This window comes from Tamandua tetradactyla (assembly GCF_023851605.1).
Source record: "Tamandua tetradactyla isolate mTamTet1 chromosome 22 unlocalized genomic scaffold, mTamTet1.pri SUPER_22_unloc_1, whole genome shotgun sequence".
In the NCBI taxonomy this organism is placed as follows: domain Eukaryota; kingdom Metazoa; phylum Chordata; class Mammalia; order Pilosa; family Myrmecophagidae; genus Tamandua; species Tamandua tetradactyla.
The window spans coordinates 1,527,494-1,815,851 of NW_027518251.1; the positions used below are offsets into that span (position 1 = coordinate 1,527,494).

The window sequence follows — 288,358 nt, forward strand, 5'->3', positions numbered from 1 at the left end:
AAATATTAATATAAACAGATCAAAGCAGAAAACCAGATGATCATCTCAATTGATGCAGAAAAGGCATTTGACAAAATTCAACAACCTTTCCTGTTGGAAACATTTCAAAGGCTAGGAATAGAGGGAAACTTCCTCAAAATGATAAAGGGAGTATATGAAAAACCCACACCTAACATCATCTTCATTGGGGAAAAACTGAAAACGTTCCCCCTATGATCAGGAACAAGACAAGGATGTTCACTATCACCACTATCAGGAAACATTGTGTTGGAAGTTCTAGCCAGAGCAATTAGAAAAGAAAAAGAAATATAAGGTATCAAAATTGGAAAGGAAGATGTAAAACTCTCATTGTTTGCAGATGATATGATACTATATGTGGAAAACTCTGAGAAACCCACAAAAAAACTACTAGAGCAAATAAATAAGTACAGGACAGTGGCACTTTACAAGATCAACACTTAAAAATCTGTAGTGTTTCTCTACACTAGTAAGGAACAACATGAGGGGGAAATAAAGAAAAAAATTCCATTTACAATTGCAATCAAAAGAATAAAATATTTAGTAATAAATTTAACTAAAGGGTCAAAAGACCTATACAAATAAAACTCAAGAAATTGTTAAGAGTAATCACAGAAGACCTAAATAAATGGAAGTGCACACTGTGTTCATGGATTGAAAGACTAAATACACTCAATATGTAAATTCTACCTAAATTGATTTACAGATTCAATGTAATACCAATTAAAATCCCAAAAAAATGCACTTCAGAACTAGAAAAACCAAAAACCATATTTATTTGGAGGGGCAGGGTACCCCAAATTGATAAAAGTATCCTGAGGAAAAAAAAATGAAGTTGGATGTCTCATGCCACCTGACTTTAAGGTATATTATGAATCTACAGTGGTCAACACAGCATGGTACTGGCATAAAGATAGATATATTGACCAATGGAATAAAATAGAATGTTCAGATGTAGACCCTCTCATCTATGTACAATTGATCTTTGATAAGGCAGTCAAGCCAAATCACCTTAGACAGAACAGTTTTTACAATAAATGGTGCCTAGAAAACTTGATATCCATATGCAAAAGAATGAAAGAGGACCCATACCTCACACCTTATACAAAAATTAGCTCAAAATAGATTAAAACCTAAACATTAGATCTAAGACCATAAAAGTGTTAGAAGAAAATGAAGGGAGATATATTATAAATCTTATAATAGGAGGCAGTTTCCTAAACCTTATACACAAAGCCTGAGTATTGAAGAAAGAAATAGGAACTCCTCAAAATTAAGCACTTTTTGCATCAAAGATCTTCATAAAGAAAGTAAAAAGACAGCCTGCACAATGGAAGACAATGTTTGGAAATGATATAACAGATAAAGGTCTAGTATCCACAATATATAAAGAGATTGTTCAATTTAAACACAAGAAGACAGACCACCCAATTACAAAAATGGGCCCAAAACTTGAACAGACACTTCTCAGAAGAGGAAATAGAAATGACCAAAAGACACATGAAAAACATGCTCAACTTCCCTGGCTACTGGGGAAATGCAATTCAAAACCACAATAAGACATCATCTCACACCCACCAGAATGGCCATTATCAATGAAACAGAAAATAACAAGTGCTGGAGAGGTTGTGGAGAGAGAGGCATATTATCCCCCACTGTTGGTAGAAATGTCAAATGGTACAACTGCTGTGGAAGGCAGCTTGGCAATTCCTCAAGAAGTTGATTATAGAATTGTCATATGATCCAGTGTGGTAGTTAGACTCAGTTGTCAACTTGACCAGGTGAAGTTACCTAGCTCTATTGCTGTGGCCATGAGCAAATGCTATGTGAACCTCATCAGTTACTCATTACATCTGCAGTTGTCTAAGAGGTGTGCCTTCTGCAATGAATAATGTTTGATTTTATTGGTTGGTGTTTAAATGAGAGAGCTCAATGTAGCACAGCCCAAGCAGCTCAGCACACTTCATCACAGAACTTGCAGCTTAGCACCAGCCTTTGGAGATCAAGAAAGAAATCACCCTGGGAAAAGCTGTTGGAACCCAGAAGTCTGGAGAGAAGGCCAGCAGAGATAATGTTGTGCCTTCCCATGTAAGAAAAAACCTCGATTGAAAGTTGGCTGCCTTTCCTATGAAGAACAAATGAAATAAATCCCCTTTTATTAAAAGCCAATCCATCACTGGTGTGTTGCATTCTGACAGCTAGCAAATTAGAACACTCAACAATACCATTGTTAGGTATCTATTCTAAAGACATGAGGGTAAGCACAGAAACGGACATTTACACACCAATGTTTATAGCAGTATTATTTACAATTACCAAGGGATGGAAACAGCCAAAATATCAATCAACAGATGAGTGGCTAAACAAACTGTGGTATATACATACGATGGAATACTATGCAGCCATAAGACAGAATAAAGTTATGAAGTATGTAGCAAAATGAATGGTCTTTAAGGACATTATGCATAGTGAGGTTAGCCAGAAACAAAAGGACAAATCATGTATAGTCTCACTGATATGAACTGACATTAGTGAATAAACTTGGAGAATTTCATTGGTAGCATAGACCGTCAAGAGAAAGAAACAGAGTAAGATATTGGGTAATTTGAGCAAAATGGGTACAGACTGTGCAACAGGACTGATTTCAAAACCTCAGAAATGGATAGCACAATACTACCTAACTGTAATAAAATTATGTTAAAACACTGAATGAAGCTGAACGTGAGAATGGTAGAGGGAGGAGGGCGGGAGGAACAAATGAAATCAGAAAGAAAGATAGATGAAAAAGACTGAGATGGTATAATCTAGGAATGCCTAGAACGTATATTGATAGTGTCTAAATCTACAACTTAAAAAAAATGCTTTTGCTTGAGGAAAAATATAGGAATGTCATTACTGCAAAGTGTTGAAAATAGATGGTAATTAATATTTAAAATTTGTAACTTCTGTGTGAGACTAAATCAAAAACGTTTATTTGGTACAAAATTTATATTTTGACTAGTGCATTTCCTAATATAACTTATGTAGACAGCTTAATTGAACAACATAAATACAGGGAACCTTGAATAGGGCATGAGATTTTGTTGGTTTGGCCAGAGTGATGCTCATAAAAATCCCAAAGTGACTTGAACAGTGAATAAAAATATATTTGCAAAGTCCCTTGGGGGGATGGTGAGAAAGGGGGAAAATTCAACTTCCCCAAGTTAAAATATTGATATTCTCACAAGCATTCAGGACAACCAAACAATAGGCTGAGTCCCCAATCTTGGGGTTTGTTCACATGAAACTTAACCCCACAAAGGATAGGTCAAGTCTACTTAAAATTAGGCCTAAAAGTCACCCCCCAAGAGTACCTCTATTGTTGCTTAGATGAGGCCTCTCTCTCCAGCCAAGACAACAAGCAAATTCCCTGCCCTCCCCCTCTCTATGTGGGTCATGATTCCCAGGGGTGTGGACATTCCTGGTAACGTGGGACAAAAATCCTGGAATGAGCAGAGACACAGCATCAAGGGATTGAGAAAACCTTCTTGACCACAAGGGGAAAGAGTGAAATGAGGCAAAATAAAGTGTCAATGGCTAAGAGATTCCAGAGTCAAGAGGTTATCCTGTTGGAGCAAGGGTTAAAACAAGACTCACAGAATTTGGTGGGAGCATCTGGCATCATGGTTGGGGGGCAGCAAACTGTGGAGATTGTTAAGTAGAGCAGTCTGGGAGGAAGAGAACGTTTACCCCAAATGGTTGTTTTAAGCATAAAGGAAGAGACCACGGAAAGATAAGCATTCTGTTCCTGCAGGAAATGCATGCATGCTTTTTGTCACCCTGCAGTATATAGGCAGGATCTGTTTATGAATCAAGTTGTCTATTGTCTATTATGGCTGATCTTCAGACCAACTCTTCCCTTCTGTCTCTTTCTTTCTTGTCATTGCCATTCCTTAATATCCTTTGTGCTCTGGTCTTGTGGAAGCAACATTATCCTGGAGGTAATTCTTATTCAACAAATAGATATCACCTTCTTAGTCAAGATACAATGGAGAGGGCGGGCCGCGGTGGCTCAGCGGGCAAAGTGCTTGCCTGCTATGCCGGAGGACCTCGGTTCGATTCCCGGCCCCAGCCCATGTAACAAATACGGAGAAACAGAATACAATAAAACAAGAAAATGTTTAAAGATGTTTCCCTTTCTTCCTTCCTTCCTTCCTTCTATCCTTCCTTCCTTCTCTCTGTCTTTCCTTTAAAAAAAAAAAAAAAAAAAAAAAAAAGATACAATGGAGAAACTATAGGGAACTGCCTGAAAATGTAGAGCTGTGTTTCAGTAATCATGTTTCTTGAAAATGATTGTATAATGATCTAGCTTTCACAATGTGACTGTGTGATTGCAAAAACCTTATGTCTGATGCTCCTCTATCTACGTTTTCAAGAGATGAGTTTAAAAAAATGGAATAAAAATACTCAGGGAAATAAATGATAAAATAAATTTCGATTGAAATGCTAGAGATCAAAAAAGGGTGGGGTAAGGGGTATGATATGTATGAATTTTTTCTGTTCTCGTTTTTAATTCTTTTTCTGAATTGATGTAAATGTTCTAAGAAATAATTATGAAAATGAATATGCAACTATGTGATGATATCATGTCTTACTGATAATATATGTAGAACAGAATGGTCATAATAAAAAAAGAATATAAAAAAAGAAGTCGTGGGTTAAGGAAAAATCATGCGTGAAATACAGATTCACATACATAACCCCACTATCAGCACTTGTGTGGTTGTGGAGAGTTTGTCGCAATGGATGATATCACTTTTTTTGTAACTCTATTTCTGTGTTAACAGTAGGTAACAGTTTTAACAATTGTTAAAAAAATTATCAAAGTAGTACTATAATGATTGTCCAAAGTTTATAGCCCAGTTTATACAGATAATTTGGAACAGCCCATAGTGAAATATTAGCTTCTACTTGCTTTGGATTCATTTACCATTCTTTTTCTAATTCTCACTGGTGTGAAATTAGGTCACTGGTTTTAGCTGTTTCTTCTGTGATAATACAGGAATTTAGGGCCATAAATATCTCTCTCAGCACTGCCTTCACTGAATCACATATATTCTGGTATGTGTTTTTCGTTGCATTTCTTCTCAAGGATTTACTGATTTGTCTTGCGATTTCTTCTTTGACCCAGAGTATTTGTGCATCTCCTTTAACATCTACATGTTGTGAATTTTCCAGTTCTTCTGCTTTTTGTTGATTTTGATATTAAATATACTGTGCCCATAGAAAGTAATTAAGATTATTTCAATTATTTTAAGCATACTGAAACATGTTCTGTAACTCAACGTGGGGTACATCTTAGAGAATGATCAAGGAAGCTTGAGAAGAATATATATCCTGCTGCTTAGGTTTCCATTGTTCTCTATGTATCTGTTAAGTCTAGTTGACTTATCATAGTATTCAGAATTTTGGTTTCCTTATTTATATGCTGATTAGATATTCTGCATGTTGGTGAGAGTGGTGTACTGAAGTATCCAAGTATTATTAACATGATGTCTATTTCTCACTGCAGCTTGCTGTTACTGACGTTATGTATTTACTGTTCTCCAGTTAGGATCATACACATTTATGATTGCTATTTCTTCATGGGAAGTTGTCATTTGCATTAATATAATGAGCCCTAATCATCTCTTATAGCACTTTTGCATTTCAAGTCTATTTTGTCCTAAATTAAGATAGCTACACAAGCTCTTTTTCATTACACATTGTGTATATGTTTTTCCAATCCTTCACTGTCTTTCTCATTGTTTCCTTTGGTCTAAGGAAAGCCTTTAGATAGATCATACATTTCATGCATTCTGCCAATCTGCATTTTTTGATGAGTGCATTAATCCATTCACACTGTGTTATTACTCTAAAGGCAATAATTACATGGAATATTTTGTTTTCTTATTTTTGCATTTCATCCTTATATTTTTCTTTCTTTTACTCTTTTAGTTACACTTACTTTCTATGCTCTCCTCCAAGCTTCTCTTTTCCTTTCAGCCTGCAGATCTCACTTTAATATTTCTTGAGCAAGAAATATTTTCTGTTTACCTGTGACAGTTTTAAACTGCGTATGTATGAAGGACAGTTTTTTCAGATAAAGAATTATCAGCTGGCAGTTTTTCTCCTTCAGAGAGAAATATATCATAGCATTGCTCTCTCACCTCCATGGATTATGCAGAGAAATTGGTTCTTAATTTTATTACAGTCTTTTGTATGTGATGAATTGATTTTCTTCTGCTGCTTTCAGGCTTCATTCTTTATTTTTTACATTTGTCATTCTTGTTAGCATCTGTGCTGGTTTAAGCCTATTAGAATTCATTCAGTTTTCAATATGTTGGGCTTCCGGAGTATTTGTATATACACTAAAACTAGGGAAATTTCAGCAAAAATTTCCTCAATTGTTCTTTTTGCCTTTTTTCACTTTTATTATTCTACTGGGATATGCATGAGCACGTTTATACACTTCATGATGTCATTCATTTCCCTGAGGCCAAGCTCTTGTTTTTCCATCTTTTCCCCATTTCTCCAGTCTGTAGATTTCTATATCCCATCTTCTAGTTTGCCAATCCTTTCTGCTGCAACTTCAAAATATGCTGTCATGTTCCTCTAGGATATGTTTAATCTCTTCTACTGTTCTTTCATCCCCCACAGTTCTGGTACCTTTCTTTTCAATGTTTCAAAACTTTTTTATTCAACCCTACTAGAGTCCCAAGATCCATTTTAGCATAAATGAAAAAGCTGATCCTCATTCACATGGCATTAAACTTCACCAGGACTTTAATACCACCCTCAGGTGCATAATTTATTTATTTCCATGACTCTTTGCTGTTTGACAGCAGACACAATATATTACTCTATTTTTTGTTCTCAGACTGTAATTTAATGATAACCATATATTACTGTTGTATACATATTTTTGAATGACTGAAAATAAATAGTTTGTCAGTTAAACAGATATTGCTAACTATTGGAGAGAAAGGAAAAGCAGTGAAATTAGCAGAAATATTGTTGAGAGAAAGCAACACCATAAATCAGATTGAATACCAGAAGATAGAAATCACAGAAAATGAATATTTTAGTACTCCCAGAATCAGTATCCTGAATGAGTGATAGGGAAATCATTATGGGAAAACTTGCAGTACTAGAGTCCACAGCTAAAGAGAGGTGACAGTCTCCTGGGATAAGAGATGTACAAGGAGCTTCAAAGCTTTCTCCCAAGGGTAAAAATAGACCCAAGTTTTCATTTTGTTTCCTGTTTTCCTCTCCAGAGAGATAAATATCTTAAGGAGCAGAGAGACAAAAGAATATTTCATTAATGAGGCTCATGGGAATTAAATTCATAAAAGCATGGAAACATGAATATTTTGACTACATTATCTCAAACCAGGATTACCAATCTCTGCTGAGGTAGAAACATAATTTTACCTTCTAGAGACCTTAAGAATATTTACATCTTCTTGCCCTTCCTGGGAGTCCAGCTTCCAACTTCATCCATCATTCAGGGAAGACTCGGCATTGGTGAACTCAGACTCCTCTATGATAAATTCTGGATGAGTCATAGAGACTGTTCATGAGTGTGGCGAATGTATAATGAGCCCAGGACCTTATTTATTGAGAGTAACTTTAGGGACATCAACAAGGATAACAGAATGATAATTGCCTAACATCATACCAGGTAAAACCTGTGGTCGAGGGAGATGATGAATACACTAAAGCACCTTCTTTATGTATCTGTCTCATATAGTGTTAGCTCACATTCATGGGCTTCCTTCATGGAAGTATGTTGTTGACCACATCCATCAATTTTTCTTAAAATCATTCCACACAAGCTCATTCATTAATTACTTCATGGTAGGTACTATTACTCTCAGAATAAATGAATGAGTAGGATAGTGTTCTTTATTTCAAATAAATTACATCTACATATGGCAGCAAACATAGAAATGTGCACTTGCAACATCCTGAGCTGGAAACTGAGGTCTTGATTAAGTGAATCCAAAAGTTTCAACTGATCTGCTGAGGTTGGTGAAGGCTTCCCAATGGTGCTCAGAATTGTACTAACCTTGGCATAAGGAATATTTTCATCACATTAGCAATTCTAAGAGGAGGAAAAGATATAAACCCACCAAGAAGAGAAGACAGGGAAACAAATGTGCAGTCAGTATAATTATAAGGTGTGGTTAGGTTTAAAAGTGGATCTTAATACCTGATCACAATGAAGTGTGAGAAAAGCAACAAGAGCTTGCGAAGGTTGTCAGCAGGCACATAACAGAGAGCTTTATTTTTTCCACAAGATTAATAATCATGCTTGAAGTTATTAAAGAGTCAGTGCAGTGTTTTTAGAAGGTGATGTTCAAGAAAATTCTTCCCTGTGGAAACTTCTGGATCAGTTTCAGCCATCAAATTCCTGGGGAAATGATGAAGCCTGGAAATTGCACTGTGGCAGTGGGCTTGGAGGAATGAATATGGCTGGGTTGAATCACAACATACAAAAATAAAGTTCATATATACTAAGCACATTATTGGACTTTCATAGTAATTATTTTATTTAATTATTTCAATTATTAAATGTAATTGGTATCTCTGTTGTGATCTAATGGGTGATGAATGTGAGTCTGACAGGAGAGTCATATTCTTTTCCAAGGCATGTATTCACATCTGTATTGAAGCTCAGAGTATGTTTCCTAGGTTTTTGCATTTCACTAATAGTTTTATTTTAAATAATTGTATTTTAAGAACATTCTGAAACTTACAGGAAAATTGTGAGGATAGTACAGGCAGATTCCAGAACACCACATCCATTTTCCCCTATTCTGAACATCTACCAACCACAATTCCACATTTCACCTATTTGTTATAAGCAATGGTTTCTCTGATTTTACTTGTTTTTGATAAGCTGGGTATTTTCTGTGGGTGCTGGTCAAGTATTGTGTAAAAAGCCCCTCAGTTGGAATTTGCATGATGTTGTCCTCATGATTAGGCTGGGATTATGTCTTATGGAGAAAAACACCAGAGATAAAATTCTGTTTACTTTGCATTACATATCCAGGGTACATCTTATCAATGTGACTCTTCACCGTTGATGTTGACACAGGTTTCTCCACTTCGAAGTTGCTTATTCCCCTGGTTTTCCATTTATCACCCTTGGAAGGGGATTAATATCTGAAGACCACACTTTAGGATTGAGAATTAACTTCACCTTCCTGAGACAGCACTATCTACATATATCATTGGAGTGCATCTGCTTGGGAAATATTTGTATTCTTACCCATATATTAAATATTTTCTTTAAATCATTATAGACTCAGGACATTTATTTTATAGTTTGGGTTGTGATGCAAAACTACTTTATTTATTTTGTTGTGAGGTTTATTTCAATTGGGCAATGGGTATCTTTCACGGGTTCTGTGGGTCTCTTGGGTTTATCCCAATCATTGAATGCTTCATTTTAGTACCTACTTAATTTCTGGTGGTACAAGATGCTCCAGGCTTTTCCTCTATATTTCTGTTCCAGGTCTAAGGTCAGACATTTCTCCAAAAAGCTTTTACTGAAGAATGGAGTTAAAATAAAGATCCATGTTACTAGAACATATAGGCACTCTTCAAAGACAGAGTAAGAAATTATATGTGTGTCTGCCAAGTTATGCATACACACAGACTCATATGTAAGTCCCCATGTAACCATCTGTCTATATTAACCTACTCAATGCTGATGTTCCTCACTTTAAACCATTACCAGGTAGAATATTCTAGTGTTCTCCACTTGCTTATGGTTAACCACCCACTCTGCAATGGAAAACATATGCTCCTCACCTGCCATCATCTACTTAATTGCTTGATTCCAGTGTACATGTGCAGATGTGATAGAATTGTCAACCTACACTCTGGTGAGACAAACTTTATGCACTAGAAAGCAATACTTATGCTTTATTCTCCAGACTCCATTCGTATCCTGTATTACTATTTCAGCATCATACTAGTCATTCCCTCAGTAGGTGTGTTTCATAAGTTTGTAATACAATTAGATTGTTTTATCACATTTTGCATTCCATCCTGGCATTCCTATTATCCTGACAATTAGACTTTTATTTGCATTTACTAAGGGTTATTATTTCTTTTGTAAAGGTCACTGTGTTTGAACATATGCATAAAGTCACGTGTCTATCATTATAGAATTATAGATTCACTGCTCTAAAAGGTGCTGTAAGATTCACCTATTCCACATTCCTTCTTTCTCCCCAATCCCTTGAAAGCAGTGATCATTCCATTGTCCCTATTATTTGGACTAATCCACAAAGTCATATAATTGAAATTATAAGTATGCAGGATATTTAGACTGGTTTGCTTAAATTAGCAGTAATCATTTAAGATGTATTCTTGATTTTGTGACTAGAGGGAACATTCATTTTTATCATTGAGTAATTCCATTGTATAGATATAGCTGAGTGTGTTTATCCATTGATCTTAAAGGACAACTTGGTTCCTTTCAGATTTTGGAGATTATACATAAAGCTGCTATAAAACTTTCATGCATAGTTTTTTTGTGTGGATTTAACTTATCAAATCAACTGGATACTTAAGAGCACAATTTCTGGACTGAATTGTGAGGCAAAATTTAGTTTTCATAAATACTGCAAAACAGATTTCTGGCTGCATCATTTTGTACTCTCACTAGCAGTGAATGAGAGTCTGTACTGCTCCCTATGATCAATAGTCCCTGATATCATCAGTGTTTATATCCTCAGGTATTCTAAGACATGTGTGATCATATATCAATGCAGTTTAACTTTGAAATTCCTTATTGACAAATGTTGTTGAACATCTTTTCTCTGATTATTTGCCACCTGCATATCTTCTTCAGTTCAATTCCTTTTCAGAATTTTTGCACAGATTTAACTGGGTATTACATTCCTTATTTATGAGTGTTAAGGGTTCTATATATATATGAATACAAGTCATTTATCAATGTCTTTAATACAGCATAAGTTTTATATTTGAATAGAGAACTACTTTTAAATATTCTTCTCTTATGGTTAATGATTTGGGTGCTCTTTTAAAAACCTCATCACCAAAGTACAGGCCAACATATTTTCTTGGATGTTTTATTCTAGAAGTACTATACTTTCTATTTTAATTTTGAATACAGGATTCATTGTGAGTTAATATTTGTGAAATGTATAAAATGTTTGGCTACATTCATTTTTTTTGCACTTGTGTATGCCATTGTTCCACAGCATTTGTTGAAAAGATCTTACTTTTTCCATTAAATTCCCCTTGCCCCTTTGTCAAAGGCCAGTTGACTGTACATGTGTAGGTCTATTTTTGAGTTTCCTAGCATCTGTTTGTGTGTCTACTGAGTTCTCACAGATTAGTACATGTCTCTATTTCACCAATACAGCACGGTTTATTCATTTGTTTTTATATGTAGACTTGAACTCATGTAGTATTGGTGCTACAATTTTACTCTTCTTCAGTATTCTCTAGGAAATCTAGGACATTAGAATTTCCTTAAAAACTTTAAAATTACTTTGTCAAATATCAACAAACTAACCTCTTGACCTTGTGAACAGTGTTGAGTTGAAAGTATGGGTCAGGTGGAGATGAAATTGCATAATAAAAGTTTTGATCTTACTGCTATACAGATAGAAAAATTTTTCTTTATTTTAAATATTATTGTAGCAATCTACATACAATCCAAGTTTCTCATTTTCACAATTTCCACAGTGTAATTTAGCAATATTGATGAGAGTAAAAATAGTGTGCTACCATCACCAATATTCTTGTCTCAAAATTTTCTTCACATAGTGCAAAATAACTTGTCAAATGAGTTTTGAATGAAGACAGTCTAAGAGCATTTGAGGTGGAACACATTGCTGGGTAAAAAGTTTAAAGTTATGGACAAGGATGGCTTGGTAGCAATAGCATCAAGGAGAAGCAGGAACATTTGTTTATCCTGACATTTTCAGGAAAAGTGCCCTAAATCTCTACAGAATTAATAAGAAATAATTGTCAGCATATTTGCAGTACAAACCATAGCATTTGTTAATTTACCAAGAGCTGCTTGTACCTAAACCTGCCTTGCTTTGGTCTCTGTTCCAGCAGTTTCATGATTTACATGGAATCAGAGAATGAAACATGTGTTTCAGAATTTATCCTCCTTGGGCTCTCAGAAGACACAGAAGTGCAACCCCTTCTATTTGTTCTGTACCTGGCAATGTCCCTGGTCACACTCACTGGGAACCTGCTCATCATCCTGGCCACCATCTCTGAAGCCCATATGCACACACTCATGTACTTCTTCGTTGCTAACCTGTCTTTTGCAGACATCTGTTTCACCCTCACCGCTGTCCCAAGGATGCTGGTGAACATCTAGACAGAGAACAGAACTATAAGTTATGGAAACTGCCTCACACACACAGATATATTATTTATGCTTTTTGGAGATTTAGACAAGTTCCTCTTAATGATGATGGCCTATGACCATTATGTGGTCATCTGTCACCCACTGCACTACATGGTCACCATGAACACCAGGCACTGTTGTCTCCTGCTGTTGGCATCATATGGATATTGAATGCCTTTTTGCCTGACTTAAGGGTTTTGTGATTGACTTTTTGTACAGAGTTGGAAATTCCTCACTTTTTTGTGAACTTCCACAAGTAATCCAATTTGCATTTTCTGATACCTTCCTCAATGAACTAGTGATCAATGTTGCAAGTGGAATTCTGGGTGGTATTCCACTCACTGGCATCCTTTTCTCTTACTTTAACATTGCATGCTCTATTTTTAGAATTTCATCACATCGAGGAAAGTATAAAGCATTTTCTACCTGTGGGTCTCATCTTTTAGTTGTGTCCTTGTTTTATGGAACAGCTTTTGGAGTGTGTCTTAGTTCCACAGTTACACAAAACACAAGGAAAAGTGCAACAGCTTCCGTGATGTACAAAGTGGTCACTCCCATGCTGAACCCCTTCATCTATAGTGTTAGAAACAAAGACATAAATCATGCCTTAACGGTAATTTCCTGCTGGAAAAGTCTCTCCTTAGCAAGACACATTGCCTCAAATACAGAGATTTACTCTACATTAATAGAGGTTAAATACTGGTAAATGTAAATCCCATTACTTTTATCTGTACATATAAAGGTAATATGCTATTTGCTTTATTACTAGAAGTTTATGTCTCTTTTTTAATCCCTGAAAAAACCTTGTTTATTCTGTATTTTCTTTAAATCATTTGACATCTAGGAATGCATTCCCAGGATTCAGAATTGAGCCTGATTCTTCTGTATTAACGTTCAGTAGTAAATGTTTAATGCAGGTCATTAGGCACATATTGAAATTACTGTAATTACTGGAAGGGTGGACGTGTATTGCCCCTGAGAGAAGAAATAAAGTACATCTTTGTTACATGCCAAAACCATTGGCCCTTCCCCAGAAAAAGATCCAGGGGAGAGGGAGGGCAAAGAGAGCAGCTTAGCAATGTGTGCATTTTAGTTCATCCTCCAGAAAACCTACCAAATAACAGTACAGAACAGCTCCTGAGGCCATGTCACTGACCAGACACGCAGCTTTCCCCAGTCTGGAACAGCTGGACTGGCCAATGGTTTCTCAGGGCAAATGCTCTGTATCTGATGCCAGGGTTGTGTTAATCAACTCTTGAAATAGGGCACAGATTGGGCTTGAGTCACAACATAATGAAGTTCAATAAGCAAAATCTATTTCCATCTGTGACTTTCTCCAGTATATTTCATAAAAGTTAGGTGAAGATATAAAAGATACTACAGCCCCTGATTCTTTAATTGTTGATGGTTTTACTATCACTGGATTTCTTTCAGGGATGCAAATTTGCTCTTTAAAAATTGCTAGCAGAAGATCTGAAAAAGATCCAGGGGAGAGGGACGGCCAAGAGGGCAGCTTAGCAATGTGTGCATTTTAGTTCATCCTCCAGAACAGCTACTAAATAACCAGAAACAGTACAGAACAGCTCCTGAAGCCATGTCAGTGACCAGACACACAGTATACCCCAGTCTGGACCAGCTGGACTGGCTGTGAGCCCCCACAGAACCATGAGTTCTCCAAACCACTGTGGTCGGCACTGCTTTCCCACAGGCTACCTCCCATAGGGCAAAGGAAAGAGACTGCAAAAGCATCAGGGGCTGTGTCCAACCAAACACCAATTGTGGCATTGATTAACAAATTCTGACAACTAAAAATAGGCCTCCAGCTCAGGTGAACCTGGTCAAAGCAGAGGTCACTCATTGAGCTAACAGAAAAAGAAAAAAGATAATAAACAGAGGTTTTTGTGGCTGTGTTTCTGCAAAGGCTTGCCTGCATCTGGATTCAGTAGCAGGGCTTTCAGTCTGGAACTGTCCCAGGCATAGGCAGAAACAAGTTCATTTCAGGCAGGGCTTGTCTTGAGCCTGTGCCTTCCCAAGGGGAGGGGTAAAGCCCAACTCAGGTGAAATCCCTCCCTCAAGGATTTCAGACCCCAAATTTGGTAATTTTAAGCCACTAAAACCAGCCTACAACCTCTCCTCTGTTTCAACCACGCACAAAGCAGGGAGAGTTTTCCAAAGTTAAAGGTGCTGCATCATCTTATGCTGGTGAGATCCACACGCAGACAAGTGCCACATACTGATCAGGATAAGAGAAACAGAGTCCAGAGTCTTCACAGGAAAGTCTTTTAACTGGCTGGGTCTCGCCCTCAGGGAAAATTGATACAGGTGATCCTTCCATGATAGGAGGCCAGTTTAGTCTGGCAAAACCTGGCTGGAGTCTATACTATCTACACAGACCCTCCTAAGGGTGGAGGGGAAAAGGCACCATACAAGCAGGGCAAGAAACAAGAAAACAAGAACTGAAAAATTCTCATCTGTTAAACAAAACTTAAGCTGGAGGTCCAGAAAAAGCTAAACTGAATGTCAAAGAACAGATAGACAACAAATTCATCCAGCAAGAAAACCCTATGTAAGAGAAGTGAAAGCAATCTCAAGAATAAACTAATTAAGGTAATTTAATGTCTAGATGCCAGCAAAAAGTAACAAATCACATCAGGAAAATTGAAGATATGGCCCAGTCAAAGGAACAAACCAACAGTTCAAATGAGATACAAGAGCTGAAAGAATTACTTCAGAATATACGAACAGACATGGAAAGCCTCACAAAAAACCAAATCAATGAATTGAGGGAGGGTATGGAGAAGGCAAGGAATGAACAAAAGTAAGAAATGGAAAGCCTGGAAAAACAAATCACAGAACTCATGAGGATGAATGGCACAGTAGAAGAGATGAAAAAAAACAATGGAAACCTACAATGGTACATTTTGAGAGACAGAGGATAGGATTAGTGAACTGGAGGATGGAATATCTGAACTCCAATAAGAAACAGAAACTATAGGGAAAAAATGGAAAAATAAGAGCAGGGACTCAGAGAATTGAGTGATAATATGAAGCACACAAATATATGTGTTGTGGGTGTCCAAGAAGGGGAAGAGAAGGGAAAAGGAAGAGAAAAACTAATGGAGGAAATTATCACTGAAAATTTTCCACTTCTTATGAAAGACTTAAAATTACAGATCCAAGAACTGCAGTGTACCCAAAAGAGAATAGATTGAAATACCTGTACTCCAAGACAATTACTAATCATAATGTCAGAGGTCATAGAGAAAGAGAGGATCCTGAAAGCAGTAAGAGAAAAGCAATCCATCACATACAAGGGAAACCAAATAAGACTATGTGTAGATTTCTCAGCAGAAATCATGGAGGCAAGAAGACAACAGGATGATATATTTAAGTTACTAAAAGTGAAAAACTGCCAACCAAGAATTCTATACCCAGCAAAATTGTCCTTCAAAAATGAGAGAGAAATTTAAACATTTTAAGATAAAAAAATCACTGAGAGAATTTGTGACCAAGAGAACAGCTCTGTAAGAAATACTAAAGGTAGCACTAGAGACAGATATGAAAACACAAAAAAAAGTGGTGTGGAGAAGAGTGTAGAAAGCAGGAAAATTAGATTTGACATATAAAATCCAAAAGGCAAAATGGTGGAAGAAAGTACTATCCATGCAGTAATAACATTAAATGTTAATGGGTTGAACTCCCAGATCAGAAGACATAGGCTGGCAGAACGGATTGAAAAATGGGACCCATTATATACTGTCTACAGAAAACACACCTTAGACCTAAAGATAAAATCGGTTGAGAGTGAAAGCTTGGGAAAAGATATTTCATGCAAACAACAACCAGAATAGAGCAGGAGTAGCTATACTAATATCCAACAAATTAGACTTAAAATGTAAAACAGTTAAAAGAGACAAAGAAGGACAGTATGTATTAATAAAAGTAACAATTCAGCATGAAGACATAACAACCATAAATATTTATGCACTGAAACAGAATGTTCCAAAATGCATGTGGCAAATACTGAAAACAATGAAAAGACACATCCACCATAATAGTTGGAGACTTCAATTCCCCACTCTCATCAATGGACAAAGCATCTAGAGAGAGGATCAATCGAGAAACAGAGAAGTTAAATAATGCAACAGATGAGCTAGACTTAACAGACATTTATAGTACATTAAACCCCACAGCAGCAAGATACACCTTTTTCTCAAGTGTTCATGGATCATTCTTAAACAGAGACCTTATGCTGGGTCATAAAACAAGTCTCAATAAATTTAAAAAGATTTAAATCATGCAAAACACGTTCTTATATCAGAAAGGAATGAAGTTGGAAATCAATAATAGGCAGAGCACCAGAAAACTCACATATATGTGGGTGCTCATCACACAGTCTTAAACAACCAGTGGGTCAAGGAAGAAATTACAAGAGAAATAAGTAAATATGTCGAGGCAAATGAATATGAAAACACAATATATCAAAACTTATGGAATGCAGAAAAAGGCAGTGCTAAGAGGGAAATTTATTGCCCTAAATGCCTATATCAAAAAAGAAGAAAAGGCAAAAATTCAGGAATTAACTGTCCACTTGGAAGAACTGGAGAAAGAACAGCAAACTAACCCCAAAGCAAGCAAAAGGAAAGAAAGAACAAAGATTAGAGCAGAAATAAATGAAATTAAGAACATGAAAACAATTGAGAAAACCAAAAAAAACAGAAGCTGGTTCTATGAGAAAATCAATAAGATTGATGGGCCCTTAGCAAGATTGACAAAAAGAAGAAAAGAGAGGATGCAAATGAATAAGATCAGAAATGGAAGAGGAGACTAACCACTGACCCACAGAAATAAAGGAGGAAATAACAGGATACTATGAACAACTTTATGCTAATAAATTCAACAATGTAGATGAAATGGACAAATTCCTAGAAAGGCAACCAACTTTGACTCGAGAAGAAATACACGACCTCAACAAATAAATCACAAGTAAAGAAATTGAATCAGTCATTGAGAAGCTCCCCACAAAGAAAAGTACAGGACCAGATGGCTTCACAGGTGAATTCTACCCAACATTCCAGAAAGAATTAGTACCAATCCTGCTCAAAATCTTCAAAAAAATTGAAGAGCGGGGAATGCTACCTAATTCATTCTATGAAGCCAAAATCACTCTCATACCAAAACCAGGCAAAGATATTACATAAAAAGAGAAAACTACAGACCAATCTCTCTAATGAATGTAGATGCAAAAATCCTCAGAAAATTCTAGCAAATAGAATCCAGCAACACATTAAAAGAATTACACACCATGACCAAGTAGGATTCATTCCAGGTATGCAAGGATGTTTCAACATAAGAAAATTAATTAATGTAATACACCATATCAACAAATCAAAGCAGAAGAATCACATAATCATCACAATTGATGCAGAGAAGGCTTTTGACAAAATTCAACATCCTTTCCTGTTGAAAACACTTCAAAGGATAGGAATAAAAGGGAACTTCCTTAAAATGATGAAGGTAATATATGAAAAACCCACAAATAATATCATCCTCAATGGGGAAAAGTGAAAACTTTCCCCCTAAGATCAGGAACAAGACAAGGATGTCCACTATCACCACTGTTATTCAACATTGTGTTGGAAGTTCTAGCGAGAGCAATTAGACAAGAAAAAGAAATACAAGGTATCAAAATTGGAAAAGGAGAAGTGAAACTCTCACTATTTGCAGGTGATATGATACTATATGTCAAAAACTCTGAAAAATCCACAGGAAAACTACTAGAGCAAATAAATGAGTACAACAAAGATGCATATCATAAGATCAATATTCAAAAATCTGTAGTGTTTCTATACACTAGTAATGAACAATCTGAGGGGGAAATTAAAGAATGAATTCCATTTACAATTGCAACCAAATGAATAAAATATTTAGGAATAAATTTAACTAAAGAGACAAAAGACCTATACAAAGAAAACTACAAGAAATTGTTAAAAGAAATCACAGAAGACCTAAATAGATGGAAGGGCATACCGTGTTCATGGATTGGAAGACTAAATATAGTTAATATGTCAATTCAACCTAAATTGATTTACAGATTCAATTCAATACCAATCAAAATCCCAGCAGCTTACTTTTCACAATTAGAAAAACCAATACGTAAATTTATGTGGAAAGGCAGGGTGCCCTAAATTGTGAAAAATATCTTGAGGGGAAAAAAGGAAGCTGGAGGTCTCATGCTGCCTGCCATTAAGGCATATTATGAAGCTACAGTGCTCAAAACAGCATGGTACTGGCATAAAGATAGATATATTGACCAATGGAATCAAATAGAGTGTTCAGATATAGACCATCTCATCTATGGTCATTTTATCTTTGATAAGGTAGTCAAGCCAACTCACTTGGGACAGAACAGACTCTTCAATAACTGGTGCCTAGAGAACTGGATATCCACATGTAAAAGAATGAAAGAGGACCCATATACCACACCCTATACAAAAGTTCACTCAAAATAGATCAAAGATCTAAACATTAGATCCAAGACCATAAAACAGTCAGAGGAAAATGTAGGGAGATATCTTAAAAATCCTATAATTGGAGGTGGTTTTATAGACCTTACACCTAAAGCAATATCACTGAAGAAATAAATAAATAAATGGGAACTCCTCAAAAGTAAATGCATCGAAGAACTTCATCAAGAAAGTAAAAAGAGAGCCTACACAATGGGAGATAATATTTGGAAATGACATATCAGATAAAGTTCTAGTATCCAGAATTTATAAAGAGATTGTTCAACTCAACAACAAAAAGACAGCCAATCCAACTACAGAATGGGAAAAAAGATTTGAACAGATACTTCTCAGAAGAGGAAATACAAATGGCTAAAAGGCACATGAAGAGATGCTCGACGTTCCTGGCCATTAGAGAAATGCAAATCAAAACCACAATGAGATATCATCTCACACCCACCAGAATGGTCATTATCAACAAAACAGAAAATAATAAGTATTGGAGATGATGTGGAGAAAGAGTCATAATATTCACTGTTCGGTGGCAATGTCAAATGTTGCAACTGCTGTGGAAGGCAGTTTTGTGGTTCCTTAAAAAGCTGAATATAGAATTGCCATATGAACCAGCAATACCATTTCTAGGTATCTACTCAAAGGACATAAGGGAAAAGATACAAATGAACATCTGCACACCAACGTTTATAGTAGCATTATTTACAATTGCAAAGAGATGGAAACAGCCAAAATGTCCATCAACAGACGAGTGGCTAAACAAACTGTGGGATATACATATGATGGAATATTATGCAGCTTTAAGACAGAATAAACTTATGAAGTATGTAACAACATGGTTGGACCTTGAGGACATTATGCTGAGTGAGATAAGCCAAAAATAAAAGGACAAATACTGTATGGCCTCTCTGATATGAACTGACATTACTGAATAAATTTGGAATATTTCATTGGTATCAGAGACCACCAGGGGATAGAAATAGGGTAAGATATTGAGTAATTGGAGCTGAAGGGATACAGATTGTGCAACAGGACTGAATATAAAACTCAGAAATGGACAGCACAATACTACTTAACTGCAATACAATTATGTTAAAACACTGAATGAAGCTGCATGTGAGAATGATAGAGGGAGGAGGGCTGGGGGTATAAATGAAATCAGAAAGAAATATGGATGTTAAAGATTGAGATGGTATAAGCTAAGAATGCCTAGAGTGTATAATAATAGTGACTAAATGTACAGATTTTAAAAATGTTTTTGCGTGAGGAAGAACAAAGGAATGTCATTACTGCAGGGTGCTGAAAATAGATGGTAATTAATATTTTAAAATCTCACCTTATATGTGAGACTAAAGAAAAATGTTTATTCGGTACAAAGTTTATATTTTGACTAGTGCATTTCCTAATATAACTACATAGACAGTTTGATTGAACACCTTAAGTACTTGGAATCTCAGGTAACACATAAGTTTTTGTTGGTTTGAATGAATCCCAGAGTGATCTGTGAGTGGAAAAGTACTTGCAAAGTCCCCTTCAGGAAATGGTGAGAACGGGAGAAAATTCAAGTTCCCCAAGTAGAATTCTTGATATTCTCACAAGCAGTGCAGACAACCAAAACTATAGGTTTAGCCCCCAATCTTGGGGGTTGTTCATATGAAACTTAATCCCACATAGGATAGGTCAAGCCTACTTAAAATTAGACCTAAGAGTCACCCCAAAGAGAACCTCTTTTGTTGCTCAGATGCGGCCTCTCTCTCTAGCTAACACAACAAACAGTCTCACCCCCATCCCCCTGTCTACATGGGACATGACTCTTAGGAATGTGGACCTTCCTGGCATCGTGGGACAGAAATCCTAGAATGAGTCAAGACTCAGCATCAAGGGATTGACAAAAACCCTACAATGAGCTGAGAATCAGCATCAAGGGATTGAGAAACCTTCTTGACCAAAAGGGGGAAGTGTGAAATTAGACCAAATGGCAATGGCTGAGAGATTCCAAAAGAGATGAGAGGTTATCCTGGAGGTTATTCTTACACATTGAATAGATATCACCTTGCTATTCAAAATGTAATGGATAGGCTGGAGGGAACTGTGTTCCAGTAGCCATGTTTCTTGAGGATGATTAAATAATGATATAGCTTTCAAAATGTGACTGTATGATTGTGAAAACTTTGTGTCTGATGCTCCTTTTATCTACCTTGTCAACAGACAAGTAGAACATATGAAATAAAAATAAATAATAGGGGGAACAAATGTTAAAATAAATTTAGTATGAAAAGCTAATGAAAGTGAGGGGTAAGGGGTATGGTATGTATAATCTTTTTCTTTTTCTTCTGTTTTCATTTTATTGTTTTGTGTTGTCTTTTTATTTCTTTTTCTGAATTGATGCAAATGTTCTAAGAAATGGTGAATATGCAACTAAGTGATGACATTGTGAATTACTGATTATATATATATTAATGTTTTATTTGGTTTGGTAAATTTCTTTTAATTAATAAAAAATAAATAAGAAAAAATTGTTTGCATAGGCAGGGACATTTTTCAGTAGTTTTTCCTTAGCACTTCCTACAATCATAGGCCTCTTTTACCAATCCTGAAAAGTAATTTGGGTCATTTTCCAATTTCCAACTGTGCCTTTTTTAACCATTAAGGCAAGATATTAGGCAATAATATAATGGGTTTTTGTAGATGTTCTGTGTTCTTTGTGAGGGAGAATACCACTAATGTTTAATTCATCAAAGCCATTGGCAAATTACAGTGACATTGTGTGATGAGAGATTGCTCAGAGATAATGTCCAGTTAGGGAAAAAAAGATGTGGCCATTTATTTAATTCACTTTGTATCTTTTGCAGAGTTGTGAATTCATTTATATTGCAATATATTAACCCAAGGATCAGACACTGTTCAGTCATACCCATGTAAGAAATGTAATTTAAAGAGAAAAGAGATTTGATTCATGCAACACTGAAAATTTCTTTGTTTTAATTGTGCCATAATCTGAAGATTAAAATTCTTGGCTTGTCATTTTTGGATATCTCTCCAGGGTAAATAAAAGACTCACCTTACTCCACATTCCTTCAGTTTGAATTCTTAACAAAATACTTTATCACATAAACCAGACAGTTTTCCAAAAGTCTTTGATAAGCACTTTCTTTAGGGATGAATATAAAAAATAGATAGTGAAACATACTTTGTCATTGCTAAACATGCACTAGTTGTATACATTTATGAAAAGTACACAGCATCATTGTGGTCTCACTTCCAACGAATTCATCTATCAGTTCCCAGAATCTTATCCAGGAAGCTCCACACATTTGCAATCTGTTCCTGTATCTAATAATTTATTTGCATTACTCCTTTTCTTTAAGCAGAAATATCTTTCAATAAAAATATCCAAAAAAATCCTGAAGAAATTTGGCAGATATATGCTCTCAATATATTTGAAAAATCTAAAGGTATGTCTTTCAAGTAGAAAAAAACTGGAAGAAAAAATAAAACTCTAGAAAACAGTCCAGGCAGGAAATGTGATACTTCTGCTATCCTCAGGAACTTGGTATAATCAAGAAGACTCCAATAAAGTGTAAGATTGGCAAATGCAACATTTACTGCAATTCATGTAGTAAGAAGCTCTAACCATATGTACTGATTACATATGCACCTGCTAGTTGACCGTCCTCTCCAACACAGGATCCAAAAGAGGAGGGAGGGAGAAATGCCTGTTAAGGGCCAATACACCTCATTCATGCCACACCATATCATGTAGACACCATGCAGGATACAAAACTTATTTACACTTGAGTGTCCTTCAGGAGGAAGGACGATGGTATCTCCTTCAAAATTTCCAAAGACTTCCTGTTTGCTTTCCAACCCACCGAGTTAGCAGACATGTTCTGAAAAAAAGACATTTTGTAGAGCATGTCCTGAGTGAGTAATGGAAACCAATACTATTTTGCCATGTACACCAACTCTTCAAGCTTTCCTCCTATTACCATTCCAGGAACTCCAATTTTTCTCAGATGAAAAATATACATGGGTTTGTTAGTAACATTTTATTCTTCACCAGACCCCTGAAATTAAGTGATAACAATTATGATTCAGTCTGAACTGATGGGAATGATTGGTTCTCAAGGAAATTAAATTGTATTCTTGAAGAATCTCTATATGGATACAAGAAAAAAATAACCAAATTGTATGCTATTGGTGAAAGAAGTGCAGTGTTGCGTTTTGTTTGAAGGAAATGTTGACGAGTCATTAAAATTTAGGTATCTGCAAAAGACATTTTTGTGAATCACGATTAGAGGCAAACACCATTTTACAGATGAAGAAACTTATTTTTAGAGAAGAAACAGGTGATATAGTTCTTTTCTTCAAACTCTCAATGTTATGTTATATAAAAGGAGGAGAAGACTCATTTTGAGTCAATATGTTCTGTTCAATAGTATTTTGTTGGATACATCCAATAATTATTCACTAGAATTTGCCATGCAAAATTAAGGCATACAAAAGAGATGCATGTTTTCTGTTGGAAGATTAATTGTCAAGAGTAGGAGAAATCAGAACAAACACTGTCAAAAACAGGAAACATTATTTAAATTCATGCACTGTAGAAAGCAGTAACAGAGCCCTCACCACTAAGAATGCACCATTAAAATGTAGCCAGTGTCAAACGGCATGTATGTGATACATAAGAGGAATGACTCTTTCCACTCTTGCCAAGAGCTGCGTTTTGAACAGTAGCAAATGACAGCGTTCCAATGTTGGTTGAGAGGGTCTTGGAAAGCATCTCCTAGTGATCTTCTATTAGTATCAACATTCTCATATTACCCCCAATTTCAGATCACCCCGCTCAGAAGTATTAGATGCAGCCATGAAGCTTTGAGATAAACATACAAACTCAGATTTATCTGTTTCATCTCCTTGAGTCTACAGACTGCAGACGTTTTACTTTTATCTGTTACCTTTAACAGATTTGTTACCTTTAACGAATTTGTTACCTTTAACAGATCTGTTACCTTTAACAGATAAAGGTGGAAACACAGTCAGTGGAACAAAAGACTCACTTGAATTAACCAGAGTAGTTTTGTTGTGCTGTAGGAGAGAAATATGATGGCATGGAACGCTTTACTTGCAACAGCTGCAGGAATTAGGGAAAATCTGTATACACAAATTTATTTTATTGTCCAATGTCTTTTTCTGGATTCCATGTTGGTTTCTATTGCAGCCAATTTTCATTGACATCCACTTCAGGGCATTTTTAAATTTTCATAAAAGTATATTTCAACCATCAGTGCTTTATTTTACTTGTTTTTATTTTACTAATCATTTTTATTTGAAGAAAAATCGTGCATAAAATGCAGATTCATATATACCACCCCACCATCAATGCTTGCATGCTTTGGGGAGATTGTTGCAATGGATGATAACACATTTTTTGTAACTCTACTTCTTTGTTAACAGTAGCTAACAGTTTTTTAATATTTATGAAAAATTAACAAAGCACTACTGTAATGATTGTCCACAGTCTACATCTAAGTATTTCCTGCCATATTCCCAATCGACAATTATTTTTATTTTTTACATATGTCTTTATTTTAATTCTTATCTACCATACCCTGGATAGAGGGAATGTCAGACTCAAAGTTTTTACACCGAAATGGTCACTTGATGAAAGCTCTATACTTATGCAATCATTATTAAATATCAAGGCTAATGAATAACTACAGTTACAGGTACTTCCTTCTGGCAAGTCTATCACACTAGAAAATAAAAAGGTTGTGACATACCTATATGAGTCAGTAGTCAATCATTTGTTAAATTGTAATTTCTAGTTACACCTCCCCCTCTCATTTGATCATTCTCTCAATCTTCCGTGATTTTTGGCAATGACCATTTTACCTTCATGCAGGAAAAGGGTGTTGACCTTACAGGGTAAGGAAAGAAATTGGTTGACATCCTTTGAGAAACTGTGAACTTTGGGTTTCTGGGCTTATCTGGGATAGCAACAATTTGGAGTCCTATTATTTCTGAAAAAAATAAATGTAATAAGAATAACATTTATAGATTTTTAGTAAGAGTCCAGGGTTTCCTTCAGGGTTTTAAGGAACACTTTTGATATTGGCTTGGTATACTATGGCAATATTTAATAACTGGCTGAAGCCTGTATAACAGTAACTTGCAACATGAAAACTTGACACTATTTGAAATCTCTTGACCACTGAAACTGAATTTTGCCTCATTTCTTTTCCTCATCTGAGTCAAGGAGGTTTTTCCAATCCCATGAGGACAAGGCCAGGTTCATCCCTGAAGTAATATCCTATGTTTCCAGGGAGACACACTGATTAGAGTCATACCCCATCTTGAAGAGGAAATTGAGTTTTTTGCAGAGTTTGTCTCAAAGAGAGGCCACACCAGAGCAACAAAAGAGATTCTCTGAGGGTGAGTCTTAGGCATAATTATAAGTAGGCTTAACATCACCATTGCAGAAATAACTTTCATAAGGTCAGGTCTTAAGATTGAGATAATATTAGGAATTCCCCAGATGGGGAAGTTTAATAATTGAACATTTTAACCCAGTCCCTCAAGGGGACTTTACACACTCTTTTTTTTTCTGCCCAAATACTAAGGAACGTATCGGGGTATTATGTTAATCTGTACAGAAAAACAAGTTCCCACTCCCTATTCAGGAATTAAAAGAAAAAGCTGCCTCCATGAGATGGATCAGGACTAAAACATGGCTTTTCTAGGTTACGTAATCCTTTCAAACCAGGACAGATGACAAAGAATATTTGTCCTTTCATTGCTGGTTATTTCTCTCAACGTTATGTCCTCAAGTTTCACTCACCTTGATGCATGACTAACAGCTTCATTCCTTTTTTGAGCTGCTCAACCTTCCATCATATGTATGCAGCACAATTTGCACCTCTGATCCTTAGTCAATATACCCTTAGGCCACCAGGATCCATTGAAAATCATGAATATTGTTGTCGTGAACACCAGTGTGCAAACGTGTATTCATGAACTTGCTATCAGTTGTTCCAACTGTATACCTAATATTGGGATTGCAGGATCATGTGGGAACCCTATACTTAACCTCTTATGGAACTAGCACAGTGCCCTCCAGAGGGTCTTTACCATTCATCTTACCTGCCAACAGTGTCTCTTCACTTTTACCAGTACTTGTATTTTAAATTTGTGATATTAACTGGAATTTTACTTTCATGTATTCAAATACAATATAATCATCAAAGGCATACAATCACTGTTTATGGTATCATCATTTAGCTGTGCACAGATCATCACAACCTATTTGTGCATATTTTTATTTCTCCATAAGCAATAAAAATAAGAGTAAAAATAAAAGTAAAAAAGAACATCCAAAATGTCCCTCCCCTTTGCTCCTTATTATTTATTTTTGTCTTTATGCTCTTGCTTATCTGTACATAACCTGGATAAAGGTATTATCAGTCACAATGTTTCAACAATCACTCCTCACATTGTAAAACTATATATTATACAATCATCTTCAAGACAAGACTAAATTTTGTTTCAGGTATTTCCCTCTAGGTTTTCCAATGCCTAAAACAATAATGAATAGGGATATCTATTTCATGCATAAGAATAACCTCTAGAACGACATCTTGACTGTACTTGAAGTCTTCATTTTGTTTCATTTCTCTTCCCCATTTGGGTCAGGAAGTCTTTCTCAATCCTATGATGCTAGGGTCAGGCTCATCCCCAGGAGTCATGTTCCATTTGACCATGGAGTTTTACAGCCCTGGAAGTCATGTCCCATCTAAGGGGGGAGGCAGTCAGTTTGTCTGTGGAGAAAGTTTAAAGAGATAAGCTACTTCTGAGTAACAAAAGAAGATCCCTCCATGTGACTCTTAGGCATGATTATAAGCAGCCTTAGCTTCTTTGCAGAAATATGTTTCAAAAGGGCAAACCCCAAGATTGAGGTCATGGCCTATTAGATTGATACTACCCAATGCTTGTTACAATATCAGTTCTTTCCTGTGTGGAGAGGCTTAATATTTCCATGTTTTTGCCCAGCGCTTCAAGTAGACTTTTCAAATGATTTTTAATCTTCTGCCCAGATTACTCTGGGATGTATCAAGACATCACACTAACCGGTGCAAACCAACAAGATCTCACTCACTATTAAGATTCCATGAGATGATGGATTATTGAGTAAACTGACCATACAAGTTAAATTAGGTACTGTGCTATTGAAAATATAAATTTTGTCCCAAATAAACATCTCTTCCTTTGGGATCATATAGAAGTCGATGTTTTAAAATTCACTTATTATCATCCTTTACCCTTAGTCTGATTTACCCTAGTCCTGACCAGATCAGCTTCCTGCATATCTCTAATTGAAGTCTGTCTCTTCTTCAGCTTTTGTAACAATTGCTGTATGGGGTAATATTAAATTACAAAGTTTCAGATGTCTCTCAGTCTTTGATGTTGCACAGATACCCGAACTTCCAGGGAAGGATCAGGTTATACTTAATGAGCTCAGCACTTAAGAATTTAGAAATAACAGTTAAAACTCAGGAATAGATGTGACTGCTATAAAAGATTCCAATCTAGGAGCTTTTAAAATAGGCCTTGTGCTGAAAATCTATGCTCTTGAGGTCAACTCTCTGAGTTTGCCCATCATAGTTAGTCCAAATTAGCTGTTATAAAATCTGTTTTTGTCCCTGGATTATTTTAGTCCACATACTGTCCTCAAGGTTCATTAACCTAGTTGTATGCCTCACAACTTCATTCCTTCTTTCAGCTGCTCAAAGTTCCATTGGAGGTTACACCACAGTTTGAACTTCTGGTTATCAGTCTTTGTACCCTTAGGTCATGCCCATCCATTGCAAATCATGAAAACTACCACCATAAACACCAGGGTACAAGTGTCTATTCAAATCCTTCCTTTCAGTTCTTCCACATAAATACCTCATAACAGGGTTGTGGGATCCTATGGTAACTGTATACTTGGTCTCCTGTGGGGTCACCACACTGCCCTCCAGAGGGGCTGCATCATTCTACATCCTTAACAATAGTGAACACATACATCTCTCTCTCCACATCTTCTCTAGTCCTTGTATCTTCCTGTTTGTTTTTGAAAGATTTATCAAAACACCATATAATTCATCCTAAGTAAACAATCAGTGGGTTCCACTACATGCACATGGTTATGCTTCCACCAACACAATCTATATGAGTTTATTTACAATTCTTTTGCCAGGAAAGAAGAGAAACATCAGGAAATTACAATAAGAATTCCCAAACCCACCTTATATATCCCTCTGTAGACATTTAGTTTGGGTGTATCGCTTTTTCTAACAATTAATTAAAGGATATTGCAATGTTATTAATAACTATATCTTACTCTACATTAATTGTAATTTTTCTGTAGGCCATCCCATTTCTTAACACCTTGCAAAGGTGAAATTCATTCATTCTCACTCATGTACAAGCTTTCTAGGTATTGCTAAGTTTTGCAGTCCAGCTTTCATCCTCTACCTCTCCTTCTGGTGTCATATAAGCCACTAGTTTTCCACTTTCAACCATTATCACATTCAGCTTTGTTCATTATACTTACAGTATTGATCAACCATCATATAGTATTGTTATATCCATTTCTGGATTTTGACTAACAATCTTGTTGAATATTCTGTACTCCTTCAGCATCAAGTGCTCAAATTCGACCTGCTTCCTCTCTGTTCATAGCCTGTGTTCCTCAACTTCAACTCTCAGTGTTTTCTCATTATAGTTCATATTAGTGAGACAATACAGTGTTTGTGTTTTTATTTCTGCCTTATTTTGTGCCAAAAATTCCTCAAAATTAATCCACATTGTTGCTTCCTTCATGACTTTATTCTGTCTTACAGCTGCCTGGTATTCCATCATATGTACAGTTTATTTAACCTCTTGTCCATTGATAGATACTTGGGCTGTTTCCATCTCTATGTCACTGTAAATAATGCTGTGCAAATGTACATTCATGTCACTGCTTTCAGTTCCTGTTAAAATATTTTTAGTAATGGGATTGCTAAATCATATGACAATTCTATACTTAACTTCCTGAGGAAGTACCAAACTGCCTTTTCAAAATGACTAATTCTTCCCTTTATTCGTGTATCATCTTGATTTCCTTGAATTCTATGCCCATGTCTTCCCTTAGTTCAGTGAACCTGTATAGAAGAGTTCAGTTGATGTGTTTGATTAATTCTTCAAGTGTCATCACTTCTGAGGTTGTATTTATTTTACCTTTGAATGGATCTTGTCTTCCTATTTCTTTATATGTCTTCAAATCTTCTAGTGAATTTTGGTCATTTGAATATTTTGATAGGTAACTCTGGCAATCAGATTCTCCCTTAAATGTAAGATTTTAGTGTAGAGTAGCTGTATGTTGAATCTCTTCTTCAACTCATAGCCCAGTTTATACACAATAATTCAGAACAGCCCATGGTGAACCATGAGCTTATACTTGGTTAGGATTCATTTCCCATTCATTTTTCTACTTCTCCAAAGTGTTAACTTAGATCATTGGTTTTAGCTCTTTCTTCATTCATAATACAGTAATTTAGGGCCATAAATATCCTTCTCAGCACTGACTTCACTGAATCACGTATGTTTTGATATCTGTTTTTGGTTGCCGATGTTCTCAAATATTTACTGATTTCTCTTGTGATTTCTTCTTTGACCCACAGATTGCTTGTGTGTCCTGCTTAACCTCTACAAGGTTGTGAATTTTCCAGCTCTTGTGCTTTCTATTGATTTCCCTATTAAATACATTGTGATCAGAGAAAGTGCTTTAGATTATTTCAATTTTTTTAATATACTGAAACCTGTTTTACAATGCAACATGGAGTCCGTTTTGAAGGACGATCAAAGGAACTTGAGAAGAATTTATATCCTACTGCTTGGTTGTCCATTGTTTTCTATATATCTGTTAAGTCTAGTTGACTTATCACAGTATTCAGGTTTTTGTTTTCTTTATTTATATGCTGATTAGATATTCTGTGTTTTGATGAGAGTGGTGTATTGAAGTATCCAAGTACTATTAAACCAAAGCCTATTTCTCACTGCAGTTTGCTAGTTATTGACCTTATGTATTTACTGCTACCTGGTTAGGATCATAAACATTTATGATTGCAATTTCTTCGTGGAGAATTGTCCCTTGCATTAACATAATGTGTCCTATTTGTCTCTTATTACAGTTTTGCATTTAATGTCTATTTTGTCCAATATTAAGATAGCTACCCAAGCTGTTTTTGGTTACAGTTTGTGTGGAAGAAATTTTTCCAAGCCTTCACTGTCAATCTCTTTGGTGCCTTTCGTCTAAGCAAAGCCTTTAGATAGATCATACATTCCCTGCTTTCTGACGATCTGCATTTGATGAATGCACTAATGCATTCACACTGTGTTATTACTATAGAGACAATAATTGCATTGAATATTTTATCCTTTAATTTTGCATGACATCCTTGTATTTGCCTTTCTTTTATACTCTTAGTTACACTTAATTTCTATGTTCTCCTCCAAGCTTCTCTCTCCTCTCCTTTCCTTTCAGCCTGCAGAACTCACTTTAATATTTCTTGAGGGAGAAATATTTCCACTTACCTGAGAATATTTTAAACAGTACATATGTGTGAAGGATAGTTTTCCAGTTAAAGAGTCCTTGGCTGGCAGTTTTCTCCTTCAAAGATTAATATATCAGACATCAGCATTCTCACCTCAATGGATTCTGATGAGAAATCGGTCTTTAATTTTAATACCATCTCTTTGTATGTGGAGAATTTGCTTTTCTCCAGCTGCTTTCAGGATTAAATCTTTATCTTTGACATTTGCCATTCTTGTTAGCATTTATACAGGTTTAAGCCTATTATAATTCATTCTGTTTTTAATATGTTGTGCTTCCTTAGTATTTGCATGTATGTTTTTCTTAAGACTTGGGAAGTTTCTTCCAAAATTTCCTCAAATGTTCTTTCTGTCCCTTTCTAATTTTATCATCATCTTGGATACCTATGAGCAAATGCTTATGCATTTCATGATGTTATTCATTTACCTGAGACCCAACTCTTGTTTTTCCAACTTTTCTTTATTTCTCCAGTCTTTAAATTTCTATATTGTTTCTTATAGTTTGCCAATTCTGTCTACCTCAAGTTCAAAATATGTTACCATGTTCCTCTAGGATATTTTAAATCTTTTCTATTGTACTCCCCCCCACCACAGTACTGTTATCTTTAATTTAATTGTTTCAAACCTTTTTATTCAACCCTCTCAGGGTTCCAGGCTCCATTTTACCAGAAATGCAAAGCTGATCCTCATTCACAGAGCATTACACTTCACCAGGACTTCAATACCACCATTAGGGTTGATATCTATTTGTTTCCAAGACTCTTTGCTTTTTGACAGCAGACACATTATATTACTCTTTTTTTCATTCTTAGACTACAGTTTAATACTTACCATATAATATTGCCAAATACATATTTTTGAATGACTTAAAATAAATAGTTGATTCAGTAGAACAAATATTGCTAACTATTGATGAAAAAGGAAAAACAGTGAAAGAAGCTGAAATATTGTTGAGAGAGAGTAGCCCCATAAATCATATCAAATATCATAAGACAGAAATCAGAGACAATAGATATTTTAGTGCTTCCAGGATCTCTAAACTGAATCAGTGATAGGGAAATCATTATGGGAAAACTTACACTGCTAGAGCCCACAGCTAAAGAGAGGTGAGGGTCTACTGGGATAAGAGATGAACAAGAGTCTCCAAAGCTTTCTCCCAAGTGTCAAAATAGACCCAATTTTGTATTGCATTACCTTTTCTTCCCTCCAGAGAGCTTAATATCTCAGGGAGCAGATAGAAAAAAGAGTACTTCATTAATGAGGCTCATGGGAATTAAATTCAGAAAAGCATGGAAACATAAATGCTTTGCCTACACTGTCTCAAGCTACCAATTTCTACTGAGGTAGAAACACAATTTTAACATCTAGAGACCTCATGAGTATTTACATCTTCCAGCCCTTCCTGCGAGCAGAGCTTCCAACGTCATCCATCATTCATGGAAGACTCGGCATTGGTGAACTCAGAGTCTTCTTTGAAAATTTCTGGGTGAGTCACAGAGTCTGGTCATGAGTGTGGGGAATGCATTATGTGTTCAGGACCCCATTTATTGAGAGTAACTTTAGGGGCATCAGCAAGGATAACACAGAGAGATAACTGTCCACAGTCCTACCCAGGAAAAAAGCTTGTGGTCGAGGGAGACAATGAATACACTAAAGCATCTTCTTTGCCGTGTCTGCCTCATCTAATGTTAGTCACACTCATGGGCTTCCTTCATGCAGGTATCTTGTTGAACACATTCATCAATTTCTTCTTAAAATCTTTCAACACTAATCCTTTCATTAATTCCTTCATAGTAGGGACTAAGTGTTATACACAGAATAAATGAGTCAGTAAGACATGTTCTTTATTTCAAAGAGATTACATCTAAATATGGCAATAAACATAGATATGCACACATGCAACTGAGGTGAAAACTGAGGTCCTTGTGAAGTGGATCCAAAATTTGCACTCATCTGTGGAGGCTCGTGATGGCTTCCCAAGTGTGCTGGGAATTATACTGAGCCTGGCTGGAGGAATATTTTCCTTAAATTAGCAATACTCGGGGAGAAGAGGATATAAACCCATCAAGAAAAGAAGAAAGCCAAATATACAATTGATATATTTGTAAGGTGTGATCACGTTTAAAAGAAGTTCTTAATATCTGATGAACAATGGTAAGGAGGGTGTGAGAAAAGTAATTTGAACTGGGGAAGGGTGACAGCAGCCAGATAACAGAGAGCTTTGTGTTTTGTCCACAAGATTGATATTTATGTTTGAAGCCATTGGAGGGTTTATCATTGGAGGGTTTATCAAAGGAGATGTTCAACAAAATTCTTGCCCTGTGGAAAGTTCTGGATCAGTTTCTGTTGTCAAATTGTGGGGAAGTGATGAAGGCTGGAAATTACACAGTCGCAGTGGGCTTGGAGGTTTGGGGAATCAGTATGGGTGGGATTGAATCACAGCATATGCAAATATTCTTCAAGAATGCTATGCACAATGTCAGACATGTTATATCATCATTTTTTTAATTCTGTGAATTTTTAAATGTAATTGAAATCTCTGTTCTGACTTAATGGGAGAGGAATTGAGACTTGTACCAGAGTCATGTTCTATTCCAAGACATTTACTCACATCTGGAATGAAGCTCAGAGTCTGTCCCTAGATTTTGCATTTCACTAATAAATTTATTTTCATAAATCTAATTTTAAGAACCAGTGTGGGGGCAGTGTAATGGTAGGTCAGTGGCAGAATGCTTCCCTGTGCTTGTACATGGAAAAATAAATGAATAAATAAATAAATAATTTTTAAAGCAGTGTGAGATATTGCAAAGTTGCAAGGGTAGTAGAGACAGTTTTCATAAAATCACATCTATTTTTGCTTATTCTGAACATCTTCCATCCATAATACCACGTTACATCTATGTGTTATAAATGGCAGTTTCTCAGACTCTCTTTTTTTTTGATGACCTGGATATTTTTCAGGGGTGCTTGGAAGGAATTTTTTAAAATATCCCTGAGTTGGATTTCGCTTGATGTTCTCCTCGTGATTAGACTGGGATTATGGGTTATAGAGGAAGACACCAGAGATAAAATTCTATTTTCATTACATTATGTATCCAGGGCACATCCCATCAAGGTTGCTTTTCACTGTAGATTTTGACGTTCATCAACAATGCTTGCCAGGTATCCCCACTTCACAGTTCCTCATTTTCCTTCTTTCATATATCACCTTTTGGAGGGGGTTGGTACTTGAAGACATATTTTGTGAGTTGGAAACAACTGACTTTCTAGAGACAGCGGTATCTACATAAATCTTTGCATACATCTGTATGGGAGATTTTTGTCTTCTTACTGGCATATTACATATTTTCTTTAAATTATTATAGATTCATAACATTTATTTTATACTTTTGGTTGTGATCCAATACTGCATTATTTTGAGTGAAGTTTATTTCAGTTTGGGCAGGATATCTTTCAGAGGCACTCTGTGTCTCTTCAATTTATCCCAATCATTGTATGCTTTATTTTAGTATCTCCTTAATTTCTGATAGTACAAGATGCTCCAGGCTCTTCCTATATATTTATATTCCAGGTCTAGAGTCAGTCATTTCTCAAAGGAAATTTTTATTGAAGTATGGTGTTAAAATAAAGGTCTGGGCCTATGTGTGTTCTGTGTTACCAGGACATCTAGGCACTCTCCAAAGGGAGAGTAAACATGTATATGCATGTCTGCAGAATTGTGCGTATACCAGATCCATAGATATGTCTACATGTAACCTTCTATCTATATTAACCTACTCATGTGGATGTGTCTCACTATAAACCATTGCTAGGTAGAATATTTAGTGTCCTCCCTTTGCTTATGGTCAACCACCCCCTCTGTTATGCAAAACATGAACTCCTCAACTGACATCATCTTCTTCATGGCTTGATTCCAGTATGCAAGTGCAGATGTGATGGAATTGTCAACCTACACTCTGATGAAATAAAATGTATCCAGTAGAATACAGTACTTATGCAGTTTCAGTTGCCTTTATTTTCCAGACACTGTTCATGTTCAGCATTACAAATTCAACATCTTTTCCCCTTATCCCCACAGTAGGCATGTTTCATATGCGTGTAATACAATTAGATTGTTTTATCACATTTTGCATTCCATCCTGGCATTCTTATTATCCTGACAATTAACCTTCTATTTGCATATACTAGGGTTATTCTTTGTTTTGTAAAGGTCAGTTTAATAAATACGTAAAGTCAGATGTCTATAACTATAGGATTATAGAGAATAGATTCACTGCTTGTGGTTGTTAGGTTCACATGTCAACTTACTCGGGTGAATGCACCTAGTTCTATTGCAGTTTACATGAGCCAATGGTTTGTGAACTCATCAGTTCCCCATTACATCTACAGTAGGCAAGAGGCATGTCTGAGTTAATGAATGATGTTTGAATTAATTGGCTGGGGCTTAAATGAGAGATCTCAACATAGCACAGTCAAAGCAGCTTAGCGTACTTCATCTCAGTGCTCACAGCTCAGCCGAGGCCTTTGGAGCTGCAGAAAGGAATCACCATGGGGAAAGCTGTTGGAACCCAGAGACCTGGAAAGAAGGCCAGCAGAGATCACCTTGAGCTTTCTACATAAGAAAGAATATCAGTTGAAAGTTAGCAGCCTTTCTTCTGAAAAACTAACAAAATAAATCCACTTTTATTAAAAGCCAATCATATCTGGTGTGTTGCAATCCAGCAGCTAGCAAACTAAAACACTGGTCTAAAAATTGCTCTCTGATTCACCTATTCAATCTTCCTTTCCTCTCCCCAATCCCTTGAAACCAGTGTTCATTCTATTGTATCTACTATTTGGACTAATCCAGAAAGTCATAATTGAAATTATAATTATGCAATATGTTTAGACTGGTTTATTTCAATTAGCGGTAATCATTTAAGATGTATCCTTGACTTTTGAGACTAGAGGGAGCATTCATTTTTATCACTGAGTAATACTCCATTGTATAGATACATCTGAGTGTGTTCGTTCATTGACCTTAAAGGACATCTTGGTTGCTTTCAGGTTTTGGAGATTATACACAAAGCTGCTATAAAACATTAATATATACATTTTTGTATGGATTTAAGTTATCAAATCAGCTGGATACTTAAGGGCACAATTTCTGGACGGAATCGTGTGATTAAGTTTAGTTTTGCTAAATACTGCCAAATTCTCTTCTGCCTACACCATTTTGAGTTCTCACTAGCAGTGAATGAGTCTGTGCTGCTCCCCTGATCAATAGCCCATGGCATTGTCAATGTTGTGGTCTTCAGGTATTCTAAAAGGTATGTGATCATATATCACTGCAGTTTAATTATGCAATCCCTTAACGACAAATGCGTTTGAACCTATTTTCACATACTTACTTGTCACCTGCATATCTGCTTCATTTCACTTTCTGTTCAGAATTTTTGCCCAGTTTTTTAATTGGGTGCTACCTTTCTTATTGGTGAGTGTTAAGGGTCCTTTGTATATATGGATACAAGTCATTTATCAGTATTTTTCATGCAGCATAAGTTTTATAGTTTAATAAAGTCCAGTTTTCAAATATTCTTATCTTAAGGATAATTATTTGGGTGCTATTTCTAAAACCTGATCACCAAAGTAAAAGCCACCAGATTTCCTTGGATGTTTTATTGTGGAAGTACTATTTTTGCATCTCAATTTTGGGTACAGGATTCATTTTGAGTTTACTTTTGTGACATATGTACATTGATTGACTAAGTTTCTTTTTGGTTTTGCATGTGTGTATACCATTCTTCCACAGCTTTTTGGAAAAGATTACTCTTTGTCCAATAAATTGCTTTTGCCCCATTGTCGAAGACCACTTGACTGTACTTGTGTGGGTCTAGGTTTGAGTTCTCTGACATCTGTTTGTGTGTCTCCTGATTTCTCATAGATTAGTTCATGTGTCTATTTCACCAATGCAACATGGTTTATTCATAGTGCCTTTATAGTTAGACTTGAACTCAGGTAGTATGGTTCTATGACTTCTTTGCTCTTCAGTATTCCCTAGGAAATCTAGGACTTTTCACTTTCATTATATACTTTAAAATTATTTTGTCAAATGCATAAAAACTAACTTTTGGCAATTGGGAAAGGGGTTGAATTGAAAGTCTATATCAGTTGGACATGAAATGGCATATTACTGGTATTGATCTTTCTAGTTATACAGATGGAAAAATTTTATTTACTTGAATTTTTTGTTGTAGTAATCTATATACAATTTAAAATTTCACAAACTAACCATTTTCAGCTCTTCAATTTAGTAACATTTATTGCAATAAAATATTGTGCTACCATCTTTAATATCCTCGATCCAACTTTTTCATCATGCAGTGCTGAATAGCTGGCCAAATGATTTTTGAATGAAATAAAGTCTAAGCATTTGTAGTGGAATATATTGCCTTGGGAAAAAGTTAAAAATTATGGACATGGAAGGTTTGTTAGCAATAGCATCAAGAAAGAACAGGAATGTCTGTTTACCCTGACATTTTCAGATAAAACACATTAAATCTTTATATAATTAATAAGAAATAATCAAGTCAGTATATTTGCAATACAAACAATAGCACTTATGTTAATTTACTGAAAACTGCTTGTACATAAACATGCTTTGCTCTGGTTACTGTTCCAGCAGTTCCATGAATAACATGGAATTAAAGAACAAAACACGTGTTTCAGAATTTATCCTCCTGGGACTCTCAGAAGACACAGAAGTGCAGCTCCTCCTATTTGCTCTGTTCCTGATAATATACCTGGTCACCCTCATTGGGAATCTGCTCATCATCTTGGCCACCATCTCTGACACCCACCTGCACACACCCATGTACTTCTTCCTTGCTAACCTGTCTTTTTCAGACATCTGTTTCACCTCCACCACTGTCCCAAAGATGCTGGTGAACATCCAGACAGAGACCAAAACTATAAGTTATGGAAACTGCCTCATTCAGATGTATTTTTGCATGGTTTTTGGAATATTAGACAACTGCCTCTTAACTGTTATGGCCTATGACCGCTATGTGGCCATCTGTCATCCACTGCACTACATGGTCATCATGAACCCCAGGCTCTGTTGTCTCCTGCTGCTTGCATCATGGATATTGAGTGTTCTGGACTCTCTTTTACATGGCCTATTGGTTGTGCAATTGACTTTTTGTTCAGAGTTGGAAATTCCCCACTTTTTTTGTGAACTTTCTCAAGTAATCCAACTTGCATGTTCTGACACCTTCCTCAATGACTTGGTGATGTATTTTGCCAGTGGAATTCTGGCCGGTATTCCACTCACTGGCATCCTTTTCTCTTACTCTAAGATTTCATGCTCTATTTTGAGAATTTCATCTCGTGGAGGCAAGTATAAAGCATTTTCAACCTGTGGGTCTCATCTTTCAGTGGTGTCTTTGTTTTATGGAACAGCTCTTGGACTATATCTTAGTTCTGCTGCTACACAAAACACAAGAGCAACTGCAATAGTTTCTGTAATGTTCACAGTCATTACTCCTATGCTGAACCCCTTTATCTATAGTCTTAGAAACAAAGACATAAAGCACGCCTTAAAAATAATTTCCATCTGAGAAAGTCTCTCCTTAGAAGGACACATTGTCTCAAGTACAGAAATTTACTCTTCATTAGCAGAGGTTAAATACTGGTTAATGTAAATCACATTATTCTTCTCAGTGTATATAAAGATGGTATGTTATTTGCTTCATTACTAGAACTTTATCTCTACTTTTCATCCATGGAAAAACCTTGTTTATTCTGTATTTTCTTAAATCATTTGACATCTAAGAATGTTTTCTCAGGATTCAGTTTTGAGCCAGACTCCTCTGCCTGGATATTTGGTTGAAAATGTTAAATATAGGCCATTAGAGACCAGTAAAATTATTGTAATTACTGAAGGGGTGAAGATTTATTGCATCCCTGAAAGCAGAAATAAACTGCTATTGTATTACATGCTTTTGCAAAAACCAATTGCCATTTCAAATGCTCTGTACCTGTTGATAAGTTTGTGCTAATCAGCTCTTGAAACAGGGCACATCCTGGACTTGAGTCACAACATGATGAAGTTTCAAAAAGCCACATCCATCTCCATCTGCGATTTTCTCCTGAATATTACATTAAAGTTAGGTGAGTATATAAGAGGCATTACAGCATCTGATTTTTCAATCATTATGGCTTTACTAATTAATGATTTTCTTGCAGGGATACAGTTTTCTTTTTAACATTGTTTTTATAGGCAGGGACATTTTCCAGTAACTTTCTTTGTGCTTCCCACACTCGTAGTTTCCCTTACCAATCCTGAAAAGCAATTTGGATCATTTTACCATTGCCAACTGTGTCTTTTTAAGTTATTAGTGAAGATATTGGTATCCTGTATTCCTTGTGAAGTGGAATACCACTAATGCTTTCTTCATCACCTGATCCCTGAACAATCTCTTTGATTTGCAAATTAGAGTGATATTTTGAGATGAGAGATTTCTCTGAGCCAATGCCTAGTTTGTGAAAAAAAGATGTCATCATTTACTTTAATCAATTTATATCTTTGGAAGAGCTGTGAATTCATTTATCTTGCAATACATTTACCAAAGGATCAGACACTGTTTTAGTCATACCCACTTTAGAACTGTAATTTACAGAGAAAAGAGGTTTGATTCATGCAGTGCTTCAAATTTCATGATTTTGTTTGTGCCATAATCTGAGGATTAAAATTCTCAGCTTGTCTTTTTTTATGTCTCTCCTGAACAAATAAAATACCCACCTTACTCCACATATATTGAGTTTGAATTCTCAACAAAAGATCTTATCATGTAAACCAGACAGTTTTCCAAAGGTCTTTGTTAAGCACTTTTTTAGGAATGACTACAAAAAATATACTGTGAATCATACTTTTTGATTGGTAAACATGCACTTGTTGTATACATTTATCCAAAGTACAGAGCATCGTTGTGGTCTCACTTCCAACAAGTTGATGTATAAACTCCCCAAATGTTATCCAGGAAACTCCATGTATTTTCATTCAGTTCCTGTATTTAATAATTTACTTGCATTGCTCCTATTCTTTAAGCAGAGATCTCTTTCAAAAAAACCTCTAAAAAATTTCTGAAGAAATTTAGCAGGCATATAGTCTCAATATTTTTGATGAAGGTAGAGCTATGTCTTTCAACCAGAAAAAAGTGAATAAAAAATACTACAAAACATTCCAACCAGGAAATGCGATACTTCTGCTATCCTCAGAAAATATGTATAATCAAGAAGACTCCTCTGAAGTGTTAGATCAGTAAATGCAAAATTTTCTGCAGTTCACATAGTAAGAAGCTCTTCTGATAAGTACTGATTACATATGCACCTGCTCATTCACCATCGTCTCCACACAGGATCACAAACCAGAAGAAGTGAGAAATACCTGTTAAGGGCTAGTCAACCTCATCCATGTCACACCACATCATGCAGATGTCATGCTGGACACCAAGCTTACTTACACTTGACTGTCCTTCAGGAGGAAGGGTGATGCTATCTCTTTCAAAATTTCCAAAGACTTCATGTTTTCTTTCCAATACCCTCACCTTGTAGACAGGTTCTCAAGAAAAGATATTTTGTACAATATGCCCTGGGTGAGTAATGGAAAACATTACTATTCTACCATACACATCAACTCATCAAGTCTTATATGTATTAATTTTACAGCAAGTCTAGTTTTTCCTCAGATGAAAAATATTCCTAGGTTTGTTAGTAAAACTTTATTCTTCTTTAGAACTGTTAACTTAAGTGATGAAATTATGATTCACTCTGAACTGAGGGGATTGATTTTTCTCATAGAAAATTCAACATTTTCTTGAAGAATCTATATATGGATACAAGAAAAAAGTAATGAAATTATGTTTTATTGGTGAAAGAAGAGCAGGGTTGGGTTTTGTTTCAAGGAAAATGTTGAAGAGTCATTACAATTTAGATATCTGCAAAAGAAATTTTCATAAATCATGGTGAGAGATAAACACCATATTACAGAGGGAAATACTATTATTTTTCTGGCAGAAATAGGGGATTCGATTCCTGTCTTCAAATTTACAATGTTGCATTATATAGTAGGAAGAGAAGACTCACTTTGAGTCAATATGCCCTGTTCAATACTATTCCATTGGATACATCCAATAATTATTTACTGGGACACTTCCACATAAAATGTAAGGCATACAAAAGAGATTCATGCTTTCTGTTGGAAGATTAATTATCAAGAGTGGGAGAAGTCAGAATAAACACTTTCAGAAACAGGGAACATCATTTCAATTCATACACTGTGTAAGCAGTAACAGAGTACTCACCACTAAGAATGCAACATAAAATGTAGCCACTGTCAAAGAGCATGTATGTGATACATAGGAGGAATGAATCATTCCAAACTTGCCAAGAGCTGAGTTTTGAAGAGAATCAAATGATAGACTTCCAATGCTAGATGAGAGGGTCTTGGACAACATCTCCTAGTGGTCTTCCACACTGTCAACGTTCTCATTTTCCCTTCAATTTCAGATCACCTTCCTCAGAAGTATTGGATGCAACCATGTAGCTCTGAGAAAACTCATGCAAATTCAGATCGTCTGTTTCATAATTTAAGTTTTTCAAAGATGTTTCTTTTTCTGTAACCTTGAGTGGGAAGAGAGTCAGTGGAAGAAAAGAAACACTAGAATTAAGCAGAGAAGTTGTGTTGTGCTGTAGGAAAGAATTATGATAGCATGGAATGCTTTACTCACAATAGCTGCAGGAATTAGGGAAAATCTAAAAACATGAATTGGTTTTATTGTCTGATGTCTTTTACTGGATTCCACTTTGGTTTCTATAGCTGCCAATGTTCTTTGAGTTCCACATCAGGGAAATTTTAAATTTTCATAAATGTATGTTTCAACCCTCGATGGTCTTTTTGATTGGTTTTTATTTTATTAGAAGTTGTGGTTTTCTCTTGCTGCTTTCAAGATTCTCTCTTTCGGGCCAAGATGGCAGCTTAGTAAGGTATGTGCATCTTAGTTCCTCCTCCAGAGAAACTACTAGGTGAACAGAAACAGTGCAGAACAGCTTCCGGGGCCACGGTAGGAAATGGACACACAGCATACCCCAGTGTGGACTGGCTAGTCTGACTGTGAGACTCGGCTGTGGTGAGATCACCAAGTGGCGCGCGACCCCCCCGAGCAGTGGCAGCTGTGGCGGCCGGAGCCCCTCCCTCCCTCCTTCCCAGGCAAGCTGAGAGTCTCGGAGAGGCAAGTTTCCCAAGCTGTGGTTGCCGGCGCCCCTTTTTTTGTGGGCAGCTTCCTGGTCCGGCTATGAGTCTCGGATCAGAGGGCTACCCAAGCAGCAGTGGCCCTCCCCCACGGGCGGCTTTCTGGTCTGGGGACGAATTCCCCAGGCTGTGGCAGTCTGCGACAAACACCCCTCCCCCGTGGGCAGCTTTCTGGTCCGGTAGCAAATCCTCTGGGCCTGCTGTGGCCAGCACCAGTAGGGAAATTAATAAAGGAGCCTCAGGGTCCCCTCAAGCCACGGCGGCTGACGCCCCCACCACGCATGGCCCCCCGAACCAACTGACAGAATTGGATCAGAAATCCCTAGGCTGCGGAGAACGGTGACTGGGGGGATCCCTTCCAAACACGTGAGACAAACGTGTGCCACGAGCACCACCTACTGGGAAGGATAAGAAAAACAGAACCCAGAGATTTCACAGAAAAATCTTACAACCTTGTTGGGTCTGACACCCAGGGAAATCTGACTAAATGCCCAGATGCCAGCAGCAGAAGATAATGGTTCATGCTCAGAAGATTGAGAATATGGCCCAGTCAAAGGAAAAAACCAATAGTTCAAATGTGATACAAGAGCTGAGACAACTAATGCTGAATATATGAACAGAAATGGAAAACCTCTTCAAAAAGGAAATCGAGAAATTGAGGGAGGACATGAAGAAGACATAGGCTGAACATAAAGAAGAAATAGAAAAACTGAAAAAACAAATCACAGAACTTATGGAAGTGAAGGATAAAGTAGAAAAGATGGAAAAAACAATAGATCCCTACAATGATAGATTTAAAGAGACAGAAGACAGAATTAGTGATTTGGAGGATGGAACATCTGAATTCCAAAAAGAAACAGAAACTATCGGGAAAAGAATGGAAATTTTGAACAGGGTATCAGGGAACTCAAGAACAATATGAACTGCACAAATATATGTGTTGTGGGTGTCCCAGAAGGAGAAGAGAAGGGAAAAGGAGGAGAAAAACTAATGGAAGAAATTATCACTGAAAATTTCCCAACTCTTATGAAAGACCTAAATTAGAGATCCAAGAAGTGCAGCGCACCCCAAAGAGATTAGACCCAAATAGGCGTTCTCCAAGACACTTACTAGTTAGAATGTCAGAAGTCAAAGAGAAAGAGAGGATCTTGAAAGCAGCAAAAGAAAAACAATCCATCACATACAAGGGAAACTCAATAAGAATATGTGTAGACTTCTCAGCAGAAACCATGGAAGCTAGAAGACAGTGGGATGATATATTTAAATTACTAAAAGAGAAAAACTGTCAACCAAGACTCCTATATCCAGCAAAATTGTCCTTCAAAAATGAAAATGAGGGAGAAATTAAAGCATTCTCAGACAAAAAGTCGCTGAGAGAATTTGTGACCAAGAGACCAGCTCTGCAAGAAATACTAAAGGGAGCACTAGAGTCAGATACAAAAAGACAGAAGAGAGAGGTATGGAGAAGAGTATAGAAAGAAGAAAAATCAGATATGATATATATAATACAAAAGGCAAAATTGTAGAGGAAAATATTATCCAAACAGTAATAACACTAAATGTTAATGGATTGAATTCCCCAATCAAAAGACATAGATTGGCAGAATGGATTAAAAAACAGGATCCTTCTATATACTGTCTACAGGAAACACATCTTAGACCCAAAGATAAACATAGGTTGAAAGTGAAAGGTTGGGAAAAGATATTTCATGCAAATAACAACCAGAAAAGAGCAGGAGTGGCTATACTAATATCCAACAAATTAGACTTCAAATGTAAAACAGTTAAAAGGGACAAAGAAGGACACTATATACTAATAAAAGGAACAATTAAACAAGAAGACATAACAATCATAAATATTTATGCACCGAACCAGAATGCCCCAAAATACGTGAAGAATACACTGCAAACACTGAAAAGGGAAATAGACTCATATACCATAAGAGTTGGACACTTCAATTCACCACTCTCATCAATGGACAGAACATCTACACAGAGGATCAATAAAGAAATAGAGAATCTGAATATTACTATAAAGGAGCTAGACTTAACAGACATTTATAGGACATTAAATCACACAACAGCAGGATACACCTTTTTTCTCAAGTGCTCATGGATCATTCTCAAAGATAGACCATATGCTGGGTCACAAAGCAAGTCTTAACAAATTTAAAAAGATTGAAAACATACACAACACTTTCTCGGATCATAAAGGAATGAAGTTGGAAATCAATAATAGGCGGAGTGCCAGATTATTCACAAATACGTGGAGGCTCAACAACACACTCTTAAACAACGAGTGGGCCAAAGAAGAAATTTCTAGAGAAATTAGCAAATACCTCGAGGCGAATGAAAATGAAAATACAACATTTCAAAACTTATGGGATGCAGCAAAGGCAGTGCTAAGAGGGAAATTTATTGCCCTAAATGCCTATATCAGAAAAGAAGAAAAGGCAAAAATGCAGGAATTAACTGTCCACTTGGAAGAACTGGAGAAAGAACAGCAAACTAATCCCAAAGCAAGAAAAAGGAAAGAAATAACAAAGATTAGAGCATAAATAAATGAAATTGAAAACATGAAAACAATAGAGAAAATCAATAAGACCAGAAGTTGGTTCTATGAGAAAATCAATAAGATTGATGGGCCCTTAACAAGATTGACAAAAAGAAGAAGAGAGAGGATGCAAATAAATAAGATCAGAAATGGAAGAGGAGACATAACTACTGACCTCACAGAAATAAAGGAGGTAATAACAGGATACTATGAACAACTTTACGCTAATAAATACAACAATTTAGAGGAAATGGACAGGTTCCTGGAAAGACATGAACAACCAACTTTGACTCAAGAAGACATAGATGACCTCAACAAACCAATCACAAGGAAAGAAATTGAATTAGTCATTCAAAAGCTTCCTAAAAAGAAAAGTTCAGGACCAGATGGCTTCACATGTGAATTCTATCAAGCATTCCAGAAAGAATTAGTACCAACTCTCCTCAAACTCTTCAAAAAAATCGAAGCGGAGGGAAAACTACCTAATTCATTCTATGAAGCCAACATCACCCTCATGCCAAAACCAGGCAAAGATAATACAAAAAAAGAAAACTACAGGCCAATCTCTCTAATGAATATAGATGCAAAAATCCTCAATAAAATTCTAGCAAATTGTATCCAGCAACACATTAAAAGAATTATACATCATGACCAAGTAGTATTCATCCCAGGTATGCAAGGATGGTTCAACATAAGAAAATCAATTAATGTAATATACCATATCAACAAATCAAAGCAGAAAAATCACATGATCATCTCAATTGATGCAGAGAAGGCATTTGACAAGATTCAACATCCTTTCCTGTTGAAAACACTTCAAAAGATAGGAATACAAGGGAACTTCCTTAAAATGATAGAGGGAATATATGAAAAACACACAGCTAATATCATCCTCAATGGGGAAAAATTGAAAACTTTCCCCCTAAGATCAGGAACAAGACAAGGATGTCCACTACCATCACTATTATTCAACTTTGTGTTGGAGGTTCTAGCCAGAGCAATTAGACAAGAAAAAGAAATACAAGGCATCAAAATTGGAAAGGAAGAAGTAAAACTATCACTGTTTGCAGATGATATGATACTATACATCGAAAACCCAGAAAAATCCACAACAAAACTACTAGAGCTAATAAATGAGTACAGCAAAGTAGCAGGTTACAAGATCAACATTCAAAATTCTGTAGCATTTCTATACACTAGCAATGAACAAGCTGAGGGGGAAATCAAGAAACGAATCCCATTTACAATTGCAACTAAAAGAATAAAATACCTAGGAATGAATTTAACTAAAGAGACAAAAAAACCTATATAAAGAAAACTACAAAAAAACTGCTAAAAGAAATCACAGAAAACCTAAATAAATGGAAGAGCATACTGTGTTCATGGATTGGAAGACTAAATATAGTTAAGATGTCAATCATACCTAAATTGATTTACAGATTCAATACAATACCAATCAAAATCCCAACAACTTATTTTTCAGAAATAGAAAAACCAATAAGCAAATTTATCTGGAATGTCAGGGTGCCCCGAATTGCTAAAAACATTTGAGGAAAAAAAACGAAGCTGGAGGTCTTGCGCTGCCTGACTTTAAGGCATATTATGAAGCCACAGTGGTCAAAACAGCATGGTATTAGCATAAAGATAGATATATCGATGAATGGAATTGAATAGAATGCTCAGATATAGACCCTCTCATTTACGGACATTTGATCTTTGATAAGGCAGTCAAGCCAACTCACCTGGGACAGAACAGTCTCTTCAATAAATGGTGCCTAGAGAACTGGATATGCATATGCAAAAGAATGAAAGAAGACCCATATCTCACACCCTACACAAAAGTTAACTCAAAATGGATCAAAGATCTAAACATTAGGTCTAAGACCATAAAACAGTTAGAGGAAAATGTAGGGAGATATCTTATGAATCTTACAATTGGAGGCGGTTTTATAGACCTTAAACCTAAAGCAAGAGCACTGAAGAAGGAAATAAATAATGGGAACTCCTCAAAATTAAACACTTTTGTGCATCAAAGAACTTCATCAAGAAAGTAGAAGAACAGCCTACACAATGGGAGACAATATTTGGAAATGACATATCAGATAAAGGTCTAGTATCCAGAATTTATAAAGAGATTGTTCAACTCAACAACAAAAAGACAGCCAACCCAGTTACAAAATGGGAAAAAGACTTGAACAGACACCTCTCAGAGGAGGAAATACAAATGGCCAAAAGGCACATGAAGAGATGCTCAATGTCCCTGGCCATTAGAGAAATGCAAATCAAAACCACAATGAGATATCATCTCACACCCACCAGAATGGCCATTATCAACAAAACAGAAAATGACAAGTGCTGGAGAGGATGCAGTGAAAGAGGCACACTTATCTGCTGTTGGTGGGAATGTCAAATAGTGCAACCACTGTGGGAGGCAGTTTGGCGGTTCCTCAAAAAACTGAATATAGAATTGCCATACGACCCAGCAATACCATTGCTGGGAATCTACTCAAAGGAATTAAGGGCAAAAACTCAAACGGACATTTGCACACCAATGTTTATAGCAGCGTTATTTACAATTGCAAAGAGATGGAAACAGCCAAAATGTTCATCAACAGACGAGTGGCTAAACAAACTGTGGTATATACATATGATGGAATATTATGCAGCTTTAAGACTGGATAAACTTATGGAGCATGTAATAACATGGATGGACCTAGAGAACATTATGCTGAGTGAGTCTAGCCAAAAACTAAAAGACAAATACTGTATGGTCCCAATGATGTGAATCAGCATTTGAGAATAAACTTGGAATATGTCATTGGTAACAGAGTCCAGCAGGAGTTAGAAACAGGGTAAGATGATGGGTAATTGGAGCTGTTGGGATACAGACTGCGCAACAGGACTAGATACAAAAACTCAAAAATGGACAGCACAATAATACCTAATTGTAAAGTAATCATGTTAAAACACTGAATGAAGCTGCATCCAAGCTATAGGTTTTTGTTTTGTTTTGTTTTGTTTTTACTATTTTTACTTTTATTTTTTTCTCTATATTAACATTCTATATCTAAAAAAAAAAGATTCTCACTTTCCCATTGACATGTCTTTCTGGGGCAAATAAAAGACTCACCTTACTCCACATTCATTGAGTTTGTATTCTCAATAACACATTTCATCACATAAACTGGACAGTCTTCCAAAAGTCTTTAATAAGCATTTTCTTCATGGATGACTATAAACAGTCTATTGCAAATCATACTTTACCATTGGTAAACAAGCAGAAGTTGTATACATTTATCCAAAGTATACAGCAACACTGTGGTCTCACTTCCAACAAGTTGATGTATAAATTTGGAGAATCTTATCCAGGAAACTCCATGTATTTTCAACCACTTCCTGTATCTAATAATTTACTTGCATTACTCTTTTTCTTTAAGCAAGAATCTCTTTCAAAAAATCTCTAGAAAAATATGTGAAGAAATTTAGTAGCCATATTCTCTCAATATTTTTGACGAAGGTAGAAGTGTGTCTTCCAAGTAGAATAAAACTGAATGAGAAAAAAGTACACTAGAGAACATTCCAGCCAGGAAATCTGATACTTCTGCTCTCATCAGGGGCATTGCATAATCAAGAAGACTCCTCTAAAGTGTTAGATCTGCAATGCAATATTTTCTGCAATTCAGGTAGTAAGAAGCTATTCCTATAAGTATTGATAACATTTGCACCTGTTATTCACCATCCTCTCCAACACAGGATCACAAACAGAAAAGAGGGAGAAATGCCTGTTAAGGGCCAGTCCACCTCATCCATGTCACACCATATCATGTAGATGCCATGCTGGACACCAAACTTACTTACACTTGAGTGCAATTCAGGAGGAAGGGCGATTGTAATTCTTTCAGAATTTCCAAATGCTTCCTATGTTCTTTTCAATACATTCAGCTCATAGACAGTTACTGAAGAAAAGATATTTTGGAGAAGATATCCTGAGTGAGTAATGGAAACATTACTATTCTGCCATATACACCAACTCTTCAAACTTTACTTCTCTCAGCATTTCAGCATCTCCAATTTTTTCTCAGTTAAAAATATTCCTTGGTTTGTTAGTAAAATTTTATTCTTCTCCAGAACCATTAAATTAAGTGATAACAATTATAATTCAATCTGAACTGAGGGGATAGATTTGTTCTCACAGAAAATTTTGTTTTATTCTTGAAGAATCAATATATGGATGCACACAAATAAAAACATTGTGTGCTATTGGTGAAAGAAGTGCAGTCTTTGGTTTTGTTTGAAGGAAAATGTTCAAGAGTAATTACAATTTAGATATTTGCAAAATAAATTTTTGGGAATTCTGGCGAGAAATAAAAACCATATTACAGAGGGAAATCTATTATTTTTCCAACCGAAATGGGGAACTAGATCTCAGTCTTCAAGCATTCAATCTTATGTTACATAGAAGGAGGAGAAGGCTCTTTTTCAGTCAATATGCTCTGTTCAATAGTATTCTATTGGATAAATTCAATAATTATTTACTAGGACCTTTCCATGAAAAATTTAAAGCATACCAAAGAGGTGTATGTTTTCTATTGTAAGATTAATTGTCAAGAGTAGGGGAAGTCTGAATAAAGGCAGTGAGAAGCAGAAAACATAATTTAAACTCATATTCTGCAGAAAGCAGTAACAGAGCCCTCACCGCTAAGAATGCACCATAAAAGTGTAGCCAGTGCCAAAGGGCATGTATGTGATACATAGGAAGATTGAATCTTTCCACCCTTGCCAAGAACAGAGTTTTGAATAGAAGAATTTGACAGAGTTCCAATGCTGGATGAGAGGGTCTTGGAAAATATCTCCACGTGGTCTTCCACCACTGTCAGCTTTCTCCTTTTCCCTTCAATTTCAGATCACCCTCCTCAGAAGTATTGGATGCAATCATGTAGCTCTGAGATAAATCATGCAAACTCAGAATAGTTACTAGTTTCATCTCCTTACGTTTCCAGAATGCAGATGTTTTGCTTTTATCTGTTACTTTGGGTGGAAACAGAGTCAAAGGAACAAAAGAATCACTTGAATTAACCAGACAAACTCTGTTGTGCTGTAGGAAAGAAATATGATGGCACGGAATGCTTTACCTGCAATAGCTGCAGAAATTAGTGAAATACTACAAATATAAATTTGTTTTATTGTCTATGGTCTTTTCTGTATTCCCTTATGGTTTCAATAACCACCAATTTTCCTTAAGTTCCCCATTACGGAGATTTTAAAATTTTGTAATTGCATATTTCAACCATCAATGCTCAACTTCATTTGTTTTTATTTTATTAGAAGTTATGATTTTCTCTTGCTGCTTTCAGGATTCTCTCTCTCTCTTTGACATCTATGTAGTAAAAAGACAGTAAAAAGAAAGGCTGCACAATAGGAATCTATGTTTGGAAGTGATATATCAGATAAAATCTAGTCTCCAAATTATATAAAGAGATTTTTCAATTGAACCACAAAAAGACAAACAGCCCAATTACAAAATGTGCCGAAAACTTTAACAAACACTTCTCAGAAGAGGAAATAAAAATGGCCAAAAGGGACATGAAAAGATGCTCAACTTCTCTGGCTACTAGGGAAATGCAAATCAAAACCAAAAGGAGATATCATATCACACCCACCAGAATGGCCATTATCAATGTAACAGAAAATGACAAGTGCTGGAGAGGTTGTGGAGGAAGAGGCACACTTATCTCTCAGTGTTTTTGGGAATGTCAAATGGCACAACTGCTGTGGCAGTCAGTTTGGCAATTCCTCAGTAAGCTAAATATAGAATTGCCACATGACCCAGTATGGTAGTTAGATTCAGTTGTCAACTTGGCCAGGTGAAGGTACCTAGTTCTGTTGCTGTGCCATGAGCCAATGGTATGTGAAACATTAATTACTGATTACATCTGCAGTTGGCTAAGAGATATGCCTTCTGCAATGAATGATGTTTGATTTCATTGGTTGGTGCTTAAATGAGAGAGCTCAATGTAACACAGCCCAAGAAGCTCAGCACACTTCATCTCAGCACTCACAGCTAAACTCAGGCCTTTGGAGATGCAGAAAGAAATCACCCTGGTAAAAGTTGCTGGAACCCAGAAGACTGGAGAGAAGATCAGCAGAGATCATGCTGTGTCTTCCCATGTAAGAAAGAACCTCAATGAAAGTTACCTGCCTTTCCTCTAAAGAACTAATGAAATAAATCCCCTTTTATTAAGAGTAAATCCATCACTAGTGTGTTGCATTCCAGCATCTAACAAACTAGAACACTCAGCAATACCATTCATTGTTAGGTATCAATTTAAAGATCATGAGGGCAAGGACACAAACAGACATTTACACACAAAGTTTTAAGCAATGTTATTTACAGTTGCCAAGAGATGGAAACAACCAAAATATTGATCAACAGATGAGTGGCTAAATAAACTGTGGTATATACATACGATGGAATACTATGCAGACATAAGACAGAATAAAGTTATGAAGTATGTAGCAACATGAATGGACCTTAAGGACATTATGCTGAGTGAGATTAGCCAGAAACAAAAGGACAAATCCTGTATGGTCTCACTGATATTAACTGACATTAGTGAATAAACTTGGAAAATTTCATTGGTAGTATAGACCATCAAGAGATAGAGTAAAATATTCAGTAATTGGAGCTGAGGGAATACAGGCTGTGCAACAAGAATGATTGTAAAACCAGAGAACTGGATAGCACAATACTACCTAAGTGTAATAAAATTATGTTAAAACACTGAATAAAGCTGAATTTGAGAATGATGGAAGGAGGAGGACTGGAGGAACAAATGAACTCAGAAAGATAGATGAAAAAGACTTAGATGGTAAAATCTAGGAATGCCTAGACTGTATAATGATAGTGCCTAAATCTAAAAATTTTTAAAAATGCATTTGCTTGAGGAAGAACATAGGAATGTCATTACTGCAAGGTATTGAAAATAGACAGTAATTAATATTTTAAATTTGTAACATATGTGAGACTAAAGCAAAAAGTGTTTATTTGGTACAAAATTTATATTTTGACTAGTGCTTTTCCTTATATAACTTATGCAGGCAGCTTAATTGAACACCATAAGTACATGGAACCTTGAGTAGGGCATGAGATTTTGTTGGTTTGTCCAGAATGATGCAAAAAAAATCCCAAACACCATAAGTACATGGAACCTTGAGTAGGGCATGAAATTTTGTTGGTTGTCCAGAGCGATGCTCATAAAAATCCCAAAGTGACTTGAACAGTGAATAAAAAAATATTTGCAAAGTCCCATTGGAGAATGGTGAGAAAGGGGAAAAATTCAACTTCCCCAAGTTCAAAACTTTGATATTCTCACAAGCAGTTGGGACAACCAAACAAAAGACTGAGCCCCCAATCTTAGGGTTTGTTCATATGAAACTTAACCCCACAGAGGATAGGTCAAGCATACTTAAAATTAGGCCTAAGGGTCACACCCAAGAGAAACTCTTTTGTTGCTCAGATGTTGCCTCTCTCTCCAGCCAAGACAATAAGCAAACTCACTGCCCTTCCTCTCTCTCTATGTGGGTCATGATTCCCTGGCGTGTGTACATCACTGGCAACATGGAACAAAAATCCTGGAATGAGCAGAGACCCAGCATCAAGGGATTGAGAAAACCTTCTCAAACAAAAGGGGAAAGAACGAAATGAGATGAAATAAAATGTCAATGGCTTAGAGATTTCAAACAGTCAAGAGGTTTACCTCTAGGAGCAAGGGTGAAAACAAGACCCACAGAATTTGTTGGGAGCAGCTGGCATCAGGGTGGTGGTGGCAGCAAACTATGGACATTGTTATGTAGAGCACTCTGGGAGGAAGAGAATGTTTACCCCAAATGATTATGTTAAGTATGAAGGAAGAGAGCACTGAAAGATAAGCATTCTGTTTCCTCAGGAAATGAATGCATGCCTTTTGTCACCATGCAGTACATTGGCAGGATCTTGTTAAGAATAAAGTTGTCTGTTGTCTATTATGGCTGATCTTCAGACCCCCTGATTCTGTCTGTCTCTTTCTTTCTCATCATTGTCATTCCTTAATATCCTTTGCATTCCAGTCCCATGGAAGCAACATTATCCTGAAGGTAATTCTTATGCAATAAAAAGATAGCACCTTCTTAGTCAAGATGCAATTTAGAGGTTGGAGGGAACTGCCTGAAAATGTAGAGCTGTGGTACAGTATCCATGTTTCTTGAAAATGATTGTATAATGATATAGCTTTCACAATGTGACAGTGTGATTGTGAAAACCTTGTGTCTGATGCTCCTTTATCTACCTATCTACAGATGAGTAAAACAAATGGAATAAAAATAAATAATCAGGGGAACAAATGATAAAATAAATTTAAATTGAAATGCTAGAGATCAAAGAAAGGGTGGGGTAAGGGGTATGGTATGTATGATTTTTTTTCTGTTCTCTTTTTAATTCTTTTTATGAATTGATGTAAATCTTCTGAGAAATGATCATGATAATGAATATGCAACAATGTGATGAAATCATGTATTACTAATCATATATGTAGAACAGATTGATCATAACAAAAATGAATATAAAAAAGAAGTTGTGGTTTAAGGAAAAATCATGCATGAAATACAGATTCAAATACACCGTCCCACCATCAGCACTTACATGGTTGTGGAGAGTTAGTTGCAATGGGTGATAATGCTTTTTCTGTAACTCTACTTCTGTGTTAACATTAGATATCAGTTATAACAATTTTTAAAAAAGTATCAAAGTAGTACTATAATATATGTCCAAAGTTTATAGCCTAGTTTATACAGATAATTCAGAACAGCCCATGGTGAACTGTGAGCTTCTACTTGTTTTTGATTCATTTACCATTCTTTTTTCTAATTCTCACTGGTGTGAAGTTAGGTCACTGGTTTTAGCTCTTTCTTCTATGATAATACAGACATTTAGGGCCATAAATATCCCTCTCAGCAGTGCCTTCACTGAATCACATCTGTTTTGATATGTGTTTTTGGTTGCATTTCTTCTCAAGGATTTACTGGTTTCTCTTGAGATTTCTTCTTTGACCCATAGATTGTTTCTGCATCTTATTTAACCTCTACATGTGAATTTTTAAGTCCTTCTGCTTTTTATTGATTTCCTTGTTAAATATACTGTGTTCAGGGAAAGAGTTTAAGATAATTTCAATTTTTAAAAAATATATTGAAATCTGTTCTGTAATGCAACCTGGGGTACATCTTGGAGAATGATTAAGGAACCTTGAAGAATATATATCCTGCTGCTTAGGTTTCCATTATTCTCTATGTATCTGTTAAGTCTAGTTGACTTATCTTAGTACTCAGGTTTTTGGTTTCCTTATTTATGTGTTGATTAGGTATTCTGTGTATTGAGAGTGGTGTATTGAAGTATACAATTTTATTAAAATGACGTCTATCTCTCACTGCAGTTTGCTAGTTGCTGACTTTATGAATTTACTATTCTTTGGTTAGGATCATAAACATTTATGATTGTGATTTCTTCATGGAGAATGGTCCCTTGCATTAATATAATGAGTCCTACTTGTCTTTTATAGCACTTTTGAATTTCAAGTCTATTTTGTCCTAAATTAAGATAGCTACCCCAGATTTTTTTGGTTACATATTGTGTATATGTTTTTCCAACTCTTCACTGACATTCTCATTGTTTCCTTTGGTCTAATGAAAGCCTTTAGGCAGAACATACATTTCCTGTATTCTGCCAATTAATTCATTCACACTGTGTTATTAGTCTAAAGGCAATAATTACATGGAATATTTTGTCCTTTTATTTTTGCATATCATCCTTATATTTGCCTTTCTTTTACCCTTTTATTTACACTTACTTTCTATACTCTCCTCCAAGCTTCTCTTTCTCTTTCAGCCTGCAGATCTCCCTTTAAAATTTCTTGAGCAAGAAATATTTTCTGTTTACCTGTGACTATTTTAAACTACATATGTGTGAAGGACAGTTTTCCAGATAAAGAATTCTCAGCTGGCAGTTTTTCTCCTTCAGAGAGAAATATATCATACCATTGCCTTCTCACCTCCATGGATTCTGATGAGGAATTGATCCTTAATTTTATTACAGTTTTTTGTATGTGATGAATATCTTTTCTCCCACTGCTTTCAGGCTTCACTGGTTATCTTTTACATTTGTCATTCTTGTTAGCATTTGTACTGGGTTAAGCCTATTAGAATTCATTCAGTTTTAATATGTTGTGATTCTTGGGTATTTGTATATATACCAAAACTTGGGAAATTTCAGCCAAAATTTCCTCAAGTGTTCTTTCTGCACCTTTTCACTTTTCTTATCCTTCTGGCACATGCATGAGCATATGCTTATAGACTTCATGTTATAATTCCTTTCCCTGAGACCCAGCTCCTGTTTTTCCATCTATTCTGCATCTCTCCAGTCTGTAAGTTTCTATATCCAATCTTCTAGTTTGCCAATCCTTTCTACTGCAACTTCAATATGTGCTGTCCTTTTCCTCTAGTATATGTTTAATCTCTTCTATTGTCTTTTAATCCCCCACAGTTCTGGTATCTTTCTTTTCATTGCTTCAAAACTTTTTATTCAACTCTATATAGAGTCCCAAAATCCATTTTAGCAGAAATGGAAAAGCTGATCCTCATTCACACAGTATTACACTTCACCAGGACTTCAATACCACCCTTGGATGCATTAATCTATTTTCATGACTCTTTGCTGTTTGACAGCAGACACAATATATTCACTAATATATTACTGTTTTTCTTTTCATTCTCAGACTGTAATTTAATGATATCCATACAGTATTGCTGTATACAATTTTTGAATGAGTGAAAATAAATAGCTGCATGAGTTGAACAGATATTGCTATTTGGGGGAAAGTAAAAGCAGTGAAACAAGCAGAAATATTGTTTACAGAAGGCACCACCATAAATCAGATTGCATTACAGGAGATTGAAATCACAGAAAATGAATATTTTGCTGCTTCCAGTATCACTATCCTGAATGAGTGACAAGGAAATCATTATGGGAAAACTTGCAGCACTAGAGTCCACAGCTAAAGAGAGGTGACAGTATCCTGGGATAAGGAATGTACAAGAAGCTCCAAAGCTTTCTCACAAGGGTCAACATAGACCCAAGTTTTTATTTCATTACCTTTTTTCTCCTCCAGAGAGATAAGTATCTTAGGGAGCAGAGAGACAAAAGAATACTTCATTAATGAGGCTCAAGGGAATTAAATTCATAAAAAACATGGAAACATAAATGCTTTGATTACACTATCTTAAGCCAGAATTACCAATCTTCTGTGAGGTAGAAACATAATTTTAGCTTCTAGAGACCCCATGAATATTTACATCTTCCTGCCCTTCCTGGGAGCAGAGCTTTCAACTTCATCCATCATTCAGGGATGCTCAGCTCTGGTGAAACCAGACTCCTCTCTGATAATTTCTGGGTGAGTCAGAGTCTGGTCATGAGTGTGGCGAGTGTTTAATGAGTCCAGGACCCCATTTATTGAGAGTAACTTTAGGGACATCAGCAAGGATAACAGAATGATAATTGTCCAACTTCTTACCAAAGTAAAAACTTGTGGTCAAGGGAGACAATGAATACACTAAAGCATCTTCTTTCCCATATCTGTTTCATCTAATGTCAGCTCACATTCATGGGCTTCCTTCATGGAAGTACATCACTGACCACATCTGTCAATTTTTTCTTAAAATCATTACACAATAGCCCATTCATTAATTCCTTCATGGTAGGCACTCTTACTCTCATAAATGAATGAGTAGGATAGTGTTCTTTATTTCAAAGAGATTACAGCTAAATATTGCAACAAACATAAAAATGCACACATGCAGCATCCTGAGGTGGAAACTGAGTCCTGGTGAAGTGGATCCAAATTTTGGACTCATCTGTTGATGTTTAGGAAGGCTTCTCAAGGGTGCTGGGGATTGTACTAATCTCAGCAGGAAGAATACTTTCCTTACATTAGCATTTCTAAGAGGATACAAACCCACCAAGAAGAGAAGACAGGGACACAAATGTGCAACCAAATATAACTGTAAAGTGTGGTCAGGTTTAAAACTGGATCTTAAAACCTGATCACAATGAGAACGAGAGTATGAGAAAAGCAACAAAAGCTGTGGAAGGTTGTCAAAAGCGACATTGTAGAGAGCTTTGTGTTTTGTCCACAGGATTAATATTCACGTTTGAAGTTATTGGAGAGTCAGTTCAAGTATTTTAGAAGTTGATGTTTAAGAAAATTTTTGCCCTATGGAAACTTCTGGAAGAGTTTCTGTTGTCAAATTCCTGGGGAAGTCATGCAGGCTGGAAATAGCACAGTGGCAGTGGGCTTGGAGGTTTGGGGAATGAATTTGGGTGGGGTTGAATCACAGCATATAAAAATATTCTTCATTAGTACTAAGCACAATGTAGGACACAATATAGTCATTATTTTTTTAATTATGTCCATTATTATATGAAATTGGTATGTCTGTTCCGATCTAATTGGTGTTGAATGAGAGTTTTACAACAGAGTCATATTCTTTTCCATGGCTTATAATTGCATTTGGAATAAAGATCAGAGTTGGTTTCATAGGTTTTTGCATTTCACTAATACCTTTACATTTTTTTTTTTTTAAAGAAAGACAGAGAAGGAAGGAAGGAAAGGAGGAAGAAAGGGAAACATCTTTAAACATTTTCTTGTTTTATTATATTTTGTTTGTTTGTTTTTTACATGGGCTGGGGCCGGGAATCGAACCGGGGTCCTCCGGCATGGCAGGCAAGCACTCTTGCCCGCTGAGCCACCGCGGCCCGCCACCTTTACATTTTAATAAATGTATTTTTAAAAGCAATGTGAGACTTACAGGAAAATGGTGCGGATAGTTGAGACAATTTCCAGAACATCACATATATTTTCCCCTATTCTGAACATCTTCCATCCACAAAACCACACTTCGTCTATTTGTTATAAACAACAGTTTCTCAGACTCTACTTGTTTTTGATGACGTGAATATTTTTCAGGGGTCCTGGTCAGGTGTTATGTAGAATGTCTCTTAGTTGAGATTTGTATGATGTTCTCTTCATGATTAGGCTGGGATTATGGGTCTTAGTGGAAGACACCAGAGATAAAATTCTACTTTCTTTGCATTATGTATCCAGGGCACATTTCATCAATGTGACTCTTCACTGTTGATGTTGATGTTCATCTACAATGCTTGTCAGGTTTCCCCACTTCAAAGTTCCTCATTCCCCTGCTTTTCCATATATCACCTTTGGAAGGGGATTAAAATTTGAAGACACACTTTATGATTGGGAATTAACTTCACCTTCCTGAAACAGTAGTATCTACATATATCATTGGAATCCATCTTCTTGGGAGAGATTTGTCTTCCTACTCATATATTAAATATTTTCTTTAAATCATTATAGATTCAGGACATTTATTTTATAGTTTGGATTGTGATACAAAACTACTTTATTTATTTTGTTGTGAGTTTTATTTCAGTTGGGTAATGGGATATCTACATTCTATTCCAGGTCTAAGGTAAGCCATTTCTCCAAGAAACTTTTTAATGAAGAATGAAGTTAAAATAAAGGTCCATGTTACTAGGATATCTAGGCACTCTCCAAAGACAGAGTAAGAAAATATATGTGTTTCTGCTAAGTTGTGTGTATACACAGACCCATATGTATGTCCACTTGTAACTCTCTGTCTATGTTAACCTAATCATGCTGTGTCTCACTCTAAACCGTTGCAAGGTAGAACATTCTAGTGTCCTCCCCTTGCTCATGGTTAATCACTCACTCTGCAATGGGAAACATATTCTTCTCACCTGCCATCATCTACTTAATTGTTGAGTCCAGTATAAGTGTGCAAATGTGATAAAATTGTCAACTTACACTCTGGTGAGATAAACTTTATCCACTAGAATGTATTACTTATGTTTTCTTTCCCCTTTATACTCCAAACTCATTCATATTTCACATTACCAATTCAGTATCTTTTCCCTTCATCCTCTCACTAGGTATGTTTCACAAGTTTGTAATGCAAATAGATTGTTTTATCACATTTTGCGTTGCATCCTGGAATTCCATTTATCCTGACAATAAGACTTTTATTTGCATTTACTAAGGGTTATTCTTTCTTTTGTAAAGGTCAATCTGTTTGAACATATGCATAAAATCACGTGTCTATCATTATAGAGTTATAGATTCACTCCCCTAAAATGTCCTCTCAGATTCACCTATTCCACATTCCTTCCTTCTACCCAATCCCTTGAAAGCCGTGATCATTCTATTGTCTCCATTATTTGGACTAATCCACAAAGTCATATAATTGAAATTATAAGTAGGCTGAATAATTAGACTGGTTTTCTTAAATTAGAAGTAATCATTTAAGATGTATTCTTGACTTTTGTGACTAGAGGGAACATTCATTTTTATCACCGAGTAATATTCCATTGTATAGATATAGCTGATTATATTTATCCATTGACCTTAAAGGACAACTCAGTTGCTTTTAGATTTTGGAGATTATACATAAAGCTGCTATAAAACTTTCATGTATAGTTTTTTTGCATGGATTTATGTTATGAAATCAGCTGGATACTTAAGGCATAATTTCTGGACTGAATTGTTGGGCAAAATTTATTTTTCCTAAATACTCCAAACTGTCTTCTGGTGGCACCATTTTGCATTCTCACTAGCAGTGAATGAGAGTCTGTACTGCTCCCCATGATCAATAGTCCCTGATATTGTCAATGCTTAGGTCCTCAGGTATTGTAAGAGTTGTGTGATCATATATCAATGCAGTTTAATTTTGCAATTCCTTACTGATAAATGCTGTTGAACCTCTTTTCTCTGATTTATTTGCCACCTGCATATCTTCTTCATTTCAATTCCTATTCAGATTTTTGTCCAGTTTTTTAATTGGATATTATCTTTCTTATTAGTGCATGTTAAGGGTTCTTTATATATATGAATGCAAGTCATTTATCAATGTCTTAAATAGAACATAAGTTTTATATTTTAATAGAGAACAACTTGTAAATATTCTTCCCTTATGGTTAATGATTTGGGTGCTGTTTTTAAAACCTCATCACCAAAGTACAGGCCAACAGATTTTCTTGGATGTTTTATTCTAGAAGTACTATAATTTGTATTTTAATTTTGAATACAGGATTCATTGTGAGTTAATATTTGTGGAATGTACACAAAGTTTGGATACATTCCTTTTTTGTTTGCACATGTATATGTCACTGTTCCACAGCATTTGTTGAAAGATCTTACTTTTTCCAATAAATTGCCCTTGCCCCTTTGTCAAAGGCCAGTTGACTGTATTGTGTGGGTCTGTTTTTGAGTTCTCTAACATCTGTTTGGGGGTCTACTGAGTTCTCACAGTTTAGTACATGTCTCTATTTCACCAAAACAGCATTGTTTATTCATTTTTCATTATAGTTAGACTTGAACTCAGGTAGTATTGGTTCTACAATTTTGCTCTTCTTCGGTATTCTGTAAGTAATCTAGGACATCAGACTTTTCTTATAAACTTTAAAATTACTTTTTCAAATATCAACAAACTAACCTCTTGATATTGTGAATGAGTTTGAGTTGAAAGTATGGGTCAGGTGGAGGTGAAATGGCATAATAAAAGTTTTGATCTTTCTGCTCTACAGATGGAAAATTTTCTTTATTTTAAATGTTATTGTAGTAATCTACATACAACACAAATTTCTCATTCTAGCCCTTTTCACAGTGTAATTTAGCAATATTGATGACAGTAAAAATATTGTGCTACCATCACCAATATCCATGTCCCAACACTTTATCACATAGTGCAAAATAACTTGTCAAATGATCTTTGAATGAAAGAATGTCTAAGAGCATTTGAACTGGAACATATTGCTTTGTGAAAACATTAGAGATGATGGGCAAGAATGGCTTGTTAGCAGTAGCATCAAGGAGAAGCAGGAAAGTTTGTTTACCCTGACATTTTCAGATAAAGGGCCCTAAATCTCTACATAATTAATAAGAAATAATTAAGTCAGCATATTTCCAATACAAAGCATAACATATATGTTAATTTACTGAGAGCTGCTTGTACCTAAGCCTACCTTGCTTTAATCTCTGTTCCAGCAGTTCCATGAGTTACATGGAATCAGAGAACAACACAAGTGTTTCAGAATTTATCCTCCTTGGGCTCACAGAAGACACAGAACTGCAGCCCCTTCTATTTGCTCTGTTCCTGATGATGTACCTTTTCACTCTCATTGGGAATCTGCTCATCATCCTGGCCACCATCTCAGACACCCACCTGCACACGCCCATGTACTTCTTCCTTGCTAACCTGTCTTTTGAAGACATTAGTTTAACCTCCACCACTGTCCCAAAGATGCTGGTGAACATCCAGACAGAGAACAGAACTATAAATTATGGAAAATGCCTTACCCAGATGTATTTTATCATGTTTTTTGGAGATTCAGACAACTTCCTCTTAACCATGATGGCCTATGACTCTTACATTACAATCTGTTACCCACTACACTACGTCATCATCATGAACCCCAGGCTCTGTTGTCTCCTGCTGCTGGCATCATGGATATTGAGTGTTCTGAATGCCCTTTTGCATGGCTTAAGGGTTTCGTAATTGACTTTTTGTACAGAGTTGCAAAATCCTCACTTTTTTGTGAACTTCCACAAGTAATCCAATTTGTATGTTCTGATACCTTCCTCAATAAACTAGTGATGAATATTGCAATTGGAATTCTGGGTGATATTCCACTCACTTGTATCCTTTTCTCTTACTTTAAGATAGTATGTTCTATTTTGAGAATTTCATCACGTGGAGGCAAGTATAAAGCATTTTATACATGTGGGTCTCATCTTTCAGTTGTGTCCTTGTTTTATGGAACAGCTTTTAGAGTGTGCCTTAGATCTGCCATTACACAAAACACAAGGGCAAGTGCCATAGTTTCCATGATGTACACAGTGGTCACTCCCATGCTGATCCCCTTCACCTATAGTGTTAGAAAAAAAGACATAAAGCATGCCTTAAAAATAATTTCCCGGTTAGAAAGTCTCTCCTTTAAAGGACACATTGCCTCAAGTACAGAAATTTACTCTACATTAACAGAGGTTAAATCCTGGTAAATGTAAATCCCATTACATTGATCATTGTATATAAAGGTAATATGCAATTTTCTTTATTACTAGAACTTTATCTCTACTTTTCATCCATGAAAAAAACCTTGTTTATTCTGTATTTTCTTTAAATCGTTTAATATCTAGGAATTTATTGCCAGGGGTCAGAATTGAGACTGACTCTTCTGCTTTAACATTCAATGGCAAATATTTAATACAGGTCATTAGGCAGATATAAAATTATTGTAATTACTGGAAGGGTGGAGGTGTATTGCCTCTCTGAAAGCAGAAATAAACTGCTCCTCTGTTACATGCTTTTGTCCAAAACCATTTCTCATTGAAAATGCTCTGTACCTTATGCCAGGGTTGGGTTAATCAACTCTTGAAATAGGGCATATCTTGGAATTGAGTCACAACATAATGAAGTTTCAATTAGCCACTTCCATTTCCATCTGTAACTTTCTCCAGTATATTCCATTAAAGTTATAACAGACATTACAGCCCCAGATTCATCAATCATTGATGGCTTTACTATCATTGGATTTCTTTCAGGGATGCAAATTTGCTCTTTAAGAATTATTTACATAGACAGGGACATTTTTCAGTAACTCTTCCTTAGCACTTCCTACAATCATAGGTCTCTTTTACCAATCTTGAAAAGCAATTTGGGTCACTTTCTAATTGCCAACTGTGTCTTTTTAATCATTAATGCAAGATATTAGGTAATAATATCATGGGATTTCTAGGTGTCCTGTGTTCTTTATGAGGTAGAATACCACTAATGCTTAATTCATCAGAGCCATTGGCAAATTAGAGTGACATTGTGTGATGAGAGATTGCTCTGAGGTAATATCCAGTAAGAGGAAATAAGATGTGTTCATTTATTTAATTCACTTTATATCTTTTGTGGAGCTGTGAATTCATTTATATTGCAATGTATTAATCCAAGGATCAGACCCTGCTTTAGTCATACCCACGTCAGAAAGGTAATTTAAAGAGAAAAGAGACTGATTCATGCAGTGCTTCAAAGTTCTTGGTTTTGATTGTGCCATAATCTGAGGATTAAAATTCTCAGTTTGCCATTTTTTGATGTCTCTCCAGGGCAAATGAAAGACCCACCTTACTCCACATTTCTTCAGTATGAATTCTTTTTTTTTTTTTACATGGGCATGCACTGAGAACTGAACCCAGGTCCTCTGGCATCATAGGCAAGCATTCCTGCCTACTGAGCCACTGTAGCCCACCCCAGCTTGAATTCTTAAGAAAATATTTTATCACATAAACCAGACAGTTTTCCAAAAGTCTTTGATAAGCACTTCCCTTAGGTATGACTATAAAAAATAGATATTGAATCATACTTTGTCCTTGCTAAACATACATGAGTTGCATACATTTACCCAAAGTACCCAGCATCATTGTGGTCTCACTTCCAACAGGACCATCTATCAATTCCCAGAATCTTTTCCAGGAAGATCAATGCATTCGCAATCAGTTCCTGTATCTAATAATTTTCTTGCATTTCTCCTTTTTTTTAAACAGAAATATTTTTTAATAAAAATCTCTAAAAAATTGGTGAAAAAAATTAGCAGACATATACTCTCAAAATCTTTGAAAAAGTTAGAAGTATGTCTTTCAAGTAGAAAAAAACTGGAAGAAAAAATAAAATACTAGAAAGCAGTCCAGCCAGGAAATTTGATACGTCTGCTATCCTCAGGAATGTGGTATAATCAGGAAGACTTCAATAAAGTGTAAGATTGACAAATGCAACATTTCCTGAAATTTAGGTAGTAAGAAGCTGTTCCCATAAGTATTGATTACATATCCCCCTCTAGTTGACCATCCTGTTGAACACAGGATCCAAAAGTGGAGGGAGTGAGAAATGAGTGTTAAGGGCAAGTCCACCTCATCCATGTCACAACATATCATGTAGACACCATGCAGAATGCAAAACTTACTTACACTTGAGTGTCCTTAAGGAGGAAGGGCGATTGTATCTCCTTCAAATTTTCAAAAGACATCCTGTTTGCTTTCCAATGCACCCAGCTAGTAGACAGGTTCTGAAAAAAGATATTTCTTAGAGCATGCTGAGTGAGTAATGGAAACCATTACTATTCTGCCATATACACCAACTCTTCAAGCTTTCCTTCTATTACCATTCCAGAAACTACAATATTTCTCAGATAAAAAATATACCTGGGTTTGTTAGTAAAATTTTATTCTTCACCAGACATGTGAAATTAAGTGATAACAATTATGATTCAATCTGAACTGATGGGACGGATAGGTTCTCACAGAAAATTAAGTTGCATTCTTGAAGAATCTATATGTGGACACAATTTAAAAATTATCAAATTCTGTGCTATTGGTGAAAGAAGTACAGCGTTGTATTTTCTTTGAAGGAAAATGTTGACAGGAGTCATTACAATTTTGATATCTGCAAAAGAAATTTTCATGAATCTTGGTTACAGTAAACACCAATCTACAGATGAAAGAACTCTTATTTTTAAAGCAGAAACAGGGGATTTAATTCTCATCTTCAAACTCTCAATGTTATGTTATATAAAAGGAGGATAAGACTCATTTTGAGTCAGTATGTTCTGTTCAATAGTATTCTGTTGGATACATCCAATAATTATTCACTAGAACTTTGCCATGCAAAATTAAGGCATACAAAATAGATGCATGGTTTCTGCTGGAAGATTAATTGTCAAGAGTAGGAGAAGTCAGAATAAACAGTGTCAAAAACAGGAAACATGATTTTAATTCATACACTGTAGAAAATAGTAACAGAGACCTCACCACTGAGAATGCACCATAAAAATGTAGCTGGTGTCAAAGGGCATGTATGTGATACATAAGAGGAATGACCCTTTCCATCCTTGCCAAGCGTTGAGTTTCAAAGACAAGCAAATGGCAGAGTTCCAATCTTAGATGAGAGGGTCTTGGAAAGCATCTCCTAGTGGTCTTCCACCAGTATCAACATTCTCATTTCCCCCCAATTTCAGATCACCCTCCTTAAAAGTATTGGAAGCATCCATAAAGCTCTGAGATAAATATACAAACTCAGATAATTTATCTGTTTCATCTCCTTGAATTTCCAGAATGCAGACATTTTATTTTATCTGTTACTTTGGGTGGAAACAGAGTCAGTGGAAAAAAAGAATCATTTGAATTAACCAGAGAAGTTCATTTGTGCAGTAGGAAAGAAATATGATGGCAGAGAATGCAATTCCTGCAATAGCTGCAGGAATTAGGGAAAATCTACAGACATATATATATTTTATTGTCCAATGTTTTTTTATGGATTCCACTTTGGTTTCTACTGCAGCCAATTTTCTTTGAGATCCACTTCAGGGAAATATTAAATTTTCATAAAAGTATATTTTAACCATCAATGCTCTATTTGATGCATTTTTATTTTAATAATAGTTTTTGTTTAAACTCATGAGTAAAATTCAGATTCATACATACAACCCCACCATCAACCCTTGCATGGCTTTGGTGAGTTTGTTGCAGTGGATGATAACACATTTTTTGTAACTCTACTTCTTGGTTAACAGTAGTTAACACTTTTAACAATTGATGAAAAATTAACAAAGTAATACTATAATGATTGTCCAGAGTTTACATATGAGTATTTCCTGCCATATTCCCAATCGAGAATTATTATTATTTTTTTACACGTCTTTATTTTAATTCTTATCTATCATACCCTGGATAGAGGGAATTTCAGACTCAAAGTTTTTACACGGAAATGGTCACTTAATGAAAGCTCTATATTATGCAATCATTATCAAATAACAAGGCTAATGGATAACTGCAGTTTCAGGTACTTCCTTCTGGAAGTCTATTATACTAGAAAAGAAAAAGGTTGTGACATATCTATATGAGTCAGTAGTCACAATCGTTTGTTAAATTCTAACTTCCAGTTACATCACTCACTCTCATTTGATCATACTCTCCATCTTCAGAGATTTCTTGGCAAAGAGCATTTTATCTTCATGCAGGAAAAGGGTGTTGATCTTACTGGGTAAGGAAAGAAACTTGTTGACGTCCTTTGAAAAACTGTGACCTCTGGGTTTCAGAGCTTATCTGGGATAGCAACAATTGGGAGTCCTATTATTTCTGAAAAAAATGAACATAATAAGAAGAAAAATTATAGATTCTTAGTAAGAGTCTAGGGTTTCCTTTAGGATTTTAAGGAATGCTTTTGGGGTTGGCTTGGTATACTATGGCAGTATTTAACACCTGGCTGAAACCTGTATATGAGTAAATTACAACATTACAACTCGACTCTTTTTGAAATTTCTTGACTGACCACTGAAACTGAATTTTGCCTCATTTATTTTCCTCATTTTGGTCAACAAGGTGCTTCCAATCCCATGATGATAAGGCCAGACTCATCCTTATGTTTCCTAGGAGACACACCGATTAGAGTAATACTCCAATGGTGGGGTGGAAAGTGAGTTTTTTGCAGAGTTTGGCTCAAAGAGAGGCCCCAACAAAGCAACAAAAGAGATTTTCTGAGGGCAACCTTAGGCATAATTATAAGTTGGGTTAACATCACCATTGCAGAAATAACTTTCACAAGGACATGCCTTAAGATTGAGATAATATTATGAATTCCCCAGATGAGGAAGTTTAATAATTCAACATTTTAACCCAGTCCCTCAAGGGGACTTTACAAACTGTTTTTCTTTCTGCCCTAAATACTATGGAATGTATCAGGATATTATGTTAATCTGTACATAAAAACAAGATCTCAGTTCCTATTCAGGAATTAAAAGAAATAGTTGCCTCCATGAGACGAATCAAGATTAAAGCATGTATTTTCTAGGGTATGTAATCCTTTCAAACAAGGACAGATGCCAAAGAATGTTTGTCCTTTCATTGCTGGCTTATTTCACTCAACATTATGTTCTCAAGTTTCACTCACCTTGATGCATGACTAACAGCCTCATCCCTTCTTGGAGCTGCTCAACGTTCCAGCATATGTAGGCATCACAGTTTGCAATTCTGATCCTTAGTCAGTATACCCTTAGACCACCTCCATCCATTGCAAATCATGAATATTGCTGCTGTGGACACCACTGTGCAAATGTCTATTCATGACCCTGCTTTCAGATCTTCCACCTGTATAACTAATATTGGGATTGCAGGATCATATGGGAACCCTATACTTAGCCTCCTATGGAATTAGCACACTGACCACCAGAGGGCTTCACCATTCTACTTCCCTACCAACAGTGTCTCTCCACATTTTACCAGCACTTGTATTTTATGTTTGCTATTTTAAATGCAATTTTATTTTCACATATTCACATACCATATAATCATCAGAGGCATACAATCATTGTTCATGGTATCATCATTTAGCTGTGCACAGATCATCACAGCCTATTTTTGGACATTTTTATTACTCCATAAGCAATAAAAATAAGAGTAAAAATAAAAGTAAAAAAGAAGATCCAAAACGTATCTCCCCTTTACCCCTTATTAGTTATTTTTGTCTTTATGCTCTTACTCATCTGTACATACCCTGGATAAATGTATTATCAGTCAGAACTTTTTCACAATCACTCCTCACATCAAAAAACCGTATATTATACAATCATATTCAAGACCTGACTATATTTTGTTTCAGGTATTTCCCTCTAGGTTTTCCAATACCTAAAAAAATAATGAATAGGAATATCTATTTCATGCATAAGAATAACCTCTAGAATGACATCTTGACTACTTTAAGTCTTCATTTTGCTTCATTTTTCTTCCCCCTTTGGGTCAGGAAGTCTTTCTCAATCCTATGATGCTATGACCAGGCTCATTACCAGGAGTCATGTTCCATTTGACCAGGGAGTTTTATAGCACTGGGAGTTATGTCCCATCTAGTGGAAGGCAGTCAGTTTGCCTGTGGAGAAATCTTAAGGAGAGAAGCTACACCTGAGCAACAAAAGAAGTTCCCTCCATGTGACTCTTAGGCATGATTATAAGCAGCCTTAGCTTCTTTTCAGGAATATGTTTGAAAAGGGCAAACCCCAAGATCGAGGTCTTGACCTATTAAATTGGTACTACCCAATGCTTGTGACAATATAAGGTCTTTCCTATGTAGAGAGGCTTAATATTTCCATGTTTTTGCCCAGTGCTTCAAGGGGACTTTGCCAATCTTTTTTATCTTCTCCTCAGATTACACTGGGATATATCAAGACATCACACTAACTGCTACAAACCAACAACTTCTCACTCATTATTCAAGATTCCATGAAATTATGAATTATTGGGTAAACTGACCATACAAGTTAAATTAGGTACTGTGCTATTGAAAATATAAATTTTGTGCCAAATTAACAGCTCTTCCTTTGGGATCATATGGAAGTTGATGTTTTAAAATTCACTTATTTTCATCCTTTACCCTTAATCTGATTTACCCTAGTCCTGACCTGATCAGCTTCCTCCCTATCTCTAATTGAAGTCTGTCTCTGTTTCAACTTTTGTAACAATTGCTGTATGGGGTAATACTAACTTACATAGTTTCAGATCTCTCTCAGTCTTTGGTATTGCACAGATACCCAAATTTCCAGGGAAAGATCAGGTAATACACAATGAACTCAGCAATTAAGAATTTAGAAATAACAGTTAAAACTCAGGAATAGATGTGACTGCTATAAAAAACACCATCACTATGCCTAACCCAAACCTTAACCCAAATCCCCATCCTGGACACAACCCTACGTTTTGGACAACGATGTCTTGCCCAAAGCCTAACCCCACACCCAAGGCCAAACCTGAGCACAGCTGTTCAGCTGTACACAGACCCTGCATCCTAATGCAGCCAGAAACATAATTCTAACCCCAACCCTTCCTCTAATCTTAACCTTACAGTCACCTTAACCCTAGTCCTAACCCAAACACCAACCTTGCCTGAAATCTGACCCCACCCCAACGCCAACCCTAAACACAACCTTCGAATTTTGACCAACCCTGCAGCAAATGGCACCCCTAAACATAAGCCTAACACCAACACTATGCCAAACTGTAACCCTAACTAACACCCTAAACCTGAAACCAACCCTCCCATGATCACTAGCTGGAAAACTAACCCCAGACCTACGTCCAACCCTAAACACAGCCCACAGTTTTGCAGCGACCCTGAACCCCAACAGAAACCAAAATGTAACCCTAACCCTCACCCTTATCCTAGCCCTAACCAGAACACCAACCCTCGCCTGAAATCTGACCCCAAATAGCGCCAACCCTCAACATAATCCTTGAATTTTGACCAACACTGCAGTAAATACACCCTTATATGTAACCCTAACACCAGCACTATACCTAATCCTAACCCTAACCGAAACTCTTAATCTGGACCCACCCTACCATGATCTCTACCCTGAAACCTAATCCCACAGCCAAGGCCAACCCTGAACACAGCCCTCAGCTGTACACTGACCCTCAAACCCAACACAGCCTGAAACGTCTCCCTAACCCCAACATTTTCTCTAACCCTAACCCTAACGCTCACTGAAACCCTAGCCCTAACCCAAACACCCCCACTCAACTGATATCTGACCCCATCCCCAAAGCCAAACCTAAACACAATGCTCGAGTTTTGACCATACCTGCAGCAAATCGCACCCTTAAACATAATCCTAACACCAACACTATGCCTAAACCTAACCCTAACCCAAACACTAAATGTGGAACCAACCATATCACAATCTCTAGATTGAAACCTAAACTCAAACCCAAGGTCAAACCTAACCACAGCCCCCAGCTGTACACTGACCCCGCATCCCAACACAGCCTGAAATTTAACCCTAACCCCAACAGTTTCTCTAACCCTAGCCCTAACCCTCACCCTAACCCTAGCCCAAACCCAAACACCAGTTCTCACCTGTAATCTGACCCCATTCACAATGCTGACCCTAAACACAACCCTCGATTTTTGACCAACCCTGTAGGATATTGCACCCCTACATGTAACCCTAACACCAATACTATGTCTAACCCTATCCCTAACTCATACTCTAAACATGGACCGAACCCTACCACGATCTGTAGCCCAAAACCTAACCCCACACCCTAGGCCAGCCATAAGCACAGCCCTCAGCTGTACACTGTACCTGCATCCCAATGCAGCCCAAAACTTAACCCTAAATGCAACCCCTTCTCTAACCCTAGCCCTAACAGTCACCCTAACATTAGCCCTAACCTGAACACCAAACCTCACCTGAAATCTGACCCCAACCTTAATGCCAACCCTAAACACAACCCTCGATTTTGTCCAACCCTGCAGCAAATCGCACCCCTAAACATATTTCTAACACCAACACTATGCCTAAACCTAACACTTGCCCAAATGCTAAACCAGGACTTATCCCTACCATGATCTCTAGCCCAAAATCTAACCCTACACTCAGGGACAACCCTAAACACAGCCCTCAGCTGTACACTGACCCTGCACACTAATGCAGCCCAAAATGTAACCATAAACCCAACCCTTTCTCTAACCCTAGCCCTAAACCTCACCCAAACCCTAGTCCAAACCCACACAACAATCCTCGCCTGAAATCTGACCACATTCGCAATGCCAACCCAAAAAACAACCCTCGAATTTTGACCATTCTTGCTGTAAATCTAACCCCTAAACATAACCCTAAAAACCTCATTATGCCTACCAAAAATGGTAACACAAACCCAAAACCTAGACCCAACCCTACAATGATCTCTTGTCTGAAACCTAACCCCACACCTAAGCATAGCCCTCAGCTATACACTGACCATACACCCCAACGCAGTCCGAAATGTACCCCTAATCCCAACCCATTCTCTAAACCTAACCCTAACCCTCACCCTAACCATAGCCCTAAACCAAACACCAACCTTCGTCTGAAATCTGAACCCATCTCCAACACCATCCCTAAACACAACCTTTGACTTTTGACCAACCGTGCAGCAAATTCCACCTCTAAACTTGAATCTAAAATCAACACTATGCCAAACCGTAGCACAAACCCAAAACCTAAATCTGGACACAACCCTACCAGAAACTCTAGACCAAAACCAAAATCCATACCCAAGGCCAACCTTAAGCACAGCTCTTAGCTGTACTCTGACCCTGCATCCCAATGCAGCCCAGAAAGTAACACTCACCCCAACCATTTATCTTAACCTGAACCTACCCCTCACCCTAACCCTTGCCCTAACCTGAACATCAACCCTCACCTGAAATCTCAGCACATCCCCAATGCCAACTTAAACACAACCCATGACTTTTGACCAACCCTTCATCAAATTGCACACCTAAACGTAACCATAACACCAACACTATACCAAACCCTAACACTAACCCAAACCCTAAACCTGGACCCAACCCTATGATGATCTCTAGCATGAATTCTCACCCCACACCCAAGGCCAACCCTAAGCACAGCCCTCAGCTGGACACCGACCCTGCACTCCAATGCTTCCCAAAATGTAACCCTAAACCCAACACTTTCTCTAACCCTAGTCCTAGACCTCACCCTAACCCTAGCCCTAACCTGAACACCAACCATTGCATGAATTCTGACCACATCTCCAACAACAACCTTAAACACAACCCCTGACTTTTGAACAACCCTGCAGAAAATCGCATATTTAAATATAATTCAAACACCAACACTATACATAACCCTAACCCTTACCCAAACCCTAAACCTTTATCCACAATACAGCTACTCTAGCCTGAAACCTAACCCCATACCCAAGGCAAACCCAAAGCACAGCCCTCAGCTGTAAACCAACCCTGCACCCCTACACAGCCCGAAATGTAACCCTAAACCCAACCATTTCTGTAACCTTAACCCTAAATCCCAGCCTAATCCTAGCCCTAACGGTAACACCAAACCTCGTCTGAAATCTGACCCCATCCCCAATGACAAACCTAAACACAACCCTGGATTTTGAGCACCCCTGCAGCAAACCTCACACCTAAACATAAACCTAACACCAATACTATGCCTAAACCTAACCCTAATCCTAACCCAAAGCCTAAACATGGACCAAACACTACAACGATCTCTAACCCGAAATGTAACCCCACACCCAAGGCCACCACTAAGCAGAGCCCTCAGCTGTACACAGGACCTGCACCCCAACAAAGCTCAAAATGTAACCTTAAACTGAACCCATTCTCTAACCCTAACCCTAACCCTCACCCTGAGCCTAGCCCTACCCCAAACAGCAACCCTCGCCTGAAATCTGACTCCATCCTCAACGCCAACCCAAAACACAACCCTCGACTTTTGACAACCATCCAGCAAATCAAACACCTAAACGTAACCCTAACACCAACACTACGCTAAACCTAACCCTAACCCAAACCCTAAATCTGGACCCAACCCTACAATGATCTCTAACCCGTAACCTAACCCCACACCCAAGGCCAACAGTAAGCACAGCCCTCAGTTGTACACGTACCCTGTACCCCAACTAAGCCCAAAACATAACCCCAAAACCAACCCTTTCTCTAACCCTAATCCTAAACCTCACTGTAAGCCTAGCCCTAACTGAAACACCAACCCTCAAATGAAATCTGACCCATCCCCAACACCATCACTAAACACAACCTTCGATTTTTTATCAACCCTACAGAAAACTGCACCCCTTAACGTAATCCAAAAACCAATGCTATGCCTAATCCTAACCCTAACCCAAACCCTAAACTTGGACTGAACCCTACCATGAACCCTTGCCTGAATCCTAACCCCATAACCAATGCCAACCCTAACAAAACCTTCAGCTCTACACCAACCCTGTACTCCAACACAGCCTGAAATGTAACCCTAAGCCCAACCCGTTCTCGAACCCTAAACCCAACCCTCAACCTAATCCTAGACCTACCCGAAACACCAACCATGGCCTGAAATCTGAAACCATCCACAAAGCCAACCATAAACAAAAGCTTTGACTTTTGACCAAATCTGCAGCAAATCTCACCCCTCACATAACCCCAACAGCAAACACTATGCCTTACTCTAAACCTAAACCAAACCCTAAAAGTGGACCCAAACCTACCATGATCTCTCATCTGAATTCTAATCCTACAACCAAGGTCAACCCTAAGCACTCTGTCATCTGTACACAGACTGTGCACCCCAATGCAGCCCAAAAAGTAACCATAACCCCAACACATTCTCTGATAAAAACCCTAACCCTCACGGTAACCCTAGCCCTAACTGGAACTCCAACCGTCGCCTGAAATCTGACCCCAATCCCAAGTCCAACCCTAAACACAACACTCGACTTTTGACCAACACTATGGTCAATTGCAACCCTAAGCGCAACCCTAACACCAACACTATACCTAATCCTAACCATAAACTGAACCCCAAACCTGAACCCAATCCTACAACAATCTATCGCCTGAATTCTAACCACACAACCAAGGTCAACCCTAAGCACAACCCTCAGCTGTACACCGACCCTGCACCCCAACACAGCCTGAAACATAACCCTAACACAATCCCTTTCTCTAACGCTAAGGCTAACCCTCATCCCAATGCTATCCCTAACTGAAACACCAGCCATGGCCTGATATCTGAACCCATCCCCAAAGCCAAACTTAAGCACAACCTAAGACTTTTGACCAAGTCTGCAGCAAATAGCACCCCTAATGTAACCCTAACTCCAACACTATGCCTAATCCTAACCCTAACTCAAACTGTAAACCTGAACCCAACACTACCATGATCTCTCACCTGAATCCTAACCCTACAACCAAAGCCATCCCTAAGCACAACCCTCAGCTGTACACCAATACTGCATGCCAATGCAGCACAAAACATAACCTTAAACCCAATCCTTTCTCTCACACTAAACCTAACCCTCATCCTGAATCTAGCCCTAACTGAAACACCAACACTTACCTGAAATCTGGCCATCTCCCCAACCACAACCTTAAACACAACCTTCGACTTTTGACAAACCCTGCAGCAAATTGCACCCTTAATGTAACCCTAACACCAAGACTATGCTTAATCCTAAATCTAACCCAAACACTAAACCTGGACCCACACTGCAATGAACTCTCGCCTGAAACCTAACCCCATAACCAAGGCCAACCCTAAGCACAACCCTCAGATGTACCACCACCCTGCACCCCAATGCAGCCTGAAATGTAAACCTAACCACTACCCTTTCTCTAACCCTAAACCTAACCCTCTCCCTAACACTAGTGCTAAACAAGACACCAAACCTCAAATGAAAACTGACCCCATCCCCAAAGCCATCCCTAAACACAAACCTCAACTTTTGTCCAATGTTGCAGCGAATCGCACTCCTCAATGTAACCCTAACACCAACACCATGCCTAATCCTAACCCTAATCCAAACCCTAAACCTGTACAAAACCCTACCATGATCTTTCACCTGAATCCTCCTAATCCCACAACCAAGGTCAACCCTTATCACAACCCTCAGCTGTACACCAATCCTGCACCCCAAAAAAGCCTGAAATGTAACCCTAACCCCATCCCTTTCTTAACCATAAGCCTACTCCTCACCCTAACGCTAGTCCTAACCAAAACACCAACCACTGCCTGAAATATGACCCCATTCCCAACGAAAAACCTAAACAAAACCTTCGACTTTTGAGCTCCATGCAGCAAATCACACCCCTTAATGTAACCCTAACACCAACACTGTGAATAATCCTAACCCTAACACAAACCATAAATATTTACACAACCCTACCATGATCTCTCACCTGAATCCTAACCCCACAACCAAGGCCAACCCTAAATGCAACCCTCAACTGTACACCGACCTTGCAACACAACACAGCCCAAAACATAATCCTAATCCTCACCCGTTCTCTATCCCTAACCCTAAACCACACCCTAACCCTAGCCCTATCTGAAACACTAACCCTCACTTGAAATCTGACCCCAACCCCAATGATAACCCTAAATACAACCCTCAAATTTTGAACAACCCTGCAGCAAATTGCACCCCTATACATAAAGCTAATTCAACATTATGCCTAATCCTAACTCTAAAACAAACTCTCAACCTGGACACAACCCTATCATTAACTCTCGCCTGAATCCTAACTCCCCAACCAAGGCCAACCCTAAGCATAACCCTGAGATGTACACCAACCCTGCAAACCAACTCAGCATGATACGTAACCCTAAACTCACCCTTTCTCTAACCCTAACACAAACCCTAACCCTAACCCTAGCCCTAACAAAAACAACTACCCTTGCCTGAAATCTGACCCCATCCCCAACACAAACCTTAAACACAGCTCTCGAAGTTTGACCAACCCTGCAGCAAATTGCACCCCTAAATGTAACCCTAACAACAACTCTATCACTAATCCTCACCCTAACCCAATCCCTAAAACTGGAACCAACCCTAACATGATCTCTTGCCTGAATCCTAAACTCACAAATACAGCCAACCCAAAGCAAAACCATCAGCTGTACACAGAACCTGCACACCAATGCAGCCCAAAACAGAACCCTAAACCCTACCTTTCTCTAACCTTAACCCTACCCTCACCCTAATCTTAGCCCTAACCTAAATACCAACCCTCGCCTGAAATCTGACCCCTTCCCCAACGCCAAACCTAAACACAACCCTCGGCTTTTGACCAAACCTGCAGCAAATTGCACCCCTTAACATAACCCTAACACCAACACTATGCATAATCTTAACCATAAACCAAACCCTAAACCTGGACCCAACCCTACCATGATCTCTAGCCTGAATCCTAACCCCACAACAAAGGCCAAACCTAAGCACAACCCTCAGCTGTACACCTACCCTGCACCCCAATGCAGCCCTAAATGTAACCCAAACCCAACCCTTTCTCTCACCCTAATCCTAATCATCACTCGAACCCTAGACTTAACCGAAACACCAACCCTTGCCTAAAACCTGTACACATTCACAACACCCACTGTAAACACAGCCATAGAATTTTGACCAAACCTGCAGGAAATCACACCCCTAAATGTAACCCTAACCCAACACTATGCCTAACCCTAACCCTAACTCAAACCCTAAACCTGGACCCAACCCTACCATGATCTCTCGCCTGACTCCAAACCTGACACCCAAGACCAACCCTAAGCACAACCATCAGTTGTATACTGATTTTCACCCCAATGCAGTCTGAAACGTAACCCTAACACCAACCCTTTCTCTAAACCTAACCCTAAACCCTAACCCTAATCCTAACACTAACACTAACCCTAACCATAACCCTAAACCTAACCCTAACACAAACCATAACCTGAAACCTGCAGGAAATTGCACCCCTAAATGTAACCCTAACACCAACACTATGCCTAATCCTAACCCTAAACTAAACCCTAAACCTGGACCCAACCCTTCCATGATCTCTCGCCTGAATCCTAGCCCAAAAACCAAGGCCAACCTTAAGCACAACCCTCAGCTGTACAGCAACCCTGCACCACAACGCAGTCAAAAAGTAACCCTAACACCACTCTTTCTCTAACCCTAACAATATCTCTTCCCCAAATCCAAACCTTAACTGAAACACCAACCATCACCTGAAATCTGATACCATTCCCAACCACAACCCTAAACACAACCCTCAACTTCTGACCAACCCTGCAGTAAATTGCACCCTTAAACGTAACCTTAACCCCATCATTATACTAATGCTAACCCAATCCCTAAACCTGGAGCCAACCTTACCATGAACTCTCGCCTAACCTCACAGCATAGGCGAAACCTAACCATAACCTTCAGCTGTGGCCGACCATGCACCTCAATGCAGCCTGAAATCTAAACCTACCAAACCCTTTCTCTTCCCCTAACCCTAACCCTCATGCTAACCCTATCCCTAACTGAAACACCAACCCTCGCCTGAAACCTGACCCCATCCCCAATGCCAACCCTAATCACAACCATCGACTTTTGAACAACCCTGCAGCAAATCGTACACCTAAACATAACCCTAACAGCAGCAGTATCCCTAAATCATAACCCAAACACAAACACTAAACCTGGATCTAACCCTACCAATATCTCTCACTTGAATCATAACCCCACAACCAAGGACAACCTTAAACACAACCTTAGACTTTTGACCAACCCTGCATCAAATTGCACTCCTAAACGTAACCCTAACACCAACACTGTGCCTAATCCTAATGCTAACCCAAACCCAAAACCTGGACCCAACCCTACCATGATCTCTCACCTGAATCCTAACCCCACAACCAAGGCCAACCCTAAGCACAGCCCTCATATGTACACAGACCCTGTAATCAAATGCAGCTTGAAATGTCACCCTAAACCCAACCCTTTTTCTAACCTTAACCCTAAACATCCCACTTACCCTAGCCCTAACCTGAAAACCAACATTCACCTGAAGTCTGACCCCATCCTCCATGCAAACCCTAAACACATCCCTCGACTTTTGATCAACTCTGAAGTAAATCGCACCCTGAAACATAACCCTAACATGAACACTATGCCTAATCTTAACCCTAACCCAAACAGAAAACCTGGACACAACCTTACCAAAATCTCTAGCCTGAAACCTAATGCCACTCCCAAGGCAAACCCTAAGAACAGCCCTCAGCTGTACTCCTACCCTGCAACACAGCACAGCCCAAAATGTAACCCTAACCCCAAACCTTTCTTTAACCCTAACCCTAACCCTAAACCTCACCCTAACCCTAGCCCTAATCCGAAAAACAACCCTCACCTGAAATCTGACCCCATCCTCAATGCCAACCCTAAAAACAACCCTCGACTTTTAACTAATCCTTAAGCAAATTGCACCCCTAAACCTAAACATAAAACCAATACAATGCCTCACCCTAACCCTTACCCAATCCTTACACCTAGAAACAACCATACCACGATCTCCAGCATGAAACCTAACCCCACACCCAAGGCTATCCCTAAGCACAGACCTCAGCTGTAAACAAACCCTGCACACTAATGCAGCCTGATATGTAACACTCACCCCAACCCTTACTCTAATCCTAACCCTAACCCTCACCCTAACCCTATCCCTATCCCAACACCAATCCTCTCCTGAAATCTGACCACATCCTCAATGCCAACCCTAAGTACAACCCTTGACCTTTGACTAACCCTGTGGCAAATTGCACCCTTAAACATGACTGTAACATCAAAACTATGCCTAACCCTTACCCTAACCCAAACCCTAAGTCTGGACCCGAACCTAGCACGATATGTAGCCCGAAACCTAACCCCACAACCAAGGGCAACCCTGAGCACAGCCTTCAGCACTACACCAAGCCTGCACCCAAATGCAACCTGAAAGTTAACCCTACCACAAACCTTTCTCTAACACTAACCCTAACCCTCACCCCAACCCTACACCTAAACCAAACACCAACTCTCTCCTGAAATCTGACCCCTCCCCCAATGCCAACCCTAACACAATCTTCGACTATTGACCAAACTTGAAGCAAACTGCACCCATACATGTAATTTTAACACCAACACTATGTCTAACACTAACCCTAACCCAAACGCAAAACCTGGATCCAACCCTACCATGACCTCTAGCACAAAAGCTACTTCCACACCCAAGGTCAAGCCTAAGCACAGCCATCAGCTGAACACCGACCCTGCACCCCAAAGTGACCCGAAACATAACCCTAACCCCAACCCTTTCTCTAAACCTAACCATAACCCTCACACTAATCTTAGCCCCAAACCGAACACAAACACTCTACAGAAATCTGATCCCATCCCCCATGTCAACGCTAAACACAACTGTCGACTTTTGAATAAACCTGCACCAAAATGCACACTTAAATGTAACCCTAACACCAGCACTATGTCTAACACTAATGCTAACTCAAACCCTAAACCTGGACCCAAACTGGCCACGATCTCTAGCCTGAAACATCACTACACACCCAAGGCCAACCCTAAGCACAGCACTCAGCTATACAGTGACACTGCAACCCAATGCAGCCCAAAACGTAACCTAACACCAAACCTTTTTCTAACCCTAACCCTAACACTCATTCTAACCCTAGCCCTAACCCAAACACCAAAGCTCACCTGAAATCTGACTTCATCCCCAACATCAACCCTGAACACAACCCTCGACTTCTGACCAACCCTGCAGCAAATCGCACCCCTATACGTAACACTAAAATGAGCACTATTCCTAACCCTATCCCTAAATGAAAGAGCAAATCTGGACACAAGCGTACCATGATCCCTAGCCCGAAACTTAACTCCACACTCAAGGTCAACTCAAAGCACAGCTCTCAGCTGCATACCGACCCTGCACACCAATGCAGACCGAAACATAACCCTAACACCAACCCTTTCTTAAACCTAACCCTAACCCACACCCTAAGCCTAGCCGTGAAATGAAGACCAAGCCTTGTCTGAAATCTGACCCCATCCTGAACGCCGACCCTAAACACAACCTTCGACTTTTGACCCACCCTGCAGCAAATCACAACCTGAAACGTAACAATAACACCAACACTATGCCTAACTCTAACCCTAACCCAATCCCTCAACCAGGATCAAAAGATACAACTATATCTACCCTGAAACTGAACCCCACACCCAAAGCCAACCCAAAGAACAACCTTAAGCTGTATACCAATCCTGCAACACAATGCAGACCGAAATATAACCCTAAACTCAACCTGTTCTCTAACCTTAACCTAAACCTCACCCTAACCTTTACCCTATACCAAACACCAAGGATCACCTGAAATCTGACCCCATCCTGAAGGCCAATCCTAAGCACAACCCTCGAAGTTGACCACCCTGCAGCAAATTGTACCCCTAAATGTAACCATAACACCAAAACTATGCTTAACTTTAAACCTAACTCAAACCCTCAAATTGGACCAAACCGTACTATATTCTGTAGCCTGAAACCTAACCCCACATCCAAGGACAACCCTAAGCAAAGCCCTCAGCTGTATATCAACCCTGCAACTCAACATAGCCTGAAACATAACCTTCAGGCAAACCCTTTCTCTAACCATAAACCTAACCCTCACACTAACCCTTGCCCTAACCCGAACAGCAAACCTCGCCTGAAATCTGACCCCATCCCCAACGCCAACCCTAAACACAACCCATGACTTTTGACCAACCCTGCAGCAAATAGCACCCCTAAACATAACCCTAACAACAACACTATGCCTAACCATAACTCTAACCAAAACCCTAAAGCTGGAACTAAACCTACCACAATCTCTAGCCCAAAACCTAACCCAACACCCAATGTGAACCCTAAGCACAGCCCTCAGCTGTACACCGACCCTACACCCAAACCCAGACCAAAACGTAACCCTAATACCAACACTTTCTTAACTCTAACCCTAACACTCACACTAACCATAGCCCTAACCCAAACACCAACCCCACCTGAAATCTGTCCCATCCCCAACATCACCCCTAAACACAACCTTCGAATTTTGATCAACCCTGCAGCAAATTGCAGCATGAAAGTTAACCCCAACACCAGCAATATGCCTATATCTAACCCAAACTCAAACCCTCAACCTGGATCCAACCCTACCATGAATTCTAGACTGAAACCTAAACAAACACCAAAATCCAACCCTAAAACACCCCTCAGCTGTATACCAACCCTGCAACACAATGCAGCCCAAATGTAACACTAGCCACAACACGTTCTCTAACCTTAACCTAAACCTTGAATTAACCCCAGCCCTAACCTGAACACCAACCCTTGCCTGAATCTGACCCAATCCTCAAGGCAAACCCTTAGCACAACCCTTGACATTTGACCAACCCTGCAGCAAATCGCACCCCTAATTGTAACCCTAACACAAACACTATGCCCAAACAAAATCCTAACCCAAACCCAAAACCTGGACCCAACCCTAACACTATCACTAGCCCAAAACCAACCCTAACACTATCACTAGCCCAAAACCTAAACCCATACCCAAGGCCAACCCTAAGCACCATCCTCAGCTGTACATGGACCCTGCACCCCAATGCAGCCCAAAACGTAACCCACACCAAACCCTTTCTCTAATCCTAATGCTAAACCTCAACCTAACCCAAGACCTAACCTGAACACCAACCCTCATCTGAACTCTGACCCCATCCCCAACACCAACCCTAAACACAACCTTAGACTTTCAACCAACCCTGTGGCAAATTGCTTCCCTAAATGTAACCCTAACACCAATACAATGCCTAACCCTAACCCATACCCAAAACCTAAACCTGGACCCAACCATACCATGAACTCTAGCCCGAAATCTAACTGCACACTGAAGGCCAACCCTAAGCACAACCCTCAGGTGTCCACCTACCCTACACCCCAATGTAACCTGAAACATAAGCATAAACTCAACCCTTTCTGTTATTCTAATTCTAACCCTCACATTAACCTTAGCCACAACCTGAACACCAACCCTCGCCTGAAATCTGAACCTATCATAAACACAAACCTCGATATTTGACCAACGCTGTAGCAAATCACACCCCTAAATGTAACCCTAAAACCAACACTATGCCTTACCCTAACCGTAACCCAAACCCTAAACCTGGACTCAACCCTACCATGATCTCTACAACGAAACCTAACCCCACACCCAAGGCCAACCCTAAGCACAGCCCTCAGCTGTACACCAACCCTGCACCCTAACACATCCCAAACACATAACCCTAAACAAAAACCTTTCTCTAACCCTAAGCTTAAATTCACCCTAACCCTAGCCCTAATCCGAACACCAACCCTGGCCTGAAATCTTACAACAACCCCAATGACAACCCTAAACACAACCCTCGATTTTGACAAACCTTGGAGCAAATCACACCCCTAAACGCATCCGAACACCACAACTATGCCTAGACCTAACACTAACTGAAACACTAAACCTGGACCCAACCGAACCATGATCTTTAGCCTGAAACCTAACCACAGACCCAAGGCCAACCCTAAGCACAGCCCTCAGCTGTACACCGACCCTGCACTCATACACAGTCTGAAACATAACAATAACCACAACCCTGTCTCTAACCCTAGCCCTAACCCTCACCATAAACTGAGGACTCATCTGAACACCAACCCTCGCATGAAATCTGACCCCATTCTCAGCACCAAACCGAAACACAACCATCGACTCTCGGAACAAACCTGCAGCAAATCGCACCCCTAAATGTACCTAACCCTAACCCTAACCTTCACCATAACGCTACCCTAACTGGAGCACCAACCCATGCCTGGAATCCCCAACACCAACCCTAAACACATCCCTCAACTTTTGATCAACCCAGCACCAAATCGCACCTCTAAATGTAACCATAACACCAACACTATGCCTAACCATAACAATAACCCAAACCCTAAAGTGGAACCAACCCTACCATGATCCCTAGCCCAAAATCTAAACCCACACCCAAGGCCATCACTAATCACAGAACTCAGCTATACACGGACCCTGCACCCCAATGCAGCCGCAAACGTAAACCTAAACCCAACCCTTTCTCTAACCCTAACCCTAACCCTCACTCTAACACTAGCCCTAATCTGAACACCATCACTCGCCTTAAATTTGACCCCATACCCAACACTAACCCTAAATGCAACCCTCGACTTTACACCAACTCAGCAGCAAATCACATGCCTAAACATAGCACTAACACAAACACTATGCTTAAAACAAGTCCTAACCCAAACCCTAAACCTGGATCCAATCCTACCATGATCTATAGCCAAAACCTGACCCCACACCCAAGGCAACCCTAAGCACAGCCCACAGCTGTGCACTGACCCTTCACCCCAACACAGATGAAACATAACCCCAAACCCAACCCATTCTCTAACCCTAACACTAATCCTCCTACTAAACTTAGTCCTAACCTGAACACAAACCCTCACCTGAAATCTGACCCATCCCCAATGCCAACCCTAAACACAACCCTCGAATTTTGAACAATCCTGCAACAAATTACACCCCTAAACATAACCCTAACACCAACACTATGGCTAACCCTTACCCTAAACCAAACCCTAAACCTGGACCAAACCCTACCATGGTCTCTAGTCTGTAACATAGACCCCCACCCAAGGCCTACCCAAAGCACAGCCCTCAGATGTACACCGAACCTGCACCCTAATGTACACCAAAACATAATCTTAACCCCAATGGTTCCTCTAATCCAAACCCCAACCCTCACCCTAAACCTAGCATGAACCCAAACACCAACTATCTTCTGAAATCAAACCCCATCCCCAAAGCCAACCCTAAACACAACAATCGACTTTTGAACAAACCTGCAGCAAATCACACCCCTAAACGTAGCCCTAACACCAACACTATGCCTAACCATAACCCTAATCCAAACACTAAACCTGGACATAACCCAACAACGATCTCTAGCCTGAAACCTAACCCCACACCCATGGCACACCCTAAGCACAGCACTCAGCTGTACACCGACCCTGCACCAGAATGCAGCCTGATACTCAACCCTCAGCCCAAAACTTCCTCTAAATATAACTCTAACCCTCACCCTAACCCAAACACCAACCATCGCCTTTAATCTGAACCCATCCCCTATGCCATCCCTAAGCACAAACCTTGACTTTTGACCAACCCTGCAGCAAATCGCACCCCTAAACATAACCCTAACACCAAAATTATGCCTAACCCTAACCCTAACCAAAAACGTAAACCTGGACACAAGTCTGCTACGATCTTTAGCCTGAAACCTAACACCACACCCAAGGCCAATCCTAAGCACAACCCTCAGCTGTGCACCAATCTTGCACTAAAACTCAACTGGAAACTTAACCCTAAACCCAATGCTTTCTCTAACCCAAACCCTAATCTCACACTAACCCTATACCTAACCCAAACACCAAACCTCGCCTGAAATATGACCCCATCCCCAAAGCCAACCCAAAACACAACCCTCCACTTTTGAAGAACCCTGCAGAAAATGCACCACTAAATCTAAGCCTAACACCAACTGTATGCCTAAACCTAACCCTAACCCAAACCCTAAACCTGAACCCAACCCTACCACGATATCTAGCCCAAAATATAACCCAACACACAAGGTCAACCGTAAGCACAGCCCTCAGCTGTAAACCGACCCTGAACCCCAACGCAGCCCAAAATGTAACCCTCACCCCATCCCTTTCTCTAACCCTAACAATAAGCCTCAAATTAACCAAAGCCTAAACCCAAACACCAACCTTCACCTGAAATCTGACCCCATCCCCAATGCCAACCCTAAAAACAACCTTTGACTTTTGACAAATGCTGCAGCAAGTCACACCCTTAACATAGCCCTAACACCAACACTATGCCTTATCTTAAAACTAACCGAAACTCTAAACCTGGATCCAACCCTACCATGATCTCTTGATTGAATCCTGTCTCAGCAACCAAAGCCAACCTTAAGAACAACCCTTAGATGTACACCAACCCTCCACCCCAACCCTTCCTCTAAACCAAACCATAACACTCACCCTAACCCTAGCCCTAAAAGAAACAACAACCTTCTAATGAAATCTGACCCCATACCCAACCCCAACCCTAAACACAACACTCCACTTTTGACTATCTCTACAGGAAATCACACCCCTAAACGTAACACTAACACCAACACTATGCCTAATTCTAACCATAACCCAAATCATTAAGCTGGACCCAACCTTACCATGATCTCTCACCTGAATCCAAACCCCACAACTAAGGCCAACCCTAAGCACAACCCTCAGCTGTACACTGACCATGCAGCCCAATGCAACAAAAAACATACCCCTAAACCCAAACCCCTCTCTAACACTAAACCTAACCCTCACTCTAAACCTACCCTAACTGAAGCACCAATCCTCGCCTGAAATCTTACCTCATCCAGAACGATAATCCTAAACACAACCTTCGACATTTGACGAACCCTGCAGCAAATTGCACCCTTAAAGAAACCCTAAACCCAACACTATTCCTAATCCTAAAACTAAAAAACCCTAAACCTGGAACCAACCCTACCATGATCACTCACTTGAATCCTAACTCGACAAACAAGGCCAACCCTTAGCACAACTCTCAGCTGTACACCGACCGTGCAAACAATGCTGCCTGAAACGTATCCCTAACCTCAGCCCTTTCTCTACCCCAAACCTAAATCTCACAGTAACCCTAAATCTAACCAAAACACCAACTCTCAAATGAAATCTGACCCATCCCCTACGCCAGGCCTAACACAACCCTTGATATTTGACCAACTCTGCAGTGGATCACACCCCCAAACATAACCCTCACACCAACACGATGAATAATTCTAACCCTAACCCAAACCCTAAACCTGGACCCAACCCTACCATGGTCTCTCGTCTGAATCCTAACCCCACAACCAAGGCCATCCCTAAGCACAACCCTCAGCTGTACACAGACCCTGCACCCCAACACAGTCTGAAATGTAACCCTAACCCCAACCCTTCTCTAAACATAACCCTATCCCTAACCCTAAGCTTTGCCCTAACTGAAAAACCAAGCCTCACCTGAAATCTGATCCTATCCTCAATGCCAACCCTAAAAACAACCGTTGACTTTTGACCAACCCTGCAGCAAATCGCAGCCCTAACATAACCCTAACACCAACACTATGCCTAATCCTTGAACAAATCCAAATCCTAAACCAGGACCCACCCCTACCATGATCTCTTTCCTAAATCCTATCACACAACCAAGGCCCACCCTAAGCACAACCCTCAGCTGTACACTGACCCTTCACCCCAACACAGCCCAAAATGTAACCCTAACCCAACCTTTTCCCTAGACCCTAATCCTAACCCTCACCCTAACCTTAGCCCTAACTGAAACACCAACACTCGAATGAAATCTGACCCAATCCCCAATGTCAACTCTAAACACAACCCTCGACTTTTGAACAACCCTGCAGCAAATCACACCCCCAAAGGCAACCATAACACCAACACTAGGCCTAATGTTAACACTAACACAAACCCTAAACCTGGACCCAACCCTACCATGATCTCTCACCTGAATCCTAACCAAAAACCGAGACCAACCCATAGCACAACCTACAGCTGTACAACGACCCTGCACCTCAATGCAGCCCCAAATCTAACCCTAACCCAACCATTTCTTTAACCCTATACCTAAGCCTAACCCTAACCCTAGGCCTAACCCAAATATCAACACTTACATGAAAACTGACCCCATCCTGAATGCCAACCCTAAACACAACCTTCAAATTTTTATCAACCCTGCAACAAATCAAAATCCTAAACATAACCCTAACACCAATGCTATGACTAATCCTTACCCTAACCCAAACCATAAACATGGACCCAACCCTCCCATGATTTCTATCCTGAATAATAACCACACAACAAAGGCCAACCCTTAGCACAACCCTCAGCTGTACAATGACCCTTCACCACAACACAGCCTGAAATGTAACCCTTACACAACTATTTCTCTAAACCTAAACCTAACCCTCACACTAACCTTAGCCCTAACCAAACCACCAATGCCTGCCTGAATTCTGAACCCATCACCAACACCAACTCTAAACTCAACCCTTGGCTTTTGACCAAGCCTGGAGAAAATCACACCCCTAAATGTAACCCTAACACCCACACTATGCCTAATCCTAACCCTAACCCAAACCATAAACCTGGACCCAACAGCACCATGATCTCTCCTGAATCCCAACCACACAACCAAGGTCTACCCTAAGCACAACCCTCAACTGTACACCGACTCTACATTCCAACACACCCCAAAATGTAACACTAACCCCAACCCTTTCTTTAACCCTAACACTAACCATCACCCTAACCCTAGCCCTAACCAAGCACCAGCCCTAGCGTGAAATCTGACCTCATCCCCAATGCCAACCCTAAACACAAACTTCAACTTTTGACCAACCCTGCAGCAAATCACACCCTTAAACATAACCTTAACACCAACACTATGCCTAATCCTAAGCCTAACCCAAACTCTAAACCTGGACCCAACCTTACAATGATCTTTTGCCTGAATCCTAATGCCACAACCAAGGCCAAACCAAAACACAAACCTCAGCTGTACAACGACCCTGAACCCCAACACAGCCTGAAAAGTAACCCCAACCCCAACCATTTCTCTAAACCTAACCATAACCCTCAACCTAACCCTAGCCCTAACTGAAACACCAACCCTCGCCTGAAATGTGACCCAATCCCAAACGCCAACTCTAAACACAATGCTTGACTTTTGAACAACCCTTCACCAAATCGCAGCCCACAGGCAACCATAACACCAACAGTAGGCCTAATTCTAACACTAACCCAAACCCTAACGTGGACCCAACCGTGCCATGATCTCTCAGCTGAATCCTAACCAAATAACTGAGGCCAACCCTTAGCACAACCCTCAGCTGTACAACGATCCTGCACCCCAACACAGCATTAAACATAACCTTCACCCCACCATTTCTCTAATCCTAAACATAAGCCTCACCCTAACCCTAGCACTAACCAAAACATCAATCCTCGCATGAAATCTGACCCCATCCCCAACATCAACCCTAAACAAAAGCCTTGATTTTGAACAACCCTGCAGCAAATCACACCTACAAATGTAACCATAACACCAATGTTATGCCTAATCTTACCCTAACCCAAACCCTAAACCTGGACCAAACCCTTCCATGATTTCTAGCCTGAATCCTAAAGCCACAACCAAGGCCAACCCTTAGCACAACCCTAAGCTGTGCAATGACCCTGCACCCCAACGCAGTCTGAATCACAATCCTAACACAATCATTTCTCTAACCCTAACCCTAAACCTCACCCTAACCCTAGCCCTAACTTAAACACCAACCATTACCAGAAATCTGACCCCATCACCAACACCAACCCAAAACAAAACCCTCAACTTTTGACCAACACTGTAGCAAATTGCACATCTAATCATAACCCTAACACCAACAATATGTCTGATCTTAACTCTAATCCAACCCTAAACCTGGACCCAACCCTACCATCGTCTCTCACCTGTATCCTAACTCCACAACCAAGGCCAACCCTAAGCACATCCCACAGCTGTACATGGACACTGCAACCCAACGCAGCTCAAAAAGTAACACTAACCCCAACCGTTTCTCTAAATCTAACCCTTAACCTCACTCTAACCATAGCCCTAACTGAAACACCAACCCTCACCTGAAATTGGACCCCTTCCCCAATGCCAACCCTAAACACAACCTTTGACTTTTGACCAACCCTGCATCAAAAAGCATGCTTAAACATAACCCTAACACCAAAACTATGCCTAATCCAAACCCTGATACAACCCTAAACCTGGACCACACTGTTCCATGATCTCTCACATGAATCCTAACCCCACAACCAAGGCTGGCCCAAGCACAACCCTCAACTGTACACTGGCCCTGCATCCCAATGCAGCTCAAAAATAACCCTAACCCCAACCCTCTCTCTAACCCTTACCCTAAACCTCACCCTACCCTTAGCCCTAACTGAAACACCAAACCTTGCCTGAAATATGACCAGATCCCAAACACCTAACCTAAATGCAAACCTCGTCTTTTAAACAACCCTGCTGCAAATCGCACCCTAAACCTAACCCTAACACCAACACTATGCCTAATCCTAACCCTAACCCAAACCCTAAACCTGGACCCAACCCTCCCATGATCTCTCTCCTGAATCCTAATCCCACAAGTAAGGCCAACCCTATGCATAAACCTCAGCTTTACACCGACCCTGCAAACCAACGAAGCCTGAAATGTAAGGCTAACCCCAACCCTTTCTCTGACCCTTATCCTAAACCTCACCTTAACTGTAGCCCTAACCGAAACACCAAATCTTGCCTGAAATCTGCCCCAATTTCCAACGCCAACCCTAAACACAACACTTGTCTTTTGAAAAACCCTGCAGAAAATCACACCCTGAACCTAACTCTAACACCAACTCTATGCCTAATTCTAACCCTAACCGAAAAACTAAACCTGGCCCCAACCCTCCCATGATTTCTCACCTGAATTCTAACCCCACAATGAAGGCCAGCACTAAACACAACCCTCAGCTGTACACCGACCCTACACCTCAATGCAGCCTGAAACATAACCCTAACTCAACCATTTCTCTAACCCTGTACCTAAGCCTCACCTTAATCCTAGCCCTAACCCAAACATCAAACCTCACATGAAATCTAACTCAATCCCGAACACCAACCCTAAAACAACCCTCATCTTTTGAACCACCCTGCAGCAAATCATACCCTAAACCTAACCCTAACACCAACACTATGCCTAATCCTAACCATAATTGAAAACCTAAACCTGGCCCAAACTCTCCCATGATTTCTCACCTGAATTCAACCCCACAATGAAGGCCAACCCTAAACACAACTATCAGCTCTACACCGACCCTGAAACCCAATTCAGCATGAAATGTAACGTTAACCCAATCCTTTCTCTAACCCTAACCCTAACCCTCACCCTAACGCTAGCCCTAACCAAAACACCAACCCTCGCTGGAAATCTGACCCCATTTCCCAAAAAAACAATAAACACAACCCTCGATTTTTGATAAAACCTGTGGCAAACCACACCTCTAAACATAATCCTAACACCAACACTAGGCCTAATTCTAACCCTAACCCAAATCCTAAACCTGGACCCAACCTTACAATGGCTCTCGCCTGAATCCTAACCTCACAACCAAGGACTACCCTAAGCACAACTGTCCTCTTTACACTGACTCTGCACCCCAACACAGCTCAAAAAGTAACCCTAACCCCAACCGTTTCTCTAACCCTAACCCTTACCCTCACCCTAACAATAGTCCTAAAAGAAACACAAAGGGTCACCTGTAACCTGACCCAAACCCCAACGCCAACCCTAAATAAAACCTTTGACTTTTGACCAACCCTGCAGCAAATAGCACACCTAAATTAACCCTAAATCCAACACTATGCCTAATCCAAACCCTAACACAAACCCTAAACCTGGTCCGAATTCTACCATGATCTCTCGCCTGAATCCTAACCCCACAACCAAGGCCAACCCAAAGCACAACCCTCAGCTGTACACTGACCCTGCAACCCAGAGCAGCCCAAAACCTAACCCTAAGCCCAATCCTTTCTCTTACTAAATCCATAACCCTCACCCTACCCCTAACCCTAATGGAAACACCAACCCTTGCCTGAAATCAGACCACATCCCCAACTTCAACCCTGAACACAACCCTCGACTTTTGATCAACCCTGCAGCAAATCACACACCTAAATGTAACTGTAACACCAACACTATGCCTAATGCTAACCCTAACTAAAACCCTAAACCTGCACGCAACCCTACCATGATCTCTTGCCTGAATTCTAAACCCACAACCAAGGCCAAACCTAAGCACATCCCTCAGCTGTACACCGACCATGCACCCCAATGTAGCCCAAAATGTAACCCTAATACCAAAGCTTTCTCTAACCCTAACCCTCACACTAAACCTAGCCCTAACTGAAACACCAACCATCACCTGAAATCTGACCCAATGCCTAATGCTAACCCTAACTAAAACCTTAAACCTGGATGCAACCCTACCATGATCTCTCGCCTGTATCCTAAAGGCATAACCAAGGCCAACCCTAAGCATATCCTTCAGCTATACACCAATCATGCAGCCCAATGCAGTCAGAAATGTCACCCTAACCCCAATGCTTTCTCTAACCTTATCCCTCACACTAACCCTAGCCCTAACCAAAACACCAACCCTTGCCTGAAATCTGACCCCATCCCCAATGCCAACCCTAAATACAAACCTCGATTTTTGACCAACCCTGCAGCATATTGCACCCCTAAGTGGAACCCTAACACCAACACTATGCCTAATCCTAACCCTAACCAAAACTCTTAACATGGAACCAACCCTATAATGATCTCTCGCCTGAATCCTAATGCCAGAACCAAGGCCAACACTAAGCAAAAACCTCAGCTGTACACCAACCCTGCACCACAACGCAGGCTGAAAGGTAACACTAACCCCAACCCTGTCTCTAAACCCAACCATAACCATCACCCTTACCCAAGCCCTAACCAAAATACCAACCCAAGCCTGAAATCTGACCCCATTCCCAATGCCAATGCAAACACAGCCCTCACCTTTGATCAACCCTGCAGCAAATTGCACACCTTAATGTAAACCTAACACCAACACTCTGCCTAATGCCAGCACTAAACAAAACCCTAAACCTGGATGCAGCCCTACTATGATCTCACTCCTGAATCCAAAACCCACAGCCAAGGCCAACCCTAAGCACATCCCTCAGCTGTACATCGACCATGCACCCCAACACAGCCCGAAACCTAACTCTATCCCCAACGCTTTCTCTAACCCTAACCGTCACCCTTACCCTAGCCATAACTGAAACACCAAACCTCATCTGAAATCTGACCCCATCCCCAACGCTAACCCTAAACACAAACCTTTGATTTTTTACCAACCCTGCAGCAAATAGCATGCCTAAACATAACCATAACACCAACACCACGTCTAATCCAAACCCTAACACAAACCCTAAACCTGGACCAAATTCTACCATGATCTCTCACCTGAATCCTAACCCCACAACCAAGGCCAACTCTAAGCACAACCCTCAGCTGTACACTGACCATGCACCCCAACGCAGCCCAAAATGTAACTCTAACACCGACACTTTCTCTAACCCTAACCATAACCCTCAAACTATACTTAGCCCTAACCAAAACACCAACCCTGCCTGAAATCTGACCCCATCACCAACACCAACTCTAAGCACAACCCACAATTTTTGACCAACCCTGCAGAAAATTGCAGTCCACATGCAACCATAACACCAAAACTAGGCCTAATCTTAACACTAACACAAACCCTAACATGGACCCACCCCTACCATGACCTCTCACCTGAATCTTAACTCCACAGTCAAGGCCAACCCTAAGAGTAACCCTCAGCTGTACACTGACCTTGCACACCAAGGCAGCCAGAGACATAACCCTAATCACAACCCTTTCTCTAACCCTATCCCTAAACTTCACCCTAACCCTATCCATAACCAAAACACCATCCCCCACCTGAAATCTGACCCAATTCAAAACACCAACCCTAAACACAACCCTCGAAATTTGACCAACCTTACAGCAAATCACACCCCTAAATGTAACCCTAACACCAACACGATGTCTAATCCTAACCCTAACACAAAGCCTAAACCTGGACCCAACCCTACAATGATCTCTCACATGTAACAAAACCCCACAACCAAGGCCAACGCTATGCACAACCCTCAGCTGTACACCAACCCTGCAACCCAACACAGCCTGAAACGTAACCCTAAAACCAACACTTTCTCTAACCCTAACCCGAAACCTCACCCTAATCCCTGCCCAAGCTGAAACACCAACACACGCCTGAAGTCTGACCCCATCCCCATAACCAACCCTAAACAAACCTCGATTTTTGAACAACCCTGCAGCAAATCACAACAGAAAATGTAACACTAACACCAACACTATGCCTTTTCCTAATGCTAACCCAAACCCTAAACCTGGACCCAGCCCTGCCTTGATCTCTTGCCTGAATGCTAATGCTATAACCAAGGTCAGCCTTAAGCACAACCCTCAGATGTACACCAACACTACAACCCAACACAACCTGAAACATAAACTTAACCCCAATGATTTCTCTAACCCTAACCCTAACACTCACCTTAAAAGAAACACGTATCCTTGCCTTATAACTGACCCCATCCCCAATGCTGACCTTAAACAAAATACTCGAGTTTTGACCAACCATGCAGCAAATTGCACCCCTAAACATAACCCTACAATCAACACTATTCCTAATCCAAACCCTAACCCAAACCCTAAACCAGGACCCAACCCTAACATGATCTCTTGCCTGAATTCTAATCCACAACCAAGGTCAACCCTAAGCAAAACCCTCGGGTGTACACTGAACCTGCACCACAATGCACCTGGAAATGTAACACTAACCCCAACCCTTTCTCTAACTCTAACCCAATACCTCGCCCTAATCCAAGCCCTAACAGAAACACCAACTCTTGTCTGAAATCTGACCCCATCTCCATCCAAAACCCTAAACATAACCCTCTATTTTTGACCCACTATGTAGCAAATAGCACCCCAAAATGTAACCCTAAAACCAACACTAAGCTTATTCCTAACCCTAACCCAAACCTTAAACTTGGACCCAACCCTACCATGATCTCTCACCTGAATCCTAACGCCAGTACCAATCCCAACCATAACAAAACATACAGCTGGACACCATCCTGGCACCCAAAATGCAGCCCGAAACCTAACCCTATCCGCAATCCTTTCTCTAACCATAACCCTAACCCTCACCGTAACCCTAGCCCTAACTGAAACACCAATACTCACCTGAAATCTGACCCCATCCTCAACGCCAACCCTAAACACAATCCCTGAATTTTGACCAACCCTGCAGCAAATTGGACACATAAATGTAACCCTAACCTCAACACTATGCCTAATCCTAACCTTAACCCAAACCCTAAACCTGGACACAACCCTACCATTATCTCTCAATGGAATCCTAACCCCACCACCAAGGCCAAGCCAAACCACAACTCTCAGCTGTACACAGACCTGGCACTCCAACAAGCCCCAAACATAACACTAACCCCAACCCTTTCTCTAACAGTAAGCTTCACCCTCACCCTAAGTCTAGCCTTAACCAAAACAACCCTCACATGATATCTGACCCAAACCCAAATGCCAACCCTAAACACAACCCTTGACTTTTGACCAACCCTGCATCTGATCACACCCCTAAACATAACCCTAAAACGAAAACTATGCCTAATCCTAACCCTCACACAAACCCTAAGCCTGGACCCAAACATTCCATGACCTCTCACCTGAATCCTAACCCCACAACCAAGACCAACCCTAAGCACAAACTTCAGCTGTACACTGACCCTGCACCCCAATGTTGCACAAATGCAACCCTAACAACAACCCTTCCTCTAACCCTAATCCTAACCTGCACCCTAACCCTAGCACTAACCAAAACACCAACCCTCGTCTGAAATCTGACCCCATCAAAAAATCCAACCCTAAACATAAACCTTGACTTTTGTCCAACCTTGCAGCAAGTCGCACCCCTAATTGTAACCCTAATCCAACACTATGCCTAAGAATAACCCTAACCAAAACCCTAAATCTAAAGCCAATCCTACCATAACCTCTCGCCTGAATATTATAATCACAAGCAAGGCCAACCCTAAGCACAACCCTCAGCTGTACACTGATCCTGCACCCCAATGCAGCCCAAAACGTAACCCTAACCCCACTCTTTATATAAACCTAAACCTAACCCTCACCCCAACCCTAGCCCTAACCAAAGCACCAACCCTCGCCTGAAATCTGATCCATCCCCACGCCAAGCCTAAACACAACCCTTTGAATTTTAGCAACCCTGCAGCAAATCACAGCCCTATATGTAACCCTAACACCAGCACTTCGCCTAAACCTAACTCTAACCCAAACCCTAAACCTGAAAACAACCCTGCCATGATCTCTCATCTGATTCCTAAACCCACAACCAAGGCCAACCCTGAGCACTACACTCAGCTGTACACCAACCCTGCTCCACAACAGAGCCCGAAACATAACCTTAAGCCCAACCCTTTCTCTAATCCTAACCTTAACCCTCACCATAAACCTAGCCCTAACCAAAACAAAAACCCTCACCTAAAATCTGACCCCATCCCCAATGCCAACCTTAAACACAACCCTTTGACTTTTGACCAGCCCTGGAGCACTCACACACCTAAACATAACCCTTACAACAACAAAATGCCTAATCCTAACCCAAACCCAAACCTAAAACCTGGACCCAACCTTACAGTGATCTCTCACCAGAATCTTATCCCCACAATCAAGGACAACCCAAAACACAACTATCAACTTTGACCAACCCAGCAGCAAATCGCACCCCTAAACATAACCCTAACACCAACACTATGCCTAATCCTAACTATAACCCAAAGCCTAAACCTGTACCCAACCCTCCCATGACCTCTCGCCTGAATTCTAACCCAACAACAAGGCCAAACCTAAGCACAACTGTCAGCTGCACACCAACCCTGCACCATGACACAGCCTGAAATGTAACACTAACCCCATCCCTTTCTCTAACCTTAACCCTAACTCTCACCCTAACCCTAGCCCTAACTGAAACAGCAACTCTCGCCTGAATTCTGACACTATCCCCAACCCCAACACCAAACACAACCCTTGACTTTTACCCAATGCTGCAGCAAATCACACCCCTAATGTAAGCCTAGCACCACACTATGCCTCATCCTAACCCACACCAAAACCCTAAATCTGGACCCAACCCTACCATAATCTCTCACTAAAGTGTACCACCACCACCAAGGAAAACCCTAAGCACAACCTTCAGCTGTGCACTGACCCTGCACCACAACGCAGCCCGAAACTTAACCCTAAATCCAACCATTTCTCTAAACCTAACCGTAAACCTCACCCTAAGCCTAGCCCTTACAGAAACACAAACCCTTGCCTGAAATCTGACACCATTCCCAATGCCAACCCTAAATACAACCCTCGAGTTTTGACCAACCCTGCAGCATATTGCACACTTACACGTAACCCTAACATAAACACTATGCCTAAACCTAACCCAAATCCAATCCCTAAACCTGGAACCAACCCTACCATGATGTCTCTCCTGAATCTTAACCCCACAACCAAGAACAACCCTAAGCAGAACTCTAAGGTGTACATCGACCCTGTACCACAACACAGCCTGAAATGTAACCCTAAAACCAAAGCATTCTCTTACTCTAACCCAAACCCTCAGCCTTACCATAGCCCTAACTAAAACACCAACTCTCGCCTGAAATCTGACTCCATCCCCAATGTCAACTTTAAACACAACCCTCGACTTTTGAACAACACTCCAGCAAATTGTGCCCCTAAATGTAAACTTAACACCAACACTATGCCTAATTCTAACCCTAACCCAAACCCTAAACACGGACCCAACCCTGCCATGATCTCTCGACTGAATCCTATCCCCACAACCAAGGCCAACCCTAAGAACAACCCTCAGTTTTACACAGACCCTGCAGCCCCAAAAGTAACCCTACCCCCACCCTTTCTCTAACCCAAACTCTAACCCTCACCCTAACCCTAGACCTAACTGAAACACCAACCCTCACCTGAAATCAAACCCCATCCCCAAAGAAAACCCTAAACACAACCCTCGACTTTTCTCCAAATCTGTAGCAAATTGCACCCCTAAATGTAACCCTAACAGCAACCTTATGCTTAATCCTAACCATTCCCAAACCTTAAACGTGAAATCAACCTTACCATAATCTCTCGCCTGAATTCTAAACCCACATGCAAGCCCAAACCTAAGCACAACCATCAGCTGTACACCGACCCTGCACACCAACACAGCCTGAAATGTAACCCTCACCCCAACCCTCTCTCTAGCCCTAACCCTAAACCTCACCCTTACCCTAGCCCTAATCGAAACACAAATCATTGCCTGAAATCTGATGTCATCCATAACACAAACCCTAAACACAACCCTCTACTTTCGACCATCCCTGCAGCAAATTGCACCCATAAACTTAACCCTAACACCACACAATGCCTAATACTAACCCTAACCCAAACCCTAAATCTGAACCCAACCCTAATATAACCTCTTACGTGAATCCTAACCCCAAAACCAAAGCCAAAACTAAGCACAACCCTCAGCAGTACACCAACCCTGTACCATAACACAGCCTGAAACGTAACCTTAAAACCAACCTTTATCTTACCCTAACCCTAAACCTTACCCTAACCCTAGACCCAACCAAAATATGAGCTATCCCTGAAATCTGACCCCATCCCAAACGACAACCATAAACACAACCTTCAACTTCTGACCAACCCTGATGCAAATCATGCCCCTAAACATAACCCTAACACCAACAGTATGCCTAATCCTGACCCTAACCCAAACCCTAAACCTGGACTCAACCCTACCATGATCTCTCTCCTGAATCCTAACCCCACAACCAAGGTCAACTCTAGGCACAACTATCAGCTGTGCACCAACCCTGCATCCCAAAGCAGCCCGAAAATCAACCCTAACCCTACACCCAAGACCAACCCTAAGCACGGCTCTCAGCTGTACACTGACCCTGCAGCCCAACACAGCCTGAAACGTAACCCTCACCCCAACTTCTTCTCTAAACCTAACCCTTGCCCTAACCTGAATACCAAACATTGCCTGAAATCTGAGCACCTCTCCAATGCTAACTTAATCAAAACCCTCGACTTTTGACCAACCTTTCATCAAATTGCACCCCTAAAAGTAACCATATCACCAATGCTATACCTAACACTAACCCTAACACAAACCCTAAACCTGGACTCCACCCTACCATGATCTCTAGCCTGAATCCTAAACCCACAAAAAAGGCCAACCCTCAGCACAGCCCTCATCTTTACACCGACCCTGGACAACACAGCCTGAAACATAATCCAAAACCAAACCCTTTCTATAACCCTAACCCTAACCCTCACCCTAACCCTAGGCCAAACCAGAACTCCACCCTAGTATGAAATGTGACCCCATCCCCAGCACCAACCCTTAACACAACCTTTGACTTTTGACCAACCCTGCTGCAAACCGTACCCCTAAACATAACCCTAACAACAACACTATACCTAACCCTAACCATAACCCAAACCCTAGTAATGTATCCAACCCTACCAGGATCTCTAGCCTGAAATCTAACCACACATCCTAGGCCAACACTAAGCACAGCCCACAGCTATACACCGACTCAACACCCCAATGCAGCCCAGAATGTAACTCTCACCCCAACCCTTTCTCTAACCCTAACCATTACCCTCACCCTAACCCTTGCCCTAAACCGAACATCATCCCTTGAATGAAATGTAACCCCATCCCCAACTCCAACTATAAACACAACCTTCGGCTTTTGACCAACCCTGCAGGAAATCAAAACCCTAAACATAAACCTAACACCAACACAATGTCTAACCCAAACCCTAACTTGCACCCAACCTTACCATGATCTCTACCCTGAAACCTAACCCCACACCCACGGCCAACCCTAAGCACAGCCCTCAGCTGTACACCAACCATGCTGCTGAATGCAGCACAAAACATAACCCTTACCCCAAACCTTTCCCTAACAACACCCTATCCATCACCATAACTATAGCCCTAACCTGAACACCAACCCTCGCCTGATTTCTGACCCCATCCCCAACATCAAACCTAAACACAACCATTGGCTTTTGAACAACCCTGCAGCAAATTGCACCCTTAAACTTAACCCTAACACCTACATTAGCCTAACCCTAAACCTAACCCAAGCCCAAGCCTTGACACAATCCTACAATGAACTCTAGTCCGAAGTCTAACCCCACACCCAAGACAACCCTAACCACAGCAATCAGTTGTACACAGACCCTGCACCCCAGTGGGGTCTGAAACATAAGCCTCACCCCAACAGTTTCTCTAACCATAACCCTAACCCTCACTCTAACCCTAGCCCTAACCCACACACCAACTCTCACATGAAATCTGACCCCATCCCCAATGCTAATTCTAAACATAACCCTCAAATTTTGACCAACTCTGCAGCAAATTGCCCCACTAAATATAACCCTAACACCAAAACTATACCTAACCCTAACACAAACCCTAAACCTGGAACCAACATTACCATGATCTCTAGCCCAAAACTTAAACCTACACCCAAGGCCAACCCTAAGCACAGCCCTCAGCTGTGCACCGATCCATCACCCAACACAGCCCAAAACGTAACCCTAACCCCACACTTTCTCTAACCTTAACCCTAACCCTTATCCTTACCCTAGCCCTAACCAGAACACCAACCCTCGCCTGAAATCTGACCCCAAAGTGACAACCCTAAACACAACCCTCGAATGTTGACCAACACTGCAGCAAATACACCCTTACATGTAACCCTAACATCCACACTATGCCTAATCCTAACCCTAACCCAAACTCTAAACCTGGAACCAACTCTACCACGACCTCAAGCCTGAAATCTAACCCCACACTAATGGACTACCCTAAGAACAGCTCTAAGCTGTACACCAACCTTGCATCATAATGCAGCATGTAAAGTAACCATAAACCCAACTCTTACTTTAACCCTAGCCCTAACCGTCACCCTAACCCTAGAACTAGCCTGAACACCAAACGTCACCTGAAATCTGACCCCAACCCCAACACCAACCCTAAACACAACCATTGATTTTGACCAACCCTACAGAAAATCGCACCCCTAAACATAATTCTAACAGCGACACTATGCCTAAACCTAACCCTAGCACAAACCCTAATCCAGGACCCAACTGTACCACGATCTCTAGCCTGAAACCTAAACCTACACCCATGGCCAACCCAAGCACAGCCCTCAGCTGTACACCAACCATATACCAAATGAAGGCTGAAATGTATCCCTAACCAAAAACCTTTCTCTAAACCTAACCCTAATCCTCACCCTAACCCTAGCCCTAAGCCAAACACCAAACCTCGCCTGAAATCTGACCCTATTCCCAATGCCTACAACAAACAAAACCCTTGTATTTTGACCAAACCTGTGGCAAATTTCACCCCTAAACATAACCCTAACACCAACACTATGCCTCAACCTAACCCAAACACAAAACCTAAACATGGACCCAAACCTACCATGATCTCTAGCCTGTAATCTAACTCCACACCCAAGGCCAACCCTAAGCACAGCCTTCCACTGTACACTGACCCTGCAACCCAACGCAGCCCAAAACATAAGCCTAACCCCAACTCTTTCTCTAACCCTGATCCTAACCCTCACCCTAAACCTGGCCCTAACCCCCAAAAAAATACCCTAATCTGAAATCTGACCCCATCCCCAATGGCAACCCTAAACACATCCCTCAAATTTTGACCAAACCTGCAGCCAATCACACCACTAAATGTAACCCTCACACCAACACTAGGCCTAAACCTAAACCTAACCCAAACCCGAAACCCGAAACCATACATATAATGATCCAAAACCTAAACCCACACCCAAGGCCAACCCTAAGAACAGCCTTCAGATTTAAACTGACCCTGCACCCTAACGCAGCCCAAAACATAACTCTAAACCAAACCCTTTATCTAACCATAACCCAAACCCACACCCTAACCCTAGCCCTGTCTGGAACACCAACCTTTGCCTGAAATCTGACCCCATCCCCAACACCAACCCTAAACACAACCCTCGAATTTTGACCAACCCTGAACCACATCGCAACCCTAACATCAACACAATGCCTAACACTAACCCTGAACCTAATCCTAAACCTGGACCCATCCCTAACACGTTCTCTCACCCAAAACCTTACCCCAAACCCAAGGCCAATGTTTAGCACAGCTGTCAGCTCTATACCAAACCTGAACTTGAACAGGCCAAAATGTAACCCTAACCACAACCCTTTCTCTAACCCTAGCCCTAAACTTCGCCCCAACCTTAACCCTAAACTGAACACCTACCCTTGCCTGAAACCTGACCCCATCCTCAATGACAACCCTAAACACAATCCACGACTTTTGATGAAACTGCAGCAAATAGCATCCCTAAATGTAACCCTAACACCAACACTAAGCCTAATCCTAACCCTAACCCAAGCCCTAAAGCTGACCTCAACCCTACCACGATCTCTAGCCTGAAACCTAACACCACACCAAGGCCCACCCTAAGCACAGACCAAAGTTGTTCACCGAACCTGCACTGAAACACAGCCCAAAACGTAACCCTTAACCCAACCCTTTCTCTATACCTAACCCTAACCCTAACCCTCACTCTAACTATAGCCCTAACCTGAACAAGAAGCCTCGCCTGAAATCTGACCCCATACCCAACACCGACCATAAACACAACCCTCGACTTTTGACCAACCCTGCAGAAAATCGAGCCTCTAAATGTAACCCTAACACCAAAACCATGCGTAACAAGAACCCTAACCTGAACCCTAATTCTGAACCCACCCCATCACGAAATTTCGCCCAAAACCTAAACCCAGACCCAAGGTCAATGCTAAGCACAGCCATCAGCTGTACACCGACCCTGCACCCCAACACAGCTGTAAAGGTAAACCTAAACCCAATCCTTTCTCTAACCCTAACCCTAAAACCATAACCCTAGCCCTAACCCAAACACTAACACTCGCCTGAAATCTGTCCCCATCCCCAAAGCCAACCCTAAACACAACCTTCAACATTTGACCAACTCTGCGGCAAATCACTCCCCTAAACGTAACCCTTACACCAACACTATGCCTAACATTACCCTAACCTAAAACCTAAACCTGGACCCAACCCTCCCATGAACTCTAGTACAAAATCTAACCCCACACCCAAGGCCAACCCTAAGCACAGCCCTCTGCTGTACACTGCCCCTGCATCCCAACACAGCCCAATACATAACCCTAACAAAAACCCTTTCTCTAACACTAACCCTAACCCTCACCCTAACCTTAGCCCTTAACTGAACAACAACCCTTGCCTGAAATCTGTCACCATTCCCAACACCAACCCTAAACACAACCCTCGATTGTTGAAAAATCCTGAACACATAGCACCCCTAAACGTAACCCTAACACCAACACTAAGCCTAACCCTATCAATAATCCAAACCCTAAACCTGGAACCAACCCTACCATGATCTCCTGCCTGAATCCTAACCCCACAACCAAGGTGAATCCTAAGCACACCCCTCAGCTGCACACCGAACCTGCACCCCAACTCAGACAGAAAGGTAATTATTATCCCAACCCATCCCCTAACCCTAACACCAACCCTCACCTGAAATCTGACAAATGCCCAAAGCCAACCCTAAACAGAACTATCTACTTTTCACCAACCCTGCAGCAAATCGCACTACTAAATGTAACACTAACTCCAACATTATGCCTAACCCTAAACCTAACCCATCCCCTAAACCTGGCGGCCACCCTCCCATGATTTGTAGCCTGAAACCTAACCCCACACCCAAGGCCAACCCTAAGCACAGCCCTCAGCTATACACCGACCCTGCACCCCAAAACAGTCCGAAACTTAAGCCTATCCCCAACCTTTCCTCAAACCTTAACCGTAACCCTCACCCTAACCCTAGTCCTAACCCGAACACCAATCCTCACCTGAAATCTGACCCCATCCCCAATGCCAACTCTAAACAAAACCCTCGACTTTTGACCACCCCTACAGCAAATCACTCCCCTAAACTTAACCCTAGCACCAACACTATGCCTAAACCTAACCCTAACCAAAACCCAAAAAATGGAAGCAACACTCCCACAATCTTTAGGCTGAAACCTAAAATCACACCCAAGGCCACCCTAAGCACAGCCTCAGCTGTACACCAACCCTGCACCCCAACGCAGCCAGAAAAGTAAACCAAAGCCAAACCCTTTCTCTAATCCTAACCCTAATCCTCATGCTTACCCTAGACCTAACCCAAATATCAACCCTCATTTGAAATCTGACCCCACTCCCATCAACAACCCTAAACACAACCCTCGACTTCTGACAAGCCCTACAGCAAATACCACTCCTAAACATAACCCTAACACCAACACTATGCCTAACCCTAACCCTAACACAAACCCTCACATGAACTCTATCCTGAAACCTAACCAAACACCGACGGCCAACCCTAAGCACAGATCTCAGCTGTACACTGACCCTGTAACCCAAAGCATCTTGAAACATAACGCTAACCCCAACCCTTTCTCTAACCCTAACACTAACACTCACCCTAACCCTATCCCTATCACGAACACCAAACCTTGCCTGAAATCTGAGCCATCCCAACGTGAACCCAAACAAAAACCTAAACTTTTGACCACCCCTGCAGCAAATTGCTCCCCTAAACGTAACCCTAACACCAACATTATGCCAAACACTAACCCTAATGCATACTCTAAACCTGGAACCAACCCTCCCATGATCTGTAGCCCAAAACCTAGAACCACATCCAAGACCAACCCTAGCACAGCCCTCAGCTGTACACCAACCCTGAACCCCATCGCAGACCAAAACATAATCCTAACCCTAACTCTTTCTCTAACACTAACCCTAACCCTCACACTAACCCTAGCACTAACACAAACACCAATTCTCACCTGAAATTTGACCCCATTTCCAACATCAACCCTAAACACAACCCTAGACTTTTGGCCAACCCTGCAGCACATCGCACCCCTATACGTAACCCTAACACCAACACAATGCATAACCCTAACCCTAACGCCATTTCTAAACCTGGAACCAACACTCCCACGATCTCTAACCTGAAATATAACCCCACAGCCAAGGACAACCCTAAGCACAGCCCTCAGGTGTACACCGACCCTGCACCCCAATGTAGCCTGAAATGTAACCCTAACCCCAACCCTTTCTTTACCCCTAACCCTAACACTCACCCTAATGTTAGCCCTAACCCGAACACTAACCCTTGCCTGAAATCTGACCCCATCCTCAATGACAACCCTGAACAAAGCCCTCGACATTTGACCACTCCTGCAGCAAATCGCACCTCTAAACTTAACCCTAACACCAGCACAATGCCTAACCCTAAGCCTGGAGCCAACCCTCTGATTATCTTCAGCCCTAAACCTAACTCCACTCCCAAGGACAACCCTAAGCACAAACCTCAGATGTACACCCACCATAAACCACAAAGCAGCATTTAAAGTTAACTTAACCACACCCTTTTTCTAACCCACACCCTAACCCATACCCTAACCCTAGCCCTAACCTGAACACCAATCCTCACCTTAAATCTGACCCCATCCCCAACACCAACCATGAACATAACCCTTGACTTTTGACCACCATATCAGCAAATCGCACAACTGAACTTAACCCTAACACCAACATTATGCCCAACCCTAACCCTAACCAAGACCCTAAACCTGGACACAAACCTCCCACGATCTTTAACCCAAAACCCAAAACCACACCCAAGGCCAAGCATAAGCACAGCCCTCAGCTATACACCAACCCTGCAACCCAACGCAGCCCAAAAATTAAACCAAACCCCATCCCTTTCTCTAAACCTAACCCTAACCCTCAACCTAACCCTAGCCCTAACCCAAACACCAACCATTGCCTGAAATATGACCATATCCCGAAAGCCAACCCTAAACAGAACCCTCGACTTTTGACTAACCCTGCAGCAAATCACACTCCTAAATGTACTCCTCGCACCAGCACTATGTCTAACCCTGACCCTAACCCATACCCTAAATCTGACCCAAGCCTCCCACATTCTGTAGCCTGAAACCTAACCCCACACCCATGGCCAAACCTAAGCACATCCCTCAGCTGTACACCGAACCTGAACCCCAACACAGCCCAAAACATAACCCTAACCCCAACCATTCCCAAACCATAACAGTAACCCACACCCTAATACTAGCCTTAACCTGAACTTGTGCATGCGCCTGAAATCTGACCCAACTCCCAATGCCAACCTTAAACAAAACCCTTGACTTTTGACCACCCCTGCCACAAAGTGCACCAATAAATTTAACACAAACACCAACATTATGCCTAAACCTAACCCTAGCCGTAACCCTAAACCTGGACTGAACCCTCCACAGTCTTTAGCCCAAAACCTAAAACCCCACCCAAGGTGATCCCTAAGCAAAGCCCTCAGCTGTACCGTGACCCAGCATCCCAATGCATCCCAAAAAGAAAACCTAAACCCAACCCCTTCTCTGACCCTAACCCTAATCCTCACCCAAACACAAGCCCTAACCTGAACACGAACCCTCAACTGAAATCTGAACCAATCCGCATCTCCAAAACTAAACACAACCCTCGACTTTTTATCAACCCTGTAGCAAATTGCACTCCTAAACCTAACCCTAGCACCAACACTGTTTCTTACCCTAAACGTAACCCAAACCCTAAACCTGGCCCAAACCTACCCCAATCTCTAGCCCAATACCTAACCCTACACCCAAGGCCAACACTAAGCACAGCCCTCAGCTGTACACCAACCCTGCAACCTAAGGCAACCCGAAGCATAACCCTAAACCCAACCCTTTCTCTAACCCTAACCCTTACCCTAACCCTAGCCCTAACATGAACACCAACCTTCGCCTGAAATCTGACCCCATTCCCAATGCTGACCGTAAACACAAACCTCGACTTTTGACCAAATCTGAAGCAAATTGTACCCCTAAACGTAACCCTAACAACAACACTATGCCTTACCCTAATCCTAACCCAAACCCTAAACCTGAAACCAACACTCACACGATCTCTAGCCTGAAACCTAACACCATACCCAAGGCTAAACCTAAGCACAGCTCTCATCTGTACACTGACCCTGCAACACAGCACAGCCCAAACGTAACCCTAACACCAATCCTTTCTCTAACCCTAACCCTAACCCTCACTTGAAATCTGACCCATCCCCAAAGCCAACCATAACAGAACCCTCGACTTTTGACCAACCCTGCAGCAAATCACACCCCTAAACGTACCCTACCACCAACACTATGCCTAAACCTAACCCTAACTCATACCCTAACCTGGACCCAACCCTCCCACGATCTGTAGCTCAAAACCTAACCCTACACGCAAGGCCAACCTTAAGCACAGTCCTCAGCTGTACATCGAACTTGCACTGTAATATAGCCCAAATCATAAACATAACAACAACTCTTTCACTAACCCTAACCATAACCCTCACCCTAACCCTTGTCCTAACCCAAGCAGCAACCCTCTCCCGAAACCTGACCCCATTCCCAACACCAGCCCTAACACAACATTCGGCTTTTGACCAACCCTGCAGCAAATCACACCCCTAAACATAACCCTAACAGCAGCACTATGCCTAACCTTAACCCTAACACAAGCCCTAAACCTGGAACCAACCCTCCCACAATCTCTAGCCAGAAACCTAACCCCACACTCAAGGTCAACCCTAACCACAGCTCTCAGCTGTACACTGAACCTGTACCCCAATGCAGCCCAAAACGTAACCCTAACACTTACTCTTTCTCTAACACTAACCTTAAAAGTCACCCTAAACCTAGGCCTAACATGAACACCAGCCCTCGCCTGAAATCTGACCCCATTCCCAACGCCAACCCTGAACACAACCCTCGACTTTTGACCAACCCTGCAGCAAAAAAGCACCTCTAATCATAACCCTAACACCAACACTATGCCTAAACCTAACTTTAACCCTAACCCATACCCTAGACCTGGATCGGATCGAACCCTCTTATGATCTGCTGGCCAAAATCTAACCTGAGACCCATGGCCAACCCTAAGCACGGTTCTCAGCTGTACACCAACTCTGCATCCTAACGCAGCCCAAAACGTAACACTAACCCCTATGCTTTCTCTAACCCTAACCCTAACCCTCACCCTAACGCTAGCCATAACCCGAACACCAACCCTCACCTGAAATCTGACCACATCCCCAACACCAACAATAAACACAACACACGACTTTTGACCAACCGTGTTGCAAATTGCACCCCTACATGTAGCCCTAACAACACTATGCTAAACCCTAACCCTAACCCATACCCTAAACCTGGACACAACCCTCCCATGATCTTGAGACTGAAACCTAACCCCAAGCCAACCCTAAGCACAGCCCTCAACTGTACATTGACCCTCCACAACAATGCAGCCTGAAAAGTAAACCTAACCCCAACCCTTTCTCTAACCTTAACCTTAACACTCACCCCAACGTTAGCCATAAACTGAACACCAACCCTGGATTGAAATCTGACACCATCCCCTAAGCCAACCCTAAACAATACCCTCAAATTTGACCAGCCCTGTAGCAAATTGCACCACTAAACATAACCTTAACAGCAACACTATTCCTAACTCTAACCCTAAATCAAATACTAAACCTGGCCCAAACCTACCACGATCTCTAGCCCAAAACCTAACACTACACCCAAGGCCAACCATAAGCACAGCGCTAAGATGTACACCGACCCTGCACCATAACACAGCCCAAAACGAACCCTAACCCCAACTTTTTCTCAAAGCCTAACCCTAACCCTCACCCTAACACTAGCCCTAACCTGTACAGAAACCCTCGCCTGAAATCTGATTCCATTCCCAACACCAACCTTAAACACATCCCTCGACTTTTGACCAACTCTCCAGTAAATTGGACCCCTAAACTTAATCCTAACACCAAAAAATGCCTATCCCTAACCCTAACCAAATTCATAAACTTGGACCGAACCCTCCCATGATCTCTAGCTTGAAACCTAACCCAATGCCCAAGGCCAACGCTAAGCATAGCTCTCAGCTGTACACCAACCCTGCACCCCAATGCAGACCCCAAATTATGCTAACCCCAGCCCTTTCTCTAAACCTAACCATAACCCTAACCCTAACCCTAGCCCTAAAACGAACACCAATCCTTGCCTGAAATCTGACACCACTCTGAATGCCAACCCTAAACAACAATCAACTTTTGACCAACCCTGCAGCAAATCACACCCCTAAACATAACTCTATGCCTAACACTAAACCTAACCCAAACCCTAAACCTGGAACCAATCCTCCCACAATATCTATCCCGAAACCTAACTGCACACTCAAGGCCAACCCTAAGCAAAGCCCTCAGCTGTACACCGAATTTGCACCCCTCACAGCCTGAAACATAACCCTAACCCCAACACTTTCACTAACCCTAACCTGAACCCTCACCCTAACCCTAGCCCTAACCTGAACACCAACCCTCGCCTGAAATCTGACACACCCTCAAAGCCAATCCTAAACAGAACCCTTGACTCGTGACCAACACTGCAGCAAATCACACCCCTAAACGTAACCTTTACCCAAACCCTAAACCTGGCCCAAATCTATCATCGTTTCTAGGCCAAAACCTAACCCAACACCACATGCCAACCCTAAGCACAACCCTCAGCTGTACAAAGACCCTGCACCCTAACACAGCCCCAAAAGTAACCCTGACCCCAATTCTTTCTCTAACCCTAACCCTAACCCTCATCTTAACCTTAGACCTAGCCCAAACAGCAAACCTCACCTGAAATCTGACCCTATTCCGAACACCAACCCTAAACACAACCCTCGTCTTTTGACCAACCATGTAGCAAATCATACCCCTAAATGTAACCCTAACATCAACACTATGCCTAATCCTTCCCTAACCCAAACCCTAAACCTGGATACAACACTACCATGATCTCTCACCTAAATCCTAACCACACAACCAAGGCCAACCCTAAGCACCACCCTCAGCTGTACACCAACCGTGCAACCCAACACAGCCGAAATGTAAACTTAACCCCAACCATTTCTTTAACCATAAACTTACGCCTCACCCTAACCCTAGCCCTCACTTGAACACCAACCCTCGCTTGAAGTATGACCCCATGCCCAACGCCAACCCTAAACACAACCTTCACCTTTTGACCAACCCTCCAGCAAATCACATTCCCTAAACGTAATGCTAACACCAGAACTATGCCACATCTATCCCTAACACAAACCCTAAACCTAGACCCATCCCTACCATGATCTCTAGCCCAAAACCTAACCCGACACCCATAGCCAACCCTACACACAACCCTCAGCTGTATACCGACACTTCACCCTAATGCAGACCAAAACATAACATTATGTCCAACCATTTCTCTAACCCTAACCTTTACACTAACTGTTGCCCTAACCCGAAAACCCACCCTTGCTTGAAATCTGACCCCATCCCGCAAACCAACCCTAAACACAACCCTCGACTTTGATCCAACCTTCAGCAATTTGCACCCCTGAACGTAACCCTAACAAGAACACTATGACTAACCCTAAACCTAACACAATCCCTGAACCTGGAACAAACCCTACTGCGATCTCTAGCCTGAAACCTACAGCACACCCAAAGCCATCCCTAAGCACAACCCTCAGCTGTATGCCAACCTCCAGCCCAACACAGCCTGAAACATAACCCTACACCCAACCCTTTCTGTAACCCTAACCCTAAAACTCACTGAAACCCAAGCACTAACCTGAAAACCAACCTTCATCTGAAATCTGACCCCAACTCCAATGTGAACCTTAAACACAACCCTTGACTTTGACCAACCCTGCAGCAAATCACACTCCTGAACCTAATCCTAAAACCAACACAATGCCTAAACATAACATTAAGCCAAACCCTCAACCTCGACCAAACCTACAATGAACTCTAGCATGAAACCTAACCCAACACCAAAAAACAACCCTAAGCACAACCCTCAGCTTTATACAGACCCTGCACCACAATGCAGCACGAAACATAAACCTTAACACAACACTTTCTCCAACCCTAACCATAACCCTCACCCTAAGCCTAGCCACAACTTGAACACCAACCATCACCTGAAATGTGTCCCCATTCTCAATGCCAAACCAAAACACAACCCACGACTTTTGACCATCCCTGCAGCTAATTGCACCCCTAAACGTAACCCTAACACCAACACTATACCCATCCCTAATCCAAACCCAGACCCTAAACCTGGACACAACCCTACCATGATCTCTAGACTGAAACCTAACTCCACACCCAAAGCCTACCCTAAACACAAATCTCAGCTATGCACTGTTCCTGCTACCCCAAACAGTCCCAAATTTAACCCTAACAACAATCCCTTCTCTACCCTACCCCTTAACCTCACCCTAACCATAGCCCTAACCTGAACACCAACCATCAGCTGAAATCAGACCCAATCCCCAACACCAACCCTAAACACAAACCTCGATTTTTGAACAACCCAGCAGCAAATCACACCCCTAAATCTAACCCTATCACCAACACTATGCCTATTCCTGAACGTGGTCCCATTCCTACCATGATCTCCAGGCCGAATCCTAACCCCACAGCCAAAGCCAACCCTAAGCACATCCCTTGGCTTATACAGACCTTGCAAATCAATGCAGCCAGAAATGTAACCCTAACCTCAACCCTTTCTCTAACCTTAAACCTACCCCAGAGCCTAACCCTAGACCTAACCAGAACACCAATCCTAGTCTGAAATCTACCCCATACCCAATGCCAACCCTAAACACAACCCTCGACTATGGACCAAACCTGCAGCAAATCGCACTCCTAAATATAACCCTAACACCAAAACTATGCCGAACCCCAAACCTAACACAAACCCTGAACCTGGACTGAAACCTACCATGATCTCTAGCCTGAAACCTAACACCACACCCAAAGCCAACCCTAAGCACAACCTTCAGCTGTATGCTGACCTGCACCCAACACAGCCTGAAATGTAACCCTAAACCTAACCCTTTCTCTAACCTTAACTCTAACCCTCACCTGAATCCTAGCCGTATCCTGGTCACCAAACTTCATCTGAAATCTGAACCCATTCCCAACATGAACCCTTAACTCAACCCTTGAATTTTGACCAACCCGGCAGCAAATTGCACCACTTAACCTAACCCTAAAACCAACACAATGCCTAAACCTAGCATTAAGCCAAACCCTCAACCCAGTCCCAACCCCACCATGATTTCTAGCACAAAACCTAACCCCACATCCAAAGCAAACACTTAGCACAACCCTCACCTGTACACCAATGCTACAATCCAATGCAGTGTGAAACATTACTCTAACCCCAACCCCTTTTCTATCCCTAAACCTTACCATCACCCTGAAACTAGCCTGCACCCGAACATCAAACCTCACCTGATATCTGACCCCAACCCCAACGCAAACCCTAAAAACAGCCCTCGACTTTTGACCAATCCTGCAGCAAATTGCACCTCTAAATGTAACCCTAATACCAACACTATGCCTAACCCAAAACCTAACCCAAACCCTAAACCTTGTCACAAACCTATCACGATCTCTAGCTGGTAACCTAACCCCAGACCCAGTGCCAACCCTAAGCACAACCCTCAGCTTTATACCGAACCTCCACCCCAACACAGCCCAAAACATAACCCTAACAACAACCCTTTCTCTAACCCAAAACTCTAATCCTCACTGCAACCCTACACTATCCTGAAAACCAACCATCACCTGAACTCTGACCCCATCCCCAACGCCAATATGAACACAACCCTCAACTTTTGACCAGCCCTGCAGAAAATCTCACACCTAAACGTAATCCTAATCCCAAACTATGCCTAACTCTAACCCTAACCCAAATCCGAAACCTATAGCTAAACCTACCACAATCTCTAGCCTGCAACCTGACCCCACACCCAAAGCCAACCCTAAGCACAATGCTCAGCTGTATAACGATCCTGCACCCCAATGCAGATCGAAACAAAAACCTAACCCCAACCCTTTCTCTAACCATAACACTAACATTCACAATAACCCTAACCCTAATGCGAACACCAACCCTCGCCAGAAATCTGACCCCCCCACCAACGCCACCCAAAACTCAACCCTCGAATTTTGACCAACCCTGCAGCAAATTGCACACCTAAACTTAACCCAAACACCAACAATATGCCTAACCTGAACCCTAACCGAAACCCTAAACCTGGAACCCACCGTACCACGATCTCTATCCTGAAATCTAACCCCACACCCAAAGGCAAATGTAAGCACGACCCTCAGCTGCATATGGACTCTGCATCCCAATTTAGCACAAAATGTAACCCTATCCCCAACACTTTATCTAACCCTAACCTTAACCCCACACCCTAACCATAGCCCTCAGCGGAACACCAACCCTCACCTGAAATCTGAAATCATCCCCAACGCCATCCCTAAACACATCCCTCGAGTTTTGACCAAACATGCAACAAATCACACCCCTAAACCTCAACCTAACACCAACACAATGCCTAACCCCAAACCCAAATAAACCCTAAACCTGGACCAAACCCTACCACGATCTCTACATCATAAACTAACCCCACACCCAAACCCAACCTTAAGCACAACCTCAGCTGTACACTGACCCTGTGGCCGAATGTAGCCTGAAATGCAACCCTAACCCCCACCCTTTTCTAGCAATAACCCAAACCATCACCCTAACCCTTGCCTTCAGCAGAACACCAAACCTCACCTGAAATCTGAACCCATTCCCAATGCAAACCCTAAGCACAACCATTGACTTTTCCACAATCCTGCAGCCAATCACAACCCTAAACGTTACCCTAACACCAACACTTGCCTAACCCTAACCCTAACCCAAACCCTAAACCTGGACCCAAGCAACCATGATCTCTAGCCCAATACCTAACCCCACACAAAAAGCCAACCCTAAGCACAACCCTCAGCTGTATAAAGACCATGCACACTAACGCAACCTAAAAAGTCACCCTAAACCCAACCGTTTTTCTAACCCTAACCTTAACCTCACCCCAAATCTAGCCCTCACCCGAACAGCAACCCTCTTCTGAAATCTGACCCAATGAAACACCAACCATAAACAAAACCCTTGACTTTTGACCAAACCTGTAGCAAATCACACCCTTAAGCATAACCCTAACACCAAAACTATGCCTAACATTAACCCTGACCCAAACCCTAAACATGGACCCAACCCTTCCAAGATCTCTAGCCCAAAACCTATCGAAACACCCAAAGCCAACCTTAAGCAAACCCACAGATGTACACCCACCCTGCATCCCAATGCAGGCTGAAACATATCCCTAACCCCAACCCTTCCTCTAACCTTACCATAACACTCACCCTAACCCTAGCACTCAGCTGAACACCAAACTTCATCTGAAATCTGACCCAGTCCCCAACACCAACCCCAAACACAAATCTCGACTTTTGAACAACCCTGCATAAATCACACCTCTAAACGTAATTCTAACACCAACACTATGCCTAAACCTAACCCTAACATAAACCTTAAACCTTGACACAAACCTACCACTATTTCTAGCCCCAAAACTAAACCCACACCCAAAGTCAAATGTAAGCACAACTCTAAGCTGTACACAGACCCTGTACTGCAATGCAATCTAAAACATAACCCTCATTCCAATCCTTCCTTTAAACCTAACCTTTCCCTCACACTAATATTAACCCTCAACCAAATACCAACCAACCAATGAAATCTGACCCCATCCCCAACACCAACCCTAAACACAACCCAAGACTTTTGACCAACCTTGTAGCAAATTGCACCCCTAAATGTAACCCTAACTCCAAAACTGTGCCTAAACCTAGACCTAACCCATACCCTAAACCTGGACCCAACCATAGTATGATCTCTAGCCCAAAGCTTAAACCCACACCCAAAGCCAACCCTGAGCACAACCCTCAGCTGTAAACTGACCCAGCACCCCAAAGGAGCCCAAAACGTAACCCTAAACCCAACCCTGTCTTTAACCATAACCCTAACAATCACACTAACCCTAGCCCTCAGCCAAACACCAAACTCGCCTGAAATCTGACCCCATCCCCAATGCCAACCCTAAACACAACTCTTGACTTTTGAACAATCTGGCAGCAAATTGCACCCCTAATCGTAACCCTAACACCAACACTATGCCAAACCCTAACCCTAACCCAAACACTAAAAATGGACCCAAAGCTACCATGACCTCTAGCCCTATAACTAACCCCACACCAAAAGCCAACCCAAGCACAACCCTCAGCTGTACAACTACCATGCACAGGAACGCAGCCTGAAACTTAACCCTATACCCCACCCTTTCTCTAATACTTACCTTACCTCTCACCCTAACCCTAGCACTCAGCCAAATACCAAACCTTTCCTGAAATCAGACCCCAACATCAACACCAACCATAAACACAACCTTCGAATTTGAACAATGCTGCATCAAATTACATGCCAAAACCTAACCCTAACACAGACACTATGCCTAACACTAACCCTATCTTAAACTCTAACCCTTGACCCAAACCTACCATGATCTCTAGCCCGAAACCTAAGCCCACACCCAAAGCTAAACCTAAGCCAAACTTTCAGCTGTATACCGACCCTACACCCCAATGCAGCCAGAAATGTAGACCAATCCCCAACCCTTCCTCTATCCCTAACCTAACCCTCACCCTATGCCTAGCCGTAACCCTAACACCAACATATCTGATATTTGATCCTACCCCCAATGCCAACCTTAAACACAACCCTTGCATTTCATCAACCCTGCAGCAAATTACAACCCTAAATGTAACCCTAACACCAACACTATGCCAAACCCTAACCCTAACACAAACCAGAAACATGGACTCAACCCTACCACAATCTCTGGCTCGAAACCTAACCCCACACCCAAAGCCAACCGTAAGTACAACCCTCAGCTGTATACTGACCCTGCACCCAACACAGCACAAAACGTAGCCCTAACTACAACCCTTGCTCTAACCCTAACCCTAACCCTCACCCTAAACTTAGGCCTAACCCGAAAACCAAACCTTGCCTGAAATCTGACCCCATCTGCAATGCCAACACTTAACACAATCCTCAACGTTTGAACAGTCCTGCAGCAAATTGCAACAATAAATGTAAGCTAACAGCAACACTATGCCTAACCCTAACCCTAACCCAAACCCTAAACCTGGACCCATTCCTAACATGATCTCTAGCCTGAAACCTAAACCCACACCAAAGCCAAACCTAAGCAAAGCCCTCAGCTGTATACAGACCCTGAAACCCAATGTAGCCCAAAACGTAACTCTCACCCCAACACTTTCCCTAACGCTAGCCCTAACCCTCACCCTAACACTAGGGCCAACCCAAACAACAAACCTTGTGTGAAAACTGACCCATTCGCCAACACCAACACTAAACACAATCCTCGACTTTTGTCCAACGCTGCAGGAAGTCACAACCTTAAACGCAACCCTAACAGCAACACTATGCTTAACCCTAAACCTAACACAAACCCTAAACCTGGAAAAACCTTACAAGGATCTCTAGCCCGAAAGCTGTCCACACTCCCGTATACATCCCTAAGCCCAACAATCAGCTGTATACAGACACTGCACCCCAATGCAGCCTGAAACATGACCATAACCCAACCTTTTCTTTAACAATAACGTAAGACTCACCCTAACCCTAGCCCTAACCCGAACACCAACAGTCGCTGAAATCTGACCCCATCCCCAATGCCATCCGTTAACACAACCCTCGATTTTGACCAACCCTGCAGCAAATAGTACCCCTAAACATAACCCTAACACCAACACTATGCCTAAACCTAAACCTAACCCAAACCAAAAACCTGGAACAAACCCTACCATGATCTCTAGCCTGAAACCTGCCCCAAACACAAGGTCAACCCTAAGCACAGTCCACGGCTGTACACTGACCCTGCACCCCATTGCAGCCCAAAATGTAACCCTAACCCAAACCCTTTCTCTAACCCTAACCCTACCCCATAGCCTAACCCTAGCCCAAACCCGAACACCAATCTTCCCCTGAAATCTGACCACATACCCAAAGCCAACCCTAAACACAACCCTCGATTTTTGACCAACCCTGCAGCAAATTGCTCTCCTAAACATAACACTAACAGCAACACTATGCCTAACACTAACCCTAACCTATACCCTGAACCTGGACCCAACTCTCCCACAATCTGTAGGCTGAAACCCAAACATACACCCAAGGCCAACCCTAACCACAGCTCTCAGCTGTACACTGACCTTGCACCCTAATGCAGTCCAAAACCTAACCCTAACACCAACTCTTTCTCTAGCCCTCACCTTAACCCTGACCCTAACCCTAGCCCTAACTGAAACAGCAACCCTCACCTGAAATCTGACCCCATTCCCAACACCAACCATAAACACAACCCTCGACTTTTGATGAAGCCTGCAGCAAATCACACTCCTAAACGTAACCCTAACACCAACACTATGCCTAACCCTAACCCTAACACAAACCCTAAACCTGGACACAACCATACAACGAGCTCAAGCCTGAAAACTGACAACACTTCCATAGACAACACCAAGCCCAACCCTCAGTGGCATACAGAACCTGCACCACAATGCAGACCAAAACATAACCCTAACACCAACTCTTTCACTAACAGTAACCTTAAATCTCACCATAACACTAGTCTTAATCCGAATACCAACAGTCTCCTGAAATCTGACCCCATCCCCAACGTCAACCCTAAACACAACCCTTAACTTTTGACCAACCCTGAAGCAAATAACACCCCAAAACCTATCCCTAACATCAACAGTATGCCTATCCCTAACCTTAACCCAAACCCTAAACCTGGAATCAATGCTACCATGACCTCTAGCCCAAAGCCTAAACCCACACCCAAAGTCAACCCTAAGCACAACCCTCAGTTGTATACTGACCCTGCACAGCAATGCAGCCCGCAACATAACCCTAAACCCACACTTTCTCTAACACTAACACTAACCCTCACCCTAACTGTAACCCTAACCAGAACACCAACCCTCACCTGAAATCTGGCCCCACAACCAACACCAACCATAAACACAACCCTCTACTTTTGACCAACCCTGAAGGAAATCATACTCCTAAAAGTAACCCTAACAGAAAAACTATGCCTAAATCTAACCCTTACAGAAACACAAACCTGGACAAAACTGTACCATAATTTCTAGCCCAAAACCTAACCCCACACCCAAAGCCAAACCTAAGCCAAACTTTCAGCTGTATACCGACCCTACACCCCAATGCAGCCAGAAATTTAGACCAATCCCCAACCCTTCCTCTATCCCTAACCTAACCCTCACCCTATGCCTAGCCATAACCCCAACACCAACAAACATCTGCTATCTGACCCAAGCCCCAATACCAAACTTAAACACAACCCTCGCATTTCACCAACCCTGCAGCAAATTGCAACCTTAAACGTAACCCTAACACCAACACTATGCCAAAGCCTAACCCTAATCCAAACCTGAAACATGGACTCAACCCTACCATTGTCTCTGGATCAAAACCTAACTTCACATGCAAAGCCAACTGTAAGTACAACCCTCAGCTGTATATCAACCCTGCACCCAACACAGCACAAAACGTAACCCTAACCCCAACCCTTGCTCTAACCCTAACCCTAACTCTCACCCTAAACCTAGGCCTAACCTGAACACCAAACCTCGCCTGAAATCTGACCCCATCCCCAACACCAACCCTTAACACAACCCTCGACTTTTGACCAGCCCTGCAGCAAATCGCAACAATAAATGTAAGCTAACAGCAACACTATGCCTAACCCTAACCCTAACCCAAACCCTAAACCTGGACCCATCCCTAACATGGTCTCAGGCCCGAAACCTAACCCCACACCAAAGCCAAACCTAAGCAAAACCCTCAACTGTAAACAGACCCTGAAACCCAATGCAGCCCAAAACGTAACCCTCACCCCAACACTTTCCCTAACACTAGCCCTAACCCTCACCCTAACACTAGGGCTAACCCAAACAGAAAACCTCACCTGAAATATGACCCAATTGCCAACACCAACACTAAGCACAATCCTCGACTTTTGTCCAACCCTGCAGGAAGTCATAACCTTAAACACAACCCTAACAGCAACACTATGCTTAACCCTAACCCTAACACAAACCATAAACCTGGGAAAACCTTACAAGGATCTCTAGCCCGAAACCTGTCCAGACTCCCATAGACATCATTAAGCCCAATGACTAGCTGTATACAGACACTACACCCCAACGCAGTCAGAAATATAACCATAACCCAACCTTTTCTTTAATGATACCATAAAACTCACCCTAACCCTAGCCCTAACCTGAACACCAACAGTCGATGAAATCTGACCCCATCCCCAATCGCAACCCTTAACACAACCCTCGATTTTGACCAACACTGCAGCAAATTGCACCCCTAAACATAACCTTAACACCAACACTATGCCTAAACCTAAACGTAACCCAAACCAAAAACCTGGAACCAACCTTACCATGATTGCTAGCCTGAAAGCTGTCCCAAACACAAGGTCAACTCTAAGAACATCCCTCAGCTGTACACCGACCCTGCACCCCATTGCAGCCCAAAACGTAACCCTAACCCCAACGTTTCTCTAAACCTAACCATAACCCTCACCCTAACCCTTTCCCTAACCCGAATACCAACCCTCGCCTGAAATCTGACCCATCCCCAAAGCCAACCCTAAACAGCACACTGGAATTTTGACCAACCATCCAGCATTCGCACTCCTTAATGTAACCCTAACACCTACACTATGCCTAAACCTAATGCTAACCAAAACCCTAAACCTGAACCCAACCCTACCATGATCTCCTGCCTGAATCCTAACCCCACAACCATGGCGAACCCTAAGAAAACCCCTCAGCTGCACACCGAACCTGCACCCCAACACAGCCAGAAATGTAATTCTTATCCCAACCCATTCTCTAACCCTGAACCTAACCTTCACCCAAACCCAAGCCCTAAGCGAAACACCAACCCTCGCCTGAAATCTGACCCAATCCCCAATGCCCGCCCTAAACACAACCCTCGACTTTTGACCAACCCTACAGTAATTCACACCCATAAATGTAACCCTAACACCAATACTATGCTAAATCCTAACCTTAACCCAAACCCAAAACCTGGACCCAAACCTACCATGATCTCTCACCTGAATTCTAACCCCAAAACCAACCCCAACCTTAAACACTACCCTCGATTTTGATCAACCCAGCAGCAAATCGCACCCCTAAATGTAAACCTAACACCAAAACAATGTCTAACCCTAACCCTAACACAAACCCTAAAGCTGGAACAAACACTCCAACGATCTCTAGCCCAAAACCTAACAGAACACCCAAGGCCAACCCTAAACAAAGCCCTCAGCTGTACACTGACCCTGAAAATCCAATGCACCCTGAAACAGAATGCTAACCCCAACCCTTTCTCTAAACCTAAACCTAACCATCACCCTAACCCTAGCCCTAGCCCTTACACCAACCCTCGCCTGAAATCTGACCCATCCCTAAAGCCAACTCTATACAGAACCCTCGACTTTGTACCAACCCTGTAGCAAATCAAACCCCTAAACATAAACTTAACACCAACACTATGCCTAATCCTAACCTTAACACAAACCCTAAACCAGGCCCAAACCTACCATGATCCTAGCCCAAAACCTAACAGTACATCCAAAGCAAACCTAAGCTCTGCCCACAGATGTACACCGACCCTGCACCCAAATGCAGACCAAAACATAACCCTAACCCCAGCTCTTTCTCTAACCCTCACTCTAACCCTCAAACTAACCGTAGCCCTAACCTGAACAGCAACCCTCGCATGAAAACAGATCCCAATCCCGACACAATCAATAAACGCAACCCTCGAATTTCAGCAATCCTGCAGCAGATCGCACCCTTAACCATAAACCTAACACAAAAACTATGCCTAACCCTAACCCTAAAAAAAAAAACCTACACCTGGAACCAACCCTCCCTCAATCTATAGCCTCAAACATAAACCCACAACCCGAGACCAAGCCTAAGCAGAGCCCTCAGCTGTACACCGACCCTGCACCCCAATGCAGCTGGAAACATAACCCTAAACCCAACCCTTTCCCTAACCCTAACCCCAACACTCACCCTAATCCTAGCACTAAACCAAACACCAATCCTCCCCTGAATCCTGACCCAAACCCAAAGCCAACACTAAACAGAACCCTCGATTTTGACCAATCATGCACCAAATCACACTCCTAAACATAACCCTAACACCATCACAATGCCTAACCTTAACCCTAACCCATACCCTAAACCTGGACCCAACCGACCCACGATCTGTAGCCTGAAACCTAAACCCACACACAAGGCCAAAACTAAGCACAGCCCTCAGCTGTACACTGACCCTGCACCCAAACGTAGCCCGAAATATAACCTTAACCTCATTCCTTTCTCAAAACTTTAACCCTAAACCTTACCCTAACACTAGCCCTAACCCAAACACCAACCCACGCCTCAAATCAGACCCCATCAAAAACACTAACCCTAAATGAAACCCTCGACTTTTGATCACCTCTGCAGCAAATCACACCCCTAAATGTAACCCTAACACCAACACTATGCCTAACCCTAACAGTAACCCTAACCCTAAACTTTTCTCAAACCTACCATGATCTCTAGTCCAAAACCTATCCCTACATCCAAGGCCAACCCCTTAGCCCAGTCCTCAGATGTACAACGAACCTGCACCCCAATGCAGCCCAAAACATGACCTTAACCCCAACCTTTTCCTAACCCTAACCCTAGCCCTCACCCTGACCCTAGCCCTAACCCAAACACCAACCCTCATCTGAAATCTGATGCATGCCAAAAGCCAACCCTAAACAGAACCATCTACTTTTCACCAACCCTGCAGCAAATCACACCCCAAAACCTATCCCTAACATCAACACTATGCCTAACATTAACCCTAACCCAAACCCTAAACATGGATCCTACCTCACAACAATCTCTAGGCCGAAACCTAACCCCACACCTGAGGCCAAACCTAAGCACAGCCCCCAGGTATACACAGAACCTGCACCCCAACACAGCCCAAAATGTCACTGTAACCCCAACTCTTCCTTTAAACCTAACCCTAACCTGAAACCTAACCCTAGCCCTGACCAGAACACAAACCTTCCCTTAAATCTGACCCCATCCCCAATGTCAACCCTAAACACAACCCTCGACTTTTGACCAACCCTGCAGCAAATCACACCCATAAATGTAACCCTAACACAAACACTATTTCTAACCCGAACCCGAACCCAAACCCTACACCTGAACCCAACCCTACCATGGTTTCTAGACCAAAAGCTAACCACACACCCCAGGCCAACCATAAGCACAGCCCTCAGCTGTACTCAGACACAGCATCCCAATGCAGCTGAAACATAACCATAACCCAACACTTTCTCTAACTCTAAACCTACCCTCACCATAACCCTAGCCCTAATCCGAACACAACCCTCACCTTAAATCTGACCCCAACCCCAACCTCAACTGTAAACATAGCCTTCAACTTTTGACTAACCCTGCAGCAAATGGCACCACAAAAGTAACCCTAACTCAAAGACTATGCCTACCCTAACCCTAAACCTTACCCTAATCTTAACCCTAACCCTAAACCTAACCCAACACTATGCCTAACCCTAAACCTAAGGCAAACCCTAAACCTGGAACCAACCCTAAAATGATCTCTAGCCCAAAACCTAACCCCACTCCCAAGGCCAACCCTAAGCACACTCTTCAGTTGTACACTGCCCCTGCACCCCAACACAGCCTGAAATAAACCCTAACACCAACCTTTTCTCATACCTTAACCATAACACTCACCCTAAACTTGGCCCTAAACTGAACATCAAGCTTTGCCTGAAATATGACCCCAACCCCAATGCCAGCCCTAAACACAACCTTCGACTTTTGGCCAACCCTGCAGAAAATCACACCCCTAAACGTAACCCTAACACCAACACTATGCCTAACCATAACCCTAACCCAAACCCTAAACATGGACCCAACCCTACCACAATCTCTTGCTCGAAAGCGAATCCCCACCCAAAGCCAACCCTAAGCACAGCCCGCATCTGTACACCAACCATGAAGCACAATGCAGCCGGAAACTTAATCTTAACCCCAACCCTTTCTCAAAACCTAACCCTAACCTTCACCCTAACCCCCGCCCTAACCCTAACACCAATCCTCACTTGAAATATTACCCCATCCCCAACAACAACCCTAAACACAACCATCAACTTTTGACCAACCCTGCAGCAAATCACACCCCAAAATATTACCCTAACACCAACACTATGTCTAACCCTAACCCTAACCTAAACCCTAAACATGGACTCAACATGACAATGACCTCTACCCCAAAACCTAATCCCACAACCAAGGCCAACCTTAAGCACTGCCCTCAGTTGTACACTGACCCTGCACCCCAATGCTTCCTGAAACGTAACCCTAACCCCAACATTTTCTCTAAACCTAACTCTAAATTGAGCCTTAACCTGAGCCCTAACCCGAACACCAACCCTCGCCTGAAATCTGACCCCATCTTCAGCACCCACCCAAGACAAAACCCATGACTTTTGACCAACCCTGCAGCAAATCAAACACCTAAACATAACATTAACACTAAGAATATGCCTAACCCTACCCCTAATCCAAACCCTAATCCTGGACCCAACTCTATCATGATCTCTAGCCAGAAACCTAACCCCCCTACTAAGGCCAAACCTAAGCAAACCCCCATCTGTACACTGGCCCTGCACCACACTGCAGCACAAAATGTAACCCAAACATGCAACCTTTCTCTAACACAAACCATAAACCTCCCAATAACCATGACCCTAACCCAAACACCAACAGTCGGCTGAAATCTGACCCCATCCCCAAAGTCAAACCTAAGTGCCACCCTCGAATTTTGACAAACCCTGCAGCAAATAGCACCCCTAAACATAACCCTAACACCAAACGTATGCCTAACCCAAACCCTAATCAAAACCTAAACCTGGACCCAACCCTACAATGAATTCTAGCACAAAACCTAACCCAAAACCCAAAGTCAACCCAAAGTACAGCCCTCAGCTGTACACCAAACTTGCACCCCAATACAGTCCAAAATGTAAATCTAACCCCCACCCTTTTCCTAACCCTAATCTTATCCATCACCCTAACCCTAGCCCTAACACAAACACCAAATATCACCTTAAATCTGACCCCTTTCCCAATGCAAACCTTAAACACAACTCTCGACTTTAGACCAACCCTGTAGCAAATTGCACTCCTAAACAACCCTAACACCAACACTATACCTAACCCTAACCCTAACCGAAATCATAAACCTGGACCCTACCCTACCACAATCACTTGCCTGAAACCTAACCCCACACCCAAGAGCAACCCTAAGCACAGCCCTCAGCTGTACACCGACCCTGCAACCCAAAGCAGCCTGAAATGTCACTCTGACCTGAACCCTTTCTCTAAACCTAACCCTAATCATCACCCTAACCCCAAGCCCTAATCCGAACACCAATCTTCACCTGAAATATGACCCTATCCCCAGCTCCAATCCTAAACATAACCATGGACCTTTGACCAACCCTGCAGCAAATTGCACCCCTAAACGTAACCCTAACACCAACACTATGCCTAACACTAACCCCTATGCCAAAACCTAAACCTGGACCCAACCCTGCCATGATATCTAGCCCTAAAAATAACCCCACACCCAAGGCCAAACCTAAGCACAGCCTTTAGCTGTATGCAGACCCTGTACCCCAATGCACCCTGAAACATTAACCTAACACAAAACCTTTCTCTAACCCTAACCCTCACCTTAACCCTAGCCCTAACCCAAACAGCAAACCTCGCCAGAAATCTGACCCAATCCCAAACGCCAATCCTAAACACAATCCTCGAATTTTGGCAATCCCTGCATAAAACCACACCCCAAAACGTAACACAAACACCAACATTATGCCTAACCCTAACACTAAACACGACCCTCGAGTTTGACCAACCCTGCAGCAAATTCCACACCTATACAAAACCCTAACACCAACAATACACCTAAACCTAACCTTAACCCAAACCCTAAACCAGGACACAAACCCAATCATGATCTCTAGCCTGGAACCTAACATCACACCCAAGGCCAACCCTTAGCACAGCTCTCAACTGTACATCGACCCTGCATTCCCAACGCAGCCCAAAATGAAACCCTACCACAACCCTTTCTCTAACCATAACCCTAACCCAAGCCCTAACCTGAGCCCTAACCCAAACACCAATCCTTGCCTGAAATCTGACCCCATCCCCACCGCAAACTCTAAACACAAGCCTCGATTTTGACCAATCCTGCAGCAAATTGCACAACTAAACTTAACCCTAACACCAACACTATGCCTAAATTTAACACTAACCCAAACCCTAAACCAGTACCCAACCCTGCCACAATCTCTAGGCTGAAACCTACCCCCCAATCCCGAGGCCAAAACTAAGCACAGCCCCCAGGTGTACACCGAACCTACACCACAGCGCAGCCTGAAACATCACTGTAACTCCAACTCTTCCTGTAAACCGAACCCTAACCCACACCCTAACCCTAGCACTGATGAGAACACAAACCTTCCCCTGAAATCTGACCTCTTCCCCAAGGCCAACCCTAAACACAGCCCTTGTCTTTTGACCAACCCTGCAGCAAATTGCATACCTAAACCTAACCCTAACACAAGCACTATTTCTAACCCTAACCGGAACCCAAACTCTACACCTGGACCCAACCCTACCATGATCGCTAGACTGAAAAATAACCCCAGACCCCAGGCCAACCTTAAGCACAGCCCTCAGCTGTACTCAGACAGTGCATCCCAATGCATCCCAAAATGTAACCATAACCCAACTCTTTCTTTAACTCTAACCTTACCCCTCATTGTAACCCTAGACGAATGCCCAGGCACAGGTTCAATAGGGCAGTGGCAGCATCTGTGGGTCAGGGAACCCCAGGGGGTACTCGGGTGCTGGAGCACATCATTGGGTCTGGGCTCCTGACAGGCAGAGGCCAATCCCTGCATCTGATGCTCCTTTTAACTACCTTGTCAAGGGACACATTGAACATAAGGAATAAAAATGAGTAATATATGGAACAAGAGTTAAAATAAAGGTAGTTGGGAATGCTAGTGATCAAAGAAAGGAGGGAGGCATAAGGGTTATGATACTTGTGGAGTTTTTCCCTGTTTCCTTTCTATTTCAACTTCTGAGAGGATGGAAATGTACCAAGAAATGATCATGATGATGAATGTACCAGTATGTGATGAGATTCTGAATTCCTGATTCTATAATACTAGAACAGAAGGGTCAAAATAGGAAATTTTCTTTTTCTTTGGTGTCTTCTTAAGCAAGACACAAAATATTAATTAAGTAAGACACAAAGTAAAAAAAGATTAAGTAAGACACAAAAATAAAAGTAAAAATCACAGGGACCACAGGCCCTTCATCAGAAAGGTCTGTTACAGTCAGTGGGGGGAAGAGCCTGGGGAGGTGGACCTGAGCAGGAGGCACTGCCCACTGCCCAGCCACTCGGATGAATGGGTTGTGGTGGCATCTGTGGGTCAGGGAACTCCAGGGGGTTCTTGTGTGCTGGAGCGCACCATCAGGCCAAGCTCCTGGCATTCAGAGGCCATTCTCTGTGTCTGATGCTCCTTTTATCTACCTTATCAACGGGCAGGAAGAATGTATGAAATCAAAATGAGTAATAGAGTGATCAAGGGTAAAATTAATGTATTTGGGAATGCTAGCGATCAAAGAAAGGAGGGAGGTGAAAGGGCTATGGTATCTACTGGTGCTTGTGAACAGTAAGGTAGACATGAATATAAAAGAAAAAAAAAAACAGGGACCACAGCCACTGCATCATAAAGGTCTGTCGCAGTCAGTGGGTGATATGCCCGTGGAGGTACAGCTGAGCAGGAAGCCTCACAAACTGCCCAGCCACCTGGCTGATAGGGAGGTGGTGGAATCTGCAGGTCAGGGAACCCAAGGGGGTTCTTGTGTGCCAGAGGGCACCATCAGTCCAGGGCTCCTGTCATGCAGAGGCCAATCCCTGTGTCTGACGTTCCTTTTATCTACCTTGTCAATGGACAGGTAGAACGTATGGAACGGAAATGAGTAATAGAGGGAAGAATTGTAAAAATCAATGTAGTTGGGAATGCTACCAATCAAAGAAAGAGGGAGGCCTAAGGTCTATGACATGTGCACAGCTTTTACCTGTTTCCTTTCTATTTCTCCTTCTGAGAGGATGGAAATGTTCCAAGAAATGATCATGGTGATGAATGTGCCAATATATGATGAGATTCTGAAATCTCATTCTATAATGGCAGAACGGATTGATAAAATAGGAACGTTTCCTTTTCTTTGGTGTCTTCTGGTGCTTGGGAACAGTAACAAAGACATGAATACAAAAGAAAAAAACACAGGGACCACAGCCCTTGTATCACAAAGATCTGTCACAGTCAGTGGGGGGAGGAGCTCAGGGAGGTGGAGCTGAACAGGAGGCCACACCCGCTGCCAAGCCACCTGGGCTCCAGCACAGTAGCAGCATCTGTGGGTCAGGAAACCCCAGGGGGTTCTCATGTTCCACAGCGTACCATTGGGCATGGACTCCTGGCAGGCAGAGGCAAATCCCTGTGTCAGAGGCTCATTTTATCTACCTTATCAATGGGCATGTAGAACATATGGAATAAAAATGAGTGATAAAAGGAACAGGTGTTAAAATCAACATAGTTGGGAATGCTAGAGATCAAAGAAAGGAGGGAGGTATAATGGCTTTTGTACTTGCACAGTGTTTAGCTGTTTCCATTCTATTTCTCCTTCTGAGAGGATGGAAATGTTCCAAGAAATGATCATGATGATGAATGTGCCAGCATGTGATGAGATTTTGAATTCCTCATTCTATAATGGCAGATTGGAATGATCAAACTAGGAACATTTCCTTTTCTTTGGTGTCTTCTGGTACTTGAGAAGAGTAAGTAAAACACGAAAATAAAAGAAAACGTCAAAAGACCACAGCCCCTCGCTCACAAATATCTGTCTCAGTCAGTGGGGGGAGGAGCCCATGGAGGTGATCGGGGCAGGAGGCCCTTACCACTGCCCAGCTGCCAGGCTGAGAGTGCATGGGCAGTATCTGCATATCAGGGAACCCAAGGGGGTTCTCAGATGTCAGAGTGCACCATCAGACCCGGGCACCTAGCAGGCAGAGGCCAATTCCTGTGTCTGATGCTCCTTTTATCTAAACTGACAATGGACAAAAAGAATGTATGGAATAAAAATGAGTAATAGAGGGAACAAATATTCAAATCAATGTAGTTGGGAATGCTAGCAATCAAAGAAAGGAGGGAGGCATAAGGGCTATGGTACGTGAACAGTTTTTCCCAGTTTCCTTTCTATTTCTCCTTCTGATAGGATGGAAATGTTCCAAGAAATGATCATAATGGTGAATGTGCCATTATGTGATGAGATTCTGAATTCCTCATTCTATAATGGCAGAACAGAATGATCAAAATAGGAATGTTTCCTGTTCTTTGGTGCTTTCTGGTGCATGAGAAGAGTAAGTAAGACACGAAAATAAAAGAAAAAAACACAGGGACCACAGCCCCTGTGTCTCAAATGTGTGTCACATTAACTGGGATGTGGGTATCGTAGAGATGGAGCTGAGAAGGAGGCCCTGCCCACTGCCTAGCTGCTCAGCCGACATTGCGGTTGCAGCATCTGCAGTTCAGGGAACCCCAGGGGGATCTCGGTTTCCAGAGCACACCATCAGGACTGGAGTCCTCTCAGGCAGAGGCTAATTCCTGTGTCAGATGCTACTTTTATCTATCCTGTCAAAGGACAGGTAGAACAAATGGAATAAAAATTACTAATAGAGCGAACAAGTGTTAAAATCAGTGTAGTTGGGAATGCTAGTGATCAAGGAAAGGAGGGAGGAGTAAGGGTTATGGTACACATGCAGTTTTCTCCAGTTTCCTTTGTATTTCTCCATCTGAGAGGATGGAAATGTTCCAAGTGATGATCAGGAAGATGAATGTGCAATATGTGATGAGATTCTGAATTCCTCATTCTATAACAAGAGAATGGAATGATCAAAATAGGAATGTTTCTTTTTCTTTGGTGTCTTCTGTTGCTTGAGACCAGTAAGTAAGTAAGGAAAATGAAAGAAAAAATCACAGGGACCACAGACACTGCATCACTAATGTCTGTTGCAATCAGTGGGTGGAGAAGCCTAGGTAGGCGGAGCTTAGCAGGATGCCCCACCCCCTGACCAGCCATCAGGCCTACAGGGCAGTGGCAGAATCCACAGGTCAGGGAACCCCAGGGGGTTCTCAGGTGCTGGAGTCAACCACTGGGCCTGGGCTCATGACAGGCAGAGGCCTATTGCTGGATGATGCTCTTTTTATCTACCTTGTCAATGGACAGGTAGAACGTATAGAATAAAAATGAGTAATAGAGGGAACAAGTGTTAAAATCAGTGTAGTTGTGAATGCTAGCAATCAAAGAGAGGAGGGAGGCATAAGGGCTATGGTACGTGTGCAATTTTTCCCTGTTTTCTTTCCATTCCTCCTTCTGAGAGGATGGAAATGTTCCAAGAAATGATCATGATGATGAATGTACCAGTATGTAATGAGATTCTGAATTTATCATTCTATAAGAGCAGTATGAAATGATCAAAATAGGAATGATTCCTTTTTTTTGGTGTCTTTGGTGCTTGAGAACAGTTAGTAAGACACGAAAATAAAAGAAAAAGTCACAGGGACCACAGCCTCTCTGTCACAAATGTCTATCACATTCAGTTTGAGAGGAGCCCGGGGAGGTGGTGCAGAGCAGGAGGCCCAGGCCAATGCCCACATGCCTGGCTGACATGGCGGTGGTTGAATCTGCGGATCAGGGCATCCAAGGGGATTCTCGGGTGCCAGAGTGCACCACCAGGCCCAGGTTCCTGACAGGCAGAGGCCAATCCCTGTTAATGATGCTCCTTTTATCTACCTTGTCAACAGACAGGTAGAACGTATGGAATAAAAATGATTAATAGAGGGAACAGGTGTTAAAATCAATGTAGTTGGGAATGCTAGTGATCAAAGAAAGGAGGGAGGCATAAGGTCTTTGGTACGTGTGCAGTTTTTCCCTGTTTCCTTTCTATTTCTCCTTCTTAGAGGATAGAAATGCTCCAAGAAATGATCATGATTATGAATGTGCCACTATGTGATGAGATTCTGATTCCTCATTTTATAATGGCAGAAACGAATGATCAAAATAAGAACATTTAATTTTCTTTGGTGTATTCTGGTGATTGAGAACAGTAAATAAGAAACGAAAATAAAAGGAAAAATGACAGGGTCCATAGCCCCTGTGTCACAAATGTCTGTTGCTGTGAGTTGGGGGAGGAGACAGGGGGTTGGAGCAGGGCAGGAGACCCCACACACTGCCGAGCCACCCGGTGGACAAGGCAGTGGCAGAATTTGTGCGTCAAGGATCCCTAAGTGTTTTGCAGGTGCCAGAGCACACCATTGTGCCCGGACTCCTGGTAGGCAGAGGCCAATCCCTGTGTCTGATCCTCCTTTTATCTTCCTTGTCAACAGACAGGTAGAAAGTATGGAATAAAAATGAGAAATAGAGGGAACAAGTGTTTAAATCGATGTATTTGGGAATGCTAGCAATCAAAGAAAGGGGGAAACATAAGGGCTATTGTATATACACAGTTTTTCCCTGTTTGCTTTATATTTCTACTACCGAGAGGATGGAAATGGACCATGAATTGATCATAATAATGAATGTGCCAGTATGTGATGAGATTCTGAATTCCTCATTCTATAACAGCAGAACAGAATGATCTAAATAGGAACGTTTCCTTTTCTTTGGTGTCCCTGGTGGTTGAGAACAGTAAGAAAGAAAGGAAAATAAAAGAAAAATTCACAGGGACCACAACCCCTCTTCATAAATATCTGTTGCAGTCACCGGGGGTGGAGCCCGGGTCAGTGGAGATGATCACGAGTTCCCGTCCACTGCACAGCCTCCTGGCCAAAATGGCAGTGGCAGATTCTGCAGATCAGGGAACCCCAGTGGGTTATCAGGTGCTGGAGTGCACCATTGGGCTTGGGCTCCTGACATGTAAAGGTCAAGTCCTGTGTCTGATATTCTTTTTATCTACCTTGTCAACTAACAGGTAGTACGTACAGAATAAATCTGAGTAATAGAGGGAACAAGTGTTAACATCAATGTAGTTGGGAATGCTAGCAATTAAAGAATGAAAGAGGCATAAGGGCTATGGTATGTGCACAGTTTTTCCCTTTTTCCTTTCTATTCCTCCTTCTGAGAGGATGCAAATGCTCCAAGAAATGATCATGATGATGATTGTGCCAGTATGTGATGAGATTCTGATTCTTCATTTTATAATGGCAGAACAGAATATTCAAAATAGGAACATTTAATTTTTATGGTGTATTCTGGTGATTGAGAACAGTGAGTAAGACATGAAAATAAAACAAAAAATCACAGGGACCACAGGCCCTGCAGCATAAGACTGTCACAGTAAGTGGGGGGATTAGACGGGGAGGTGGAGCTGAGCAGGAGGCCCCTAACACTGGACAGCCACCCAGCTGACAGGGCATTGGCGGCATGTGCCAGTCAGGGAACCCAAGGGGGTTCCGAAGAGCAACATCAGGCCTGGGCCTTCAGCAGGCAGAGGACAAGCTCTGTGTCTGATGCTCTTTTTATCTGCACCTTTTATCTGTATTGTCAATGGACAGGGAGAACGTGTGGAATAAAAATGAGTAATAGAGGGAACAAATGTTAAAATCAATGTTGCTGGGAAAGCTAAAGATCAAAGAAAGGAGGGAGGCATAAGGGCTGTGGAACATGCGAGGTTTTACCCTGTTCCCATACTATTTCTACTTCTAAGAGGATGGAAATGCTCCAAGAAATCATGATGATGAATGTGCCAGTATGTGATGAGATACTGAATTCCTCATTCTATAACAGCAGAAGGGAATGATCAAAATTGGAACATTTCCTATTCTTTGGTGTCTTGTGGTGCTTGAGAAGAGTAAGTAAACCACGAAAATAAAAGAAATAATCACAGGGACCACAGCCCCTGCCTTACAAAGGTCTGTCACAGTCAGTGGATGGAGGTTCCCAGGGAAGTGGAGCTTAACAGGAGGCACTGAACACTGCAGAGCCACATGACTGACAGGGTGTTGTGGCATTTGCCAGTCAGGGAACTCCAGGGGGTTCTCGGGTTCCAGAATGCACCATCAGGCATGGGTTCCTGGCAGGCAGAGGCCAATCCCTGTGTCTGATACTCTTTTATCTACCTTGTCAATGGACAGGTAGAATGTATGGAATAAAAATGAGTAATAGAGGGAATAAGTGTTAAAATCAATGTAGTTTGGAATTCTAGTGATCAAAGAAAGAAGGGGGGAGAAAAAGCTATGGTACGAGTGTAGTTTTTCCCTGTTTCCATTCTATTTCTCCTTATGGGAGGTTGCAAATATTCCAAGATATGATGATGATGATGAATATGCCAGTATGTTATGAGGTTCTGAATTCCTCTTTCTATAACTGCAGAATGGAATGATCAAAATAGGAACGTTTCATTTTCTTTGGTGTCTTCTGGTGCCTGAGAACAGAAAATAAGACATGACAATAAAAATAAAAATCACTGGGACCACAGACCATGCATCACAATGTTCTGGCACATTCCTTGGACTGAAGAGCCAGGGGAGGTGGTGTGGAGCTGGAGGTCCTGCCCACTGCCCAGCAGCCTGGCCAACAGTGCGGTGGCAGCATCTGCTGGTCATTGTACCCCAGGGGATTCTCAGATTCTGGAGTGCATCATCGGGCACAGGCTCCTGGCAGACAGAGGCCAATCTCTGTGTCTGATGCTCCTTTTATCTACCTGTCAACGGACAGGTAGAACGTATGGAATAAAAATGTGTAACAAAGGGAAAAGTGTTAAAATCAATGTAGTTGGGAATGGTAGCAATCAAAGAAAAGAGAGAGGTATAAGGGTTATGGTACTTGTGCAGTTTATCACAGTTTCCTCTCTACTTCTCCTTCTGAGAGGGTAGAAATGTTCCAAGTAAGAATCATGATGATGAATCTGTAATATGTGATGACATTCTGAATTCCTCATTGTATAACGGCAGAATGAAATTATCAAAATGGGAACGTTTCCTTTTTTTTTGGTGTATGCTGATGCTTGAGAACAGTAAGTAAAACACCAAAATTAAAGAACAAACCATAGGGACCACAGCCCCTGCATCACAAATATCTGTCACAGTTACTGGGGGGAGGAGCCTGGGCAGGTTGAGCTGAGCGTGAGGCCCTGCCCACCCCCTAGCTGAACAGACAGAGTGGACTTTGTCGGCACCTGCTGGTTAGGGACCACTAGGGTGTTATCTGTTGCCAGAGGGCACCATCAGGCCTGGGCTCCTGACAGGCTGGAGCTAATCCCTGTGTCTGATGCTCCTTTGAGCTAAATTGTCAACAGACAAGTAGAACGTATGGAATAGAAATGAGTAATAGAGGGAACAAATGTTAAAAACAATGTAGTTCTGAAGGCTAGTGACTAAAGAGTGGTGGGCATCATAAGGGCTATGTTATGCATGCAGCTTTTACCTGTTTCCTCTTTATTTGTCCTTCTGTGAGAATGGAAATGTTACAGTTAATGATCAAGATGATGAATGTGCAATATATGATGATATTCTGAATTTCTCAGTGTATAACGACAGAACAGAATGATCAAAATAGGGACATTACCTTTTCTTTGGTGTCTTCTGGTGCTTGCAAACAGTAAGTAAAACACGAAAATAAAAGAAAAAAGCACAGGGACCACAGCCCATGCATCACAAATATCTGTCACTGTCAGTGGGGTAAGGAGACCGGAGAGGTGGAGCTGAGCAGGAGTCCCCGCCCACAGCACAGCCACCCAGCTGAAATGGCGGTGGAGGAACCTGTGGGTTAGGGAAGCTCAGGGGGTTCTCTGGTGCCAGAGCGCACCATTAGGACATGGCTTATGGCATGCAGAGGCCAATCCCTGTGTCTGATGCTTGTATTAGCTACATTCTCAATAGAAAGGTAGAACGTATGGAATAGAAATGAGTAATAGAGAGAAAAAATGTTAAATCAGTGTAGTTGGGAATGCTAGTGATCAAAGAATGGTGGGAGGCATAAACACTGTGGTATGTGCACAGTTTTTTTCCTGTTTCCTCGCTATTTCTCCTTCTGAGAGAATGGAAATGTTCCAAGAAATGATCATGATGATGAATGTGCAAGTATGTGATGACATTCTGAATTCCTCATTGTATAACGGTAGAATGCTATGATCAAAATAGGAACGTTTCCTTTTCTTTGGTGTCTTCTGGTGTTTGAGAACAGTAAGTAAAACATGAAAATAAAAGAAAAACTCACAAGGACCACAGCCCCTGCGTCACAAATATCTGTCGCAGTCATTGGGGGGAGGAGCCCTGGGAGGTTGAGCTATGCATGAGGCCATGCCCTCGGCACAGCCACCTGGCCGACCGGTTGGTGGCAGCCTCTGCTGTTTAGAGATACACAGGGGATTCTCTGGTGTGAGAGCACACCATTGGGTCCGGGTTCCTGACAGGCAAAGGGCAATCCCTGTGTCTGATGCTCCTTTTAGCTACCTTGTCAAGAGACAAGTAGAACGTATGGAACAGAAATCAGTAACATAGGGAACAAATGTTAAAATCAATGTTGTTGGGAATTCCAGCAATTAAAGAATGGTGGGAGCCATAAGGGCTACGGTATGTGTGCATTTTCTCCCAGTTTCCTTTCTATTTCTCCTTCTGAGAGGATTGAAAAGTTCCCAGAAATGAACATGAAGATGAATGTCTAATGTGTGATGACATTTTGAATTCCTCATTGTATAATAGCAGAATGGAATCATCAAAATAGGGAAGTTTCCTTTTTTTTGGTGTCTTCTGGTGCTTGAGAACAAGTAAGTAAAACATGGAAATAAAATACAAAAGCATGGGGACCGCAGCCCCTGAATCACAAAGGTCTGTCACAGTCAGTGGGGGGAGGAGCATGGGGAGGTTGAGCAGAGCATGAGGTCCCACCCACTGCTAAGCCTCCCGGGTGACAGCTCGGTGGATTCACCTGCAAGTTAGAGAACCACAGGGGGTTCTCTGGTGTCAGAGTGCACCACTGGGCCTGTGGCTCTGACAGGTATATGCCTATCCCTCTGTCTTATACTCTTTTTAACTACCTTGTCAATAGATAGGTAGAATGTATGGAATAAAAATGAGTAAGAGAGGGAACAAATGTTAAAATCAATGTAGTTGGGAATGCTAGTGATCAAAGATTGGCGGGAAGCATTAGGGATATGCTATTTGTACAGTTTTCCAAGTTACCTCGCTATTTCTCCTACTGAAAGGATGGAAATATTCCAAGAAATGGTCATTATGATGAATGTGCAATATGTGATGACATTCTGAATTCCTCATTGTATAATGGCAGAATGGAACAATCAAAATAGAAGGGTTTCCTTTTCTTTGGTGTCTTCTGGTGGTTGAGAACAGTAAGTAAAACACGAAAATAAAAGAAAAACTCACAGGGGCCACAGCCCCTGAATCACAAATGTTTGTCACAGTCAGTGGGGGAAGGAGAGCTGAGCAGGAGGTGCACGGCAACAAGGCTGTAGAGGCACCTGTGGGTCAGGGAACCACAGGGGGTTCTCTGGTGCCAGCGTGCACCATTGGGTCTGGACTCCTCACAGGCAGAGACCAATCCCTGTATCTGATGGTCCTTTTGGTTACCTTGTCAACAGACAGTTAGAACATATAGAATAGAAATGAGTAAGTGAGGTTACAAATGTTAAAATCAATGTAGTTGGAATGCTAGTGATTAAAGAAATGTGGGAGGAATAAGGGCTATGGTATGTGTGCAGTTTTCCCCAGTTTCCTCTGTATTTCTGTTACTGAGAGGATGGAAATGTCCAAGAAATGATCATGATGATGAATGTGCAAGAATGTGATGACATTCTGAATACCTCATTGTATAACGGCAGAATGCTATGATAAAAATAGCAACGTTTCCTTTTCTTTGGTGACTTCTGCTGCTTGAGAACAGTAAGTAAACCATGAAAAGAAAAGTAAAAATCACAAGGACCACAGTCCCTGTATTACAAATATCTGTTGCCGTCAGTGGGTGGAAGAGCCCTTGGAGGTGGAACTGAACAGGAGGGCCTGCCCACTTCCCAGACACCTGCCTGCCAGGGTGGTGGAAGCACATTCTGGTCATGGAACCCCAGGGTGATCTCTGCTGCCAGAGTGCACCATCAGGCCTGGGCTTCTGAGAGTCAGAGGCCAATCCCTGTGTCTGATGCCCTTTTAGCTACCTTTTAAAGAGATGTTAGAACATATGAAATAGAAATGAGTGAGAGAGGGAACAAATGTTAAAATCAATGTAGTTAGTTATGCTAGCAATTAAAGAACAATGGGAGTCGTAAGGGCTATGGTATGTGCGCAGTTTTTCCCTATTTCCTCCCTATTTCTCCTTCTGAGATGATGGAAAGTTTCACAGTAATGATCATGATGATAAATGTGCAATACGTGATGACATTCTGAATTCCTCATTGTATAATGGTAAAACAGAATGATAAAAATTGGAATGTTACTTTTTCTTTGGCATCTTCTGGTGCTTAAGAACAGTAAGAAAACACGAACAAAAAGGAAAATTCACAGGGACCACAGCCCCTGCATCACAAATATCTGTCACAGTCAGTGGGGGGAGGAGTATGGGGAGGTTAAGCTGAGTGAGAGGCCCCGCCACTGCCTAGATGCCTGGATGAAAGGGCGGTGGTGGCACCTGTGGCTCATGGAACCCCAGGGGGTTCTCTGGTACCAGAGTACAAAATTGAGCCTGGGTCCTGGCATTCAAGGACCAATCCCTGTGTCTGATGCTGCTTTTTGCTACCTTGTCAACAGACAGATAAAACGTATGGAATAGTAATGAGAAATAGGGACAACAAATGCTAAATACAATGTAGTTGGGAATGATAGCAATTAAAGGATGGTGGGAGTCATAAGGGCTAAGTTATGTGCGCAGTTTTTCCCAGTTTACTCACTATTTTTCATTCTGAGAGGATGAAATGTTCCAAGTAATGATCATGATGATGAATGAGCAATATGTGATGACATTCTGAATTCCTCATTGAATAACAGCAGAATGGAATGATCAAAATAGGAATGTTACCTATTCTTTGGTGACTTTTGGTGCTTGGGAAGAGTAAATAAGACAAGAAAATAAAAGAAAAATTCACAGGGACCACAGCCCTTGTGTCACAAACATGTGTCAGAGTCAGTGGGGAGAGGAGGAGCTTAGCAGGAGGCCCTGCCCACTGTCCATCTGCCCGGCCAACAGTGCGGTGGAGGCACCTGTGGGTCAGGGAACCCCAGGAGGTACTCTGGTATTGGAGAGCACCATCGAGCCTGGGCTCCTGAGAATCACAGGCCAATCCCTGTGACTGATGTTCCTTTTAGCTACTTTGTCAACAGACAGTAGAACGTATGGAATAGAAATGAGTAATGGAGGGAACAAATGTTAACATCAATGTAGTTGGGAATGCTAGTGATTAAAGAATGGTGGGAGTCATAAAGGCTATGGTATGTGTGCAGTTTTTCACTCTTTCCTCCCTATTTCTACTTCTGAGAGGATGGAAATGTTCCAAGTAATGATCATGATGATGAATATGCAATATGTGATGTCATTCTGAGTTCCTCGTTGTATAATAGCAGAACGCTCTGATCAAAATAGGAAAGTTTCCTTTTTTCGGTGTCTTCTGGTGCTTGAGAACAGTAAGAAAACAGGAACATAAAAGGAAAAATCACAGGGTCCACAGCCCCTGCGTCATGAATGTCTGTCACAGTCAGTGGGGGGAGGAGCCTGGGGAGATCAAGCTGAGTGTGAGGCCCAACCACTGCCCAACCACCCGGCTAACAGGGTGGTGGTGGCACCTGTGCATCAGGGAACCCCAGGATGGTTCGCTGGTACCAGAGTGCAAAATCTGGACCAGAATCCTTACAGGAAGGGGCCAATAACTGTGTCTGATGCTCCTTTTAGCTACCTTGTCAATAGACAGGAAGAATGTATGGAATAGAAATGAGCAAGAGAGGTAACAAATGTTAAAATCAATGTAGTTGGGAATGTTAGTGATCAAAGAACGGTGGAAGGCATGAGGGCTATTGTACGTGCACAGCTTTTCTCTTTTTCCTATCTATTTCTGCTACTGAGAGGATGAAAATTTTCCAAGAAATGATGAGGATGATGAATGTGCAATATGTGATGACATTATGAATTTCTCATTGTATAATGGCAGAATGGAATGTTCAAAATAGAGCGTTTCCTTTTCTTTGGTGTCTTCTGGTGCTTCAGAACAGTAAGTAAAACACGAAAAAAAAAATTCAAAGGGACCACAGCCTCTGCATCACAAACGTCTGTCACAGTCAGTGGGGGGAGGAGCCCGGGGAGGATAGCAGAGCAGGAGGTGCCGCCCACTGCCCAGTTGCATGGCCAACAAGGCGGTGGAGGCACCTGCTGGTCAGGTAACCCCAGGGGGTTCTCTGGTGCTGGAGTGCACCATCGGGCCTGGGCTCTTGACAGGAAGAGGCCAATCCCTGTGTCTGAAGCCCCTTTAACCACCTTGTCAACAGACACATAGAACATATGGAATAGAAATGAGTAAGAGAGGCAACAAATGTTAAAATCAATGTAGTTGGGAATGCTAGTGATCAAAGAACTGCGGGAGACATAAGAGCTATGGTATGTGCACAATTTTTCCCTGTTTCTACACTATGTATCCTTCAGAAAGGTTGGAAATATTTCAAGAAATGATCATGATGATGAAGTACAATATGTGATGACATTCTTAATTCCTCATTGTATGATGTAACAATGGAATTATCAAAAGTGGAACATTTCCTTTTCTTCGGTGTCTTCTTGTATTGAGATGAGTAAGTAAAACACGAAAATAAAAGAGAAAATCATAGGGACAACAGCCCATGCATCACAAATGTCTGTTGCAGTCAGTGGGGGAGCAGCTCAGGGAGGAGGAGCTGTGCAGGAGGCCCCGCCCACTGCCCCTCTGCCTGGCTGACAGGGCGGTGGCGGCACCTGCATGTCAGGGAACCCCAGGGGATTCTCTGGTGTCTGAGGGCAACATTGAGCCCGGGCTCCTGACAGGCAGAGGCAAGTCCTTGTGTCTGATGCTCCCTTTAGCTACCTTGTGAACAGACAGGAAAAAAGTATGGAATAGAAATGAATAAGAGAGGGAACAACTTTTAAAATCAATGCAGTTGGGAATGCTAGTGATCAAGGAATGGTGGGAGGCATAAGGGTTATGGTATGTGTAAAGCTTTTCCCTGTTTCCTCTCTATTGCTCCTTCTGAGAGGATGGAAATGTTCCAAGTAATGATCATGATGATGAATGTGCAATATGTGATGACATTCTTAATTCCTCATTGTATAATGGCAGAACAGAATGATCAAAATAGGAACGTTTCCTTTTTTGGTGTCTTCTGGCTCTTGAGATCAGTAAGTAAAACAGGAAAATAAAAGAAAAAAGCAAAGGGACCACAGCCCATGCGTCAAAATTGTCTGTTGCAGTCAGTGGTGGAAAGAGACCAGGGATGTGGAGCTGAGCAGGAGAAATCACCCACTGCTCATCCGCCCAGTCTACAGGGCTGTGGCTTCACCTGCAGGTCAGAAAATGCCAGGGGTTTCTCTGGTGCCAGAACACACCATGTGCCCGGGATCTTGACAGGCAGAGGCCAATCCCAGTGGCTGATACTCCTGTTAGCTCCCTTTTCAGAGGTAAGTAGAATGTATGGAATACAAATTAGTAAGAGAGGGAACAAATGTTAAAAAAAAAAAGGTAGTTTGAAATGGTAGTGATGAAAGAAAGGTGGGAGGAGTAATGGCTATATTATACGTGCATTATTTTCCTGTTTCCTCGCTATTTCTCCTACTGAGAGGATGGAAATATTCCAAGAAATGATCATGATGATGAATGTGCAAGTATGTGATGACATTCTGAATTCCTCATTGTATAACGGCAGAATGCTATGATCAAAATAGGAAGGTTTCCTTTTCTTTGGTATCTTCTGGTGCTTCAGAACAGTAGTAAAACATGAAAACAAAAGAAAAATCACAGGGACCACAGCTCCTGAGTCACAAATGTCTGTTGCAGTCAGTGAGGTGAGGAGCACTGGGAGGTTGTGATGAGTTTCAAGTCACGCCCACTGCCCAGTTTCTCGGCCAACATGCGGTGGCAACAGCTGTGGCTCTGGGAACCACAGGGGGTTCTCTGGTTTTGGAGAGCATCATTGGGCCTGGGCTCCTGGCAGGCAGGGGCCAATCAGTGTGTCTGATGCTCCTTTTAGCTAACTTGTCAACAGACAGGATGATCGTATGGAATAGAAATGAGTAATAGAGGGAAGAAATGTTAAAATCAATGTAGTTGGGAATGTTTGCAATCAAAGAACAGTGGGAGGCATAAGGGTTATGGTATGTACACAGCTTTTCCCTGTGTCCTCGCTATTTTTCCTTCTGAGAGGATAGAGATGTTCCAAGTAATGATCATGATGATGAATGTGCAATATGTGATGACATTCTGAATTCATTATTGTATAACGGCAGAACAGAATGTTCAAAGTAGGAATGTTTCCTTTTCTTTGGTGTCTTCTGGTGCTTGAGAACAGTAAGTAAAACACGAAAATAAAAGAAAAAATCACAAGAACCACAGCCCCTGCATCACAAACGTCTGTTGCAGTCAGTGTGGGGAGGAGCCCTGGAAGGAGGAGCTGAGCAGGAAGCCCCACCCACTGCCCAACCACCTGGCTGACAGGGCGGTGGCTTCACCTGTATGCTGGGAACCCCAGTTGGTTCTCTGGTGCCGGAGAGCACTATCGGGTCCGGGCTCCTGACAGGCAGAGGCCAATCCCTGTGTCTGATGCTCCTTTTTGCTACCTCGTAAACAGACAGGTAGAATGTATGGAATACAAATGAGTTAAAAAATGTTTAAATCAATCTAATTGGGTATGCTAGTGATCAAAGAATGGTGGGAGACATAGCAGCTATGGTATGTGTGCAGTTTTTTTCCAGTTTCCTCGCTATTTCTCCTACTGGGGGGAATGAAATGCTCCAGGTAATGATCATGATGATGAAAGGGTAATATGTGATGATATTCTGAATTCCTCATTGTATAACGGCAGAATGGAATGATCAAAATATGAACATTTCCTTTCCTTTGGTGACTTCTGGTGATTGAGAACAGTAGGTAAAACATGAAAATAAAAGCAACAATCACAGGGACCACATCTAATACGTCACAAATGTCTGTCACAGTCAGTGGGGTTAGGAGCCCAGGGAGGTTGAGCTGAGCATGAGGCCCCGCCCACTGCCCAGTCACCTGGATGAGAGGGTGGTGTGGGCGCCTGTGGGTCAGGGACACCCAGAGGGTTCTCTGGTGCTGGAGTGCACCATTGAGGCTGGGCTCCTTTCAGGCAGAGGCCAATCACTGTGTCGGATGCTCCTTTTAGCTACCTTGTCAACAGTCATGCAGAACGTATGGAATAGAAATGGGTAATAGAGGGAAGAAACGCTAAAATCAATCTAAGTGGGAATGCTAGCAATCAAAGAACAGTGGGAGTCATGAGGGCAATGGTAAGTGCACAATTTTTCCCTGTTTCCTCCCTACTTCTACTTCTGAGGCTATGGAAATGTTCCAAGTAATGATCATGATGATGAATGTGCAATATGTGATGACATTTGAATTCCTCATTGTATAATGGCAAAACGGAATGATCAAAACATGAAGGTATCCTTTTATTTGGTGTCTTCTAGTGCTTGAGAACAATAAGTAAAACACGAAAAAAATATAAAAGCACAGAGACCACAGACCCTGTGTCACAAATGTCTGTCATTGTCAGTGGGGGAAGGAGCCTGGGAAGGTGGAACTGAGCAGGAGGCCCTGCCCACTACTCAGCCACATGGCCTATGGGGTGGTGGTTTCACCTGCAGGTCAAGGAACCCCAGGGGATTTTCTGGGGCTGGAGCACACCATCAGACCCGGACTTCTGACAGGTAGAGGCCATCCCCTGTGTCTGATGCTCTTTTCAGTTACCTTGTCAACAGACAGGTAGAACGTATGGAATAGAAATGAGAAAGAGAGGGAACAAATGTTAAAAGCAATGTAGTTGGGAATGCTAGTGATCAAAGAATGTTGGGAGGGGTAAGGTCTATTGTATGTGTGCAGTTTTTCCCAGTTTCCTTGCTATTTCTTCTATTTAGATAATGGAAATGTTCCCAGTAATGATCATGATGATGAAATGTGCAATATGTGATGACATTCTGAATTCCTCATTGTATGATGGCAGAATGGAATGATCCAAATAGAAACGTTTCCATTTTTTTGGTGTCTTCTTTTGCTTGAGAACAGTAAGTAAAACACGAAAATAAAAGAAAAAAGCACAGGAATCGCAGCCCCAGCATCACAAATGTCTGTTGCAATTAGTGGGGGGAGGAGCCCAAGGAGGTGGAACTGAGCATGGGGTCCTGCTCACTGCCCAAGCTTCTGGATGACAGGGCAGTGGCTTCACCTGTGGGTCAGGGTATCCCAGAGGGTTCTCTGGTGCTGGAGCAATCCATTGGGCACAAGCTCCTGATAGGCAGAAACCAATCCCTGTGTCTGATGCTCCTTTTAGCTGCCTTGTCAACAAACAGGTAGGATGTATGGAAAAGAAATGTGTAAGAAAGGGAACAAATGTTAAAATCAATGTAGTTGGGAATGCTAGTTATCAAAGAATGGTGAGAGGTGTAATGGCTATATTATGTGCACAGTTTTTCCCTGTTTCTATGCTATGTATCCTTCAGAGAGGTTGGAAATATTTCAAGAAATGATCATGATGATGAATGTGCAATATGTGATGACATTCTTAATTCCTCATTGTATGATGGCACAACGGAATTATCAAAAGTGGAACATTTCCTTTTCTTTGGTGTCTTCTTGTATTGAGAACAGTAAGTAAAACACGAAAATAAAAGAGAAAATCATAGGGACAACAGCCCCTGCGTCACAAATGTCTGTTGCAGTCAGTGGGGGGAGCAACTCAGGGAGGAAAAGCTGTGCAGGAGTACCCGCCCACTGCACAGATGCCCAGCCAACATGGCGGTGGCAGTACCTGCAAGTCAGAAACCCAGGGGTTTCTCTGGTGCCAGACCACACCATCGGGCCCGGACTCCAGACAGGCAGAGTCCAATCCCTGTGTCTGATGCTCCTCTTAGCTACCTTGTCAACAGACAGGTAGAATGTATGAAATAGAAATGAGTAAGAGAAGGAACAAATGTTAAAATCAATTTAATTGGGAATGCTAGAGATCAAAGAATGGTGGGAGTCATAATGGTTATGCTATTTGTGCAGTTTTTCCCTGTTTCCTCTCTATTTCTTGTTCTGAGAGGATGATGTTCCAAGTAATGATCATGATGAGGAATGTGAAATATGTGATGACATTCGGAATTCTTCATTGTATAACAGCAGAGTGGAATGATCAAAATAGAAACGTTTCCTTTTCTTTGGTGTCTTCTGGTGCTTGAGAACAGTAAGTAAAACACGAAAATAAAAGAAAAAATTGCAGGGACCACAGACTCTGCATCACAAATATCAGTCACAGTCAGTGGGGGAAGGATCCTGGGGAGGAGCAGCTGAACAGGAGGCCCGCCCACTTCCCAGATGCCCGGCTGACAGGGCGGTGGATGCACCTGTGGATCAGGGAAATCCAAGGGGTTCTTTGGTGTCGGAGTGGACAATTGTGCCCAAGCTTCTGACAGGCATAAGCCAAACCTTGTGTCTGATGCTCCTTCTAATTACCTTGTCAACAGACAGGTAGAACATATAGAATAAAAATGAGTAATAGAGGGAATAAATGTTAAAATCAATGTAGTTGGGAATGCTAGTGATCACGAATGGTGGGAGGCATAATGGCTACGGTATGTGCGCAGTTTTTCCCAGTTTCCTCGCTATTTCTCCTACTGAGGGGATGGAAATGTTCCAAGAAATAATCATGATGATGAATGTGGAATATGTGATGACATTCTGAATTCCTCATTGTATAACAGCAGAACGTTATGATCAAAATAGGAACGTTTGCTTTTCTTTGGTGTCTTCTGGTGCCTGAGAACAGTAGGCAAACACGAAAATAAAAGAAAAAATCACTGGGAGCACAGCCCCTGCATCACAAATGTCTGTCACAGTCAGTTGGCGGAGGAGTCCACAGAGGAACTGAGCAGGATGCCCCACCGACTGCGCAGCCAACCAGCCAACAGTGTGGTAGCATCACCTGTGGATCAGGGAACCCCAGGGTGTTTTCTGGTGTCTGAGTGCACAATTGGGCCTGGTCTCCTGACAGGCAGAGGCCAATCCCTATGTCTGATGTTCCTTTTAGGTACCTTGTCAACAGACAGGTAGAACGTAGGGAATAGCAATGAGTAAAAGAGGTAACAAATGTTAAAATCAATGTAGTTGGGAATTCTAGTGATCAAAGAATGGTGGAAGGAGTAAAGCCTATATTATGCACACAGTTTTTTTCCTGTTTTCTCTCTATTTCTCCTTCTGAGATGATGGAAATGTTCCAAGAAATGATCGTGATGATGAATGTGCAAGTATGTGATGACATTCTGAATTCCTCATTTTATAATGGCAGAATGGAATGATAAAAATAATAATGTTTCCTTTTATTTTGTGTCTTCTGGTGCTTGAAAACCATAAGTAAAATACGAAAATAAAATTTAAAAAATCACAGGGACCACAACTCCTGCGTCACAAATGTCTGATGCATTCAGTGGTGGCAGGAGCCCGGGGACGTTGAGCTGAGCATGATGCCCCACCCACTGCCAAGTTGCCCTTTCCAGAAGACTTCTGTGTCACCTGCATGTCAGGGAATCCCAGGAGGTTCCCTGGTGCCGTGGCACACTCTTGGGCTTGGGCCCTACAGACAGGGGCCAGTCCCAGTGTCTGACGCTCTTTTTATCTACCTTGTCAACAGAGAGGAAGAAAGTATGGAATACAAATGAGTAAGAGAGAGAACAAATGTTAAAATTAATGTAGTTGCAATACAGGAAGACAGATTTTGGGGTGTTAGGAAGTCTATTCTCCTGCAACACATGTAGTAATAAACTTTTACTCTCTTGGAAACCCTGGTGTCTCAGGAATAGGTAATTGTGTATGTTGGGCAGAAAAACCAACAGCCTTTGTCTGGTAACAATTTGGTGACACAGATGGGATGAACACCTGAATCTCTGGAGCCCCAGCAGAGCAGGTGACCAAGATAACTGCGCATTTTGTGAACATTGGAGTTTCTCTGTTCAGCCAGCATACTAGAGACTTTGGCTCATTAAGAAAGTCTCAAAGAGAGAAACCATTTCCAGATCCAAGCCCCAAGACTTCTGACTGGACTGCATATCTCTACTAGTCTCCAAAATGAATTGGAGACATAGACTGTGAATGAGAGAGAACCACCATAAGTCCAGTGGCTCTCCAACCACCACTGTGCCCTCTTCCGCCTTCACCGGCTCCTCCGTCACCGTCCTCAACAGCCTTGCCATCCTCACCTTTCCTCCCCAAGAACAGCTACTAGGGGAGGAGAAACGATACAGAACAGCTCCCAGAGTCACAACAGAGATAAAAAAGACAGCGTACCCCATCCTGGAACAGCTGACTGGCTGGGAGAATCCGCTCCGGTGAGATCGCTGAGGGGCGTGGGATTCCGCGGGCAGGGCGGCAAGTGGCCAGAGTCCCTCCCATCCTCCTTCCCGGGCCAGCTGGCAGAATTGGGCAGGCGGTCCCCACAAGCCATGGTGGATGGCGCCCCCATCACGCGCGGCCCCCCGGACCAACTGAGAGAATTGGATTGGAAATCCCCGGGCCGCAGAGAACGGTGACCAGGGGGGTCCCTTCCAAACACATGACTCCCTGGTCCGGCCGGGAACGGTGCACTATCCCGGGTGATGGCGGCTGGTGCCCTCCCGCCACGCTTGGAGCCCCAGACTGACTAGGAAATTCTGACAGGCGCTCTCCCGGGCTGCTGCGGCCAGCGACTCTCCCCACGTTTGGGCCCCTGGGCTGGCTGGCACTCTTCAAAGCCGCTTCAACTGGCAAACCTCCTCCACGGCGAGAGTTTTCCAAAGTTAAAGGACCCACAGCACCTTTTACTGGTGGGACCCACAGACAAACGTGTGCCAAGAGCGCCACCTACTGGGCAGGATAAGAAAAAACAGAACCCAGAGATTTCACAGAAAATTCTTTCAACCTGTTGGGTCCTACACCCAGGGAAATCTGACTAAATGCCCAGACGCCAGCAGAAGATAATGGATCACGCTCAGAAAATTGAAAATATGGTCCAGTCAAAGGAACAAACCAAGAGTTCAAATGAGATACAGTAGCTGAGACAACTAATGCTGAATATACAAACAGAAATGGAAAACCTCTTCAAAAATAAAATCGATAAATTGAGGGAGGACATGAAGAGGACATGGGCTGAACATAAAGAAGAAATAGAAAAACTGAAAAAAACAACTCAAAGAACTTATGGAAGTGAAGGATAAAGTAGAAAAGAGGGAAAAAACAATGGATACCTACAATGATAGATTTAAAGAGACAGAAGATAGAATTAGTGATTTGGAGGATGGAACATCTGAATTCCAAAAAGAAACAGAAACTATCGGGAAAAGAACGGAAAAATTTGAACAGGGTATCAGGGAACTTAAGGACAAATGAACCACACAAATATACGTGTTGTGGGTGTCCCAGAAGGAGAAGAGAAGGGAAAAGGAGGAGAAAAACTAATGGAAGAAATTATCACTGAAAATTTCCCAACTCCTATGAAAGACCTAAAATTACAGATCCAAGAAGTGCAGCGCACCCCAAAGAGATTAGACCCAAATAGGCATTCTCCAAGACACTTACTAGTTAGAATGTCAGAGGTCAAAGAGAAAGAGAGGATTTTGAAAGCAGCAAGAGAAAAACAATCCATCACATACAGGGGAAACCCAATAAGACTATGTGTAGACTTCTCAGCAGAAACCATGGAAGCTAGAAGACAGTGGGATGATATACTTAAATTACTAAAAGAGAAAAACTGCCAACCAAGACTCCTATATCCAGCAAAATTGTCCTTCAAAAATGAGGGAGAAATTAAAACATTCTCAGACAAAAAGTCACTGAGAGAATTTGTGACCAAGAGACCAGCTCTGCAAGAAATACTAAAGGGAGCACTAGAGTCAGATACAAAAAGACAGAAGAGAGAGGTATGGAGAAGAGTGTAGAAAGAAGGAAAGTCAGATATGATATATATAATACAAAAGGCAAAATTGTAGAGGAAAATATTATTCAAACAGTAATAACACTAAATGTTAATGGACTGAATTCCTCAATCAAAAGACATAGACTGGCAGAATGGATTAAAAAACAGGATCCATCTATATGCTGTCTACAAGAAACACATCTTAGACCCAAAGATAAACATAGGCTGAAAGTGAAAGGTTACGAAAAGACATTTCATGCAAATAACAACCAGAAAAGAGCAGGAGTGGCTATACTAATATCCAACAAATTAGACTTCAAATGTAAAATATTTAAAAGAGACAAAGAAGGACACTATATACTAATAAAAGGAACAATTAAACAAGAAGACATAACAATCATACATATTTATGCACTGAACCAGAATGCACTAAAATACATGAGGAATACACTGCAAACACTGAAAAGGGAAATAGACACATATACCATAATAGTTGGAGACTTCAATTCACCACTCTCATCAATGGACAGAACATCTAGACAGAGGATCAATAAAGAAATAGAGAATCTGAATATTACTATAAGTGAGCTAGACTTAACAGACATTTATAGGACATTACATTCCACAACAGCAGATACACCTTTTTCTCAAGTGCTCATGGATCATTCTCAAAGACAGACCATATGCTGGGTCACAAAGAAAGTCTTAACAAATTTAAAAAGATTGAAATCATACACAACACTTTCTCGGATCATAAAGGAATGAAGTTGGAAACCAATAATAGGTGGAGTGCAAGAAAATTCACAAATACGTGGAGGCTCAACAACACACTCTTAAACAACAAGTGGGTCACAGAAGAAATTGCAAGAGAAATTAGTAAATACCTCGAGGCAAATGAAAATGAAAACACAACATATCAAAACTTATGGGAGGCAGCAAAGGCAGTGCTAAGAGGGAAATTTATTGCCCTAAATGCCTATATCAGACAAGAAGGAAAGGCAAAAATTCAGAAATTAACTGTTCACTTGGAAGAACTGGAGAAAGAACAGCAAACTAATCCCAAAGCAAGCAAAAGGAAAGAAATAACAAAGATTAGAGCAGAAATAAATGAAATTGAAAACATGAAAACAATAGAGAAAATCAATAAGACCCAGAAGTTGGTTCTGTGAGAAAATCAATAAGATTGATGGGCCCTTAGCAAGATTGACAAAAAGAAGAAGAGAGAGGATGCAAATAAATAAGATCAGAAATCGAAGAGGAGACATAACTACTGACCTCACAGAAATAAAGGAGGTAATAACAGGATACTATGAACAACTTTACACTAATAAATACAACAATTTAGATGAAATGGACGGGTTCCTGGAAAGACATGAACAACCAACTTTGACTCAAGAAGAAATAAATGATCTCAACAAACCAATCACAAGTAAAGAAATTGAATTAGTCATTCAAAAGCTTCCTAAAAAGAAAAGTCCAGGACCAGACGGTTTCACATGTGAATTCTATCAAACATTCCAGAAAGAATTAGTAGCAACTCTCCTCAAACTCTTCAAAAAAATCGAAGTGGAGGGAAAACTACCTAATTCATTCTATGAAGCCAACATCACCCTCATACCAAAACCAGGCAAAGACATTACGAAAAAGAAAACTACAGACCAATCTCTCTAATGAATATAGATGCAAAAATCTTCAATAAAATTCTAGCAAATCGTATCCAACAACACATTAAAAGAATTATACATCATGACCAAGTAGGATTCATCCCAGGTATGCAAGGATGGTTCAACATAAGAAAATCAATTAATGTAATACACCATATCAGCAGACCAAAGCAGAAAATCACATGATCATCTCAATTGATACAGAGAAGGCATCTGACAAGATTCAACATCCTTTCCTGTTAAAAACATTTCAAAAGATAGGAATACAAAGGAACTTCCTTAAAATGATAGAGGGAATATATGAAAAACCCACAGTTAATATCATCCTCAATGGGGAAAAATTGAAAACTTTCCCACTAAGATCAGGAAAAAGACAAGGATGTCCACTATCACCACTATTATTCAACATTGTGTTGGAGGTTCTAGCCAGAGCAATTAGACAAGAAAAAGAAATGCAAGGCATCAAAATTGGAAAGGAAGAAGTAAAACTATCATTGTTTGCAGATGATATGATACTATACGTCAAAAACCCAGAAAAATCCACAACAAAACTACTAGAGCTAATAAATGAGTACAGCAAAGTAGCAGGTTACAAGATCAACATTAAAAAATCTGTAGCATTTCTATACACTAGTAATGAACAAGCTGAGGGGGAAATCAAGCAACAAATCTCATTTACAATTGCAATTAAAAGAATAAAATACCTAGGAATAAATTTAACTAAAGAGACAAAAAACCTACATAAATAAAACTACAAAACCTGTTAAAAGAAATCACAGAAGACCTAAGTAGATGGAAGGGCATACCGTGTTCATGGATTGGAAGACTAAATATAGTTAAGATGTCAATCCTACCTAAATTGATTTACAGATTCAATGCAATACCAATCAAAATCCCAACAACTTATTTTTCAGAAATAGAAAAACCAATAAGCAAATTTTTCTGGAAGGGCAGGGTGCCCCGAATTGCTAAAAGTGTCTTGAGGAAAAAAAACAAAGCTGGAGGTCTAGCGATGCCGGACTTTAAGGCATATTATGAAGCCACAGTGGTCAAAACAGCATGGTATTGGCATAAAGATAGATATATCGATCAATGGATTCGAATAGAGTGCTCAGATATAGACCATCTCATCTATGGATTTTGATCTTTGATAAGGCAGTCAAGCCAACTCACCTGGGACAGAACAGTCTCTTCAATAAATGGTGCCTAGAGAACTGGTTATCCATATGCAAAAGAATGAAAGAAGACCCATATCTTACACCCTATACAAAAGTTAACTCAAAATGGATCAAAGATCTAAACATTAGGTCTAAGACCATAAAACAGTTAGAGGAAAATGTTGGGAGATATCTTATGAATCTTACAATTGGAGGCGGTTTTATGGACCCTTAACCTAAAGCAAGAGCTTTGAAGAAGGAAATAAATAAATGGGAGGTCTTCAAAATTAAACACTTTTGTGCATCAAAGAACTTCATCAAGAAAGTAGAAAGACAGCTTACATAATGGGAGACAATATTTGGAAACGACATATCAGATAAAGGTCTAGTATCCAGAATTTATGAAGAGATTGTCCAATTCAACAACAAAAAGAGAGCCAACCCAATTACAAAATGGGAAAAAGTCTTGAACAGACACATACCAGAAGAGGAAATACAGATGGCCAAAAGGCACATGAAGAGATGCTCAATGTCCCTGGCCATTAGAGAAATGCAAATCAAAACCACAATGAGATATCATCTCACACCCACCAGAATGGCCATTATCAACAAAACAGAAAATGACAAGTGCTGGAGAGGATGCGGAGAAAGAGGCACACTTATCCACTGTTGGTGGGAATGTCAAATGGTGCAACCACTGTGGAAGGCAGTTTGGCGGTTCCTCAAAAAGCTGAATATAGAATTACCATACGACCCAGCAATACCATTGCTGGGTATCTACTCAAAGGACTTAAGGGCAAAGACATAAACGGACATTTGCACACCAATGTTTATAGCAGTGTTATTTACAATTGCAAAGAGATGGAAACAGCCAAATTGTCCATCAACAGAAGAGTGGCTAAACAAACTGTGGTATATACATACGATGGAATATTATGCAGCTTTAAGACAGGATAAACTTATGAAGCATGTAATAACATGGATGGACCTAGAGAACATTATGTTGAGTGAGTCTAGCCAAAAACTAAAGGACAAATACTGTATGGTCCCACTGATGTGAACCGACATTCGAGAATAAACTTGGAATATGTCATTGGTAACAGAGACCAGCAGGAGTTAGAAACAGGGTAAGATAATGGGTAATTGGAGCTGAAGGGATACAGACTGTGCAACAGGACAAGATACAAAAACTCAAAAATGGACAGCACAATAATACTTAATTGTAAAGTAATCATGTTAAAACACTGAATGAAGCTGCTTCTGAGGTATAGGTTTTTTTTACTATTATTATTACTTTCATTTTTTTCTCTATATTAACATTCTATATCTTTTTCTGTTGTGTTGCTACTTCTTCTAAACCGATGCAAATGTGCTAAGAAATGATGATCATGCATCTATGTGATGATGTTAAGAATTACTGATTGCATATGTAGAATGGTATGATTTCTAAATGTTGGGTTAATTTCTTCTTTTCCGTTAATTAATAAAAAAATAATAAGTGGAAAATTAATAAAATAATAAAGTCAAAAGAAAGCACAACCAATATTTTAGGACACTACAGGATATACCAAACATGTATTTTTGTGGATCATTTGAAATACAGAATTAATTCTGAGGTTTGACAGCATAGTGTTTAAACCCATTGTCAATAACTGACATTGTTCTTTACTTGAAGGTTAATTTAGAAACTTGATATATTTTCTCTCTGTCTAAATTCTTCTCTCTAGTATAATGGGAATAACAGAATTTACCTTAGAATGTGGTTTTACTTATTATAAATAAGGCATTAATAGCAAAAAAATTAATGTTGTTGGGAATGGTAGCATTCAAACAACAGTGGGAGGCATAAGGGTTATGGTATGTGTGAAGCTTTTCCCTGTTAAATCCTTATTTCTCCTTCTGAGAGGATGGAACTGTTCCAAGTAATGATCATGAGGATGAATGTGCAATATATGATGACATTCAGAATTCCTCATTGTATAACGACACAATGGAATGATTAAAATAGGAACATTTCCTTTTCTTTTTGTTGTCTGGCGCTAGAGAAGAGTAAGTAAAACATTAAAATTACAGAAAAATGCACAGGGGCCACTGCCCCTACCTCACAAATATCTGTCGTAGTCAGTGGGAGGATGAGCCTGCGGAGGTGGAGCTGAGCAAGAGGACCCACCCAATACCCAGCTGCAACACCAAAAGGACAGTGGCGGCCCCTGCGTGTCAGGGAAGAACAGGGGGTTCTCTGGACCTGGAGAGCACTATCGGGCCAGGGGTCCTGACCGGCAAAGATCATTCACTGTTTCTGAAGCTTCTTTTCACTACCTTTTCAACAGAAAGGAATAATGTATGGAATAGAAATGAGTAAGAGAGGGAACAGATGTTAAAATCAATGTAGTTGGGAATACTTGTGATCAAATAATGGGGGAAGGTGTATGGGCTATGGTATGTGTGCAACATTTCCCTCTTTCCTCTCTATTTCTCCTTCTGAGAGGTTGGAAATGTTCCAAGAAATTATCATGATGATGGATGTGCAATATGTGATGACATTCTGAATTCCTCATTGTATGATGTCACAACAGAATGATCAAAAGAGGAACGTTTCCTTTTTTGGTGTCTTCTGGTTCTTGAGAACCATAAGTAAAGTACGAAAATAAAAGAAAAAAATCACAGGGACCACAGTCCCTGCGTCACAAATGTCTGTTGCCGTCAGTGGAGGGAGGAGCTCAGGGAGGAGGAGCTGAGGAAGAGGCCCCGCCCACTGCACAGATGCCCATTCAACATGGCGGTGGAAGTACCTGCAGGTCAGGGAACACCAGGAGATTCTCTGTTGCTGGAGTGCACCATCAGGCCTAGGCTCCTGACAGGCAGAGGCCAATCCCTTTGTCTGATGCTCCTTTTAACTACTTTGTCAACAGACAGGAAGAATGTATGGAATAGAAATGAGTAAGAGAGGGAACAAATGTTAAAATCAATGTAGTTGGGAATGCTAGTGATCAAACAATGGTGGGAGGCATAAGGGCTATGGTGTGTACTCAGTTTTTCCCAGTTTCCTCACTATTTCTCCTACTCAGAGGATAGAAATGTTCCAACATATGATCATGATGATGAAGGTGTAAGTATGTGATGACTTTCTGAATTCCTCATTGATTCACCACAGAACGCTATGATCAAAAGAGGAAAATTTTCTTTTCTTTGGTTTCTTTTGGTGCTTGAGAACAATAAGTAAATCACGAAAAATAAAATCACTGGGACCACAGTCCCTGCATCACAAATGTCTGTCACAGTCAGTGGGAGGAGGAGCTTGGGTTGAGGAGCTGGCAGGAGGACCCACCAGCTGCTCAGCCATATGGCCAATAAGGCCGTGTCAGCACCTGTGGGTCAGGGAACCCCAGTCAGTTCTCTGGTGCTGGAGCACACCATTGGGCCTGGGATCCTGACAGACAGAGGTCAATCCCTTTGTCTGATGCTCCTTTTTGCTACTTTGTGAACAGACAGGAAGAACGTATGGAATAGAAATGAGTAAGAGATGGAACAAATGTTAAAATCAATGTAGTTGGGAATGCTAGCAATCAAATAATGCTGGGAAATGTAAGTGCCATCTTATATGCACAGTTTTTCCCTGTTTCCTCACTATTTCTGCTACTGAGAGCATGGAAATATTCCAAGAAAAGATCATGATGATGAATGCACAAGTATGTGATGATATTCTGAATTCCTCATTGTATAATGGCAGAAAACTATGATCAAAATAGGAATGTTTCCTTTTGTTTGGTGTCTTCTTGTGCTTGAGAACAGTAAGTAAAACACCAAAATAAAGGAAAAAATCATAGGGGCCACAGCCCGTGCATCACGAATATCTGTTACAGTCAGTGGCAGTAGGTGCCCGGGGAGGTGGAGCTGAACAGGAGGCCCTGCCAACTGCCCAGCTGCCAGGTAAATAGGGAGGTGGTGGCAAATGAGGGTCAGGGAACCCCAGGGGGTTCTCTGTGCCAGAGTGCACAATCGGGCCCTGGCTCCTGATAGGCAGAGCCCAATCCCTATGTCTGATGCTCGGTTTAGCTACCTTTTCAACAGACAGGTAGAATGTAAGAAATAGAAATGAGAAGAGAGGGAAAAATGTTAAAATCAATTTAGTTGGAAATGCTAGTGATCAAAGAACGGTGGGAGGCATAAGGACTATGTTATGTGTGCAGGTTTTTCCTGTTTCCTCACTATTTCTCCTTCTGAGATTATGGAAATGTCCCAAATAATGATCATGATGATCTATGTGCAATAAGTGATAACATTCTCAATTCCTCATTGTGTAAGGGCAGAATTTAAATGATCAAAATAGGAACGTTTCCTTTTCTTTGGTGTCTTCTGGTGCTTGAGAATAGTAAGTAAAACACGAAAATAAAAGAAAAAATCACAGGGACCACAGACCCTGTGTCACAAATGTCTGTTGCATTCAGAGGGGGGAGGAGCCCAGAGTGGTTGAGCTGAGCTTGAAGACCCACCCACAGTCGAGCCACATGGCCAACAGGGCACTTAGGGCACCTGAGGATCAGGGAATCCCAGGGGGTTCCTGGTGCTGGAGAGCACCATTGGGGCTGGGATCCTGACAGGCAGAGGCCAATCCCTGTGTCTGATGCTTTTTATCTACCTTGTTAACAGACAGGTAGAATGTATAGAAGAGAAGTGAGTAAGGGAGGGAACAAATGTTAAAATCAATGTAATTTGGAATGCAAGTCATCAAAGAAAGATGGGAGGTGTAAGGACTATGTTATGTGCGAAGTTTTCCCCTGTTTCATCGCTATTTCTTGTACTGAGAGGATGGAAATGGTCCAAGAAATGATCATGATGATGAATAGGCAGTATGTGATGACATTCTCAATTCCTCATTGTATAACGACAGAAAACTATGATCAAAATAGGAATGTGTCCTTTACTTTGGTGTCTTCTTGTGCTTGAGAACAGAAAGTAAAACATGGAAGTAAAAGAAAAAATCACACGGATCACATCCCCTGTGTCACAAATGTCTGTTGCAGTCAGTTGGGGGAGGATCCCGGGGAGGTTGAGCTGAGCGTGAAGCCCTGCCCACTGCCCAGCTGCCTGACAGAGAGGGCGGTGGCAGCACCTATGTTTCAGGGAACCCCAGGGAGTTCTCTGGTGCCGGAAGACACCATCGGGCCTGTCTCCTGAGAAACATTAGCCAATCATTGTGTCTGATGCTCCTTTTAGCTACCTTGTCAACAGACAGGTAGAACATATGGAATAGAAAAAAGAAAGAGAGGGAAAAAATGTTAAAATCAATGCAGTTGGGAATGTTAGTGATTAAAGAATGGTGGGAAGCCTAAGGGCTATTGTATGTTTCCAGTTTTCCCAGTTCCCTTACTATTTCTCCCACTGAGAGGATGGAAATATTCCAAGAAATGATCATGAAGACAAATGTTCAAGTATGTGATGACATTCTAAATTCCTCATTGTATAACAGCAGAACACTATGACCAAAATAGGAACGTTTCCTTTTCTTTGGTTTCTTCTGGTGCTTGAGAACAGTAAGTAAAACATGAAAATCAAAGAAAAAATCACAGGGACCAAAGAACCTGCATCACAAATGTCTGTTGCAGTCAGCGGTGGGAGGAGCCCGGGAGGTGGAGCTGTGCAGGAGACCCTGAAAACTTCCCAGCAACCCGGCTGAAAGGGCAGTGGTGGTACCTGCAGGGTAGCAAACCCCAGGGGTTTTTCTGGTGTCGGAGTGCACCAATGGGCCTGGGCTCCTGACAGGCACAGGCCAATTCCTGTTTCAGATGCTTTTTTATCTACCTTGTCAACAGACAGGCTGAACGTATGGAATAGAAATGAGTAAGAGATTGAACAGATGTGAAAATCAATGTAGTTGGAAATGCTGGTGATCAAAGAATGGTGGAAGGCATATGGGTTATGGTATGTCCACAGTTTTCCCTGTTCCCTCTCTATTTCTCCTTCTGAGAGGATTTAATTTTTGCAAGGAATGATCATGGTGATGAATGTGCAATATGTGATGACATTCTTAATTCCTCATTGTATAACAGCAGAACAGAATTATGAAAATAAGAACGTTTCCTCTCCTTTGGTGTCTTCTGGTGATTGAGAACACTAACGAAAACACAAAAGAGAAGAAAAATGTAAGTGACCACAACCCCTGCATCATAAATGTTTGTGGCAGTCATTGGGGAGAGGAGACCGGGGAGGTGGAGCAGAGAAGGAGGCACCACCAACTGCCCAGCCTCCCGGCTAACAGGGCTGTTGCTTCAACAGCGGGTCAGGGAACCCCAGGGGGTTCTCTGGTGTGGAGTGCACCATTGTACATGGGCTGCTGACAGGCAGAGGCCTTCCCTGTGTCTGATGCTCCTTTTAGCTACCTTGTCAACAGACAGTAGAATGCATGGAATAAAAATGAGTAAGATAGGGAAGAAATGTTAATATCAATGTAGTTGGGAATGCTAGTGATCAAAGTACGGTGGGATTCGTAAGGGCTATGGTATGTGCGCAGTTTTTCCAAGTTTACTCACTGTTTCTCCTACTGAGAGGATGGAAATGTTCCAAGAAGTAATCATGATGATGAATGTGTAAGTATGTGATGACATTCTGAATGCCTAATTGTATAATGGCAGAACACTATGATCAAAACAGGAATGCTTCCTTTTGTTTTGTGTTTCTATTGCTTGAGAAAAGTTATTAATACATGAATAAAAAAGAAAAAAACGCAGGAACAACAGCACCTGCATCACAAATCTCTGTCACAGTCAGTGGGGGTAGGACCCTGAGGAGTAGGAGCTGAGTATGAGGCCCCACCCACTGCCCAACTGCCTGATTGACAGGGAAGTGGGGACACCTGCTGGTCAGGGAACCCCAGGGGGTTCTCTAGTGCTGGAGCACACCATCAGGCTGGGGCTCCTGACAGGAAGAACCCAATTCTGTGTCTGGTGCTCCTTTTATCTACCTTGTCAACATACAAGTAGAACATACCCAATAGAAATCAGTAATAGAGGGAACAAATGTTAAAATCAATGTAGTTGGGTATGGTGGTAATCAAAGGATGGTGTGAGGCATAACGGCTATGGTATGTGCACAGTTTTTCCCAGTTTCTTCTCTATTTCTCCTACTGAGAGGATGGAAATATTCCAAGAAATGATCATGATGATGAATGTGCAAGTATGTGAGGACATTCTCAATTCTCATTGTATAATGGCAGAACGGAATGATCAAAATAGGACATTTTATTTTCTTTGGTGTCTTCTGGTGGTTCAGAACAGTAAGTAAAACAAGAAAATAAAGAAAAAATCACAGGGACCACAGCCTGTGAATCACAAATGTCTGTCACAAACACAAATGTCTTCCTCCCCGGGTGAGGAGCCCGGGGAGGAAGACCTCAATAGGATTCCACAACCACTGCTCAGCCACCCGGCCAGTAGGGTGATGGAGGCATCTGCAGGTCAGGGAAACCCAAGGGGTTCTCTGGTGGCAGAGCACACCATCAGGTCTGGGCTCCTGACAGGCAGAGGCCAATCCCTGTGTCTGATGCTCTTTTTAGCTACATTGTCAACAGATAAGAAGAACATATGGGAGAGAAATGAGTAATAGAGGGAACAAATGCTAAAATCAATGTAGTTCAGAGTGCTATCTGTTAAAGAATGGTGGGAGGCATAAGGGCTATGGTATGAGCAGAGTTTCTCCAAGTTTCCTCGCTATTTCTCCTACTGAAATGTTGGAAGTGTCCCCAGAAATGATCATGTTGATTAATGTGCAAGTATGTGATGTCATTCTGAATTCCTCATTGTATAACAGCTGAATCCTATGAACAAAATAGGAACGTTTCTTTTTCTCTGGTGTCCTCTGGTGCTTGAGATCAGTAAGTAAAACACAAAAATAAAAGAGAAAATCACAGGCACCACAGAACCTGCGTCACAAATGTCTGTTGCTGTCAGTGGGGGGAGGGTCCCAGTGAAAGGATCTGAGCAGGAGGCCCAGACCACTGCCAAGATACCTGGCCAGCAGGGCGTTGGTGGCACCTGCGGGTCAGGGAAACCCAGGGGGTTCTCTGGTGCTGGAGTGCACCATTGGTCCCAGGCTCCTGATGGACAAGGGCCTATCCCTCTGTGTGATATTCCTTTTAGCTACCTTGTCAACAGACCAGTAGAACATATGAAATAGAAATGAGTAATAGAGGGAACAAATGTTAAATCAATGTAGTTGGTAATGCTAGTGGTTAAAGAATGGTGGGAGTCATAAGGGCTATGTTATGTGTGCAGTTTTCCCCTGTTTTCTCACTGTTTCCCCTTCTGAGAGGATAGAAATGTTCCAGGTAATTATCATGATGAAGAATGTGCAAAATGTGAGGAGGTTCTGAATTCCTCATTGTATAAGAGCAGAATGGAATGATCAAAATAGGAACATTTCCTTTTCCTTGGTGTAATCTGGTGCTTGAGAAGAGTAAGTAAAACGCAAAAATAAATGAAAACAACACAGGGACCACATCCCCTGCATCACAAATGTCTGTCGTAGTCATTGGGGGGAGTAGCCTGGGGAGGTGGAGCTGAGCAGGATGATCTGCCCAATTCCTAGCCGCCCAGCCTTCAGCTGCGGCTAAGGGAAACCCAGGGGGTTCTCTGTTGCTGGAGCACACCATCAGGCCTGGGCTCCTGACAGGAAGAGGCAAATCCCTGTGTCTGACGCTCCTTATAGCTACCTAGTCAACAGACAGGTTGAACCTATGGAATAAAAATTAGTAAGAAAGGGAACAAATGTTAAAATCAATCGAGTTGGGAATGCTAGTGATCAAAGAACGGTGGGAGACATAAGGGCTATGGGATGTGCACAGTTTTTCAAAGTTTCCTCGCTATTTCTCCTACTGACAGGGTGGAAATATTCCAAGAAATAATCATGAAGATGAATGTGCAAGTATGTGATGACATTCTGAATTTCTCATTGTATAACTCCATAATGCTATGATCAAATAGAAACGTTTCCTTTTCTTTGGTGTCCCTGGTGCTTAAGAACAGTTAGCAAAACATGAAAATATAAGAAAAAATAACCAGAACCACAGCCCTTGTGTCACTAATGCCTCTCACAGTCAGTGGGGAGAGGAACCCGGGTAGGAGGAGCTGAGCAGGAGTCCCTGCACACTGCCCAGCCACACGGCCTACAGGGTGGTGGAGGCACCTGCGGGTCAGGGAACCCCAGGTGGTTGTCTGGTAGCTGGAGTGCACCATCAGGTCCAGGCTCCTGACAGGCAGAGGCCAATCCCTGTGTGTTATGCTCCTTTTAGCTACCTTGTCAATAGACAGTAGAACATATGGAATATAAATGAGTAATAGAGGGTACAAATGTTAAAAACAATGTAGGTAGGAATGCTAGTGATCAAAGAACTGTAAAGGCCTAAGGGCTTTGTTATGTGTGCAGTTCTTCCCTGTTTCCTCTCTATTTCTCCTACTGAGAGGATGGATATGTTCCAACAAATAATCATGCTGATGAATGTGCAAGTATGTAATGACATTCTGAATTCCTCATTGTATAATGGCAGAATGGAATGATCAAAATAGGAACGTTTCCTTTTCTTTGGTGTCTTATGCCTCCCACCATTCTTTGATCACTAGCATTCTGAACTACATTGATTTTAATCTTTTTTCCCTCTCTTACTCATTTCGATACCATACATTCTACCTGTCTGTTGACAAGGTAGCTAAAAGGAGCATCAGACACAGGGATTCGCCTCTGCCTGTCAGACAACCAGGACTGATGTTGCAATCTGGCACCAGAGAACCCCCTGGCGTTCCCTGAACCACAGGTGCCGCCACCGCTCTGTCAGCCGGGTGGCTGTGCAGTGAGCAGCGCCTCCTGCTCAGCTCCTCCTTCCTGTGCTCCTCACCCCACTGACTGTGACAGACATTTGTGACCCAGGGTCTGTGGACCCTGTGATTTTTTCTTTCATTTTCGTGTTTTACTTACTGTTCTCAAGCACCAGAATACACCAAAGAAAAGCAAATGTTCCTATTTTGATCATTTCATTGCACCATTATACAATGAGGAATTCAGAATGTCATCACATATTGCACATACGTCATCATGATCATTACTTGGAACATTTCCATCCTCTCAGAAGGAGAAATAGCGAGGAAACAGGGAAAAATTGAGCACATAGCATAGCCCTTACACCTCCCACCATTCTTCGATTTCTAGCATTCCCAACTGCATTGATTTTAACATTTGTTTCCTTTATTACTCATTTCTATTCTATACATTCTACTTGTCTATTGACAAGGTAGCTAAAAGGAGCATCAGACAAAGGGATTGGCTTCTGCCTGTCAGGATCCCAGGCCCAATGGTTCATTCTGGCACCAGAGAACCCCCTGGGGTTCCCTGACAAGCAGGTGACCCACCGCCCTTTCAGCTGGGTGGCTGGGCTGTGTGCATGGCTTCACGCTCAGCACAACCTCCCTGGACTCCTGCCCACGCTGACTGTCTCAGAGATTTGTGATGCAGGGACTGTGGTTCCTATGATTTTTTCTTTAATTTTCGTGTTTTACTTACTCGTCTCAAGCACCAGAAGACACAAAAGAAAAGGAAACGTTCCTATTTTGATCATAGTGTTTGGATGTTATACAATGAGGAATTCAAAATGTCATCACATACTTGCGCAGTCATCATCACGATCATTACTTGGAACATTTCCATCCTCACAGATGGAGAAATAGTGAGTAAACAGGGAAAAACTGGGCACATGTCATAGCCCTTATGCCTCTCACCGTTCTTTGATCACTAGCATTCTTAAGTACATTGATTTTAACTTTTGTTTCTTGTTTTCCTCATTTCTATTTCAGATGTTCTTCCTGTCTGTTGACAAGGTAGCTAAAATGGGTATCAGGCACATGGATTGGCCTATGTCTGTCAGGAACTCAGGCCTTATGGTGCACTCCGGCACCAGAGAACCCCCTGGTGTTCCCTGCCCCACAGGTGACGCAACCACCTTGTTGGCCATGTGCCTGGGCAGTGGGTGAGCCCTCATGCTCAGCTCCACCTCCCTGGGCTCTTCTCTCCACTCACTGTGACAGGTATTTGTGACAGAGGGTATATGTTTCCTTGATTTTTCTTTTATTTTCTTGTTTCAATTACTGTTCTCAAGTACCAGAGGACATCAAAAAAAGGAAACCTTCCTATTTTGATCCTCACTTTTGGCTGTTATACAATGCGGAATTCAGAATGCCATTACACACTCACACATTCATCATCATGATCATTTCTTGGAATATTTCCATCCTCTCAGTAGGAGAAATAGTGAGGAAACTGGGAAAAACTGACAACATACAATAGCCCTTACACTTCCCACCGTTTTTTCATCACTAGCATTACCAACTACATTGATTTTAACATCTGTTCCCTCTCTTACTCATTTCTGTTCCATATGCTCTACCTGTCTGTTGACAAGGTAGGTAAAAGAGCTTCAGACACAGGGATTGGCCTCTGCCTGTCTGGACCCCAGGCCTGATAGTGCGCTCCATCTCCAGAGAACCCCCTAGGGTTACCTGACCCACAGGTGCCTCCACCATTCTGTCGGCCGGGCATCTGGGCAGTGGTGGCGCCTCGTGCTTAGCTCCACTTCTCCAGGCTTCTCCCTCCACTGAATGCAACAGACCTTTGTGAAGCTTAGGTTGTGGTCCCTGTGATTTTTTCTTTTATTTTCATGTCTTATTTACTTTTCTCAGGCACCAGAATACACTAAGAAAAGGAAACGTTCCTATTTTGATCATTCCCTTCTGCCGTTATAGAATGAGGAATTCAGAATCTCATCACACACTGGCACATTCATCATCATGATTATTTCTTGGAATTTTTCCATCCTCTCAGAAGGATAAATAGAAAGGAAATAGGGAAAAACTGCGCAAGTACCATAGTCATTATGCCTCTCTCCTTTTACTGATCGCTAGTATTCCCAACTACATTGATTTTAACATGCTTCCTCTATTATTCATTTTTATTCCATACATTCTTTCTGTCCATTGACAAGGTAGATAAAAGGAACATTAGAAACAGGGATTGGCCTCTACCTGCCAGGAGCCTGTGCCCAATGGTGTGCTTAGCACACGAGGAAACCCTAGGGTTCCCGGACCCGCAGATGCCGCCACCATCATGTTGGCTGGGTGGCTGAACAGTGGGCGATGCCTCATGCTCAGCTACACTTACTGGTCTCCTCCCCCCACTGACTGTGACAGACCTTTGTGACACAGGTGGTCCCTTTGATTTTTTCTTTTATTTTCGTGTCTTACTTACTCTTCTCAAGGACCTGAAGACACCAAAGAAAAGGAAATGTTCCTATTTTGTTCATTCCATTCTGCCATTATAGAATGAGCAATTCAGAATCTCATCACATACTGGCACATTTATCAACATGATCATTTCTTGGAACATTTCCATCCTCTCAGAAGGAGAAATAGAAATTAAACATGGAAAAACTGTGGACATACCATACCCCTTACGCCTCCCTCCTTTCTTTGATTTGTAGCATTCCCAGCTACATTGATTTTAGTACTTGATCCCTCTATTGCTCATTGTTATTGCATACGTTCTACCTGTCCATTGACAAGGTAGATAAAAGGAGCATCAGACACAGGGATTGGCCTCTGTCTGCCAGGAACCCTGGCCTGATGGTCTGCTCCTGCACCCGAGAAACCCCAGGGGTTACCAGAGCCACAGATGCTGACACCAATGTCTCGACTGGGTGGCTTGGCAGTCATCGGAGCCTCCTGCTCACCTCCACCTCCCCAGGCTCCTCCTCCACTGACTGTGACAGACCTTTGTGATGCAGGTGCTGTGGTCCCTGTGATTTTTTCATTTATTTTCGTGTCTTACTTACTCTTCTCAAGCACCAGATGACACCAAATAAAAGGAAACATTCCTATTTTCATTCTGTTCTGAGATTATAGAATGAGGAGTTCAGAATCTCATCACATACTCACACATTCATCATCCTGATCATTTCTTAGAACATTTCCACCCTCTCAGAAGGAGAAGTAGAGAGGAAACAAGGAAAAAGTGCCATAGTCCTTACACCTCCCTACTTTCTTTGATCGCTAGGAATCCCAACTACATTGATTTTAACACTTGTTCCGTCTATTATTCAATTTTATTCCATAATTTCTAACTGTCCATTGACAAGGTAGATAAAAGGAGCATCAGACACAGTGATTGGCCACTGTCGGCCAGGAGCCTGGGCCCAATGGTGTGCTCTGGCACTGGAGAATCCCCTGGGGTTCCTGGATGTGCAGATGCATCCACCGCCCTGTCAGGCAGGCTGGTTGGCAGTGGGCTGGGCCTGCTTCTGAGCTCCATCTCGCTGAGATCCTTACCTCCTGACTGTGACAGACCTTGGTGATACAGGGGCTGTGGTCCCTGTGATTTTTTCTTCTATTTTAGTGTCTTACTTACTGTTCTCAAGCACACAAAGACACCAAGCAAAAGGAAACATTCCTACTTTGTTGATTCCTTTCTGCCATTATAGAATGAGGAATTCAGAATCTCATCACATAATGGCACATTCATAATCATGATAATTTCTTGGAACATTTCACCCTCTCAGAAGGAGTAATAGAAAGGAAATAGAGAACAACTGTGCAAGTACCATAGACCTTATGCCTCCTTCCTTTCTTTGATCACTAACAGTCCCAACTACATTGATTTTAACTCTTCTTCCTTATATTACTCATTTTTATTCTGTATGTTCTACCTGTCCGTTGACAAGGTAGATAAAAGGAGCATCAGACACAGGGATTGGTCTCTGCCTTCCAGGAGTCCTGGACCAAAGGTGCCTTCCATACCTGAGAACACCTGCGGTCCCCGGAACCGCAGATGCTGCCAATGCCATGTTGCCCTGGTGGCTGGGCAATCAGTGGGGATTCCTGCTCACCTCCGACTCCCCAGGCTCCTCCCCCCATTGACTGAAACAGAACTTTGTGACACAGGGGCTGTGGTTCCTGTGATTTTTTTCTTTTATTTTCGTGTCTTACTTACTCTTCTCAATCACCATGTGGACAACAAAGAAAAGGAAATGTTTCTAGTTTGATCATTCCATTCTGCCATCATAGAATGAAGAGTTCAGAATCTCATCACATCCTGGCACATTCATCATCATGATCATTTCTTGGAACATTTCCATCCTCTCAGAAGGAGAAATAGAAAGGAAGTAGGGAAAGCTGCACACGTACCATAGCTCTTATGCCTCCCCCCTTCCTCTGATTGCTCACAAGCCCAACTACATTGATTTTCACACTTGTTCTCTCTATTACTCATTATTATTGCTTATGTTCTACCTGTCCATTGACAATGTAGATAAAAGGAAGAGCAGACACAGGGATTGTCCTTTGCCTACCAGGAGACTGGGCCCAGTGGTGCACACCAGCAACAGAAAAACCCCTGGTGTTCCCTGACAGTCAGATGCTGCCACTGCCTGTTGGTTGGTCGGATAGGCTGTGGGCAGGGCTCCACAGCCTAAGGCTCCACCCCACTGATGTGACAGGCTTTTGTGATGCAGGGCTTCTGGTCCCTGTGATTTTTTCTTTTATTTTCGTGTCTTACTTACTCCTCTCATGCAACAGAAGACACCAAAGAAAAGGAAACGTTCCTATTCTGATCTTTCCATTCTGCCGTTATACAATGAGGAATTCAGGATCTCATCATATATTGGCAGATTTATCATCATAATCATTTCTTGGAACATTTAAATCCTCTCAGAAGGAGAAATAGAAAGGAAAAAAGGAAAAACTTAACACATAGCATAGCCCTTATGCCTCCCTCTTTCTTTGAACACTAACACTCCCAACTACATTGGTTTTAACAGTTGTTCTCTCTATTACTTGTTTTTATTCCATACATCCTACCTGTCCATTGACAAGATAGATAAAAGGAGCATCAGACACAGGGATTGGGCTTTGCAGCCAGGCCCAGGCATGATGGTGCACTCTGGCACCCAAGAATCCCCTGGGTTACCCTGACACGCAGATGCTGCCCCCACCCTGTCAGCCAGGTGCCTGGGCAGTGGGCTGGGCCTCCTAACCTGCTCTACCTGCAGGGGTCCTCTACCGATTGACTGTGACAGACCTTTGTGATACAGGTGCTGTATCTCCTGTGATTTTTTCTTTTATTTTCCTGTCTTACTTACTCTTCTCAGACACCAGAAGATACCAAAGAAAAGTAAACATTCTTATTTTGATCATTCCTTTTGGTCCTTATAGACTGAAGAATTCAGAATCACATCACGTACTGGCACATTCATCATCATGATCATTTCTCAGAACATTTACATACTCTCAAAAGGAGAAATAGAAAGGAAACAGGAAAAAACTTTACACGAACCATAGCCCTTAGGCCTCCTTCCTTTCTTTGTTCATTATCATTCCCAACTACATTGGTTTTAACACTTGTTCCATCTATTAACCATTTTTATTCCATACATTCTACCTGTCCATTGACAAGGTAGATAAAAGAAGCATCAGACACAGGGATTGGCCTCTGTCTGTCAGGAACCCATGCCTGATGCTGCACACTGACAGCTGAGGACCCCCTGGTCTTCCTTTACCCACAGATGCCACCACCACCCAGTCAGCTGGGCGGCTGGGGAGTGGGGGAGGGCTCCTGCTCAGCTCCACCTCCCCAGGCTTCTCCCCCCACCGACTGTGAAAGAAATTTGTGATGCAATGGCTGTGGTCCCTGTGATTTTTTCTTTTATTTTTACATCTTACTTACTCTTCCCAAGCAACAGAAGACACCAAAGAAAAGGAAATGTTCCTATTTTGATTATTCTGTTCTGCCATTATAGAATGAGGAAGTCAGAATCTCATCACATACCAGCACATTCATCATCCTGATATTTCTTAGAACATTTCCATCTACTCAGAAGGAGATATAGAAAGAAACAGGGAAAAACTGTGTATGTGCCATTGACCTTATGCATCTCTCCTTTCGTTGATCTCTAGCATTCTCAACTACATTGATTTTAACACATGTTCCCTGTATTACTCATTTTCTTTATATGTTCTACCTGTTTGTTTACAAGGTAAATAAAAGGAGCATCAGACACAGGGATTGGACTCTGCCTGTCTGGATCCCTGGCACCATGTTGCACTCCAGCACCCAAGAACCCCTGGGGTTCCCTGACTCACAGATGCTGCCTCCAGTCTTTTGTCTAGGGAGTGCGTGGAACCTCCTTCTCAGCTCCACCTACCCAGGGTCCTCCACAGACTGACTGTGACTGATATTTCTCTCACAGGGGCTGTGATCCCTGTGATTTTTTTCTTTAATTTTCGTGTCTTTCTTACTCTTCTCAAACACCAGAAGACACCAAAGGAAAGGAAACGTTCATATATTGATCATTCCATTCTGTGGTTATAGAATGAGAAATTCAGAATCTCATGACATACTGGCACATTCATCATCATGATTATTTCTTGGAACACTTCCATTATCTGAAAAGGAGAAATAGAAAGGAAACGGAAAATCTTCGCATGTACTATAGCCCTTACACCTCCCTCCTTTCCTTGCTTTCTAGCATACCCAACTACATTGATTTTAAAACTTTTTCCCTCTATTATTCATTTTTATTCCATACATTCTACCTGTCCATTGACAAGATGGATAAGAGGAGAATCAGACACAGGAATTGGCCCCTGTCTGTCAGGAGCCCGGGACTGATGGTGCACTCCAGCACCAGAGAATCCCCTGGGCTTCCCTGACCCGCAGGTTCTGCCTCCGCAATTTCTACTTGGCAGCTGGGCCATTGGTGGGGCCTCCTGCTCCGCTCCACCTCCCCAGGCTCCTCCCCCCACTGACTGCAACAGACCTTTGTGACACAGGGGCTGTTGTTCCTGTGATTTTCCTTTTATTTTCGTGTCTTGCTTACTATTCTCAAGCACCAGAAGAAACCAAAGAAAAAGTTTACGTTCCTATTTTGATCACTCCATTCAGCCGTTATACGATGAGGAATTCAGAATCTCATCACATACTGGCACATTCATCATCATGATCATTTCTTGGGACATTTCCATCCTCTCAGAAGGAGAAGTATAGAGGAAACAGGGAAAAACTGTGCATGTACCATAGCCCTTACACCTCCCTCATTTCTTTGATCACTAGGATTCTCAACTACATTGATTTTAACACTTGTTACCTCTATTACTCATTTTTTCCATACATTCTTCCTGTCCATTGACAAGATAAATAAAAGGAGCATCAGACACGGGGATTGGCCTCTGCCTGCCAGTAGCCCAGGCCCAATGGTGCACTCTGGCACCCAAGAATCCCCTGGGGTTCCCTGACACACAGATGTCACCATCGGCCTGTCAGCTGGGCAGCTGGGAAGTGTATGGGGTGTCCTGTTCATCTCCACCTCCCCAAGTACCTCTTACCATGAGCTGTGAAAGAACTTTGTGACACAGGGACTGTGGTCCCTGTGATTTTTCTTTTGTTTTCGTTTCTTTCCTACTATTCTCAACCACCAGAAGACACTTAAGAAAAGGAAACGTTCTGATTTTTATCATTCCATTCTGCTGTTATAGAATGAGGAATTATGAATCTCATCACATACTGGCACATTCATCATCATGATCATTTCTTGGAACATTTCCATCCTCTCAGAAGGAGAAATGGAAAGGAAACAGGGAAAAACTGCACTCGTATAATAGCCCTCACCCTCCCTCCTTTCTTTGATCACTAGTATTACCAACTACATTATTTTTAACATTTGTTCCCTTTATTACTCATATTTATTTCCTACATTCTACCTGTCTTTTGATATAGTAGATAAAAGGAGCATCAGACACAGGGATTGACCTCTGCATGCAAGGAGCCCGGGCCCAACAGTGTGCTCCGGCACCCGAGAATCCCTGGTCTTCCCAAAACTGCAGATGTCGCCATTGACCTGTCGACCAGGCGGCTGGGCAGTGGGTGGGGCCACATGCTCATCTCCACTTCCCTGTGCTCCTCCCTCCATTTACTGCAACAGACATTTGTGATGCAGTGGCTGTGGACCTTGTATTTTTTCTTTTATTTTCATGTTTTACTTGCTATTCTCAAGCACCAGAAGACACCAATAAAAAGGATACATTCCTATGCTGATCATTCCATTATGCTGTTATATAATGAAGAATTCAGATTGTCATCACATCCTTGCACATTCATCATCATGATCATTTCTTGGGACATTTCCATCCTGCCAGAAGTATAAATAGAAAGGAGACAGGGAAAAAACGTGCACAAAGAGTAACCCTTATGCCTCCCTCCTTTCGTTGATCACAAGCATTCCCAACTACATTGATTTTACATTTGTCCCCTCACTAACTCATTTTTATTCCATATGTTCTACCTGTCTGTTGATGTGGTAGCTAAAAGTAGCATCAGAAAAAGGGATTGGACTCTGCCTGTCAGGAGCTTGGGACCAATGTTGCATTCCAGGGCTAGGAAAACCCCTGGGGTTCCCTGACCCAGAGGTGCCACCACCACCCTTTCAGCCAGGACTCTGGGAAGTGTGTGGGGACTCCTGCTCAGCTCAACCTCCCCAGGCTCCTACCCCCATGGACTGTGACAGAAATTTGTGACACAGGGACTGTGGTCCCTGTGGTTCTATCTCTTATTTTCATGTTTTTCTAACTGTTCTGAAGCAACAGAAGACACCAAAGAAAAGGAAACATTCCTATTTTGATCATAGTGTTCTGCCATTTTACAATGAGCAATTCAGAATGTCATTACATACTTGACCATTCATCATGATGATCATTTCTTGGAACATTTCCATTCTCTCAGTAGGAGAAAATGCGAGGAAACTGGGAATAACTGCACACATATCATAGCCCTTATTCCTCCCACCGTTCTTCGATCACTAGCATTCCCAACTACATTGATTTTAACATTTGTTTCCTCTCTTACTCATTTCTATTCCATACATTGTACCTGAATGTTGATAAGGTAGCTAAAAGGAGCATCAGAAAGAGGGATTGGCCTCTTCCTGATAGGAGCCCTGGCTGAATGGTGCGCTCTGGCAGCAGAAAACCCTGTAGGGTTCCCTGATCCGCAGGTGATGCCACTGCCCTGTAGGCCAGGCCACTGGGCTGGGGTCATTTTCTCATGCTCAGCTCAACCTGTTCACCCTCCTGTCCTCACTGACTGTGCCAGACATGTGTGACACAATTGCTGTGGTCCCTGTGATTTTTTTGTTATTTTCGTGTCTTACTTTTTTTTCTCAACCACCAGAATACACCAAAGAAAAGGAAAAGTTCCTATTTTGATCATTCTGCTCTGCCGTTTTACAATGAGGAATTCAGAATATCATTACATATTGCACATTCATCATCATGATCATTTCTTGGAACATTTCCATCCGCTCAGTAGGAGAAATAGTGAGGAAACAGGGAAAAACTGCACACATAACATAGCCCTTACATCTCCCACTGCTCTTTGATCACTAGCATTCCCAACTACATTGATTTTAACATTTGTTCCCTCTCTTACTCATTTCTATTACATACATTCACCTGTCTGTTGACAAGGTACATAAAAGAGGCATCAGACACAGGGACTGGTCCCTGCCTGTCAGGAGCAGGGGACCAATGATGTTCTCTGGTACTAGAGAACCCGCTGGTGCTCCCTGACCTGTTGGGGACCAGAGGCTAACCTAAGATAGCGATTGAGCCAACATGGCCACCCCGGCTAATGCAATGGCATCTATATAGTACAACAAGGTTCTTCACGGAAATAGGTTCCCACCGGGACCTTCCCACTGGTGCAAACTCCCCACCAATTATCTAACCAGCCCTTCCCGTGGGTGCGAACTCCCTCCTATCATAATGCCCCACATACCCTACTCCCTCCCCAAACCGGTATATATACACCTGGCTTGCTTAATAAAATTTGCAGCTTGATCAGAATCCTGTCTTGCTGTCCTTCTTGCGTCTCTCTGTCCCATAGCCATTCTTCCCTCAGCAGGTGGCGGACCCCGTTGACTGTCCTGCAGGTTGGGACAATTGGCGCTCAACGTGGGGCTTGACCGCTAGCTGAGAGATAGAAGCGTTGCACACCAAAAAATGAGGAGGGTCCTCCCATAACCCCGGACTGCCACAGAAGTAACTCACCTGTGAATGCAGCCCCAGCGACACTGCCTCGCGCCGATGGATGAACGAAGAGAAGAGCGAAGGATCATGCAGTAAGTCACTTTCATTTTCATTTAAAAAATTCACTATGGGACAGGAATCTAGTACACATGAGCTTTATGTGAGACAATTAAAAGAAACCCTCAAGACGCAAGGAGCAAGAGTTAAGAAAAAGGACCTTAGAAATTTCTTTCAGTTTGTCTATCAAACCTGTCCATGGTTCCCTGCTGACAGGACCATAGACCAAAAATGCTGATCGAGAGTAGGAGATTGTTTAAAGGACTATTATAAAATTTTTGGGCCGGAAAAGGTACCAGTTACAGCCTTCACTTATTGGAACTTAATCAATGAGGCCATAAAACCTTCCCCTTCAGACTCTAAAATACTAGAGCATTGTAGAGAGGGAGAAAATGCCTTAAAAGATGCACGTCCCCTCTCCAGACCCCACTCAGAATGTAATTCTGTCACTATAGATATACCAAATGACACTGACCTCCAGGAAGATAAAACTCCCTGTGCAGATAAACCCCTCTCAGCTTTTAATGACCTCCCGGCTTTCCGACCCCCCCCCCCATGTGCAATGTGCGCCACAACCTCCTCACCATTGCTATCCTATAATGCCCCGAGTTCCGCCCTTCCTGCCACAATATACAGCCCTGGAGGAAGTGGCCACTATGCTCAGAAACAGTGCAAATGCCTTTAATGAACTCTTTGCCCAAGAACAGGCCAGAGCTAACCGACAACAACTGCAAAATAATCCCCTTCTTAACTCCCTGCAAACCGCCAGTCAGGCGCTCTCTTCTCTCTCTCTAATGAATAACCAAAATAAGCCCTCTAACCCCCGCTGTGCCCACTACACTTTTCCGGTCCTCCGTAGCCAGCAAAAGGCAAGGTCAGAAGCTTCCGAGCCTCAGTCTGAACAGGAAAGCAGTGAGGAGGAAGGGAGTGAGAAGGCCAATGATGAGGACGAAATAAAATCAGAATGTAGCCACGAGTGTAGCCGCGAGTGGGAGGAAACACCCCGAACCAATAAATACAAAAGGATTAATCTAAAATATTTAAAAGAACTAAAGAAAGCCGTACATGATTATGGAGCAACTGCCCTTTTACTCTGGCTTTGCTAGACAATATTAGTGAAAAGGAGCTTACTTCAAATGATTGGTCACAGCTCGCCAGAGCCACCCTATCAGGTGGCGATTTCCTGTTATGGAAAGCGGACTCTGAGGAGCAGTGTAAAAAGTATGCTGAAAGCAACATCTTAAAAGACAGCACAAAATCCTGGTCATTAAAATAGCTTCTAGGGTCAAGTCCTTATCATCTTAATTCTACCCAGGCACAATAGCCCCGAGGACTTGGTCTCCAGGTGCAGTCCACCACCATTAAAGCATGGAGGCTACTCCCCCAAAAAGGGGCTCTCACGTCCTCTTTATCAAAAATAGTTCAGGGCCCCAACGAGCTGTATACTAACTTTCTCAGTCGGCTACAGATCGCAGCCCAGTGCATTCTTGGTGATCAGGAAAACAAAAGCGATTTTATCAAGCATCTCGCTTACGAAAATGCTAACACCGCCTGTCAGGCGGCAATCCACCCTCGTAACAGTGACCTCTCCAATTATATTAAACTTTGTAACGGAATAAATCCTAACTCTAGCAATATTAACGGTCTTACAAACTCGCCCTCAAAACAACGGCCCCATCTATTTTAATTGTAACAAATCAGGTCATTATTCAAAAAATTGCCAAGACTTCCGGAGAAGATGGCGGCTTAGTAAGACGCGCAAATCTTAGTTTCTTTTCCAGGACAGCTACTAGGGGAGTAGAAATGATACAGAACAGCGCCCAAAGCCACAACAGAGATAAAAAAGAGAGCGTACCCCATCCTGGAACGGCTGGCTGGCTGAGAGAAGCCACTCAGGTGAGATCGCCGAGGTGCACGGGCTTCACCGGGCGGGGCGGCAAGTGGCTGGAGTCACTCCCTTCCCCCTTCCCGGGCTGGCTGGGAGAATTGGAGAGGCGGTCCCCTGAAACCGTGGCGGCTGGCACCCACACCACGCGCGGCCCCCCGGACCAACTGAGAGAATTGGATCAGAAATCCCCAGGCCGTGGAGAATGGTGATGGGTGGGGGAGGCCACTTCCAAACCTGTGACTCCCCGGGAACGTGCACTCTCCTGGGAAGGCCGCTGCCGCTGGCGCCCACCCACCACGCTTGTCGCCCGGGCGACTAGGAAATTCGGATGGGTGCTTTCCCGGACTGTGGCGGCCAGCAACCCTCCCCACATTCGGACCCCGGGCCGACTCGAAAACTTCCAAGCCGCTTCGGCTAGCGAACCTCCTGGATGGCAAGAATTTTCCAAAGTTAAAGGTCCCACAGCACCTTTTACTGGTGGGACCCACAGACAAACGTGTGCCAAGAGCGCCACCTACTGGGCAGGATAAGAAAAAACAGAACCCAGAGATTTCACAGAAAATTCTTTCAACCTGTTGGGTCCTACACCCAGGGAAATCTGACTAAATGCCCAGACGCCAGCAGAAGATAATGGATCACGCTCAGAAAATTGAAAATATGGTCCAGTCAAAGGAACAAACCAAGAGTTCAAATGAGATACAGTAGCTGAGACAACTAATGCTGAATATACAAACAGAAATGGAAAACCTCTTCAAAAACGAAATCGATAAATTGAGGGAGGACATGAAGAAGACATGGGCTGAACATAAAGAAGAAATAGAAAAACTGAAAAAAACAACTCAAAGAACTTATGGAAGTGAAGGATAAAGTAGAAAAGAGGGAAAAAACAATGGATACCTACAATGATAGATTTAAAGAGACAGAAGATAGAATTAGTGATTTGGAGGATGGAACATCTGAATTCCAAAAAGAAACAGAAACTATCGGGAAAAGAACGGAAAAATTTGAACAGGGTATCAGGGAACTTAAGGACAAATGAACCACACAAATATACGTGTTGTGGGTGTCCCAGAAGGAGAAGAGAAGGGAAAAGGAGGAGAAAAACTAATGGAAGAAATTTTCACTGAAAATTTCCCAACTCTTATGAAAGACCTAAAATTACAGATCCAAGAAGTGCAGCGCACCCCAAAGAGATTAGACCCAAATAGGCATTCTCCAAGACACTTACTAGTTAGAATGTCAGAGGTCAAAGAGAAAGAGAGGATCTTGAAAGCAGCAAGAGAAAAACAATCCATCACATACAGGGGAAACCCAATAAGACTATGTGTAGATTTCTCAGCAGAAACCATGGAGGCTAGAAGACAGTGGGATGATATATTTAAATTACTAAAAGAGAAAAACTGCCAACCAAGACTCCTATATCCAGCAAAATTGTCCTTCAAAAATGAGGGAGAAATTAAAACATTCTCAGACAAAAAGTCACTGAGAGAATTTGTGACCAAGAGACCAGCTCTGCAAGAAATACTAAAGGGAGCACTAGAGTCAGATACAAAAAGACAGAAGATAGAGGTATGGAGAAGAGTATAGAAAGAAGGAAAGTCAGATATGATATATATAATACAAAAGGCAAAATTGTAGAGGAAAATATTATCCAAACAATAATAACACAAATTGTTAATGGACTGAATTCTCCAATCAAAAGACATAGACTGGCAGAATGGATTAAAAAACAGGATCCTTCTATATGTTGTCTACAGGAAACACATCTTAGACCCAAAGATAAACATAGGCTGAAAGTGAAAGGTTGGGAAAAGTTATTTCATGCAAATAACAACCAGAAAATAGCAGGAGTGGCTATACTAATATCCAACAAGTTAGACTTCAAATGTAAAACAGTTAAAGGAGACAAGGAAGGACACTATATACTAATAAAAGGAACAATTAAACAAGAAGACATAACAATCATAAATATTTATGCACCGAACCAGAATGCCCCAAAATACGTGAGGAATACACTGCAAACACTGAAAAAGGAAATAGACACAAATACCATAATAGTTGGAGACTTCACTTCACCACTCTCATCAATGGACAGAACATCTAGACAGAGGATCAATAAAGAAATAGAGAATCTGAATATTACTATAAAGGAGCTAGAATTAACAGACATTTATAGGACATTAAATCCCACAACAGCAGGATACAACTTTTTCTCAAGTGCTCATGGATCATTCTCAAAGACAGACCATATGCTGGGTCACAAAGAAAGTCTTAACAAATTTAAAAAGATTGAAATCATACACAACACTTTCTCGGATCATAAAGGAATGAAGTTGGAAATCAATAATAGGTGGAGTGCCAGAAAATTCACAAACACCTGGAGGCTCAACAACACACTCTTAAACAACGAGTGGGTCACAGAATAAATTGCAAGAGAAATTAGTAAATACCTCGAGGCAAATGAAAATGAAAACACAACATATCAAAACTTATGGGAGGCAGCAAAGGCAGTGCTAAGAGGGAAATTTATTGCCCTAAATGCCTATATCAGAAAAGAAGAAAAGGCAAAAATGCAGGAATTAACTGTTCACTTGGAAGAACGGGAGAAAGAACAGCAAACTAATCCCAAAGCAAGCAAAAGGAAAGAAATAACAAAGATCAGAGCAGAAATAAATGAAATTGAAAACAATAGAGAAAATCAATAAGACCAGAAGTTGGTTCTATGAGAAAATCAATAAGATTGATGGGCCCCTATCAAGATTGACAAAAAGAAGAAGAGAGAGGATGCAAATAAATAAGATCAGAAATGGAAGAGGAGACATAACTACTGACCTCACAGAAATAAAGGAGGTAATAACAGGATACTATGAACAACTTTACGCCAATAAATACAACAATTTAGATGAAATTGACGGCTTCCTGGAAAGACATGAACAACCAACTTTGACTCAAGAAGACATAGATGACCTCAACAAACCAATCACAAGTAAAGAAATTGAATTAGTCATTCAAAAGCTTCCTAAAAAGAAAAGCCCAGGACCAGATGGCTTCACATGTGAATTCCACCAAACGTTCCAGAAAGAATTAGTACAAATTCTCCTCAAACTCTTCAAAAAAATCGAAGTGGAGGGAAAACTACCTAATTCATTCTATGAAGCCAACATCACCCTCATACCAAAACCAGGCAAAGATATTACAAAAAAAGAAAACTACAGACCAATCTCTCTAATGAATATAGATGCAAAAATTCTCAATAAAATTCTAGCAAATCGTATCCAACAACACATTAAAAGAATTATACATCATGACCAAGTAGGATTCATCCCAGGTATGCAAGGATGGTTCAACATAAGAAAATCAATTAATGTAATACACCATATCAGCAAATCAAAGCAGAAAAATCACATGATCATCTCAATTGATGCAGAGAAGGCATTCGACAAGATCAACATCCTTTCCTGTTGAAAACACTTCAAAAGATAGGAATACAAGGAAACTTCCTTAAAATGATAGAGGGAATATATGAAAAACCCACAGCTAATATCATCCTCAATGGGGAAAAATTGAAAACTTTCCCCCTAAGATCAGGAACAAGACAAGGATGTCCACTATCACCACTATTATTCAACATTGTGTTGGAGGTTCTAGCCAGAGCAATTAGACAAGAAAAAGAAATACAAGGCATCAAAATTGGAAAGGAAGAAGTAAAACTATCACTGTTTGCAGACGATATGATACTATACGTCGAAAATCCGGAAAAATCCACAACAAACTACTAGAGCTAATAAATGAGTACAGCAAAGTAGCAGGTTACAAGATCAACATTAAAAAATCTGTAGCATTTCTATACACTAGTAATGAACAAGCTGAGGGGGAAATCAAGAAACGAATCCCATTTACAATTGCAACTAAAAGAATAAAATACTTAGGAATAAATTTAACTAAAGAGACAAAAAACCTATATAAAGAAAACTACAAAAAACTGTTAAAAGAAATCACAGAAGATCTAAATAGATGGAAGGGCATACCGTGTTCATGGATTGGAAGACTAAATATAGTTAAGATGTCAATCCTACCTAAATTGATTTACAGATTCAATGCAATACCAATCAAAATCCCAACAACTTATTTTTCAGAAATAGCAAAACCAATAAGCAAATTTATCTGGAAGGGCAGGGTGCCCCGAATTGCTAAAAACATCTTGAGGAAAAAAAACGAAGCTGGAGGTCTAGCGATGACGGACTTTAAGGCATATTATGAAGCCACAATGGTCAAAACAGCATGATAATGGCATAAAGATAGATATGTCAACCAATGGAATCGAATAGAGTGCTCAGATATAGACCCTCTCATCTATGGACATTTGATCTTTGATAAGGCAGTCAAGCCAACTCACCTGGGACCGAACAGTCTCTTCAATAAATGGTGCCTAGAGAACTGGATATCCATATGCAAAAGAATGAAAGAAGACCCATCTCTCACACCCTATACAAAAGTTAACTCAAAATGGATCAAAGTTCTAAACATTAGGTCTAAGACCATAAAACAGTTAGAGGAAAATATTGGGAGATATCTTATGGATCTTACAACTGGAGGTGGTTTTATGGACCTTAAACCTAAAGCAAGAACACTGAAGAAGGAAATAAATAAATGGGAGCTCCTCAAAATTAAACACTTTTTTGCATCAAAGAAGTTCATCAAGAAAGTAGAAAGACAGCCTACACAATGGGAGACAATATTTGGAAATGATATATCAGATAAAGGTCTAGTATCCAGAATTTATAAAGATATTGTTCAACTCAACAACAACAAAAAGACAGCCAACCCAATTACAAAATGGGAAAAAGACTTGAACAGACACCTATCAGAAGAGGAAATACAAATGGCCAAAAGGCACATGAAGAGATGCTCAACGTCCCTGGCCATTAGAGAAATGCAAATCAAAACCACAATGAGATATCATCTCACACCCACCAGAATGGCCATTATCAACAAAACAGAAAATGACAAGTGCTGGAGAGGATGTGGAGAAAGAGGCACACTTTTCCCCTGTTGGTGGGAATGTCAAATGGTGCAACCACTGTGGAAGGCAGTTTGGCGGTTCCTCAAAAAGCTGAATATAGAATTGCCATACGACCCAGCAATACCATTGCTGTGAATCTACTCAAAGGAATTAAGGGCAAAAACTCAAATGGACATTTGCACACCAATGTTTATAGCAGCATTATTTACAATTGCAAAGAGATGGAAACAGCCAAAATGTCCATCAACAGATGAGTGGCTAAACAAACTGTATATACATACGATGGAATACTATGCAGCTTTAAGACAGGATAAACTTATGAAGCATGTAATAACATGGATGGACCTAGAGAACATTATGCTGAGTGAGTCTAGCCAAAAACTAAAGGACAAATACTGTTGGTCCCACTGATGTGAACAGACATTCGAGAATAAATTTGGAATATGTCATTGGTAACAGACTCCAACAGGAGGTAGAAACAGGGTAAGATAATGGGCAATTGGAGTTGAAGGGATACAGACTGTGCAATAGGACTAGATACAGAAACTCAAAAATGGACAACACAATAATACCTAATTGTAAAGTAATCTTGTTAAAACACTGAATGAAGCTGCATCTGAGCTATAGGTTTTTGTTTTGTTTTGTTTTGACTTTACTATTATTACTTTTATTTTTGTCTCTATATTAACATTCTATATCTTTTTCGGTTGTGTTGCTAGTTTTTCTAAACCGATGCAAATGTACTAAGAAATGATGATCATGCATCTATGTGATGATGTTAAGAATTACTGATTGCATATGTAGAATGGTATGATTTCTAAATGTTGGGTTAATTTCTTTTTTTCTGTTAATTAAAAAAAAAAAGAGAAGGGGTAATTGGAGCTGAAGGGATACAGACTGTACAACGGGACTGGATATAAAAACTCAGAAATGGACAGCACAATACTACCCAATTGTAATGCAATTATGTTAAAACACTGAATGAAGCTGTATGTGAGGTATAGGTTTTTTGTTTTTGTTTTTTTTCTTTCTATTAATGTTTTAATTCTTATTCTGTTGTCTTTTTATTTCTTTTTCTAAATCGATGCAAATGTACTAAGAAATGATGAATATGCAACTATGTGATGTTATTAAGAATTACTGATTGTACATGTAGAATGGAATGATTTCTAATTGTTTTGTTAATTCTTTTTTTAATTAATAAAAAAAATTGCCCCCTATGCATTATTTTTGAATAATGGAATATGGAATAAAGCCTAAACTAATATAATAAGTGCTTAGGGTTTGTAAAAATAGAAATTATGGTTAAAATCAAGAAAGATTTAATGAGTCTAAAATGACAATGTTTTCTTGAACTTTTAGCCTGTTATAATGAAAAGATATAAAAAGATTCTAAATAATTAGTTAGAAAGCAAAGAGTCTGTGTTTTATCAAAATAACTTATGTTAACTTTTATCATGTTGTTATCTGTATAAAAAATACTGATTTTCTCCTGGGTATCATTATACTGGCAAAAAGTGCTTCTTTTCATGCCCTAAACCAGGTGGCTTAATATATTAATCTAAGTACTATTACTATAAATGAATCTATTACTAGCTAAATCATATTCAAATCATATAAAAACCTATATTCCTTTAAGCCAAAATATCTTAAGGCTTTGTCCAATCTTTATATAAACTACATATGTATAAGCTAAATTTATCCTAAAATAACCATGGCTTATATTGGAAGCAGATCAGATTTGAGGGTTGAATGCAAGGAAAAAATATACTTGTGGAGTCTTTTTTGTTCACCTGATGTTGCCATTACATGCAACTGGTATTGCTATCACATGACCTTGGTAAAAAATAGTTAAAATGTACACTCTAGCTGGGAGGACTGGCTATCCCCCCAGAAAGAGGTGTACTTTAATAAAGATATCTAGGTCCCAGGAAGCTCCTCTTGGTCCCTAGCCAGTTCCCAGAGGACCCAACTGGGCCCCGTCATGTAAGCAAACCGAAATTTGGCCACTATTGTGAGAAAATACCATAAAAACTGCATGCAATAAATTTAAAATTAACAAAAATGCACAACCAATTATAAAGAATCCACATTCCTGCATTCCTTTTAAATCAATCCAATGAATTCAATTTAAAAAAATCTGGTCATTTGCTATGGGTACACGTCGCTATTGACACTCTGCATTCATTTTTGCTACCTGCCACTTTAGGGATTCCTAATTATATATTACAAAACTTGTTTGATATTTTACAAGGAAATTTTAATTTATTAAGCAAAAGGCAGTTAACAGCTGCAGCTGAACGAGAGTTACAATTAATTGAACAATGCATTCAAAAAGGACAGCTTGTTCAAATAAATCTAAAAAATCCTGTTGATTTTATTATTTTCTTTACCTTGCAATCTCCCACAGGCCTATTTTAGATCTATTTGAACACAATTCGCCACGGTCCTCTGGAAAGATCCATTGGATAACACTTGGTGAGAACCAGATCCGGTCCTGATATGGGGCAGAGAATCAGTGTATATATATTCTAGGGAATTCGATTCAGACAAATGGTTACACGAGTGATTAACAAAACAAATAGACAATAACAATCTGTCCACGGCAAAAAGGTTGCCCTGAGAAAAGGCATTTTTCTCTCTTCCTTTCTCCAGCACAGCTGAAGCTACTAATAAACCAGCAAGCCCTGCTATAACCTATTCAATGACGGCTAAGCTGACAGACGACTGAAGTCCAAGAATCCATCTACTGGTGTTGCTGGTCTAGGCACCGGTATCGCCTCAATCACCCTCCAACAACAAAGCCTCTCCAGCCTAAGAGCTGCAATAGACGAGGACTTAACCCGTATTGAAACTTCCGTCACCCACCTTGAAAAGTCCCTTACGTCCCTATCAGAAATAGTTCTCCAAAATAGAAGAGAGCTAGACCTGCTCTTCCTTAAACAAGGAGGGTTTTGTGCAGCATTAGGCGAGGAATGTTGTTTTTATGCTGATCATTCTGGATTAGTTAAAAACTCCATGACCAAACTTAGGGAAGGAATTGAAAACCATAAACGTGAGCGGGAAGCCCAAGGATTTTCCTCCTGGGGACTCAATGGAATCCTCCCTTACCTCCTCCCTATATTAGGCCCCTAAATAACCCTACTCCTTATAATATCTATTGCACCTGCTATTATAAGGAAAATACTGCAGCTTGTAAAGGATCAAGTTAACTCAGCCCTAGGGAGGCCCATTCAGGTGCATTACCAAAGGCTCCATCTCCAGGACCAGGGCGTAACCCTGGAAGGCCAAGAAAACATCTACCCTCTGTAAATCCCCCCCCCTACGGGAGCAGCATACCACTCAAAAGTATGCTTCTAGCTTATGCTATGATTGGTACCGCTGGGTGCAAGGCAAAGCACTGCAAAGGAGGGCCAGAACAATCAAAGGCCATTTTCGAGCTCCTTGAGAAGTATGCCTCATTTGCATAGGGGTTCGCTCTGCAAAAATTCCCCTCCCAGAAAAACAGAGCCACAAACAACTTGGAGAATGAGGCCTCTACTTCCCCCAGCAAAGGTTAATGCCAAAAGAATGCTTAATCAGCATCCTTCCTCCATCCCCTTTTTGAAAAACAAAGGGAGGAGATGTTGGGGACCAGAGGCTAACCTAAGATAGCGATTGAGCCAACATGGCCACCCCGGCTAATGCAATGGCATCTATATAGTACAACAAGGTTCTTCACGGAAATAGGTTCCCGCTGGGACCTTCCCACCAGCGCGAACTCCCCACCAATTATCTAACCAGCCCTTCCCGCCAGCGCGAACTCCCTCCTATCATAATGCCCCACATACCCTACTCCCTCCCCAAGCCGGTATATATACACCCGACTTGCTTAATAAAATTTGCAGCTTGATCAGAATCCTGTCTTGCTGTCCTTCTTGCATCTCTCTGTCCCATAGCCATTCTTCCCTCAGCAGGTGGCGGACCCCGTTGACTGTCCTGCGGGTCGGGACACTGACCCACAGGTGCTGCCACTACACTGTCTGCTGGGGGGCTGTGCAGTGGGAGGGGCATCATGCTCAGATCAACCTCCCAGTGCTGCTCCCCACACTGACTGAGACAGACATTTGTGACGCAGGGGCTGTGGTGCCTGTGACTTTTTCTCTTAATTTCGTGTTTTACTTACTGTTCTCAAGGACCAGAAGCAACAAATAAAGGAAACATTCCTCTTTTGAACATAGTGTTCTGCCGATATACAGTGAGGTTTCAGAATGTAATCACATATTGCACATTCATCATCATGATCATTTCTTTTAGCATTTCCATCCTCTCAGAAGGAGGAATAGAGAGGAAACAGGGAAGAGCTGCACACATACCATAGCCTTCATGTCTCCCACCATTCTTTGATCACTAGCATTCCCAACTGCATGATTTTAACATTTGTTCCCTCTCTTATTCATTTCTATTCCATACATTCTTCCTGTCTGTTGACAAGGAAGCTAAAAGGAGAATCAGACACAGGGATTGGCCTCTGCAGTCAGGAGCCGGACCCGATGGTGTGCACCCACACCAGAGAATCCCCATAGGTTTCCCTTAGACACAAGTGAAGCTACCATCCTGTCTGCAGGGTGTCTGGGCCATGAGCGGGGCCTCCAGCTCAGCTCTACCATTCAGGGCTCATACCCGCACTGACTGCGACTGACCTTTGTGACACAAGGGCTGTGGTACCTGTTATTTTTTTTCTTTTCTTTTCTTGCTTTAGTTTCTTTTCTTAAGTAACAGAAGACAACAAAGAAAAGGAAACATTCCTATTGTGATCATTCCTTTCTGCCTCTATACAATGACAAATTCCGCATTTCATCATATATCTGCACATACATCATCGTGAGTATTCCTTGGAACATTTTCACCCTCTCAGGAGGAGAAAGAGAAAGTAAACATAGAAAAACTGTACACATACCATAGCCCTTACACCTCCCACCTTCATTTGATGGCAAGCATTCCCACATACATTGATTTTTAACCTTTGTTTCCTGTATTACTCATTTTCATTCCATACCTCCTACCTGTCTGTTACCAAGGCAGATGAGAGTGGTGTCAGACACAGAGATTGGCCTCTGCCTGTCAGGAGCCTGGGCCCAAAGTTGCACCCTGGCACCAGAGCCCTCTAGGGTTCCCTGAACCGCAGTTGCTGACACTGCCCTGTCAGCTGTGCAACAGGGCCATGAGTGGGCACTTTGGCCCAGCTCCATCTTGCACTTATCTTCCCTCCACTGAATGCGACAGAGCTTTGTGATGCAGGGGCTGTGGCCCTGTGATTTTTTCCTTTTCTTTTCTTACTTTAGTTTCTTTTCTCAAGTACCAGAAGACACCAAAGAAAAGGAAACATTCCTATTTTGATCATTCCGTTCTGCCACTAGACAATGAGGAAATCTGAATTCCATTACATACCTGCCCATTCATCATTGTGATCATTCCTTGGAACATTTTCACCCTCTCAGCAGGAGAAAGAGAAAGGAAACAGAGAAAACTGCACACATACCATAGCCCTTATGCTTTCCTTCTTCCTTTGATCTCTAGCGTATTCAACTACATTGAATTTTTTTATTAATTAAAAAAACTAACACAACATTTAAAAATCATTCCATTATACATATACAATCAGTAATTCTTAATATCATCACATAGCTGCATATTCATCATTTCTTAGTACATTTGCATCGATTTAGGAAAAGAAATAGAAAGACAACAGAAAAAGAAATAAAACAATAATAAAGAGAAAAAATTTTTTAAAAAATTTAAAAAATAAAAAACTATACCTCACATGCAGCTTCATTCAGTGTTTAACATAATTACATTATAATTAGGTAGTATTGTGATGTCCATTTCTGAGTTTTTGTATCCAATCTTGTTGCACAGTCTGTATCCCTTCAGCTCCAATTACCCATTATCTTACCCAATTTCTATCTCCTGATGGTCTCTGCTACCAATGACATATTCCAAGTTGATTCTCTAATGTTGGTTCACATCAGTGGGACCATACAGCATTTGTCCTTTAGTTTTTGGCTAGTCTCACTCAACATAATGTTCTCTAGGTCCATCCATGTTATTACATGCTTCATAAGTTTATTCTGTCTTAAAGCTGCATAATATTCCATCGTATGTATATACCACAGTTTATTTAGCCATTCATCTGTTGATGGACATTTTGGCTGTTTCCATCTCTTTGCAATTGTAAATAATGCTGCTATAAACATTGGTGTGCAAATGTCCGTTTGTGTCTTTTCCCTTAAATCCTCTGAGTAGATACCTAGCAATTGTATTGCTGGGTCATATGACAATTCTATATTCAGCTTTTTGAGGAACTGCCAAACTGCCTTCCATAGTGGTTGCAGCATTTGACAACCCCACCAACAGTGGATAAGTGTGCCTCTTTCTCCACATCCTCTCCAGCACTTGTCATTTTTTTGTTTGTTGATAATGGCCATTCTGGTGGGTGTGAGATGATATCTCATTGTGGTTTTGATTTGCATTTCTCTAATGGCCAGGGACATTGAGCATCTCTTCATGTGCCTTTAGGCCATTTGTATTTCCTCTTCTGAGAGGTGTCTGTTCAAGTCTTTTTCCCATTTTGTAATTGGATTGGCTGCCTTTTTGTTGTTGTTGAGTTGAACAATCTCTTTATAAATTCTGGATACTAGACCCTTATCTGATATGTCATTTCCAAATATTGTCTCCCATTGTGTAGGCTGTCTTTCCACTTTCTTGATGAAGTTCTTTGATGCACAAAAGTGTTTAATTTTGAGGAGCTCCCATTTATTTATTTATTTCTTCAGTGCTCTTGCTTTAGGCTTAAGGTCCATAAAACTGCCTCCAATTGTAAGATTCATAAGATATCTCCCTAAATTTTCCTCTAACTGTTTTATGGTCTTACACCTAATGTTTAGAACTTTGATCCATTTTGAGTTAACTTTTATATAGGGTATAAGATATGGGTCCTCTTTCATTCTTTTGAATATGGATATCCAGTTCTCTAGGCACCATTTATTGAAGAGACTGTTCTGTCCCAGGTGAGTTGGCTTGACTGCCTTATCAAAGATCAAATGTCCATAGATGAGAGGGTCTATATCTGAGCACTCTATTCGATTCCATTGGTTGACATATCTATCTTTATGCCATTATCATGCTGTTTTGACCATTGTGGCTTCATAATATGCCTTAAAGTCATGCAGTGTGAGACCTCCATCTTCGTTTTTTTTCCTCAAGATACTTTTAGCAATTCGGGGCACCCTGCCCTTCCAGATAAATTTGCTTATTGGTTTTGCTGTTTCTGAAAAATAAGTTGTTGGGATTTTGATTGGTATTGCATTGAATCTGTAAATCAATTTAGGTAGAATTGATATCTTAACTATATTTAGTTTTCCAATCCATGAACACCATGTGCCCTTCCATCTATTTAGGTCTTCTGTGATTTCTTTTAACAGTTTTTTGTAGTTTTCTTTGTATAGGACTTTTGTCTCTTTAGTTAAATTTATTCCTAAGTATTTTATTCTTTTAGTTGCAATTGTAAATGGAATTTGTTTCTTGATTTTCCCCTCAGCTTGTTCATTGTGAGTGTATAGAAACACTACAGATTTTTTAATGTTGATCTTGTAACCTGCTACTTTGCTGTACTCATTTATTAGCTCTAGTAGTTTTGCTGTGGATTTCTCAGGGTTTTCGACGTATAGTATCATATCATCTTCAAACAGTGATAGTTTTACTTCTTCCTTTCCAGTTTTGATGCCTTGTATTTCTTTTTCTTGTCTAATTGCTCTGGCTAGAACCTCCCACACAATGCTGAATAACAGTGGTTCTAATGGACATCCTTGTCTTGTTCCTGATCTTCGGGGGGAAGTTTTCAATTTTTCCCCATTGAGGATGATATTAGCTGTGGGTTTTTCATATATTCCCTCTATCATTTTAAGGAAGTTCCCTTGTATTCCTATCTTTTGAAGTGTTTTCAGCAGGAAAGGATGTTGAATCTTGTCGAATGCCTTCTCTGCATCAATTGAGATGATCATGTGATTTTTCTGCTTTGATTTGTTGATATGGTGTATTACATTAATTGATTTTCTTATGTTGAACCATCCTTGCATACCTGGGATGAATCCTACTTGGTCATGGTGTATAATTCTTTTGATGTGTTGCTGGATTTGATTTGCTAGAATTTTGTTGAGGATTTTAGCATCTATATTCATTGGAGAGATTGGTCTGTAGTTTTCTTTTTTCGTAATGTCTTTGCCTGGTTTTGGTATGAGAATGATGTTATCTTCATAGAATGAATTAGGTAGCTTTCCCTCCACTTCAATTTTTTTGAAGAGTTTGAGCAGGGTTGGTACTAATTCTTTCTGGAATGTTTGGCAGAATTAACATGTGAAGCCGTCTGGTCCTAGACATTTGTTTTTGGGAAGCTTTTGAATGACTGATTCAATTTCTTTACTTGCGATTGGTTTGTTGAGGTCATCTATTTATTCTTGAGTCAAAGTTGGTTGTTCATGCCTTTCTAGGAACTTGTCCGTTTCATCTACATTGTTGTATTTATTAGCATAAAGTTGTTCATAGTATCCTGTTATTACCTCCTTTATTTCTGTGAGGTCAGTGGTTATGTCTACTTTTCCATTTCTGATCTTACTTATTTGCATCCTCTCGCTTCTTCTTTTTATCAATCTTGCTAAGGGCCCATCAATCTTATTGATTTTCTCATAGAGCAAACTTCTGGTCTTATTGATTTTCTCTATTGTTTTCATGTTCTCAATTTCATTTTTTTCTGCTCTAATCTTTGTTATTTCTTTCCTTTTGTTTGCTTTGGGGTTAGTTTGCTGTTCTTTCTCCAGTTCTTCCAAGTGGACAGTTAATTCCCGAATTTTTGCCCTTTCTCCTTTTTTGATATAGGCATTTAGGGCAATAAGTTACCTTCTTAGCACTGCCTTTGCTGCATCCCATAGGCTTTGATATGTTGTGTTTTCATTTTCATTCGCCTTGAGATATTTACTAATTTCTCTTGCAATTTCTTCTGTGACCCACTGGTTGTTTAAGAGTGTGTTGTTGAGCCTCCATGTACTTGTGAATTTTCTAGCACTCTGCCTATTATTGATTTCCAACTTCATTCCTTTATGATCTGAGTAAGTGCTGTGTATGATTTCAATACTTTTAAATTTGTTCAGACTTACTTTGTGACCCAGCATATGGTCGATCTTTGAGAATGATCCATGAGCACTTGAGAAAAAGGTATATCCTGCTGTTGTGGGGTGTAATGTCCTAAAAATGTCTGTTAAGTCTTGCTCATTTATTGTAATATTCAAGTTCTCTGTTTCTTTATTGATCTTCTTTCTAGATGTTCTGTCCATTGATGAGAGTGGGGAATTGAAGTCTCCAACTATTATGGTAGATGTGTCTATTTCCCTTTTCAGTATTTGCAGTGTATTCCTCACGTATTTTGGGGCATTCTGGTTCGGTGCATAAATATTTATGATTGTTATCTCTTCTTGTTTAATTTTTCATTTTATTAGTAGATAGTATCCTTCTTTTTCTCTTTTAACTGTTTTACATTTGAAGGCTAAATTGTTGGATATTAGTATAGCTACTCCTGCTCTTTTCTGGTTGTTATTTGCATGAAATATCTTCTCCCAACCTTTCGCTTTCAACCTATGTTTATCTTTGGATCTAAGATGTGTTTCCTGTAGACAGCATATAGAAGGATCCTGTTTTTTAATCCATTCTGCCAGTCTATGTCTTTTGATTGGGGAATTCAGTCCATTAACATTTTTTTTAATTTTTTATTAATCAAAAAAAGAAAAGAAATTAACACAACATTTAGAAATCATTCCCTTCTACACACGCATTCAGTAATTCTTAGTATCATCACATAGATGTATGATCATCATTTCTTAGTACATTTGCATTGATTTAGGAAAAGAACTAGCAAAACAGCAGGAAAAGATATAGAATGTTAATATAGAGAAGAGAATTAAAATAATAATACTAATAAAAAATATATATATATATATAAGACAAGGAAAAAGAAAAAAACGAAAACAAAAGATACAAACAAACAAACAAAAAACTATATTTCAGGTGCAGCTTCATTCAGTGTTCCAACATAGTTACATTACACTTAGGTATTATTGTGCTGTCCATTTTTGAGTTTTTGTATCTAGTCCTGTTGCACAATCTGTATCTCTTCAGCTCCAATTACCCATTATCTTACCCTGTTTCTAACTCCTTCTGGTCTCTGTTACCAATGATATATTCCAAGCTGATTCTCGAATGTCGGTTCACATCAGTGGGACCATACAGTATTTGTCCTTTAGTTTTTGGCTAGACTCACTCAACATAATGTTCTCTAGGTCCATCCATGTTATTACATGCTTCATAAGTTTAGTCTGTCTTAAAGCTGCATAATATTTCATCGTAGGTATATGCCACAGTTTGTTTAGCCACTCGTCTGTTGATGGACATTTTGGCTGTTTCCATCTCTTTGCAATTGTAGATAATGCTGCTATAAACACTGGTGCGCAAATGTCCATCTCTGTCTTTGCCCTTAAGTCCTTTGAGTAGATACCTAGCAGTGGTATTGCTGGGTCGTAATCCATTCTGCCAGTCTATGTCTTTTGACTGGGAAATTCAGTCCATTAACTTTTAGTGTTATTACTGTTTGGATAATATTTTCCTCTACGATTTTGGCTTTTGTATTATATATATCACATCTGATTTTCCTTCTTTCTACACTTTACTCCATACCTCTCTCTTCTGTCTTTTCATATCTGACTCTAGTGCTCCATTTAGTATTTCTTGCAGAGCTGGTCTCTTGGTCACAAATTCTCTCAGTGACTTTTTGTCTATAAATGTTTTAATTTCTCTTTCATTTTTGAAGGACAATTTTGCTGGATATAGAAGTCTTGGTTGGCAGTTTTTCTCTTTTAGTAATTTAAATATATCATCCCACTGTCTTCTAGCTTCCATGGTTTCTGCTGAGAAATCTACACATAGTCTTATTGGGTTTCCCCTGTATGTGATGGATTGCTTTTCTCTTGTTGCTTTCAAGATCCTCTCTTTCTCTTTGACCTCTGACATTCTAACTAGTAAGTGTCTTGGAGAATGCCTATTTGGATCTATTCTCTTTGGGGTGTGCTGCACTTCTTGGATCTGTAATTTTAGGTCTTTCATAAGAGTTGGGAAATTTTCAGTGATAATTTCTTCCATTAGTTTTTCTCCTCCTTTTCCCTTCTCTTCTCCTTCTGGGACACCCACAACACATATATTTGTGAGCTTCATATTATCATTCAATTCCCTGAGCCCCTGCTCAAATTTTTCCATTCTTTTCCCTATAGTTTCTGTTTCTTTTTGGGTTTCAGATGTTCCATCCTCCAGTTCACTAATTCTAACCTCTGTCTCTTGAAATCTACCATTGTAGGTTTCTGTTGTTTTTTTCATCTCTTCTACTGTATCTTTCATTCCCATAAGTTCTGTGATTTGTTTTTTCAGATTTTCCATTTCTTCTTTTTGTTCATCCCATGCCTTCTTCATGTCCTCCCTCAATTTGTTGATTTGGTTTTTGAAGAGGTTTTCCAATTCTGTTCATATATTCAGAATTAGTTGTCACAGCTCCTGTATCTCATTTGAAATATTGGTTTGTTCCTTTGAGTGGGCCATATCTTCAATTTTCCTGGTGTGATTTGTTATTTTTTCCTGGCGTCTGGACATTTAATCAGATTTCCCTGAGTGTGAGACCCAGCAGGTTGAAAGACTTTCCTGTGAAGTCTCTGGGCTCTGTTTTTCTTATCCTGCCCAGTATGTGGCACTTGTCTGTCTGTGGGTCCCACCAGCAAAAGATGTTGTGGCTTCTTTTACTTTGAAAGGCTCTCCCTGCTGTGTGCATGGTGGAGACAGAGGAAAGGTTGTAGGCTGGTTTTAATGGTTCAAATTGCGAAGTCCTGGGATCTGAATTCCCTGAGAGAGGGACTCCACCTGAGTTGTGTAACATCCCTCCCGTGGGGAAGGTTCATGTGGTAGAGATCCCTGAAAGCAGCCTGTTTCTGTGTTTGGGGCAGTTGCACCTTGTGTAATCCTGGCTCTGAGCCCAGAGGCAACCGAGCCTCCATAGAAACAGCCGCAGAAGGCTCTGTTTCATCCCCTTTCCTCTTTTTCAGTTAGCCCAAAAGGCGATTTCTGCCTTAATCAGTTTTGCCTGAGCTGGGGGCCTACTTCTAGTAGTCATAATTTGTCCATTAATGCCACTATTGGTGTTTGGTTGGGGTCAGTCCCCTCTACTGTTTGGAGACTGGTTGCTGGCTGCGGCTTGCAAAACTCGCATTCCAAGACCCGCCACCAGATCGGGAAGCTGACTGTGGGGGAAGGGCACTGGTCGCCGGCCGCCACAGCCTGGGAGTCTCGCCGATCCAAGACTCATAGTCGGTCAGGGAAGACACCCACAAGGGAGGGGTGTTGGCTGCCAGCCACCACGGCTTGGGATACTCGCCTCTCTGAGACTCCCATCCCATCTGGGAAGGAGGGAGGGAGGGGTGCTTGCCACCAGCTGCCGTGGCCTGGGGAAGCACGTGCCACTCGCGGAGCTCACCACAGCAGATTCTCACAGCCGGACCAGCCAATCCAGACTGGGGTACACTGTGTGTCCGATCCTTGCCATGGCCCCGGGAGCTGTTCTGCACTGTTTCTGGTTATTTAGCAGTTGTTCTGGAGGAGAAACTAAGAAGCGCGCACCTTACTAAGCTGCCATCTTGGCCCCTACATTGATTTTTAAACTTTGTTCCCTGTACTACTCATTTTCATTCCGTATGTTTCAACTGCCTGTTGCCATGGCAGATGAGAGGGGCATCATACACAGGGATTTCTCTCTGCCCGTCAGGAGCCTGCGCCCGAAGTTGCACCCCAGCATCAGAGCCCCCCTGGGGTTCACTGACACACAGTTGTCACCATCGCCATCTCGGCCTTGTGGTAGGTCCATGGGCTGGGCCTCCTGTCCACTCCACCTCCCAGGGCTCCTCCCAGCACTGACTGTGACAGACATTTGTGAAGCAGGGTCTGTGGTCACTGTGATATTTTTTCTTTTCTGTTCTTGCTTTAGTTTCTTTTTTCAAGTACCAGAAGACAACAAAGAAAAGGAAACATTCCTATTGTGATCATTCCTTTCTGCTGCTATACAATGATTAATTCCGAATTTCATCACATACCTGCACATTCATCATCCTGATCATTCTTTGGAACATTTTCACCCACTCAGCAGGAGAAAGAGAAAGGAAACAGAGAAAAACTGTGCACATACTATAGTCCTTATGCTACCCTCCTTCTTTTGATTGCTAGCATTCCCAACTACATTGATTTAAAGCTTTGACCCCTGTATTACTCATTTTCATTCCATATGTTCTACCTGTCTGTTGCCAAGGCAGATGAGAGGGACATCAGTCAGAAGGATTGACCTCTGCCTGTCAGGAGACTGGTCCCGATGATGCACCCCCACACTAGAGCACCCCTGGGGTACCCTGACCCACAGGTGTTGCCACCGCCCTGTCGGGCAGGCTGCAGGACCATGGGCGGGGCCTCCTGCCCATATCCACCTCCCAGGGATCATCCCTGCACTGAATGCAACAAACCATTTTGACGCAGTGGCTGTTGTCCATGTGATTTTTTTCTTTTCTTGCTTTAGTTTCTTTTTTCAATTCCAGAGGACACCAAAGAAAAGGAAACATTCCTATTTAATCATTCCGTTCTGCTGCTATACAATGAGGAATTCAGAATTTCATCACATACCTGCTCATTTATCATAGTGATCATTCCTTGGAACATTTTCACCCTCTCAGCAGGAGAAAGAGGAAGGAAACAGAGAAAAACTGTGCACATACCATAGCCATTACATCTCCCTTCTTCCTTTGATCACTAGTGTTCCCAACTACATTGATTTTTAGCCTTTGTTCCCTGTACTACCCATTTTCATTTCATATGTTTCAACTGTCTGTTGTCAAGGCAGATGAGAGGGGTATCAGTCACAGGGATTGGCCACTGCTTGTCAGGAGACTGGGCCAGATGGTGCGCCCCAGCACCAGACCACCCTTTTGGTTCCCGGACCTGCTTGTGATGCTACTGTCCTGTTGGCCAGGTGGCAGGGCTTTGGGCGTTGCCTCCTGCCCATCTCCACCTCCCAGGGCTCATCCCCCCACTGACTATGACAGACCATTTTAATGCAGTGGCTGTGGTACCTGTGATATTTTTTTCTTTACTTTTCTTGCTTTAGTTTCTTTACTCAAGTACCAGAAGACACCAAAGAAATGGAAACATTCCTATTTGATCATTCCATTCTGTGCTATACAATGAGGATGTATTAGTTAGGGTTCGCTAGAAAAACTGAATCAATAGTGAACACTTGCAAATATAAAATTTATAAAAGCATCTCACATGACCGCAGAAATGCAGATTCCAAAATCCACAGGGCAGGATGCGAAGCCGATGACTCCGATGGAGGGTCTGGATGAACTCCACAGGAGAGGATCACCAGCCAAAGCAGGAATGGAACCTGTCTCCTCTGAGTCCTCCTTAAAAAGCTTCCCATGATTAGATTTAGCATCACTAATTGCAGAAGACACTCCCCTTTTGCTGATTACAAATATAATCAGCTCTGGATGCAGCTGACGTGATCATGACCTAATTCTATGAAATGTCCTCATAGCAAGAGACAGGCCAGCCCTTGCCAAATCAGATTAACAGAAACCACAACTTGGCCAAGTTGACATATGTCCCTAACCATGGCTGTCCACCCCTTGTCAACTTGGCACCTATATATATATCAGCTTAGAACTTACTTAACTTCCAAATGAAAAAAAAATAAGCACACATTTTTTTCTTTTAACTGACAATACTCAACTGTCCTACATATAACTGGAAACACATTAAATCTCTCCAGAATAGGGTACAAATCCTTGGACAACATTCATCCTTAAACTTGATATCTTACAACTTAAATAGTATAACATGAACAAAACAGCATTACAGTTCTCATTTCTGTAACTGATCACGTGGTCGAAGTTCATATTTATCACTACCTTCTTCCACTTCCCATTCGATGTTCCCTTTCCCCTCAGCAAACACTTTAGCTGGCCATGGTTCTTTGCCTGGTGGGGTGACCCAAACCTTATTCTTGAAGTTTCAGAGCCATTAGTAGTCCTTCCTGGATTGTGTTCTTGGGGTTTTCAATGGATTTTAATCACAAGGCATAGTAGTACTAATAGATGTCCTAGGGGATCTCCTATATTCCAAGAAAACTCTTCTTTGCCTCCATTATGTAGTTAAAATCCTACTTCCTACGGATAGTCAGGGTCAATTACCCCAGACAGTAATGTAATACCCTTCTTTGCTTGTTGATCCAAAGGCATAAGTAGCCCAAAGTGACCGGGTGGCAATCTTAACTTCCAGTTCAGTGGTATCACTGTTATTTCTCCTGGAGGAAGCACACCCCATTTTGGAACTAAAACCTGGAGACCAGCAGAACTCAGGGTAGCAGGTCAGGAAGGAAAAATTTTCCTAGTGGATCACTAGGGGTAATAGTGAGTGGTACCACACCCATTTCCATCCCTCGGTTCCTGGACCCATGGATCCTGGCTATGGGAGAAAGAGCATCATACAGCGGATGCTGTTTCAGAGCATACACAGCTTCCTGGAGAACATTACCCCAGCCTTTCAAGTTTTTGCTACCTAGCTGGCACTATAATTGAGTTTTCAAAAGGCCATTCCACCGTTCTATCAATCCAGCTGCTTCTGGATGATGGGGAACATGGTAAGACCAGAAAATTCCATGATCATGCGCCCATTCCCGCACTTCAGTTGCTGTGAAGTGTGTTCCTTGATCCGAACCAATGCTATGTGGAATACAGTGATGATGGATAAGGCATTCTGTAAGCCCACAGATGGTAGTTTTGGCAGAAGCATTGCATGCAGGGAAAGCAAACCCATAGCCAGAGTATCTGTCTATTCCAGTTAGAACAAATCATTGCCCCTTCCATGAAGGGAGTGGTCTAATGTAATCAACCTGCCACCATGTAGCTGGCTGGTCACCACAGGGAATGGTGCCATATCATGGGCTGAGTGTGGGTCTCCACTGCTGGCAGAATGAGTGCTCAGCAATGGCTGTAACCAGGTCAGCCTTGGTGAGTGGAAGTCCATGTTGTTGATCCCATGCATAACCTCCATCCCTACCACCATGACCACTGTGTTCATGAGCCCATTGGGCAACAAGAGTTGCTGGGGAAAGAGGCTGATTGGTATCCACAGAATGGGTAATCTTATTCACTTGATTATTAAAATCTTCCTCTGCTGAAGTCACCCTCTGGTGTGCATTCACTGGGGGCGCAAATATATTCATGTTTTTAGCCTACTCAGAAAGGTCTATCCACATACATCTTCCCCAGACCTCTTTGTTACTAATTTTCCAATTATGGTCTTCAAAGTCCCTGACCATCCAGCCAAACCATTAGCAACAGCCCATGAGTCAGTATACAAACACACCTTTGGCCAGATTTCCTTCCAAGAAAAATGAACAACCAGGTGCACTGCTCAAAGTTCTGCCCACTGGGAGGATTTCCCCTCACCACTGTCCTTCAAAGACACCTCAGAAAGGGGTTGTAATGCTGCAGCTGTCCACTTTTGGGTGGTACCTGCATATTGTGCTGAACCATCTGTAAACCAGGCCTGAATTTTCTCTTCCTCAGTCAAATCACTGTAAGGAACTCCCCATGAGGCCATAGCTCTGATCTGGGAAAGAGAAGATAATGTGGCAGCAGGAGTGGAAACCATGGGCATTTTTGCCACTTCACCATGTAAATTACTTGTGCCGTCAAGACCTGCTTTGGCTCTATCTCATATATACCATTTCCATTTTACAATAGAGTGCTGCTGTGCATGCCCAACTTTATGGCTCGGTGGGTCAGACAACACCCAGCTCATGATAGGCAACTCAGGTCTCATGGCAACTTGGTGGCCCATGGTTAAGCATTCAGTCCCTACTAAGGCCCAGTAGCAGGCCAAAAGCTGTTTCTCAAAAGAAGAGTAGTTATCTGCAGCAGATGATAGGGCTTTGCTCTAAAACCTAAGGATCTGCATTGTGATTCTCCTATACGGGCCTGCAAAAGGCTCTAAACAGCATCTCTATCTGCAACTGACACTTCCAGTACCATTGGATCTGCTGGATCATACGGCACAAGTGGCAGAGCAGCTTGTACAGCAGCCTGGACATGTCGCAGAGCCTCCTCTTGTTCAGGTCCCCACTCAAAATTAGCAGCTCTTCTGGTCACTCAATAAATGGGCTGTAGTAGCTCACCCAAATGAGGAATATGTTGTTGCCAAAATCCAAAAAGACCAACTAGGCATTGTGCCTCATTTTTGGTTGTGGGAGGGGCCAGATGCAGCAACTTATCCTTCACCTTAGAAGGGATATCTCGACATGCCCCACACCACTGGACACCTGGAACTTTTACTGAGGTGGAAGACCCCTGTATTTTTGTTGGATTTATCTCCCATCCTCTGACATGCCAATGTCTTACCAGTAAATCTAGAGTAGTTGCTACTTCTTGCTCACCAATCCAATCAACATGATACCATCAATATAATGGACCAGTGTGATGTCTTGTGGGAGGCAGAAATGATCAAGGTCTCTGCAAGCAAGATTCTGACATAGGACTGGAGAGTTGATATACCCCTGGGTAGGACAGTGAAAGTATATTGCTGACCTTGCCAGCTAAAGAAAACTGTTTCTGTTGGTCCTTACTAATACCTATTGAGAAAAAAGTATTTGCCAGATCAATAGCTGCATACCAGGTACCAGGGGATGTATTGATTTGCTCAAGCAATGATACTACATCTGGAACAGCAGCTGCAATTGGAGTTACCACCTGGTTGAGTTTACGATAATCCACTGTCATTCTCCAAGACCCATCTGTTTTCTGCAAAGGCCAAATAGGAGAGTTGACCGGGGATGTGGTGGGAATCACCACCCCTGCCTCTTTCCAGTCCTTAAGAGCGGCAGTAATCTCTGCAATCCCTCCAGGAATACAGTATTGCTTCTGATTTACTATTTTGCTTGGTAGGGGCAGTTCTAATGGCTTCCACTTGGCCTTTCCCACCATAATAGCTCTCACTGCACGAGTTAGAGAACCAACGTGTGGAATTTCCCAGTTGTTCAATATGTCTATGCCAATTATACATTCTGGAACTGGGGAAATGACTACAGGATGGGTCCCGGGGCCCACTGGTCCCACTGTGAGATGGACCTGAGCTAAAACTCCATTGATCAGCTGGCCTCCATAAGCCCCCACTCTGACTAGTGGTCTAGAGTGACGTTTCGGGTCCCCTGGAATTACTGTCTCTTCTCAACCAGTGTCTAGAAATCCCCAAAATATCTGATCATTTCCTTTTCCCTAATGCACAGTTAACCTGGTAAAGGGCCATCGGTCTCCTTGGGGAAGATTTAGAGGAAGATCAACAATATAAACTTGGAGCAGTATAACAGATTTCTCCCTCATAGGGACCTGGCCTCCCCTTCATTCAAGGGGATCAGGGTCTGTAAACTGCTTCAAGTCTGGAAATTGATAAAGGGGCCGTGACTCTGTGTTTTTGTAATTCAGGTTAGACTTCTGTTCCCTTGACCTAGAACTCTTTTGTTTATACAGCTCCAACAAGAATTTAATAGACTGCCCTTCTATTGTATTTCTAGGCTCCCCATGATTTACTACCCAATGCCACAAATCTCTGCATGTCATATAATTTTGATGCCTCCTTTGAGTTTGTGGTCTATTATAATAGCCGCGTCTACCCTATCTTTGGTGATTAAGTGCTGTCACCTGGCTTCTGCCAGCTCGCGATCCTGTCATCCCCATTGTGTTTAAGGATTCCAACTCAGTGACAGCAGTTCCTACAGTAATATCTGACCTACAGAGAAGTGCAACCACAGAACTATTGAGGGGTGGTGATGCTAGTCTCACAAATTTATTTCTCACTGTTCTGGTAAAAGGTGCATCCTCTGGACATTCCTGGGGTGTAAGAGCAGGCTTTGCATGATAAATCCACTCTAACATTCCAATCTCTCTAAGCCTCTGGATCCCCTCATCTACATTATACCAGGGCAGTTCTGGCATTTCAACCTCAGGTAATGCTGGCCACCTTTTGATCCATTTTTCAACCAACCACCCAAACAAGCTGTTAACACCTTTTCTAACAGCTCAGGCTATAACATTGAATGCAGAATCTCTGCTTAGTGGGCCCATATCAATAAATTCAGTCTGATCCAACCTTATATTCCTCCCACCATTATCCCACACTCTTAAAATCCATTGCCACATATATTCCCCTGATTTCTGTCTATATAAATTGGAAAACTCACACAGTTCTTTTGGAGTATAACATACCTCCTCATGTGTGATACTTTGTACCTCACTTTTAGGGGCTTGTTGGGACTTTAGTCTAGTTATAGGTGTAGAAGAAATGAGGGGTGGTGGGGGTGGGTCATGAAAAGAATTAGAAATATCTTCCAAGCTATTTTCTTCAGGGCCTTCATTTGCAGTTTCATCTGGTGAAACAGGATTAATCACTCTAGGGCTAATCCCTTCAGGAGGAGGTTGGGTGGCCAATTCCTCAAGACAGGCTGGAGGTGGGGTGGCTATGTCCTCAAGGCAGACTATTACAAGGTTATCCAGAGAAGGCTTAGCATGGCCTAGGGTTTCAACCTCACCCCCAACATCATTATCAATCCATATGTCACCATCCCATTTTTCAGGGTCCCACTCCTTTCCAATCAATGCCCTCACTTTAACGGCAGACACCATGCAAGACTGAGATTTCAGTTTATGTTGTAAAGTTGCTACTCTAAAAATAAGATTCTGAGTCTGATTTTCAGAGATCTGACGTCTATGGCTACAGTAAATAAGATTTTCCTTCAGGATACTCATAGAAACGTCTACATTTTTCAGATGGCACTTAAGCTTCTCATTTGAGGCCTTAAGCCCATCCCTTTCACCCCTTAATGTAGACAGTGTATCTAACAACAGCCAGCCAACATCTCTATAACTGTTATTTCTACAAAACTCTGTAAAGGTGTCAAGAACTTTATTCCCCAGGGTCTGGCTTCATACAAGCAAAGCATTAGGATAATCCAATGATGATATTTTGTATATCTGCTTTGCCAACTCACTCCATAGATTGGGAGTATCATTCTGATTATGGAAATCAGAGTCCTTAGTGTCTCTGAGTCCAGTCAGAGTAGAAAGTCATTCATAAATGCCCATTTTTAAGATTCTGTTTCTTAAGAACCTCTCCTGGTACCAAGATGTATTAGTTAGGGTTCTCTAGAGAAACAGAATCAACAGGGAACACTTGCAAATATAAAATTTATAAAAATGTCTCACGTGACTGCAGGAACATAGAGTCCAAACTCCACAGGGCAGGCTGCGAAGCTGGCAACTCTGATGGAGGGTCTGGATGAACTCCACAGGAGAGGATCAGCAGCCAAAACAGGAATGGGTCCTGTCTCCTCTGATTACTCCTTAAAATGCTTCCCATGATTAGATTTAGCATCACTAATTGCAGAAGACACTCCCCTTTGGCTGATTACAAATGGAATCAGCTGTGGATGCAGCTGACGTGATCATGACCTAATCCTATTTAATGCCCTCATTGCAACAGACAGGCCAGCGCTTGACCAATCAGATAAATGGGTACCACAACTTGGCCAAGTTAACACGTGTCCCTAACCATGACAGAAGAATTCAGAATTTCATCACATACCTGCACATTCATCACTGTGATCATTCCTTGGAACATTTTCACCCTCTCAGCAGGAGAATGAGAAAGGAAACAGAGAAAAACTGCACATATACCATAGCCCTTATGCCTCCCTCCTTCCTTTGATCACTAGCATTCCCAACTACATTGATTTTAACCTTCATTCCTTGTATTACTCATTTTCATTCCATACGTTCTGCCTGTCTGTTGCCAAGGCAAATGAGAGGGGCATCAGACATAGGGATTGGACTCTCCCTGTCAGAAACCTGAGCCCAATGGTGCACACTGGCACCAGAGCCCCGCTGGGGTTCCCTGACTCGCAGTTGCCACCACCTTCTTGTTGGCTGGGTAGCTGGGTGGTGGGCGTGGCCTCCTTCTCAGCTGCACCTTCCAGGACTCCTCCCCCCAGTGACTGCGACGGACCTTTGTGATGCAGGGTGTGTGGTCCCTGTGATTTCTTTTCTTTTCTTGTTTTACTTTCTTTTCTCAAGTACCAGAAGACAACAAAGAAAAGGAAACATTCCTATTGTAGTCATTCCATTCTGCTGCTATATAATGAGGAATTCTGAATTTCACCACATACCTGCACATTCATCATCATGATCATTCCTTGAAACATTTTCACAATCTCAGCAGGAGAAAGAGAAAGGAAACAGAGACAAACTGTGCACATAAAATAGCCCTTACACCTATCTCCTTCCTTTGATTACTAGTGTTCCCAACTACATTGATTTTTAACCTTTGTTCCCTGTATTACTCATTTACAGTCTATAAGTTCTACCTGTCTGTTGCCAAGGCAGAGGAGAGGGGACTCAGACACAAGGACTGGCCTCTGCCTGTCAGGAGCCCGGGCCTAATTGTGCACCTGGACGCCAGAGCCCCCTGGTTTTTCCTGAACCACAGTTGCCGCCACCGCCCTCTCTGTCAGGCACCTGGGCCATGGGCGTGGCTTCCTGCTCAAAACCACCTCCTAGGGCTTCTCCCAATACTGACTGTGAAAAGCGTTTGTGACGCAAGGGCTGTGGTCCCAGTGTTTTTTTTTTTTTCTTTTCTTTTCTGGTTTTAGTTTCTTTTCTCAAGTACCAGAAAACACCAAAGAAAAGGAAACATTCCTATTGTAATCATTCCATTCTGCTGCTATACAATGAGGAATTCTGAATTTCATCACATACCTGCACGTTCATCATTGTGATCATTCCTTGGAACATTTTCACCCTCTCAGCAGGAGAAAGAGAAAGAAAACAGAAAAACTACACACATATCACAGCCCTTACCCCTCCCTCCTTCCTTTGATCAATAGCATTCCCAAATACATTGATTTTTACCTTCATTACATGTTTTACTCATTTTCATTCTATACGTACTACCTGTCTGTTGCCAAGGCAGATGAGAGTGGCATCAAACACAGGGATTTGCCTCTGCCAGTCAGGAGCCTGGGCCTGATGGTGCACCTAGCGAAAGAGTCACCCTGGGTCTCCCTGAACGGCAGTTGCTGCCACCGCCTTGTGGGCCGGGTGGTTGGGCTGTGGGCAGGGGCTCCTGCCCAGCTCCACCTCCCAGGGCTCCTCTCACCACTGTCTGTGACAGACCTTTTTGATGCAGGTGTTATGGTCCCAGTGATTTTTTTTCTTTTCTTTTCCTGTTTTAGCTTCTTTTCTCAAGTACCATAAGACACCAAAGAAAAGGAAATATTCTTACTGTGATCATTCTGTTCTGCCACTATACAATGAGGAATTCTGAATTTCCTCATAAAGCTGCACATTCATCATGGTGATCATTCCTTGGAACGTTTCACCCTCTCAGCAGGAGAAAGAGAAGGGAACGAGAGAAAAACTATGCACATACCACATCCCTTATATCTCCCTCCTTCCTTTGATCACTAGCATTCCCAACTACATTGATTTTTAAGCTTTGTTCCCTGTATTACTCATTTCCGTTCCATACATTCTACCTGTCTGTTGCCAAGGCAGATGAGAGGGGCATCAGACACACGTTTAGGCCTCTGCCTGTCAGAAGCCCAGGCACAATGGTGTGCCCTGGCACCAGAGCCCCCCTGGGGTTCCCTAATGTGCTGTTGCCACCACCGCCCTCTCCGATGGACAGCTGGGCCTTCTGCGGGGCCTCCTGCTCAGCTCCATCTCCCCAGGTTCCTCCTCCCACTGAGTGTGACAGACCTTTGTGACGCAGTAGCTATGGTCACTGTGATTTTTTTCTTTTATATTCAGGTCTTACCTAATCTTCTCAAGCACCAGAAGACACCAAGAAAAGGAAATGTTCTTATTTTTATCATTCCATTCTGCCATAATAAAATGAGGAATTCAGAATCTCATTACATACAGGCACACTCATTATCCTGATCATTTTTTGGTACAGTTTCATCCTCTCAGAAGGAGAAATTGAAATGAAACAGGGAAAATCTGCACACGTACCATAGCCCTTACACCTCCTCCTTTCTTTGATCACTAGCATTCCCAACTACACGATTTTAGCACTTGTTCACTCTATTTCTCATTTTATTCCACACATTCTACCTGTCTGTTGACATGGTAGATAAAAGGAGCATTAGACAAAGGGATTGGACTCTTCCTGCAGGGAACCCAAGCCTGATGGTGTGCTCTGGCACAACAGTACCCCCTGGGGATCCCAGAACACAGAGGCTGCCACCGCCCTGTCAGCCAGGTGGCTGGGCAGTGGGCACACCTCATGTTCAGGACCACCTCCTCTGTCTCCTCCACCCACTGACTGCAGCAGACCTTTGTGATGCAGGGGCTGTGGTTCTTGTGATTTTTTCTTTTATTTTTGTGTCTCTCAAGCACCAGAAGATGCCTACGAAAAGGAAATGTTCTTATATTGATCATTCCGTTCTGCAGTTTTAGAAAGAGGAATTCAGAATCTCATCACATACTGGCACATTCATCATCATGACCATTTCTTGGAACATTTCCATCTTTTCAGAAGGAGAAATAGAAGGGAAACAGGGAAAAATTGCGCACTTAACATACCCTTATCCCTCGCTCTTTTCTGTGATCACTAGCATTCCCAGATACATTGATTCTAACTCTTGTTCCCTCTATTAATCATTTTTATTCCATACGTTTCTCCTGTCCATTGACAAGGTAGATAAAAGGAGCATCAGACGCAGGGTTTGGCCTATGCCTGCCAGGTGCTGAGGTCTGATGGCACCCAAGAAGCGCCTGGTGTTCATGGATACCCAGATGCCGCCACCAAACTGACAGATGGGTGGCTGGGCAGTGGGCGGGGACTCCTGCTCTGCTCCACCACTCAAGGCTCCTCCTCCCAATGACTGGGACAGACCTTTGTGATGCAGGGGCTGTTTCCCCTGTGATTTTTTCTTTTATTTTCATGTCTTACTTACTATTCTCAAGCACCAGGAGACACCAAAGAAAAGGAAACATTGCTATTTTAATCATTCCATTCTGCCATTATAGAATGAGTAATTCAGAATCTCATCACATACTGGCACACTCATCATCATGATCATTTCTTGGAACAATTCCATCCTCTCAGAAGGAGATATTGAAAGGAAACAGGTAAAATCAGGACACGTGTACCATAGCCCTTATGCCTCCCTCCTTTCTTTGATTATTAGCATTCCAAACTACATTGATTTTAACACTTCCCTCTATTACCCATTTTTATTCCATATGTTCTACCTGTCTGTTGACAAGGTAGATAAAACAAGCATCAGAACAGGTATTGGACTCTGCCTGCCAGGAGCCCGGGCCCAATATTGTACTCCAGCTCAAGAGAACCCCCTGGGATCCCTGACCTGCAGATGCCGCCACTGCCATTTTGGCTGGGAGGTTGGGCAGTGAACGGTGCCTCCTCCTCAGCTCAACCTCCTGGGCTCCTCACCCCACTGGCTGCAACAGACATTTGTGATGCAGGGGCTGTGGTCCCTGTGATTTTTTTCTTTTATTTTCGTTTCTTACTTACTCTTTTCAAGCACAAGGCTACACCAAAGTAAAGGAAACGTTCCTATTTTTATCATTCTCTTCTGCCATTATAGAATGAGGAATTCATACACTCATCACATACTGGCACATTCATCATCATGATCATTGTTTGGAACATTTCCATCCTCTCTGAAGGAGATGTAGAGTGGAAACAGGGGAAAGCTGTGCACATACCATAGCCCTTATACCTCCCTCTTTTCTTTGATCACTAGCATTTCCAGCTACATTGATTTTAACACTTGTTCCCTCCATTACTCATTTTTCCCCATAAGTTCTACCTGTCCATTGAAGAGGTAGATATAAGGAGGATCAGACACAGGGATTGGCCTTATCCTGCCAGGACCCCAGGCCTGATGGTGCAGTCAAGCACATGAGAACCTCCTAGGCTTCCTTGCCCACAGATGCTGTTACCGCCCTGTCAGCCAGGAGGTTGGACAGTTGGCATGGCTTCCTTCACAACTCTAGCTGCTGTGGCTCTTTCCCACAGCTGATAGTGACAGACCTTTGCGATGATTGCTCTGTGGTCCTCCTGATTTTTTCTTTTATTTTCGTTTCTAACTCTTCTCAAACACCAGAAGACAACAAAGAAAAGGAAACATTCCTATTTTGATCATTCCATTCCACCATTAAACAATGAGGAATTCAGAATTTAATCATATACTGGTACATTCATCATCATGATAATTTCTTGGAACATTTCCATCTTCTCAGAAGGAGAAATAGAAATTAAACAGGGAAAAACTGGGCACTTACCATACTGCTTATGCCCTCCTCCTTTCTTTGATCACTAGCATTTCCAACTACATTCATTTTAACAGTTTTTCCCTCTATTACACATTTTTATACCATATGTTCTACCTGTCCATTGACAAGGTAGACAAAAGGAACATCAGACACAGGGTTTGGCCTCTGCCTGCCAGGAGCCTAGGCCCAATGGTTCATTCTCACACCCGAGAACTCTCTGGGGTTCCCTGACACACAGATGCCACCACTGCTCTATCGGCCGGGTGGCTGGGCACTGGGCAGGGCCTCCTGCTCCACTCCACCTCCCCGGGTTCCTCCCCACACTGATTGTGACAGACCTTTGTGACCCAATTGCTGTGAAACCTGTGATTTTTTCTTTTATTTTCGTGTCTTACTTACTGTTCTCAAGCACCAGAAGACAACAAAAAAGGAAACATTCCTATTTTGATCATTACGTTCTGTGGTTATAGAATGAGGAATTCAGAATCTCATCACATACTGGTATATTCATGATCATGATCATTTCTTGGAACATTTCCATCCTTTCAGAAGGAGAAGTAGAAAGGAAACCAGAAAAGAACTGCCCACGTACCATAGCCCTTATGCCTCCTTCCTTTCTTTGACTACTAACATTCCCAACTACATTGATGTTAACACTTATTCTCTCTATACTCATTTTTATTCCATACCTTCTACATGTCCGCTGACAAGTTAGATAAAAGGAGCAACAGACACAGGGATTGGCCTTTGCCTGCCAGGAGTCCAGGCCTGAAGAGGCACTCCAGCACCCGAGGACCCCCTGGCATTCCCAGACCTGCAGATGCTGTCACAGCCCTGTTGTCCATTCAGATGGGCGGTGCCTGGGGCCTCCTTCTCAGCTCCAACATCCCAGGCTCCTCCCCCACTGACTGCGACAGACCTTTGTGATGCAGATGCTGTGGTCCTTGTGATTTTTTTGTTTACTTTCGTGTCTTACTTACTGGTCTCAAGCACCAGAAGACACCAAAGGAAAAGAAACGTTCCTATTTTGACCATTCTCTTCTGCCGTTATAGAATGAGGAACTCAGAACATCATCACATACTGGCACATTATTCATTATGATCATTTCTTGGGACATTTCCATCCTCTCAGAAGGAGAAGTAGAGAAGAAACAGGGAAAAACTGTGCAGGTAACATAGCCCTTATGCCTCCCTACTTTAATTGACTGCTAGCATTTCCAACTACATTGATTTTAACACTTGTTCCCTCTATACTCTTTTTAATTCCAAACATTCTACCTGTCCATTGACAAGGTAGAAAAAAGGAATTTCAGACACAGGGATTGGTCTCTGCTTCCAGGTGCCTTGGCCTGATGGTTCACTCTGACACCACAAAACTCCCTGGGGTTCCCTGACCCACAGATGCTGCCACATCCCTTTCGGCCAGGTGGCTGGACACTGGTCAAGGCCTAATGCTCAACTCCACCTCCCCAGGTTTCTCCCCACACTGACCTCGACAGAACTTTGTGGCGCAGGGGTAGTGGACCCTGTGATTTTTTCTTTTATTTTCGTGTCTTACTTACTCTTCTCAAGCACCAGAATACACCAATGAAAAGGAAATGTTCCTATTTTGCTCATTCCATTCTGTAATTATAGAATGAGAAATTCAGATTCTCATCACTTACTGGGAAGTGATCATTTCTTGGAACATTTACATCCTCTCAGAAGGAGAAATAGAAATTAAACAAGGAATAACTGTGCAAGTACCAAAGCCCATACGCCTCCCTCCTTTCTTTGATCGCTAGCCTTCAAAGTTACATTGATTTAATACTTGTTCCATCTATACTCATTTTTATTGCATACGTTTTACCTGTCCATGGACAAGGTAGATAAAGAAGCATCAGAAAAAGTTTTTGGCTTCTGCCTGCCAGGAGCCCAGGCCCGATGACTTGCTCCAGCACCTGAGAAACCCCTGGGTTTCCCGGACATGCAGATGCTGCCACCAACCTATAGGCCAAGAATCTGGGCTGTGGTTTGGGATTCCTGCTCAGCTCCACCTCCCCATGCTCCACCCCCATTGACAGCAACACATCTTTGTGATGCAGGGGCAGTGGGAACTGTGACTTTTTTCTTTTTTTTTTTGGTGTCTTACTTACTCTTCTCAAGCACCAGAAGACACCAAAAAAAGGAAACGTTCCTATTTTGATCATTTCGTTCTGCCATTACAGAAAGAGGAATTCAGAATCTCATCACATACTGGCACATTCATCATCATGATCATTTCCTGGAACATTTCCATCCTCTCAGAAGGAGAAATCGAAATTAAACAGGGCAATACTGCACACGTGCCAAAGCTCTTACATCTAGCTCCTTTCTTTGATTGCTAGCCTTCCCAATTACATTGATTTTAACACTTGCTCCCTATTTACTCATTTGTATTCCAAATGTTCTAATGTCCATTGACATGGTAGATAAAGGAGAATCAGAAAACGGCATTGGCTTCTGTCTGCCAGGAGCCCAGGCCCATTGGTTCACTCCAGCACCCGAGAACCCCCTGGGTTTCCTGGATCTGCAGATGCCGCCACCAACCTGTCGGCCAGATGACTGGGCTGTAGTTGGAGACTGCTGCTCAGCTCCACCTCCCCGGGCTCCTCTGCCCACTGACTGTGACAGACCTTGGTGATGCAGATGCTGTGGTCCCTGTGATTTTTCTTTTATTTTCGTATGTTACTTACTCTTCTCAAGCACCAGAATACACCAAAAAAAAGGAAAAATTCCTATTTTGATCATTCTGTTCTGCCGTTATAGAATGAAGGACTCAGAATCTCACCACATACTGGCACATTCGTCATCATGATCATTTCTTGGAACATTCCCATCATCTCAGAAGGAGAAGGAGAAAGGAAACAGGGAAAAAAGTGCACGTACCATTGCCCTTATGTCTCCATCCTTTCTTTGATCACTAGCATTCCCAACTACACTCATTTTAACCCTTGTTCCCTCTATTACTAATTTTTATTTCATATGTTCTACCTGTCCATTAGCAAGGTAGATAAAAGGAGCATCAGACACAGGGATTGTCCTCTGCCTGCCAGGAGCCTGGGCCCAATGGTGAGCCCTGGATCTTGAGAAACTCCTGGTGTTCCCTGACCCGCATATGCCAACTGTGCCCTGTGGGCCGGGCAGCTGGGCTGTGGGTAGTACATTCCACTCAGATATACTTCCCCAGGCTTCCCACCTACTGGCTGTGAGAGAACTTTGTGATGCAGGGGCAGTGGACCCTGTGATTTTTTCCTTTATTTTCGTGTCTTACTTACTCTCCTCAAGCACCAGAAGCCACCAAAGGAAAGGATATGTTCCTATTTTGATCATTCTGTACTGCAGTTATAGAATGAAGAATTCAGAATCTCATCACATACTGGCACATTCATCATCATGATCATTTCTTAGAATATTTCCATCATCTCAGAATGAGAAATAGAGAAGAAACTGGGGAAAACTGCTCATGTACCATAGTCGTTACACCTCCCTCATTTCTTTGAACACTAACATTACAAACGACATTGATTTTAACTTCTCTTCCTTCAATTACTCATTTTTTCCCATATATTCTAAGTGTCCATTGACAAGGCAGATAAAAGGAACATCAGACACAGGGATTGGACTCTTCCTGCCAGTAGCCTGGGCCAGATGGTGCACTCCAGGACCCAAGAAACTCCTGGGGTTTCCAGAACTGCAGATGAAACGACAGCCCTGCTGGGCAGTGGGCAGGGCCTCCTGCTCAGCTTCACCTCCCCGGGCTCCTTCCCCAACTGACTTTGGCAGACCTTGGTGAAGCAGGAGCTGAGGTCCCTGGGATTTTTTCTTTTATTTTCGTGTCTTACTTACCTTTCTCAAGCACCAGAAGACACCAAACAAAATGAAACTTTCTTATTTTGATCATTCCATTCTGCCATTATAGAATGAGGAATTAAATTTCTCATCACATACTGGCACATTCATTATCATGATCATTTCTTGCAACATTTCCATCCACTCAGATGGAGAAATAGAAAGGATACAGGGAAAAACTGCACAAGTACCATAGCCCTTATGCCTCCCTCTTTTCTCTGTTCACTAGCATTCACAACTACATTGATTTTAACACTTGTTCCCTCTATGCCACTCATTTTTATTGCATACGTCCTATCATTCCTTTGACAAGGTAGATAAAAAGATCATCAGACACAGGTATTGGTCTCTGCCTGCCAGGAGCCCGGGACCGATGGTGTGCTCCAGCATCCGAGAATCTCCTGGGGATCCCTGACCCACAGATGCAGCCATCGCCCTGTCAGATGGATGGATGGGCAGTGGGCGGGGCCTCCTGCTTAGCTCCACCTTCCCAGACTCCTCCACCCACTGACTGCTACAGACCAGTGTAACACATGGGCTGTGGTCCCTGGGATTTTTTCTTTTATTTTCCTGTCTTTCTTACTCTTTTCAAACACCTGAAGACACCAAAGAAAAGGAAACGTTCCTATTCAGATCATTCCATTCTGCTGTTATTGAATGAAGAATTCAGAATCTCATGACATACTGGCACATTCATCATCATGATCATTTCTTGGAAGATTTACATCCTCTAAGTAGGAGAAATAGAAAGGTCAAAACAGGGAAAAAATGCACAGGTACCATAGCCCTCATACCTCCCTCCTTTCTTCGATTGGTAACATTCCCAACTACATGGATTTTAACACTTGTTACCTCTATTACTCATTATTATTGCTTACATTCTACCTGTCCATTGACAAGGTAGATAAAATGAGCATCAGACACAGGGATTGACCTCTGCCTGCCAGAAGCCTGGGCCAGATGGTGCACCCTGGCACCCGAGAATCCTCTGGGTTCCCTGACCCGCAGATGCTGCTACTGCCCTGTCTACCAGGTGGCCTCCTGCTCAACTACACATCCCTGGACTCTTCCCCCCTCTGACTGTGACAGACCTTTGAGAAGCAGGTGCTGTGGTCCCTGTGATTTTTTCTTTTATTTTCGTGTCTTACTTACTCTCTTCAAGCACCAGAAGACACCAAAGAAAAGGAAACGTTCTTATTTTGATCATTTCATTCTCCCGTTATAGAATGAGGAATTTAGAATCTCATCACATACTGGCACATTCATCATCATGATCATTTCTTGGAACATTTCCATCCTCTCAGAAGAAGAAATAGAAAGGAAATCGGGAAAAAACTGCACATAACATAGCCCTTACGCCTCCCTCCTTTTTTTGATTGCTACATTCCCAACTACATTGATATTCACACTTGTTCCCTCTATTACTCTCTTTTATTGCATACGTTCTATCTGTCCTTTTACAAGTTAGATAAATGGAGGATCAGACACAGGGATAGTCCTCTGCCTGTTGGGAGCACAGGACCAATGGTGCACTCTGACACCTGAGAAACCCCTGCGGTACCCTGACCTGCAGAATCGGCCTCCGCCCTGTCAGCTGGGTGGATGGTCAGTGGGCAGGGTGGCCTGCTCAGCTCCACTTCCCCAGGCTCCTTCCCCCACTGTCTGCAACAGAACTTTGTGACACACAGACTGTGGTCCCTGTGATTTTTTCTTTTATTTTCCTGTCTTACTTACTCTTCTCAAGCACCTGAATACACCAAAAAAAGGAAACATGCCTATTTTGTTCATTCCTTTCTGCATTATAGAATGAAAAATTCAGAATCTCATCACATACTGACCCATTCATCATCATGATCATTTCTTCGAAAATTTCCTTCCTCTCAAGAGGAGTAATAGAAAAGAAAGAAAGAAAAACTGCGCATGTAATATAGCCCTTATGCCTCCCTCCTATCTGTGATCATTACCATTCCCAACTACATTAACTTTAACATTTGTTCCCTCTATTACTCATTTTTATTCCATACGTTCTACCTGTCCATTGACAAGGTAGATAAAAGGAGCTTCAGACACAGGGATTGGCCTCTGCCTACCAGGGGCCCGGGCCTGATCATGCAGTCTGGTACTCAAGAACCCCCTGGGGTTCCCTGACACCCAGATGCCACCAGCATCCTGTTGGATACTCGGCTGTGCAGTGGGCAGTGTCTCCTGCTCTACTCCACCTCCACGGGCATCTCTGCCCACTGATTCGACAGTAGTTTTGAAGCAAGGGCTGTGAACCCTATGATTTTTTCTTTTATTTTCGTGATCTTCTTACTCTTTTCTAGCACCAGAAGACACCAAAGAAAAGGAAATGTTCTATTTGATTATTCTATTCTGCCATTATAGAATGAGAAATTCAGAATCACATCACATACTGGCACGTTCATCATCATGATCATTTCTTGGAATATTTCCATCCTCTCAGAAGGAGAAACAGAAAGGAAATAGGGAAAAACTGCACACAAAACATAGCCCTTAAGCCTCCCTCCTTTCTTTGATTGATAACATTCACAACTACATTGATATTCACACTTGATCCCTCTATTACTCTTTTTTATTCCATACGTTCTACCTGTCCATAGTAAAGGTAGATAAAATGAGCATCAGACACAGGGATTGGCATCTGCCTGCCAGGAGCATGGGCCTGATGGTGCACTCTCGCACCTGAAAATCCTCTGGGTTTCCAGAACCAGTTGATACTGCTAAAACATTATGGGCTGGGCAGCTTGGCAGTAGGCACACCCACCTGCTCAGCTCCACCTCCCTGGGTTCCTCCCCACACTGACTGCAACAGATCTTTGTGATGCAGGGGCTGTGGTCCCTATGATTTTTTCTTTTATTTTCGGGTTTTACTTACTCTTCTCAACATCAGAAGACACCAAAGAAAAGGAAACGTTTCTATTTTGGTCATTCCATTCTGCCAATATGGAATAAGGAATTCAGAATCTCATCACATACTGGCACATTCATCATCATGCTCATTTCTTGGACCATTTCCATCCTCTCAGGAGAAAAAATAAAATGAAACAGGGAAAAACTGTGCATGTAACATAACCCTGTCACCTCTCTCTTTTCTCTGATCATGAGCATTCCCAACTACACTGATTTTCACAATTTTTACCACTATTACTCATTTTTACTGCATACGTTCTACCTGTCCATTGACAAGGTAGGTAAAAGGAGCATCAGACAAAGCGATTGGCATCTGCCTGGCAGGAGCCCATGACCAATGGTACACCTGGCACCTGAGATACCCCTGGGGATCCCTGACCCACCGATGTGGCCACCGCCCTCTTGGCTGGGCGGCTTGACCATGGGCGGGGCCTTCTGCTCACCTGAACTTCCCCAAGCTGCTCCCCTACTGACTGCGACAGAGTTTTGTGACGCAGGTGCTGTGGTCCCTGTGATTTTTTCCTTTTATTTTCGTGTCTTACTTACTCTTCTCAAGCACCAATTAGACACCAAAAAAAGGAAGCGTTCCTATTTTGATCATTCTGTTCTCCCTTTATAGAATGAGTAATTCAGAATTTCATCACATACTGCCACATTCATCATCATGATCATTTCTTGGAATATTTGCATCATCTCAGAAGGAGAAATGGAAAGGAAATAGGGAAAATCTATGCACATACCATAACCCTTAAGCCTCCCTCAGTTCTGTGATCACTAGCATTCCCAACTACATTGATTTTCACACTTGTTCCCTTTATTACTCAGTTTTATTCCACATGTTCTACCTTTCCATTGAGAAGGTATATAAAAGGAGGATCAGAAACAGGGATTGCCTCTGCCTGCTAGGGGCCTGAGCCTGATGTTAAAATCTGGCACCTGAAAACCCCCAGGGATTCCCTGAACCGCAGATGATGCCACCATGCTCTCGGCCAGGTGCCTGTGCAGCGTGCTGGGCCCCCTGCTCAGCTCCACCTTCCTGGGCTCCTCACCACACTGAGAGAGACAGAACTTGTGATGCCCTGATTTGACCCCTGTGATTTTTTCTTTTTTTTCTTGTCTTAATTTCTCTTATCAAGCACCAGAAGACACCAAAGAAAAGGAAACGTTCCTATTTTTATCATTCCATTCTACCATTATAGAATGAGGAATTCAGAATCTCATCACATACTGGACAGCCATCATCATGATCATTTCTTGGAACATTTCCATCCAGTCAGAAGGAGAATTAGAAAGGAAAATGAAAAACTATGCAGGTACCATGGCCCTTATGCTAACCTTCTTTCTTTGATCACTAGCATTCCCAACTACATTGATTTTAAACACTAGTTCCCTCTATTACTCATTTTCATTCCATACTTTCTACCTGTCCTCTGACAAGGTAAATAAAAGGAGAATCAGACACAGAGATTGGTCTCTTCCTGCCAGGACATGGTGCCTGATTGAGCACTATGGCACCTGAGAACCCTCTGGGGTTCTCAGACCCACAGATGCCACCACAGCTCTTGTGACCAGTTGGCTGGGCAGTGGGTGGGGCCTCTGGCTCAGCTCCAACTCTTCAGGCTCCTCCCCCTCTGACTGCGACAGGCCTTTGTGATGAAGGGGCTGTGGTTCCTGTGATTTCTTCTATTAATTTTGCATCTTACATATTGTTCTCAAGCAACAGAATTCATCTAAAAAGGGAAGCATTCCTATTTTGATCATTCCATTCTACCATTACAGATTGAGGGATTCAGAATCTCATCAGATACTGGCACAGTCATCATCATGATCATTTCTTGAAACATTCCATCCTCTCAGAAGGAGAAACAGAAAGGAAGCAGGGAAAAACTGCACACGTACCATCGCCCTTACCCCTCCCTTATTTCTTTGATCACTAGCATTCCCTACTACATTGATTACTAATTTTTATTCCATATGTTCTTCTTGTCCATTGACGAGGTAGATAAAAGGAGCATCAGACACAGGGATTGGCCTCTGCCTGCCAGGAGACATGGCCTGATTGTGTGCTCTGGCATCCCAGAACCCCCTGGGGTTCCCTGACCCACAGAGGCCTCCAGCGCATTGTTGGCCAGGCAGATTGGCAGTGGGCAGGGCCACCTGCTTATCTCCATGTCCCCAGGCTCCTCCCCACACTGAGTGTGACAGAACTTTCCAATGCAGGGTCCATGATCCCTGTGAAGTTTTCTTTTATTTTCGTGTCTTACTCTATTCAAGCACCAGAAGACACCAAAGAAAAGGAAAGGTTCCTATCCTGATCTCTGTTCAGTGGGCGGGGCCTCCTGTTAAGCTCCACTTCCCAGGCTTCTCATCCCACTGACTGCGACAGATATTTGTGACGCAGGGGCTGTGGTCCCTGTGGTTTTTCCTTTTATTTTCGTGTTTTGCTTTATGTTCTCAAGCACCAGAAGATGCCAAAGAAAAGGAAAGGTTCCTATCTTGATCATTCCATTCTATCATTATACAATGAGGAATTCAGAATATCATCACATCCTTGCACATTCATCATCATGATCATTTCCTAGGAATTTTCCATCCTCCCAGAAGGAGAAATAGAAAGGAAACAGGGAAAAACTGTGCACATACCATAGCCCTTACGCCTCCCTCCTGTCTTTGAACATGAGCATTCCAAACTATAGTGATTTCAACATTCACTCTTTTATTAATTTTTATTCCATACATTCTACCTGTCTGTTCACAAGGTACCTAAAAGGAGCATCAAGCACAGGGACTGAGCTCTGCCTGTCAGGAGCTCATGCCTGATGGTGCACTCTGGTGCAAGTGAACCCCCAGGTGTTCCCTGACCAGGAAGTGATGCCACCAACTGTTGGCTGGGTGGCTGGGCAGTGTGCAGGAACTGCTCAGTTCAACCTCCCCATACCACTCTTCCCACTGACTGTGACAGATATTTGTGACACAGGGGCTCTGGTCCCTGTGGTTCTTTCTTTTATTTTCGTGTTTTACTTACTGTTCTCAAGCATCAGAAGACATAAAAGAAAAGGAAACATTCCTATCCTGAACTTTCTGTTCTGCATTATGCAATGAGGAATTCAGAATGTCATCACTTCCTTGCACATTCATCATCATGATCATTTCTTGGGACATTTCCATCCTCCCAGAAGGAGAAATAGAAAGGAAACAGGGAAAAATAGTGCATATACAGTAGCCCTTACGTTTCCCTCCTTTCTTTGATCATGAGCATTCTCAACTACATTGAGTTTAACATTTGTTCCCTCTCTTACTGATATTTATTCCATACATTCTACCTGTCAGTTGACAAGGTAGCTAAAAGGAGCAACAGACACAGGGTTTGGTCCCAGCCTGCCACTAGCCTGGAACTGATGGTGTGCTCCGGCACCAGAGAAGCCCCTGGGGTTCCCTAACCCACAGGTGCCACCCGTGCCCTGTCGGCCGGAGCCTGGGCAGTATGCAGGGCCTCCTGCTCAGCTTTGCATCACCAGGCTTCTCCCCCCACTGACTGCGAGAGACATGTGTGACGCAGGGGCTGTGGTCCATGTGCTTTTTTCTTGTATTTCCGTTTCTTACTTACTGTTCTCACACACAAGAAGACACCAAAGAACAGGAAACCTTCTGATTTTGATCATTCTGTTCTGCCATAATGCAATAAGGAATTCCGAATGTCATCACATACTTGCACATTCAGCACCATGATCATTTCTTGGAATATTTCCATCCTCTTAGAAGGAGAAATAGAGAGGAAACAGGGAAAAACTTCACACATAACATAGCCCTTATGCCTCCCTCCATTCTTTGATTACTAGCATTCCCAAATACATTGATTTAACATTTGTTCCCTTTGTTGCTCACTTTTATTCCAAACGTTCTACCTGTCTGTTGACAAGGTAGTTAAAAGGAGCATCAGACACAGGGATTGGCCTCTGCCTGTCAGAAGTCTGGCCCTGGTGGTGTACTTCCAGCACCAGAGCCTCCCTGGTGTTCCCTGACTGCAGTTGCCACCACCGAAATTTCAGCTGGGTGGCTTGGCAGTGGGTGGGGCCTCCTGCTCAGCTGCAACTCCCAGGCCTCCTCCCCACACTGACTTCAACAGAACTTTGTGATGCAGGGGCTGGGAACCCTGTGATTTTTTCTTTGATTTCCTTCTCTCAAGTGCCAGAAGACACAAAAGAAAAGAAACATTCATATTTTGCTCATTCCATTCTGCCATTATACAATGAGTAATTCAGGATTTCATCACATACCTGCACATACGTCCTCATTATCATTTCTTGGAACATTTTTGTCCTCTCAGAGAGATAGAAAAGAAACGGAGAAAAACTGCACACAAACCATAGCCCTTTTGTCTCCCTTCTTTCTTTGATCACAAGCATACACAACTACCATGATTTTAACATTTGTAAACTCTATTACCTATACTTATTACATAAGTTCTGCCTGTCTGGTGACAAGGTAGATAAAAGGAGCATCAGACACAGGAATTGGCCTCTGCCTGTCAAAAACCCGGGCCCAGTCGTGCGATTCCAGCACCATGGCCTCCCTGTGGTTCCCTGACAAGGAGGTATGGCCACCACCCTGTGGGCCAGGCAGCTGGGCAGTGGTCTGATCCTCCTTCTCAGCTCCACCTCAGCTCCACCTCACAGGCCTCCTCACCCCACTGACTGCGACAGACATTTGTGACACAGAGGCTGGGGTTCCTGTGAGTTTTTCTTTGATTTCCTTCTCGCAAGTTCCAGAAGACAGCAAAGGAAAGAAACCTTTCTATTTGCCTCATTCCGTTCTTCTGTTCTACAATGAGTAATTCAGGATATCATCACATACCTGCACATTCATCATCATGATCGTTTCTTGGAACATTTTTGTCCTCTCAGAAGGATAGATAGAAAGGAAACAGAGAAAATCTGTGCACACACAAGAGCCCTTTTGCCTCCCTCCTTTCTTTTATCACTAGCATTCCCAACTACATTGATTTTAACATCTGTTCCCTCTATTACTCATTTTTATTCCATACTTTTGACTGTCTGTTGACAAAGTAGATAAAAGTAGCATCAGACGCAGGGATTGTCCTCTGCCAGTCAGAAGCCAGGGTCCGGTTGGTACACTTCCAGCACCAGAGATTCCCTGCAGTTCCCTGAAACTCAGTTGCCACCACTGCCCTGTGGGCTATGCACCTAGTGTGTGGGCGGGGCCTCCTGCTCAGCTCCACCTCCCAGGTTTCCTCCCCAACTGTCTGCAACAGAACTTGTGATGCATGGTCTGGGGTCCCTGTGATTTCTTTCTTTGATTTCCTTTTCACAAGTAACATAAGACACAAAAGGAAAGGAAACATTCCTACTTTGCTCATTCGGTTGTGCCATAATAAAATGAGCAATTCAGGATTTCATCACATACCTATGCATTCATCATCTTGATCATTTCTTGGAACTTTTTCATCCTCTCAGAAGGAGAGATAGAAAGGAAACAGAAAAAATCTGTGCACATACGTAGCCCATTCGCTTCCTTTATTTCTTTGATCACTAGCATTCCCAACTACATCGATTTTATCAACTGTTCCCTCTATTACTCATTTTTACACCATACATTCTGCATGTTTGGTCACAAGGTAGATAAAAGGTGAATCAGAAAAAGGGATTGGCCTCTGCCTGTCAGAATCCTGGTACAGGTGGTGTGCTTCTTGCACCAGAGATTCCCTGGGGTTCCCCAACCTGCAGGTGCCCCCACTGCCCTTTTGTCTGGGTGGTGGGGCAGTGGGCGTGGCCTCCTGCTTAGCCCCACTTACCAAGGCTCCTCCCAATACTGACTGCGACAGACATTTGTGATGCAAGGGCTAGGGTCACTGTGATTTTTTTCTTTGATTTCCTTCTCTCACGTACCAGAAGACACCAAAGGAAAGGAAACACTCCTATTTTGCTTAATCCTTTCTGCCGTTAAACAATGGGTAATTCAGGATTTCATCACATACTTACACATTAGTCATCATGATCGTTTCTTAGAACATTTTCATCCTCTCAGAAGGAGAGAGAGAAACAAAACGGGGAAAAACTGCACACACCATAGCCATTACCACCCTCCTTTCTTTGATCACTAGCATTCCCAACTCCATTGATTTTAACATCTGTTCCTCTATTACTCATTTTTATTCCATACATTGTGCCCGTCTGTTGACAAGGCAGATAAAAGAAACATTAGACATAAGGATTGTGCTCTGACTGTCAGAAGTCTGGGCCCGGTTGTGTGATTCTGGCACCAGAGCCTCCCTGGAGTTCCCTGACTAACAGTTACCAACACCGCCTTGTTTGCAAGGTGGCTGGGCATTTGGTGGTGCCCCCATCTCTGTTCCATCTCCCAGGGATCTTCCCCTTCTGACTGCCACAGAGCTTTGTGATGCAGGGGTTGGGGTCCCTGTGATTATTTTCTTTGACTTCCCTCTCTCAAGTACCAGAAGACACTAAAGGAAAGGAAACATTCCTATTTTGCTCATTCTGTTCTTCTGTTATACAATGAGTAATTCAGAATGTCATCACATTCCTGCACATTCATCATCATGATCGATTTTTGGAATATTTTCGTCCTCTCAGAAGGAGAGATAGAAAGGAAATAGAGGAAAACTACACACACACACACACCATGGTCCCTTCACCTCCCTCCTTTCTTTGATCGCTACCATTCCCAAATACATTAGTTTTAACATCTCCTCCATCTATTATTAATTGGCCTGTAGCTGCACAAACATCATAGCCCTTTCATCTCACTCCTTTCTTTGATCACTAGCATCAGCCACCTAGCCCGGGCTTCTGACAGGCATAGGCCAATCCCTGTTTTTGATGCTCCTTTTATCCACCTTGTCAAAAGACAGGCAGAACTTACAGAACAAAAATGAGTAATAGAGGGAAAAGATGTTAAAATCAATGTATTTGGGAATGCTAGTGAATGTAATGAGTGAAATAGGAATTTTTCCTATCATTTGATGTCTTATGGTACTTGAGAGAAGGAAATCATAGAAAAAAATCACAGGACCACAGATCCTGTGTCACAAAGGTTAGTCGCATTCAGTGTGGGGAGGAGTCCTGAGAGGAAGAGCTGAACAGGACCTCCTGCCCACTGCCTTCTCACCAGGAAAAGAGGGCGGTGGCAGCAACTGCAGTTTCTTGAACCCCAGGGAGGCTCTGTTGCCAGAAGGCCACAGCCATGTCCTTGGTTCTGACAGATAAAGGCCAATCTCTGTGTCTGATTGTCCCTGTATCTACCTTGTAAACAGACAGGCAGAACATAATGATAAAAATGAGAAATAGAGGGAACAGTGGTCAAAATCAATGTAGTTGGGAAGGCCGAATGTGCAGGTATGTTATGAAATCCTGAAATGCTCATTGTATAATGGCAGAACGGAATGAGCAAAGTAGGAATGTTACTTTCCTTTTGTGTCTTCTGGTACTTGAGAGAAGGAAATTAAAGAAAATATCACCGGGACCTCAGCCCCTGTGTCACAGTGGTCTGTCGCAGCAGGTGGGGGAAGGAGCTCTGTGAGGTGGAACTGAGCAGGAGGCCCCGCCCACAGCCCAGCAGCTTGGCCAACAGGGCATTGGCGGAAAATGCGGGTCAGGGAACCCCAGAGAGGCTCTGGTGTCAGAAGCGCACCATTGGTCCCGGGCTTCTGACAGGCAGAGGACATTCCCTGTGTCTGATGCTCCTTATATCTACCTTGTCTACAGACAGGTGGAACCTATGGAATAAAAATGAGAGATAGAGGGAAAAGATGTTCAAAGCAATGTTGTTGGTAATGCTAGTGGTCAAAAAAGGAGGGAGGTGAAAGGGCTATGGTGTGTTCACAGTTTTTCTCCTTTTAATTCTATCTCTCCTTCACAGAGGACAAAAATGTCCCAAGAAACAATCTTGATGAGGAATGTGCAGGGATGTGATGAAATCCTGAATTGCTCATTGTATAATGGCAGAATGGAGTGAGAGAAGTAGGAATGTTTCCTTTCCTTTATTGTGTTCTGGTGCTTGAGAGCAGGAAATCAAAGAAAAACTTCACAGGGACCCCAGTTCCTGCATCACAGAGGACTGTCACATCAGTGGGGGGAGCATCCTTAGGAGATGGAGCTCCACAGGAGGCCCCATCCACTATCAAGCCACCTGGCCGAGACCGCTGTGGTAGCACCTGTGAGTCAGGGACCCCAAGAGTGTTCTCTGCTACTGGAGTACACCATCAGGCTCGGGCTCCTGACAGGCAGAGGCAAATCCCTGTGTCTGATGCTCCTTTTAGCTACTGTCAACAGACAGGAAGAACATATGGAATAGAAATGAGTAATAGATAGAACAAATGTTAAAATCAATGTACCTGGGATGCTAGCAATTAAAGAACACAGGGATTGGCCCATGCCTGTCAGGAGCTCGGGTCCAATGGTGTGCTCCAGAACCAGAGAACCTCCTTGGGTTCCCTGACCTGCAGGTGCCACCACTGCACTGTTGGCCAGGTGGCAGGGCAGTTGGTGGGGCTACATGCTCAGTTCCTCCTCCCCGGGCTTCTCCCCCCACTGACAGAGACAGATATTTGTGATGCAAGGATGTGATTCCTGTGATTTTTTCTTTTATTTTCGTGTTACTGTTCTCAAGCACCAGAAGACACCAAAGAAAAGGAAACATTCCTATTTTGATCATTCTGTTCTGCCATTATAGAATGAGGAGTTCAGAATGTCATCACATATTGCACATTCATCATCATGATCATCACTTGGATCTTTTCTGTCCTCTCAGAAGGAGAAATAGTGAATAAACTTGGAAAAACTGCATAAATACCATAGCCCTTTCAGCTCCCACTGTTCTTTGATCACTAGCATTGCCAACTACATTGATTTTAACATTTGTTTCCCATCTTACTCATTTCTATTCCATACGTTCTGCCTGTCTGTTGACAAGGTAGCTAAAAGGAGCATCAGACAAAGGGATTGGCCTCTGTCTGTCTGTTGCCCAGGCCTGATGGTGCGCTCTGCCACCAGAGAAACCCCTGGGGTTCGATGACACGCAGGTGAAGCCACCGCACTGTCGGATGTGTGCCTGGGCAGTGGGTGGGGACTTCTTCTCAGCTCCACCTCCCCAGGCTCCACCCACAAAGACTGCGACAGGCATTTGTGATGCTGGGGCTGTGGTCCCTGTGCTTTTTTCTTTTTTTCATGTTTTCCTTACTGTTCTCAAGCACTAGAAGGCAACACAAAAAGGAAACGTTCTGATTTTGATAATTCTGTTCTGCTGTTATAGAATGAGGAATTCAGAATGTTATCACATATTGCTCATTCATCCTCATGATCATTACTTGGTACATTTCCATTCTCTCAGAAAGAGAAATAGAGATTAAACAGGAAAAAACTGTCCACATTCCATAGCCCTTATGAATCCCACCATTCTTTAATAGCAAGCATTCCCAATGACATTGATTTTAACATTTGTTCCCTCTATTGCTCATTTCTGTTTCATAATTTCTGCTCTCTATTCACAAGGTAGATAAAAGGAGCAGCAGACACAGGGATTGGCCCCTGCTTATCAGGATCCCAGGCCCGATGCTTACTCCAGCAACCGAGCACCCCCTGAGATTCATTGACCTGCAGATGCCACCACCGACCTGTTGGTTGGGCAGCTGGGCATTGAGCAGGGCCTCCTGCTCAGCTCCATCTCCCCAGGCTCCTTCCTCCCTGACCGTGACAGATCTTTGTGATACAGGGCTGTGGTTTCTGTGATTTTTTCTTTTATTTTCATGTCTTACTTACTCTTCTCAAGCACCAGAAGACACCAAAGAAATATAAACGTTCCTATTTTGATCATTCTGTTTTGTCATTTTAGAATGAAGAATTCAGAATCTCATCACATACTGGCACATTCATCATCATGATCATTTCTTGAACATTTCCATCCTCTCAGAAGGAAAAATAGAAAAGAAACAGGGAAAAACTGCACATGTACCATAACCCTTATGCCCCCTCCTTTCCTTCATCACTAGCATTCCCAACTTCATTGAATTTAACACTTGTTTCCTCTATTACTCACTTTCATTCCATATGTGCTACCTGTCCATTTTACAAGGTAGATAAAAGGAGCATCAGGCTCAGGGATTGACCTCTGCATACCAGGAGCCCAAGCCCAATGGTGTGCTCCAGAACCCGAGAACCCCCTGCTGTTCCCTGACCCTCAGATATGGCCACCGCCCTTACGGCCATGAGACTGGGCAGAAGAAGTGTCCTTCTGCTCAACTCCACATCCCCGGGCTTCAACACAACTGACAGGCACCATACTTTGTGATGCTGTGTCTGTGGTCCCTGTGATTTTTTTTTTCGTGTCTTACTTACTCTTCTGAAGCACCAGAATACACCAAAGAAAAGGAAGCATTGCTATTTTGACCATTCCTTTCTGTGTTATAGAATGAGGAATTTAGAAATTCATCACATACTGGAACATTCACCACCCTGATCATTTCTTAGAACATTTCCACCATCTCAGAAGGAGAAATAGAAAGGAAACAGGGATACAGGGATAAATTGTGCATGTACCATAACCCATATGTCTCCCTCCTTTCTTTGATCACTGGCATTCCCAACTCCATTGCTTTTAACACTTATTCCTTCTATTACTCTTTTTTATTCCATACGTTCTACCTGTCCATTGAAGAGGTAGATAAAAGGAGCATCAGACACAGGTATTGGCCTCTGCCTGCCAGGAGACCATGCCTGATCGTGTGCTCTGGCACTCAATATGCCCCTGGAGTTCCTTGACCTACAGATGCCGCCATTGCCCTGTCAGCCAGGCAGCTTGTCTGTGGGCAGGGCCCCATGCTCAGCTGCAACTCCCCGGGCTCCTCACACCACAACAGTGAGAGACATTTGTGAGGAAGCCACTGTGATCCCTGTGATTTTTTCTTTTATTCTCATGTGTCACTTACTTTTCTCAAGCACCAGAAGACAGCAAGAAAAGGAAAGGTTCCTATTTGATCATTCCATTCTGCCATTATATAATGAGAAATTCAGAATCTCATTACGTACTGACACATTCATCATTCATTTCTTGGAACATTTCCATCCTCTCAGAAGGAGAAATAGAAAGGAGACCATGAAAAACAGCACACGTATCATAGCCCTTATCCATACCTCATTTCTTTGATCACTAGCATTCCCAACTCCATTGATTTTAACACTGGTTCCCTCTATTACTCATTTTTATTCCATACGTTCTACCTATACACTGACAAGGTACATAAAAAGAGCATCAGAAAAATGGTTGGGCCTCTGCCTGCCAGGAACCCAAGCCCATTGTTGCACTCTGGTACCCGTGTACCCCCTGGGGTTCCCTCACCCCAATAAGCCTCCACCGCACTGTCAGCCAGGCAGCTGTTCATTGGGATGGGGCTCCTGCTCAGATCCACCTCCCCGGGCTCCTCACACAATTGACTGTGACAGACCTTTGTGATGAAGTGACTGTGGTCACTGTGTTTTTTTTTAATTTTCACTTCTTACTTTCTCTTCTTAGGCACCAGAAGACACCAAAGAAAAGAACCTTTCTTATTTTGATCATTCTGCATTCCATTCGGCCATTATAGAATGAGGAATTCAGAATCTCATCACATATTGGCATATTCTTCATCATGATCATTTCTTGGAACATTTCCATCCTCTCACAGGAGAAATAGAAAGGAAACAGGGAAAAACTTCACATGGACCATAGCCCTTATGCCTCCCTCCTTTCTTTGATCTGTAGCATTCCCAACAACATTGATTTTAACACTTGTTCCCTCTATTTCTCATTTTTATTGCATATGTTCTAAATGTCTGCTAAGAAGGTAGATAAAAGGAGCATCAGACAGAGGGATTTTCCTCTACCTGTCAGGACCCTGGGCCTGATGTTTCTCTCTGACACCTGAGAACCCCCTGGGGTTCACCGACCTGCAGATGCTGCCACAGCCCTGTTGGCCAGGCGTTTGGGCAGTGGGGGGCACCTCCGGCTCAGCTCCACCTCCCCAGGCTTCTCCCCCCACTGACTATGACAGAACTTTGTGATGCAGGGGCAGTGTTCCTTGTGATTTTTTCTTTTATTTTCGTGCCGTACTTAATCTTCTCAAACACCAGAAGACACCAAAGGAAAGGAAACTTTCCTATTTTGATCATTCCATTCTGCCATTATAGAATGAGGAATTCAGAATCTCATCACATACTGGCACATTCATCATCATGAGTATTTCTAGGAACATTTCCATACTCTCAGGAAGAAAAATAGAAAGTAAACAGGGAAAAACTGCATTTAACATAGCCCTTATGCTTCCGACCTTTCTTTGATAGCTAGAATTCCCAACTACATTGATTTTACACTTGTTGCCTTTATTATTCATTTTATACCATAGTTCTACATGTCCGTTGATAAGGTGGATAAAAGGAGCATCAGATAAAGGGATTTTCCTCTGCCTGCCTCTGGGCTGGGCCTGCTGCTCAGTACCAAATCCCAGGGCTCTTCTCCCCCTGACTGCAACAGATCTCTGTGACACTGGTGTTGGGTTCCCTGTGAATTTTTTCTTTGATTTCCTTCTATCAAGTACCAGAAGATACCAAAGGAATGGAAACATAACTACTTTGCTCATTCCATTCTGCCATTATACAATGAGTAATTCAGAATTTCATCACATAACTGCACATTCATCAACATGATCATTTCTTGGGACATTTTCATCCTCTCAGAAGGAGAGATAGAAAGGAAATGGAGAAAAACTGCACACACACCATAGCTCTGTCACCTCCCTCCTTTCTTTGATCACTATCATTCCCAACTACATTGATTTTAACATATGTTCCCTCTATTTCAAATTTTTGTTCCATATGTTCTACCTGTCTGTTGACAAGGTAAATAAAAGGAAAATCAGACACAGGGATTGGCCTCTGTCTATCAGAAGCCAGGGCCCAGTGGTGCACTTCTGGTATCAAAGCCTAGTTAGGGTTCCCGGACCCACAGTTGCCACCACCACCCTGTTGGTCGGGCAGCTGGGAAGTGGGTGAGGCCTCCTGCAAAGCTCCACCCCCCAGGACAACTCCTCACACTGATGCAACCGACTTCTGTGATGCAGGAACTGGGGTCCCTTTGATTTTCCTCTTTGATTTTCTTCTCTCAAGTACCAGGAGACACCAAATGAAAGGAAACTTTCCTACTTCGCTCATTCTGTCCTGCCATTATACAATGAGGAATTCAGGATTTCATCACATACCTGCACATTTGTCATCATGATTGTTTCTGGTGACATTTTTGTCCTCTCAGAAGGAGAGATAGAAAAGAAATGGAGAAAACCTGTGCACACACCATATCCCTTTTGACTCCCTCTTTCCTTGATCGCTAGCATTCCCAACTATATTGATTTTAACATCTGTCCTCTCTTTTTCTCATTTTTATTCCATACATTGTGCCTGTCTCCTTACAAGGTAGATAAAATGAGCATCAGACACAGGAATTGTCCTCTGCCTGTCAGAAGCCTGGGCCAGGTGGTGTGCTTCCAGAACCAGAACCTCCCTGTAGTTCCCTGACCCACAGATGCTGCCACGGCCCTGTCGGCTGGGTGGCTTGGCAGTGGGTGGGGCTTCCTACTCAGTCTTACCTCCCAGGGTTCCTACCCCCACTGACTGTGACAGAGCTCTGTGACACAAGTCCTGGGGTCCCTTTGATTTTATTTTTGATTTACTTCTCTCAGGTACCAAAAGACACCAAAGGAAAGGAAACATTCCTAGTTTGCTTGTTCTGTTCTGCCATTATACAATGAGTAATTCAGGATTTCCTCACATATCTGCACATCCGTCATCATGATTGTTTCTGGGGACATTTTCTTCTTCTCAGAATGAAGGATAGAAAGGAAACAGAGAAAAACTGTGCACACAACATGGCCCTTTCTACTCCCTCCTTTCTTTGATTGCTAGCATTCCCAACTACATTGATTTTAACATCTGTTCCCTATTTTTCTCATTTTTTTCCATACGTTCTGCCTGTCTGTTGACAAGGTAGATAAAAGGAGCATCAGACACAGGGGTTGCCCTCTTCCTGTCAGAAGCCTGGGTCTGGTGTTGTGCTTCTGGCACCAGAGCCTCCTTGGGATTCCCTGACCCACAGTTGCTGCCACTGCCCTGATGGGTGGGCGGCAGGGGAGTGGGTGGGGCCTGCTGCTCAGCTCAAACTCCCTGGGCTCCAACTCCACTGACTGCAACAGAACTCTGTGATGCAGCGGCTGGGTTCCCTGTGATTTTTTTCTTTGATTTCCTTCTCTCAAGTACCAGAAGACACCAAGGGAAAGGAAACATTCCTACTTTGCTCATTCTGTTCTGCTGTTATACAATGAGTAATTCAGGATTTCATCACATCGCTGCACATTTGTCATAATGATCATTTCTTGGGACATTTTTGTCCTCTGAGAAGGAGAGATAGAAAGGAAACAGAGAAAAACTGCACACACATAATAGCCCTTTCACCTCCTTTTTTTTTTGATCACTAGCATTCCCAACTACATTGATTTGAACATCTGTCCCCTCTATTTTTCATTTTTATTCCATAGGTTCTGCATGTCTATTGACAAGGTAGATAAAAGGAGCATCAGAGTCAGGGATTGGCCTCTGTCTGTTGAATCCTGGTCCTGGCCATAGGTTTCCTGCTCCAGAGACTCACTGGGGTTCCCTGACCCTCAGTTGCCACCACAGCCTTGTTGGCTTTGGCGGCTGGACAGTGGGTGGGTCCTCCTACCCACCCCCTCCTCCCAGGTCTCCTCCCCACACTGACTGTGATAGACATTTGTGATGCAAGGGCTGGGGTCCCTGTGATTTTTTTCTTTGATTTCCTTCTCTCAAGTACCAGAAGACACCAAAGGAAAAAAAATTAATTCAGGATTTCATCACACACCTACACATTCATCATCATGATCGTTTCCTGGGACATTTTCATCCTCTGAGAAAGAGAGATAGAAAGGAACCGGAGAAAAACGGTGCACTCACCATAGCCCTTTAATCTCCCTCCTTTCTTTGATCAATAGCATTCCCAACTGCATTGATTAAATATCTGTTCTCCCTATTTCTCAATTTTATTCCATATGTTCTGCCTGTCTGTTGACAAGGTAGAGAAAAGGAGCATCAGGCACAGGGATTGGCCTCTGCCTGTCAGAAGCCAGGGTTCGGTGGTACCCTTCTGGCACCAGAGTCTCCCTGGGGTTCCCTGAGCATGAGTTGCTGCCACCACCCTGTCTGCTGGGTGGCATGGCAGTGGGCGGGGCTTCCTACTTAGCTCAACCTCCCAGGTCTCCTCCCCTCACTGACATTGACAGACCTCTGTGATGCAGGGGCTGGGTTCCCTGTGATTTTTTTCTTTGTTTTCCTTCCCCAAAGTACCAGAAGACCAAAGGAAAGGGAACATTCCTACTTTGCTCATTCATTCTGCTGTTATACAATGAGTAATTCAGGATTACATTACATACCTGCATATTAATCATCATGATTGTTGCTTAAGACATTTTTGTCTTCTGAGAAGGAGACACAGAAAGTAAACAGAGAAAAACTATGACCACCTCATAGCCCTTTCGCCTCCCTCCTTTATTTGATCGCTTGCATTCCTAACTGCATTGATTTTAACATCTCTTTCCTCTATTTCTCATTTTTATTCCATATATTCTGCCTGTCTGTTGACAAGGTAGATAAAAGGCTCCTCAGATTCAGGGACTGGCCTCTGCCTGCCAGAAGCCCAGGCCCAGTGGTTCGCTTCTGGCACCAGAGCCTCCCTGGGGATCCCTGACCCGCAATTGGTGCCACTGGCCTGTAGCTGGGTGGCTGGGCTTTGAGCAGGGCTCCTCCCCCCACTGTCTCTGACAGACCTGTGTGATGCAGGGTCTGTGGTCCCTGTGATTTTTTATTTTGATTTCCTTCTCTCAAGAACCAGAAGACACCAAAGGAAAGGAAATATTCCTTCTTTGCTCATTCCTTTCTGCCGTTATACAATGAGTAATTCAGGATGTCATCAAATACCTGCACATTCATCAACATGATCATTTCTTGGGACATATTCATCCTCTCAGAAGGAAAGATAGAAAGGAAATGGAGAAAAACTGCACACACAACATAGCCCTTTGGCCTGCCTCCTTTCTTTGATTGCTAGCATTCCCAGCTGCATTTATTTTAAAATCTGTTCCCTCTATTTCCCATTTTTATTCCATACATTCTGCCTGTCTGTTGACTAGGTAGACACAATTGCATCAAACACAGGGATTTGCCTCAGACTGTAAGAAACCCGGGTCTGGTGGTGTACTTCCGGCAACAGAGCCTCCCTGAGGATCCCTGACCCGCAGTTGCCACCACCGCAATGTCGACCAGGCGGTTGGGCAGTGGGCGGTTCTTCCTTCTCAGCTCCACCTCCCAGGGCTCATCCCCCATCTGACAACAAAAGACCTCTGTGTTGCAGACACTGAGTTCCTGCGATATTTTTCTTTGATTTCCTTCTCTCAAGTACCAGAAGACACAAAAGGAAAGGAAACATTCCTACTCTGCTCATTACATTCTACCATTATACAATGAATTATTTAGGATTTTATCATATACCTGCACATTCGTCATCATGATCGTTTCTTGGGACATTTTCATCCTCTGAGAAGGAGAGATCGAAAGCAAACAGAGAAAAACTGTGCATGCTCCATAGCCATTTTGCCTCTCTCCTTTCTTTGATCACCAGCATTCCAAACTGTATTGATTTGAACATCTGTTCCCTCTATTTCTCAGTTTTATTCCATTCATTCTGCCTGTCTGTTGAGAAGGTAGATAAAAGGAGCATCAGACACAGAGATTGGCCTCAGCCTGTCAGAAATCTGGGCCCAGTGGTGCACTTACAGCTCCAGAGAATCCCTGAGGTTCCCTGAACCAGGGCTACCATCACTACCCTGTTGACCTGGCAGTTGGGCAGTGGGCGGGGCTTCCTGCTCAGCTCCATCCCCCAGTGCCACTCCCCCCTCTGATTGGGACAGACATCTGTGATGGAGACGCTGGGGTCCCTGTGAATTTTTTCTCTGATTTCCTTCTCTCACGTACCTGAAGACACCAAAGGAAAGGAATGGTTCCTACTTTGCTCATTCTGTTCTGCCATTATACAATGAGTAATACAGGATTTCATCACATACCTGCATATTAGTCAGAATGATCATTTCTTGGGACATTTTCATCCTCTGAAAATGTGAGATAGAGAGGAAATGGAGAAAAACTGCTTACAAAACATAGCCCTTTCGCCTCCCTCCTTTCTTTGATCACTAGCATTCCCAACTGCATTGATTTTAACATCTGTTCCCTCTTTTTCTCTTTCATATTCCATACGTTGCCTGTCTGTTTAGAAGGCAGATAGAAGGAGCATCAGACAGAGGGATTGGCCTCTGCCTGTCAGAAGCAAGGGCCCAGTTGTGTGCTTCTGGCAACAGAGCCTCCCTGGCATTCAACAAACCACAGTTGCTGCCACTGCCCTCTTGATCTGGTAGCGAGACAGTGGGCAGGTGGTCCTGATCAGCTCCTCCTCCCAGGACTCCTCCCCACACTGAATGTGACTGACCTTTGTGATGCAGGATCTGTGGTCCTGTGATTTTTTTCTTTGATTTCCTTCTCTCAAGTACCATAAGATACCAAATGAAAGAAAATATTCCTATTTCACTCATATGTTCGCTAGCATTCCCAAATACATTGATTTTAACATCTGTTCCCTCTATTACTCATTTTTATTCCAAAAGTTATGCCTTTCTGTTGACAAGGTAGATAAAAGGAGCATCAGACACAGGGATCAGCCTAAGCCTGTCAGAAGCCTGGGCATGGTGGCTGATGCTAGCGATCAAAGAAAGGAGTGAGGTAAAGGGCTATGGTGTGTGTGCAGATACAGGCCAATGAATAATAGATGGAAAAGATGTTAAAATCAATGTAGTTGGGAATCCTAGTGATCAAAGAAAGGAGGGAGGTGAAAGGACCATGGGGTGTGTGAAATTTTCCTCTATTTCTTTCTATCGCTCCTTCTGAGAGAATGAAAATATTCCAAGAAATGATCATAATGATAAATGTGCAGGAATGTGATGACATCCAGAATTACCCATTGTATAATGGTAGAACAGAATGAGCAAAATAAGAATGTTTCCTTTCCTTTGGTGTTTTCTGGTACTTGAGAGGAGGAAGTAAAAAAAAAATCACAGGGACCCCAGCCCCTGCATCTCAAAGGTCTGTGGCAGTCAGAGGGGGAATTGCCCTGGGAGATGGAGCAGAGATGGGGGCACCACCCAATGCCCAGCTGCCTGGCTGATGGTGTGGGGGTAGCAACTTTGGGTCAGGGAGCAGCAGGTTGGCTCTGAGGCCAGAATCGCACCACCAGGCCTGGGCTTCTCACAGTAAGAGCCCAATCTATATATCTGATGTTTCTTTTATCTACCTTGTCAACAGAGAGGCACAACATATGGAATAAAAATGAGTAATAGAGGAACACATGCTAAAATCAATGGAGATGGGAATGCTAGTGATCAAAGAAAGGAAGGAGGCAAGTGGCTATGATGTGTGCACAGTTTTTCTCCATTTCGTTTCTTTCTCCCCTTCTGGGTGGATGAAAATGTTCCATGAAATGATCATGATGACAAATGGGTATGTATGTGTTGAAACCCTGAATTACTCATTGTTTAATGGCAGAAAGGACTGAGCAAAATAGGAATGTTTCCTTTCCTTTGGTGTCTTCTGGCACTTTAGAGAAGAAATTTAAAGAAAAAAATCACAGGGACCCCAGCCCCTGTGTCACAAAGTTCTGTCACAGTCAGTTGTTGGAGGAGCCCTCGGAGGTGGTACTGAGCAGGAGACCCCACCCACTGCCCAGTCAACCAGGTGAAAGTATAGTGGCAACAACTCTGGTTCAGTGTACCCCAGAGAGGATTTGGTGCTGGAAGCCTACCTCTGGACCCAGGATTCTGAAAGGCAGAGGCTAATCCCTGTGTTGATGCTCCATTTATCTACCTGGTCAACAGACAAGCAGGACATATGGAATAAAAATGAGTAATAAATGGAACAGATGTTAAAAGCATTGTAGTTGGGAAGGCTAGCATTCAAAGGAAGGAGGGAAGTGAAAGGGCTATGGTGTGTGCACAGTTTTTCTCTGTTTCCTTTCTATCTCTCCTTCTGAGAGGACAAAAATGTTCCCAAGAAACGACCATGATGATGAATGTGCAGGTATGTGATGAAACCAATGAAATCCTGAATTACTCATTGTATAAAGGCAGAACAGAATGTGCAAAGTAGGAATGTTTCCTTTCCTTTGTGTGTTCTGGGACTTAAGAGAAGGAAATCAAAGAAAAATATCACAGGGACCCCATCCCCTGTGTCACATGTTTTTTTGCTGTCAGTGGCAGGAGTTGCAATGGGAGGTGGAGCTGAGCAGAAGTCTCCACCCACTGCCCAGCAGCCCAGCCAACAGGGCTTTGGCAGGAACTGTGGACCAGGGAACTCCAGGGAGGCTCTGGTGCCAGAAGTCCACCACTGTGTCTGGGCTTCTAACAGGCTGAGGCCAATCCCTGTGTCTGATGCTTCTTTTCTATTCATTGTCAACAGACAGACAGAATGTATGGAATAAAAATGAGAAATAGAGGGAACAGATGTTCAAATCAATGTAGTTGGGAATGCTAGCAATCAAAGAAAGGAGGGAGGCAAAAGGGCAATAGTGTGTGTGCAGATTTTCTCCATTTCCATTCTATCTCTCCTTCACAGAGGACAAAAATGTCCAAAGAAATGATCATGAGGACGAATGTGCAGGTTTGTGATGAAATCCTGAATAACTCATTGTATAACGGCAGAACAGAATGAGCAAAGTAGGAATATTTCCTTTCCTTTGATGTATTCTGGTACTTGAGAGAAATAAATCAAAGAAAAAAGTTAGAGACCCCAGACCGTGCATCACGGAGATCTGTCACAGTCAGTGGGGGGAGGAGCCCTGTTAGGTGGAGCCGAGGAGGAAGCCCCACCCACTGTACAGCTGCCTGGACCACAGGGCTGTGTTGGCAACTGTGGGCCAGGGAACCCCAGGGAGGCTCTGTTGCTGAAAGCACAACACTGGGCCCATGCTTCTGACACACAGAGGCCAATCCCTGTGTCTGATGCTCCTTTTATCTACCTTGTCAACAGACAGGCAGAATGTATGGAATAAAAATGAGAAATAGAGGGAACAGTTGTTCAAATCAATGGAGTTGGGAAGACTAATGATCAAAGAAAAGAGGAAGGCAAAAGAGTTATGGTGCATGTGCAGCTTTTCTCCATTTCCTTTCAATCTCTCCTTCTCAGAGGACGAAAGTGTCCCAAGAAATGATCATGAGGACGAATGTGCAGGGATGTGATGAAATCCTGAATTACTCATTGTATAACGGCAGAACATAATGAGCAAAGTAGGAATGTTTTCTTTCCTTTGGTGTCTTCTGGTACTTGAGAGAAGGAAATCAAAGAAAAAAGTCACCGGGAACCCCAGCCCCTGCTTCACAGAGATCTGTCAAAGTCAGTGTGGGGAGGAGCCCTGGGAGGTGGAGCTGAGCAGGAGGCCTCACCCACTGCACAGCCACCTGGTGGAAAGGGTGGTGGCTGCAACTACAGGTCAGGGAACCCCAGAAGGCTCTGGTGGTGTAAGTATACGACCAGGCCCGGGCTTCTGACAGCTAGAGGCCAATCCCTGTGTCTGTTGCTCCTTTTATCTACCTTGTCATCAGACAGGCAGAATGTATGGAATAAAAATGAGAAATAGAGGGAACAGGTGTTCAAATCAATGTAGTTGGGAAGGCTAGTGATCAAAGAAAGAAGGAAGGCAAAAGGGCTATGGTGTGCGCGCAGTTTTTCTCCACTTCCTTTCTATCTCTCCCTCTCAGAGGATGAAAATGTCCCAAGAAACGATCATGAATGTGATCGAATGTGCATGGATGTGATTAAATCTTGAATTGCTCATTGTACAATGGGAGAACAGAATGAGCAAAGTAGGAATGCTTCCTTTGCTTTGGTGTCTTCTGGTATTTGAGAAAAGGAAATCAAAGAAAAAATCACAGGGACCCCAGCCCCTGTGTCACAGAGGTCTGTCCCAGTCAGTGGTGTGAGTAGTCCTCAGAGGTGGAGCTGAGCAGGATGTCCGTAACCATGCTCAGGCGCCCAGGCCACAAGGCTGTGGCAGCAATTGCAGGCCAGAGAACACCAGGCAGGCTCTGGTGCCGGAAGCTCACAACCGGGCCTGGTCTTCTGACAGGCAAAGGCCATTCTGTGTCTGATGCTCCTTTATCTACCTTGTCAAGAGAGGCAGAACGTATGAAATAAAAATGAGAAATAGAAAGAACAGATTTTCAAATCAATATATTTGGGAATGCTGGCAACCGAAAAGGAGGGAGGTGAAAGTGTTTTATGGTGTGTGCACAGTTTTGTCCTGTTTCCTTTCTATTTCTCCTTCTGAGAGGATGGAAATATTCCAAGAAATGATCATGATGATGAATGTGCCAGTATGTGATGAGATTCTGAATTCCTCATTATATAACAGCAAAACGGAATGATCAAAATAGGAATATTTCCTTATTTTTGGTGTCTTCTTGTGTTTCAGAAGATTAAGTAAGACACGAGAATAAAAAAAAATTGCAGGGACCACAGACCCTGCGTCACATAGTTCTGTCACAGTCAGTGGGGGGAGGAGCCTGTGGAGGTCTAGCTGAGCAGGAGGTCCCACCCACAGCCCAGCTGCCTGGCCAATAGAGAGGTAATGTCATCTGCGATTCCAGGAACCCCAGGGGGCTCTCATGTGCCTGACTGCACCATTGGGCCTGTGCTCCTGGCAGACAGAGGCCAATCCCTGTGTCTGATGCTCCTTTTATCTACCTTGTCAATGAACATGTAGAACATATTGAAGAAAAATGAATAATGGACGGAACAAGTGTTAAAATCAATGTAGTTGGGAATGCTAGCGATCAAAGAAAGGAGGGAGGTGTAAGGGCTATGGTACATGGGCGGTTTTCCCTGTTTCTTTTTAATTTCTGCATCTGAGAGGATGGAAGTGTTCCAAGAAATGATCATGATGACGAATGTACCAGTATGTAAGGAGATTCTGAATTCCTCATTCTATAATGGCAGAATGGAATGATCAACATTGGGACGTTTTGCTTCATTGGTATCATTTGGTGCTTGAGAAGAGCAAGTAACACATGAGAATAAAAGAAAAATCACAGGGACCACAGCCACTGCATCAGAAAGTTCTGTCACAGTCAGTGAGGGGAGGAGCCCAGGTATGGGGAGCTGAGTAGGAGGCCATGCCCACTGCCAGCAGCAGGACTGACAAGGTGGGGGCAGAATCTGTGGTTCTAGAAACCCCAGGGGGTTCTCGGGTTCCAGAGCGCACCATTGAGCCTGGGTTCCTGGCAGGCAGAGGCCATTCCCTAAGTCTGATGCTCCTTTTATCTTCCTTGTCAATGGATAAGTAGAACGTATGGAATAACAATGAGTAATAGAGGGGACAAGTGTTAATATAAATGTAGCTGTGAATGGTAGTGATCAAAGAAAGGAGGGAGGCATAAGAGCTATGGTTCATGAGCAGTGTTTCCCTGTTTCCTTTCAATTTCTCCTTCTGAGAGGATGGAAATGTTCCAAGAAATTATCATGATGATGAATGTGCCAGTATGTGAAGAGATTCTGAATTCCTCATTCTATAACAGCAGAAAGGAATGCAAAAAACAAGAATGTTTCCTTTTCTTTGGTGACTTATGGTGCTTGAGAAGAGTAAGTAAGACACGAGAATAAAAGAAAAATCACAGGGACCACAGGCCCTGGGTCTAAAAGGTATGTCACAGTCAGTGGGGGGAGGATCCCGGGGAGGAGGAGCTGAGCAGGAGGCCCAGCCCACTGCCGAGCCACCCAGCTGACAGCATCTGCAGATTCGGTAACCAAGGTGTCTTTTAATGTGACAGAGTGCACCATCGGGCCCAGGCCCTGGGCAAGCCGATGCCAATCCCTGTGTCTGATTCTCCTTTTATCTACCTTGTCAACGGACAGGTAGAACATATGGAATAACAATGTGAAATAGAGGGAAAAAGTGTTATAATCAATGTAGTTGGGAATGCTAGCAATCGAAGAAAGGAGGGAGGTGTAAGGGCTATGGTACGTGCATGGATTTTCCCTTTTTCCTTTCTATTTCTCCTACTGACAGGTGGAAATGCTCCAAGAAATGATCGTGATGATGAATGTGCCATTATGTGATGAGATTCTGAATTCCTCATTCTATAATGGCAGAACGAAATGAACAAAATAGGAAAGTTTCCTTTTTTGTGTTTCTTCTGGTGCTTGAGAAGAGTAAGTTAGACACGAGAATAAAAGACAAAATCACAGGGATGACAGCCCTGGTGTCACAAAGTTCTGTCCCATTCAGTAGGGGGAGGAGCCTGGGGAGGTGGAGCTGAGGAGGAGTCCACGCCCATTGTCCAGCCGCTTGGCCTACAGCATCTGTGGACCCATTAACCCCAGGGGGGTTTTCGTGTGCCAGAGCATATCATCAGGCCCGGGCTCCTGGCCAGCCGAGGCCAATCCCTGTGTATGTTGTGCCTTTTATCTACCTTGTCAATGGACAGGTAGAACATATGGAATAACAATGATTAATAAAGGGAACAAGTGTTAAAATCAATGCAGTTGGGAATGCTAGTGATCAAACAAAGTAGGGAGGCAGAAGGACTATGGTACGTGTGCAGTTTTCCTGTTTACTTTCTATTTCTCCTTCTGAGGGGATGGAAGCGTTCCAGGAAATGAACATGATGATGTATGTGACGAGATTCTGAATTCCTCATTCTACAACCGCAGAATTGATTGATCAAAATAGCAATGTTTCCTTGTCTTTGGTGTCTTCTGTTGCTTGAGAAGAGTAAGTAAGACACGAGAATAAAAGAAAAAAATCACAGGTGCCACAGACCTTGTGTCACAAAGGTCTGTCGCAGTTAGTGAAGGGAGGAACCTGTGGAGGTGGAGTTGATCAGGAGGGCACACCCATGGCCCAGTCACACAGCTGACAGGGCAGTGGTGGCATCTGCCACTCAGGGAACAGCAGGGGGTTCTCGGGTGCCAGAGCACACCTTCAGGCCCAAGCTCCTAGCAGACCAATCCCTGTAACTGATGCTCCTTTTATCTTCCTTTTCTGTGGATATGTAGAACGTATGGACTAACAATGAGTAATAGAGGGAAGACGTGTTAAAATCAATGTAGTTGTGTATGATTCCAATCAAAGAAAGAGGGAGGTGTAAGGGCTATGGTACGTGTGCAATTTTTCCCTGTTTCCTTTCTATTTCTACTTCTGAGAGGATTTATGTGTTCCAGGAAATGATCATGATGATGAATGTGCCAGTATTTGAGGAGATTTTGAATTCCTCATTCTATAACAGCCAAATGGAGTGATCAAAATATGTACGTTTCATTTTCTTTGGTGTCTTCTGGTGCTTGAGAAGAGTAAGTAAGACACGAGAATAAAAGAAAAAATCACAGGGACAACAGACCCTGGTCACAAAGGTCTGTCACACTCGGTGGGATAGGAGCCCATGGAGGTGGAGCTGAGCAAGTCTCCCCACCTGATGGCCAGCCGCCTGGCCTACAGGGCGGTGGCAGCATCTGTGAGTGCAGGATTCCCAGGGGATTCTCTGGTGCCAGAGCACACCATCAGGCCTTGGTTCCTGGCAGGCAGAGACCAATCATTGTGTCTGATGCTCCTTTTATCTACCTTGTCAATGCACAGGAAGAACATATGGAATAACAATGAGTAATAGAAGGAACAAGTGTTAGAATCAATGTAATTGGGAAGGCTAGCAATCAAAGAAAGGAGGGAGGCAAAAGGGCTATGGTATGTGTGCAGATTTTCCCTGTTTCCTTTCTATTTCTCCTTCCGAGAGGATGGAAGTGTTCCAGGAAATGACCATGATGATGAATGTGCCAGTATATGAGGAGAGTCTGAATTTCTCATTCTATAGCAGCCGAACGGAATGATCAAAATAGGAACATTTCCTATTCTTTTTTGTCTTCTGGTGCTTGTGAAGAGTAAGTAAGACACGAGAATAAAAGAAAAAATCACAGGGACCACAGCCCCTATGTCACAGAGATCAGTGACTGTCAGTGTGGGGAGGAGATCAGGGAGGTATAGCAGAGCAGCAGGTCCTGCCCACTACCTAGCTGCCGGGCCGACAGGGCGTTGGCAGCATCTGCAGATCTGGAAACCCCAGTGGGTTCTCGGGTGCAAGGGCACACCATATGGCCCAGGCTCCTGGCAGGAAATTGCCAATCTTTTTGTCTGATGCTCCTTTTATCTACCTTGTCAATGGACAGGTGAACATATGGAATAAAAATGAATAATAGAGGGAACAAGTGTTAAAATTAATGTAGTTGGGAATGCTAGTGATCAAAGAAAGGAGGGAGGCCTAAGTGCTATGTTACCTGGACAGTTTTTCCAAGTTTCCTTTCTATTTCTCCTTCCGAGAGGATGGAAGTGTTCCAAAAAATGATCATGATGGTGAATGTGACAGTATGTGATGAGATTCTGAATTCCTCATTCTACAATGGCAGAACAGAATGATCACAATAGGAACGTTTCCTTTCCTTTGGTGTCTTCTGGTGCTTGAGAAGAGTAAGTAAGACACAAGAATAAAAGGAAAAATCACAGGGACCACAGCCCCTGTGTCACAAAGTTAGGTCGAAGTCAGTGGGGTGAGGAGCCCAGGGAGTTGGATCTGAGCAGGAGGCACACCCAAATGCCCAGCGCCCTGGCTGACTGGGTGTTGGTGGCATCCCCTCTTCTGGGAACCCCAGGGGATTCTCGAGTGCCAGAGCAAAACATTGGTTCCCAACTCCTGTTAAGCAGAGGCCAATCCCTCTGTCTGATGTTCCTTTTATCTACCTTGTCAATGGACAGCTAGAATCTATGGAATCACAATGAGTAATACAGGGAACAAGTGTTAAAATCAATGTAGTTGGGAATGCTAGCAATCAAAGAAAGAAGGCAGGCTTAAGTGCTACGGTAGATGCTCAGTTTTTCCCTGTTTCCTTTCTATTTCTCCTTCTGAGAGGATGGAAGTGTTCCAAGAAATAATCATGATGATGAATGTGTCAGTATGTGATGAGATTCCGAATTTCTCATTCTAAATGGCAGAATGGATTAATCACTATAGGACCATTTCCTTTCCTTTGGTGTCTTCTGGTGCTTGAGAAGAGTAAGTAAGACACAAGAATAAAAGGAAAAATCATAGGGACCACAGCCCCTGTGTCACAAAGTTCTTTTGCAGTCAGTGGGGTGAGAAGCCTGGGGAGGTGAAGCTGAGCAGGAGGCCCTACCCACAGTCCAGCTCCCTGTCCAACTGGGCAGAGGGAGTGTCTGCTGATCTGGTAACCCCAGGGGATTCTCGCATGCCAGAGCACACCATTGTGCCCTGACTCCTGTCAGGCAGAGGCCAATCCCTCTGTCTGATGCTCCTTTTACCTACATTGCCAACAGACAGTTAGAATGTATGGAATCACAATGTTTAATAGAGGGAACAAGTGGTAAAATCAATGTAGTTGTGAAGTAGTGATCAAAGAAAGGAGGGAGGCATACAGGCTATGGTACATGTGTTAGTTAGATTCAGTTGTCAACTTGGCCAGGTGAGCATTCCCAGTCTTGGTGCTGAGGAAATAAGCCAATAAGCTAATTTCCTAATAAGGAAATAAGCCAATAAGCAATAAGCCAATAAGCTTATTTCCTAATAAGGAAATAAGCTAATTACATCTGCAGTCGGCTAGGAGGTTTGTCTGCTGCAATGAGTGACGTTTGACTTAATTGGCTGGTGCTTAAATGAGAGATCACAACATAGCACAGCTAAGCATCTCGGCCTTCCTCATCTCAGCACTCCCAGCTCAGCCCAGGCCTATGGAGATGAAGAAAGAAGTCACCCCGGGGAAGGTTGTTAGAACACAGGTGCCTGGGCAGAAGATCAGCAGAGACCATCCTGTGCCTTCCACATAACAAAGAACCTCAGTGGAAAGTTAGCTCCCTTTCCTCTGAAGAACCAACAAAATAATTCCACTTTTATTAAAAGCCAATCCATCTCTGGTGTGTTGCATTGTGGCAGCTAGAAAACTAGAACAGACTTGGCACCAGAGAGTGGGCTGCTGCTGCAGTTGCAAATACCAGATATGTTGGAACAATTTTTAGATGGTAAAGGGAAGATTTTGGAGGAACCGTTTAGAGAATGATTGAGAAGTCCTGGAGGGTTTGAAGAGACTGTTGGTGTAAATGGAACTACTACCAATCTTGACAAAGGAGGACACAAAAGGGAAAAAATTGGAGCTTGCATAGTGAGAACCATGGAAGCTCGGGTCTGAAGCCAAGAAACCTCAGCCAGGAGAGTTGACCCACCCATATTCAGGGAGAGGGTGAGTTTACCATGAAGGGCAAGGATGAGTTTCCCCTCTCATTGCAGTGGTATAGTTGTGCAGTCTCAGGCCTTGGAAAAGACATAGCATGCTCCTTGGGGGACTGGGAGAGCCTGGCTACCACCATGTGGAGGGGTTTAGTGTGTGTCCCAATAATGGCAGAGATCCCAGGGGTGGCCCTGATGCCTGGAAAGAATGGAGCCCAGAGGTGGTCTCCTCGATGCTCCCCAGGTTGATTTGGAAAGAGGTGGACCACCGCATAGGCCCTCGGAAAGGGTAGGAGTGCCACTTTCTACGGCTGAAAGAAAAATGACTTCCAGACTTTGAAATCCAATAGTGTTTAGGTGCAGGTTTTCTTTCCAGTTTCTCCCTATGGATCCTGTGTTTATCCTCCTTTGCATATTAGCATCAGATAATTTGTTTTGAGATTCACAGGCCCACAGCAAGAAGAGAAGTTTTTGCACATGTTGAAAGTGATGCTTGAAGTTGCCAAGTTGACAAGGCGTGGACATGTGTTAGTTAGATTCAGTTGTCAACTTGGCCAGGTGAGCATGCCTAGTCTTGTTGCTGCAGGCATAAACCAATGGTATGTGAAAATCATCTCTTGCTAATTACATCTGCAGTTGGCTAGGAGGTGTGTCTGCTGCAATGAGTGACATTTGACTTAATTGGCTGGTGCTTAAATGAGAGATCACAATGTAGCACATCTAAGCAGCTTGGCATTCCTCATCTCAGCTCTCACAGCTCAGCCCAGGCCTTTGGAGATGCAGAAAGAAGTCATCCTGAGGAAGGTTGTTGGAAACCAGGGGCCAGGAGAGAAGACCAGCAGAGACCATCCTATGCCTTCCACATAAGAAATAACCTCAGTGGAAAGTTAGCTGATTTCCTCTGAAGAACCAACAAAATAAATCCCCTTTTATTAAAAGCAAATCCATCTCTGGTGTGTTTTGTTCAGGCAGCTAGCAAAATAGAACATTACATGAGCAGTTTTTCCCTGTTTCCTTTCTATTTCTCCTTCTGAGAGGATGGAAGTTTTCCAGGAAAATGATCATGATGATGAATGTGCCAGTATGTGATGAGATTCTGAATTTCTCATTCTATAATGACAGAATGGAAAGATCAAAATAGGAACGTTTCTTTTTCTTTGGTGTCTTCTGGTGATTGAGAAGAGTAAGTAAGAATCAAGAATAAAAGAAAAAATTCCAGGGACCACAGCCACTGCATCACAAAGATCCGCCACAGTCAGTGGGCGAGATGCCTGGGGAGGTGGAGCAGAGTATGAGGCCCCACCCACTGACCAACCATCTGGCCGACAATTCGGTGGCATCACCTCTGGGTCCAGAAACCCCAGAGGGTTCTCAGGTGCTGAAGGCCACCATCAGGCCCAGACTGCTCGCAACCAGAGTCCATTCCCTTTGTCTGATGCTCCTTTTATGTACCTTGTCAACAGAAAGATAGAATGTATGGAATAAGAATGAGTAATTGAGGGAACAAGTGATAAAATCAATGTATTTGGGAATGCTAGTGATCAAGGAAAGAAGGGAGGCATAAGGGCTATGGTACATGCACAGTTTTCCCCTGTTTCCTTTCTATTTCTCCTTCTAAGAGGATGGAAGTGTTCCAAGAAATGATCATGATGATGAATATGACAGTATGTGATGAGATTCTGAATTCCTCCTTCTATAATAGCAGAATGGAATGATCAAAATAGGAACATTTCCTTTTCTTTTGTGTCTTCTGGTGCTTGAGAAGAGTAACTAAGACACGTGAATAAAAGAAAAAACTCACAGGGACAACAGCCCCTGCATCACAAAGCTCTGTCACAGTTAGTGTGGGGAGGAGGCCTGGGAGGTGGAGTTGAGCAGAGGCCCCACTGATTGCCATTCTGCTTGGCCGACAGGGTGGTGGTGGCTTCTTCTGGTCTGGGGACTCCAGGGGATTCTCAGGTGCTGGAGTGCATTAATGGGCCCAGGCTCCTGGCAGGCAGAGGCCAATCCCTTTTTATGATGCTCCTTTTATTTACCTTGCCAATGGACAGGTAGAGCGTATGGAATAAAAATGAGTAGTAGAGGGAATAATTGTTAAAAATCAATGTAGTTGGGAATGTTAGTGATGAAAGAAAGGAGGGAGGCATGAGGGCTCTTGTACATATACAGTTTTTCCCTGTTTCATATCTATTTCTCCTTCTGAGAGTATGGAAGTGTTCCATGAAATGATCATGTTGATGAATGTGCCAGTATGTGATGAGATTCTGAATTCCTCATTCTATAATGGCAGAATGGAATGATCAAAACAGGAACATTTCCTTTTCTTTGGTGTCTTCTGGTGCTTGAGAAGAGTAACTAAGACACGTGAATAAAAGAAAAAACTCACAGGGACAACAGCCCCTGCATCACAAAGCTCTGTTGCAGTCAGTGGGGGGAATAGGCCAGAGAGGTGGAGCTGAGCAGGGGGCCCCACCCATGGCCCAGCTGCCCGGCTGATAGGGCAGTGGCAGATTCTGCAGGACTGGGAACCCCAGGGGATTCTCAGGTGCTGGAGCACACGATTGGGTCCTGGTTCCTGGCTGGCAGGGGCCAATATCTATGTCTGATGCTCCTTTTATCAACCTTGTTGTGTTAGTTATATTCAGTTGTCAACTTGGCCAGGTGAGCATACCTAATCTTGTTGCTGCTGACATAAGCCAATGGTATGTGAACCTCATCTGTTGCTAATTACATCTGCAGTCAGCTAGGAGGTTTGTCTGCTGCAATGAGTGACGTTTGACTTAATTGGCTGGTGCTTAAATGAGAGATCACAACATAGCAGAGCTAAGCATCTCGGCCTTCCTCATCTCAGCACTCCCAGCTCAGCCCAGGCCTATGGAGATGAAGAAAGATGTCACCCCGGGGAAGGTTGTCAGAATCCAGGGGCCTGGGCAGAAGATCAGCAGAGACCATCCTGTGCCTTCCACGTAATAAAGAACCTCAGTGGACAGTTAGCTGCATTTTCTCTGAAGAACCAACAAAATAAATCCCCATTTATTAAAAGCCAATCCATCTCTGGTGTGCTGCATTCTACCAGCTAGCAAACTAGAATGCTTGTCAACAGACAGGCAGAGCTTATGGAATAGCAATGAGTAATAAATGGAACAACTGTAAAAATCAATGTAGTTGGGAATGCTAGTGATCAAAGAAAGGATGGAGGTGTAAGGGCTATTGTATGTGTGCAGTTTTTCCTTTCTATTTCTCCTTATGAGAAGATGGAAGCATTCCAAGAAATGATCATAATGATGAATGTGCCAGTATATGATTAGATTCTGAATTCCTCATTCTACAATGGCAGAACGGAATGATCAAAATAGGTATGTTTCATTTTCTTTGGAGTCTTCTGGTGCTTGAGAAGAGTAAGTAAGACACGAGAATAAAAGAAAAAATCACAGCTACCACAGCCCCTGTGTCACAGAGGTCTGTCGTCATCAGTGGGGGGAGGAGACCGGGGAGGAGGAGCTGAGAATTAGTCCCTGGCCACGGACCAAGCAACCTGGTGACAGGGCTTTTTCGACATCTGCGGGTCCAGGAACCCCAGGGGGTTCTTGGGTGCTGAAGCACATCATCAGGCCTGGGATCCTGGCATTCAAAGGCCAATCCCTGTGTCTGATGCTCCTTTTATCGACCTTGTCAATGGTCGATAAAAGGACCATTAGAATGCATGGAGTAACAATGAGTAATAGAGATAACAAGTGTTAAAATCAATGCAGTTGTGAATCGTAGTGATCAAAGAAAAGAGGGAGGGATTAGAGCTATGTTACCTGAGCTGTATTTCCCTGTTTCCTTTCTATTTCTCCTTCTGAAAGGAAGGAAGCATTCAAAGAAATCATAATGCTGATGAATATGCCAATATTTGATGAGTTTCTGAATTCCTCATTCTATAATGGCAGAAAGGAATGATCAAAACAGTCAGCTGTACACTGACCTTGCACCCCAACAAGCCTGAAACATAACTCTTACCCCAACCCTTTCTCTAATCCGAACCCTAACCCTGACCTAACCCAAGTCCTAACCAAAACACTATCCCTCGACTCAAATCTGATCCCATCACCAACGCCAACCCTAAAGAGATAACACAAATTTTGAAGAACACTGCAGCAAATCGCACATCTAAATTTAATCCCAACACCAACACTATGTGTAATCCTAACCCTAACCGAAACCCTAAACCTGGACAAAGCACTACCATGACGTCTCACCTGAATTAAACCAACAACCAAGGCCAACCCTAAGCACAACCCTCAGCTGTACAGTGAGCCTGCACCAAAACGCAGCTAGAAATGAAACCCTAAAACCAACACTTTCTCTAACTTGAACCCTAAACCTCACCCTTACCCTAGCCCTAACTGAAACACCCACCACCACCTAAAATCTGCCCCCATCCCCAATGACAACCGTAAACACAACCCTCGACTTTTGACCATCCCTACAGCAAATTGCAAACCTAAACATAAACCTGACACCAACACTATGCCTAATCCTAATGCTAACCCAAACCCTAAACCTGGACCCAACTCTACCATGATCTCTTGCATGAATCCTAACCCCACAACCAAGGTCAAACCTAAGCACAACCCTCACCCGTACACCGACCCTGCACCCCAATGCAGCCTGAAATGTAACTCTAACCCCAAACCCAGCTCTTTCTCTAACCCTAACCCTAAACCTCACCCTAACCCTAGCCCTAACCGAAACATGAACCCTCGCCTGAAATCTGACCCAATCCCCAATGTCAACCCTAAACACAACCCTCGACTTTTGACCAACCCTGCAGTGAATCACACCCCTAAACATAACCCTAACACCAACACTGTGCCTTATCAAATCACTAAACCAATCCCTAAACCTGGACCCAACCCTACAATGATCTCTAGCCCGAAACCTAAACCCACACCCAAGGTGGACCCTAAGCAGAGCCTTTATCTGTACACCGACCCTGCACCCTAATGCAGCCTGAAATGTAATTCTAAACAAAAACATTTCTATAACCCTAACCCTAAGCTTCACCAAGCCATAACCCTAACCTGAACACCAACCCTCGCCTGAAATCTGACCCCACCCACAACACCAGCCCTAAACACAACCCTAGACTTTTGACCAAACCTGCAGCAAATCGGATCCCTAGACCTAACCCTAACACCAACACTATTGTGTTGGTCAACACTATGCCTAACCTTAACCCAAATCCAAACTCTAAACCTGGACCCAACTCTTCCACGATCTCTAGCTAGAAACAAAATGCAACACCCAAGATCCCCCCTAAGCACAGCCCTCTGCTGTACACTGAGCATGCAACTCAACAAAGTCTGAAATGTAATCCTAACTCCAACCATTTGTGTAACCCTAAAACAAATCCTTCCCCTAACCCATGCCCTATCCCAAACACCAACCCTCGCCTGAAATCTGACCCCATTCCCAATGCCAACACTAAACACAACCCACGACTTTTGACCAACCCTGCAGCAAATCACACCCCTAAACGTGACCCTAACACCAACACTATGCCAAATCCTAACCCTAACCCAAACTCTAAACGTGGATCCAACCCTACCATGATCTCTAGCTCGAAACCTAACCCCAAAGCAAAGGCCAATCCTAAGTGCAGTCCTCAGCTATACACCGAACCTGCACCCCAATGCAGCCCAAAACATAATCCTAACCCAACCCTTTTGCCAAACTTAACCCTATACCTCACCCTAACCCAAGCTTTAACCAGAACACCAAACCTCATCTGAAATCTGACGCCATCTCCAGCACCAACCCTAAACACAACCTTCAACTTTGATCAACCCCACAGCAAATTGCACCACTAAACCTAACATTAATACCAACAGTATGCCTAAACCTAACCTTAACCCAAACACTAAACTTTCACCCAATCTTACTACAACCTCTAGCATGAAACCTAACCAGACACCCAAGGACAACCCTAAGTACAGCACTCAGCTGCAAACCGACCCTATATCCCAAAGCAGCCCAAAACATAACCCTAACCCAAACTTTTCTATAACACTAACCCTAAAGCTCACCCTAACTGTTGTCCTGAACTGAACACCAACCCTCACCAGAAATCTGACCGCATCGACAATGCCAAACCTAAACACAACCCTTGACTTTTGACCAACCCTGAAGTAATTTGCATCCCTAACTGTAACCCTAACACCAAAACTATGCCTAAACCGAACCCTTACCCAAATCCGAAACCTTGACCCAACCCTACCACAAACCCTAGCATGAAACCTAATCCCACACCCAAGCCCAACCTTAAGCACAGCCCTCAGCTCTACACCAAACCTGCACCTCAAAGCATTCTAAAATGTAATCCTACACCCAACCCTTTATCTGAGCCTAAACCTCACCCTCACCCTAACCCAAGCCCTAACATGAACACCAAACTTGGCTTGATACCTGAACCCATTCCCAACGCAATCCTAAATACATCCCTTGACTTTTGACCAACTCTGCGGCAAATCAAACCCTTAAATGTAACCCTAACACCAACACTATACCTAATCCTAACCCTAATCCAAACCAAAAACATGGACACAACCCTACCATGATCTCTGACCTGAATCCTAATCCTACAACCAAAGTCAACACTAAGCACCACCCTCAGCTCTACACAAACCCTGCACCCAAATGCAGCCCAAAATGTAACCCTAACTCCAACCCTAACCATAACCCTCACCCTAACACTAGACCTAACCAAAACACCAACCCTCACCTGAAAACTGACCCCATCCCAAATGCCAACCCTGAACACAACCCCCGACTTTTGACAAACCCTGCAGCATCACACCCTTTAACGTAACCCTAACACCAACACTATGCAGAATCCTAACCCAAAACAAACCCTGAGCCTGTACCCAACCCTACCATTATCTCTTGCCTGAATCCTAACCCCACAACCAAGGCCAACCATAAGCACAATTCTCAGCTGTACACCAACCCTGCATGCCAAAGCAGCCCAAAAGTCAACCCTAACCCCAACTCTTTCCCTAACATTAAACCTAACCCTCACACTAACACTAGCCCTAACCGAAACACCAACCTTCGCCTGAAATCTGACCACATCCCCAATGCCTACCTTAAACACAACCCTCGACTTTTAACCAACACTGCACCAAACCACACCCCCAAATGTATTCCTACCACCATCACCATGCCTATCCCAAACCCTAACACAAACCTTTAACCTGGACCCAACCCTACCATGATCTCTTGCCTGAAATCTAACCCCACAACCAAGTCCAACCTTAAGCACAACCCTCAATTGTACACTGACCCTGCAAACCAACACAGCCTGAAATGTAACCCTAACCCCAACCCTTTCTCTAAACCTAACCCTAACCCTGACCCTATCCATACCCCTAACCCAAACACCAATCTTCGCCTGAAATCTGACCTCATCTCCAATGCCATCCCTAAACACAACCCTCAACTTTTGATCAACCCTGCAGCAGTTCACACCTCTAAACGTAAATCTTACACCAACACAATGCCTAAACCTAGCCCAAACCCAAACCCTTAACCTGGACACAAACCTACCACAATCTCTAAATGAAAACCTAAACCCACACCCAAGGCCAACCGTAAGCACAGATCTCAGCTGTACACTTACCCTGCAGCCCAACGCAGCCTGAAATGTAACCCTCACCACCAAACCTTTCTCTAAACCTAACCCTTGTCCTAACCTGAACAAAAAACCTCACCTGAAATCCGAACACATCCCCAACACCAACTTAAACACAACCCTCGATTTTGACCAACCCTTTATCGAATTGCACCCCTAAAAGTAACCATATCACCAACACTATACCTCACCCTAACCCTAACACAAACCCTAAACCTGAACTCCACCATACCACGATTTCTAGCCTGAATCCCAAACCTACAATCAAGGCCAACCCTCAGCACAGACCTCCTCTTTACACCGACCCTGGACCAAAACACAGCCCAAAACATAATCCTAAACCAAAACCTTTATATAACCCTAATCCTAAGTCTCACCCTAACCCTAAGCCTAACCAGAAGCCCACCCTATATGAAATCTGACCCCGTTCCCAACACAAACCTTTAACACAGCCTTTGACTTTTGACCAACCCTGCTACAAATCATACCCCTAAACGTAACCCTAACAGCAACACTATGCCTAACCCTAACCATAACCCAAACCCTAAACCTGGATCCAACCCTACCAGGATCTCTAGCCTGAAACCTAATAACACACCCTAGGCCAACCCTAAGCACAGCCCACAGATGTACACCGACTCAACACCCCAACGCAGCCCAAAATGTAACCCTCATCCCAACCCTTTCTATAACCCTAACCCTTACCTTCAAACTAACCCTTGCCCTAAATGGAACACCATCCCTCGAATGAAATGTAACCCCATCCCCAACTCCAACTATAAACACAACCCTTGACTTTTGACCAAACCTGCAGGAAATCACAAACCTAAACATAAACCTAACACCAACACTATGCCTAACCCTACCCTAACACAAACCCTAACTTGCACCCATTCTTACATGATCTCTTCCCTGAAACCTAATCCCACACCCACGGCCAACCCTAAGCACAGACATCAGCTGTACACCAACCATGCTGCTGAATGCAGCACAAAACATAATCCTTACCCCCAACACTTTCTCTAACACTCACCCCTAACCATCACCATAACTATAGCCCTAACCTGAACACCAACCCTTGCCTGATATCTGACCCCATGCCAAACATCAAACCTAAACACAACCATCAGCTTTTGAACAACCCTGCAGCAAATCGCACTCCTAAACTTAACCCTAACACCAACATTACGCCTAACCCTAAACCTAACCCAAACCCAAACCTGGACACAACCCTACAATGAACTCTAGTCCAAAGCCTAACCCCACACCCAAGACAACCCTAACCACAGCCCTCAGCTGTACACGGACCCTGCATCCCAATACAACCTTAAACATAAACCTCACCCCCAAAATTTCTCTAACCATAACCCTAAACTTCATTCTAATCCTAGCACTAACCCAAACACCAACATTCACCTGAAATCTGACCCCATCCCCAATGCCAACCCTAAATACAACCCTCGACTTTTGACCAACCCAGCAGCAAATCATACCCCTAACATAACCCTAACACCAAAACTATGCCTAACCCTAACCCTAACACAAACCCTAAACCTGGAACCAACATTACCATGATCTCTAGTCTGAAACCTAAACCTACACCCAAGTCCAATCCATGTTTTCCCTTGTAGTGAGAGAATATGTGTTACATGACTTCCATATTTTCTCACTTATTGAGAGTCTTTTGGTGACTTCATATATGACATGCCCTGGAAAAATGATGTGTGTCCTCAAGAACAATGTTATGCTGTTTCTGTGGGGTATAGTGTTCTATGTATGTCTGTTAGATTAGTGTTATCATTAAAGTCCTGTACTTCCTTATTGATTCCTTGATTAGATGTTTCATCCAAAAATGAAAAGTGGTGTGTTAAAATCTCCTACTATTAAGGTAGAATGCCTGATTTCTCTCTTCAATTTTGTCAGTATTTCATTCATACATTTTGGCATTCTGCTATTAGGTATATTTTTGTTTATAATCACAGCATCTTACTGTTAAATTGAGCAATTTACAACTGATTTTGAAAATGCAAAAGAGAAAATGGTAAAAAAAAAAAGTTGTAAAAATTTGTATTGATCTCAGGGAAATGATGGACAAAACAAGGTGAACAAATATAAAAATCATCACTCTCCCAGAAGGGGAAAAGAAGAGTAAGGGCCTACTTGAGGATATAATTGGGAAAACTTTCTAACCCTTATAAAGGATACAAATATACATGTCAAAGAAGAAAAACAAACTCTAAATAGAATAAACCCAAATAGGCCATTTCCAAGACACACACTAATCAGACTCTCAAATGTTGAAGAGAAGCAGAAAGGCCTTAAAGCAGCAAAAAATAATCTACTACATACAAGGGGACTCTCATATTGTTTTGCCACACCAGGGACAAGGATGCAAGCCTCCAGAAATGTTATGTGGAAACAAGACAAACTGGGGCAAAGGCTCTGGAGTTTCAGGTAGTAGGTTTTATTGTCTATGGCCATAGGGCTCAGCTGAGTAGCCTCTGAATGTCTGAGCCCCAAACAAAAGGTTAATATCAGTCTGTGTACAATTTCAGGGTATGGGGGGGAAATGATATTATATAGTATAGGATATGTTTAACAGCAAAACTAGAGGTAAATAATGGGGGAAGAGAGAAGAGTTCAGGGGAGATTTAGACTTCTAATGGTGAGAGTGTGTTTATTGCTTATATTTTTCTTCAGAGCAAATAAATTATCAAAAATTGAGAATAATGATGGATTGTTGACATTGGGCATTATATGTGATGCCTACTGGGTGAAGGTGACTGAATGATGCACTAACTGAAAAGTAGTTTGGTGAATGATGGTTTATACATATGGTCAAATATTGTGCTTCTTCGAAAAAGAATGAAATTGTGAGGCAGGCAAAATTGTGAGTGAACCTACAGGACATATGGTGAGGCAAAATACACCAGAAACAAAAGAGAGATTACTGTATGGTCTTCTTTAGAAAATACTTAAAGAAAAAAAGGGCATGGAATGCAAGCCATTATAGTAGTCACATTTTGCCTGGAGTGGTAATTATTATTTCTGGATTTTGAGAGGCAATATCATATATGTATAATGTAGTATTTGGGGGAAAATATTGAACTATTAAATTTTGCACGAGGGAAACCCCCTAATTGAGACAAATATTTGTGATGCCCAAGTCAATAAGTCAAGCCCCTGATCTTGAGGCTTGTTCTTTTGAAGTGTATGCAGGTACTAGAAAAGCTTAGCCTACCACAGCTATCCCAAGAGTTACTTCCAAAAGACAACTTTTGTTACTCAGATGTGGCCTCTTTGTTTCTAAGACCAACCCTGCAAGTGAAATCCTTGTCTTCCTCTCTCTATGTGGGACATGGCATCCAGAAGTGAAAGTCTACATGGCAGTGTGGCAGATGACTCCCAGGGATGGGTCTGGCTCTGGCTCCATGAGACCAACAATGCCATCCTGACCAAAGAGCTAAAAAGAAGTATAATAGACAAGTATTAATGGCTGAGTGAGATCAAGTATAGTCAGGAGGATATTCTGGATGTTGAGTTTCACTTATGTATTGCTACCTATCATAGCTTGCCAATCACCAAGCAAACACCATTCCTGCCACTCCTAAAGAACACCTAGGGTGTTATATAAATTCTACAAATGTTCCATGCACAAGGTAACTTTCCATAAACCTACAAATCTATAGATGGGCCCCTAGAGTAATTAAGTCCTGCAATTCAGAGGGGCTTGCCTCCCCAGAACATCAAATAGTTCCATCCTCCTATACCCTATTATTCACAGCCTATTCCAACATGATAAGGTTAGAATGGGAATAGCTCAAATACCTGTAAAGAATGGTAGAAAGATAAAAGGTGTTTGGGTTATTCCCCTAACAGAGAAGATAGGGTTTAACAATTGAGTATGATTGTTGAATCAGTACATTGGTATTTCTTTTATTCTCCAAGACCTGAAAGCTGCTTTAATTAAAAACCTAAAATGATGAAATTGTGCACCATACCAAACTCTGAAATTTGATTTGTAACTGTTTTGATGTGCTTTCAAATGAGTTGCTTTTTATACATATGTTATTTTTCACAAAAAAGATAAAAATGTATTTCTTCTAACCTTCAGTGTTTTGGAATAACTGTAAGGAAAAGTCTGAAATAGTGAAATGATAGCTCATAGTAAACTCTGAAATCTGTTCTGTATCTACTTGTTGAACTATAGTTTGAAAATTGCTTTTTATTACTTTCCTTTATATATGTATTATATTTACCAATAGAAAAGTTTTGTAAAAGGAAATATGATCCAGCTGTATGCTGCTTACAAAAGACTCATTTTAGACACAAGGATACAAATAAATAGAAAGTGAAAGGATGGAAAAAGATGTTCCACACATTCTATAGCCAAAAGAAAGGAGGAGTAGCTATATTAATATCAAACAAAATGGACTTTAAATACAAAGACATCACAAGAGACAAAGAGGGATGCTATATATTAATAGAAGGGATAATTTAACAAGAAGAACTAACAATCATCATTGTTTATGCTCCCAATCAGGGAGCTCCAAAGTACATGAATCAAACATTGGCAAAACTGAAGGGAGTGATAGAAGCTTTGACAATAATAGTAGGAGATTTCAATACACCACTCTAATCTATAAGATAGAGCAACCAGACAAAGGATCAAAAAGGAAACAGAAAACAAACAATTTGATAAATGAATCATACCTAATACACACATATACACCATTACATCTCAAAACACCAGGATATACATTCATCTTTACTACTCACAAAATATTCTCCAGGATAATTTTCAGAAGATGTTTTATATATATACAACCTGGTATTTAGAGTTAAGAATGAGGCAAAGCAGGTCAGGATTAAGGAAATTCAGAATATAAGAGTAAGGAAGATGTTGTTTAGATTTTAGAACCTCATTTAATCTTTGAGACCAAAGGAATAAAGCTTTATTTTGTCCAGAACTTAAATTTTCTGTGGCACATAATCTAACTTAACCTGTCTGGGTAGATCATTTAAACAGTTGAAACACAAGAAGCCCAGAATAAGAATGATCCTGCATAGCTTAATGTGATGCCTGGATACATCCTAAAGCATGTTAAGCAGATAATCGAAAAGTATTGTAAAAGTCCCTTGAGGGGTGGGAGAAAAAATGTGGAACTATTAAACTTTACCACTTAGGAAACCCCTGATACTGTGTCAAACATAGGGACACCTAAATGAACAGGCCAAGCCCTTGATCTTCACATCTAAGATGAAACTTATGCATGTAATGGAGAAACTTAGCCCACTTATTGGTATGCCTAAAATTACTACTGGAGGACCTCTTTTGTTGCTTGGAAGTGGACTTTCTCTCTCTAAGCCCAACTATGCAAGTAATCAAGGTCCACCCCACTATATGGGACAAGACATCCAGGGTGGAAGTCTCCTTGGTGGCATGGGCAATGACTCCCAGTGATGACTCTGGACCTGGCATGATGTGCTCAACAATGACATCCTGACCAAAAGGGTAGAAGAAGTGGAACAAATGAGGTATGAGTGAGAGACTTCAAATAGAGTCGAGAGGCTACTCTTATGCAAGCCTCAGTTAGACATTGCTACCTACCATAACCTGCTGAACCCCAAACAATACCATTCCAGCCAATCCAAAAGAATATCTAGGATGTTATATAAGATTCTACAAAGATTGCATGCAGTAGGTTAACATTCCAGAAACTTACAACCTCCAGATGGGTCCCTGTCCATACAAGTCCTGAAAAGCAGAGGGGTCAGCCTCTCTAGAACATCAGCTAATTCTTCTCCACTTTCCCATATTATTGACAGCCCCTTCCAATATGAAAAAGGACAGGCATAGCCTAAATATCCCTGAAGTGTGGGAGAGAGGTGATGATGAAATTATAGAGAGAAAGTAGGATTTAACAAATGAGTATGATTACTGAACCATTATCTTGATACTTCCTTTAGTCTCCAGTATCTTAGAGCAGCTAGAAGTAAAACCTAAAATGGCGAAATTGTAACCCAGACCAAACTCGGAAATCTGTTCTACAACTAATTGTGGCAATGTGCTTTGAAATTTATTGCTTTTTTGTATAAATGTTGTTTTTCACAACAGAGAAAAAAAATTCTATCCTTCATGTTTTAGAGCAGCTAGAAAGGAAAATCTGAAATAGTGTAATGGCAACCCATAATGAACTCTGAAATTTGTTCTGCATCTACCTTTGAAGTGTACTTTGAAAATCACTACTTTTCTGTCTTTTCTTTGCATATATGTTATACCTAACAATAAAAAAAAAAACATTTAAAGAAAAAAATTCTCCAGAATGGATCGTATGCTGGGGCAAAAAAGAAAAATTTATAAATTTAAAGATATGGAAATTATTCAAAGCACTTTCTCTGATTACAATGCAATGAAGCTGGAAATCAATGACCATCAAAGAATGAAAACTTTCACTAATATATGAAGATTAAATATATATAAGATTACATCTCTACTAGAGAAATCAGTAGCTATCTGGAGATGAATGAGAATGAGAATAAAATATATCAGAATTTGAGGGATGCATCAAAGGCTATACTGAGAGGGTTTTTTTGCCATACATGAAGGAAGAAAGAGCAAAAATTGAGAACTTCACCACCTACGTGGAAGAAATTCAGAATGAACTGTGAAGTAATCACAAAGTAAATAGAAGAAGAGAAATAATGAAGATTAAAGCAGAGTTAAATGAATAAGAGAACAAAAGAACAACAGAAACCATCAATCAAACAAAGTTGGTTCACTGGGAAAATCAATAAATTTGAAGGGCCACTATCAAGGCTTAAGAGAAAATAGAGAGAGTATTCAAATAAACCAAATCAGAAATGAGAGGGGGTTCATTACCACAGACCCTGAAGAAATAAAAAAACATCACATGGATACTATAAAAACTATATACCAATAAACTAGACAACTTAGATGTAATGGGAAAATTTCTAAACACACACAACCAAAGTACACTGACTCAGGAAGAAATAGAAGATCTCAGTAAACCAATCACATATAAAGTGATTCATTTAATTATCAAAAATAATTCTACAAAGAAAAGCCCAGGGTCAGAAGGATTCACAGGGGAATAGTATCACAAAAGTACTAACACAAATCCTGCTCAAATTTTTCCAAAAAAATTGAGAAAAAGACACACTATCTAACTCATTTTCTGAAGCCAACATCTCTTTAATACTAAAAGCAGGTAAAAATGCTAAAAGAAAGGAAAACTACAGGCCAATCTCCCTAATGAATATAGATGCAAAAATTCTCTCAACAAATCAAACCCAATAGCACATTAAAAGAATCATACACCATGACCAAATGTGTCATGAATGCAAATATGGTTCAACCCAAGTAAATCAGTTAATATAACACAGCACAGTAAGAAAACAAAAGGAAAATCACATGATCATTTTGATTGATGCTGAGAAAGCATTCAACAAAATTAAACATCCTTTTCTGATAAAAATAGCTGTAAAAGTAGGAATCAAAGACAAATTCCTGAATATGATAAAAGGCATATATGAAAAACCCGTCATATTGGCATCATAATCAATGATGAGAGACTGAAAGAAATCTCCCAAAGATTGAAAATGCAACTAGGATGCCCTCTGTCACCACTATTGTTCAGCATGGTATTGGAAGTTCTAGCTAGAGCTATCAGGCAGAACAAAGAAATTAAAAAACATCCAAATTGGAAGAGAAGAAATAAAGTTTTCATTATTTGCAGATGACATAATAGTATACTTGAAAATCCTGAGAAATATACAACAAAACTACTTGAGCTAATATGCAAATACAGCATGGTGGGAGGTTATAAAATTGATGTGCAAAAATCAGTAATATTTATATACACCAACAATGACCTAACTATGGAGACAATTAAGGAAAAATTCCATTCAAAATAACAACTATAAAAGAATGAACTAAGAAGAAATGAACTTAACTAGGGATGTGAAGTACTTGTATACAGAAAACTACATAACATTGCTGAAAGAAATCATAGGGGATCTAAATAGGTTGAAAGACATTTCAGGTTCATGTTTAGGGAGGTTAAATACAGTTAAGATGTCAAATCTACTGAAACTTATCCACAAATTCAATGCAGTACCAATCAAAACTCTAACAACCTACCTTGAAGACTTGGAAAAGCTAATTGCTAAATTCATTGGGAAGAGAAAGAGGCCCTGAATTGCTAGAAGCATCCTAAAAAAGAATAATGAAGTGGGAGGATTAATAGAATTATGATTTTAAGAATTATGAAGCCTCCTTGTTCAAAGTAACATGATACTGACATGAAGATAGAAGTACTGACCAATGGAATTTAATCAAGAGTGCAGAATAGACCACCAAATCTATCATCAACTAAATTTCTAAAAGGCACCCAAATCCACTGAACTGGGACTAAATAGTCTTTTCAGCAAATGGGCATGGGAGAACTGGATATCAATAAGAAAAAGAATGAAAAAGTAGCATTATCTTATATCCAGTAGAGAATATCTTCAACACTTAGGAATATGAGGTAGCTTCCTAAACATTACACATAAAGTACAAGCAATAAAAGAACTTCTTTTGTGCCTCAAAAGACTTTGTAAAAAAGGTGACGACAGCCAACTCAAGGGAAAAAATATTTGGAAACCACACATTGGATGAAGGTTTGATATCCTATATGCAGAAAGAAATTATACAACTTAATATTAAAAGAACAAACAATTCCATTATATAATGGGCTAAAGATATGAATAGGCATTGTTCTGATGAGCAAATACAGATGACTAAAAAGCACATGAAGAGATACTCATTTTCACTGTCTATAAGGGAAATGCAGTCAAAACTACAATGAAATACCATCTCACACTTATAGGAATGGCTGCTATTAAACAAAAAGGAAACTACAAATGTTGGATATGATTTGGAGAAATTGGGACACTTTTGCACTGCTAGTGGGAATATATAATGGCACAGTCACAATGGAAGACAGTATTGTTCTCCAGTACTGATGAAGTAGAAGCTTCACCTTTATGTTTTCTCCCCAGACACTAGGGGGAAGTCTCCATCATCAATTTTCTTTTATCTGAGAATACTGAGATGGTGACCAGGCTCTGTCCAATTCCCTGGCATAGGTTACAGTTTCTCAAAATAACAAGGTGGCAGCACTGTTCCTCAACAATGGGTCCAACAGCTCATTTTTCCATGTTCTGGGTCAGACTCATGCTTTCCACACAAGTGGACCCAATCTCCTGGCCTAAGAAGATGTCTTTTGACCAGAATCAGCTTCCATGGCTTTGTCCTTGAAGTGGTTTTTCCTTCAATCAGCCCCTTTTCTATCCTTTTCAGCATAGGCTGTTGTTGTTCTGTATCAGGTCTGTTCCTATAACTCTCACAAGAAACTTGTTGAGCTTGCATGTACTAAACTTTCTACACCAGTGTCCAAACTAGCGGATAGAAGGGCTTTCTACAGATCCTTCTTGGGAAACTACCTCCTGATTCACACTTTCTTGGAAATTTCTGATTGATTCTATTTCAGTTAAACACTCACATGAAGCACTCTTCTCTGAGGCTCCACATTACAGAAGCTCAGAATTTTCTGAACCTTCAATTTCTGGTTTCTGTCTGTCCATGATGCAATTCTAAGCCTATCACAATAATCTTGCCTTTTCCTATAAGCTTCAGGGAGAAACCAGACTGCACTTTCCACGCTTAGCTTGTAAATCCTCTCAGCTAAATATGTAATTTCACCACTCTCAAGTCCTGCCCCCCATCTCATACCAGAATTCAATTTTTCAAAGATCTCTGCCATTTTAAAGAAGGGTTACCTTTCCTTCAGTATTCAATATCACATTCATTATTTCCTTTAAGGCCTCATAAGTGCTACTGTAAGCATCCATATTTCTAACTACCATCACTTCAAAGAATACTAAGTATTTTCTAACGAGTGTCTCAAAATTCTTCCAGCTTTATTACCCAATTCCAAACCTATTTCCATATTCTTTGTATTTGCAACAGCACCACTCTACTCTCCTTGTTCCAAAATTTCTTTCAGCTCCATAGGTTACTTAAAAGGATGGAAATTTATTTGCCAATGGTTTTATGTATGGAAAAATCCAAATCTAGGCATAATCAAGACTAAGGGCATTTGGGTGCTGGCTACCAAAGGCTGTGTTTTTTGGGGGCTGGCAGCTCACAAGTCTTGGTCTTTAGGCTGTCATATGGCAAGAAACATGGCAGCATATTTAGTATCATTCTTCTCTTGGTTTCATTGATTTCACCTACTTATTTGCTATGTTTGTTTCTCTGTCTGAGCTTTATACTCTTTGAAAGGATTGCTTTAATAGGATTAAGACTCATTTTATTGGGGTGGCACACACCTGAACTGAAGTAACCTCAATGAAATGTCCTATTACAATGGATTCACATGCAAAGAATGTATTACCTTTATGGACATATTTTTCTATGGCATATGCAACTTAAATCACTACAGTGACCCAGGAAGAATAAGGTAAGCATTGAAGGTCAGCCAAGCAAATGTACCTGGAATGTGGGAATATCGACAATTTTTCATCATCATAAGGTTGCTTGACCTAGTGTCAAAGTACAGTGAGAACCTCTAGTAGTGATACCCAAGTCCAAAAAGAAGCTGCAGAACCTTACATAATTTCAAACAAAGAGAAACTCTATGTTTCCACAATAGTTCATTTTTATTTTCAAAGAGAATCCAATAACACGAATTCCCCCAGAACAGTCTAAGTTGATGTGGAAAAGTATATTGCTGTTGTTTTTATTACTAAGGTCTTAAGCCACAACAAATTCATAGAGTAGAATAATTATTTAGGATACTTTTAATCCTCTTACCTTTCCTTTCAGTACATATTCATTGAATTCCTAGTACTGCTCTGAATATTGGACATTGAATAAAAGAAAAATAAAAAAATTGTGTCCAAGAAGAGTACATTCTAGTGTGATGCAAATCTAGATGAAAATATAAGTGAATAAAAATATTTTAAGTAGATTTACATGCTACATGTAACTTAATAAATTGTGTATATAAATTATAAAATAAAATATGAAAGAATATAAAACAATACAGAAAAACTGTTTTACATTATTCTCAAGAAAATAGATCACATAGATAGGTAAATTTGACTCACCCACAGAGACTAGATGACTGGTCTTCTCCAGCATCATATGTCTGAAAAGTTTTCTCTGGGATATGTCTAGGAGGGATCACTCATCCTGGGTGAAGTTTATAATTATGTCTTTCAAGTTCACTAATTCCTAAAGACATCACAGACATTCAGATTCAGAGAGGATTTTCACTACAGATACAGAGTAGGATATCTGAGAGGGAACCACTGAGGAAATAGTGCCTGTTTACAGAAAATTCAAACTCAGTAGGCATTTCAAGTCAGATCATTCTCAGTGCTGAATAAGCTTATCTGAATTTCACAAAGGCAGACAAGTACAACTTGCACTTTGATTACTTTAACTCCATATCAAAGAACATCCCAAGACTTCCAGGAAGATGGACAAACAGAGAAGCTTGGGATCAGCCCTGCTCCATGGAAAAGTTTAGGAAGGGACAGGAGGATGACTGAGGTGGTGATTCCTGAGTGCAGCTCACCTGGGAGAGGTTTCTGCACTACATAGGGTCGCCCTAGTTTCAGAAGCAAAGGAAATGAGAGGCAGAAAGCTGGAGGCTGGCATGGAGGGGCAGAGCCTGTGGGAGTGCACAGACAGGAGCCAGGGACTAGGAAGTAAGCCTACCCACATTCCCTGGGTGCACTGCTCTCACCAGGACAGCCCTGTGACTGGCAACTCACCCCAAATCCAAAGCACCTGAACCCTGTCATCCACTCCCATTCCCCATACCACAGGTGCCCCCACCCCACCAGCTACCAGTGCATATACCTACCTCACCCCAACTGCAACCCAATCCACCTCTCCTGCACACCTCTCAAACACTAACTCCAATTCCCTGTTCCCTGCAGGCTGTTGCCAGCATGTAAAGTCTGCAGGCATTAACCTCCATACCCTGGCTATGTCTGCTCCCTGCCCATAGTGTGGCACAGCCTCACCCCACTCCCCATGAGCTCTATGCATCAGTTTAGTGCACACCAAATGGACACATGTGCACAGACCCCCAATCAGGTCATTCAGCTCTGGGAACCTCAGTTTACAGCAGTCCTAGAACTACACATGTGCACAACCTTCATCCACACTTCCCACTTGAGAAAGTGCTAACCTATGTAGCTGGGTCACATCTTCCCCAATCCATGAAGGCATAACATTGACCTGCTGCCATAGCTCTACACATGGACACAAAGTTCCCCATGCCTTAGACCAGTGAACACTAGGGTTATGGACCCCAGACTGGGACACCTGCACAGCTACATCCTCCCTGGCCACTGGGCACCCATATTCGCAAGCATCAACATAGCATCCCCAATATGTGCCTATACCTTCCCTGAAATAAATCTCCACACTGAGTGACCCACCCAATACCCTGGACTGTGCTGTTAATCCACTCCACAAACACGAGGCCTTAGACTACTGAAAGAATTCAACACCCGAAGTAAATCAAAATATTTACATGCCACAAAGACAGTAGAAGATCAATAAGAACTTCACAATGCAGACAGATATAGCCCTGCTTAATGACCAAATTAAAACACCAGAGGAGACACAGACATAGGAATAACTAATCAAAGATATTCATATAACTCTACTTATCAAAATAAATGGAATGGCAAATGACATAAAGGAGATCAACAAGACAGTAAAAGAGCATAAAGAGGAATATTAAAGACTAAATAGAAAAATAGTGGATATCATGGAGATTAAAGACTCTGTTGACAAAATAAAAAAACATTCTAGATGGACACAACACCAGATCTGAAGAGATAGAAGAAAGAATAAATGATGTAGAGTACAGGATAACTGACTGCGAAGACTCAAAACAGCAAATGGCAAAAAGGATAGAAAATTTGAATTGGATCTCATGGAAATGATAGACAAAACAAATCACACAAATATAAGAATAATTTGTGTCTCAGAAAGAGAAGAGAGGAGTAAAGGTCTAGGAAGACCAGTTGACGATATAATGGGTGAAACGTTTCCAACCTTACAGAGGATATAAGTATACAAGTCAAAGAAGCCCTTATGAACTCCAAACAGAATAAATACAAATAGGCCTTCCCAAAGACACATACTAATCAGTATGTCAAATGTTGAAGAGAAGCAGAAAATCCTGTAAGCAGCAAGAGAAGAACAATCTACCACATACAAGGGAAACCAAATAAGATTGAGTTGAGACTACTCAACTAGCACCATGGAGATGAGAAGACAGTGGTATGAAATATTCAAAATCCTGAAAGGGAAAGACTTTCAGTCAAGAATTCTGCACCTTGTATAATTGCCCTTTAAAACTGGGGGAGATTAAAATTTTTAATGACAAAGAACTCCTGAAAGAATTTGACAACAAGAGACAAGCCCTACAAGAAACACTAAAAGGAGTTCTGCTGGCTGAAAAAATAACACAGGAGAGGGAGATCTGGAGGAGGGCACAGAATTGAATAGTTCCACTAAGGGTAATTTACAGAAAAAAAAGAGAAAGAGGAAAGGAATATATAGATCTGACAAATAAAATAAAAATATAAGATGGTGTATCTAAGAAATACCTTTTCAGTAATAACCTTAAATGTTGATGGACTAAACCTACCAATTAAAAGATAAAGATTGGCAGAATGGATTAAGAAACATAATCCAGCTATATGCTGCTTGTAAGAGACTCATTTTAGACACAATGATACAAATAGATTGAAAGTGAGAGAATGGAAAAAGATTTCCCACACAAGTCAAAACCAAAAGAAAGCAGGAATAGCTATACTAATATCAGACAAAATAGACTTTAACTGTAAAGACATCAGAAGAGACAAAGAAAGACACTATATACTAATTAAAGGGTCAATTCACCAAGAAAATATAACAATCATAAATGTTGATGCTCCCAATCAAGGAGCTCCAAGGTATATGAGACAGACTTTGGTAAAACTGAAGGGAGCAATAGACGTTTCAACAATAATAGTAGGAGACTTTAACATGCCACTCTGCTCTATAAATACAATAACCAAACAGCAAATCCACAAGGAAACTGAGAAGTTAAATAACTTGATAAATGAATTAGGTCTAACAGAAATATATAGGTCATTATACACCAAAACACAAGTATATACATTCTTCTCTAGTGCTCATGGAACATTGTCCAGGATAGATCATATCCTGGGGCATAAAACAAGTCTTTATAGATTTAACAACACAGCTTTTCAAAGCACTTTCTCTAATCACAATGGAATGAAGTTGGACCTCAATAACCACCAAAGAACAAAAACCTGCACAAACATATGGAAATTAAGTAACATACTCTTAAAAAATCAGTGGGTCAAAGAAGAAATTACTAAAGAAATCAGTAGCTATGTGGAGATGAATGGAAATGAGAATTAAACTTATCAAAAATTATGGGACATTTGCACACTGATGTTCATAACAGCATTATTCACCATCACCAAAAGATAGAAACAAACCAATATCCATCAACAGATGAGTGGATCAACAAAATGTGGTATGTACATATGATTGAATATTATGCAGCAGTAAGATGAAATGATATCCTGAAGCACATTACAAGATTGATGAGCCTTGAGGACATAATGTTGAGTGAAATTAGCCAGACAGAAAAGGACAGATACTGTGTGACTCCACTCCCATGACCAGCATTAGGGTATGATCAGAGGATTATAATACAGAATAGAAGGGTCTTAGAGATATATAGAAGCTAGAAATGGGTGAATTGTTAGCTAATGAGGTTGAACAGCAATGTAAGGGAATAGATAGGAGTGAAGGTGGTTTTCTAGTGGGTCCATAAATAATATTACCATACTGCAGATAAACAAGATTGAAAGGGGTTGTACAGACCTATGTATCCCACTGATTACAATTAATAATATGAATAAGTTCTCACAAGAATTACCTCAAAGATACGACTTTTGTACAAAGAGTGCTTAAGTTCAGGGTACAGGGGGCAAACCACTATTTCATGCTATGAGCTGTGTTCAAAAGGAAACCATCAGCACTACCACAGTAACAGCAGAGTTAAATAATGGGGAGAAGGACAAGAACTAAGAGAAGGTTTAGATTTCCTATTTGGCAAGGGTGTGTTTACTGGTTTTATTTCTCTTGGGAAAAATGAAATGATGCAAAATTGAGAATGTTGATGGAGTGTGGACTTTGGGCCCTCTACATGATGCCAAATGAATGCAGGTGCTTGAAGGATGCACTGACTGAGAAATATATTGGTGAATGATGGTGTATACTCATGAACAAAAGTTGTGCTACTACAAAAAGGAGTAAAGTCATGAGACATGCAACAATGTGAATGAACACGTGGGACATTTGGTGAGACAAAATAAGCCAGAAACAAAAGTATAATAAAGATATGTTCACCTTTAGAAAAGGCTTATTGGAAAACAGTGACCTAGATTGTAAGCTTTTAGAGCAGACACATTAAGTCCAGAGTGGTGACTATTATTTCTGGATTTTGAGAGATTGTTTTATATATATACCTTGATATTTTGAGATAAGAATGAAGCTGAACAGGTTGGGGTTAATGTAATTCAGAACATAGGGGTAAGGAAGACAGTGTCTATATTTTAGAACCACACATACTCTTTGAGACCAATGGAAGAAAGTTTTATTTGGTGTGGAACTGAAATTTTCTGTAGTGCATAATCTAACTCAAACTATCTGTATGGCTTATTTCAACAATTGTATCACAGGGAGCCCAGAATAAGAAAGAGGTCCTTTAATCCTGTATAGATATTGTAATGCCTGGATACATCCTAGGGTATATTAAGCGGATAATCAAAAAAATGTTGCAAAGTCCCCTGAAGGATGGGAGAAAGAATATGGAAGTATTAAAACTTACCATCAGGGAATACCCTGATACTATGTCAAACTTCAGGGACACCCACATCAATATGCTGTGCCTTTGATAATGAGAATTATTCTTGTGAAGCTTATATAGGTAGCAGAGAATCTTAGACTACCTATAGTCATGACTAAAAGTTACTTCTGGAGTGCTTCTTTTGTTCTCAGGTGTGGCCTCAGTCTCTCTAAGCCCAATTCTGCAACTGAAGTCATTGCCCTCCTCCCTACATAGAACATGATACCCAGGGGTGAAAGTCTCTCTGGTAACATGGGAGATAACTCCCAGGGATTAATCCAGCCCTGGTACTGTGGGGTCAACTATTCCATACTGACCAAAAGGGGGAAAATTGTAACTGATAAAGCGTCCATGCCAGAGAGAGTTCAAATAGAGTCAACAGTCTACTCCAGAGGTTGCTTTTATACAAGTTTTGGGTAGACCTTGCTACCTATCATATCCTGCCAACCTCCAACCAGAACTATTACAGCCAATCCTAAAGCACATATAGGGCAATATATAAGATGCCACAAGGGTTCCAGGTAGTAGAGTAACTTTCCAGAAACCTACAACCTCCATATGTGTTCCTGGACCAGATAAGTCCTGAAACCTAGCCCAGCCTCCCCAGAACATCAGATAATTCCATCTCCTTAACCCATGTTAGTGGGAGACCTTTCCACTATGAAAAACTTAGAATGGCCATAGCCTAAACACCCCTAAAGAGAGGGATGGAATGATCAAAGGTGATGGTGGAGTCATACAGAGAAGATAGGATTTAACAAATGAATATTAATGCTGAATCACTAAACTGGTATCTCTTTTAGTCTCCAGGATTTTTGTGTGCTAAAAGTAAAAACCTAAAATTGTGGACTTGCAACCCATGTCAAACTTGAAATATTTTCTACAACTAATTGTGGTGCTGTGCTTGGAAATTTATAGCTTTCTTGTATATATATATACACAAAATATATATAAAATATATATATTTCCTTTGTACATGTTATAATATACAAGAAAAAAATGCTAGAAAATAAAGAAAAGCCGAAGACATGTGCCGTGATATAACCTGGAAATTTCCTAATACACCAGTATTCATCACTTTCAGGTAATGATATACAATTTGCACTTAAACACGCATAACTAAAACACTCTTTTCCAACAATTTCAAGTAAGCTTACACTCATTTTAAGGCAAGCAGTATACATGATACACCCCTTTTATATTTTAACTTTCATTAGATTATTCCCCAGGATGACCTTAGTTTCCTCTCATCTTTGATATCATTTCACAACCTGTACATGTTCTGAAACACCAATGAGCCATGTGTAAAGTACTGCCTATCTGATCATAATGCATATGCACATTATTCAGTAGAATTGAAGAAAGCCTTGTAACATAGGCCAGCAGTTTGAAGTACTACACAGGTATCATGGACAAAATGGAATCAGCATATGCTGCCTCACTCAACTCTCCATAACTCAGGTGTTAATCACAACATACAAGTACAGACAGTTCAGCAGCACACATCATAGTCTCCTGAGAGTGCTGTGCTGAATGATGGTCCTAGACTAATCATTCCATGAATATGAAATCTTCCCATCTCAACTTTCCTTGGGATCTTCAAGTACACTTATTCATTGTCTCTCCAGTATCTTCACCTCCTATTATATGCTCCAGAGTACAAAGAATCCTTTTTACCCTTTCTGGTCTGACCAATCCTTAAAAAAAATTTTACAGGACTATTAATTTTATCCAATAACCTCCTCTAAAATGTAAACTAAAATTGAAAAAGAAAGTTATTTTCATTACATTCACTTAGGAAAATTTAATATAGATTATTTACAGAAAGGGAAAATAGCAATGAGGAAGTTAGGAAAAGGATATTTTTAGTTATCTTTTTAAAGGCTTCTAAATGGTGCAAATATATATCAATATTCTAAGAAATTAGAAGTTGGGAAAATAAGTGATCTTTTCTTCCATTAACTAACCCTCACCTTTGTTCCTCACAACAATGCACAGCCCTCCTCCAAGCACCTGTACCACTGTGTTGATTGAACTCATCTACTCAACACCAGCCTCCCTATTGACTGTAAAATCCTGCTATTACTTGTCTCTCTCAGCTATGTTCACTGCATGTCTAAACCACTTGTAGATATTAGCAGGATCATTGAGTGCAATATTTTGCAAATAATGATAAAGAGAAAACCTTCCTCAGCTTTCCATGAATATATAACCTTAAGGAGTACAAAGGAAATTCATATCGGGAAGGAGATTACTTATTGATGGACCATCACCATCACAGAAGCCTGAATAAACTTAACTAGCACTTGAATCCTTGCATATCTCCTAAAAGATCTTAGAATGTCCATGCACATCTTTTGACAATAACTAGGTAATTTCAGTAGGGACAATTCCTTCTCCACAGTGACTTCATTGTCCATAGGTCAGCTGACCTGTCTTCCTCAGGTTTTCATTCACAACCAGATAAGCATTAGTGGCATTATTGAGAAGAGAGAAAGAAATGATGTTCTGGACTTGTCCCAAATTTCCAAACCCAATTCTCTTCACTCCCAACCCTTCATCTGGTAGTAACCCAGGTCCAATCAACAGGAATGTGAAGTGTGTTCTAAGAAAAGAAGTGGGGGAACCATGTTTTTCCAGAATCAAGAGTAAGAAGATCTTGGCTGTTCTGGATAAGATGATATGAATACCCTCATTGTTCAGAAAAGAACTAGAAAATCTTTGTGTTTTATATATCCATTGGCTAATGGTTTACAGAGATTTCCAATTCCTCCCTGATATCAAAATATTGGGTCTTCACCTCAGGAGAAATCACTCTAGAATTTCTCAAATATAACTATTTCTGTCTTATGATACTTCCATCACAGTCCTGAAGACTCTCACATCCTTCTACCTTTACCTTAAACTTGCCTTTCTGAATATGCTTTCCCTAAATCATATTGGTTCTTCCAGATGAGATATCTAACAATGTTACTCACTCAACATGAGTTTTCTATCTCATTCCATTGGAATTGGATAGTCACCAAGAAATTTAAGAATGTATTTTCCATGGGGTGAGAAATTCAAGGACTTGGTCTATTTAGAGGGAAAATTGTCTCCTACTATGCAAATATGTTCCTGAAAATCCTCTGTGTCAAAAGATAGCAAAAATACCTGAGTCTTAATGTCTCAACATTCCAATAGGATTAGGAAACTCATATAATGTAGAATGAGTGATTTGGGAGAAAATGTATTTTTTCTATCTGATATTTAATAAAGTTGAGGCTGAATTCTTATCCTTTATTAATCACTCTCAGCTAATATACCCTGGAATTTCATAATGTACAAAGGTGAAAAGTCTTCTATACTGTAAATTCTCCCATATGACACTGTTAATAAATATATAATAATTTTGTGGCAAATGATGGTATTTTCAGAAACAGAAATAAGATTAACTAATTATACCTTATTCAAAATAAAGAATGAATGGCTATATTAAATGTGTTTGGAGGTTTTCATTTACTTCATACTCAAAGTGCACTTACTGATTAAGTCTATTTAACGAATGAAATTAACAGAGGTTCATAAATTTTTAACAATCTTAAAAATTACAGGGCTAGAAGAAGACATGGCCAGAGTGTGAATATTTTCTTCCTGTCTCCCCAGTTTAAATCCCTTAAAGGCATATACCTAGATTTTACTTAGAATGCCACCTCTCATTTCAATAATCAGAGTCCCCAATCTATTATCTAAATCTTTTCATATAGTTTTGTCACATAATTATGTTCTAGGCTCAGGTTCTCTTACCACATGGGCATATTCATAGAATTGAATAAAGCACCCAAACTTCAGCTTCTATTTCACCTGATGTTTACTGTCCAGCATAGTCTGCACTTGCTTATTTCAACAAATACTTAATGCAAACAAAATTTCTCAAGTCCTTCTGAGTATTTACTGCATCTGTCTCTTAAAGAAGGGGGTTCCAATACCCTGTTATGCCCATGACTCCACACAAAAAATGAATAAGATGTTGAACCAGGTCTAAACAGAGCTCCTTTCTTTCAGGTCACTTACAAAATTTTTATGTCCCTGCTTCTGGTCTAACTTCATAAAAATATTCCCTGAAAGACTTTAAGCCTCCCTTTGAAAGCGAATTATGAATCCAAAGAAACTGTAAGTCTACCATAACCTTAACAGGTTGGCCTGGGATTAAATGCCTGCAGTCAAGTTCAACAATTACATTTAGATAAACAAATTATTGAAAAAACAATGACACTGTCTCTTGTTAAAATTGCATAACAGACTCACACAATCAAAAAATCCAAGGAAACCAAAACATATGGATTCTATTTTCACCACATTCCAGTGCTCAGAGATTAATTTTCATTTCTAGAGAAAGTACCAGTTTCATGGAAGAGTCATTTTAATGCATTTGATAGTGTCACCAATCCTATGATCTGAAAGACACACCTTTATTAACTCAGATGAGAGTGAGGATGCATCGAATCAAAGCATACCTTCAACTTGATTTTTACCATCAAATTATAATTATCATGCAGATGCAATCGAACAAAACTATGTTTCATTTAATTCCCTTTGAAAGCCGCAAAATCAAGTTTCATATCTATTCCTAGAAGGCTCATGTTTCATGGATTTTGATGTGTTGAAAGAAATACTCTAGAGGATGTATACAGGAAGAAGGTCAACGAATCTTCATTTATAAGAGACCTTGTAATCTTCCAACATTAGTGTAATCTATTCAAGTTGAAATATTTGTACTGAGACTATATATTCAAAGAAAAATGTTTTTAAGTGGACATATTTTACCACTGAACAAAGGGAAGACCATACCATACCATATCTGTTCATGTAAGATTTAGCTGATATTCTTAGAACTGAAAAACCATATAAATGTCAAAATATAAAGATTCTTAGAACAATCTAGTTTCATTATTGATATTCTCATGAACTGGATTGCACAATATTTTATTATATCCTATCCAGGATCATGCATTTCATTTGTCACTGTTTATTTAGTTTCACCTTTTTCAATCGTTAAAATATACACACAATTTAAACATTCCCATCCTAACCACTCCCCAGCATACAACTCAGTGGGATTAATCATACACAAAATGTTGTGCTTGCTTCTTCAGCTTCCTTTACCCAAACTTTCAAATCACCCCAAACAGAACTCCAACAACAAGAATTGACTATTTTTTAAATTAAAATTATGAAAGCCTTCAGCCTTACATTTAGACATAGAACAAATAAATTTCAGGAACAAAATCAAACAATGTATTTTCATTCTATGTACAGGAATTTGAATTTAAAATAATATTTTGTCTTTCATAATTCACTTTTCTGAAATGTAACAAGTTTATGTTATAATGTACATTACATTATAAAATATACTGTATTATTTTATTAACATGAATTTTAATAATCAATGACTCCATTTTCATGGTTGCCTTATATATGAAATCCTATGAGAGTTCAGCCTGGTTTCACTACAACACTACTGAAACAAGTGATTACCTTTTTTTTCAGGAATTTGTCTATGTTGATGTTGCAGGTCAACTCTGAGTTAAACCTGTCCAAAGGCATGAGGTTATACTAGCAAATAAAACAGATATCCTGGGAGTACAGTGATTAAGAGATACATTAGAAGAGAAAATTTAAAGGAAAAAATCCAAGGATACTTTGAATGCACAATATAAAACTATTTCATTTCAGAGATGGAAAAATCTCCTACATATGCTAGTGTTTGTACAAAGAATTGTTGCAATCTTTCTTTACTTCAGGCTTTTGGTTACAAATGAGATACCTCCTTAATGGTTGAATTATTCAAGATGAGAAAGCTTTCAAAGGTGATGAGTCCCTTTAAATTACATGCTTAAATTTCCCACAGAGGACTTCAAATTCATGTGTTGGGATCAGATATGAGTCAGTCTGCAAAGTGCCATAAACATAAAGATGATATATGAGGTGAAAGGAAGGAAAGATGCCACCATGGTAGAAAAGAAGAAAGAAAGACTGAGACTGAGACCTGCAGAGTTCCAAGAATTAAGACTTTAGAAAAAGCATGCAAAACTTAGCCAGTAGAGTCACATAAATATTTTGAGTTAGGTGACCAGTAAATAGAAGAATTATAGAAGGTGGGAGTCAGGGAATTTATTGTGGAATCTTACAATATGTAGAGGCATTCAGTGGATTAACTGAGGTGGAGATATGAGCCTCTCACAGATAGTGGACACAACTCAAGACAGTTAAAACATATCAGAATGCATTGAGAAAAAGTGGGGAAGAGTTAGAATTCAAGCACAAAATACAATGTACTGTGAACTTTAGGCACGTTCTCAGTAAGAAATGAAATTCATATTTGAGTGGAATTCAAGAGTTTCACTTTTATGGAATAGTGCACACTTTTTGGTCTGAATATGTTTGAAAATTCCATAGAAAAATGTTAGAAATATAAACCTAGGCCAATAGATGCAAATACCATTTTCTTTCTTTTAAAAATGGATGTAGTCTTTGAGAACCAATTCTCTAAGATGCTGAGAGCCGAAATGGGGCTGGAGGACTCATAGTGTGTTCTAAGTTGATCAGCAGTATGAGCATTGTTGGAGACATTGACAGAAAAGCAGAATGAAAGGTCCCACCCTAGACCCACCAAATCAGGATCTGCATTTTTTTCAAGATCCCAGGAGATTCATATGTACATTGAAGAGTAAGTAGTACCAATTCAGAACTCATTCCAATATCCCATTTCACTATGCTGAAAACCTGTGCAGATCCATGAAAATTCTAACACTGCTTCATTCAATTAATATCCAGAAAAAGGCATTGTCAAGAAAGGCTATCTCAAGGATGTGTCTATACTGTTATAATTCATGTACCCTGATTTCAATGCCAAGTCCCCCAAATTCTCAGTTTTTCCTTGCTTCTGTTATAGGCTCAAAATAAAATGTTCCTCAATCAAAATACTATAGAACACTGCCAAGGTCAGAATGACAAGCAGGAATCTGTCCTGTTCTCCATATTTCCACCCATGCTTCAGACATAACCGTTTTGGTATATTTTAACTCTTCTTATGTATATCCCCAAGATTCCATTACATGCATTCAGTTTTAATTTTATCTTTCACAAATAATATTCAATAGATTGACTTCTTTATGACACCCCTGTCATGTTTGCCAATCCTGATACTTCCAAAATAATTACATTACAATTTTAATAAATTTAATTCATTTTTGTACTATTATGCAAATATTAATGATTTTATTTGCCTGTATACAAATTTACCGCTTATATAATTTTCTTTCTTGCATTATTTTGGCACTAGCTTCATTTTATTTGAATCATACCTTTCTGGTAAAAAAAAATCTCAAAATATCTTTAAAGGTACTGTTTTGGCTCTATTATACATAGTCAAACATCTCACAATCTACTGTGTCCAAGTTATTCCCATTGAGATATCTGCTATGAAATGAGGTGTACTCAAGCTTTGTCTTCACATGCCCTTTAGCAATGAGGAACAGAAAGTTTAGTCCTATTTTTGTCCTTTTTTCCTTTTCCAGTTTTGACTATCCTTCATAATGCAGTAGAGAGATGCTATTTCTTTTTTTCCTCTAGACTGTAAAAGGAGCAATAAAATTTTAAAAAATTACCGTTATGAATATTTTAAGATAATGATTTAATACATTCCTATGTAGCTCATCAAATTAATATGATGAAATTACAATAAAAATTCACACTAAATATTCTCATAATGTTCAAAAACCAATTCTTATATTTATTTACAGGACAATGTACCAAGCATAGTGACATTGAACTCTTTGTTCTGGAAACAAGCTGTATACTTCTTGCTCCACATGTACAAGGCTTGAAAGGGAAGAATGGGGGCCCCCATCTTATATAGGAGTGACTGAATTGACCTAACAGGACAAAAAAGTTGCGTTTTTATATAACAGTGGCAAGGAAAAATGGGTTTGGCACCCACATTTCTCCTGCCCAAAATTGTTAACAAATGGGATAAGTAGCAAACCCTGCCTGAGAAGGGTATTATGATAAGATCTAACCAATCAGATTTGATGACCTGACACCTGGTAAATACCTGTGGTGAGGTAAATAGCACAGGTGAGGATGAAGAAATCTACAATGGACAAGGTAGAAAATATGAGTATCATTTATGGCCCAAAGACCACCTGCAGTGGTGGTGGCTTTTTGGTGTCAATAAGCATCATCTTGAAGGATTCCTTCAGGAAGAGAGGCCTATGAGAATTTTTGGGGGAATTCTTCCCTGAACGTATAAAGAAAGACCCAAGAAGGACAAGGAGCAGATTGGAAAGGCAGAGATGTTCCACCCAAATCCCTCTTAAGAGAAGAACTTCCTGCTGAGTCTCTGAATGTTGTCAATGTTCTGGCAATGTCTTTATTTGTCAGGACATTTGAAGATTGCCTCACCTGCAGATTTCTGCATGCCACAATGTCACAACTGATGAGGGTAATCAATGCTCATCTCCCCAGAGTAATCATAGTCTTTTCTATTCTGGTTCAGTGTAGTACACATATAATGGGCCAGGTTAGTTCCAGGGCTCCCTGTGGCTATAAGGGTGCATTGGAGCTTCAAGTTTTCCTCTATGCATGATTGCTTTATCTCCTCTCCATTCCACCATGTTGACTCCAAGAGCACTTCCAAATAAGTATCCTATATATTAGGTTCTGGAAAACTAACTTGTGACAAAAGTCAAAATTGTTAAGGAAAAGGAGGGCTAGTAAATGTTATTCAGATACCGCTGAAAATGAAATAAGATAAGGGCTAAAAAAATCTCACAAGTTTTTTTCAGTTATGAAAGTTATCATCACCAGGAGTAGTGTTCATGAATTAATGGAAAGAAATACCAAATTGGACAAGGTGAGAACAGGATGGGATGAGAGAAATGCTGATAAAAGCACTTTCTTCTCAACTTGCATAGATAAGGTGAGAAACCAACATCTGGAAATAAAAGTTCAAAAGTATTTTAACATTTTGCAAATTTCAGAATGGCATATTTTACAACATATTTAAATTCTAAAACAATTGACCATATTATAAGGGAGTAAATTAAGATAAAATATATATATTATAAGTAATGATATGTCATGATACTGCAGAAAAGAATGGGACTCAAACACCAAAGTTAAATGCTAGAGAAGTCCACTGTGGTAAAAGACAGCACCTCACCTTCTATGAGAGATATGCCAGTAGAATAATACTTTTAAATTTAAAAGCCAAAAATACTTCCAAAATATTTATTTTATTTCTGAAATAAGTTTGAAATGAGATGCTGAAAGAAAGTGAGTGGGAAGGCAAGGCAGTGGAGATGCAAGGGTCATGACAAAGGTTTAAAATAGTATTTTATCAAGCATGGGAAATAGAATTGACCTACAAACCCAATATGATTGCCTTGATTTTAGAGAAATGCTCCTAATACCCAGGTGGCTATGATTCTGTGAAGTACTTACAATGTATCTTGGAAAAAGTGCTTCTCCTTGGAACCAGGAACTCCTATCTGAAAGGAAACTATGCCTGCACTTAGCATTGTTTCCATGGGGCCTGAATGTGGACAGCTACAACTTGGAAGCCTTCAACACACCATTTAGGAACCTTCCAAAATAACTGTTGCAGGGAGTGGCAGACACCTAACCCTTAGATTTACTTGAAATAGAAATGCTTCTTGATATCAGAGGAATTTTAAGGCTGAGCATGTCTGGAGGCCAGGTGTTAATATAATGATCCATGTTGCAAAATGCTCCTGATGTTTTAGAGCCCCAGGCTAAATTCAACTACCATTAAGTATGACCTACTTGTTTTAGGGAAGGCTAACTTCTTCATATGTTAAAGGTGGATGGTGTTTTAATTATCTTTATATCCTGAATAGTAAAATAAATAGTTGCATGTATATTGCTTTGAAATAAGCATAACAAAGTGTGCTCAATTAAAATTATTATTTATAATAATAATAACAATATTATATTATTTAGTTATCAGGACCATAAGTTTTTTCTTTCCTCCAGGAGTGACCAGTCAAGCTCTCTTCATGAATATGAAGTTTGAGTCTATTATATTTTGTCAAATTAGTAAATATTGTATACAGGTTTAACAGAATTATGTGGAAATGTGAAAATCCTGATTAAGATATACCAATCATAGACAAGACCAATTTTTAAAGAAGGAGTGCAAAATTGTTCATAATTTTTCAAATTTTCTAAATAGTATCAATGGTCTCTAAGTCAGTGAGATTTCCCTGAAAGAATTATCCTAAAAAGATCAAAACCCTGAAAGAATGAATTAAAAAATATTCTTTGATAAATTTCCATCTATTAAGATAACTAAAAAGATACTCAGTAACAGATGCCATCATTTAAACTAAGTCATTTAATATTCTTCACTAATTTAGATATGAAGTTTAGAAGTAGTTTAAATGAAGTAGAAAAGGAATATCTTTGAAATCATGCAATGGGCCTCCAAAGAGCATGAGAAAATGTAAACTTTGTATACTTATCTACTTACGAAAATACAGTCATTTCTATGGCTTCAATTATGTAATAAAACCTTTAACCTGAGAACAAAAGGTCCATAGCATCACAAATTTAAACATTTGGGATCAAACATTTCTTTTTTTTTCACATCCTTAGGTGTTACAGTTCAGATGTCCATTGAAAGAGTTTGAGACAATGAACACTGATGGCTTTCAGTTAACCACACACAAACTGACTCAAGAAATTCCAGTGCATGTCCATCGTTTCTTTACTGGGTACTCATTTCCTCAGAGTTCCTGAAATACTATCCTCATGGGTGGTTTCCTTCAACATTATTCCCAGAACATGGGCTATAATCAACAGCAAATACCCAAATCAGAGTATCTTTCATTCTTTCAGTACAGTTTTTGAGCTTTTCGATATACCACACTGTGATGTGCAAAAAGGAAACATCAGATTGTCATTCTGAAATTCACTGGGAGAGCAGACAGTCAAAAAATATATAGTACTTGTGGTACATATTTTGGTAGAAACTAAAAGTTTCAGTGATATCTGGATAGGTACCAATGTCAGGCTTGAATATTCAAACTATTAATAACTAGGTAAATATCTGAAAAAAAATGGTAATAGTGGATAGTGTCATAAGGTGTTCCAGAAATAGGTGGATCCATAAGCAAGTCACTAATGCAATAGAGCCCATGGCACTGCATAGAAGAAATGAGGTTATTTGTGCATCAGATCCTGCTGATAGCAGACATATACAAATTGCCTGGGAAAACCATGGGCCCCAATATCACAACTTCTGAGGCCTGCCGCTATAAGCAACCATTCAAGGTAAAGCATGGGGTCAATATCTCCCTAGGTGTAAACCAAAATAAGAGAAAATCACTCATAGCCAGGTTTCAGGAACTGTGTGAGATCATGGACAGTTTTGAGACTGACAGTGCTACAGGACAATTACATTCTTCCTAACAGTTCCCTGTCCCATCACTACTCATCAGTCTCCCTGTTAAGTAGTCTCTGTGCTATGGGTCATTGAAGGTATAAGGACACACAATACATGGAATCATGATCCTGTTTAAACAGCTACATGACACATGGTTATAAAGATCCCCATGCAACTATCCACAGAGACACCAAACCCTCTGGACTGCTTCTTGGTCTGAAACCCACTGAAATACAGTACACCTATCAGGCACATGAGACAAGGTGGCAGAACATAACTTGTGTCATGATGAAGATGCATAAGAAAGTGGCAAAAGTTAATATAGGTACAGTATTGTGCTATTTCAGAAATGTTGGCATGATCAGAAATTCCAAAGCCTACATGAAAAAGTGACAGATTACACATGAGTCGAGATAGCAACAAAACCTAATGAAAGCTTGATCTTAAGGCTTGCTCTTGTAAGAGGCTTAGCTATGCCTAAGTGTTACTTCCAGATAGCTTCTTTTGTTGCTCAGATGTTGCCTCTGTCTCTCTCTAAGTGCAACTCTGCCAGTAAAATCATTACCCACCTCCATATATGGGACATGACATCCAGGAGTGAAAGTCTTCCTGGTAATGTGGGATATGACTTCCAGGGATGAGCTTGGTCCTGGCACCATGGAACTGACAATGCCTTTGTAACTGAAAGTATGAAAATAATTCTAACCAATAAGGTATCAGTGGATGAGACAGTTCAAATAGATATGAGAGGTTACACTGGAGGTTACACTTATATGAGCTTCAGCTAGATTTGTCATGGTTTGTCAAACCACAATCAAAACCATTCCTAGCAACCCTAAAGAACACTTAGGCTTTAGCTGAGATCCTACAAAATTTCCATGAACTATGATTACTTTCCAGAAACCTACAACCTCCAAATGGGTTTCTAGGCCAGAAGAATCCTGAAAAACAGAGGGGTCAGTCTCTCCAGAACTTCAACTAGTTCCATCTCCCTATCCCTTATTATCAATAGCCCTTTCCAACATGAAAATGTTAGAATGGACATGGCCAACATATCCCTAAAGATTGGGAGAAAGATCAAAGGAGAAGGTAGAGTTATAACAAAAAAGACAGGATTTAACAAATGAGTATGACTGCTGAATCAATATATTGAACTTTCTTTTAGTATCCAGTGTCTTAGAGTAGCTAGAAATAAAAACAAAAATTTTAAATTGTAACCCACACCAAACTCTGAAATCTATTCTATAATTAATTGCTGCAGTGTGTTTTGAAATTTATTGTGTTTATTATTATTTCTTGTTATATGTTATTATCACAATACAAAAAATAAGAAAAACTTAAAGAAGACTTTTAAAGCTCTAAGAGAAAAATGACGGTCTGTTTTGCTTTGTTTTCTGACTTTCTAATTTAGTCAAAACATCAGAATCAGTGAAGGTGGAATAAGAACATTTAAGCAGTCATGCTCATAACCAGTTGCCCACTTAATCAGTTACACACAAGAATTACCACAAGAAAAGTAGAACTAAAAGTGGGAAGGCCAGGAACTCTTCACACATGACAACCAGTCTGAGGTAGAAGAAAAGAACATGCAATGGCGTGAAAAAATTTGTGGGACCAGAATCAAGGTCCCAGCAGGCCCAGGGAATGCTAGATTGGAATAAGAGTTGGAAAAGCTGCCAGAAAAATATTTTCTCACTGAAAAATTCATGTAATAGATTGTGAGTTGACCATGGAGACTGGGAGTAATTTTTTGAATCAGGAATAAGTGAAAATGAGAAATTGAGAATATGAAACGATTAGAATGAAGAAATAAAATCACAAGTTGATTTTGTTTTGTTTTGAGAAAATGAATCAAATCGACAGTCACTTAGCTAGGCAGATAAACAAAAAAGAGAGTATGCAAATAAAAAATATCAGAAGTGGGAAGGAGGTCATAACTACTGACAATGCAAAAAAAAGGAGATAACAAAAAGACACTATGAACAAATACAAAATACTAGAAAATGTAGATGAAATAGAGAACATCCTAAAAGAGAATGAACAACCAGCATGATTTGAGAAGAAGTAGAGGACCTTAACAACCTAATCACCAGTAAAGAGATTGAACCAGTCATTCAAAAATTGCCAAAACAAACAAAGTTAGGACCAGATGGCTTAAAGTGAACTCTATCAACAATTCAAGAAAGAACTAGTACCAATCCCATTCAAACCCTTCAAAAATAATTGAAGAGGAGAGAAAGCTACCTAACTCACTCTATGAAGCCAGCATCACAATAATACCAAAGCCAGGTAAATTTACTTCAAGAGAAGAAAATCACAGACCAATCTCTTTAATAAAGAAAAACCTGCATCCCATATCCCTCACCCCTCAATCATTGACCACAAGTATTGCAATGTACCCAATATTTTACCCGTTATCCCCACTCTAATATTTATTTGACCTTATTTTTTTAATCATCTGTCCATATCCTGGATAAATGCAGTGCCAGCCACTAGGTTTTCACAATCACATGGTCACATTGCTAAATTTATATAGCTATACAATCATTTTCAAGAGTCAAAGCTGAGGGATGCAGTACAACAGATTCAGGTCCTTCCCCTAGCCACTCCAATACACCACAAACTAATAAGTAATATCCATATAATGTATAACAATAATCTCCAGAATAACCTCTCAACTCTGAAATCTCTCAGCCCCCGAAACTTTATTTTGTCTCATTTCTCTCTTCCCATTTTGGTCAAGAAGGTTGTCTCAATTCCATAATGCCAGCTCCTGGCTCATCTCCAAGAGTCATGTCCCACATTGGCAGCAATATTTATACCCCTGGGAGTTGTTTCCCAGGTAAGGGGGTGGTCAATGGGTCCACCTTCTCAGTTGGCTTGAAGAGAGAGAGGCAACATTTGAGCAAGGAAAGAGGTTGGCTGGGGGTGGCACTTAGGCACAATGATCAACAGACTTAGCTTCTTTTCAGGAATGTTCCCTAGGAAAAAAACTTCAAGATCAAGGTTCCAAACTAATAAATTGTTTGTCCCTGCTGCTTGCAGGAATATCAGGATTTCCTAAGACAAGGAAGTGCAGAATTTCCTCCTTTCTCTCCTGATTTGCAAGGGGACTTTGCAAGTACTTTCTCATTCCTTGACCAAATTACTCTGGGAGTTATCAGGCCATCACTGCAACCTGTGAAAACCTACAAGATCTTACATCATATCCAGGATTCCACATAATTACAGTGTTTGAATGAATATCTCTTTAATGTAAATCTGGTTGGAGCTATAAACATTCAACCTATATGTTAGAGCTATCAATAAATACTGCATTTCACGTTATAAGTTCTACTGTGAAAATGTATTCAAGTTTTCAGCAATATTCCATAATTTCACAGATATTTTAGAATAAAGGGCAGAACCATACTAGTTACATTCTATAATGCACTAACCAATATACAATTCCTGCACTAAATGAACAACACTTCCTTTGGCATGACACAAAAGTTTGTGTTTTAAAATACAGACCACATCATCTTTTACCCTACATTTTGATTTACCTTAATTCTATACAGGTCAGCTTCATTCATATCTCTAATCAAAGTCTGATTACAGTGAGTGAGTTTTAAGCAATTCTGCTAAAATCTTTAAAAGAGAAGTCAGAAGGAGCTCAATAGCTCAGCTCTGACATATTATTGGTCATTTGGATTTGAAAAAGGAAATGCCCCTGGGGAAGCCATTTGAAACCGGGAGAGAAGGTGAGCAGAAATTCTCATGTGTCTTCCAATGTGGTAGATAAACCCCTTGGAAATGTTCATTTCTAACTCATTAAATCCCCCTTAGAAAAGCCAGTCCATTCTTAGCATGTTGCATTCTGGCAGCTTTAACAGAAAAAAACACAGATTTTGGTTTCAAAGAAGTGTGTTGCTGATGTGTTTGCAAATATCAAATATGTTGAAATGGCTTTGTTTTTGTTGAGAGCTTCAATGGCATAAAATATTTATAGCTACAAGTTATACATGATTTTAAACTGTATATAATGATACAAAGTGCCAACTAAAAGATAAAGAATTAATAATCACTTTGGCTCAGTTAATTTCAATAATTTCAACAACTGGTCCATTTTACAAATCATCTGACTGAGTCAATTTTCATCTTTTTAGAATAGTAAATTATTTTGCTGCAATCAAAGTAACTTGTTGCATTTTCAATGTGCAAGTCTGTGAATGTTTGCTCTTGATCTTAATAGGTTTTACTAATATTTGAAGCCAGTTTTCTTCAAACATGAATACAAAGCCTGCTATTTGTCCCCAAACTGTAAAAGTTATAAAGCGTTTAAAACATGAAACTTAAAGAAAATCAACTGTTTATTGTTGACTTCTTTTCAATCATACAATGTGTTTCTGTTCAATGTAAATCTGGTTGGAGCTATAAACATTCATCCCATATGTTAGAGCTATCAATAAATACTGCACTTCACCTTATAAGTTCTACTGTGATCATGTATTCAAGTTTTCAGCAATATTCCATAATTTCACAGATATTTTAGAATAAAGGGAAGAATTAAATTTATTTTTAATATTGTAAAAATTAGTAAATATGCTCAAGCTCTCATCACACTGCTGATAGAATCATTGCTGAATTTGGAAAGAGAACAATGTGATACCTATAAAAAGCAGCTATTCCTATAAGTATAATTTTGGTTTTCCCTCCCATGATGCAATTATAATACAAAGTAAGGGGTAGTTATGTAGTTCTCTTAACTTTACCAGCTTTTCATTTTTATTCAAGCTTTCAACATCAGAGCGCATCAGATTTGATATCCTTCAAAAAAATTCAAATACAAACACTTGAAATAAATAGGTTGCAGAAGGCAAATCAAGTGTTACCAGATTTAGGATTAAGATAGAAACAAAGTACAATAACAATATGTCTAAAGTTATTTAGATATCAAATACTATAAATAAAAAAATAAAAGACAAATAATTCAGAAAACAATTTTGGATATGTCATCTTTCTAAGATATCCAGCTATGGAATTGAAAAGAGAATCAGAAATTAATTGTTTTTAATCTGCATGTTATTTTCTCCTCTAACATCAATTTTATAAAAATTGGTGTGTGAAAGAAAACAGTTTCTGCAAATTGGCAAACCTGGTTATCATCATGTTTTTATCCAAGTCAACTTGAAGTATTTTACCTAGTGAATAAACTGCTAGTAACAATGGTTCTCTATTCAGTATAATGTCTATATCACAAACAGTAATTATTTATACATAAAACATATTTATACATAAAACATGTTTTATACATAAAACATGTTTTATACATAAAACATATAGAAATATCCTTCAGAATCATGCTATATATACTGAAATCCAACAAAATCTACTCGAAATAACGATGATCCTGATACTTTCTAACAATTTGGTCCTAATGTTTCACATATTCAAAGAAAAAAAGTGTGTTAGTGAAAGAAGAGCTTGAGTGCTCTGGAACTTCAACAGCATAACACAACGGAAAAGATGGCTAAATGAGAAATCAGCAGTGTCTACAGAATCATAGGAATTTCTTCAGCAAGACTGTACAGTAACATTAGTGAGAGATCAAAAGAAAACAAATGGCCTCTTTTGAGAACTTTCTCAAATGTTCCCACAACCCAAATATGTTTTTCAAAGTTAGCAAGTCCTTAAAATAACTCTGAAACAATTACCTGCAGTTTAAAAAGCTTCAGAGTATAAACAAGGCTTCTTAAAACAAAAAGCCTATTACTTATTCCACAAATTTGAACTCATTCCAATGCCTCTTCTTAGAGAAAAAAAGGGGAAATAAAATAAATTTAAGGAATATCATGACAAATTCATATGCAGCAAAAAAAAAAAAAACATAAAAGTCCCCAAAACAAGTTCATATAGATCTAGGCCTGAGAAATAAATATTTTACATCATAGAAAAGACAGCATTACAGCATACTGGTATTAAAATCTGCTGCTGATTTTAGTTCTTATTCTATTTCATATCTATCATTTCTATAATACAAATTAAAAGGTTCTACTAAGAGGTTCAGACAGCATGTGGCTCCAAAGCTAGTTTAAATACATATTTTATTGCTCAGGATATATTTTTCCTTGTGCTTTTTCCCCATTTGTTTGTTCTTTGTGTTCTTTTAAAGTAACTACTAAATTCAAGCTCAGAGAAACTTATTTTTGTCTTAACAGAAAACAAAAATGAAGGTTTTGAATCATTTGCTAACCTCATTTCATTGCAATGGAGAGATGGTAGTTCTCTTGCAAGAGTAAACTTTTATACCATGAGTGATGCATGTTTATGTCTGGTGTTACTAAATGGAAGGAAAATCATTGTTGCCAAAATTATTATCTTCTGGTGACATTTGTGGGAGAGAAGCACTTGCAAATTTCTAAATTTGCATTAAATTCTGATAGGATAATCTAAAGTGTCTTACAGGCCCAAAAAGGGAATGAGGTTAGTAAAATGCCTCAACAGAGTTTGAATAAAATACTTAATTTTGAGAGTTACTATACATCAGCTATCCAAAAATTTGGCAGTAGATTGTGTCATGCTTACAATGGTCACAAGTTAAAATAAGCTAATTTGACAATAACATCACCTCACAGGTCAAATGCATTTCCAGGGACTTCTCCTCACTCAGTAGGTGCTGATGAAAAGTGTTTTCAGTCATTTTCTAATATAGATGCCTAGACCCAAAGCCAAGACATGAGAAGTAAAAAGAGATGGAATGAACACTTTAAGAAATTCTGCAGAGAAATGACCTTTATTCTTCATGGCTCCACTTTTTCTCATGCTTAAGGAAGCAGAACATGTAGGGTACCTGAAGTGGAACTCCTTAGGTGGAATGTTTTCAGGTCTCCTGAATCAGCCAGATACCCAGTCTATACTTTTCTTCAAGTCCTCAACTTCTTTCTTTCCTTCTCCAACTTCTTTTCACTGAATTTCCACATCAAACATAATCTGTCCATCTTCTTGTGGGGAAGGGCTCTCACAATAAGAACTGACCATTGAACTATTGTGTCCTGATTCACGTTGTGCATACAAAAGAATCTTCTCCATGTTTCCATTGTGGATAGGATGATGAGGGTTCATGTTCAAGCCCCCCATTTTTCCCATTTCCATTATCATTATCATTGTTGCTGTTCATCGGAAGCTCCACCCAGGAATCTTCATGACAGTTGTTGTTGTTATGTAGGGGCAGCAGCTGCTCAAATGAATGAGACAATATCATTATATGCCTGTAAAATCTGTGGTCACAACAAGACTGTCTCTGGTTCTTGGGCAGTAACACAACAATCTGTGTTCCCTGCCCCTTTTCTGTGCATGTGCAAACCCTCCCCTGCACTGATATCAGGGTCTGCCTAGGCCACAAGATAGCAACACAACCTAGAATGGCTTTTTAAATGGGTAATTGGAAGAAGTTAGAAGAGAAAGCTTAGATTACTTTGAAGAGAATATTGGTAGAAATGTGGACTTTAGAGAAACTTCTGATGAGTCCTCAGGTAAAAATGATGAACGTATCACTGAAAATTGGAAGGAAGGCAACCCTCATTTTACAGTGCCAGAAACTTTGGCAAAATTAAGTTCTGAAACTGGCTGGAAAGGAGAATTTGAATGTAATTATCTGGGTTGCTTAGCTTAAGAGATTTCCAAATAAAATTTGGGAAATGCTATCTGGTTTCTTCTTGCAGATTACAGTAAAATGAAACAGGAAAGAGATAAGCAGATAGGTCAACTCTTGGGTAAAAGGAAACCAGAAGTTGATGTCTGGAAAATTCTGGGTTTCTACAGAGGAAGACCATAGGGAAAAGTGCCCCACAGGAAAATTTAATCAAACATAGAACCAGTGAGTCATTTCAGGACAAGCCAGGATTATAGATGGAGTTATCCAGAGTTTTTAGAATGTCCTATTGTCTGATGGGTTTGATTCCTGTATAATATATGCCAAGTCAACAATTTTTTTTCATACCTGTAAATGAAATCACAGCCAGTCTGGATTAAACATGACAGAAAAGGTACAGATTTAAAGATAAATAAATTCAAAGGCAGAAATATGGATGCTAAGTTCTGAAGCATTTCAACTGAGGCCAGGAGAGCAGATCCACAAACGCATGTGGAATGGATGAGTTTGACCCAGAGGTATTGAGTGTGCTTTCCCTCTCAATGTTCATTAGAGTTTTGTGATCTCAAGCATCAGAGAAGATGGAGACATTCCCCTGGGATTGTACAGAACCTCACTGCCACTGCATTGTCATGAAGAGTTTAAGCATATGCTCTGAAGATGGCAGGGAATTGGCACCACCCAGATTCTGGGAGGCAGTGGAGAAAAAAACTGGTCTCCCCACATCCAAGTGTTTGGAAAAAGCAGTGCTTCTGCATAAGTTCTTGCAAAGGGTGGGAATGCCATTTTCTAAAGCCTTGAGAATAAATGACTCTCAGGCTTTGAAATCCTGTGGAGTTTGCTGTTCAGGTTTTTGGAATTGTTTAGATCAATTGACCCCCTATTTTCCTTCCAGTTTTTCACTATTGTAATCAAACCATTTATGATATGACTGTTTCTTCTTTAGATATTGGAAGCAAGTAATTTGTTCTGAGTTTTATAGTTCCAAAGCCAGAGAATAATTTTTCCTTAGGGCTGACCATAGCTGAAACTGACTTGATGAGATTTTTGTATTACTTTTTTAGTTGGAATTGAATTTAAATTTTTACTGAAATGGTTTAAGTCTTTTGTGATCTTATGATGGAATCTATGCATTTTTATAAAGAAAAAAATTAATGTTTATATGCAGGACAGTTGAATATTGTTAGGTGAAATATTTCTTCTAATGTTTTCAATTTAGAAATTATGTATGGTTTAAGATGATGTGTATAGGTGCCAGGTTGACAACAGGTGGACACTGTGACAGATTGAGGATGTCAACTTCACCAGGTGCTGGTGCTGATTGAGGAAGTACTGACATATCCGCTTCTGTGATTTTAAATCATCAGCACACTGATTTCATTTGAGGCTGATTATCTCTGCAATCACTTGGGGAGACTGTCTTCCACAATGAATGATGCTTAATATAGTCACCGAGGTCTTTAAAAGAGAAGTCAGAAGGAGCTCAAAAGCACAGAGCCGACACAGATGCAGATGTTTGCTGATGCAGAAAGAAAACACACAGGGGAAGCCATTTTAAACCAGGAGCCTGGAGAGAAGGTCAGCTGATGTTAAATGCAAATGATTTAAACTCTCCAGTCAAAAGGCAAACATTGGAAGAATGGATAAAAAAGAATTAATACATACTGTTCACAAAACACTCATCTTAAATTCAAAGATGCAATTTAAATTGAAAGAGAAAATGATGGAAAAGATATTCCATGGAAATAATAACCTAAAGATACTTGGAGCAGCAATATAACATCAGGTAAAATCAACTTTAAGTAAAAGACTCTTACAAGGACATAGAAAGATAATATAAACATCCAAATAATAAATTAAAGAAGAGGTAACAATTATAAATTTATGAACCTAACAGCAGTATCCCAAAATATGTGAAGAAAATATTAGCAGATTTGAAGGAAATTCTACTGTACAGTAGGAATCTACACTACAACTCTTTCAAAATGGATAGAAGATCTATAAAGAAGATCAACAAGGCAATAAAACATATATGCCAAGTAGTACAAACAGAAAAGAGGACAATTTAGCCGTTACTGCAGAATAATGTACCCTATTGCACAGTCATTATCTAAGACAGATAGAAGAAGTTTCAATTAATTAAAAATATTGAAATCATAGAGTTTATCCTAAACAGCCACAGTGCAATGATGCTAGAAACCAATAAGAGAAAGACAATGGAAAATTCAAAATATCTGAAAATAAACCACACTTTCTTAAATAATGAAAGTTCAAAGAAGGAATCACATGAGTGAATAAGATATATCTTGAGGTGAATGATATAGAAAATTCAACATATTGGAAGTTATGGGCTGCATCAAAGGCATCCAAAAAACTGAAGAGAAAACATCCTCTAACTCATTCTGAGGCCAATATCATCTTTACTGCAAAGCCAGATAAATATATCATAAGAAAGAAAGTTACAGACCAATATCACTTATAGATTTGGATGCAAAAATCTTAAGTAAAATATTAGCACATAAAAATAATTATATACCCTGATCAAGTGGCATTTGTCCCAGGCATGCAAGAATATTTCAACATAAGAAAATCAATTAATTTACCACCACATATCAACAGAAAGAAGGAAAAATATGAAAAACCTAATTGATGCTGAAAGGCATTTCACAAATGGTATGGATCACCCCTTCCTGATAAACCACTATGAAAACAAAGGAACAGAAGTAAATTTCCTCAACATGTTAAAAGGCATATTAGAGAAACCAAGCTCACTTCATATTCAGTGTTGCAAGATTTAAAATATTCTCTGTACGATCAGGAACAAGGCCAGGATGCCTTTATCATCACTGTTACTCACCACTGTACTGGAAGTTCCAGCCAGAATAATTTTGAATGCAATGGAAATAAAAGACATTCAAATTGGAACAGAAAAAGTAAATCTTTCATTATTTGCAGATGACACAATTCCAAATTTCATAACAAACTATAAGAATTCAATCTGCCATCATGGAGGGGTTCTCTACAGGAGGAAAGTAGGTTCTCCATCTCCAACTTGCCATGATTTTCCTAAGGAAGAGAGAAGATGGCTTCCAAGTACAGGCCCACACCCCTGACCGCAGCACCTCTATCACACGCATCATATTTCAGAGAAAGCTGACAGAAGAGAGAAGCAGGTTCATTGTGATGTAGATTAAGGTGGAAGCACATGCTGGCAGCATACAGCAGTCAGTATTGGGGATTTATCAGATAAGTCACTTCCCTTCCTGCTGTGCATCTTGGGTCAAGAGGGTCAGAGCTCCAGGAACAGTGATCTCAAGGGACTCTCCCACATTATGCTGCGATTTGTGAATGTCTTCTGCATCTTCCCTTTCTCTCTGGGTCTCTCAGGTATTGAATAAGGTCTTTCTACAGCCTCCAGACATGGGTAAGTTTTACCACTGGCCAACTCATGTTCAAGCTGGGCCCAAGTTTAGAAAGTTCTTTATATGGTGCCAACACTTGCCTTCTTAAAATGTTTGTTGTTACCAGGTATGTCATTTGCATATGTGATAGTCCTTGTAGCAACAAGCCTTCTAGAAGAATAGATGCATTATAATAAGAAAGAATACAGAATCAGTCATGTAGCACCAAGTACTCCATTCTACACATGATACTCAAGTTACAGGAAGTCATGACTCATACTATCTAGAACAAGACCCTTTATATGATATTTAGGGAGGAGGAATATGGCAACACAGAAGAGTATAAAAGCAAGATGATTTGATAGTCTTCTCACTTGGCAAAAGGAGAAGATTTTATAACCCTGTTATTGTTTAACCATGAAAGGACTTGAGTATAGCAGTATTTATACTAGAATATAAAAGCTTAGAAGCTTCCAGGAAACCTTCCACAATGCTCTTCATCTCTAGCATTACACTGAAAATCACATTGCAGAACTTTCAGCTCTTGAGGTTTTCTACAATAACATTGGATGTGGTAGTAGCTAAAGAAGCAGGATGTTTTTCTTGCCACATCATTTTCAGCCTGTTGACTGGTCAGCCACATAGCTAACCTTTTCCATGAAAATATTCATACAAAACTTAGTCATCATCTACTAAAAGTCGTTACCCCATTCAATGTTTCTCTGAAGAGCATCAAAAATAATCTACCTTCTTGATTTACAGGACAGCAGCATAGGTAGCAGGTGTTAGAAGCTTGAGCTAAAGATGATGGGAGGGCTGGACTAGAACTTGTTCTTCTGTTTACAGATCAGCATCAAACTACTAAAACTACTGGGTATAATCATGAGCACTGCATCAAGATCATTTCTAAAAAACAATTTATTTACAGTAAATCTCAACCAGGAAGCCTGTTCTTTCCTAAACAAAAAGACATACAGACACACACATACACTGATTGAAGGTAAAAAGAAAACATGGAATTGTTTTATAAAAACTTTAGAAGTGCTGGGTTAAGTCATATGCCAGTGGAGGTACAGTAGAGAATACCAGAACTAAAGGAAATCAAAACTGCTATATTTTCTTGGATAAAGATTCCAATTGTCCAAAATTATATTTTTCAAACGTGAAGACGTGTGAAAAATCTAATTTTAGGGTAAGATTAGGCAATTGGACTGTGACTGCTAGGATTCCAATGTGATCTAAAATGACAGTGTCACTTTAATGAATTGTGGAGAATTTTCATTGCATTTTCAAGTGGAGAGCCAGGACCAATAGAAGCCACACACATGTTCATGTGTCCACTGTAGTCTTCATAACTTGAGCAAATGTTGACTGGCGAGGAAATGATTAAAGGCATGACAGTCTTGACAGTTAAATTATCAGAGTCTTCCAGTTCTCAGTTCTGGAAGTCACCTGCACCATAAAGGGCCATATGGAGCATAGCTAAACAGCTACCACTTTGGAAACAGAGTTAAGCTCACTGGACCTTAACACAGAGTGATATAATGATCTAGTTTCAGAAGGTTTCAATAAAATCACCAGTTTCAATCTCAATACTCTAAAGGTTATCAAAATACACTTGAGAAGACACCACCAGGTACTCACTGGGCACATGGATTGCAGTCATCATCCCATAACACAAAAGAGGGAGCATGAAGTAAAATACATCCCTGAACCTCCCAATCCATGCCTCGATGTTACCACTTTCCCTTTAAAACAACAGTGCTCTTAGATCCATTGAGAACTTTGGGCTTCCTCCCTCAACACAAACAGAGAACAATTAGGAAAGAGCTTCCCTAGTGGAGCTCCTACTTCCACAGAAGATTCCTTTCTAAGTAGGACCTCCCCAAAACCATTTATCATGCTCAACAATAGCCTTGCATACACCCCATCATTGTTTCTGTGGTGAAATAAGGCCTCTTGAGGCATTTACCTGCTACTCCTAAATGTATAGGAAGGCTTAGGGATTGTCTGCCTCACTCTTGATAAAAGGTGACCTAAACCTTATTATGGCTCACTAAACAAAGACTAGTAAGTTAAGACACTTTTCCCTCAAATAAAAACAGGCCCTGGACGAAAGGGGACATTCTGTGGGAGGAGGCTGCAGTAGATCCCACAGGGCCAGGCTAGGAAGAGCCCTACTAAAGCCAAAGAACCTCAGTCTATAAACACCAGCAGTGTAACAATGCAAATTAACAAAGTCTCAAACTTATCTAGCACAAAATTTGCAATCATTGCATGTTAGGACAGATAACTTGTGTGACCTCTTACTAGAAGACACCAGGTAATAGCCAGGAAAATGTGAAAGAGGACATCAGTAAAACTTCTGCCAATGTTAAAATCCAGAAAGGAACTACAGGAAAAAGACTACTACAATTACATATTATCTAGGGTCCAAACATATTCTTCTGAAGACAGAAAGAAATGAGACATTGTTAAGAAACCTGGTTTCTCAAGTTACAACCACACTATCTTCTCATACCAAACTGATAGAATGGTACAAACCCCTTACTGCATAGATTGTCTCAGCCCACAGAAATTGCAAAAGAGAGAAAAATCCATCAGACTAAGTAAAAAGCTGGAAAAGGAAGAATGCTGAAAAGTCCTCCTTGCTCCATATTTACCTGGCTAGAACTTGAAGAAGAAAATTAAAAACGAATTGGGTCTTTCCAGACTATCATGGCAGAAGAAGATGAGCAGATATCATTTATTGAAGTAGACAAGACATTTGATGACTAGTTGAATCTGATTAACAAGTGATACCCCAAAGAAGAAACTTTGGCCACACTGAATGATTAAGTTAAAGATATTCCACATGCAATAAAGATCTTAAATATTGTATATGTCTTTTACATCTTGAATCAATCACAAATCCTATTTAAAATAGCATCACAAACTATGAGCAAGCCATTCTGGCATGGTCTCAGCCTTCCCTTTATGTTCCCCCTGCCCTGAGAACTTTTCTTTCCCTCTCTCTGCAGGGGCAGTTGGGGCCATTCAGATGGATATTGCCTTGAACTATAGAAGTGACTCAGGACAGGAGAAAATAGCTCAGATTATTTAAATTAGAAATAATTAATTCCAGAAATCTATGGCTCACTTCTTTTACTGTTGATTGCAGGGAGCAGGGAGGGAGTGAAAAGAATGAAGGCTATCAAGCAAAATACCCCATTTTATCCAGGCAATTTACAAACTAAGTTTCATCAATTTGCTGGATTTGACAGAGAATGATATGGTCTTTGATAATTTCTCATGAATAATCAGATGATCTGATGATTTGCGACATTTTCCAGGAAATTTTATATTGTAATTGTCTTCATTAAAGTGTTTAACCAAGTTTTCAGTTGTAACTAATATGAAGGTATAGAAGAAACATAACTTTGTTTATCCTAAGGTCTCATTATAGGTGGGTATAAGCCAACCAGGGAGTCACTATCACCAATATTCACCTAGAGATAAGTTTGATTACCCTGGAACTTGTTTCAATTAGTCCTTACCTAAGGACATACTCCCACTGATAACACTGAAAAGCTCAATGAAGTGATCCCAGAGGTAAAAAGTCACACCTCAAGTTTGGTGGCATTTTTTGAGTCTAAAATGCTAGTTTTTCTACACCTGGACAGCACATCATCTCTGATTTGTCATCATAGTAATCAGAGAGTCACAACGCAGGGTTTGCTAGTCTCCATGATGCTTGACAGATATCCTTGAGGACCCAGATTAGATGACTGATGTGTGAGAGAGAGTCTGTACTGGTATGGTTTACCCTGTGCTCCCATCATAAGCAGGTGGCTACAGACCCATGTTGCTATTCTGTTGGTGTCAATCTAGTTACTCCAGCTGTTATTTCCAATATGGATTCTTACAACATTATTGAAGTAGAAGCCCAGATTTCTTGCAATCTCAGATTGAGAGTGGGAATGCCCCAGGCATCATTGGAGGAAAATTTGTGTAAAATAATGTAACACTATAAGGAAGAAGAAATATTGCTTCCTGATCTTAAGCACCATCACTAAGCACCATCAACCAGGACCAGTTGACCTTGGCCATATTCTATGCTCTTCTTCCACTTAGGATACTTTGAATAGCATGGTGTTTTCCCACTCCATCTCTCCTGCCTCCTTTGACAGAGTTGGGTATGTGTATAAAAATAGACTCTGTCCTACCCTCTAGCAGGCTTAAGAATGGAATTTGAACATCTGTGGAACCACTTTACAGCAGAAAGCTTGCAAAATGTTGTATTCTCACTAGCAGAGCAAGAGTTAATTATTCCACATCCTTTTGAAGACATAAAATGGCCTTTTTGAAAAAAAGATATTAATAAGGGATACCGAGGATTTAAACAATTTGAAGGTGCTGTAAATGGTATTTGATTTCAGTTTACTATAAGTAAATACAACATGAGACTGGCTTTTCCTAAGTCCTGGAAGCACTGACAACATGGAAGCCAGAAATCATTAAGCCAGGGCACACAACACCCACCTTTTCCTGCTCTCATTTTACATAGGCAGCCCTATGGGGCAAGTTGTTAATACAGGAAGACTGCCTTCCAGATTTGCAGTACTTTCTCTGAAATCTCTGTCCCAGTTATATAAGGCTTTGCTGGACTTTGGGCCTGTAAGACATGTCAATCTCTGCCTAATCCTGCTTCTTCCTCCTTCCCTTCACTGAAGCTGATCCCCAATAAAATTTCTGTTTCTTACTGAAATCTTGCATGTTCCAAGATGTAAAATTCACTAAAACATTTCTGCTTTGTGGCTTTGTGTTTATTTTAGGATATGCCCTATCACTCCTGTAAGTTCTAGGAGTTGTGAGCTCATGGCTTATATAGTCAATAAAAGAACAAACTTATTTACTCCATAAAATGCTCATCAAATCCTCCATGTTTGAGGGTTGCATTTGGCTCTCTTCTAGGTTGTCTCAATAATCCCTCACCTTTAACCTAGTATAATCTGGTTGAGATTAGAATCCCTCAATCAAATGAATAAATCAGGAATGTTTGGCATTATTCATCTGTATAATTTTGAATTTTAAGTTTAGCAAGACTTGTTTCATGGCCAAGAACATGGTCTGTCTTCACTGTTAGTATGTCATAGGAAAAAATACCCAATACCACCTCCAGTTGAGGAGTCTCACCACTTGGAAGTAGCAAAGAGAATAACAATATCTACCACCAGGAATAGCAATCCTAGGATCTCAACTGACTTCATGGTTTGCAGGAGCTGAGGTTGTCCAAAAAACATGCTACTCCAGGCAGTAGATGGAAGAGTGCTTACTTAGAATCAGAGCAAGGTCAGCTTTTAATATTGGATGTCATCCCCTCATGGTCAGTGGGTCTCCATATGCAGCTACCATCTGCACCCAATGCAGGGATGTTGTCTGTGCACACCCCTCTTGTGCCACAGTTGAAGACCCCATTACCTCCAGGCAGAGAACATATATATATATATAACAACAGGTTTGATCAGGTGCCAAATAATATATAAGCTTCACAGTTACTGGGAATGTTTACATATATTCGGGGGAAGAGGGGAAGAAATGTGAATGTGGACCACTATCTGCTAGGGAATATGTTTTATGTCAAGAATGGAATCATGCCAGTTCCCATGCTGTGCTAAAATCCATGGAAATATTTTCCAACCATGAGGTTCAGTTGTGGGGTGTGTGGGGAAGGCAGCATGCTATAGATAGACTATTCATTTCCATAGCATGCCTTTGAGAAGAAAGTGTATTCTGCTGTTGTTGGGTGGAGCATTCTAGAGATGTCTAATGGGGCTAAAGGTTTATATGCCCTTCAGGAAACCATTCAAATCAGTTTCTGTTAATATTCTTGAAAAATACTCCCAGAGAAGGCAGGAAGGGCTGGGTCCTAATAACAAAGGAGTTCATCATGCAGGTCTAGGCTTAGAGGCTGAATAGAGAAAGAAATTCCATTTGATTTTCACCTGGGAGCTAAGGTGTAAGATTTCACACAGGCCCCAGTTGAATCTCAGGACAAGTGAGTCACCCAGCTCTTTGACCATGCTCTGGAAAACTCTGGATAAACAACAAGCAGCAACTTCACAGTCAGGACAATATGGAAGTCAAATTTAAGTTCCTTAACACCCAGGAACAGGAAAGGAAAGGAGCCACACACCTTTTGCAGGCCAGAGAGAAACAGAACTTCCTTCCATACATGTAGCACCAGTAACTTTTGAGGATTCTGCAAGTCTCCAGTTGCTCTACGATTACCTACCCTAAGTTGTGGGTAATTGGGTAAGCAAAATGCACAGCTTTCAGGAAATAAAACATCCTTAAATGACAGACATAGTGTTCTCATCCACTATCTCAGTATACCCCTAGAATTGAAACCAACCCAAATAAAACACTTGTTAGTATCTGTTTAAGTTGCCTAAGACCCAACTTTTCCAAAGTTCCTTCTGGTAGAGAGGGTATGGAAAGAATGTGCAGACCTAGCTCAGCCACTTGCTGATTCAGCCCTGAAATTAGCCTTCATCTTCACTTTCACAGAGGAAAGTCTATAGGTCTGCCAATGTTTCCTGTTCATCCCAAGTAGGCTTATTTTTCATAGGACCGCATAGCACTAAGAATCATATTGCATCTAGTCTAGATATTTATGTATTCATGTCTTTGGTCATCTATGTTATCTTAGGTTGCTTGTTTGCTAAAAATTCAAATGGGTATTTGGATACTTCAGGAGATTTCATACACTGTGCCCCCTCAGTTGGGAAGGTTATTCAACTTGAAAAAGAAATACCCAGCACAAGGATGGCTGTAGTGAGAAGACCCTGCCCATCAGTGACCCGTGGGTACATCATTGTTCTTCTTGCACTAAGGATCATGTCCTCTGCACCAACATGTGAAAGGTATGAGTATGGACATTGAGTCCAAGACCAGATGCCCCCATACTTATCTATTTGCAT

At 41.3% G+C, this 288,358-nt stretch overlaps 1 protein-coding gene and 3 pseudogenes across 1 annotated transcript; 3 read left to right on the plus strand and 1 right to left on the minus strand.

Moving 5' to 3' along the window:
• Window positions 1-12,160: 12,160 nt before the first annotated feature.
• On the plus strand, window positions 12,161-13,154 carry LOC143672879 (olfactory receptor 7A17-like; annotated as a pseudogene).
• A 24,126-nt stretch (window positions 13,155-37,280) lies between these two features.
• LOC143672896 (olfactory receptor 7A10-like) lies at window positions 37,281-38,201 on the plus strand. The gene has a single exon (XM_077147349.1). The coding sequence runs from the start codon at window positions 37,281-37,283 to the stop codon at window positions 38,199-38,201; it is 921 nt and encodes a 306-aa protein (XP_077003464.1).
• Window positions 38,202-60,626: 22,425 nt separating this feature from the next.
• LOC143672880 (olfactory receptor 7A10-like) lies at window positions 60,627-168,419 on the plus strand (annotated as a pseudogene).
• Window positions 168,420-277,040: 108,621 nt separating this feature from the next.
• Window positions 277,041-277,533, minus strand: LOC143672887 (BCL2/adenovirus E1B 19 kDa protein-interacting protein 3-like pseudogene; annotated as a pseudogene).
• Between the last annotated feature and the right edge of the window lie 10,825 nt (window positions 277,534-288,358).

Excerpts from the sequence above, each read along its gene's own strand:
- LOC143672896 (XM_077147349.1), top strand. The coding sequence starts at position 37,281 with ATGGAATTAAAGAACAAAACACGTGTTTCAGAATTTATCCTCCTGGGA.